The 246,875-nt window shown below is 42.2% G+C and overlaps 1 protein-coding gene and 1 non-coding gene across 7 annotated transcripts; one reads left to right on the forward strand and one right to left on the reverse strand.

The window, feature by feature from the left end:
- Positions 1–1,535: 1,535 nt before the first annotated feature.
- On the forward strand, positions 1,536–205,458 carry kiz (kizuna centrosomal protein). Of its 6 annotated transcripts, XR_013578637.1 has the most exons (15): positions 1,536–1,758; positions 16,791–16,853; positions 20,923–21,079; positions 53,641–53,733; positions 77,461–78,121; positions 96,700–97,069; positions 112,140–112,274; positions 116,346–116,510; positions 125,289–125,442; positions 127,170–127,332; positions 138,868–138,945; positions 140,183–140,279; positions 142,366–142,589; positions 198,772–198,815; positions 205,237–205,318. XR_013578637.1 is itself a non-coding variant. In XM_078556388.1 (14 exons), the coding sequence occupies exons 1-14, from the start codon at positions 1,643–1,645 to the stop codon at positions 205,341–205,343; spliced, it is 2,403 nt and encodes an 800-aa protein (XP_078412514.1). In that variant the 5' UTR covers positions 1,536–1,642; the 3' UTR covers positions 205,344–205,458. The 6 variants fall into 6 exon arrangements, 4 of the variants coding, with proteins under 4 accessions (XP_078412514.1, XP_078412516.1, XP_078412515.1 ...); XR_013578638.1 differs by lacking the exons at positions 198,772–198,815; positions 205,237–205,318 and adding an exon at positions 142,881–143,529; XM_078556388.1 differs by lacking the exon at positions 142,366–142,589 and having other exon boundaries at positions 205,237–205,458.
- On the reverse strand, positions 10,763–10,953 carry LOC144690233 (U2 spliceosomal RNA). The gene has a single exon (XR_013578825.1). It is a non-coding gene; the product is annotated as a U2 spliceosomal RNA (small nuclear RNA).
- Positions 205,459–246,875: the final 41,417 nt, after the last annotated feature.

Raw genomic sequence — 246,875 nt, forward strand, 5'->3', positions numbered from 1 at the left:
ACTTTCCTTTGCGGGGCCAGTAGGAGCAGGAGCAACATATGCTTACCCTGTTTTACACCCAGACCCTAGCAAGCAGCCTCTGGACCACCCAGCTTCTCTGGTTTGGCTGGTTTGGAGTGTTAATGTGACCTGGGATTGGATTTTAAGCCCCCGCTGGGATGGGCAGATGCAGGGCTATCCACCCATATGCGGGCGGGTAGCCGATTAAACTAAATAATGATAAAAGCAAAATACTACGGTTGCTGGAAATCTGAAATAAAAACTGAAAATGCTGCAAAAAACTCAGCAGGTCTGACAGCATCTGTGGGGAGAGAAACAGAGTTAACGTGTCGAGTCCGTATGACCCTTCTTCAGCTCTGAAATGTAGACAGTTTCCTTGCCTCAGACTCTGAACAGCATCCTCTATTGCACCAATGCGGCATTTCTTCCATTTCCCACCCAAGCTGTCAATTAGCGCCAGATTAATTGAGACAGTCCATTTCACATAGGATTCTTACAGCCAGAGGAGACTTTCATTCCATCACTCTGGATTGGATTTGAATCCTTTCCCAAACGTGAAAGACTAATCTCCAACTCAATGCCTCAGTGCTACCTTTTTGAATTGACAATCATATTTTTGTCATTCTAGTATGGATTATTTTAGAAAAATATCTTTTTCCATTACAGCATTTCATTATATCTCAAGATTATTATATTGGGAACATGTAATTGAACTCCAGGTGAAGTGCCAAACCATGATCTGCATTTAAAGGATAGAGCATTTTTAACATTATATTTGGTTTCTACAATTTAGATAGTTTCATTTTTCTCCCCTTCTCAACTTCAAGTTTCACTCATGGTGGATTATGGTTTCACAGATGCCAGAAGTTCTCTAGTATATCTCTTAAGTAGCAATTCTTTATTCCATAATTCCAGCCACTGAGCATGCACTGGCTATTGGATTATTAAGGCTGATCTGATCCTCTCCTTGCGTACCATTTATATATATATATATATATTTTCTCCCAGCAGAAGTTAGGATCAGAAACTGTGGCCAAGTTCCTTTTTGTCTCCCAATCTGTGGGCACTGGGATCAATAAGCGTTGACTCCATTATTCCAGATGCAGCAGCTAAGGCATACACACTGGCAATTAAACCTTTGTAACTGATAAATTTGTGGCGAAAGTGTCCTGATTCTTCTACAGCTACAACACTGTTGAGAAAGCTGCGTGAAACACTGTCTTCCTTTTGAAGGAAGAGAGATGACCAGCCTGAAATTGGAAAAAAAGACAAGTTGGTGTAATTCCCAAGAGCCAGCTCCAACAAGTTTCAAACAACTGTACCATCTGGTTTGAAGTTTGGTTCACCTGTGTGTGTGCCCCTGTTCTCATTAATCTTGCTCTTCAAAAAAAATAAGATAAACACGGCTGAAGGTGTCTGTTGAGGGTGTCACACATCTCCTTCCTGATGTGGATGGCTGCAGCAGCTCCTGCTCCAGTGATCATGGTGACTGAAGGTTGTCTGGGTGGGGAAGCTGGGCCCCCCAGGGTGAGGATGGGGGGTAAGAGAACCTGCAGCATTGTTGCTCAGGCTCTGGCTGCTCTCAGAACCCCCCCACCCCCCCCCCACCTGCCCCCGGGGGAGGGGGGAGCGCGCGGTTGCCATGGTGACGGTGCAAGCCAGCCAGCCGGCCGGCGGGAGGGAGGGAGCGGACATGGCGGCGAGCGAGCCGGCCTTCCTGGAGAAAGTGGGTGAACTGCAGCGGCAACTGCACTGCAGGTGAGCTTCGCGTTTCCCCCCGCCCCGTCACTCCGTCCCTCGCGGACCGTCCACCGAGGCGCCTCAGGCCGAACGGAAGGCCCGGGCTTCCCCTCGTGGCGGTGCCCGGCCTCCTTCCCGCAGGCCTCGCCTGAAGCCTCGGACTCGAGTAGGAGGTCAATCCGTGTCTGCCTTGACTCTCCCGTCACGCGTCGAGGCTTTAGGACACTTGCGCCGTTTGATTTGAGCGGTCAGCAGAAGCTAGAAACCGATCTACACAACTATCCTTCAAAATAAAATACAGACAAATGAGAGAGAGAGAACTTGCATTTCTGAAGCCATTTCCACCATCTTAAGGCGTCTGACAGCCAGTGAAGTACTTGTTGAAGAGCTGTCGCTGTAGTAATGGTAATAAAAACAAAGTGCTGGGAAAATTCAGCAGATATGGCAGGATCAGTGCAGAGAGAGAAACAGAGTTAATGTTTCGAGTCCCAATGACTTCTTCAGAGCTGAAGAGAGTCAGAAATGTAATGGATTTTATGCTGTTGAAAAAGGTGGGATGGTCAGGTGCAGCAATAGGTTAAAGTGTGGGGAGATTAAATTACAAAATTGTCATGGAACAAAAGGCAAAAGACAGTGGGAATGGTAGTAGTAAAGGAACAAAGCATTGGTTCAGAGTAGATGTTAACAACAAAATAAAGGTCAGGACTGCAGCAGGACCTGGACAAATACAGACTTGGGCTGACAAGTGGCAAGTAACATTTGTGCCACACAAGTGCCAGGTAATAACCATCTCCAACAAGAGAGAATCTAACCGTTGGTCCTTGACGTTCAATGGCATTACCATCACTGAATCCCCCACTGTCAACATCCTGGGGTTTACCATTGACCAGAAACTGAACTGGATTAGCCATATAAATCCTGTGGCTACAAGTACAGGTCAGAGACTAGGAATCCTGTGGCAAGTAACTCACCTCCTGACTCACCAAAGCCTGTCCACCATCAGCACAAGTCAGGAGTATGATGGAATGTGCCCCACTTGTCTGGATGAGTGCAGCTCCCACAACACTCAAGAAGCTTGACACCATCCAGGACAGAGCAGCCTGCTTGATTAGCAACACATCCACAAACATTCACTTCCTCCACCACCGACACATAGTAGCAGCAGTGTGTACCATCTACAAGATGCACTGCAGGAATTCACCAAGGCTCCTTAGACAACACCTTTCAAACCCACGACCACTACCATCTAGAAGGACAAGGACAACAGACACATGGGAACACCATCACCTGGAAGTTCCCCTCCAAGTCACTCACCATTCTGACTTGGAAATATATCACCGTTCCTTCACTGTCGCTGGATTGAAATCCTGGAACTCCCTCCCTAACTAACAGCACTGTGTGTGTACCTACACCACATTGATTGCAGCAGTTCAAGAAACAGCTCACCACCACCTTCTCAAGGGCAACTAGGGATGGGCAATAAATACTGGCCCAGCCAGCGAAGCCCACACCCCATGAATAGATTAAAAAAAAACTGTCTCAAAGCAAAATAGCGGAATGTGTTAATAGCAGAGTAAAGGTGAGTGCTTTCTGAAGGCAAAACATGAGAACAAGATGCATACTGGCATTAGGGGAAAAAAACAAAATGGAGAACAGAGTTCATGGTCTGAAGTTGTTGAACTCATTGTTGAGTCCAGAAGGCTGGCAAAGTGCCCAATCAGAAGATGAGGTGCTGTTCCTTGAGCTTACCTTGGGCTTCACTGTACGTTGCCGCAGGCTAAGGACAGAAATGTGAATGTGAGAACAAGGTGGTGATTTGAAATGGCAAGTGACTGGAAGGTTAGGGTCATGCTTGCAAACTAAGTGGAGGTGTTCTGCAAAGCAGTCATCAAGTATGTGTTAAGTCTCCTCAATGTAGAGGAGACCACATTGTGAGCAACAAATACAATAGACCAAGTTGAAGGAAGTACAAGTAAATTGCTGCTTCACCTGGAAAGAGTGTTGGGGCCTTGGACAATGAGGAGGGAGGAGGTAAAGGGTCAGGTGTTACACCTCCTGCAATTGCATGGGAAAGGGGGTAGCCTAATTTGTAGACAGCAAGCTCCCACAAACAGCAATGTGACAATGACAATATAATCTGTTTTAGTAATGTTGGTTGAGGGATAAACATTGACCAGGACACACAGGAAACATAAGAGTAGGCCATTCTTGACCCTTGAGCCTGTTCCATGGTTAGGTCACAGTTGATGGGTATTGCTCTGTTTTCTATGTCTTGTTTTTCTCAGATTCTTGTTACATAAGGGTACTATCAATCTGGCTTTTCAAATTTTCAATTGAGGACACCCCTGCTCTACTTCAAGAAGTGCTGTGAGATCCTTTACACCCATGTGGTGTAGATGGGGCAATTGGGGATGGGCAATAAATGCTGGCCTAGCCAGCAATGCCCACATCCCATGAATGAATAAAAAAAACTTTAAAGATTTAGCGAACTTAAACTGAGATAAACTTAAAATAACTTTACTCAGTGTCCCAGAACTTTAAAATACATCTTTGAAATGCACTCTAATCTGGAAATATTATGCAAAGTTGAAATTTGTAGCGTGAGTTTATTAAGTCTTTGGTGAATGGCGGGTGTTTTTTTTGTTAGTGGCAGGTGTCATGGTGGATGACAAGTTTGCACAATCATGACTTAGACTAAAATTTGTTGGAAGTGCAGCGTTGTTGGGTTTTGCCTGGAAAGGTCTATCCAAAAATCATATAATGACCTCTGCAACTTTGACTTTGAATTAGCAAATTGTCTCAAATCTACCTGCATGTATATGTTTTAGAAATATTGTCTTAAGAATATTATTTTAAATAATCAGATATTGCATATTGGAATTCCTTGAGCTGATTATAGTTTCTTTAAGAACGCACAATGTAAACATGCTTACATTATAGGAAGAGATGATTTACTTCACTGGTCAGAGTTACAGTCTGATCTTGGCACACTGATGCAAACGAAATGTGCATGTATCAAAATGGTAGGCTTCTTTTTTTGGTGAAGTACTACGAATAGTCTCTGATCCACTGCAGTTCCTAAAGCTATTGACGACAGTCACAGAACACACTTGTACAAGTTATTAAGATACTGTCCATTCCTGCTATCGAAACATAATTGTGTCGCTTTAGCAATTGTGGAGTCACAGACTAATATGCCAATCATTTTATAGCTTCATTGTGTGGTAATCAGTTGGAAACAGAATAGTAATTATTGTTATGGAAGAACATTCAGATTCACTTGGGCTTTGGAAATTCACCAACTAAAATTCAAATATCTCACCTAAAGTCTAGACGAGTAAGCGAGTTTTGAAAGCCTTCTGGTTTCCAGTAGGATTCAGGTGCATACTTGTGATCAAATAGACTTCCAGGGATATCAACCATGTGCCAGTCCCATGGAAGATCAGCACTGTACTCAGACATAGTTTACGTCCTTAGCCCATAAACCTCGACAAGCAAGAAAATTGAGAATTTGATAATACAATTAGGATTATATTTTATCTGTATTTTGTTAAATAGCTGTTATTACTGACAGAGTGAGTATCATTAGAGTGAAAGAAAATTTTCACTTTAAAACACAATTTTGTGTATGCAGAAGATCACACATATCTAGTATTGAGCTGCAACAAAAACAGAAAATGCTGGAAAAACTCAGCAGGTCTAACAGCATCTGTGGGGAGAGAAACAGAGTTTACGTTTCGAGCCTGAATGACCCTTCTTCAGAGCTTCAGAGTATTGAGCTGTGTTTGTCACACTTTGTCACACTAAGTTCTGTCACATTTCAGAGAAATACAAATTAATTAAGAAGAAGGTGGTTGGTCATTTCCTATTTGGTCTTTCATTTCTGGAATTGATGCCAAGACCTGCTTAAGAAAGAAAAAAAGAAATGTTGCCTTAATATAATATTATATCACATCTTCAAGACATCTGAAAAGGCTTTACTTTTGAAGTGCAACCATTATTATGTAAACAACCAAAGCAGTAACCAATTTCTGCACAGTAAGGCCCCACAAGCAACAGATGCAGTGAATAACTAGTTGATCTGTTTTTCGGTGGTACTGATTGAGGGAAGGATCTTGGACCTGGACACCAGGGGAACTCTCTTCTCTACAAATGGAATCCTTTAATTACACCTTAATAAACAGATGGGGCCTTAGTTTAAACCTCATCAAAAGACAATGATCCAGATTTTTCTGTATTAATAATGGTGAAGCTTTCAGTGGTAAAATTGATAGCAATTTCTTGTGTCCGTGCATGCACAGTTAAATGCAGAAAAGTGGAAGTTGCTATCAGTTGCTGTCAGTGATATCCTGCTTCTCTGCAGGCTGTGCTGGAGAGGATGGAATCAAAGCAGAGTTCACGGTGGCCTGAACATATTCCAATTCCCTGCTATTTTCACTCTAAAGGCAAATAGAAAAGTTGGGACTTGTTCAGTGGGAGTAACAGTTTTTAATGGTGTAGTAAGTCATAATTAGTGCTGAAGAATTGCTCTTGCCCTGATAAATTACTTTTGCAAGTGTGGAGTTGCATTCCATCACAAGAAAATTACTGTTGCAGATCTTTAAAAAGTATCATTTTATTAGTTGTTCTCTTTTGTCCTTCTATGCCTTTCCTTTGATTCCATGTCTATGTCCCAAACTTTGTTTTGCTTCCTGTGCAATTATTTAAATTTAAGTTATATTTCCTATCTTTGTTTCTTGCTTTGCAGCCTATGTGTCTCCATGAGTATTCTTCAATCTGTTTGGTTGAAGAGCCTTGCTGCTGCTTTCCTTGCTCACAGATGCCACAAATCCACAGTAGAGGGCAACTAATTCGTGTGGATGCTGAATGAGTAGAAGACTTCGCTGACAAGCCAGCTAAAAGTCTGTGGGCAACTGTAAGTGAGGTGAATGGTGAAAGTCATTTGCTTCACTGCTCACAGTAAAATGCAGGCTAATAGGATGCAGTGTGCTCTCAGTCCTGCTGTGAAGTGTCAACCTAGAAAATGTGCTCAAGACTTGGCATGGAATTTGAACTTCTGACTTTCTAACTTGAATATGAGATGTTACTAACCATTTTAGCCTATAGGAAGGCACAATTAGACCTTGTGGCATAAAAGGGACACACTATCTTACACACAACAGCAACTCAGCAACAGAATAATAAATGATGTATTACATGATATATTGCAATTACTACAAAATTCTGTATCCTCTAACTTATTGTGAGCCATACTGTAGGGAGATATGACTTTTTTTTTTAAAAGACAAGCCACTTCGAATTCAAATGTTTAAAACTGGTGCAGAATTCAGATCTAAATGTTTTCCAATTAGGACTGGAATCAACTTCACCATGTATCTGTACCTTTGAAATTCTCATCAGGACAAATGATAAATGTCTGGTGCTGCTCTAGTTGTGACTGATATTGAAAATAATACTGGAGCCTCCTCACTTTTTAGATATTAAACTGACTTCTTGATATGCCCTAGACATTATGAATGAAGACACCAACATTGGCTTAGAGGTGCAAATTAGTGAGGGTTTCATGAACATACTGTTTTGACACTTGCAACTGTCTGCTTGAGGATATTTGTACAAAGCAATTTGCGTAGTGTATATAAATGGCAAAATCGTGCCACAAGACATAAAGCCATTTAATTTGCTGTGGATATGGTGTATGCATGTCAAAAGTAGACAATCAGGCCTTTGTTAATGGAGATTTTTTTGTGCAGGCTGAAGAAATGCTACATGGAGTAGCTGTTGTAAATAAGTGGGAAAGTTTTAGCAACCTCAGTTGTTAATGAAGAACAGAGTCCTACTTAGAGGAAGAAAGATTATTTAGCAGTTTGGACACAAACTGACTCCCCTGCTTAGAACACAGAACTGTGAAACATTTAGGGTTCCAGAAACCTAGTCTGCAGTGTTGTGTCGAGTGGAAAGAGTAACATTTGTGTTGCCTCTTCAGCTACCTTCTGGGTAATAGTCCGGACTTGGGGAAGAAATTAAGGTTCAGGGAAGGATACCAAGCCCCCAAGACACGGTTTGGTCTCTAGAGAGAAATAGTTTAGGAATATGGAATATCATGTTGACAACTTTGATATTTTTTATGATTTTAGTGGGAATTATATTTTGTATACATTCCTAAAATATTAACAGGGCAAAAATGGTGGTTGGAATAATTTCACAAAAAAAATCAATGGTATGATTAATTGTAGCATTTGAAATGTCTGCTTCTTTTTGGGATCTTCAGTGATTGATATTTCAATGCATCAGTGTGGCCACATTGCTTATTTGGTCCAATGAGAAAAGCATAACATTTAATTTTTTTCTATTTTGTTATTAATATACAGTTCAGTTTTCATATATGATTCAGAATATCAAAAATATTTAATTATATAGATCCATATATTTGTATTTATACAGATCAAATTGAGCAAAGAGTATTTGAAATACGAATTACATATGTGCAATCCAGGCCAAAAAAAGTTAGTTATACCCTAGAAATCATAGTAACAGCTAAAGCTACCTATTGGAGTAGATGAATGATTTCTTCATGGCATAGTCTATCAGTTGACAAAGGAAGTGCTGCTCAGTATTTAATATTATAGCCACCTTAACTACTGTCAATTATTTATTACAACTGGAATTGCAAGTGCCATTTAATCCAATACTCGAGATATATAAATGAATAGAAACATAAGCACATAACAAGAAATAGGAGCAGGAGTAGGCCATTTAGCCCTTCGAGCCCACTCCACCATTCAATGAGATCATAGCTGATTCTCTACTTCAACACCATTTTCCTGGGTGAGGAACCTGTTTTTTTTGGAAAATTTGAAGGACATTGAATTTGGACATTCCTTCTCCTGAGTTATTTGTAAAAAGTCTGCAACATTAATTCGGGGCTGTGAATATGCCATTCTTCAAGAAACCATGAGTCAAGATAGATGTCCAGCAGGAACACCCAGAGGGGGAAGAGATACATTGTATATCTAAATTAACAAAGAACTGCTGTGGCCAAGCTAAAGACTCTTGCTGATTGGTTAAAACACTTGGCCTGATAGAAGTATTCTCTGATAATCTTATTCTTTGAAACTCTCAGTCAGAGAGAGTGTGGTGTGCCTTAGAAGCAGGCTCCAAGAAGAAAACTCTTTCTCTCTGCCTCATCTTTGTGTTTCATGTGGTCTAGAGTGAGTTAAACGTTCATCAGAAATGTCTCATAAGAATACCTCATCCATTTTTTTTTGAAAGTCCAAAAAGTTGTGACAAGTAAGAGTCATCAAGGACAGTTTCACTAAAAATCCATCTGAAAGAACTTCCAGATCTATTGTGACCAGGCTTCTGTTAGATCAACAGCGTCAAGATCTTTTCGAATGTTATCCTTTTAAAAGAAACATTCCCATACAGCAGCCTCTGCAGGGGACTTTGTTTGTTTTGTCCTGTTTTTGTGTTTGTGTGTGTGTATGGGAATTTGATTTTTTTTAAAAAGGAGGAAAATCATTACACTTATAACTACAACCTGTATGTTAACCGGTTTTATAATTTGTTTTAAAAAAGTTTTTTTAATAATAAATCAATTATATTTTGTGTTTACTGAAAGAAGCCTGGTGCCTTTTTATGCTGGGACTGACAGTATCAATGGTAAATAATTGGCCAGTTTTGTGGGTGAGTTAGGCATTTAAACTATTGTTACAACCTGTTGAGAAGTGGGGCTAGAATTGACTGTGCACTCCTCCCATCACTGTCCGTAACATAAGATTGGGGTCTTGCATGGGATTTGAGGCATGGACAGTGAGTGATTGGATGCAGATTAATAATAATTGTTAAAGGATAAAAGGACATGCCAGGTTTCTGATTCATTGGTAACTGACATGGTTTTGGAAGTTACAAGATCTATCCCTGATTGGTTTACAAAAAGTAACCAAGGTTAAGCTGAGGGAATTGGCAGATAGGTTAAAATTAGAATTAACTGAAGAGGTGAGAAAAGCAGACATAGTTTAGGTAATAGCGCAGCATTTGAAATTGGAAGGGCTACAAGAGAGACCACATTCTCCAGGGGGTGAGTCAATTAAGTTAGCTAGGATTTGGTTGCAAATGAAGCAGCTTGAACATGAAAAAGAAATGGAGAAACTTAAACTTGAGCAGGAAAGAGCAGAAAGAGAAAAAGAAAGAGCAGAGAAAGAAAAAGAGCATTTAAGCAGCTAGAACAGGAATTTCAGGCAAGAGAGAAGGAACGAGAAAGGGAATACCAGCCTAAAAGGCTGGAATTTAAAACAGGCACCAGATGTTGGGGAACATTTTGTGGATGGAAGAACTTACTGATCTCAGTCTTGAACATACTCAATGACTGAGCCTCCACAGCCCCCTAGCACAGGGAATTTTAAACATTCACCACCCTCTGAGTGACGAAATTCCTCCTCATCTTAACCCTAAATGGCCTGCCCCTTATTCTTAGACTCTGTCCCCTGGTTCTAGACTCCCGGATCTGAAAGAAATTCAGAGAAGAAGCAGTCAATAAAATGAGACCTTTGTCGTCTTGATTGTTCTGTAAGTGTAAGAATAGAACAGCTACAGCCGTCTAGATTCTAAGCTTTGGAATTTTCTCCCTGAACCAACCAACCAACCTTCCTCTCATTGAGACCCACATTAAACCTTACCTCTGACCAACTTTTGGTCAGCTGGGTAGTCTACATTATCTAAAATTGGAGAAAATCAGAAAGCAAAACGTGATCATGCAATTTAAAATGTCCAAAAGAAAGATTAAGTTTGGAAATGGAATAAATGTGTAGCCGTTAAAAGAATTGATTAAACCACATCTCGTTTTAATGTGTGCTGTGTCCATAATGTGAATACAGTGGTTGAGTTATTAAGGGGGGCAAGATCCATTATGCTGAAGTCCTGTCCATTTGTGCTGACCAAGGTTTTGACCAACATTTGTTGGAGATGGTGGAAGCATCAGCTATAAAATGGGCAGATGTAATTGAGCGGATTCGTAAACGTCATTATGTTATACATTTTTTCCCCAGAGGCACTGCAATACCGGGTCAATGTGTGGAGAGGACAGAGCAAACCCCTATTTCATCTCCCTGCTCCAAAAATCAATTTAATATATGGTCCCCAGATAAGGGACGTATCAGATATCAAACTGATAAGAACAGATACTACTCTTGATCTTAGCCAAAAGGCCACTTCAATTGTGCTCATTTTTGTTTACTCTTATGTACGACAGATGACCAGCATTGCTAGGCACATCAGTGAAAGGAGTTCAGCTCAGCTTTTTTGTAATCAATTCATTTCTCATTCCATCGGACTTACTTAAAAATTAAAACCTTGATTTGTGACCCTTGCTGCTCTCTCTCAAGCCTAATACCAAATTTGGTCACATCATTGCTACTGTTCACAAGTTATTGCCTTATTGTCAGATTATTAACTAATTGTTATACATCATTAAATCTAGTATGGCCTTTTCCCTTGTCTGTTATCAGTCTTGTTGTTCTAGAAAGCTGTCTTGAATATAATCAATAAATTTGTTGCCTTTACTGCTTGAACTGTTCTGTGATGATTGCACAACTGAGGAAAACCCTGTTCTTGAGATTTTACAAGGCAGGGGATTGAAAGCAGTGACAGAACTACTGGGTCAAGACAAAACAAATTAACTTACCTGCTGTTTTGTGATCTCAGCCAAAGGAAACAGAAGCTAAGTGCACTCTTTAAATTACAGCACGTGCATGGCTAGTGGCTAAAAGCACAAAATGTTGTGGTATTGAACAATAGAGATCAGAAGGTTCCAGGATTTGTAGTCTATGGTGAGTTAGCTGACCCCAGCAGTAATAGGAGTTGAGGTACTTTAATTGATCTCAGTATCTGCTGAGATAAAGAATATCAAGCACGAGCAGGAACCTTGATATTCAGTGGTTTCTACTGAAAGTTTGCAGATTAAGTGATGTGGTTGTTTCAAATCTAATTAACATTGTGTTGCACCAACAACGTTGTGATGTGCTTTATTTCAAAACTATCTGAATAAGGTAACAAAACTGAAAAGAGAAAGGGTCTGTCGTTTTATCTGTAGTTGTAATGTTTTTGAGGTTTTACATTATATTTTCTCAGGGACATCATTAGTTATTCTCAAAAGTGGAATGTGCAGCCCTTATATCCTGGGGCACACTGTTACGACTGGGATGGGAGGAGTGCGCAGTTCATCTAGCCCCACTACTCCACAGGTCATACCATTAGTGTAAATGTTTAATTCACATACCAAAATAGCCAATTATTTACCTTTGCTACTGTTAGACCCAAAATTAAAGAGACTTTAACCACGTTTCTTTTAATAAACACAAAATGATTGATTTATTCTGAAATGAAACTTATTTTTTAAAGCAAGTTGCAAGAGCTGGTTAACACACAATTTGTAGTCTGGAAGTGTAACTATGGGGAACATTTTCCCCCCGTTGTGGGGGGAGGTGTGGGTGCCGGTGCCGATGGCCGGTGCCGATGGCCGCCCAGCGTGATATCCACCAGGAAGCGCTGTGCACTCCCTGTGCGGTGGGGGGGCGGATTCCCTCAGCCGGGAGTTCTCTCTGAGGCAAAACACTGCCTCAGGGAGATCGGCTCCGCATAAAAAGGTGACAGAAAGGTAATAAAAAAATTTCTCTGACATGTCAGTGTCACATGAGTTAGGACATGTCCTCAACTTTTATTTAAACATTTGATAAACATTTAAAAGCCCTGATGAAACATCGTCCCGCCCGTGGATGAGGTTTGATGCTTTTTCCGAGGCCCGGCCTGGGCTCCCGGCCTGCCTGTCAACCCCAAGGCTGGACGGGCAGGTCCATCAATCAAGTTAATTCGTTTTTTAATGGCCTTAATAGGCCGTTGACAGTTTGAACTGAACTGAAAATCTAAATGATGTGGGGTGATGTCGGGACACACGCCCAACATATCCCTGCGTCATTTGATGCGTCGGCGAGCAGGTACCGCCTCTGCTCGCTGACCAGAAAAACCTGCCCTATCTATTCCTTTTAAAATTCCCTTGCGTGCGCACACCACACGTGCGCGCACACACTCAAAGGATAAACAAATGGGGTCTCTGCAGAGTTGGGCGGGTGAAGAAAAAACTCTAAAAAAGAACGATAAAGTACGCAGGGTTTTGACACTGTTGATCTGCTGCTCCCTTGTGCTAGTCAATTAAAGTGATTGCAGTTCAAACAGACAAATAGCTCTCCTCCACAATTGCCATGCTGGTCTTTTAGCTGATGTCGTGCGATTTCTTTGAAAAGATATGCTTGTTCCAGGCCAAGATGAACTTATGACCTTTTTTTAAAAAAAATTCCAGGTCAGCCCCCAAGTAATCAAATAATGCAATGTCCTTCCAAATTTTAAAAGAAAATGTAGTTCTTATAGATATGGTTCTAACAATACCATAACATGCCCAATAGCCAGACAAATGAAAGGATGACCCAGAGATCACGACAGCGAGCCTTAGTCAGTACTTCTGATTTATGAAAGGGAAATCATGCTTGACAAATCTACTGGAATTTTTCGAGGATGTAACTAGTAGAGTTGATGAGGGGGAGCCAGTGGATGTGGTTTATTTGGACTTTCAGAAGGCTTTCAACAAAGTCCCACATAAGAGATTGGCATATAAAATTAAAGCGCATGGGATTGGAGATAGTTTATTGAGATGGATAGAAAACTGGTTGGCAGACAGGAAACAAAGAGTAGGAATAAACAGGTCTTTTTCCGAATGGCAGGCAGTGACTAGTGGGGTACCGCAGGGATCGGTGCTGGGACCTCAGTCATTCACAATATATATTAATGATTTAGGTGAGGGAATTAAATGTAATATCTCCAAATTTGCAGATGACACAAAGCTGGGTGGGAGGGTGAGCTGTGAGGAGGATGCAGAGATGCTTCAGTGTGATTTGGACAAGCTGAGTGAGTGGGCAAATAGATGGCAGATGCAGTATAATGTGGATAAATTTGAGGTTATCTATTTTAGTAGCAAAAACAGGAAGGCAGATTATTATCTGAATGGCTAAAAATCGAGAGAGGGGAATGTGCAACAAGACCTGGGTGTCCTCTTACACCAGTCGCTGAAGGTAAGCATGCAGGTGCAGCAGGCGGTAAAGAAGGCAAATGGTATGTTGGCCTTCATAGCCAGAAGATTCGAGTACAGGAACATGGATGTCTTGCTGCAATTGTACAGGGCCTTGGTGAGACCACACCTGGAATATTGTGTGCAGTTTTGGTCTCCTTATCTGAGGAAGGATGTACTTGCTATAGAAGGAGTGCAGCGAAGATTTACCTGACTGATTCCTGGGATGGCGGAACTGACATATGGGGATAGTTTGAGTCGGTTAGGATTATATTCGCTGGAGTTCAGAAGAATGAGGGGGGATCTCATAGAAACCTATAAAATTCTAACAAGACTGGACAGGGTAGATGCAGGAAGGATGTTCCTGATGGTGGGGGAGTCCAGAACCAGGGGTCACAGTCTGAGGATATGGGGTAGACCATTTAGGACTGAGATGAGGAGAAATTTCTTCACCCAGAGAGTGGTGAGCCTGTGGAATTCGCTACCACAGAAAGTAGTTGAGACCAAAACATTGTATGCTTTCAAGAAGGAGTTAGATATAGCTCTTGGGGTGAAAGGGATCAAAGGGTATGGGGAGAAAGTGGGAGCAGGCTATTGAGTTGGATGATCAGTCATGATCATAATGAATGGTGGAGCAGGCTTGAAGGGCCGAATGGCCTACTCCTGCTCCTAGTTTCTATGTTTCTCTGTTACCATAATATGTTGCATGCAACAACTTGATTTTCCACCATTTGGTAGGTGGATTGAATGTAAACTCTATCTGCCACTTGGGCTCTAAACCAGTAAATATTTTATAAAACACATAAATGAACAATATAAAACAGTGAATGCTCTTCACCATCATCTTTGTTTCATAAAATAATATAGACACCACCCACAGGAAAACTGAAAACCAGCCCTCAGAGCAATTGGCTTCCAACAGAAATACAATCTGAACCCTTCTAAAGTTGCACTGAAACAGAAGACTGCATTTCCAACATCAATATTAAATGAATAGCCACTTAGTAATGAGTGTGAATATGGGTTCACGTTACCTGTTACCTCGTTTTTGGGATCAGCATATGATGAGTTTAAAAAACTTTCTATTGAGCAGGGATATTTTATGAAGCAGGCTTAAGGTAAAAATTAAGGATTGAAGGAATGTATGAAGATCATTCAGCCATGTCTTGTTGGTCTGAGAGAAATTGGACTAGTCACTGTCTTTATTGTAATAATGTGATTGAAGAGTTTAAGTGGACCATATAATCATTGTACTAGAATGACTAGAAGAGGTTGAGGTGGGATAAATGCATCTTCCTCGCTCCGTGTTGATATATTCAATGTCATTTTGTATGTCATTTGATGTGATTTAGTGGCAATTTGCATGAAACCGAGAGGTCAAAGGTAAAATTGGAGTTTTGAGCGCACCACTGTATATTATCATCACATTGGATTGCGGCATGTGATGTACCTGAGTTCTTATTAGGAATCGTGAGCTCAAAAAAGAATCGTGTAATCCTAGTAGAATCGTGTAGTATGATTTACCTGAGTACTCATGTTGGATTGTACAACATGAGTTTATTAAAGACCTGATTCTGTGGTTGTTCTGAGGTGAATATGTGTCAGACCAGGGGAGGAAGTAGTCTCACTGTTTCACTTTAGAGTTATTTCAGGCCTTGACACCCAAAATCACTGTGCGCTGATGCTAAGTTTGCAGTGCGAATGCACTGTGAGTATATTGAAGTATTCCTGTTTTGAGATGCTTATATTAAAAACTAGTTAATGAAGGACAGTGATTACAAACTGTCAAATCTGGTCAAATGGTGGATCTCAAAGGTTGGATTGTGAAAAATTGGTATGACACTTGCTATAGAGGCCACAGTTGTGTACATATTGGTGGGTTAAATGTAAAATGTTTGCTTTCACTGCTTTTCATTTATTAAAATTAAGACCAGCCAGTGTAATAAGATCTTAGAGTGTGCTCTAAATAGTCTTAATTAAAATGAGACTAATTACTTTGCACTTGTATGCTTTTGCATTTTCAAAAGTAAACCCAATAATCACTGGGTCCAGTTACTTTGGATATTTGTTATAAATTCCAGATACTGTGTCAATGTAAATTCAATAGCCTAGGTTTAATCTACACAAGAATTTCCAATAGTACATGACCCGCTATTTTGAAAGAATACATTGTGTGTTCTGCATAGAAGAACAGAGACTTGCTACAGTAACTTTGTAACTGTGAAAAAGCAATATTAGTTAATACCAAAAACCTTACACTTTGCCGAGAAAAATTATGTACACAGTTGCAAGGGACTGTTGCAGTGTCACTACCACAAATTCATTGCATTCCAGAAAATTGTGATCTGCTCTGCATCTATTTAAAATGAAAATGGCTTATCTAAAAACCACAACTTTATTGAAACATTCCGGGGTACATGATTTTGAATAGTAAACTATGGAATCAGAAAAATACATCTTTTATTTAATGCTGAATGCTATTTTTGATTTTTGATTTTTTGCTGTGGCATTTACCAGTTTATAATACTTGATTCCAAGTGCAATAACCTCAAATGCATAAAGCTAACGGTTAATGTATTTTATATATGAATTTGTATTATTAACAAGTCACGTTATTTCATGAATTATGTAATTGCACATAATTTGATGGCTCACCACCACCTTCTCAAGAGCAATTAGGAATGGACAAAAATGCTGGCCTTGCCAGTGATGCCCACATTCTGTGAACAAATAAAAATGTACAATTACCAGAGGTTGTCCTGACTATAGTAACTTTAAAACCGTTCAGTTATCATCAAATTAAAAATTTCTTTCTTAATGGTCAGCCTTGCATCTGTTTTGAAAGTGGATGAGATGTCTCATGACCTAATTTGCTAATGTTTGCAAAATGCTTAACCTATTTGTGAATTCTTTCAGAAGCATTTTCTATTTTTTTCAGTGAGCAAAAAAGACTGGAGCTGGAAAAGAACCTTTTGACATGTAGCAAGTCAAATCAGTTAATGTAAGTGGAGCATTATGTTGTATAAGTATTACTGCAAACACTTGTACATCAGGACCATCTTAACATTTATTGTGAATACTACAATAGCCTCAAACAAATTTGTTGCTTTTTTATGGAGCATGTTTCCATTTTCTACACCAGGTATAGGCAATATTATTTCAATATCTGGTCTAATATAGAATAGATCTGAATCAGCAGAGAGCCAAAATGCAGGGCAGTTCCATTTGCTGTGAGAATACTGTCGGTTAGTATATACCACAGATTTGGCACATCCGGTGATAGAATTGCTCAAGTGCTGCCTCAAGTTTGCACATGGGGCAGTTCTTCCCCTCATTTATGTTTCACTTCTCAATTGCCCTTTTCTTCGAGTTTGACAGAGGTGGCTAATGAATTGAGAGGCCTTCCAAGCCTTTCTGAAAATTTTTTGCCTTCCCATCGCTGCACTTCTTTATTTCCCCAGTTCCTTCAAGTTTACTGGCACAAAATTCTCTTCTTCCATCTATGTTATGTTCTCTTCACTTTCTCCAACTTGTACCTGGATCTCCCAATAGTAATGCAAATCAGTTGACCTAGGAGTTTTAAGAGCCTTAATACATAATTATTTGGGCTTAGCAGTTCTTTTAACCTTTTAAAGATGACTTGCACCAATAGAGGAAAATCAGCCCCCAAAAGATGTCTGTTTCTATTTGTTTGTGCAGAGTTATTGGAATGCAGCTACATTATAAACTGTCAAACCTGGTCAAATGGTGGATCTCAAAGGATGGATTGTGAAAAATTGGTATGACACTTGCTATAGAGGCCACAGTTGTGTACATATTTGTGGGTTAAATGTAAAATGTTTGCTTTTACTGCTTTTCATTTATTAAAATTATATAGTATATACCACAGATTTGGCACATCCTGATAGAATTTCTCAAGTGCAATTAAGGCCACTTCATTTGCCCTCTTTGAAGAGGGGGGAAATCAAGGAAGGTTTCATTTCTAATAGCCATTAAGTGACGGCTTTTGGAACACGTGTGGATGTCAGATAAGGATAAGATTAGGTTTTGTAATTATGTCTTCCGTGGTTCCTTAGCATGGTGACATTCAGAGAATTTTCTGGCCACCATCGCTTCAAGTACAATGGCAAAGCTCCATCTCCCTAGGTTTATGCTCTGCTCAGGAAGTTTTGGTTGGGTTTTTAAGTTGAACTTGAACAGTTCGCATTCAAACCAATTGCCTAATTTCCTCATGCTGGTGTTTACTATAGGTGCAATAAGTTATGTTGATGATGTGCTGGTTGTTTATCTGCTGTTTACAAAAACATAAGAACATATCTTGGAATTGCGGTTGTAAAATATGCCCTGAAACAGAGTTTATATAGCAAATAGTGTGTGACATGGTGGATTGCTTTACGTGTGTGATTAGGGGGAGGAAAAATAACAAGTAAAGGATGGTAATTAATGACCAGAAATAGGTATCAGGATGTCCTTCAACCTCACAATGGCCTCTATAGTTTATGGTACGCTTTATCCAGCATGACTTGTGCATTCTGACTCTTGGATCCAAGCTGATTTCAGACTCAGGTCTTCCCTCCGCTTTTATGCACTATTTTGCTCTCTAAGGAGAGTAGTAGTACTGAAAGGTAAGTTTAACGAGCACAGCACTAAATATATTAAAGCTTGTATGTGAATAATTGTACATGGATCATGTGTTAGTTGTGTGCTAAGATTACTTTTGGAGGCATATTTCCAAATGATCAAGTGATAACAATTCTCTTTTTAATTGGCAGTAATATAGAGTATTACAAATCTATTTACAGCACAGAAACAGGCCTTTCAGCCCACAAGTCCATGCTAGTGTTCATGCCCTTCATGAGCCTCCTCCAGGCTTTTCCATTTAACCCCATCAACATAGCTGCTTATTACTTTCCCCCTCATGTGCTTAACTAGCTTCCCCTTAAATGCATCAATGCTATTTGCCTCAGATACTTGTGTAGAGTGTTTATATTCTTTCTAGTTTGTGGGTAAAGAAGTTTCTTCTGTATTTCCTATTTGATTTATTAATGACTTCCCTATATTTATGGCAGCTAGTTCTGGTGCCATCTGCATATAGAAGCATCTTCACTATGTCTGCCCTATTGAACTCTTTTTTTTTAGATTTAAAGACCTTTATCAGGCCACCCTTCCATCTTCTCTTTTCTAGAGCAAAGCGCCCCTGCCTGTTCAACCTTTCTTGATAAGTATAACCTCTCAGTTCTGCTATTATTCTAGTAAATCTTTTTTGCACCTTCTCAATGCCTCCACATTCCTTTTATATTGTAGAGACCAGGGACAGAATTTTCTGCCTGTTGGGCGGGCAGGCCCGACCCAATCTCCGGCGGACGGGGAGACGATCCCCACCGGAGAAGCGGGCCCCGCTATGCGCTTCCTGTGCGGTGGGGGGGATTCTCCAAAAGCGAGAGTGCACTCTTTCGCGCATGCGCATGAAAGAGCGCACATCTCCCTGAGGCTAAATGCTGCCTCAGGGAGATCGCTTACACTTTTAAAAATATTAAAAATAGAAAAAAAAATTCCCTAACATGTCCCCCTCATGTGACAATGTCACATGAGATGGGACATGTTCATAATTATCATAATAACTTTATTAAAAATTTTAAAACCCTACATGAAACCTCATCCCGCCGCTGGATGAGGTTTCATGTTTTTTCTATTTGCCGCCGGGGCTCCTGGCCCGTCCGCCAACCTTAAGGTTGGACGGGCAGGTAATTTAATTGTTTTAATGATCCTGTCAATGGCCGCAATTGGCCATTGACAGGTCGGCGGGTCCGCAGTTGATTTTGCTGTGCTCCCGCCTTCCTGAAAATTTAAATGGGGCGGGATGACATCGGGGGTTCCGCCCGATGTTATCCTGCGTCATTTTTCGCGTCAGCGAGCAGGCCCCGCCCCCTGCTTGCCGACGGCAAAATTCTGCCCCAGGAATGTACATAGAACTCTAGGTGTGGTCTAACCATGGCTCTATACAAATATAACATAACTTCTCTGCTTTTCAATTCTATTCATCTAGAAATGCTTTGCTTGCATTTTTTTGGCCTATTAACTGGAGTCGCTACTTTTACTGATTTATGTCACACTACCTGAGATCTCTCCTTTCCTCTACTCCATTTAAACACTTACTTTCCAAAGAGATTGTGGCCTCTAAAATGTCATGCCCCATACTTGCCTATATTGAAGGTCATTTGCCAATTACGTGATTTTTAGGGGTTAAAATGCAGCTTCAGTCACAGTGTACAGGGAGAGAGCAAACTGGTTGTGTCCAAGTACTTGACATACAGCAATGCTGGTTAGCAATACTGTGGCAGACCTCCAGGGGCTCCTCATGTTTTAGGGACAGGGCTTATCCTGAAAGCCATCTCTTACCAAACAGTTGCCACATTTCTTCTGAGAGGGAGTTACTCTAGGATGTCAAGAAATGGAACCCTCCCTCCCAGATGACCTCCAAATATGCACCTAAGAATGGAATTGATTTACTGCCTCCCACACCTATATTTCCTTCTGTCCTTACCAACAACTAATCTGTCCCTTTAAATAAGAGCTGCAAACATGTGTTACTTTCAGTGTGTTATTTCCCCATTTGAGTTCCCAAAGACAGGCCCAGTTCAGGCTAGGTGCTCACCATAAATATGTAATGAGGAAATTCTCAGGAAAACCTGGCCTGGTCCAGTACAATTTTTGCAAGTGTTACGCTCACTACTCCATGTTTCTGAAGACCAGGCTATTGCATGTGGGACTCTATCTCTGGAAAATTGGCATCTTCAGGGAAGGAAGAAGGAAAAGCACGTATCAGTGAAATGCAGATCACAGGATGCTCCATGCATAGGTGGACTAATATCAAAATGTGTCATTACTTTTCTTTACATATGCTGAAACTTGAATTATCATTTTAAAATTGAATAGATTTGAGTTGCCATTTTAAGATATTACAAAGTCTGTTTTGACATTTGCTGATATTCTGCCTGATGCACTTTCTATGTTACAAAAAAAAATTTAAAGAGGTGTTTTTCTGGCACTCTTTTTTTTCTGAATTCCAGGGTAAGAAGTGCAAGATTGAAAAGTTATTTGAAAGAATTATGTGAACGGGAGAAAAAAGCCCAACTTCGCAACCATCAATTGCTCAAGGATTTTGAGAGTATTGAAGCCCAGGTCGCAGCATTAACATCAGGTTCAGACACACTGAAGCAAATGAAGGTAGAGGATTATTAACTGCTAATCCAATTGTTTACTATTTAATGAATGAAAATTGAAAGGTGTTAAGATTTTAGAGGAAGATACAAAACAGAAAAGTAGTTTGTAATTTTTGTATGACTTATACATGGAGACTATAGCCTTCAAACCACTTCTATGCATTAATTTTGGACAATTCTGTATATTATGACGTAGCCGACGGTAAAGGCAGAGTTGTTCAAATCCCAGAGGGAAACTTGAAACAACTGCCATAATGCAGTTTTGCAATTTGTATGTTTCGAGATTTAGGCCTTGAATTCAGTAGTAATAAGACCACTGAGTCTCAAGAGGTTTTTTTTATAAAACTAAATTAAACATTTATTAATACAGGAAAGGTTGTGAGCACATATATATGTCTACAAAATTGCTACTATAATAATTACAAAAATCCTCTAATTAATCTGACTCTCAATTACACCCCCGTTAAGGCAACAGTAAATCTCATAGAGTTAAGCAGACACCTGGCAAAGCACACCCTGGACAGTCACATTCAAAATGAGTTTCGTTCAGCTCTGGATCCTTGCAGACATTAGCTTGAGGCTTACAAGCTGGTGGCTTCTCATACTTGGTGGATCTTAAAATGCCTCTGCCTTACACACAATCTCCTTTCTCCTTTATGTATATCTTTCCCTTTGAATGTAAATTTTCCATTGTATCACTAAGCTTTTAACTTTATCTCTTCTAACAATAACATCCTTTCATCCCACCAATTTTATTAGTAATCGAAAAATAAACACATTGGTGTCTTCTAGCTAGGTGCAAGATTTTACCCGCAGTCTTGAATTCTTTTAACAAATGCAAATTTACACTTTACCTTCTACTCTCCTTACTTTACCTAATTAACATCTGAGAACTACTATACATCAAAGCACCCAGACTAGCTGACTTTAATCCAATTAAGACACACATAGACACAGACCTCACTAGAACTCTATTTAAAAAAATAATTTCCAATAGCATTATAGACATTAATATCTCTTCGTGACATGTGGGGTGTGTAATTTTGTTTTTGCCAGATTCTAATGTAGTTTAGATATATGGAATTAAATTGTGTGATTATCGGTGGTGGATATCCAGAAAATTAATCAATATATAAGGTGATAATTTTGGAGATACAACAAGTTATGAAGGCTATGTTTTCTCACCGATACATTAACTGTATTAAAAAAAGGACTTGCAACCCTTTTTCTTTCACCGTGCATTTTTCAAATACGGCATGTTTGGCATTGAATTTGGTTTGGATAGTTTTATTCTAAACTAGATTCAATCTTCTGGTCTGCTAGTTACCCACTGAAAGATTCTTTTGATGAGCTTGTTCCTGGTGATTATCCTGGCGATATCCTCAGTTTTAAAATAAAGTTTAAAATTGGTGAACAAAGGATTCAAATTTGAATGATTTCTCAACTTGGACACCCCCAGAGGTGGAATCTTTCTCCAAATAAAATGTTTGTTGGACATTATAAACTGGGCATTTACACCATCTAATGTAGCTTTATTTGCTTTTGAACCTTCTGCTTTCTAACGTGAAATATGTTTAAATATACGTACATTGGAATAACCATAATTTTTTGTAACTCAGCAAATATAGCGGGTAAAGGCAAGACACAGCATGGAACTGAGATAATTGGACCAAGAAAGTTCCAGGTTTATTTCTTGGTTGAAGCTGAATTAGCTGTTCTCTGTTGGAGTGTCCATAAAATGCTATAATGCCTCTTTATCCATGTGTCAGGAAGTAGAATAAAGCTGCCAGAGCTCTTGCTTTTGATCATTATTCAGTGAACCGTACTGAAAAGTGCATGCGTGTAAACACTGGTTTTCACTTTTCAACTCCATGGTTAAATACCTTCTAACACTCATTGTCAAGGTTCATACAGAAGAATGACTTTGAAACTGTACACCAGCAAGAACCTGCATTGTCAGGGAGGATAAAATTTGTGCAACCATTTTGCAAAATGAGCTATTTCTTTTAAAAAGCATGCATAACCATGAAATAAAATTGTGACCACATCTACTCTTCTCTATATTCAACAGCTCTGTGACAACAATGTTTGATAATTTCACAAGGTTAGTGAAAAATTATAGCGACATGGACATCCTCAAAACCAGCATTTATGATTTATACATTTTGAATCTCAGAAACAGAGATTATATATTTTCATTGCACAATTCAACTGCAGAACAAAAAGTTTTCACCAGTTTTATGAAAAACTAAACAACCTTATTTTGTCATTCTAACAGTTTTCTTGGTATGTGAAACTCAAGTCTCAATACTGGGATTTTTTTTTCATTCATGGGATTTGGGCATCGCTGGCTAGGCCCACAGTTATTGCCCATTCCTAATTGCCCTTGAGAAGGTGGTGGTGAGCTGCCTTCTTGAACCGATGCAGTCCATGTGGTGTAGGTACACTCAGAGTGCCGTTAGGGAGGGAGTTCCAGGATTTTGACCCAGTGACAGTGAAGGAACGGTGATATATTTCCAAGTTGGGATTCTTAAAAAAAAGATACAGTTTCTAATTCACCTTTTTCTGGTTTGATTTTGTTTTTAAAAAAACTATTAAGATAATGAAAGACTGCCAGCCTGCCACAATATACAAGTTGCATTCCACCCAAGTGGAATGGGAACAGACACCCAAACACTGCCTGGGGAGTATGAAAGACCCTATTTCCTGTTGGCTTTCAAACTATCATGAAATTCTGCAAAAGTTTCTGAGATGAGAAATCAAAATGCAATTACCTGTTCCAAAAAACAATGACTACAGCAGACATGGTAATCAAATTCCACTGGAATATACAGCCAGCAGGACTTTAAGAACTTTTTAACTGAGCCAGGGAGATCAGTTGAGAGATGAGAATGCTGTACTGAAAGGCTGAAAAGAAACTGTTTCTCTCTCTCTCTCTGAAGTATTGTGCCATAATTTGCAAAGTAACTATCCTGAGAAGAGAAATCTACTGCAAACCGAGATATTTTGGGAATAAAATGTGGAAAGCTGCTCCATACAATTATACTCAGGAAGGAAATGGAACAAAATGGCCGCAATGTGGAATCACTGCATCGGGACCAGCCAAAGGACAGCTAATCATACGTTCCTTTCACGAACTGTAAAAATTCTCGTATTCTACCACCTGTACTAGTGTGTCTGTGGGCCCAGGGAATGTGCGTGACGTATGAATGGTAGTTGCGATTGACCTAGTTTTTTCTAAATTTGGAAAGTAGTATCAATAAACTTCTCTTGTTCTTTGTTTAAACCCAGAAAACCTGTCTGACTAATTCTTTAAAATCTGAAAGTGTACATAGTGGGAAGGAACATTCTTTCTAAATTCATAAAAAACCCTGTTATGGTCACACCTGGAGTGGTAGGATAGAGGAGTCAATTTTTACCCCTCACGTGGTCGTAGCAGTATTTTTGAAAATCAATTTTTGCATGTGAAATAAAAAAGTACTGAATAATTTGTGGGTAATTCATTAACATCCTGATTGGTACAAACATAGTTTTCAGTTTGAACAAACTACTCTCCAGTTGATATTTACTCAGAGTTGTTACGATCCTTGGCCAGACCCCGGGATGTGGTTGGGGAATCCAGTAACATTTTGTTTCAAGTAGATATAGGTTGAGACTCAAGACACCTGCTTTTGGAATTAAGCCACAAGATTCCACGGGTTTTGAACAAACAAACGTGTACTTTAATATACAAGTTCAGAAAGATAAATCTATTTACAATTTGTATCTTATACTCTAACATTCAGGGTAAGAATTAACAGACAAACTGTGGTCGAACACACCACACTAAAGGGTAAATGACAGAGTCCATGGATTTCTCAAGAACCCACCCAGACGTCAGTAAACACCAAGTCAAACAATCTTGTTGAAACGCTGTCTCACGAGGGATTCCCAACTTCACCTTCGAATACCTCTCCTTGGAATTCTCTTCAAAATTCGCTCCCACTCAGACGTTTTAACAATGGCCCACCTCAAAGGGTTTTAATCTCGTCTTCCGAGATTCCTTCTCCCTGGATTCCCAAGTCTGCACTTCAGCTCTACATCTGCCGTAATTTCGATTCTTTGCGAGACAGCTAATTTCACTGAGCGAGCACTGCCCCTCAGTTTCTCTGAACTCCTGTCTCCCGACTGTATCCATGGACTGAAGCAATCCACTCCAAATGCAGCAAGACCTGGACAATATCCAGGCTTGAGCTGACAAGTGGCAAGTAACATTCATGCCACACAAATGCAAAGCAATGACCATTTCCAGCAAGAGAGAATCTAACCATCATCCCTTGACATTCACTGGCATTACCTTCATTGAATCCCCCATTAAAAACATCCCGGGGGTTACCATTGACCAGAAACCAAACTGGACTAACCATATAAATATTGTGGCTACAAGAGCAGGTCAGAAGCTAGGAATTCTGCGGTGAGTAACTCACCTCCTGACTCCCCAAAGCCTGTCCACTATCTACAAAGCACAAGTCAGGAGTGTGATGGAATACTCTCCACTTAACTGGATGAGTACAGCTCCAAAAATGCTCAAGAAGCTTGACACCATCCAGGACAAAGCAGCCTGCTTGCTTGGCACCCCATCCACAAACCAGAGGGAGTTGATGGTGTAGTGGTATTGTCACTTGACTAGCAATCCAGAGACCCAGGGTAATGTTCTGGGGACGAGGGTTTGAATCCCACCATGGCAGATGGTGGAATTTGAATTCAATACAAATCTGGGATTAAAAGTCTAATGATGACAATGAAATCTCTAATGATGACAATGAAATCATTGTCGATTGTTGTAAAAACCCATTCACTGATGTCCTTTAGGGAAGGAAATCTGCTGTCCTTAACTGGTCTGGCCTACCTGTGACTCCAGACTCAGCAATGTGGATGGCTCTTAAATGCCCTCTGAACAAGGGCAATTAGGGATGGGCAATAAATGCTGGCCTAACCAGCATTGCCCGCGTCCCATGAATGAATTTTTTTTAAAAAATCACTCCCGCTATCACTGATGCACAGTGTGTATGCCATCTACAAGAACTCACCAGGCTCCTTTGACAGCACCTTTCAAACCCATGACCGCTACCATCTAGAAGGACAAGGGCAGCAGGCACTTGGGAATACCACCATCTGGAAGCTCCCCCCAAAGCCACTCAGCATCCTGACTTGAAAATATGTCGCCGTTCCTTCACTGTCACTGGGTCAAAATCCTGGAACTTCCTCTCTGACAGTACTGTGGGTGTACCTACACCGTGTGGACTGCAGCAGTTCAAGAACGCAGCTCACCGCTACCTTCTCAAGGGCAATTAGGGATGGGCAATAAATGCTGGCCTAGCCAGCGAAGCCCACATCCCATGAATGAATTTTTAAAAATGACTCCCAGGGCTTCCTCTGAGCCTTCTTCGATTACCAGGACTTCCCCTGAGCCCTCTTCTCAGCTCCTCTGAGCTAACAGCAGCACTTTGGATACATGGAGCTGTCATGAAGCTGTAAATGAATATAATGCTATTGGAAAATATTTTTCTTTTAAAATAGAGGTTTAGCCTGTGAGTGTGTCTTAATTGGATTAAAGCCAGCTAGTCTGGGCGCTTTGATGTGTTCTAGTTTTGAGATGTAAACAGAGAGGTAGAGTGCATTTGCATTTTTTTGAATAAATCATTCAAGAAGTGGGGTGTAAACTACCACCTAGTGAGCAGATACTAAGCAATATGTTTATATTACTAATAAAATTGGTTCTGTGAAAGGGGTTTTATTGTTAAAAGGTGGAGTTCAAAGAGGCTGGTAATACAATGAGAATTTACATTCAATGGGCTGTGCTAGATATAACAAGGCAACTGTTTTGTGTGTGTAGAGCAGAGGCAATGTGAGATCAAAAGCAGCTGTAAGCCTCCAACTGTCTCTACAGGAACCAACGTGAAAAGAACCTCATTTTGAATTCGTAAGGTGAAAATGCTTTGCCTGGTGCCTGGTTAAGTCTATGGGTTGCTGTTGTCTTAAAGGAGATTAGTTTGGGAATTTGTTAAATTTATCATATTAGTAATTTGTAGCCATGTGTATATATATATATATATATGTATATTTTAGCCTGTGTAAATTAATAAAATGTTTCATTTAGTTTAATGTAAAACCTCGAGAACTGGTGGTCTGATTCCTGAGTTTAGAGTTGCATCTCAAACATAACGCTTAAAATTATAGGTTATGACAGATGTTTAAAGCTTCCCTCTGGGATTTTTAAGTAACTCAGCTTTACCAACGTCATCGCTCATAACAGGAGCTTCTTTCCCGCTGTTTCTGACTTTCCCGAAACTGACTCTCTGCAAACTGCTGGTCACTGTTCCTTGAACTGATTTAGAGACCTATCAAAACACTCTGAGAATCCCACCCTTGTTACTAGGCAGGAACCAATGTAACAAGCATTGGAACATTTTGTACCTTAAATATTAGAATCTCCACAGAATGCTAATTTAGCACCCAGGGACATAGTGAATTGAATTCATAACAGAGTTCTATTCGCATGTTTTCACTTCTGTAATACAAAATTGTAACTATGCAGCATTTTTTTGAACAATTATCTAATTAAATAAGAAAATTAATAAAATGTAGGAAATCAATATCTATCAGACAGAAGCAATATTAAAACCATAATAAAAAGCGCTTAATGCTATTCTGTGAGCATTTGAATGAAATAAAAGGACAATGAAAAGGTTATAAAACATCAAAAGTTCAAATAATGGCACAATAATCCAAGATTATCAACATGTTTTATGGAAAATCAATGATCTTTGGTGTTAGTAGCTGAGTATGCCAGCAGGCTGGCGTCCTGTACCAGTGCACGTGCAGTGATAGGATGTGGGGCCACCTCTAGAATTTGACACATGTTAGTTTCCAATCTCTGCCTCGATATTGCAGAGAAATAGCGAGCCAAGGCAAGGTACTTTCTCACGGTGGGGAGAGGCTGACGTGACCACACGATCTTTGTGTACCATTAAGCGGGTCTTTTGTTTTCTCTTTGAGGAGTGGTATGTACAAAACTTGCTTTGGATTTTGGGGGGGCCTCCAGCAAGGTTAACCTTGGGGAGACCTCCATGGCCAATTTACTCCTTTCCACTTCTATATACGTCTAAGTTGGTTTTTAATGCAGCATAACTCAAGTTTGCCAGCTGCACATCATGTTCTACGAGTTACCCATGGAACAACAATGGCTGTGATCAGTTTCTATATTTCAATTATGTGAAAGTAGCCAGATTCCATGGAACCTGGTTCCTGTAAATGAAAGTCAATTGACTCTTTAACCTGTTAACTTTTCTATTCTCAGCCCTTCTAGAATTAATGGTGCATTATTCAGCATGTTTGTTGCACCTGCCTATTGATTCTGTACTGTGTTCCAATCAGCTGGAATAATAACAATATTCATAGACACAGCAAAGCTACTGAGCAGCAAGCAAAATTATAAATAGAATGGGAATGAATAGGGAACAAATGATGAGCAGTGTTTGAAGCAGACTCTTCTCCTCCTGGATATTGTTCTCCTCCTACAACAATGGATTTGTGTGGTTCCCAGAAGTGGTTATTTAGCATTAGGTGTATCTGGATGTGTTGTATTTTTTTAATTTAAAAAAAATAAGTCCATGGTAAAAATGCAGTAAAAAGTGGTTCTTAGAAAATTTTGTTGACTGCAGGTTTGAATATCAGATGGAACATACATGCATTATAACAGTGAAAACCCACTAGAACTGTTCTTCCATCATTCCTCATGTAGGGAAAAGGGAATAATTCTTGAAAAATGACACAATAGTGATGCTTAAAGTATTTAAACTTCATTTTCTTTCTTATGTTCAGTGGATGATTTAAATCTCGTTTTGAAGGAATACCTGAAAAGTGATTTGGGAGATGCACAACTGCAAAATGTGATTCATGTAAAACTGCCGTGTCTTAGGAGAGTGGAAATTAAATCCTATCCAAATCTCCACTTTTCAGTGGACCTCTGCAGCAGCTGTTGGATGTTTACATAAAAGAGGCCAATTACACTGTTGACAACTGTACTGATAATGAAATTGCTGTTCATTGTGACATCCTTTTTGACACTCAGCTGAAATAACTAATATAATTGGATGATTAGTTACTTATATGCACTATTTTTAAACATGAGTACGCTTTCTACATTTTTTTTTAAACGTATGTCAACAGCGCTGCCAATGTCTAGAAGTAAGTTTCGGTTGGATGTTACCGGGGAGATGGACATATGCCTCAGTTGTACTGCATGTTTGACATTGGATTGGCAAGATCGTTATTGCACCACATCTTGCACAACCCTGACAGGATGATCTTTCATTGCTGGCATTGTGTAGTTTGATGTTTATAAATAATTCAGGAGCTCCACTATATTGTCTTTGGGTTTTTGATAGAGAAGAACTGACTTACCCATCAGCTCTTTTCCATCATTAGAACTTTCACTAGCAGCTGGAGATGAGCAGGGCATTTTGCATACATTTAAAAATGGTTGCATTAAGCTCTCCACTCAAGTGGTGTCAAGTCTAATGAAGCAGCCAAGGAGCTATAGAACGATGTAGATAAAATTTTCAACAGGGCAAATTACGGGAACTGAAATTTCATGTAAGTAAGTACAAGCCCTAGAATCGATGCAGAGAAACGACATCGTCATTGAGACTGATCCATTGTGTCATGACTGTGTTATAAAGGAGACTAATGTTGGTTACTTTATAGAAGAATATATGATAGTAAGTAGAATAGAAAAGGTTACTCCCTATCACCATTTTAGGTTAAGCCATGACCATGACAAGGGGAAATCATTGTTGATTGTCCCTCGATTCATTCGAGGATGATGTCTACTTGGGGTTGCAAGTTTCTGCCATGGGTCTTCACGTGACTAAACAGGCTGATTCTTGACCTGCGCATTTTTGGGCAAATGGGGCGTCCAGCAGATAGCAGGATCCTGCGTGCAGGATTTGCTTCTTTTTCTTTCCTTCTCTACTGCCGTTCTGCATCATCGTTAAGATGTTGTGACTCAAAGGGTGATGCAACTTGATGGACCAGCTGTCGCCATTCTGAATGATTGGTAGCTAGCTCCTCACAGTTATTAATGTCAGTGCTGTGATGCATCAAGGACAGCTTCAAAATGTTCCTTTGAAATGTTTTCTTTGCTTTCCCCTGGAATATTGGCCATTTGAGAAAACAGGACTTGTCGGAGGAGGTGTTTTTTGGCTATCTGGATGCAATGTACAATCCATTGAAGTTGATTTTGCAGGCGTATTGGCTGAATGCTTGTGGAGCTGGCTTCAAGAAGGACCCCAGCATTTGTTTAATGGTCCTCCCTTTGAATCCTGAGGATGCGCAGCGGCATTGCTAATGGAATTTCTCTAGCACTCTTATGTGTCACTGATACACAGTCCAGCTCTGACCACATTACAGGAGCGTAATGACGATAACTGCTCTGTACACTTGGACTTTTGTTGACTTGCGGAGATATTTGTTGTCAAACACTTGCTGCTGTAGTTTGTGGAAGGCTGAGCTGGTGCAGCTGACCCATTGTTGGATCTCCCTGTCAATGGTGGTCTTTTGAGAAAGATGGTTGCCAAGGTATGGGAAGTGCTTAACATATTGCACTTAGGACTCAGGCTCCCACTACCTGATGGCACGTCCTGCCCTATACAAGGAATTGGAAGTGCTTAACACTGGAGTGCGGCTTTGGGCTGCATTAGAGTGCTTGAGTTGGACCTTGGTGAGAGAGGGTGTTTGGTGAAGAGGGAAGAAGGGATCCTTTCATTTTCTACCTTTCCTCAGTAAGAAGAGTGGTAAGTGAGACTTGGTGAGTATTTCTTCTGTCCTTAACATTCTTTAAAATAGAGGAAATAAAAGTAAAGGGAGTAATTTAAAGGTAAGTCATGGGAGGGCAGCTTGGCCAAGTGGAATGCTCCACCTGTGCGATGTGGAAAGTCAGGGACTTCCAGTGTCCAGGGCGACCACATGTGCAGGAAGTGTCTCCAGCTGCAGCTACTCGAAATCCACGTTTCAGAGCTGGAGCTGTCACTGTGGAGCATCCACAAGGATGAGATCTTCGTGAATAGCACGTACAGTGAGGTGGTCACACTGCAGGTAAAGAGTGCACAGGCAGTGTGAAACCTGGAGCAGCAGACACTCAGTCTTTCCGTGTGGCCTCCTTGCTCCTAATTACTAGGCTCGTAAAGTTTAACCCTTAGCTTACTGGTCATCTTCTCCCTGCAGACCAGATTTCACTCGGCAGTCAGTCAGTTAATTGTAAACAAAGTAAAAGCACTAGGCAAGTAGTGCAGGTGTCCCCTGGGTCCATCTCCCTCTCTAACAGATTTTTCGTTTTGGATACTGCTGGGGTAGATGGCTTCTTGGGAATGCAGCAAGAGCCAAGCCCATGGCACCACAAATGGCTCAGCTGCATTGCGGGGGGTGGTGAGGGAAAAAGAGAGTGGGAGAGCAATAGTGATAGGGGATTCTATTGTAAGGGGAGCAGCTGAACATTTCTGCGGCCGCAGATGTGACAACAGGATGGTATGTATCCTCTCTGTTGCCAGGGTCAAGGATGCCACTGAGCGACTGCAGGACAGTCTGATGGGGAGAGGGTGAACAGCCACAGGTTGTGGACCATATTGGTGCCAACAACATAGGTCAAAAGAGCGATGAGGTCCTGAAAGCAGAATATAGGGAGCTAGGAAATAAATTAAAAGGACCTCCAAGGTAGTAATCTCAGGATTACTCACAGCTAGCAAGCTCAGGAATAGGAGAATAGACCAGATGCATGTGTGGCTGGAGAGATGGTGTAGGAGGGAAAGATTTAGATTCCTGAGGCATTGGAACCAATTATGGGGAAGATGGGGCCTATACAAGTTGGACAGTTGCACCCCAGCAGGACCAGGACCAATATCCTCGCAGGAGTATTCACTAGTGCTGTGGGAAACAAAGGTAGGAGTGAAAGACAGAAAAGTAGGAAGCAAATGTGGAAGGCAGAGGAAACAAGGGCTAGCAATAAATAGGGCCATAGTACAAAAAAAAGTGTAAAAATGTTAAAAAGACAAGTCTAAACGCACTGTATCTAAATGCATGGAGCATTCACAATAAGGTAGACAAATTAACAGTGCAAATGGATGTAAACGGGTACAATATGATTGCGATTACAGAGTCATGGCTTCAGGGTGACAAAGGCTAGGACCTGAATATCCAAGGGTACTTGATATTAAGGAAGGAAGGACAGGCAAAAAGGAAAAGGAGGTGCGGTGGTGTTGTTAGTTAAGGATGAAATCAGTGCAATAGTGAGAAAGGATATTGGTTCAGAAAACTTAGGTGTAGAATCAATCTGGGTGGAGCTAAGAAGCAACAAGGGGCAGAAAACATTAGTGGGAGCTGTCTATAGACCTCCAAACAGTAGTGGTAAGGCAGGGGACGGCATTAAACAGGAAATTAGAGATGCATGTGACAAGGATGCTACAATAATCATGGATGATTTTAATCTACATATAGACTAAGCAAACTAAATTAGCGAATACTGTGGTGAATGAATTCCTGGAGTGTGTACGGGATGATTTTTTAGACCAGCACGTTGAGGAACCAACTACGGAACAGGCTATTCTATATTTGGTATTGTGCAATGAGAAGGGGTTAATTAATAATCTTGTTGTGTGGGATCCTTTAGGGAACAGTGACCATAACATGATAGCATTCTTCTTTAGGATGGAAAGTGAAGTAGTCCAATCCAAAACTAAGGTCCTAAATCTAAACAGAGGAAACTACAAAGGTATGAGACATGAGTTGGCTAAAATAGATTGGGGAACTTCATTAAAAGCCATGACGGTGGATAGGCAATGGCTAATAATTAAAGAACAAATGTATGCATTATTACAGTTATAGATTCCTTTCTGGTGCAGAAACACAACAGGAAAAGTGGCCCAACCATGGCTAACAAAAGAAATTAAGGGTAGTATCAGATCCAAAGAGAAGTCATGTAAAGTTAGAAAAAATAGCAAGCCTGAGGATTGGGAGCTCTTGAGAATTCAGCAAAGGAGGACCAAGAGATTGATTAAGAGGGGAAAAATAGAGTATGAGAGTAAACTTGCAAGGAACATAAAAACAGACTGCAACAGCTTCTATAGGAATGTAAAAGTAGAAAGATTAGTGAAGACAAATGTAGGTCCCTTACATTCCAAAACAAGAGAATTTACAATAGAGAACTAGGAAATGGCAGAGCAATTAAACAACTACTTTAGTTCTGTCTTTACAGAGGAAGACACAAGTAACTTTCCAGAAATGCTAGGGAAACAAGGGTCTAGTAAGAAGGAGGAATAGAAGGAAATTAGTATTAGTTAAAAAAAAAAGTGCTGGAGAAATTACTGGGACTGAAAATCGATAAATTCCTAGGGCCTGATAATCTACATCTCAGGGTACTAAAGAAGGTGGCCATGGAAATAGTGAATACGTTGGTTGTCATCTTCCAAAATTCTGTAGATTCTGGAACAATCCCAGTAGATTGGAGGGTGGCAAATGTAACCCCACCATTTAAAAAAAAAGAGGGAGGGACAAAACAGGGAATTACAGACTGGCTAGCCTAATGTCAGTAGTAGGGAAAATGCTAGTGTCTATAATAAAGGATATGGTAACAGGACACTTAGAAGAGATCAGCGGGATTAGACAAAGTCAACATGGATTTATGAAATCATGTTTATGTAAACAGTGTTTGATAAACCTACTGAAATATTTTGAGGACATAACTAGCAGAATAGATAAAGGAGAACGAGTGGATGTGGTGTATTTGGATTTTCAGAAAATTTTTGATAAAGTTCCACAAGACGTTAATGTGCAAAACTAAAGCACGTGGAATGGGGGGTAATATACTGGCATAGATTGAGAATTGGTTAGCAGACAGGAAATAGAGAGTTTCGGAGTGACTGGTGGTGACTCGTGAGGTACCGCAGGGATCAGCGCTTGGGGCCCCAGCTATTCACAATATATATCAATGATTTGGCTGAGGGAACCAAATAATACTTCCAAGTTTGCTGATGACACAAAACTTGGTGGGAATGTGAGTGGTGAGGAGGATGTTAAGATGTTTCAAGGTGATTTAGACAGATTGAGTGAGTGGGCAGATACATGGCAGATGCAGTATCATGTGGATAAGTGTGAAGTTATCCACTTCAGTAGGAAAAACAGAATGGCAGAGTATTATTTAAATGGTGATAGATTGGGGAATGTTGATGTACAAAGGGACCTGGGTGCCCTTGTACATCAACCTGTGAAAACAAGCATGTAGGTGCAGCAAGCAGTTAAGGAGGCAAATGGCATGTTGACCTTCATTGCGAGAGGACTTGAGTACAGGAGCAAGGATGTCTTACTGCAGTTGTACACCTTGGTGAGACCACACCTGGAGTATTGTGCGCAGTTTTGGTCTCCTTATCTAAGAAAGGATATACTTGCCATAGAGGGAATGCAGTGAAGGTTCACCAGACTGATTCCCGGGATGGCAGGATTGTTGTATGAGGAGAGATTGGGCCAACTAGGCCTGTATTCACTGGAGTTCAGAAGAATGAGAACAGATCTCATTAAAACATAAAATCCTGACAGGGATGGACAGACTCGATGCAGGGATGATGTTTCCTCTGGCTGGGGGGTCTAGAAAAAGGGGTCACAGTGTTAGGTTACAGGGGAGGCATTTAGGACTGAGTTGAGGAGAAACTTCATCACTCAGAGGGTGGAACCTCTGGAGTTCTCTACCACAGAACACTCTGGAGGCCAAGTTACTGAATATATTTAAGAAGGAAATAGATATATTGACTGGCGGAGCAGGATCGAAGGGCCGAATGACCTACTCCTCTTTTCTAAGTTTCTATATTTCAGAGGATCTCATTCAACTTATATGGGGGGGGTGGAATATTTGGCTGACCAGGTGTGGGTTGATATGAGTTTTGTTTTGGCAACATTCAAGGACAGACTGAGCCACTTGTATGAAGAATTCAAGAGATCGAAAGTGGCATGCAAATCTGGTGCAGAATATGCAATGGTACGGCAGTCATCTGCAAACTGTAGCTTATAAATGACTATGGTGGTTAGTTTGCCACGGAGGTCATTGATGTTAGAGTTTTTGATCTAGATGGTATTTAATGCTGACACCAGAGGGCAGTTGATCTGTGAGGTGAATAGCCATTGTCAAGTAGATTGCAAGTATTATGGGGACTACCACACAGCCTTGCTTGACCCTGGTCCAGATTTTGAAGGTGTCTGTTTCAGATCTCCCACACAAGACAGTCACAGTCATTTTATTATGAAGCAATTGCAGGATTGTGGTGAAGTTTCTTGGACATCCAAAGCTTTGGAGCACAATCCGCAGAGCTTCATAATTTATTGAGTCAAATGCTTTGGTTAAGTCAGTAAATGCAACGAAGAGTTCCTGGTGTTGTCCTCGACATTTTTCTTGGATTTGTCTGGCGATGAAGACCATGTCAGAATTTCCTGTGGAAGGGCTAAAGCCACACTGTATCACTGGGAGAATTTCCTCAGCTGTTGCAGCTCTCCCATCGATGATGGTTTACTTATGGATCCTACCACAGGGTACTGGGAGATAGCCTGGAGATTATCAGCTGCACTGTGGATTCACAGTTGGGAGTTGTTCGAAATGTTATTTCCAGTGTTGATGAATGACATTGTCATCCTTAAGAAGAGAAACACCATTCTGTGAGCTAAGAGTTTTTGTCCATTTGAGCTTGACCTATAGGTGGTCCTGGTGGTTTCAAAAATGCTTTGTGTATCATGATGGTCTGCATCTCTGAGGCTTTATCTTCTAGATTTGTCTTTAGGGATCAGCCTTGAGCTGTTGGAATGCTGCCATCTTGACTTGAAACTTTGCGTAGTTTTGACAGACAATTGTTGGGAAATAGAGATAGTTTAAATAAGTTGTATTGGTATTTGTGGGCGTTAGGAATGAGTTTTAAAGCTTTAAAGTTTCGGTTTGATTTGTATTTCTGTATCTGTGTGTTAAGAATGGTCAAACGGAGTTTTAGTTTCACTTAAAAAAAGTGCTTGCAATTCTTACAAGGAGTTTTACGACTTCTAAAGAGAAGGTAAACATACAAGGATAGAAGGATTGTACTGTTGCCTAACAACAGGAGGCCAGAGAGGCAGGTCCCTCCCACAGACACACACAGAAGAAGAAAGACAGCAGTTTGATTTGGAAGCTGGAGTTCAGCTGGTTTGGAAGACAGCTGCCAAACAGAAGCCACCTAGAAGGGGACAGATAGTCAGTCCCAAGCTAAGGAAAAACCCCAGAAATCTAGGCGGGTGGAACAAGAGAAAGTCCCAAGAAGACCTTCTAGTTAAAGGAAAGGCAGGAACCTAGGAAAAGGTCATGTTAAGTGAAGTTAAGAGTGAGGGACAGAGAAAGGCTTCAAGCTTAAAGAGGTAAAGGCTTGAGAAGAGGCAAGAAGGTCCAAAGAGACAACTGAAGGTCTGTAACTCTTTGCTATGGGCATTTGAAGCTTTGGTACTGTTGACGGCTGAGTCAGTGAGAAAGAGTGCATGGAAGACAGCTTGACTGCATGGGCGACCCAGGGGAGGGGAACACCGGAAGGAGAGTTCGAAACCCTGGAGGTGAACCCTTATGGAAGGCGTCTGAGAGAGAGCATCGGTTTGGGAGAAGACTCTAAAGCTCTTGGGAGAGTGGAGATTGGAAACGCTCATGTAAAAGATGGAGTTCAGGGAAACTGGTTGGCTCATGGTGAGACAAGTGTCTGGGAGTAGTTGAGAAGAGATCCATAGCATTTGGTTGAGGTGGCATTTGTCACATGCGTTCAGAGTGCGGTGTATCTGACTACAGGGTGCCATAGATCTACATGAACTGTGTACTTACTGTGATCATTAGAGCATAAGATAACTTTTATAACCTGTGTTATCCTTACACATCTGTATATATTTGTAAAGGTATAGTTGTGGGCGAAGGACTTTTGTAATATAGTCAATCTTTTCTTGTTGAATAAATGTTTTATTCTTTTGTTAAAATTTCACCATCTGACTCCTGTAACTATCCAGCAACTACTCTTCATGCATCTAAACAACAAATAAACCTGTGGTCAGGTTTGTCCAGGGGTAATCTCAGCTGGGATCATAACACAATGAAGGCTGCTTATTTTTGTTCCAGGTGGTTACATATTTCAGCATAGTTTTTATTGAACTAGTCCTGATGACGATGATGCTAGGACTCAATGGTCTGGACCCAGGCATTTAGGACAGCTGACTTTATTTAATCGCAATGTTCTGGAATTGAGTTGGATTTGTGAAGGTTTTCCCGATTGGTTGCGAGCTGAAATTGGAATTCCTCTCTTTGGTCGGGCTGCTTTTAGGGCTGAGACATTGGAATTTTCTTTCTTTTGGACCTTGCGATGTCTTGGTGCTGGGTGGATGTTCGAACAAGTCTGTGATCTGCCTAGCAGGCATCAGTCACCTGTTAGGATTGAGTGAGAAAGACATCACTTAGACCTTTGACCCACACAATGACATAATCCAGGAGGTGTCAGTGCTTTAATCTAGGATGCCACCAAATGGTTTGTATTTGCCCTCCTGGTGGAAGACGGTGTTTGTCGTTATGCACCTCAATTAAATCTACACTCATCTCCCTCTATGTTAGGAGGGTGAGGAGGAACAAACTTGCTCTCCTTTATTCAGCCTCTTCGTTTGGTTGCAACAAAGGTTTTTGAAATTTCTTTTCCCCACAGATGCCTTTTCCAATCCAAATGTATTTACTTTTTAAAAAGGAGCCAATTAAAACAGGTTTTCTTGAGTCAAAGAACAAATTTATTAGCTATTGAACCCGAGAAAAAGAATAAAAGACGCAGTGACACATACACACACACACACATACATGTATCAGTAATAAGAAAAGATAGAGTGCAAATAAAACTTAAAGGAATATACAATTAAGTCCTTTGCGTGTCCTTGAGGCGTAGATTGTTGAACGTTGTGGCAGTAGATTGTTGAACGTTGTGAGGTGTAGATTGTTGAATGTTGTGAGGTGTAGATTGTTGAACGTTGTGAGATGTAGATTGTTGAACGTTGTGAGGTGTAGATTGTTGAACGTTGTGAGGTGTAGATTGTTGAACGTTGTGAGGTGTAGATTGTTGAACGTTGTGAGGTGTAAATTGTTGAACGTTGTGAGGTGTAGATTGTTGAACGTTGTGAGGTGTAGATTGTTGAACGTTGTGAGGTGTAGATTGTTGAACGTTGTGGCAGTTTGAAGCAAGCTGGTTCATCTTACAATCCTGGAGCTGAATTGAAGTTCAGGTAACTGCACTTTGCTGAAGACAGTTTCCTTCCTTTTAATTCCGTGACCCATCTCCCAAAAATTGATGGGTTTCTCCTGAGGTTCTTTCCAACGGACAGTCACTATCTCTTGGGTTGGATTTTTATACTGTAGAGATAGAGCTTTTCTTAACTTGAGAGAGAGAGAGATTCCTTCCTGTTCCCTTCAGCAGTTTTTCCAGATGAATTTGATGACTTCTCTCTGTGCTTGGCTTGGCAACACCAGCTCTTAAAAACCTCTTATCTGTGTATTCCCAAACAAAGGAATTTGATTAGGTATTTCACCTCTTTTCTATTTTTCCTTAGTTCTGATGAAGAGTCATTCTGACTCGAAACGTTAACTATCCTTCTCCGCAGATGCTGTCAGACCTTTTTTTTTGCAAAAATATACTTTATTCATAAAATATCTTCAATCACATTCCAAACCATTTCAAAAACACCATTACAAGGGTACAATCCAGGTTAAACTTTTACAAAATGTATCACCAGGTGCATCAGTACAAACAGTATTACAATCATTTACAGCCTTTCATTTTGATCTGTACAGCCCGAGGGGCTCTAAACAGTTCCCAGTCTCTCGGTGCGCTGTGGTAGAAAGGTCTTAGACAGCGACCCTTCCCCATTGCGCCTTTGCGGCAGCTGCCCCAAGCTTTAGTGCGTCCCTCAGCACGTAGTCCTGGACTTTGGATTGTGCCAGTCCGCAACAATCGGTCGGGGACAACTCTTTGTGCTGGAAGACCAACAAGTTTCGGGCAGACCAAAGCGCGTCTTTCACCGAGTTGATGATCCTCCAGCTGCAGTCGATGTTTGTCTCGGTGTGTGTCCCTGGGAACAGCCCGTAGAGCACAGAGTCCTGTGTCACAGAACTGCTCGGGATGAACCTCGACAGCAACCACTGCATCTCTCTCCAGACTTTCTTTGCAAAGGCACAATCCACAAGGAGGTGAACAACGGTCTCTTCCCCACCACAGCCACCTCGAGGGCAACGTGCAGAGGGGGTGAGACTCCTGGCGTGTAGGAAGGATCTGACGGGGAGGGCCTTTCTCACCACCAGCCAAGCTACGTCTTGGTGCTTGTTGGAAAGTTCTGGCGATGAGGCATTCTGCCAAATGACTTTGACAGTCTGCTCGGGGAACCATCCCACAGGGTCCACCCTCTCCTTTTCCCTCAGGGCCTCTAGGACGTTACGTGCTGACCACTGCCTGATGGACTTGTGGTCAAAGGTGTTTTTCTGCATAAATTTTTCCACGAGGGACAGGTGGTACGGCACGGTCCAACTACTTGGAGCGTTCCGCGGCAGCGTGGCCAGACCCATCCTTCGCAACACCGGGGACAGGTAGAACCTCAGCACGTAGCGACACTTGGTGTTTGCGTACTGAAGGTCTACGCACCGCTTGATGCAGCCACACACAAAGGTGGCCATCAGTATGAGGGCGATGTTGGGCACGTTTTTTCCCCCTTTATCTAGAGGCTTGTACATCGCGTCCCTGCGGACACGATCCATTTTCGACCTCCAGATAAAGCGGAAGATGGCTCGAGTGATCGCCATCGCGTCCCTGCGGACACGATCCATTTTCGACCTCCAGATAAAGCGGAAGATGGCTCGAGTGATCGCCATCGCGCAGGAGTCTGGAATGGGCCAGACCTGCGCCACGTACAGCAACAGCGAGAGTGCCTCACACCTGATGACCAGGTTCTTACCCGCAATGGAGAGGGAGCGTCGCTCCCACATGCCCAGTTTCCTTTTCACCATAGCCACTCGCTCCTTCCAGTTTCTAACGCATGCCCTGGTCCCTCCGAACCATATCCCCAGCACCTTCAGGCCGTCAGCCCTGACAGTGAAGGGGACAAAGGATCGGTCAGCCCAGTTCCCAAAGAACATGGCCTCGCTCTTCCCACGATTTACCTTGGCTCCCGAGGCCAGTTCGAACTGGTCGCAGATGTGCATCAGTCTGCGCACCGACAGCGGATCCGAGCAGAAGACGGCGACGTCGTCCATGTACAGGGAGGCTTTTACCTGAGTGCCTCCACTGCCTGGGATCGTCACTCCTCTTATGCCCGGATCCTTCCTGATGGACTCGGCAAAGGGTTCTATGCAACACACGAAAAGAACAGGTGAGAGAGGACAGCCCTGCCTGACTCCAGATTTAATCGGAAAGCTATCTGTTTCCCACCCATTGATTGAGACTGCGCTACTGATGTTAGTGTAGAGCAGTTGGATCCAATTTCGAATTCCCTCCCCAAACCCCATTTTGGAGAGCACATCCCCCATGTAGGTGTGCGATATTCTGCCAAAGGCCTTCTCCTGATCCAAGCTGATGAGGCAGGTATCCACACCCCTGTCCTGTACATAGGCAATCGTATCCCTGAGCAGCGCGAGGCTGTCAGAGATCTTCTGTCTGGCACAGAGCAGGTCTGGTCAGGGTGAATCACCAATTCCAGAGCGGATTTGACCCGATTGGCGATGACCTTGGACAGAATCTTATAGTCCACATTCAACAGTGAAATGGGTCGCCAATTTCTAATTTCCTCCCTTTCCCCCTTGTGCTTGTAGATGAGGGTGATGATGCCTTTCCTCATGGATTCTGACATACTACCGGCCAGGAGCATACTCTCGTACACTCCTAGCAGGTCTGGGCCGATCAAGTCCCACAGAGCCGAATACAACTCCGCCGGCAAGCCGTCGCTTCCGGGAGTTTTACTCTTCTCGAAGGACTCAAGGGCCTTAGTCAGTTCATCAGGAGTTAGCGGTTTGTCCAGGCTCTCCCGCGTACTGTCGTCTAAGACCTCTGTGATAGAGGACAGGAAGGACTGGGAGGCCGTGCTGTCCGTGGGCTTCACGTCATACAATCCGGCATAAAAGGATTTGCTGATCCTCAAAATGTCGGACCGTGATGACTTTACTGAGCCGTCTTCTTCCTTCAGGCTGCTGATCACAGAGCTCTCTCTGTGTACATTTTGGAAGAAGAAATGTGAGCACGTCTCATCCTGCTCCACGGAGCGGACTCTGGAACGGAAGATGATCTTGGAGGCCTCCGAGGCAAAGTGCGAGGCTTGCTGGCTCTTCGCCTCTTGGAGCTCCTCCTTGACATCGACCCCCATCGACTGCAGCCGGAGCAGATTCTGCATGTTTTTCTGGAGTCGGGACATTTCCCTCTGTTCCTTTCTAGCTTTCTGGGTGCCTTTGAGGATGAAAAACCTCTTGATGTTTCCCTTGATCACTTCCCACCAGTGTGTCAGGGACTCAAAGAGGGGTTTCACGGTTCTCCAACCTTTGTAATCCCTCTTGAGCTCCTCAATGTTCTCTGGGGTCAGCAGTTGCACATTTAGCTTCCATGCCCCCCTGCCCACCCTCAGGTCCTTCTCCAAGTGGCAGTCCGCCAGTAGGAGGCAGTGGTCAGAGAAGAACACCGGCTTGACGTCGGTGGATCTGACTGTGAATGCACGGGACACAAACAGGAAGTCTATCCTGGAACGAATGGACCCGTCTGGCCGCGACCAGGTGTATCTACGCTGCGCTCCGTCTGCAGGGTTGCTGAAGACGTCGTGCAGCTTGGCATCCTTAACTGTTTCCATCAGGGATCTGGACGTAGCGTCCAATCTGCTGCCGGCCCTGCTGGATCGTCCAGCCGCATCGATGATGCAGTTGAAGTCACCGCCCAGAATGACCGGCCTGGAGGTCGCCAGCAGCAGTGGGAGCTGCTGAAAAACCTCCAGCCGCTCAGCCCCTTGTGCCGGGCCATACACGTTAATTAACCGGAGTGGAGCGTTCTTGTACATTACGTCTGCTACGAGGAGTCGCCCGCCCACCACCTCCTTAACCTCGGAGACGGTGAAGTTGCCTCCCCGCAGCAGAATACCCAGGCCGGAGGAACGAGAGTCATTTCCGCCCGACCAGATCGATGGCCCATGGGACCACCATCGTGACCATTGCCTGTAGGAGCTGAGGTGCGGTATCGCACACTCCTGCAGAAACAACAGGTCAGCTTTGACCTTGGCTAGGTAGTCCAAGGTCGCAACACATCGCGTAGTAGATTTAATGCTACGCACATTTATGGATACAATCTTTAAACCCATTTTAAAGCATTTATTCTCCTACCAAACCCACTGTCTCTGAGAGTCCCAGACCTTTAGTCTGCTCCTTCATACCCGTAGTGAGCTCAAATTCCTTCACTTTGGATGGGCTGAGGTAGATCTCCTTGGCAGTGTTCTGCTCAGGTGGCATCTGGAGGTTCACGTAGAGAGCGGGTTTTGAGATGACCTTTGCTGGAGAAGCTTCTCCAAAACTCACCCCCACTGGGGTGTTGCTGTTCCCGGCTTCCTGGAGCTGGGGTGCGATGATTGCCTCACTGCTCCCAGATTCCAGGGGCTGTGGTGCACTGGCCTCCTCAGGTTGCAGGCAAAGTTGGGGTGCGCTGGTCTCCTTGTTGTCTCCAGTGTTCTGGAGCTCGGGTGTCTCGTCCTCCAATGCCCTGGAGCTTTGCCGCCTCTTCTGTCGGTGCCGCCCTGGCACTTCATCATCCGAAGAGCTGCTGCCCTTGTCATCCATGTCGGATGGGAGACGCCTCTTGCCGCTTCTCTGGGAAATGGCTTTGCTTCTTCTTCGCTCCTTCTTACTTTTGTTGTTCTTCACCGTCCGCCACTCCCCCTGCTGCTTTTCCACTGCTGCCTCCTCCTCCATTGATTCGCTGTCCTGAGGACTGGGAGGTTTAGGGGGTAGTGCCGTTGATTGGCTCTCTGTTGCCTCAATCTCTTTCTCCACCTTGTCTCTCTCTGTGTCCTCCTTTGTCCCGTTGAGCTCCCTGGGGGCCTTGGTGGTTGGAGTGACACGAAACATTTCTTCTGCTTCCCCCTCGTCGGTTTTGGCTGCCTGTGCGTAAGTACGGCAGCGTTTGGGGCAGGTCCTGTAGAGGTGACCTGCCTCGCCACACAGGTTGCAGCACATGGCCTGTTTGCAGTCTTTTGTCTGGTGCCCTTCCTGTTTGCAGATCTTGCAGAGGGAGGCGCTGCAGTTGGCCGCCACATGACCAGCCTTGCCGCATGAGCGACAATGCTTGGGTTGCCCAGCGTAGACCAGGTAGCCACGGTTTCCCCCGATAGCGAAACTGGAAGGAGGGTGGAAAATGGCTCCCTTACCATCGGTCTTTAGCGTGACCTTAAACAGGCGTTTGCCTGTCCAGATCCCCAAGTCGTCTCGAATCTCGGTGCCGCTCCCCACCTTATCGAAGTACCTGGTGAGGAAGGTGACCACGTCGGCGACAGGGACGAAGGGGTTGTACACATGCACCATCACCACACGTTCCCGTTGCAACGGCAGAGAAAAGTGCGGCTCCGCCGTCAGGATCTTCATCTCCGGCAGGTCTCTCTTCTCCTCGAACACCCTCAGGAGCTGGACGCAGTCTGCCACCCGCTTGAACGTCACGTCGAAATAACCAGCTTTGGGGAAGTCCTGCAGGGTGTAGATCTCCGGAGCTTCGAAGCCGCACGCCTTCAACAGGATCCTCCTGGCGAAGAAGTCCCGATCCATAGGTGATCCTCCTTCGCTGTCGTTCACCGTGACTCGGACGGTGATAGGTAACCCACGGTATTGATTTCGATTGGTTATAGCCTTTCCATCCCGACCTTGCCTTGGCAGGACCATGGTGTCGCCCCTGCAACACTTGATCTTAGCCAAAAGGCCGAGAAGCGATGCTGAGTTTTACCAGGTATTTTTGTTTTTGTCCTTGAATTTGATTAACGTGTCTTGCATTGTTGTAGAACAAGTAATCACATTTTGATCTTTCATTTCAGAAACCTTTGACACATTTCAAGATAGTAGAAACCAGCAAAGCCGGGGGAGGGTGGTAGTCTGGTTTGCGCATCTGTTGGGTGTATCTGGCTGGTTAGCAGCTCCCATTGGCTTTACTGTTGATTAAAATTCAGCATTTTGCATTTTTAATCTCTTCCTTGGTTAGAGTGTTGGGTTTTTATGTCTGTAGATTTCCTTTGAAATGTCTCTCTCTTCACACTTCCTTTTGGAGGGGGTTCCTGTTTGCTTTTCTCACCTTCACCTTGGAAGGTAGCCTTGCATTTTAAAGCAGTAATGTTTTAAGGATTAATTTGCTAATTGTGCAAATTGGTTTAATTGTAAGACAATGGCTTGTTTCAAGCTGTGTCCCTTGTTTTAAGGCATACAGGCAACTCATTGATCAAACTACGACTGAGCCAGTCAGGCCAGTGTGTTCTTGATACGAGAGGGTCCCATGGATAGTTCAGGCTCTTTCTTTCCCAGTCTCTGTGATGGCACTTTTAATCTTTTCATTGGGGTGTTAATGGAAAAGTACAAAATCCGACTTATTTGAGTATTAATTATTTATATTTCAATTACAGGGTAATTGAGCTACTTCCTACTAATAAAATCATCTGTTGCTATTCGGTGACTACTTCATAGTACTATACTAAGTTAGCTTGTTGTAATAGTTAGCAACACCAACATAACTTCTTTTCGTGTTCACATGTTAGTACAAAATGGCCAAGTTAAGCAAGCACACTAAATCCTACTAAATAAAATCTAAAATCTAGGCCATCTTACATTTATAATTACTTCAAAATGTTTGGGGAATCTAATTGAATTAAAAAATGTTTGATAAGGACTTTCAAGAGTTTGTATCACTTGTAAAGGGATCAGTTACAGTTTTAGTAAATGCTGGTCCGTGATCTGGTGACCCTTGACTTGGAAGCAGGAAGGAAGTTAAAATGTGGAGGCCACATGGCAGTGACAAAGGGAAAAGAGAAGGGTTGGCGAGAGGAGGCAGTCAGCAAGCTGAGTCAGAGAGCTGGATTTCTGAGCAGTTGGAAAGCACATTTAGGACAGCTGCCACTGTTTCTTTCACTGTCAAATGTCCAGAATCGGCCATACTATGCAGAGGTAAAGGGGGTCCTGGTAGATCCATGTTACCACAACTGGGAGTTGAGAAGGTTCCAGAAAGATGTGTCCCATTATGTAGAAGATTGCACAGGAGGAACCCTGTTTACGTGGAAGCTACAGCCTGCGTTGAATCAACTAAGTCCTTAAGGAAAGGGGCTGGAATTCTGTTCAGGAAGACCCAAGCTGGGAAGAACTTTGTGGCTGAAATTGGTGCCATGCAGGCAGAGTGGACTGCCTAGAAGATCTGTGAGATCTAACTTTGTTTTACTGGCAGTTTTATTTTATCAGCTATGAACTGACTTATGCAGCCCCCCGGCTCCCCAGCCCTTCCAGCCATGTGTTCCCCTCTTCCCTCTGAGAAAGCACAAACTCCACATCTCTGTAGTATCCTGAGATGCCCGTGAAGTAATAAGTGAGAAAGAACAGACTGCTGCTTGTTTTCGTGCAGATGTGTCAGGGAGTTAGGAACAGTTAATGGCAATCACCCCCTTCAAGTGAATAGATGGTGGGGATACATCAGGTGGGGTTGCTCACAGTTGGAATACAGTGATTTAAAAAAGATTGGAGAGAGAATGGATAAGCTGTGAAAGAACCTGTTTGTATTTGCGTATGCAAGAGATTTGTAAAGTCTTTAACCCTTTGTTTTCTGTTTTTTTTTAATGTTGAAGGCATAGGCTTGTTTCTAGCCTAGATGAGTGCAGCTCCCACAACACTCAAGAAGCTTGACACTGTCCAGGATAAAGCAGCCCACTTGATTGGCACCATATCCACAAACATTCACTTCCTCCATCACCGACGCACAGTAGCAGCAGTGTGTACCATCTACAAAATGCAATGCAGGAATTCACCAAGGCTCCTTCGACAGCACCTTCCAAACCCACAACCACTACCATCTAGAAGGACAAGGGCAGCAGATAGATGGGAACACCACCACCTGGAAGTTCCCCTCCAAGTCACTCAGCATCCTGACTTGGAAATATATCACCGTTCCTTCACTGTCGCTGGGTCAAAATCCTGAAACTCCCTCCCTAACTAACAGCACTGTGGGTGTACCTACACCACAGGGACTGCTCAAGAAGGCAGCTCAACATCACCTTCTCAAGGGCAACTAGGGATGGGCAATAAATGCTGGCCCAGCCAGCGACACCCACATCCCATGAATGAATTTTTAATTTTTTTTTACCTAGGTACCTATGTGCATATATGTCTTCATGGAAACAGTATGAATGTGATTGTTGAGTTAAAGTTAAAACATTGGAAAGTGAGTTATACTTAGTTTAGAATGAATGTTGCCTTTTTAAAATCTAGTGAGTCCTTGAGATGCCAGGCAGAAATCCAACTGAAAATTATTGAAAGCATTCTTGCTTTTGAAGGTTTTATTTAATCTGAAGCATGTGCAATTTTAAAATTAAGTTGGCATTTTTAAGGTTAATGAACCTGTTAACCTGTAAACTGGAAGTCTCGCTAATGTCCATAGTGAAACTTGTAGTTATAATGTTGAGGTGTATATAGGAGTCTTTAATTCCAGGTGAAAGATGCACACATAATGCTTGGCAGTTTTAAATTCTATATGTTCAACTGTGTGAATTGGAAATTGATTCTGGTTAATGGTTGTACCAGAAAAGGTTAATTTTGGACAAAACTCTTAGACAAGGCTTAAAAAAGGCTTTGGAAACAAGTAAAAGATTAATTTAAGGTGCAGAATGTTTCTTTTCGTGTTAATGTCAGTGAAGATTCTTTGTTTTATGTTGTGTTTAATTCCCAGGGATAGATTTGTAAGAATAGAACAGGAAGGAAAAGTACAAAATTTAAGCTAAGAGAATTTAAAAATGGTGTCCAGATCTTCGATTGTTTGAGAAAGTCCTTTTTTGAAGAAAATTGTGTAAAGTGACGCAACTGCATGCTTCCAAGAATGATTTGCTCCACTCCTTGGTGTTCTGCAGAGAAGTTAACCCTTTCAGCAGACAGCTTTTTTTTAAAAAAAAGGAAAAAGGCTGCCTCAAACAAACTATATCCAGATGATGTTTGTGAGCTGCTCCTCTGTTTTTCTCCAGTTTGTAAACCCCTGTCTTCGAATGCAGTGTAATGAAGAGGCAGGTCAAAACCATCACCATTTACATTTATCTCATCTGATGGGTGCAATGGATTGAGAAAGGATAAACTTGCATGCAATTTACTATGCAGATATCAAAGCTGTACATGTAGAACATTGGAATTTGGTCCTGTTGGAATAATTTTAATTCAAAGACAGCAAGAACTACATTATTTCAGGAAAATAAAGTACAAATTAAAATTTCTCCTCTCAAAGCAATTTATTCTGTTCCCTACTTAATCACTGTCCATTTGACTTCTGAAAACAGATGTCTGTCTGATATCAGGACTGCATGAAGGCCAGCGAGTGAATCAGGTTTGTTCATCATTCAAAGTAGTACAATAGATGAAAAGTAAAGATGGCATGCATCGCTAAGAATTGTCCCAGCATAATACAAAGTTAAAATACTGCAGATGCTGATAATCTGAAATATAAACAGAAAATGCTGGAAACACTCAACAGGCCAAGCAGCAACAGACTAAAAGGCTCAAATTTTGTGATGGTAATGACAAAACTGTCAATGTTCAGAGTAATTACTCCAATGACACTGATGGAACTTCAGGATTTTCCTGCATAGAACAACGTGAAACTTACACATCATGGCTAACTTAACATTTCTGAAAGGGAGATTTTCTTTTCAACTGAAATCCTGATGATAAAGATAGGAGCCACTTTTATCTATCTGTCTATGTTTTTAATGTCTTGTGGCCATGTGGATATGTCTGTATTATGCTGTTGTGTCTCTTCGATCACCACATTGCAGAAGCACGAACTGCTGCTTCTTCAATGGATTTCCCAATCATCATCCACAGAACAGCAGCCAGCTGTTTCTGCTAGCAGTTTTTTCCCCAAGATGAATGATCAGTCTCATTGAGCCTTTTCTTTTGCACTTTGTATAATGCTGTTTCAAACTAGTCAATCTCTAATTAATGTGAGCAATATCATGGGAGATCCTAAAATCTGAAGTACCTCTGATCTTTAACAAAACTTGATATATAACAATATTATTTTCATTAAGGAATTCTTCAAGTGTATAATTTCTTATAGTTGCAGAAGTTACTTTTTTCCTCAGGCTACTTTTTGTAGTTTACAAAAGTAAATAAAAATATACTACAATCTGTAGTTTTCCAATGTTGTGCAGTTACGCAGCAAAAAGGTATTGGAGTTAAATTGGGCCCCACAGCACCCATTTTTCTGGTGTGATGTGACCTCCTAAGGCCCCAAAATGGCAGGCAGGAAACGCATGCACACATTTGACTAGAAGCGCCTCAATCATAAAATTGGGCAAGGAGAAGCTAGAAGCATCTTTTACCCATGCCTGAAGTCACAATTGGGGCAGTTACATATGTAAATGAGGGTCCTAATGCCTACTTCAGGTCCACTCTGCAACGTTGATTTGCCCTGAGGCAGCTGGGCCTGGCTGTGTCAGGGAAAACCAATCCAAAACAAGCAATAAGTGAAGAACAATTGCCATGCCGATCATTGTTGCTCTACTTAACCCAATGACTCTTTCCATGGCCTTGATGTTTTCGGAACTACTGATGACTCCTTTCCCAAACAACACAATCCGCTCACCGCACTAAACCCTGTGATATGATCCAATCACTTGCCTGTATGCCACTATGCTAGCACTTAAGAGTACTTACCTGTGTTGCATATATGTGATGGGTGCTCCCAAATTTAACTCCCATTGTGTTTTGGCTCATGAGGATTTTTGTAAATCCTATCTTCTGCTGTCTTTTGTATGTTTACAGAGAGTAAGTTTAAATTCTGTGAGTTCTCTTTCATAAATTATTAAGTTTGGAGAATGTATTTTGTGTTCTAATACAGTATGCACTGTTCACCAAAAAAATTGGAATGTTATTGAGCAGAATGGTGCAATATTTTGTAGGTACATGTACAGTGTTGGATGCCTCAAAATAATCATTTTTATGAGCTAACACCAAAGGTTGTAGGGAGACAGATGTTTTTTTGATTTCAACTAAATTTTCAGAAATTATAATTCTATTGCAATGATAACATTTTCATCATCTCCTTAATCAGTTTAATAGCTGTTTTAGGACAAATTGGTGCATTTACTTCAGTTAATTGTAACACTGAATTTTATTTTAACCTATGCAAAGGTTAGTATAGGAGGTCTTGTGGCCTAGTGTATAACGTCTCTATCTCTGGGCCAGAAGCTCTGGGTTCAAGTCGCACTCCAGGACTTGATGGCCACGGAAGGTGTGTCCATAAAATGGCCAAACACGTTGGTTATCAATCTGTAAATGCTTCCAACATGCCTGTTGGCAGGCAGTAAGAGCGGGAGAGTTACAGCCAAAGGCAATGGCAAACTACTGAAGTACTTTGCCAAGCATAATCATGGACCAAACCAATGAAGGGCCAAGGTCGCCAAAGCCCTTTTGGAGCATGGTACCTAAAGGAGGAGGAATCGTTAGTGTAATTATTAACCTGTTCAGCTTATAAATTAACAGACAGAATTATTTTTTGTTTGGAAAATGTAAGAACTATAGCTGTTCATAACAAAAAAAATTTATTTATGAGCACAGACTGTTAAGGATATGATCTATATTGTTTTTATGTAACTCCTTATATAGTAACAGTCCTCTTAATATAAATGCAGTTTTACATTTTATGCCAATTTTTTCTCATTTCCTATTGGTAAGGTATGGCTCCAGGAGCCTCATTTTAAAAACACAAGTCACTGGATAGTAATCAGGACTGGAAACCTTGCTTTTGTTTGCTTTGATGAAGGACACTTGTACAACTGCATTTGATCAGCTAGCTAAGCACAGCCTAGACCTAAATTTCTTGTGGTTGGTGTGGCTCTGTAATATATCTGATAGTGTATTTAGCCATATGGCCTGATTACTCTTAATAGATCTTTTACTTGTATATATTTATTACTCTGCTTGCAGTATCTGGTACTTGCTGGATGCTTCCTGGGCCATTAGTGCAAAGCAAGTTTTATAGTGTTTGCATACTTTCGGTGGCATTCTCTGCCATGCATATTCATTGTGAGATTAATCCTGGGAAAACTGCAAGGTTTTTGAGGAAAGAGCAACAAATATAAGTATTGGAAGGATTATTCAGAGGGAGTTTAGAGCACCAAACTTGTGTGTGTGTCTTTGCAAGATAAAATAATTCATTTACCACTTTATTGGTGCTACTTATAAAATCTGTAGTGGAAAATAGTAGAGAAATAAATTCATATTCTGTAAGTCACGCTTTGCTTTTTATTAAAGTGATACTTTAGTGCTATTTAGGGGCCAATATATTCAGAGTAACACTGCAATTTCCTCAGAAATCACTGATATTAAAATAACAGTCTTAGGCTGAAACCATTGACTTGCTGTGTGATCTGTAATGTGTGAAAAAGCAGAATTACTAACCAAAGTCCATCAGCTGTTAATTGCTTTTCAATTATCCATAACAGTGCTGCTAATTAAGTCTAAAACATCACTTGAAGTCATAAAAAACACTTCAACCGTTATCTAATTCAGTACCTTTTCTGTATGAAGTTTCTGAGTCCTGATCAAATATTTTGCACTGCACTTCAGTTTCATGCACTGTGGACTTTGGCCTTTCACCTAAATACTTTCCAGAAAATAAACACTCAATTTTCAGAGGCCTGAAACAAATGTAATATTGTCCTGTATCTGCTAATCTGCTTTGCTCAGTTTATGCAGTTTTATCATATATACCAAACTCACTTGTCAAACCTTTCTTGTTGGTTCCTAGTGTTACTTAATGCAGCCATAGAGCAACTTTGTCTGCCATTGATTGCTTAACATTTCAATTTTGCCACCTTCCCCAATAATTGTATTACTCTTTTTGATTTTTATTCTTTTTCACTCTTTATTTTACTCTCACTTGTTCCTTCACTATTTCATAGCTTTTCTTTCCCCAGCTAAAGTCAAACAATTATTTAGGGGAGGAGGAATTACTGTTTTAACAAAAATGTTCGTATTTTTTTTCAGTAATTACCGACCTGTTAATGAAATTCTACAATCATACAGTTTTAAAATGTGTGATTTCTGAGAATAGAGTTTTGTTACTTGGCTGTTAATTATGGAGAAAAACAAGCGTTTGGCCATTTTTCATTAAAAGAATAATTTTGTTCCCCTGATTATCAGAAAATAATAATGTAGGACTCCCAAAGGGCAATTCATCTGACATCGTTTATTCTTCTCAGAATTTTCCTACATCAAACTTGTATTTATTCTAGCAAGCTTTGCTAAATCATGAACTGATTTACTTCTCTCTTGAATATTTAATTGAGCTTAATGCTTACTGCACTAGATGGCAGTCTGCTGCATAAGTATGGAGTGTGCCATCTAGGTTAGAAAACAGTCTTCAATTGAGGGTGGTCAGAATGTGGAATTCTCTCTCGCAGTCTGTTGTTGAAGCACAGTGCATAAATTCATTTAAAAATTTGATAGATATTTGAGCAAGATAATAGTCTACACTTGATTGGCTCAATGACCTGGTTCTGTGCTGTAACGTGATTCTATATTAACACAAAGTGTGAAAAAGTGATATCTTATACTTAGTTTAACAGTAGGTTTAAAGAGAAACTCAGTTTCTTATGTTCAAATTGGATCAAAATGAGTAGAACTGATCAGCCTTTTTTATTTTAATCACTTCATAACTTTCAAGTAAACTTGAATCATTTATCCCTCCCATTTTAAATAAGAACAGATTTAGCTTCAAAATCTGGAATCATCATGTTGCCTTTCTTTGAATCTTCTTCCCCTGTATCTAGACTTTTTTCTTAAGCATGGCAACAACATGTCTACTCTGACATTACTAATGTTTAATAAAGTATCAGTAACTTTTCCCTTCGATTTATGTTTTACCTGTCTACTTAAATACTCAAATATGTTTTATGCCTCTGCAGCTGTTGCCTTATTTTGTACCTTTTTAATGCTCAAAGTCTTCAAAGCTTTGTGGGGAGCAATTCGTTAAACTGAAGCAGACTAACAGTTTGAAAGCAGTTGGTTGGATAGTTGTAAAACACCTGGTTTCAACAGAAACTGATAATGCATCTGCCAACTGTAGATCTGACAGAAATTGGTTGGGATTATTTTAGGAAGAGTCAAGACCAGTTTGAATATACTTTGGAAATTAGCCTACATGACAAACAGGAATTACACATCTGCCAAGTACAGTTTTCTAGTTAAAATGTAGACACAAATTAGAGGACAGTTACAAGGTAGAATAGTGAAAAAATTCTGAAATTTTATTATCAAGGCGGCTAAAGTTTAGATATCCACTTAACCATTAAAATAATTAAGTTGGGAGTTTTAGCTGTACACATTTACTTGTCTCAGGTGGAACTTCATTATTATTTTACAATATTTAATACAGCACATTATCACTTTTGGCCTTGAAATGGTAATGCATACTAAGCTTTTTGTTTTGCCATGTTCTGCCTGATTTAGTGATAACAATTAGGTGGACAGATGTGGAAAGTGGGCTGGATATTCATTATGCCTGATCTATACCCATTGCAGTGTGTTACCAATTTTTAGCCATCATATTTAGCAGATGGAGGAAGTGCCTCCCCCCCACCCCAATTTTTGCAAGGACTCAAGAAAGTGAGGCAGTAATAATATGATACCTCATCATGCCAATATAAAGGTGGGATATAAATTTACTAGGCATTATTGTGAAGGTAAATTCGAAATGACAAGCTTATTTAGTTACTGATGCTGTTAAAAGCATTATTGCTTTTGTTTTCACTGTTACTACCTACTTTGCCATTGGCCTCTGTCTTTTGATGAGTTTCAGTACCTTCCTTGGGTTTCTCATTAGTCTGTATCTTGGCTTCTTGGAGGAAGAGGAAGAGCAATAGAATGAGGCCAAACTGATGAGACTGCACTAGTTACATGATGCACCCACTACCAGTACTCCCCTACCAGAGTATACACCCAGAGGTTTCAGTTTACGAGAGAAGCTCTAAAAGTTATACCTCAAGTTCAGAGCAAGCCTTTTGTCACTTCCACCATGTGCACCACCCTATCAGCATGGTATTTCCTGCTCCACACGGATAACTTCACAATCGGATATGTTTCCAATGGAGCTGAGCCAAAGTATTCACCTGAGGCTGACCCCAGAAATCACAGCTAACGCGTGGCTTTTGTTACTGAAGCAAAACTGAGGTTAAATAAAGAGAAAGGTTAAAGTAACACCTACATATTATTGTGTATCGTAGATGGCATATGAAAAACAGATCGAAAGATTACTTCCAGTTTGGAGTAAGAACCTGAAGTCACAAGGGAAGGAGAAGGAAGCAAGTCTGGAACGAGTAAGATTGGAAAAGTTTTTCATTTATGTTTTGTTTTTGCTAAAGTAAAATCATGTTGGAGCTCATGTACCGTTGTAATTTATTTTTCATGTGACACTAAGAGGAGTGTATAATCATATAATGAATCTTGATTATATTCGTGCAAATTTAGCAGATTTGCATATTTCAAGATCAGGTCACACAGGTAAAGGCAAGGCAGTAATAACTTTGCTATTATGGCTTTTATAACTTTTCTGTAGATATCGTTGGTTGATCCACTATTTTTGCGGTACTTCAAATTCTATCTTCACTCTTCTGTCTCTCACTGTGAAGGCATATGATGCTTATCCAGTCTTGGGTACAGGATGTACTATGACTACTTCACGGAGGTCTAAGTAGAAAAATAGAGAGGTCATATTGGTATATGTTTCAGAGATGTTTAATCGACAAGAGGCTTTGTTATTGCGATTGCTGTCTCAGGCTGATCCAGAATGTTTAATCCTGAGTTAAACTTCTGACTCTACATTAGCATATAAAACATGCCTGCTTCCACCTCCGTAACATTACCTGTGTTACCCCGATCTCTATTTCTCTGATGCTAAAACCTCATCCATGCCTTTGACACTTCCAGACTCAGTTATTTCAGTGCTTTTCTGACCAGTCTCTTATCCTTTATTCTCCATATACTTCAGCTCATTTAAAATTGCACAGCCAATATGCTATCCTCAACCAAATACCATTTGCCCATCTTCATGCTGTAAATAATGAGAAGTATACTCATCTGCACATCACATGTGGCCCACAGCCTCCCAAGCACATGCCTCACAAAGAGGAGGATGGATTTGGGGGGCTTTGTGCTGATTGTGGGCTTAATGGCATGCTAAATCATTGACTGGAATGATTGGGTTTGAGGTATGTCAGACCATGCCTGTTTAGCTGCATCCTGTCTAAGGTCCATTTGATAGGGAAGCCTGCAGAGCTCAAGTGGGGTGTAGAGTGTTAGCTTTTAGTTGGTGATCTTGCATTTTACTTCATGTCATTGTGAGTGTTTATTGTGAATTTTTCTTTATAAAGATTATGCATAAAAATATAATGGAAAATGCAAATTTGTTGTTCCCCTGCATTCATCTGTGCTTCATTCAGCCAGCCAGTAGGAGGGGCATGAGGCTATCTCGGGGATGACATGTTCACTCATTCTTCTTTCCTTTCCAGAAGGAAGTGCTTGACTTCCAGTAGTTTTAATTTATTACTGCTATGGAATCAATGGATTCTAAAATTCATATGCTTCACATTTGAACTTGAAATTGTAAGTTGCTTTTTTAACTCGTGTAAAGTAAATCCATAAAAAAAGCAGTACCATCAGTACAGTTCAAGGATGAATGTAGCTTTTATGTGCTCATCAGTGGAAAAGATGGCATTGCTGGAGATTGGAATACTATTCACTTGCGCCTGGTGACAAGTGCTAAGCCTTCTTGGGTCAGGGATGCCATCAGTTACTTTCAGCATTAAGCTTCTCAACATTGCTCTGACAATGGACTTCTGTCAATCTTAGGAAAAGCCGTGTACTCTGCTGCTACTTCTTTGGTGCTGTTGCGGGCTGTTTACCATATTTATATGCATAAGGTGACCCATAAGTAAGATGAATTGCCAGAACCCCAATCCAAAAATCCATGACTCTCCTTTAAGGTGAAGGACAACATTGCATTTCTGTCAACCAAACTTGCCACCTTTATGTTAACAAAGAGCTGAAAGTGAACAGAAAACTATTCCAAATACAGAAGGCTTACTATAGTCATCATGGACCTCAAAGTAATTTAACTATCTTGCTGCTGTTGGAGCAGAGCAATTTCCTTTCAGCTGTTTTAAGCCTGTTGTTATTCCACTCCTTCAAAACTGTGATATTTAACTCTCCCCATTTCCCTTAGGCTCCCACTCCTGATTTATAACAAGCGGCAATTTAACAGATTAGATAAGAGTGCATATTACATGATGTTCCTAAACAATGGCATAAATTCCTTGTCTTATACATTAACAAGAAGAAAGAACCTGCATTTATACAGTGACTTATCATATTCACTGAGCTTTCCAAAGCACTTTGCAATGAATGGATTTGTTTCGGAGTGTCGTCACAATTATTATACTGATAAATGCAGCAGTCAAATTACACATGGTTAAATCCCACATACAGCAAATGAATGAATGACTAGATAATCTGCTTTTGGGTGGTGTTGGCTGTGGGAGGAATGTTAGCCGGGTCACTAAGAAAATCTCTTGCTCCTCTTCAAATAGTGCTAAAGACTGTTTAATATCCATCTGAACTTTTGTTTGACATCTGGTCCAAAAGACATCTGCATTAAATAATATGTGAACTTGCATCTTCCATTCTTACTCCAGGGAATGTGATTAATGCACCTGTTCGGTAATCTTTTGTCATTCTGTTCACTCCCACACAATAAGTCAACATGTGTCTGGTTGACATCCAGAGTATATGCTTAGCCAGTGTTGCAACCCTTCTATTGCATGATATTCAGTAGTTGACAGCTGATACATAAATAAGAGAGGCATCTTCCTTGATCACTGAAATTGTCCTTGATCCTCCCACCTTAGACTCCTTTTGTTAAATATTTTTGTGATATTTCATGTTCTGAATTGCAAAGAAATATTTTGAATCATAGAGGATTACAAATCTTTATTTTTTTGCCAGACACTGTCATTTTACCTCTATGACCTGGGTTCTAATCCTGCACAAACTGATTGTATGAACATTTTCTCTTGCAAGTGAAATCAATTTGGGAATTTTCCATCCAGTCCTTAGTGGACATGGGCACACAGCACATAACTAATCTAATTGCCACTAAATTGGCAATCTTTCCCAGAAAAGCCGCAGGTTAGCTGGTATGGGAAAGAGAAAAATGACATATTAGTGTAATAGGGCATTCTAGTTAGAGGTTGGAACTAAAACATAACATTGTGTAGTGGGGAGCTTTATTCTGCATCTAATCATACTGGATTTGTTGTGGAATGCTTAATGTGCCAAAAAAACAGCGCAAAGCAACATAGCAGGTTATAATTAATGATTTGTTAGCTTTGCTTCTTTATTTTGTCAGCTTTTTGGATTATCAAATCCTACCAATTTGGATGGCTTTGTACTTAAGGTCTTTTACCCACTCTGCCTAAGCATTTGAGTATTCTTTCATGTTTGTCCATGGTTTTGTGTTGCAAGTTTGGCCTGGAGTAAATTTGGCAAGGACCAATGCTCTTGTACATAGTTGGCAGTATGAATCTTACAAATTATGTAACACCGATGAATGCCCAACAGCAAGTTGTTGAACTTTGTTGTTTACTGGACACAGACAGATTTTTGGGTTTGGTTCACAATATAATTAAGATGTTTGCCACTAATCTAGCTCAAGTATCAACAAGGTGTCGTTTCATACTTCCACGAATCATTATTTGGAAAGTATGTTGATGATGAGACGTTTGTCTGTTTGTTGTACTATCTTTCCTATATCCTCATCCTCTGTCCAATATAAAAGGAATATTTGAATAAATAGGCATTGAGTAGGCCCGGTGAAATGTATCCCAGACTGTTGAGTGAGGCAAGGGAGGAGATAGCAGGGGCGCTGGCAATAATTTTCAATACCTCTCTGGCCACAGGAGAGGTGCCAGGGGACTGGAAGACAACCAATGTGGTACCGTTATTCAAGAAGGGAGGAAGAGGTAAACCAGGGAACTACAGGCCAGTCAGTCTAACCTCAGTGGTGGGGAAACTATTGGAAGCAATTCTGAGGGACAGAATTAATCTACACTTGGAGAGGCAGGGATTAATCAAGGACAGTCAGCATGGTTTTGTTAAGGGGAGGTCATGTCTGACCAATTTGATTACATTTTTCGAAGAAGTGACCAGGTATGTAGATGAGGGCAATACATTTGACGTAGTCTACTTGGACTTCAGCAAGGCTTTTGATAAGGTCCTGCGTGGGAGACTGATAACGAAGGTTATCATGGGACCCAAGGCAATTTGGCAAATTGGATCCAGAATTGGCTGAGTGGCAGAAAGCAGAGGGTGATGGTCGAGGGGTGTTTTTGTGACTGGATGCCTGTGTCCAGTGGGGTTCCACAGGGATCGGTGTTGAGTCCCTTGCTGTTTGTGGTATATATAAATGATTTAGATTTGAATGTAGGAGGGTTGATCAGTAAGTCTGCGGATGACACGAAAATTGGTGAGGAGTGAGGAGGATAGCCTTAGATTACAGGAGGAAATAGATGGGCTGGTCAGATGGGCTGATCAGTGGCAAATGGAATTTAATCCGGATAAGTGTGAGGTGATGCACTTGGGCTGGGCAAACAAGGCACGGGAATACACAATGAATGGTAGGACCCTGGGAAGTACCGAGGATCTTGGCGAAGGACCTTGGTGTAAATGTCCACTGGTCCCTTAAGGTGGCGGGGCAGGTGGATAAGGTGGTTAAGAAGGCATATGGGATACTTGCCTTGATTAGCTGAGGCATAGAATATAAGAGCAGGGAGGTTATGTTGGAACTATATAAAACGCTGGTTAGGCCACAGCTAGAGTATTGCATGCAGTTCTGGAATCCGCATTATAAGAAGGATGTGATTGCACTAGAGAGAGTGCAGAGGAGATTTACCAGGATGTTGCCTGGGATGGAGAGTTTTAGTTATGAGGAGCGATTGGATAGACGGGGGTTATTTTCCCTGGAGCAAAGGAGATTGAGTGGGGGACATGATTGAGGCGTATAAAGTTATATGGGGCATAGATAGGGTAGACAGGAAAGTACCTTTCCCCTTGGTGGAGGGATCAGTAACCAGGGGGCATAGATTTAAGGTAAGGGGCAGGAAATTTAGAGGGGATGTGAGGAAGAATTTTTTCACCCAGGGGGTGGTGGGAATCAGGAACTCACTGCCTGAAAGGGTGGTAGAGGCAGAAACCCGCATAACATTTAAGGAGTATTTGGATGTGCACTTGTGATGCCATGGCATACAAGCCTATGGGCCTAGTGCTAGGAAAATGGGATTAGAATAGTTAGGTACTTGTTTGACCAGTGCAGACTCGATGGGCTGAAGGGCCTTTTTCTGTGCTGTAAACCTCTATGACTCTATGAGAGCTGGTACTAGAGTACTGCAACACCTAAGTTGCAAGCCAATCCACTGTCTCAGGATACCAGCAAATCTATCAACTGCTGCTACATGAGTTCACAATCTCATGTTCTCCTGCCTAAGAATTCCTATCTTATACCCATGAATGATTTAACAATAGCATGCATTTGTATTGTGACTTTAACATAGTAAAACGTCCTTGATAATACATTTGAACAAAACTATCTGATCCATTGGCTCACATCCCTCTAGGGTAGTAATAGTAGTCTCCAAAGCAAAAAAAAAAGTGTTTCTGTCTCTTCTACTTGGCACTTTTCTTTTCCTACTTCTCTCTCTCTCACACACCTTTCTTTTCTCTCTCCACTGCTTTTTTCTCACTTCCTGCTTCACAGGAGCATTACTAAACAAAATTTGGCATTGAATCATATTAGGAAGCAAGACGACAGATGACCAAAAGCTTGGCTGAAGAGGTAGGCTTTGGGGAGCATCTTAAAGGAGGAGAAAGGAGTAGAGAGGTTTAGGGAGGGATTACCAGAGTTCTTGATGGAGACAGCTGAAGGTGGAATGATTAAAATTGGGGATGCACAAGAAGTCAGAATTAAAGGAGTGCAGAGATCTTGGCAGGTTGTGGACCTAGAGGAGATTACAGAGATACTGAAGGGTGAAGCCATGGAGAGATTTGAAAACAAGGATGAGATTTTTTTTTAAGTGAAGGATTGCCAACCTGGGAGCCAGTGAGCACAGGAATGATGGGTGTGAGTTAGTATATGGGCAGCGGAATGTTGTACGATCTCAAATTTATGCACGGTAGAAGAAGGGTGTCTGGCCAAGAGTACATTGGGATAGTCAGGCCTGAAGGCAACAAAGGCACAAATGAGAGTTTCAGCAGCAGATGAACCGAGGTAGAGGAGAAGACTAGCAATGTTATGGAGATGGAAGGCGGTCTTGCTGGTGTAGTACATGTGTGAGGCTCATCGTGGGATCAAATGCAATACCAATGTTGCAAATGTTCTTATTATGCCTGAGACAGATGCCAGGGAGAGGGATGGAGTCGGTGGCTAGCAAATGGAGTTGTGATGGTGTGATTTTCCCAATATTTAATTGGAGGAAATTTCCGCTCATCCAATGGATGTTGGACAAGCAGTGTGACTCTTCAGTGCAATCTCTCCAGAAAAGAAAACAAGGGCAGATAAAGGCATCAGAGTCATTCTTGGTGCGAGAAGTGGCTGCCACAATGATGAAAGGGACAATGAATGAATTCTCTCACAATGCTGGGCCCTCATGCCTTCATTCAAAGTGCTTTCTGGTCAATTCTAATTCTTGATAATACATTTGAACAAAACTATCTGATCCATTGGCTCACATCCCTCTAGGGTAGTAATAGTAGTCTGCAAAGCAAAAAAAAAAGTGTTTCTGTCTCTTCTACTTGGCACTTTTCTTTTCCTACTTCTGTCTCTCTCACACACCTTTCTTTTCTCTCTCCTCTGCTTTTTTCTCACTTCCTTCTTCACTTGGTCTCAGTCTCAATATTTTCCAGTTCCGGTTGACTCTTTCTGTCCCTTTCAATTTAGTGCCTACTTTTCTCCTTTTTCTTGCTGTCTCTCCTCCAGTATATTTCTTACTTTCTTCATGTTTCTCTTCCATTTTTCTTTGCTCCTACTTCATGTCTGCATTTTTCTCTCATTTTACTCTCTGCTGTTCTGTTTATTTCTTTCTCTCCCTCACCACCCTCTCACGTCACTTTTGTTTCTCTGTTCTTCACTTTCTTACCCCTTTCCCCCTTTACTCCTACTTTTCTCTTTTCCCTTTTCCCTTTTCTTTTTCTTTGCTACCTCTTCAACAGGCATCATTTCAATTTACTTTTTATGGCATGAGGAAGATTAGGCACGTTGGGTTTTGCTAAATGTTGGTTGAGACTAACCTGACTAATTTAGGTGCGGTTGCAGCAGTGCAGTCCAAGTTGTTCACACATTGGAACCCCTTGCTTAGCTCTTCCCTAAGTAACTGTACAGAGATGTACAGTACTTAACTGTATTCACAGGAAATGTAAGATGAGAGCTCCTGGAACAAGTTTTATTGCCCACAGCATCTGCTTGTTCACTGTAAGCAGTACACAAACAGAAGAAAGGATGCTGATAGAGAATGCTGATTTCCTACAGCCACGAGTTTGAGAATTGTACCTGCAGAGTGCAATTTTGAATCAAGAACCAAGTTATACTGCAAACTGCACTGAGCTGACAAAGAAGTTCTGTTTTTGAATGTACAGTTGCAGGTCTTTCTTGGGTGATTTAGTTTGCATGTTTGAAGGCAGTGGGATCATCCAGTTTCTCTTAATGTTCAAAACTTTGAAAAATAAAATAGTAAAATCCCAGGAGAACCAGTGGACTATATGAGTACTTTTGAAATCCAGCTTTGTACTGAATTGGGGTTATATAATACTGGATATGAACTCCAAGCAGTGTAAGACTCCCTATTGAGGTATTCTTTCATTGTTTGCTTTTTGAATACTTGGGATTCAGGTCACCACCCTGATTCTTGAGCCATGTTGCCAATTCCACATTGTTAACCCAAATATGCTTTTCATTGACATGAAAAGCGGCAGTGCTACCACATCTTTTTAAAAAAAAATAGCTGAGGCAGCTTTCTCCTCAACCTGGTGGATGAGGTGACCTGTATTTTACTTTATTATGGAGAGAAGAATTGGTACAAAGTGACAAAATCACAAAAAAAACTTCCGGAGGTTGTGAAAAGAGGAAAGAAAAGAATTGATGAGAGGAAAGAACAATTATGGCAATATTTATGATGAATTATGGATGAAGCATTGGGATATTTCTACAATTATGTAAATGGAAGCTACTTTTTGCTTGTTTGCTTGCATTGCTGCTAAGCTGGGTAAAGCAATGCTCAGCATACTTAGTGAAACATGTCAGTGTAGTGCAGCTCACTTACCTCCAACATTTAGTGCAGCTCTTGTGAGTAAATATGCTCTAATAAGAGTTGAAATATATAGTGGTTTAAAACAGATGCGATAATGGTTACTGGAATGCAATCTTGGATGTAAAGTAAGGCTATTCCAAGCAACTCATGCTCTAGCTGTTTTTAATTGTCTATGCTTCAGGTATGTGGCATTTGTGAGAATCTCATAACTAGAATTTTCCTAATTTTGACAGCTCTAGGTACCAATTGAAATAAGAAATAAGTAATATTTCATTGTCCCATTCCAGCTTAAGTATTGCTGTATAAATTTATTTTGATATAGTATGTGTAAATATATCTAAGATTGGGTTTCAATATTATGCTCATTTGAAGGCTGCTGATACTGGGTTTTGCACAGGAAGGTATTCATCTTAAATAGATGATCACAGACTGCTCTCTAGAGGAAATAGAAAATGACAAAGGGCCTTCATAAAACAAAAATGGAGTGAAATATGAGTAATACAAGAACTGACTTTATTGGTTAAATTCCCCTTTGAATGTCATGTTTGTCTTATTTTTGAATGATATAATGTGTGTTTTTTGCTTGTGTTGAAAGATTATAGAAATATATTTTAGGAGAGTCCAGCAGTGGAGGCATCAGTTAAAAAGAATGAAAGGATTTTGAATTTTTATATTGAGGTCAACAATGCAATACTTGACACCTGTATGCCGACTCATCAGATTCAGGATCTCTGCAGCCTGAGCATGCTTAGTGTTAATCCACGTGGTGCAGCATAATGCCCCCAGAAGCACTCAGAGTCAGTGTTCCCGCCTCCTCCTACTGCGCTGGGCTCATAATGGCCCTGACTTTTATGCAAATAAGGCATTCTTCCAATAATGCAGTTTGGAGTGGACATTTCAGGGCAAATTGCGCCAAAAACAATTTTTTTGCCTGCAGCTTGGCCCTTTCCTTTCAATAGGACCACCCTTCTCTCTGTACTTTATCTACTTTGGTCTCCAATACCCATTTAATGAAAGAGTCATTGTGCACTGATCCCACTTATCATGGGAAACAGCAGCAGCAAAATACAGGCAGTCAGCGGCCCTTCTATTGCTGCTAATGCTGTGCATTCCAGTTCCTAAACCTCGAGGGACTGCCTGCGTATCATGCCCTTAGTGATAGGAGTGCCATTGAAATAATTAAATGTGTGATGCCAGCTCATTTTGATGCAGACACACACAACACCTAAGTAGCAGTGGTCCCAGTGGCACTGTAGGAGCAATATTATTAGTTCCTTTGAAGGTCTGTCCTTGGCTCCTTCCTTATTTTTCATCTACATACTGTCCCTCAGCAATACCATCCAAAAACATAATGTCAGGTTGCACATGTATGCTGACAACGCCCAGTTCTACGTCACTGCTATCTCATTTGACTCCTGCATTGCCTCTGTGTTGTCAGACTGCTTGGCTGCTGTTCAGTCCTGAATGAGCCAAAATTTTCTCCAGTTGTACTTTTGGAAGACCATTGCCTTTGGCACTACCACATTCCCTAACTACAGATTCCGTCTCCCTCCCTGGTCTCTGAATCACCTTGGGATGTTTTACTGCCTTAAAACTGCAACATAAGTGCAACTTATTATTGTTTGATGATTTGAAAAACAGAAGTTTGAAGAATTGCCAGTTATACAGAGGTCTGTAATCAATATGATTTCAGCACCACACGTAGTGTGGATGGAAATGAACTAATTACAACAAGCTAACAACAATTTGAACCCTGTTCACAACATCCTAATCTAGCAGAGTTATAGCACTCTTAGATACAATATTATATCTGTAAGAATGCTACTAAATGTTGGGCGGAATTTTATTGCATTCCCGTCGGCGGGATCTACCTGTCCTGCTGAAGTCAATGGACATTTGAACAGCTCGCTGCATTTTACAGCCCCAATCCCACTGTGACAGGGCTGTAAAATTCTGCCTGTTGTCTCCTGAGACTGTTGATTTTGCTTATGCTGTTAGGGGACATTTTTCATTGCATGCATCCCATCATGGCGTTTGAATGCTGCACTCTGAGGGCTGAGGGTGGAATGAATATGCTCAAAAAGGTTAAAATATATTATGTCATAGCTTTGTAAATCGCTTAGCACATTTTAAACTGCTATAGTTAAATTGACGCAGATTGGAGCCTATTGTTTGTGAGCAGTAAATTTTAATCCATGAAACCAGAACCTTGTAGTAAACCAGTTAGTGCTCGGAGGTGTTAATGAGAAAAAAATAGGAAAGGCAAGGATATATGAGTGAACATTCTATTAGTCACTAGTCTGCCAAAGTGGTTCATGCTATTATAAAAGCAAAAAACTGCGGATGCTGGAAATCCAAAACAAAAACAAAAATACCTGGAAAAACTCAGCAGGTCTGGCAGCATCTGCGGAGAAGAACACAGTTAACGTTTCGAGTCTGCATGACCCTTCAACAGAACTAAGTAAAAATAGAAAAGGGGTGAAATATAAGCTGGTTTAAGTGGGGGTGGGACAAGTAGAGCTGGATAGAGGGCCAGTGATAGGTGGAGATGACCAAAAGATGTCACAAACAAAAGGACAAAGAGGTGTTGAAGGTGGTGATATTATCTATGGAATCTGCTAATTAAGGGTAGAAAGCAGGACAAGCAAGGTACAGATAGCTCCAGTGGGGGTGGGGTGGGATGAAGGAATCAAAAAAGGCTAAAAGCTAGAGATAAAACAATGGATGGAAATACATTTAAAAATAATGGAAATAGGTGGGAAAAGAAAAATCTATATAAATTATTGGGAAAAAAAAGGGGGGGAATCAGAAAGGGGGTGGGGATGGAGGAGAGAGTTGATGATCTAATATTGTTGAACTCAATATTCAGTCCGGAAGGCTGTAAAGTGCCTAGTTGGAAGATGAGGTGCTGTTCCTCCAGTTTGCATTGAGCTTCACTGGAACAATGCAGCAAGCCAAGGACGGACATGTGGGCATGAGGGCAGGGTGGTGTGTTGAAATGGCAAGCGACAGGGAGGTCTGGGTAATGCTTGCGGACAGACCAAAGGTGTTCTGCAAAGCGCTCACCCAGTCTGCGTTTGGTCTCTCCAATGTAGAGGAAATTGGAGAGACCAAACGCAGACTGGGTGACCGCTTTGCAGAACACCTTTGGTCTGTCCGCAAGCATTACCCAGACCTCCCTGTCGCTTGCCATTTCAACACTCCACCCTGCTCTCATGCCCATATGTCCGTCCTTGGCTTGCTGCATTGTTCCAGTGAAGCTCAATGCAAACTGGAGGAACAGCACCTCATTTTTCGACTAGGCATTTTACAGCCTTCCGGACTGAATATTGAGTTCAATAATTTTAGATCATCAACTCTCTCCTCCATCCCCACCCCTTTCCGATTCCCCCCCCACTTTTGTTTTCCAATAATTTATATAGATTTTTCTTTTCCCACCTACTTCCATTATTTTTAAATGTATTTCCATCCATTGTTTTATCTCTACCTTTTAGCCTTTTTTGATTCCTTCACTCCACCCCAACCCCACTAGGGCTATCTGTGCCTTGCTTGTCCTGCTTTCTACCCTTAATTAGCAGATTCCATAGATAATATCACCACCTTCAACACCTCTTTGTCCTTTTGTTTGTGACATCTTTTGGTTATCTCCACCTATCACTGGCCCTCTATCCAGCTCTACTTGTCCCACCCCCCCTTAAACCAGCTTATATTTCACCTCGCTTCTATTTTTACTTAGTTCTGTTGAAGGGTCATTCGGACTCGAAACGTTAACTGTGCTCCTCTCCGCAGATGCTGCCAGACCTGCTGAGTTTTTCCAGGTATTTTTGTTTTTGTTTTGGTTCATGCTGTTATTGTTTTAATTAAATTTCATTGCTGTTTATTGAAGGAAACATTCTGCCTTGGTTTCTCTTGGCAAAATCTCCCATTTCATTATTTGGGTGTATTTTCATCTTCTCTGATTCACAATAGTTTAAGCGCACATTAGCTGATGACAGCAAATAAGACGTTTTACTAGTTAGTTTAAATTATAAAAACAAATTTTGAACTAAATGGAGATCTCTACACCTTCAATATCTTGTCTTAGATAGACATATTATTTACAATAGAAAATTGGTGTGCCATTTTGCTGAATGCCTTTGCAAGAATTCTGGGGCACATATTATAAAAAGGATGTAGAGGCACTGGAGAAGATCCAAAAAGGCTTTATAAGGATAATAGCAGAACTGAATGGTTACACCTGTCAGGGAAGATTGAAACGGCCCAGATGTGAGTGGGAGCAGGGGGGGGTTGGTCTTCTCTCGACAAAAGAGAAGACTGAGGGGTGACCTTATAGACATCATCAAAATTATGTCTGATAGGGTAGACTCTGAGAAGCTGTTTACTGTTGTGGAGGAGGCCAGAGCTAAGGGCCATAAATATAAGATAGTGACTAATAAATCCAATGGGGAATTCAGGAGAAACTTCTTTACTCAGAGCGATTAGAATGTGGAATTTGCTACCACAAAGAGTAATTGAGGCAAATAGCATAGATGCATTTCAGGGGAAGCGATGCATGAGGGATAAAGAAATAGGTAATAATGTAATAGGAAGTAGAAGGGTCAGAGGAGGCTTGTATGGAGCATAAGCACTGGCTTAGATCAGTTGGGCCAAATGACCTGTGCCTGTGCCTGTCTTCTGTGTAATTTCTTCACGTAGTTTATTTCACAGTTTATATTTTACAGTTTCCTTTCCAATTTTTCATAATTACCCTCAGTCTATAGATTGGTTTCAGATTTGCACCTAATTTTGCTTTTATGTTTGTTTTTGAAACGTGGATGGTCTTGTCATGGCTGCGTTTATTACCCTTTGAATAAGAAGTTGCTGTTTGGCCCTCTGCTTTGTAGCAATGCTTGTGTGCAACTTATTGTCTTGCAAGGCCACTTCAGAAGGTATTAAGAGTCAACCACGTGGTATGGGACTAGCGTCATGTGAAGGGTAATAGGTAAGCTTCCTTGAAGGACATTGGTTGGACTCTTAAACCAATGTGACAGCTTTTGGGGTAATTTTTCTGGTGCTAGTCCACCGATTATGAGATATGTGAATTCAGTTTTACACTTTGCCATGGTGGAACTCTCAACTTCTAGTTTTTATTTACTGATACATCAGTTATTTGTTGCCAGTGAGAGAAACACACTAGTTTAAAAGAGTGGTGCCTTCTGGATAATATATTTTTTCACTTTTATTCTCTTAAACTCGACATTTGTGAAACATCAGTTTTCATGTGAAAATGGCACATTTCAATGAGAAGAATAGTCTGAAAAATAAAAATGATTAAGTTGCAATAAAGAGAGCTTCATAATAAAATAACAATTTTAAGTAAACCTAATTTAGGTTAAGCCTAAGAAGTTATTTAAAATTTTGATAGCAAAATTTTGATGCTTTTATATGAAATTATCTACGATTAGAGTTGCAAAAATGTATTCTGTTGCACAGTTCAAAATAATGAACAATGAAATCAGCCTTTTATAGTAACTGCTGGCTTCTGATCTTTTGAAGTATAATCAAATAAATGATGCAGTTGAAACCCACAGCAGATTATTCCATCAATAAAGGCAGTAAAGCTCTTTTGAATTAAATGGCTGTAATGTCTTGTAATAACTTGGAGCACATTGCCAAGAGTAGTCACTTGTGAATGTGTGCACAAACCCTCAGTTAGTGGATAATGTTATAAGTAAAATGGCACCAACTCTATATTATTCAGGGAAGTTGCATTGCTGGCAGCACACTTGTCCCTTAGGCTGCAGCATTCATTAGGAAAAGCTGACTCGGCTGAAGCTGGAAAGAGATGATAACATGTTATGATTTTCATATTTAATACATTCCTTGGAAGAGTGTGTGTGCTGCAGATTGATAGAAGAATCAACTGCTACTTTTCGTGAAAGACTTTCTACTGTGCCCCACAGCTAAAGATGGAATCACTCAGCCAAGAAATTAACTTTTCGTCTTTTACCTGCCTTATATATCAACTGGGCTGGTTTGTAGCAGCCAGTCAACACTATTATACATTTAACTGTTTTGTATTTAAGACTCTTATCAGAAAAGAAACAGAACCTGTGCTATTTGTTGTTGGGAAGATGGTTATTTTTTTACTTCAGTGCATCAGGAGGGATTAATCAGAATTTGCTTGGGTTTATTTTTAAGATTAAAAAGTTAAACATACATCTGAGAAGGGCTTTTTTTTAAAGTACATTCTGAAAGCTACCCAGTAATTTTAGGGGGCAATGTTGACTGTGAGGTCATCTTTGTACTGTGATACCGACAATAAAACTAGCATTTTGATCAAAGTTTAAGGTAAACTCAATTTGTAGAAGGTTCACATTATATAAGTAATAGCTTTAATTGAGTAACCTTTTTAATGACTATACTATTATAATTAGTTCACAGAATAAAGCCATTCACAAACAATTTGTGACTTACGCATACAAACATTAAAGCAGATTTTGTTCAAAGATGCAGAATAGAATTTGTTTATATACAGTAATTTTTTAAAACTTGGAGCTCTTCTTCGAGGAGTACTTTAAAAATGTTCCTTGCTTTTTGTTCTTTCCCCTTCATGATGTTCAGATTCTAATCTTTAATAAAAATAATTCCTGTGAACTCTCTCTCCATCTACTCTCTGCAAAAAGACAAACACCAGGCATTATACTCACCACTATGTATCTTCCTTGTAATGTGGGATATATCTCCTCCAAAGCTGCTGCTAGCACTGCTCTCTGATTGATTTGCCAAGCAGTAAGATTCAAGTGGTGAGATGGACATCACCATACTGTGTTGATAGTACACAGCCAATTTTGAAAGTGCCACCATATATTTGCAGTTTTAACTCCTGCTGGTAAATATGCCCATAAAGAGAAAGCAGCAGGAGAAAGATAGAGGTGTCCGAGAAAGCTTGTATATTGCCAGCAAAACTATTGCTTCTGCTCCACACCTCCACCTTCCTCTCCTTTAAGATCTCACTTAAAAACCACTTATTTGACAAACGTTTGGTTGCAACTCCTAATGCCTTCTTTGGCTCAGTTCCATTTATTAACTACACCTCTTTACACCCTGATTTGCCTTGTTGCTTGATCTTTTTTTTATTATTGTACCGTAACCCTGATTGATTTCAATAGTTAGCAAGCAGAACCGGGATGTTAAAGGCTGTAAAAAGCTGGTCTGGGAGGAGCAGCAAAGTAGCAGCCACGATTTTTTAAAATTGATTTCAGAACAACCTTGTTTTGCCCCCCACTTGTGTGTACCAGTCTTATAAAATTCTCTCTAGACAGGTTGCATCCCTACAATGCAGCAACTATGTAATCCTTTGGTGCTGATGCCCAGAGCTGGGGAAAAATCCCAGTCACAATTGACAGCTTGACAGATTATGGGAAAAGCGTTGTTTTTTGCTCCTGATTACCCCCCACCCCGCCCCCGACCCTTCCCTTTCAGTTTCTGACTCCATCATATTGCTGCTTTTTTGGGATACAAAACTCTGACTGTGAATTCCTAATCTGTTAATAATTTTCCACCACTCTTCTGTGCTTCCTATTTTCATGTCGCTTCTGCTCCTGGCAGCTTCCCAGTTGCCCTGTCATCATGCCTTTGCCAAGCTTACTAATGTTGCCTTTGTTGCTTCTTGCCTCTCCCCCCTTAGTCAATGCTGAGTTAGTGGCCCTCTTTTATTCTTGGCCTGCTGGCTTTCTCTTGCTGCGGGCACTCCCATTGCTGCTGGCTCATAATTGTAGTGTCTGTCACTGCATCTCCTGGTCTTGCTAGCTTCCTTGCTTCTGCTGCCAGTTTTTCTTCTGTGGCCAATTCCTCTCTTTTGCTGGCTGTTTTAAGGTTACCACTGCCTTATTTCAATAACATGTGGAGCCAGAGCCTGGCAAGCCCCTTAGCACTCCCATCCCTGACTTACACTGGTTACAAGGTAGTTGACTGCTGTTGATGGGTTGCTGCTTGTGAATGAGTGGCTTCTAGGGGCTAGCTGCTTTTGGTAAATGTAGTCTGGTACATTGGCCAGTCCTCCTGATCTGTGTGACTGAACTACTCAGAGAGCTATGAGGGGTGTCAACTGTTTGGGTTTAATTACATTGTGTTTGCAAATCATAGAATACCATATACATCATAAAGTATTTATGTATATTGCACCATCTATTTCAAAACGCTTGAAAATTCATCAAATAAGTTGTCAAAATAACAAACTCTTATGACTGGGGCATGCCTTAAATCCCTTAAAACTCTACATTATGTACATTATTCCTATTTCTATAAATATCACTGTATCATTATTCTATCCCATAAACACTGTTGTAACTGCAGCCACAGTTAAAATGTAACATTGCCAAATAAAAAAGCCTTGCTATTGTGATTTCTGATGATTCTTGTGATTAAACTTGCATTTAGTTACCAAGGAAGGTTTGATTTTGTAAATATTTTAATAATTAATGAAATTTATATCCCAAATATGGACGTGTAAACTGGGGAACAAAAATGTTTTATTGTGCAATTCTCTCTTAAAATTACATAATACTAAGATTGGCACTAATTTCTTATGCATGATCAATAGGTACTGTAACCTCACCAATGCAAAGATTTTGTCTGGCTGCTAAAATAATTATAGTAGCAATGATTAATTCTTGGGGCATGAATATCAATAACTTATATTAGAGACTTGTATAAACCATGCACCCATGCATGCTTATTTCTATTACTTTGGTAAATTTTTGTATTTTAAAGTGCATTACTCTTCTGAGAAAAAAAAAAGTTTTAAAAAGCTTGAATGTAAACCTGGCATTGTCTTTGCAATCATTGGTTGTTTCTCACTTGATCAAAAATTCACAAAGGTAACATTGTTAGAAAGAAAAATCCCAGTGCTCCACTTGTACAGTGGAAATCCTCTCCAGAAAATAAAATTTATTGATTGTTCTTCAGTTACAAGCGTTTACGTGTTAAAGCAAATTATACCAGATGTGATGTACTTCCACTGATATTTTTTCATTTCTCATGGACATGACAGCATTGCAGTAAATCACCAGAACCATTTTCTTTTGGAGAGAATGATTGCTGCATAAAGGTTTTGAATAGGAATTGCACAAAATACAGTACAACAACTGCACTGCCTACAGCTGCCCTAGAACCAAACTGTCATGGTCATTTTTAGTTCATATAATATAAAAATTGGCAAAATGGTTTACAAGGTGTTTTAAATTTGAATATTGGCCATAGATTCGGGAATTAGATCTTATCCAAAATAGTCACATTTATTCAAAATGTTCATGTTATCTTCAAATGAATTTTCAAAAGAAACATTTCTAATAATTGAATGTGATGATGCTTCCTCTGTGAAATCTGAAAAAAAATTCAAGGAAAGGACATAACCAGTGAGATGTTTGCTTTGCTGAATGGAGTTCTGTTAGTGTGCAGTAAACTTTGTTTTCTGTAGACGATGTACAAGATGTTCACACCATAAGAGTATTTGTTCACTGTTGAGGTCTTGAAAGGAATTAAATTGAATAGTTATTCCATTATGGAAGAGGCACATTGTTAAGATGTGCTGTGGTTTCGGAGACTATTCCTGCATCTCCTTGATATGAGCTGTATAGCCTCTTTATGTTATCGTAAAATCATCTGTTCTTTATACAAGCTAGTCATTTCTGCTGAAATAATGTAAATATCTGCATTGATTCTCTTTGTGAGATGCTGAGGGGATAATTTTAATTCAAGGCGGGAGTGTGGTAGGCAAGGAAAGAGATGAACAAGAAGTCTCTGTGATGTCACCAGCGGGAGGTCCGGGCGATTTTAACTACCTGGTCTCATTTTGATATGATTGGTTGTCTACTCACCTGAGTGCTTTGGAGAATGGGCAGCCAGCTGTTTTCTCCATGCAATTTCTGGCGGTTACCCCAAAACATATTTTTCCTTTCTCTCATCTACCTGTTGCCCCTTAGCGACAACATCCAAAAGCACAGCATTAGTTTTTGCATGTACTGTGATGACTCCCAGCTCTATCTCACCACCACTTTTGTCGACTCTTCCACTGATGCTAAATTATCACACTACTTGCTTGACATCCAGTATTGCATGAGCAGGAATTTCCTCCAATTAAATATTGGGAAGACTGAAGCTGCTCAAAATTCTGCTCCCTAGCTATTGACTCCATCTCTCTCCCTAGCAACAGTCTGAGATTAAGTCAATCTGTTGGCAACCTTGCTGTCACACTTGACCCCGAGATGAGCTTCCGATCACATATTCGGGCCATTACTAAGGCTATCTATTTCTACCTCTGTAACATTTCCCAATTTTGTCCCTGTCTCAGCTCATCTGGTGCTGAAACTCACATTGAAGCCTTTGTTACTTCTTGCCGTGACTTTTTAACACATTGCTGGCTGGTCTGTCACTTTCTGTAAACTTGAACTCATCCAAAACTCTGCTGCTCGTGTCTTAACCCGCACCAAGTCCCACTCAGTTATCACGCCTGTGCTCGCTGACCTACATTGGCTCCCAGTCAAGCAACATCTTGATCTTCAAATTCTCATCCTTGTTTTCAAACCCCTCCATGACCCTCCGTATTTCTATAATCTCCAGCCTCACAACCCTCTGAGATATCTGCACTCCTCTAATTCTGGCCTCTTGAGCATCCCCCATTTTAATCGCTCCACCATTGGTGACTGCATCTTCAGTTGCCTGGATCCTAGGCTCTGGAATACCCTTCCTAAACCCCACATGAGCAACACGTGAGCTGCCCATCCACTTTGCTGAGGTCACTAGGGAAACTAGGGATAGTGCAATAGAGTTAGGAAGTCCACTTACACAAAAGGTACCCTAGGTGCTCACTTGGTTGAAAAATGAATGGAAGGGAATTATTGTGTTGGGAATTATTCATCACTGTTATCACATTTAGCGCCTGTGTTTGCAGTGTGGTGTTATAGGAGCTTCAAAGCCTAAAGCCAGGATTTTCCGGCCCTGCCATGGAGAATGTGACAGGCCAGCCAAAAGTCCATTGACTTTCGGTGGGACCGGAAGATCCCAGCAGTGGGCAGGGCAGGAAAATCCTGGCCTAAATTGCTAATCTCTATTGACATAGAAGTTGGCTGATTAGTTATAATGTTTGTTAATACAGGATTAAGGGAGTGTTGAAGGAGGACTATTAATGTAGGAGGCCTCGGGGGTGGGGGGTTGGGAAGATAAACAGATCAGCTTAGTTGCAGAACAGTTCACTCATTCCTCACATCTCATGCTACAAAGTGGCTGAGGTGTTGGTCCTCCTGTTGCTGCTCTGTCACCTTCGCCCTGGTCTTGTTCATCTAATGGGGATTGCTCTTGTACCTCCAAATGCAGGTCTCTGTTTGAGTAGCCCTACGATGTGTTCAGGAATCCTCCTGATGTTCCCCTGGTTTTGATGATAACTGTGTTGCTGACCGATGGTTGGTTTGCTGAGAGGTGTCATGAGTTGCGTGTGTAGGGGATATCCCTTGTACACCAGCTGCCATCCCACAAATGTTAAATATTAAGGGGATGGCGAACTGTTGCAGGATAAATGCAATGTGATGGCTACTGGGGGTACCTTGCACAATCCTGTTTCTGTGATTGGAGATTACCTGGGCTTTATTAGAGTGATAACCTTTCATACTAATTTCCCTTCTATAAAATGCCTTGGATGAGTTAGGAAGTTGAGTAAAGATGGTGGTGGATGGGATCAAATCACAAACGTAGCAGTAAGTACTTTACCACAAATATAGCCACCCATTTCTGGTCGATTGTAAAATCAGCTCTTGTTTGTTTGATCGATACTTGAATCAAAATCTGACTTTTACTGCAAGAATGAGAGTGACCTAGTTGCTTATTAATTGCTAAGTTATCTTCCCTTGAAAAAGCAAATCTCCAATTTCCAGGAGTAAATATTGAATATCATTTTGTAAATTACTGGAATAAATTTGGAGAAGCCAAACATCTGTGAGTATTGAAAATGGTCATTATGTATTAAATAACTCATTAGTCATTGTTCATTGACAAAACCTAATTCTCACGTATACATATTTAACAAAAGGATCGGTGCAAAATATAATTTATTCCTCTTAAAATATATACCCTCATTATAATTCTCTAAGTTCTGGAACTCTGTGTTGTAAGACTGCCTGACCTTGAGTCATGTTTCTTTTATGCTGCATTTCATGGCAAGTTATGCTTATGGTTTGTTCACTACAGCTCACAACTCATTATAGCATGCAAAATCCTTGGCTCCCAAGGCTTGCTATAATGAGGGTGGGGCATGCCACTGATGCAGCTTTACCTTTTATTTAGGATAGGGGTTGTGAAAATTGCTTCCACAGTTGTGTTTGGGGAGGGTAAGTAAGTCATCCAGTTCTCCCGCTGCTGATTGCTACAGGCTTACTTCTACTGGACATGCGTGTGTATCGGTGCAGGGTGAGGAAATGATCAGGTTCAATCTTGGCTGTGATGTGCTCTGTAATTGGATAGCCTGCTGGCACTCACTGCTAAGACTGATACATGAATAATGACCACTTGGGTGAGATATTAGAGGGCAACAAGAGTCCACGGAAAAATACTCCAGTGAGCGAAGGAACGCCTTCAGGAGGGAGATGAGAACATTTTTAAATATTCCACTGCTCTATACTGTCACCGCACTAATCGTAAAACTTGGTTTATGGAAAAGAACTCTGTTGTTGTGGATAGAAAATAAAAACTAATCCTTATTCCACAATTATAAAGTGCTGTTATGTTACGGCTCCAGTTTCTCATGCACATCACAGTAAACGTCCCGAAATAAAATTCATCATGTAACAAATATGTGGAAATCTTCAAAATTAGTTTTTAGTTTATATATCCACTAATTCAGGGATTAGTGAATTGGTTTAAAAAAACGATTTCCTGATTTGGCCCTGCAAAAATTTATTCTACCTGCTCCTAATTGAATGTGAGCTGCATGCCTCTGTTGTGTTGGTGACATCATTATGCAAATGTGTGCAATCACATCACTGATATGATGGGTGGATCCCAGGACCAGACTTTCAGTGCCAACGTCTGGAAGGGAAAATAGCTTGATATATGAGAGCACAAGGTTGTCGTGCTTTTTGCAACCTTTGTCTCTTCTAGATCAGCTTATGCTGAGAGAATGTTTTCCAGACTTAGCTGCATCTTAGACTCCAGGAGAACCAACCTAGTTTAATGTAACTGCTTCAAGTACTGTATATGCTTGAGTTTTTGGAATTGCCGTGGAAGGCCATAAAAGTGGTGTGTTCAGCTTAACAATGCCTTTTTAGTCTCATTACTTTTTTGAGGATTTGTGATATTCAGAATAAAAACCTTTTCTCAACCAGTTTTTTTTGACTCCAATATTTCTCCATTGCTTTTGATGTGAAAAACAAAACCTGATAAAACTCCCCAGGGTTTTAAATTGGCAATACCCTCTGATTTTGAACATATTGCAATTATGTAAAATTTGTTAAACAAAATCACAAACCTCCTGCCCCACTCACACCATCGTCGCTCCACCCTCAGCAAGCTTCACAATCCTCGCAGAGCCAGCTAATTCTCCATATTCAGAAGGTTCCCAACTGAGCCATACTAATGGACCACAACAAAACTATTTCTCCAATGCTTGCACAAAGGTTCATCCTGATTTCTAAGCCTTACTTCTTCCGATCTCTATGTGCTTTTACTGTGCTGAATTCCTTCTAATCTCTGACTTTTTTTGTCTGGCCATCCTGTCCCTTCTTTACTGTCTTCACATGTTGCAGTAAATGGGAGGGTATAAAGTGTTGTAGAAAGAGATGAGAGAGGTAAAGCAGAAGATAAACTGTAGGGAGACAAGGTACAGTGAAAAGAGAAGTTGCAGAAGTGTGTAAAAAGGAGGGAAGGGAGAAGATGATGAAAAGGAAAATAAAATGTAATATTTTATTTTGTAGCCTCACCTCCCCTCACAAAATCTCCCGTTCACCCCCACCACCAACAACCCCCCCTCCCCCACCCCCCCACCCCCGCCTCCTAAATATCTATAGTTTGAGAGGCTGAGAGTAATTTTTGGTGAGGCCAGATCAATTAAGTTTGTAGTGTTGGAACTTGGCCTTGGAATGTTTTAGAACTATTGGTAAAACAATACACATACGCACAATTTTGGCTCCAACAAACAAACCCCAAACTTTATTTCAGCATGCGGTGGTGCAGGGAACGAGGAAAGAACAGACACAGAGGCATGGGAAAGGGAGAGAGAAAGAGATACTCTCCTGGTTGGGAGCAAGGAACTTTATTCAGGTTGAGTGAATAGGAGAAAGAGAGAAAGCCACAGTTGAACATGGGACAAGAGTAGACAGTTAGGATGAAGTGCAGTGAAACAGTGTTACAAGTGGGATTTGGGTTTCTCTGGCCCTGCTGAAATGGATGAGACTGCTTATGTTGGACTGTGCTGGCCCACATTATGAAAAATATTACATGCTCTGACTGAGCAATGCCATGGAAGTTTCAGTGTCAGTTTTAAAATTAATGTGACTAAGTTAATTAGATAAAGATACAAAGTAAAATGGATAAATCTGTTACATTGCATCAGCCCAGTCTAGTGCCACTCAATGGTCTACTTTTCCATACTTCACTACTCACTGTGTGCCCATTCATACCACTTGCTGGGAGTATAGATCATTTCATTGTTTTTCAATTTAAGAATATTTTATTTGCATAACATATTGTGTGGAGTAGGGTTAATTTTCCCTTTCCCATTCACTCTGCAGAACTGCGTCCTCAATTAAAGCTCTGAAAATAGTATATTGCAATAATTTGCTAATGCTGGTCTGAGATTTTATATCTATGATTTATTGTGATGATAGATATGAATAATTTGATAATTGACAGTTTGGAAAGATGTCATCATGTTCCCAGTATGGTCACTAATACCGGTGATTATGTTCTGACTATTTATTGGTATATTTTCGTTTCTTTGTGGATAATAAAAAAGATTAGTGTGAGTGTAGACGAGGTAAATGTATGTGCCAGAGCATCAGGGAGTATTAATATGTCTGTGGCTATTTAGTTATATGCCCACCCTACGATTTCCCATTTTAACCCGCACTAATTGACATTTATAAGATTGTAAATGACTCACAAAAGTGGAATCTGCTCTCAGAAAGAGATATAGTTATTAAAGTCTAACTTTAAAGTATCATGTTACAAATAAAGGAAAACTTCACTCTGTTCTATTTTGTCCCACATTTACATAAATGAAATACTCAGCAGCAGGTCATTAAACATAAAATTTATTGCACTTATGAGCAGAGCCTATTTAATTGTCCACGAAAATAATTTGTTGATTTGTTCCCCTTTTTTCTATTGGTTGCTCTATCAAAAGAGTTACATAATTGTAAAGAATTTTAGTGTTCTATGTTATGAAACATTAGCGGATCTGATTGAAAATTGAAATATTTTCGGTTCATATTTATATTTAGAGGCTATTCCAGAATGACGTTGAAAGATCTATTTATTGTGGTACAAAAATACGTTCAAATGGATGTTTTGCATTTGATTTTACCAAATTCTTTTGCTATCGATTGAAGAGAAAATACTTCTCGGAATAATTTTATACATAGTTTGTTTATTGAATGTTCCAAGCATACAAATGAAATCAAATTACATTCCTTGCAAGGTAATGTTTGGTGTGTTCCTTTTCAGGCAAGTAATTCATCAAGACAAAGGGGTACAGATGTCAGAGAAGATCTGTCAAAGACATTAGATACTACTGCCATTTGCATCCTGGGCCAACAAGAATCACGGACCTCAAATAGAACATGTACAAGTCCACAACAAAAACATCAACAGCACATGGAGAGCTTTACATCTTCTCAGCCATACAGGCAGACAGCATCAGTGACAGCAATGCACAGTAATTCTGTGATGGACAACTTGAAGTTGCCCATGTCAAGCAAGGGAAGGCAAGACTTCCACACTGTTTCTGACATAATAGAAAGGAAGACAGGACTCCAAACCAGTGAAGTAATGCCATTCACTCCCATAATCTCTTCAAGAAGTGAAAGACATCACTATGAAGGGATAGAAAGTAATAGGCGCATTAGAGCAAATAGTTCAGCTGGCAGTCAGGAATTACCTGTACCTGTGACTCAGTTAGAGCCCATTAAGGAAGAGCTGACACAAGACACTATGCTGAATGATTTTAAAAGTCGCCTGACAGATGAAGTGAATAGTCACAAAAAGGTTATTGTAAGTGAACATGCACCTGAGTGGTTTCAGAGGCTGCCCATGGATTCATTCCAAGACAGCGTGTGTTCAGGAGGCTTCAACATGAACATAAAGGAAAACACCATTTCTCAATTCGGTAATACTTTGTTATTTTTGGTCAAAGTGGACTGCCGTCTTAAGAATTTCTGTCTTGTGTACATTGTAATTTCTTTAGAATATCACAAAAATACCAGTTTAACCTTATTTGGAATATTGCAGATTTTAATTATTTTAATAGTAAGAATTAATGCAAAATTAGATATCTTGTATCTTGAATGTAGAACTTGTTCTCCAAAGATTAGATTAGGTGTTCCTATTTTCATTACTATGATCTAAAAGGCCTCTGATCTGGCACGATCTTTAAAGGACATGTGTTATGACACAGTAATCTTGTGTGGAATTTAATTCCAACATTTACAACTTTTTCTTAAAACTGTAGTGGCTGATTTGAATGATGACGTGTGGAGATTTTTAATCATCCAATCACCCTGTTATTTTTAGTTGATAAAACTAGTGATAATACTGAGTTACTTCATAAAATTTATGTTAGTAGTGAAGAGCAGTGACAAATGGAGAATAACAGTAGAGAGATCTGGCCCCTGAGCCCAAAGGGTTGTGTTTCTCAATGTGTAAATATGATTATTTTCCATAAGCCACTACTCAAATCCATTTAAACATGCAGCTCCCCTGAGAGTGCATCAAGTTTATCCAGTGACTTAAGGATCCAGGTTTAATCCCTCTCTGCTCTGCTATTTAGAGGAGGATTTTAAATGAGGAGGAAGGCAACAAGGGGCCAGAGTTGGATGAGTGCAGAGACCCTGAAGGTTTACATGAATGTAAGAAGTTACAAAGGTTAAACATTGAAGGAGGTGAATTTTAAAATTGAGGCATTGGTGTTTCCAGAGTTGATGTAGATCATTGAGCACAGGTGTGATGGGCAAACAGGACTTGTTGTTGGCTCAGACATGGGCAGCAGAGTTTTGGATGAGCTTAAGTTTAAGGAGGATGGAACATGGGAGGCCAGCCAAGGGATGAGGGATTGGAGTGAGCAGAGAAGGGTGATTTCTGGAGGGGGAAGTAGGCAGCCTTTGGGACAGAGAAGATATGGGGTCAGAAGGTTAGCTCAGGAATAATTGGGATGCAAGGTTGCAGACAGCCCGGTTCAGCCTGAGGCAGAGGCCAGGTATGGTTTGGAATTGATGAAGAGGGATCAGAGTTTGATGATGAGGGATCATGGTTTAATGATGATGGACCAGAAAAGACAATGGCTTTGGTGTTCACAAGGCTTAATTGGAGGAAATTGTGGCTCATCCGGGATTGGATGTCTTGCAACCAAGGCAGTGGATAGGTTGAGAGATGTAGAGCTGAGTGCTGTCAGTATATATGTGGAACCTGACAGCACAACTTCAGATGCCGCCAAAAGCTGCATGTAATAATTGCAGGGTGGCAAGGATAGATTGTTGATTGAGAGGACGTGTGATCAGAAGCTTAGCTCAGAGTTAAGTAGGATGCCGAGGCTGCAAACAGTCTCATTGCGATACAGTTGAATAGCTTGCAAATAATGCTATTTTGGTGACATATTGCATACCAGCAAGATGTTAATATCTCTATAAGTAATAAGTAAGCAAATTGGCAAATGAAAATTAAGTATGATTTATGGACATGGGCACTTTTAGTTTTGCTGATTGTCCATAATCTGAGGCAGTGAATTGTTTGAGAGTCACTTTTACAAGCATACGATAAAGCACTGGTTCTCAAACTTTTTTGGTTGAAGGACCCCTTTTCAAAACAATTAGTAATCATGGACACCCAATCTGAATTATAATGGTATATAATACTCATAATAGATAAGTGCTGCATGTATAGAGTGCTTTAATAATGCTTTTAAGACAACAGGTAATCACTTAGAGTAGCAATTTGAAGACTATTTCACTAATACAGGCAGTGATGAGACAGACTAGACAAACCAGGAGATAAAGGATCAGTTGGCTCCACTAACATTCTAGTGCATGCCAACTGCACTGTGTTTAATATGGTTAAAGATAACCTGTTAATGGCATATATACCCAATCAGTTCACCGATCACATCCAGTGCAAACAGCTATTGGTCAAATCAGTATTAACAGTAGTTGAACCTCAAAGCAGGTTTCTTTTGGAAAAAACTTTCCATAAATGGATGAGTTTCCTTCCATCCAATTCTATTAGAGTACTCACATGAAAGTGACGTTCTTGGGAATATTTTGTAGACCTATGCAAACCCAGCCCACTTTCTGAGTATGATTTAATCATTCAAGATATTTATATTGTTGCAACATAGTGGCAGTTGAGGTGCCTAGCACCATGAAGAAGGTTGAGTCTTTGGGAACTTCAGGAGTGGACATCTTGTCAGCTACTCTTCTGGGACTAACACTAACTACCGTTTAATATATTGAAATTGGTTGGCTTGCATTTTTTTTCTTCCTTCCCTTTCCCCTCTTCTGTTTCTCCCTCTCCCTCTCTCTCCCTCTCACCTGCTAGATAGACTATTTTTCCGAGCTTCTGGAAAGTCTCTACAGACTCCCAGAGGTCTGTGGACTTGTCTGAGCACCTCTGGTATAGAACAACTGTGGGTGAATTTACAGTGCCTGATTTTTAATTTGTGTTTTTATGATTCACAACATCCTTTTCAGTCATGGTTATGAATGTAAATGACACTTGATTGCAATTGCAGTGATAAGCATGTAACATGACCTGCCAAAGCAAATCTATACATCCGGCCTGGCTATTCCCATGGCTGAACAATTGCGTATTCTTTCCATCAGGTGGCACTGCAGGAAAATTTGTGCTAGAATTAGATAAAATACAAGCAAATGCTTGCACTCTGTGAGACTTATTTGTTGTGCAGCATGTGTCAGTTTTAAAATGGATCGGAATAATATAAGCCCTATGTCATTACTGAAAACCACTCAATGACCGTAGGAAATGAATATCTGTGTTTGAAAGCAATATATATTGAATCCCAAACTTCTTGCCTTTAATGGTCACTTAAGACTTGTGATGCAGTGATTTTGCAGTGAGCTTCAATGTGAATGCCATTCTTTATCTGCTATGTTGTAAGCTAAGTCCCTCCATTGAAACACTGTAGTTATTGCACTCACCCGCTTAAAGCATGTCCTCCTGATTCATGTTAAATGCACCCTTTGACTTGATCCGTCATAACCCTACCCTGCTTCCCTTTTGTTAAAGTAATTACTCTACGTTTGCTTCTCTGACTCTAATTCCTACCCCCTTTCTATCCCTCCTCACCTTCCCGTTACTGTCCTCTCCTTGTCATCTTCTCCTCCTCTTCCTTTTCCCTCCTCTTTATCGTCTCCTATCTCCCATCTGCCTTCTACCCTTTTCCCCCCCGTCTTTTAGGTCTAGCTACCCTTGTCCTCTAATCCCGCTTGAACTGGATATTGCACCTGGCCTTGACTTGGAGAGGCAGCCTAGTAGCATGGAAACCCAGTGAACTGATTGGTATTAGGAGCTTATAGTCGAGACTCAGATCATCGAAGGAGCCAGGCTCCAACTTGTTCTGTTGGGAGGTAGAGACAGAGCAGCAGCAGTGATCCATGCCACAGCCTTTTGGCATAAATAGACAATGACTTGAACGGAGAACCAGAAAGCTGTGCATTTGAGTTTGCCAATAACGCAAAGATTGGGGGCATGGCAAGTTGTGTGGATGGGAACAGAAAGTTACAAAGGGACATTGATGACTAAGTGGGCAAAACTATGCCAGATTGAGTTTAATCTCAGAAAATGCGTGGTCATTGACTTTGGAATTGAGAGAGACAAATTGGAAAATTTTCTAAATAATGACTAGCAGCTGCAATGGAACAAAAGGATTTAGGAGCCTATGTACACAGTCACTTAAAACTAGTGCGCAGGTACAAAAAGCAATCAAAAAACAAAGGAAATAAATACTTTTTTCTTGAGAGTTTGAATATATAAGTGAATAAGCTCTGTTTCATTTGGGCAAACCCCATCTGGAGTACCATTTTGGGCACTGCATTTAGGAAAGTGATTTTAGCCTTGGAGATTCAGCAGAATGCTGCTGGGCCCTGAAGGGTTAAATTATGAAGACAGGTTACATAAACTTAATTTCAATTCCTTTAAGTTTAAATGATTGAGGGGGTCATCCAATATGGTGTTTAAACGTAATAAAAGGATTCGTTAAGGTAGGTGGAGAAACTATTACCTGTGATGGAGGAATCCAGAACAAGGGAACATTATCTAAAAATTAGAGGTAGGCCATTTAGGATTGAATAAGAAAACATTTATTTAACGCACAGGGTAGTGGAAATCTGGAACTTTCGCATACGAACATATGAATTAGGAGCAGGAGGAGGCCATTTAGCTCCTCGTGCCTGCGCCGCCATTTGATATGATCATGGCTGATCTGATTGTGGCCTCAACTCCACTTTCCTGTCTACCCCTTATACCCTTTGACTCCCTTGTCAATCAAGAATCTATCTAACTCAGGCTTACTGCTTATTTTTAAGGATGTCTCCAGTGCCCTCTGGGGAAGAGAATTCCACAGACTAACGACTGTCTGAGAGAAAAAGTTCCTCCTCCTCTCCATCTTAAATAGGAGACCCCTTATTTTTAAACTATTGTCCCTAGTTCTAGTCTCTCCTACAAGGGAAACATCCTTTCAGCAACCATATTGTGAAGTCCCCTCAGGATCTTATACATTTCAATAAGATCACCTCTCATTCTTCTAAACACCAATGGATACAGGCTCAACCTGCCCAATCTTTCCAAATAAGACAATCCCTTTATCCCAGGAATCAGTTGAGTGAACCTTTGAACTGTTTCTAATACAATTACGTCCTTTCTTAAGTAAGGAGACCAAAACTGTACACTATTCCAGATGCGATCTCACCAATGCTCTTTACAATTGTAGTAAAACGTCCCTACATTTATATTCCGTGCTGTTTGCAATAAACAACAACATTCTATTTGTCTTCCTACTCACTTGCTATACCTGCATACTAATTTTTTGTGGTTCATGTACCAGGACACCCAGATCCCTCTGTACCACAGAGTTCTGCAGTCTCTCTCCATTTGAATAATATTCAGCTTTCCTATTCTTCCTGCCAAAGTAGATGACTTCACATTTTCCCATATTATATCCCATCTGCCAATTTCTTGCCCACTCACTTAACCTATTTAAACCCCTTTATGGACTCTTTATGTCCTCCTCACAATTCACTGTCCTATCTACTTTGTGTACTTAACAAATTTAGCAACCATACATTTGGTCCCTGTATCCAACTCATTTAAAAAGATTGTAAATAGATGAGGCCCCTGCAGTGATCCCTGTGGCACTCCACTTGCCAACCCAAAAATGGGTCATCTATCCCTAATGTCTGCTTCCTTTTAGCTAACCAATCCTTTATCCATGTTAACATGATACACCATGTGCTCTTATCTTGTGAAGTGATCTTTTTGAAATCCAAGTACGCCACATCTACAGGTTCCCCTTTATCTGTGTGACTTGTTACCTCCTCAGTGAATTGTAATAACGTGTTCAAACATGATTTCCCTTTCACACAACCATGTTAACTCTGCCTGATTGCATTTCCAAGTGCCCTGCTGTAACCTCCTTAATAATAGATTCTAGTATTTTCCCAATGACAGATGTCAGGCTAACTGGCCTGTAGTTACCTGCTTTCTCTCTCCCTCATTTCTTGAATAGAGGAGTTAAGTTTGCTTTTTTACAATCTGATGGGACCTTTCCAGACTTTTCCAGGGTATTTTGGAAAATTACAACAATGGAACTGTGTCCGCAGCCACTTATTTTAGAACCCTCGGATGAAGTCCATCAGGTCCTGGTGACTTGTCAGCCTTCAGTTCTAATAGTTTTCTCAGTTCTCTTTTGCTTGGTGATTGTAAATGATTTAAGTTCCTCTCTCCCTTCTCTTGATTTACTAATATTTCTGGGATGCTATTTATGTTTTCTACAGTGAAGATGGACACAAAATATATGTTTAATGCTTCCACCATTTCCTTATTTCCCATTATTAATTTCCCAATCCCTCTCTAGAGGACTCACACTCACTTTAGTTACTCTTTTCCTTTTTAAATACTTGCAGAAACTCTTGCTATCTGTTTTTATATTTCCTGCAAGCTTTCTCTCAAACTCTAATTTCCCCCTCTTTATTACTTTTTTTAGACATACTTTGTTGGGTTTTAAATTCTGTCCAATCTTCTGACCTACTACCAATCTTCGCAGAACTGTATGCTTTTTCTTTCAATTTGATACTATCTTTAACTTCCTTAGTTAGCCACAGATGATGCATTTGTCTCCTAGAGTCTTTCTTTCTCACTGGAATGTATCTTTGCTGAGTGTTATGAAATACCTCCATAACTATCTGTCAACTATCTGTCACTGTATCTCTACTGACCTATCCCTTAACCTAATGTCCCTGTTAACTTTAGCCAGCTCCATCTTCATGCTGTTGTAATTGCCTTTATTTCAGTTTAAAACACTAGTCTTAGATCCACTCTTCTCTCCCTCAAACTGAATGCGAAATTCAATCATGTTATGACCACCGCTACTTAGAGACTTGTTCACTATGAGGTCATTAATTAATCCTGCCTCATTGCACATTATCAGGTCTAGAATAGCCTCTCTGGTTAGCTCTAGAAGGTGCCGCTCTAAGAAATTGCCCCCAAAATGCTCAATGAACCCATTCATCTTCCAGGCTCCCTTTGCTGATCTGATTCATCCAATCAATATGCAGATTAAAATCATCCATGATTATTGCAGTACCTTCCTTACAAGCCCCCATTAATTCTTCCTGTATACCCCATCCCACAGCGTCATTGCTGTTAGGAGGCCTATAAACTACTTCCACAATTGACTTCTTCCCATTGCTATTTCTTATATCTACCCAAACTGATTCTTAATCTTTAGAATTAAGGTCATCTCTCACTATTGTATTAATGTCATCCTTAATTAACAGACCAACCCCATCACCTTTTCCTAGCTTCCCGTCATTCCAAAACGTCAAGTACTTTTGAGTATTCAGTTCTCAGCATTGGTCACCTTGCAGTCACATCTGTGTAATGGCTATCAGGTCACACATATTTATTTTTATATTAGCTGACAATTAATCTGTTTTGTTACAAATGCTATGTGCATTCAGATACAGAGCCTTTAGTTCTGTCTTTTTATCATTTTGCAAACTCTGGCCTTATCGGCAGTCGCACTCTTAAGTTTGTGTGCTCTGTCCTTTTCTGCCACACCCTGATTATCATTACCCTTATTGTTGCCTTGGTTTCTTGCCTTGTTCTTTCCCTTTAATTTATCACATCTTTCCTGTCATGATCCCTTGCCCCCGCTAATTAATTTAAAGCCCTCTCTCCCGCCCTAGTTATACGACTCACCATAACACTGGTCCCAACATAGTTCAGGTGAAGACTGTCCCAATGGTACAGTTCCCACTTTCTCCAGAACTGGTGCCAGTGCTGCCATACCAATCTTTATGCCACACATTCAACTCCCTAATCTTATTTACCTTATGCCAGTTAGCTCATGGCTCAGATAATAATCTAAAGATTATTACCCTTGAGGTTTTGTTTTCTAATTTAGCCCCTAGGTGCTCATATTCCTTATACAGAACCTCTTTCCTAGTCCTGTCCATGTCATTGGTACGTGTGTGGAGTACAGCAGCTGGATCCTCCCATCCCACAACCCCACTACAAGTTGCTCTTCAGCCCCGAGCAGATGTCCTGAACCTTGGCACCGGCCAGGCAGCACAGCCTTCTGGACTCTTGCTTTTGGAGCAAGCGAGCGCATTGAACTGTGTCTATCCCCCTGACTGTACTGTCCCCTACCATCACTACCTTCCTATTTACTCCCCCAGCTTGACTGGCCTCCTGTACCATGGTCTGTTCGCTCACCCACCCTGCAGCCCCTGTTTTCATCCATACAAGCTGCAAAAACCTTAAACCCTGTTTGGACAATTGCAAGGGCTGAGGCTCCTCCACTTCCATCCTTTCGATCAACACACTTGCCTCACTCTCAGTCATGCGCTCCTGTCCCTGACCAGTGACCAAATCAGATGACCCTATCCTAAGGAGTGTGACTGCCTTCTGGAACAAAGTGTCCAGGTAACTTGCCTCCTCCCTGATGCATTGCAGTGTCTGTAGCTCAGCCTCCAATTTATTGACCCTCAGCTGAACTCCTCGAGCCGCAGATACTTATTGCAGACCCGTTTGCCATAGATCACACTGGTGTCCACAAGCTCCCACATACTGCAACTTGTCATCTGCCAAACATTGTGTTTTAATTAATTAATGTTTTTCATCAATTTTAATTAATGCATCTAGTCTTGTTTGTGCTTATACTCTTATTATTTCAATAAATGTTCTACTTACCCCGATAGAAATTCCTTAGTTCAGAAAAGATGAACAGGAAATATTCACCGGCCAGTCACCCACCTGCTTCCCTGTCACACCTCGAATTTTGTTTCTGACTGCGGACTGGTTCCTGGTTAGAGGTGGTGGCGGCTCTGCTCTGCTCCTCCGAATTTTCGCTTTCACTGAATTATGGCCCCACTTTGCACTCCGATTTCTTGACTTCTCTCTCTGATTTATGGTCCCGCTGTCTGCTCTGAATTCTTGTTTTGTCTCACTGATTTATGGCCCCACTCATAATCTCACCCAAAAGGCTGGACCAATTGAGATCGCTGGATATTTGTTAGGTACAGATATCTAGGAAAATGGAGATTTGGTGTGTAAATGGACTTGGAGCACAATGATCCGGTAGAATGGAGGAGCAGAGCTGAGTGGCCTACTGCTGTTCCTACATTCCTAAGGGATTAAGACCTGTCAGTACAAAACATTGGGAAGGCTACAGTTGGAGTACTATGTACAGTTTTGGACACCCCTTATGGAAAGAATACTGGGGCCAAGGGAAAGGCGCAACTCAAATGATACCACGATGAAAGGATATTGTTCTAATGAGAGATCTGATGAAGCAGAGAAATATTCAGTGGAGTGCAGAAGGTTAAGGGGGGTCCAATAGAAGTGTTGAAATATTAATTAAATTTAGAAAAATGGAAGGCTTATTTACATTGGTCAGTGAATTGGTAACAAGGGGTCATAAATTTAGAAGCATAAAAGGTAAGGTTAGAAGCAATGTTTTTATGCAAGGGGTTATTAGAATATGGAGTGCATTACCACAAGTGGCTATTGAAGCCGAGTCAGTCATGACGTTTAATCAGAAATTAGATGAACATTTGATGAAGAAAAATATTGATGGATTTGGAGAAAGAGCAGAAAAATAGGGTTAGATACCGTTGATGTGGAACTAGGACAGATAAAGGCATAATGAACATAATAGATCTCTTTTTCTGCTGAAATTTTTATGATTGTACAAGTACAATGAACAAAAGCTAAATTGCCACTGATCTGGAGGCCATTTGACAAGTGACCCCTGTTTGAGTGTTGTTCACTGTGTCTATACAAATGGCAGCTAGTCATGTCAGGGATTTAACTGACCATGTGCATTGTAATTTATCTTAACAGTAGGCAAATATTGTTTTGCCCACATTGAAAATTGGCCTCATTGGATACATTTTCAAGATAAAATATTTTTATACTGGTGAAGGTAAGTGACATAAAAGCTGTGGAACAGACATTTTCTCAGGCACCCAGTGTCAGTCAGATCAAGTATGGCCTAGGTCAGTAATAACACAAGCATCTGTAGAATTATATCTTCTGCTTCTTTGCTCCACCTACAGCTCATAAAAGCAGTGTTAACACTCATGCCAGTGTTAACACTTTTTTCAATTTATCCATCTTTGTGGCCTTTTTGAGTGTGATTACCAAATCGGTGTCAAATATCTGCGTTTGGATTTTTTTTTGCTGTGGATGCATGCTCACAACAAGAAATACTTTGTCACACATAAGACCTTTCCAGATGATAGAGAGAAAATATTTATCCTATAATTCTAGGTAATTCTTTAAGCGATGCCCCAAGAGTAAAAGAGGTTAATCCACTATGCAAATTTTATGTTCTGAAACATTCCTTATTGTTTCAAGATCCACATTGAAACTGTAAATGCTGACCCTCTACAGTTCTGAACATAATTAATAGTCTATCTTTCGTCAGCTACCTTGTTACTTAACCAGGTGGATGAGGAAAGGAAAATAAATTTATAGTTAAGGTAGCTTTGCTGACAGTCATGTTACATCTTTTTACAATGCTGCTGCTCAAGGTGGGAGCAATATAATGTAAATGGGGCAATTCTGTTGTATTTGATGGAATGGAATGGCATCTTAGAAGGTCCTCCAATGGTAAGAACGAATTGGATTCCTCTAGCATTGCGATACACAGTAATATTTGTGGCCTCGGATGGACTGAAGTCAGCATTGTATCTTTTGCATCTTTTGCATTGTTGTCTTGTATGGACCATTGCTAATCATCAAGGAAAATTTCAGGTTGTACCATTAAGATAATATTTCAAGATTTGAACACTTGTTTTGCTGGTGTTGCTGGTGACGTGAAGTTTGCCCCAGTGCATAAGTGGGGAAAATAACAGCGCTGTGGACCAAAAATAAACGCTGCATTTGTTCAAGTAGAAGCTGTTCCAATTCAGCATATGTTGCTGTAAGTTTGTTAGATATTGGGCAGAATCATCCCAGATTTTACGTTTTACTGCTGGCTGCAATGGCGGGTTTTCATGCTGTATCGTCCCATTCCCGGCGCGTCCCACCTCATTAATAATGCATTCCCGGGAAACACATCAGATCACAGGTGGGGCGGCCTCTGATCTGCCTGTCCTGCTGTCACCTCGGGTCTTCATTAATCCAGGTGCCATATTTAAAGGGCACCCCTGCACAGCGCTAGCACTCTCTAAGGGATCGCAAGCTGCTGCAAAGTCATGACTGCCAAAGGGAGGAAACATGTTGTCCCCAAATTTAGCAACGCCTTCCTCGGGGACCTACTGGACACAGTGGAGACCCGCTATGAAGTCCTCTAACCCCGCTCTGGGTAAATACCAGCAAGCAAGGTCACCAATCCAGCACAGTAGGCGGTGGCAGCGGTGGTCAGTGCCATGCCCTGCAAAAGAGGACAGCCACCCAGTGCCGAAAGAGGATGAATGATCTCCTCCATTTTGCCAGGGTAAGTCACTCTTCTCATCGCTCTCAACTCTCACACTTACAAACCCATTACACATCCACAGGGATCTCACTCACTGCCAGTTCAAGGGACATCACCATTCACTCTCTCACACACACACCTTCATCTGCCCTGCGGAATGTGTCCTCATTCTGCCCATGGCACCACTCACCACCCACACATGCCAGGCATCCTTCTCATCTGGCTTGGCAGGCGACCTGTTTACACTCTCTCCATCTGTATTCATGCAGGACGAGCTGACACACAACAAAAGGGAGAGATTGCAGACTGGTGGGGGAATGCCTGATATCAAGGTCTTCACAGATTTTGAAAATGAAGTAATGCAACAGGCTGGCGACAATCTGTACCGGTCCTGTGCTAATGGTGAGGTTGGCGGTGCTCTACCAAGTGAGGATCCAGCAGTACAACATCCATCAGACAACCATGCTGTGAGTCTGTTCCTCTGTTCCCCTGCCCCCTGCCATGCATTAATTATCTCTCCTTGCTTTCGCAGGCACATTTGGGAAGCAGCCGAGGGGGTCCACAAGCCCCGAAGACACTTCGGAAGAAGAATCTGAAGGTACCCTAAGTGAAGATCTGTCACAGCGCTCACCCACACCCTCCACCAATACAGAGACACGCACCTTGGTGGGACCCAGTTCTATAGCAGCTTCGGGGTCACAATCTGGCGAGGACATCACACTGTTTGATCCACAGCAGGGACTTGCCAGGTTTCCGGCACTTGGAGGACTGCTGGAGGCCTGAAATTTGCTGAGTCCGAGTCAGATGATGAGCCCCTGGACTTGGTCATACCTCAGTTGCTGGAGCCGCGAAGGCAAGCGGAGGAATATCAGAAAGGGATGCGCTTCTCATATTGCAAGGCATGATGGAAGAATCTGCCCGCCTTCAGTCTGAGGTCAATGCTGGTAGGATAGCGGGCACCATGGAGACGTTGGTCCAGGACATTACATGAGCTGAACTCCATCGACAACGCCATAGTTGGCCTCCAACAGTGGCAACACGAGAGGGGCAGCTCGATCTCACTCCAGCTTTCCCTTCTCCTCAAGGTGTCAGCCAGGGGTCCTTGGGCTCCCACAGGGAGAAGAATCAGCAGGTGCACACCCCGGGCCATCCACTCAGGTGACTCCAGGTGCATCCTGCCCATCCGGCTCCTCTTCCTCTGACCCCAGCAGCTGCAGCTCCACAGATTGAGGAGGGTGCCACTCCCACAAAGCAGGATCTTGAAAGCAGGCCAGGGCCCTCCAGGTCTCACCCCTCCAGAGGATGCCCGCCAAGTCATGCACAGATAGGGCGTTGCAGCCAGCAGACTGCCTCCACCTCTGCTGTGTATGTCGGGGAGCACCAAGACGTAGTGGCAGGGTTAGAAGGTTAAGAAGGTGTTGTTGCACATCTTGAGGACGGGTGTTAATCACTTGTACTTAATGTTCACTATTGTAAATAAACTCCCAAGAATGTCTGGAAAAACTCAGCAGGTCTGGCAGCATCGGTGGAGAAGAAATCAGTTAACGTTTCGAGTCTTCATGACCCTTCGGCAGAACTGAGTATAGTTAGGGGAAAACTGGAGGAACAGCACCTCATTTTCCCACTGGGCACTTTACAGCCTTCCGGGCTGAATATTGAATTCAACAACTTTAGATCTTAAACTCCCCCTCCCCCCATCCCCACCCCGTTTCTCCCCCCTCCCTTTTTTATCAATAATTTATATAGATTCTTCTTTTCCCACCTATTTCCATTATTTTTAAATCTAAAACTAAAACTTTGTTAGTCTTTCCACCCCACCCCCACTAGAGCTGTACCTTGAGTATCCTGTCTTCCATTCTTAATTAGCACATTTTCTTAGACAATATCACCACCTTCAACACCTCTTTGATCCTTTTGTCTGTGACATCTTTTGATTATCTGCTCCTATCACTGCTTGCTTATCTCCACAATCACCCCACCCTCAACTTCTCTCTCCCCCCGACCCCCACCTTAGACCAGCTTATATTTCACCCCTCTCCTAACTATACTCAGTTCTGCTGAAGGGTCATGAAGACTCGAAACGTTAACTGATTTCTTCTCCACCGATGCTGCCAGACCTGCTGAGTTTTTCCAGGTAATTCTGTTTTTGTTTTGGATTTCCAGCATCCGCAGTAGCTTTTAGCTTTTTGTTTTTATCCCAAGAATGTCTCCTTGCTTATGGCTCCTTGTTATGTTGGACAGTGTTCGTCTCACTCGGATGTGAAACCTTGGTTCCTGCACACATTAAAGGCAGGTGTAGCAGTCCAGGGCCTCTTCCCTGTGCACTGCGTGACGTTCAGACCAAAGTGATGGTTCGGCTTCACACTCATTGGACACATTCGTGATGTCTGCACCTGGATGGTTCTTGTCATTTGCCAAAATGTCATGGGCAGGCATTACAGAGCTCTGCCATTCTCTCTGTGTGCTCCCAGCACCTTTGAGATGGGGCTGGCACCCCCCATCTCTTCAGGATCTGTGACCAGTGATGCTGTGCTCCTGAAGGGGTCAGGTGCTGAAGGCTGACAAAGGATCCAGTGCATTTAAAGTTTCACGGCTGCATCTCCATGATCTGACCCTGATCACAGAGCATAAGCGAGCTGCCCTCAGCCAGACAGGAGTCATATATTCACAGAGACAGTGTGAAGATCTATGCAGTGTCCTCACTGCATGTGATGATCATTCTCCTGGAATCTAGTGACTTAGGACCTCCACTGCGTCTCCATGACTTGAGCCTGAGCGCTGAGGGTATGTGCGCTGCCATCAGCCACACAGGAGTCAAATGTTCACAGATACAAGGTGAGGATGTCAGGACTGTCCTCACTGCACCTCGTCATCATTCTCCAGGAATTTTGCGGCTATGAGGGCCTCCCGAGCGCGCCTGCATCGTCTGGCCAGTGCAATGGCCTAATCACCGGCTTCCTGCCTTCGACAATCTCATCAGCGTCATCCCCTGTGACGTCCTCCTCATCGGAGGATATGTGCAGCTCCTCCATCTCCTCCTCAGCCAGGTCCTCCCCCCTTTGCAGCTCCAGGCTCTGGAACGCGCAGCAAGCGACGATGATGTGCGACACCCTCTGGATACTGTATTGCAGTGCTCCACTGGATCTGTTGAGGCACCAGAACCTCATTTTCAAAATGCCTATTGCCTGCTCCACCCTGGGTCGTGGCATGAGCCTTGTTGTATCATCTCTGCTGCAGTCTGAGGCCACTGAACGGGCATCATCAGCCACATCCTCTGTGGGTAGCCCTTGTTCCCGAGGAGCCAACACTGCAGCCTCCCTAGACCCTGGAAGATGTCAGGGATCTGAGACCTGCTAAGGATGTAGGCGTTGTGCACACTGCCTGAGAATCATGCAGAGACCTGCAGGATGTGTTTGTGGTGGTTGAGCACCAGCTGAACATTCAGTGAGTCAAAGCCCTTGCGTTTGGTGTAGTTGACTGCTTGTTGCCATGGAGATCTAAGCGCCATGTGAGTACAGTCAATGGCACACTGCCCCTGTGGAAAACCTGAGATCGGCGCAATCCCAGTGCTGTTGCTTCCTGGCTCTCCTGATCCTGGGTGAAATACACAAAGTTCTGTGCCTGTGCGAAGATGGCCTATGTGGCCTCCTGGATCCACTTGTGGAGGCTTGCGAGATCACCACAGGTCGCCAGTGGAGCCCTGGAAGGACCCAGTGCCGTAAAAATGAAGCTTCAGGGTCACTTTCACTGCCACTGGATGCCCTCCATGTTCCTGTGGCACCAAATCCTGCAGCAGGTGGCATATGTGACTGACCGGTTCCCTAGACATGCGCAGTCTTCAGTGATGCTGGTTCTCAGTCATCTGCAGGAATGACAAGTGCCCTGGGTCTAGCGAGGTGCCTACGAACGATGGCTCACTGTGGATCTTCAGCTGCATGTGCAGCAGCCCTTGCCGCACCTTTATCTTGAGGGAGATACTCTTTCCTTTGCTGAGCCAGGCACTTCTATCATTCTCTTCTTCTTCTCTGCTCTCCGTAAGCCATGAGGCATACCCGCTAAATCACCAGACTCCATGAGCCTGATGTTCTCCTCCTGCAGGATCAAAGAGATAGACGTGTGGGTTAGCATGGGTGTTAAAGAACCTCTCTTGGTTAAGTCTGAAGGCCCCTTTGCGCATGCCGGAGAGCGCTGGACACCACTTGGATGGCCAGTGTGCAGCGCGCTCATTGGCTGTCTGAAACCCCACCCACCTCCGCCTCACTCCACCTGACCGATTGGCGGCAGCTTTGCCCATGGGACTGCAGGCTGTGCTCTCAGCTCAGGCACAGGCATTCTCCTAACTCACGCTGCAAGGCTGCACTGTTAGCTTGAACCATGAGAAGACTGGTCCAAACCTGAATAACTACATTACAAGGAGCTGTGACAAGCGCCTCCACCAGTGACTGTGTCATTGCCACCTTTCGCAAGGGGATTGTACAGCTTGCTCAGACAGCGAATTGTTCTGCTGCCCCCTAAAACACACATTAATATGCAGTCTGAACCTGAGGGGTGTAAAATTCTGGAGAATTTGGTGGCACTTCCGTGCCTTTCCATTGGTTGATTGGGCAGAGAAGCTTCAGAGGCCCGACCCCAAGCAGGTCAATGGAGCTGCAGCTGAACGGTCTCAGGTGCGGAAGAATGCTCACTTTTCACAAGTGCGTGGCCGCTTCCCTCACCCTCCCCCTGCCTCACCCCCGCACCGCGCCCCTGCACCGCCCCCACCCCCCGCACCGCTTCCACCCACCGCACCGCCCCCACCCCCACACCCCCTGCACCGCCCCCACCCCCTGCACCGCCCCCACCCCCTGCACCGCCCCCACCCCCTGCACCGTCCCCACCCCCCGCACCGCCCCCACCCCCCGCACCACCCCCACCCCCCGCAGCACCCCCACCCCCTGCACCGCCCCCACCCCCCCTGCACCGCCCCCACCCCCCACACTTACCCGCCCCCTGCAGCACCCCCACTCCCACACCCCCTGCACCACCCCCACCCCTGCACCGCCCCCACCCCCCACAGCACCCCCACCCCCGCAGCACCCCCACCCCCTGCTCTGCCCCCGCAGCACCCCCACTCCCGCACCGCCCCCACCCCCCGCACCGCCCCCACCCCCCGCAGCACCCCCACCCCCCACACCGATCCCACCCTCCGCACCGCCCCCACCCCCCGACACGCCCCCACCCCCCCCGCACAGCCCCCAGCCCCCCACACCGCCCCCAGCCCCCCACACCGCCCCCAGCCCCCCGCACCGCCCCCACCCCCGCACCGCCCCCACCCCCCGCAGCACCCCCACCCCCGCATTGCCCCCACCCCCTGCACCGCCCCCCGCACCGCACCCACCCCCCACACCGCCCCCACCCCGCAGCACCCCCACCTCCCGCACTGCCCCACACCCCCCACACCGGCCCCACCCCCGCAGCACCCCCACCCCCAGCACTGCCACCCCCACCCCCCGACCCCACACCCGCTCTCCCACCCCCACCCCCACCCCCAACCCTGCAATGCACTGCACTGCACTGAAATCCAGCTGGGAAAAAGTGACTTGCCTGTGCCCCCTGTGAATACACGGCATCTCTTCCTTGATGTCCTATGGGCGGTGCCCGCAGGCGCTATGCAAGGTTGTGAACGCTCACCTCCGAGCTCCCCTCAAAGCCCAGGTTGCCAGGTGCACACCTTTTAAAGGCAGTTGTGAAGCTCACCGTTCTGAAGCCACACTGATGTGGGCGGTAAATTTGATGTCGGGGGGAGGGATGATTTCGGGGAGCAGGGCTTATAATTAGATGCAAATATATTAAAATGATGTTTCCAGCATGCGCCGGAGTGAAATGCGGCCCACCATTGATGGGAGCGGACGGTTGCAAACTGGTTTCACAATAGTGTAAAACTGATTTTTGGTCTTCTCACCATATTGTGTCCCCACCCCCTGGCTCCGCAATGATGCCTGACACCAAGCGGGCTGGAAAATTCCAGCCATTATCCTTAATAACAAGTACTAGTGGATTCTCATGTTGATTTGGAGCATATGTTATGTTAATGCCATATTGTATATAATATTTGTAAGGGCTACTGAAAGGGGTGACGCTGCAATGAGTATTGCAGGGAAGGAAATAACTCAAAGTGTAACCAATAGATCCAAGAACAATGGGAAGTTTATGGTGGGATTTGGGAGTTGCAGAGGATGTATTGATATCTGAAAGCATTGAAATTGGAATGCTTTCCTGTTGGACTATGAGAAGAGGTTTTTGCCAGTTGGAATTGTTGGGAGACTTCCAGGATGTGAGCAAGTAGAGCTGCAGAGTACAGGAATACAAGTGAGGGGTGACCGAGGTCCTCTGAGGATCAGGGCTATCAGGTATGGGAATATTGTGCGACGTTGGGGCTAGAATTATTGGGGGTGTGACAGTATTTGGGGGTGGGGTGCTGGGCTATAAGTTTTTTGAGAGGAAGAGACTAGAGTAATTAAATAATGTAACCTTTAATCATTTTGTCTCCATCTCTGACTTTTCCAATATGATTTCTGAGCTTTGAGTTACTTATTTGAAGTGCCCATTGTATGCGCTAAATCAAGAAATACAAGGCTCCCAGCTTAGCGTTAAGAATGCTACTTGTGATTCACTATCCCTGCTTCCTGTATTGTATTCCTAGCTGTGTCCTCAGAATCGGCTTTAAGCTCTTCGAGTATCTTAGTAGAAATCTGGAAAACACTTGAAAGACCTTATAGCCAGTGCCCATGGGGAGATGGTGGCGTAGTGGTAATGTCAATGGACTAGTAATCGATCCAGAAGCCCAGGCCAATGCTGTGAGGATGTGTTCAAATCCCACCATGGCAGCTGGTGGAATTTAAATTCAATTAATAAATCTGGAATATAAAGCTAGCCTCAGTAATGGTGACCATGAAACTATCATGAAAAGCCCATCTGGTTCATTAATGTCCTTTAGGGAAGGAAACCTGCCATCCTTAACTGGTCTGGCCTACATGTGACTCCAGACCCACAGCAATGTGGTTGGCTCTTAACTGCCCTCTGAAATGTTCAGTTCAAGGGCAATTAGGGATGAGCAACAAATGCAGGCTTTGCCAGCAACACCCACATCCTATAAAAGAACAAATAAAGATCTTTGTTGGGAATGTGGCAAACATGCCTCTGTGGAAGTGATCAGTAAGGAGAGTCAAACAGGATGGTTATGCAGGGTGGAGGAGGGCAAGGAGGGGGCTAATGAGAAGAGAGGGACAAGTGATCAGAATGCGGAAGGACTTTGTGCCAGTGATGGAGTGAGGCAATAGGAGTGAGTGGCAACGAGGGACTGGCACTCATTCACTTGGAATGGTATCTGGTGTCTTGAGTCCATTGAGGTGCCAGATTTTGCACAAGCCTCAGGTGGGTACGTAGCCTGTCTCCTTGGAGATGCAAAATGAGAACTGGGGAGACTCAGTAGTCAAGTTGAAGTGTGAATGGAAGCGATTGGTTACTGGCAAATGACAATATTTTTTCTTCTATAGTGAGCTCCCAGAATCAGAGAAAGGATGTGGAGGAGGCTCTGATGCCAAGTCAGGACGTGCAGAGGCTGGCAGATGAACTGTGTGATTCAGAAAGTGACCTTAGTATTTCTGGTAATGGTGAAGAATTGCAGTTGAAGAAATCTTTTGAAGACCCATGTAATCACATTCTACATTATAAAACAGCTATAAATGATGACCCGGCAAGGACCAGTGAGTCAGCCTTTACCAAAGATAAAAGCTCTGCTGTTTCTAAAGAAGAGCACATTGTGCCTTTCTTAAATCAACCAGATCAAAAAGACCATGGTGGTTCTGTGGAAGGTGACCTTCATGAAGAACTATGTGAGATCATAACAGAATCTCAGCAGAATGAGTAAGTATTGTTGGTCTCTGACATAAATAAATGATTATATATTTGTAGGTGATTTGATTTTCAAACAGTAATCTGTTCGCAATCTTTAAGAAATCACTTCAAATAGTGCTGGCTTTAAAAATATAGCTATCTGAGTAACTAGTTGTTACTTGTGGAACAAACACCAGTGCAGTCCTGATGGATTGACTAGTCTTTTCTTTTGCTATAATATTGTTTGATTCAATGTGAAAGGTTGAAGGAAAAGCAAAACGGACATTACTTAAAGACTCACTATACATAATAGTCAGATGTCAATTTTAGATTAAATGAACAAAAATTGGTTACCAGTATCTGATGTTGAAATTGCTGCATCAGGATTGCTACAGCTTTCATTAGGCTATGGAAGTACTGACTTTCTCATTGGAACTCCACTGCACATTTTTCAAATATTCCTGTGCTCTCAGCGATCAACAGAGTCGTTTTCTGTCAAACATCTGTCCTTGTAACAGCTGCCTTATTATCTCAGCAAATATATAAATATTAAAAAGCAATTTAACACTAAATTGGAAATCTCATTTAGCAGGATCACACAGCGGGTTGATGTGGGAAGAAGAAATATATTGATGGAATTGGGTTGCCTTCTAGAATAGAATGTTACTCTGCATCTACCCATACTGCACCTGACCTGCAAAAGTTTCATCTTGGTGCTGTTACAGGCAGGAGGGGGTTTAATTTAAACAGCCCTGATTTCTCCTTTCACCCACCTGTCGATAAACAGAAAGGTGTTTTGATTTTGATTTCTCCCTTTATAAGCGCTAGTGTGTTTCCTAACCCCTCAGTTTTGGTGTGACACAATTTCTAGTAATAATCCCACAACAAACTCAGGAAAGGGCTATCTCAGAGGATTAGTGTATTTGCACACATTCAAACATGGGAGGAGGGTAGCAACGTTGCCTCCATTTCACTCATACAATAAAAGAGCGGGATGGAGAAAGAAAGATTTACAAGGTAAAGACATCAGAGTAAAGAATGTTTCACATTAGTCCAGAGTCCAGGATCAAAGTTCAATGATGTATCCCTTCAATTTTCTGGGAGAGATGACTTCCACGATGAGATAAGCATATGTGGATAAATTAATCTTGCAGGAGATGGTAAAGAAGTTCAGAAGTTCCAGTAGAGGCAATGTAGATGGGGCCAGACATTCAAACCTGGACAAGGCTCCTTTTGCGTGCTGCTGTTTGGTAGATGGAAAGATGGCAGATCTCTGTGGCTCCATAAGTCAATATTACAGGTCCCACTGGCTGGTTGTCTGGGGAGCCACTTTGGCTTTGACAAAGGATGTACATCCCTTTGTCTAGGTTCCTGAGATTGTTAATGTTCCAACCATTAAAAATTTGAAAAGAACGTTGGAGGGTTCTTTGTCCTTGCAGACTAGCAGACACCAGTTGGCCAGCCTGAGTTCTGAAATGCAGATGGCTTTGGTACAGTTCCCTTTGAATTTTGTCTCTGTAGCCCACAGGGGTTGGGTCGTTAGGATCTCTTTAGAGATAACGAGGTGCAAATTTCCCTGATACTGCCAAATTAGCTTCTATCGTTCGAAGGTCACAGACAGACATAGCTTCAGCCATTTTAAAAAAGGTCATTGCCCAGTTTTAAAGTTTCGGAAATTAGCCATGAAGCTATAATAAAAATATAAAGTATGAGGTCTTAGCCCTGTTACAGTGCCCAAAATGTGTTCCATTTCTTTACAAATATTATTTACCTTGAATAATACAAAACACAGGTTTTTTCCCCCCCAAAGTAAATTTGACTAAAATATTGCTGTTGTAAAAGCAAAACACAAGATAATGACTGGAATAAGGAGGAGAAAACTCTCTCTTGCTAATTCTCAGCATTTACTGAAACCTGAATTTTAACTGCAACATGAAAAATGAACATTTTTTCCTTCCGCAGTAACTTTAAAGCCCCCATGATGTTGCAAGAACTGATGGCAGCATTCAAATGCTGGTGGAATTTTTCGGGTTAATAAAGATCTGAGTCTGTTCTTAGCCAACATTAAAATAACTGTGAGGGAATATTTTAAAATTCACTTCATATCACTGTTATTAATTTAATTGTAATTCAATTTTTTTTTTTACAAAAATGTAATTTCCACTCTGTATCCAACTGAATAACATTGCCAAATTTGTAATGAAGTTTTGGGGTGTAGATCTGTAGCCACTAAGGGAACTGGGTTGAGGCTATCCAAATTAATTTTCATTAAAAAAAAACTCTTACAGCTGGCAGATTAAATTGGCTAACATCCCATCAGTCTACTAGATGCAAGGCTGGCTTCTCAATTTGGAAGGACATTATGACAACTCATTGCTTTACCCTGTCATTCCATCCAGTTACTTGTTAAATATGCTGTAACATTCCAAAAACTGTTTTTGAAGCAAACATCTGTAAAATAAATGATGATGTACCCATTATTTTGTACCTTAGTTGATAAAGAAAGCTTACTTTGAGAAGCAGTGTGACGTGCAGTACTAGGACACTGGGCCCTCAATTGAGAATCTTGATAAAATTGCTAGAGAGTAAAAAGTAAAAGAAGCATGAAATGAAAACAGAAAATGCTGGAAAAACTCAGCAGGTCTGGCAGCATCTGTGAAGAGTGAAACATAGTTAATGTTTCGAGTCCAATGTGACTCTTCTTTGGAAGTTCCAGAGAAAAGTCAAATTGTAGTCAAAATGTTAACTGTGTTCCTCTCTCCACGGATGTAATAATCTGCACAAGTGAGGTCAGTTGGAGAAGTAATCAGATTACAGTCAATTCTAGGAGAGATTTATCACTTCTAGTTCCCAGCTTTTCTTACTTATAATATTCCTGTTTTTTTGCATAATTCAAAAAGAACATTTATAATGAGAATTTTAAGGATTACTCTGCTGGAGAAGAATTAATTAAATCTGCCTGACTTTGTCATGCTTTATCTGAGCTTGATTTTGGTTTGTGGGCAATAGGCAAATTTTATGCCCTCTCCTCCTAAATCAAGGGGGATTACCTGGGTTGCTTTTCCAGCTAACCCAAGAAATTCCACCCACTTTTATAAGAATTTGAAAGCTCACATAAGTTGCAAGCAGGCCATGAATTCTATTTAGGGCTCTATGATGATCTCAAGGTTGCATTCCCAAGAAGCCCATTTGCTAGGAGCAGGAGGCTTTAGAAGCCTTTCACCGAATATACATACCAAACATACGAATTAGGAGCAGGAGTAGGCCATCCGGCTCCTCCAGCCTGCTCCACCATTGGATAAGATCATGGCTGACCTGATTGTGGCCTCAACTCTACTTCCCTCTCTACCTCCTATGCCCATTGTCTCCCTTGTCAACTAAGAATCCATCTAACTCAGCCTTAAAAATATCCATAACCCTGCCTCGACTGCTCTCTGGGGAAGAGAATTTCACAGACTCATGACCCTCTGAGGAAAAAATTTCACTTAATATCCATCTTAAATGGGAGATCCCTTATTTTTAAACTGTGTCCCTTAGTCCTAGTCTCTCCCATAAGGGGAATAGAAGGAGAATACTAGAATAACCTTATAATTACCAAGAGAAAATGTAATAATGGTTTTTAAAATTATGAACAGTTTCACTGGCCATTCCCAGTTAATTCCACTTCCTCTGGCTGGGTAGTTAGCAATGAGAGGTCAATAACTTAAAATGGCTATTAAGACAGCAAGGAGAGAGGTTACAACAAATTTCTCTTTGTAGAGGGTTTTGGATCATGGAATAGTCTGACAGAGTGAGTGGCTGAGGGAGAGCCTATCATCTCTTTGGGAAGAGTGGGGTTAGTTTGGACTGATCTAACAAACAGCCTACATAACATGATGGGCTGAATGGCATCCTCTTGAATGTAAAGTTTTATGGTTCTGTGAAGTACTGCACTCTCTAACAGCTGCTGTGGCTGTGTCTTCAAATTCTGCTTTCCAAACAGATCCAACACTGCCTCGATCATGAGGACTGAGCTGGCTTGCATCCGTGTTCTACCATCTGTTCTTAGTTGTGGCCTCCAGTCATATACAACTTTATTTTGAAACATATAAGCAATGGGGATTGAGACTATGTGAGTTAGCCCATTGTGCAGTAAATGATCTTCCTCATCAAGACTATGGAATCATAATAATAATATAGGACCCTGAGGATCCTTGAGGATTCGGAGTCATTTGAATGACCAGGGCAGGCGCATCATTATATATGACCCTCAAAACATTAACTCTGTTTCTCTCTCCACAGATGCTGACAGACCTGCTGAGTTTTTCCAGCATTTTCTGTTTTTATTTCAGATTTCCAGCATCCGCAGTATTTTGCTTTTATCTATGGGATCATTAATTTGCCTAACTTTGAGTTACATTCTTATTTTCTCACTTGATACATCCTGCACCAGTTTAGGATTTTTGTGTATGTTTTTAGTAACTATTACTACTTTTTCCACAACAAAGCCTTGTCTTTGGGATTTTTTAAAGTTTGTCTGTTTTCTGCGCCTTTCATTAATTCCTCAGGACGATAACACTCAGATGTCTGCTGCTATTACCCTTGTCTCTGAGCCATAAGGTTGTGGGTTCAACTCCCACTCCAGAGACCTGAGCACAAAATCTAGGCTGGCATTCCAGTGTAATACTGAGGGAGTGCTGCATTGTTGGAAGTGTCGTCATTAAACTGAAGTTTTCCAGCCCTCTCCTTCACAGTCAGAGTGGTATGGTAAAACAAAAACAGAATTACCTGGAAAAACTCAGCAGGTCTGGCAGCATCGGTGGAGAAGAAAAGAGTCGACGTTTCGAGTCCACATCTGTTGAAGGGTCATGTGGACTCGAAACGTCGACTCTTTTCTTCTCCACTGATGCTGCCAGACCTGCTGAGTTTTTCCAGGTAATTCTGTTTTTGTTTTGGATTTCCAGCATCCGCAGTAGTTTTTTGTTTTTATCAGAGTGGTATGGTGCCTGTTGAACATTTCAACTGATGATTTGAAGCAGTTCTCATTGAAGTTCCTTGCAGAAATGATGCGCCTGCCCTGGCCATTCAAATAACTCCGAATCCTCAATCTCGGGCAGGGTCTGCATCTTCAGGCATGGGACACTTACCCCAACTTGAGCTGCAGTGTACAAATATAAGAATTTCAGGGCATGTGTTGGTCTCAATCTAAAAGCTGGTGCTAATAAATTGTTTGTACCTTGCTATAGGGATAAGTAGAGCACTTCAGCCAATACACAGGATAGCTACATTGTGTGGTCAAATTATGTTCAAAGCACACATTTGGCAGCCCGTTTTCTTCATCATCTTGAGCCTTGCATGTGTATATGGAAGGACATAAATGATGCATGACACAGCACATAGTTGCAGTCCAGCTTTGAAGACATTGGGCGGGATTTTCTGGCCCTGTGTCTGGTGGGCATCGTTGCGAGCAGACAGCAAAAGTTAGAGAGCCGTTAAAAGTCAACGGTTTTCCCTATTTTCCAGTCTTGCCCACGACAAATCCCGCCTGTGTCGGGATGGGAATATCCTGCCCATTGGCTTCAGCCTGATACAATCATACTTTGTAGGGCTGTAGAGTGCATTCCCCTAAGTTGTACAGTAACAGAAGGATGAGCTTCACCTTGAGAGGAAAAACTTTCAGGAAACAAAATGGTTGAAATTTCCTTGAAGCACCCACTCATATTCCCTTGTGTTTCTTCCACTGGCTTTCCCCTCCTGTTCATTCCACTTTGAGCTCTATGAAGCCAATGTTAATGCACTAAAGTTGAGGTATGGTAGCTTTAAACAGGACAAATAACTTGTATCTGCTGTGTTTCAAATGTTAAAAACCATGCACGTTAATATGGCATTGCAGATAAACCCAGTGACTTGCAATAAAAGCAAAATACTGCAAATGCTGGAAGCCTGAAATAAAAACAGAAAGCACTGGAAAAACTCAGCAGGTCTGGCAGCGTCTGTGGAGAGAGAAACAGAGTTAACTTTTAGAGTTAGAAACGACTCTTCTTCGGTGAGTTTTTTGAGTATTTTCTGTTTTTCTTCCAGTGAATTGTAAATCTGATTTAAACAAATGGTTCACAAGTCAACATTTTTCTCATTTACTTGTATAACCGTTCTTGGATCATTTAAGTTAGATTGGTATTAATTTAACTGTTCAACCACATTTATACCTACGAAAGGATTCCACTGTAATTTTATACAACTGTGCAGTTCATTGTAATATATGATTCTAAGCAATGTTGCAAGTCAGTTTGTTTTGTAAAAGGTATGGCGAGTTAATGTCAAAATGTTTGTCAGTTAATGATGTCACTTCCAGTCTTGTGTGAATGATATGCTATATATCTTTCGTTAGGCATCGATGATTGTAAAAGCAAAGTTAAAGCAGCCCTAATGTTCTCGTTTTCCTCACAATTACTTGCTTCAAGCTGCTTCATTGTAGTCTGTCAAATGGTTCTGTAGGGCTTCAGACCCTAGTGCGCCATGGCAACAGAATCTAAATATATCACTTGAAAGGTTCAATCTCCAGCATGTTTTTTGTGTAACAGAGCCAGAGTTAGGCTTGATGCCAAGGACCAGAAATAATTTGATAACAATCCAACAATTAAACTAAATCTGAGAGATAGAGACAGACCAGGGGTGTAGTCCTAGCTCTATTTGAGAGACTAACAATACTGCAGGCTTGATGCACACAGCACATTCAGTTTGTTAAAGGTCTCTTTGAAGAGCACTGACAAATAAAGAGTATAGAAAAGAGATGACTGTTTTGAGGCCCATGGTAAAGGAAGAAAGAACAAGCTTTTGCCCAAGCTTCTTCAGCAGCATTGAAGAGGACTTAGCACCGATGGATTGTCTACTGCAGAATGTAACAGATATAATTCAAGCTGTCAGCTTAATCAGGATGTTACCAGGAAGCAACCTGATGAAGAGAAGGATCCCTTGTTTCCTGACCTCTAACCCTCAGCCCATTACAGATTGTCATAAATTCTGTTTTTTCTTTATATTGGTTTCTTTTTTCCTTGCTCTTGTTGTCACTCTGTTTTCAGGCTGCTGTTTCATTTGTTACACACAATTGCCTCCAGTGTGGACCACCCAGATTTTACCATTGGGGGAAGGATATGCTTTTAAACATGAATGAGTAAAGGAGTCTGAGATATATTAGGATGATTAGCATACTAGATATTTAGCATTTGAAAAATAATAAATTAAAGTTCACCGGAGCATTATAGATATAGTTATTTTTATCCATAAATGGACCTTTTACTACAACACATTTAAAATGAATGACACTATCATAAGTATTAAAATAGCAATGATCATCTGTTATGCGAGCCAGACATGATAGTCATAAAGCAGACTATGTAATAACAGTTTTTAATGCCATAATTTATTCTAATTAATTTGGGATACTGAATAAGAGAAGCACTGAATACTGTTGGTTTACCCCAGGGGCCCTTACACTTTTAAGAAAAGCTTCATAAAGACAAATGCGACTTCAGCACTTTCAAATTACTTAATGAGTCTTTCATTTTTGGCAAGTGGTCAAGCAATTGAAAATTATCCATGTAAATATCCTCAGCATCATAACTGTTGTTATATATTGGCACATACATTTATAAAGTGCCCTTTTGCAAGAGTGAAAATGATCTTTCATACATGCCTGCCACTTATGTTTAATACAAGTGGTCATTGTTCAGGGGGCATGTGTGCATTTGCAAACTGATTTCAGCATGGATCAGGTCCCTCCCCCGATGGCCACTCCTTACTCCTCCTATCTGCCTGACTTCTTGCTATAAGATCATAAGTGATAAGAACAGGGGTAGGTCATTCGGCCCATTAAACATGCTCCACCATTCAATGAGATCATGGTTGATCTGATTGTGGACTTAACTCCACTTTCCTGCCTGCCCCCATAAGCCTTGACTCCCTTGCAGGCTAAAAATCTGTCTAACTCAGCCTTGAATATATTCAATGGCCCAGTCTCCACTGCTTTCTGTGGAACAGAATTCCAAAGATTCTCTGAGAACATATTCATCTTTGACTTAAATGGGAGGCCCCTTATTTTTAAACTAGGCCCCTTAGTTCTAGATTCCCCCACGAGAGGAAGCATCTATCCTGCCAATTCCCCTCAGAATCTTATATGTTTCAGTAAGATCACCTTTCATTCTTCTAAACTCCAATGAGTATAGACCCAATCTGCACAACATTTCTTCATAAGACAACTCCTTCATCCCAGGAATCAACCGAGTGGACTTTCTCTGAACTGCTTCCAATGCAAGTATATCCCTTCTTAAGTAAGGAGACCAAAACTGTACACTGTATTTCAGGTTCGACCCCATCAATGCCCTGTACAGTTGTAGCAAGACTTCGCTACTTTTAGACTCCATCCCCTTTGCAATGAATGCCAAAATTCTATTTGCCTTCCAAATTACATGCTGTACTTGCATACTAACTTTTGCCATTCATGTTACAAGGACATCCGGATCCATCTGCAGTATTTGGCAGTCTCTCTCCATTTAAATAATAATCTGTTTTTCTGTTCTTCCTGCCAAAGTGGACAACCTCACATTTTGCCAAATCTGCCAAATTTTTACCTACTCACTTAGCCTATGTATATCCCTCTGCAAACTCTTTGTGTCCTTCTCACAGCTTATTTTCCTGCCTTTCTATGTATCATCAGCAGATTTGGCTACTATACAGTCAATCCCTTCATCCTAGCCATTAGTATTTATTGTAAACAGTTGAGGCCCCAGCACTCATTCCTGTGGCACTCCACTGGTTGCAGTTTGCTCTCTGAAAATGACTCATTTATGCTGACTTTCTGTTTCTTGTTAGTTAGCCAGCCCTCTATCCATGCTAATATATCACCCCAACACCATGAGCTGTTATGTTGTGCAGTAACCTTTTATGTAGCGTCATATCGAATGTGTTTTGAAAATGCAAATATTGTGCATCTACTGGTTCTCCTTTATCTACCCTGCTTGTTACATCCTCAAAAAACTGTAATAAATTTGTCAAACAGGATTTCCCTTTCACAAAACCATGTTAACTCTGCCTGATTGTATTATGATTTTCTAAATGTCCTGCTACTACCTTCTTAATGAGGAATTCTAGCATTTTCTCAATGACAGATGTTAGGCTAACTGGCCTATAGTTCCCTGCTTTCTGTCTCCCTCCTTTCTTGAATAGTGTTGTTATATTTGCGGGTTTTCAAATCGCTGGAATCTTCCCAGAATCTAGGGAATTTTGGAAGATTACGACCAATGCATCCACTATCTCTGTAGCCACTTCTTTTATAAGATCCTAGGATGCACTTGTCAGCCTTAGTCCCATTAGTTTTTGCAGAACTTTTACTCTAGTGATAGTGCTAGTTCGTAAGTCCCCACCTCCCTTTTGCCTCTTGATTTTCTGCTATTCTTGGGATGCTTTTTGGATCTTTTACCATGAAGACCGATACTAAATACTTGTTCAAAGTCTCTGCCATTTCCTTGTTTCCCATTATTAATTCCCTAGTCTCACCTTCTAAGGGACCAACACTCACATGAGCTATTATTTTCCTTCTTATATACTTGTAGAAGCTTTTACTATCTGTTTTTGTATTTCTTGCTAGTTTTCGCAAAAATCTAATTTTTCCATTTTTTTTAGCCATCCTTTGCTGGTTTCTAAAATGTTCTCAATCTCCTGGGATACCACTAATGTTTGCAGCATTGTATGTCTTTTCTTTCAAGGTGATACCATCCTTAACTTCCTTAGTTAGCCAGGGATGATGCATCCTTCTCAGAGTATGATTGACAGCATGGTACATTATGGGCAGGAATTCCTGTCCAGTGTGCAGCATTATTTATCACAAAATATAGGCACTTTGAAGCAAAGCACTAGGAGGAAGCAGCATTCTAGGCGATGGAGAGTAGATAAGAACCAAGGGGAAAGGGCAGAGAGAAGCTAATGTCAGCAGCAGCACTGGGGATTAGAGGGAGAGAGGAACCAGAAAGAAAGCTACTTGGGAAAGTGAAAAAGTGAAGCCAGCAGAACCTGTGAAGGAGGGTAAGAAGCTAGACAGCAAATTGGAGGGGTAAGATGTATTTGTAGTGGTGGAAGAGAGAAGCCATAAGCAGAAGTACTTGCAGTAGGGAGGAAGCGAATGGGAAAAGCCTGTCATATGTATATGAGGGTGAGGGGAATGGGAGAGAGAAAGAAGCCAACAGCTAGCAATATCATTTGTTGATAGGAAGCCAGGAGCACTGTGTCAGGGGTGATGGGGATAGGAACAAGGAGCTTAAAGAGGCTGGCAGCATGCTTTAGAGCGGTTGGGGAGGGAAGCTAGTAACAGTGCTTTGGGAGGCTGAGAACTGTGCTTCGAGGGAGCTGAATTTAGTTGATTGTTGAAAATCCAAAGGTTTTTATATTTCCTTTAAAATAAAATCTGTCCATTGTGAAGTATAAAAATGTTTACAAATGATGCATCTTGATTAATTTTAATATGATATTTTTCAATTTACCAAGGGAGGATATTCCTGGAACCTCCCTCAAAAAATGCACCCGCATTAAGTGGTGGATGCAGCATTTGAAAGAACTGAAACTACTTTAAATTTGCTATTTCCTGCTTTGGCTTGAATGATCGAATGGTCAATAAGAGTCCCTTATTTACCATTGGATTTTTTTTAACAAAAAAATTAATCTACTTTCAGAGAAAAATGTTTTATCTGCTGCCACTGGGGAAAATAAACTTTAAAAAAAAAAGGACAATTCCCAAAAGTGGCAACTGGAGGATAGTTTTCAACAAAATTCATTAAATTATCCTCGTTGGGTAAAAAAAAAATGCAATGATCATAGTCATCATAAGATCCTGGAAAATGCACACAATTTAATACCAAAGTTCAAACATTTCCTGGGCAAGGCGGAGCATATCCACCGAAACTCAAGAAAATGAAATTTGTGCCTTCAAAATTTGTATCCGCATTCAGATTTTCACATACTTTTAAAGAGAAGGAATGTTGGGTATGCCCACAGTTACTAGCCCACTGTATTTTTGATGTAATTTGTTGCTTTTATATGTCAATGGTATTTTATTCAGTGTTCTTTTTGAGTTGTGAACTCATTTGAGGCTGTGTCAGCTTTTAAAAACTCTTGGTCGGGTGTTACAAGTTTTCTAGGTTGGCATGTTTAGCCCTCAGTTTCTAACATCAAAATGCAGATTTTATAGCATGAATGTGTGTGTGAAGGACATGCATAATAAAATAGTTGGGCCCAAAATTCAGACAGCGCTTTGATGCCAAGCTTTACGTTTAGTGCACATTAATAATAAGTAAATTTTTATTTGTAATTTTTGAGAACATAAATATCTATAATTGTTTAAGATTTTGCAGCTTTGTTTCTCAAACATATTTTAAAACCAAATCAGTAATTAGAATTTTTTTTAAATGCTTATTTTTTATGTCACGATGAGGGCCATTAGCATTAGTAAACCAGATATTGAATGAGCTCTGGTGCGAGTGCAGGAACGCTCCCACTTTTACTTCTGGATACAGTGATTTGATCATAGGTCACTGAAAGTTTGTTCAACTGGAAAAAAGCACAGTATCTGTAATGCTAAATTAGCAGCCTCATATTCTCATCACTATCATCATATTAACTGATATAATGCATGCGTGTTATGCATGTTTTGACTGCACATTATAGCCTGGTTTTTTTTATGTTGGCTAGAGTCAGCTAACTCTGGAACTGCCCAGTAGGGCTATAGTGGTCGTTTATAAGGAAAAGTCCCATTGAGCTCTGCTCTAAACCAGGAACACCTATTCCAGAATTTCACCACTGAGAAGGCATTTATTGCACTTGATATTTTTTGTGAGGCAAAGGTGATATAAAATAAAAGTTATGAAAGTATACTGTTACAAATCAAAATGGGAGCAGTGCACAGTTAATTCTAGCCCCACTTCTCCACAGGCCTTAACAATAATTTAAATGTCTAATTCCCCCACAAAACTGACCAATTACTACCCTTTGATACTGTTATTCCCAGCATAAAAAACTCTAACTAGGCTGCTTTCAGTAAACACAAAAAAAAATGTACTAGAAAGCAAACTACTTGTAAAAAACAAGTTAATAAACTGGTTAACATACAAGTTGTAGTTTAGAAGCATAACGATTTTCCCCTTTTTAAAAAAGCAGATATTTGAGCCCCCATATACACACACAAACACAAGCAGGACAAAACAAACACAGTCGCCTGCAAAGGCTGGAGGATAGGAACATTTCTTTTAAAGGATAAAATTCGAAGAGATCTCGACATTGTTGATCTAACAGAATCTAGCCACAATAGGTTTAGAAATTCCTTCAGATGGATTTTTTTTTGGCAGAACTGTCCTTGATGGCTCTTACATATCACAACTTTGCGAACTCTCAAAAAAACAGATGAGTTATCCTGATAAAACATTTTTGAAGAAAGTTTAACATGAAGGTAGGGCAGAGAGAGAGAAAGAGAGAGTCTTTTCCTTTCAGCTTGCTTCTAAAGCACCCCCAAACACAATCTCTCTCAGAGTTTTAAAAACTAAGATGTTCAAAGAATGCTTCTGTCAGGCCAGGTGTTTTTAACCATTCAGCAAGAGTCTTTAGCCTGGCAACAGCAGTTCTTTGTTAGCTTTGATATACAGAGTATCTCCTCCCTTTCCAGGTGTTCTCCACTGGACTTCTCTGTTGACCCATGGCTTCTTGAAGAATAGCATCTTCACTGCCCCAAATTAATATTGCAGACTTTTAAAAATAACTCAGGAGGGAGAATGTCCAAAATTTAATATCCTTCAATTTTTCCAAAAATGGGTTCATCATAGTACTGTGACTCTCTGTACCAACTCTTGTGAAGTACTTACCAAATGCAAGCAAGTACTTTTCCAGTACAATATAAATAATAAGGTTTTCAGAATACATACGCATTTGGCTAAATTATATTGTATCAGTTAATGAACAGGCATACAAGATATTCCAATGATCCTTGCAGAAAGGAGATGGAGAAGATATTTTATAGGCAGCTTTGATATTGTTAGTGGGAACCTCCAGTTAAATAAAATACATTTTCCACCTTTGGAGCTGTTCTTTCACAAAAGGTCCGGTTTTTGTACTTGCTACACAAGGGCATTAAAATCTGGTGTAAATTATCTTTTTTTTTATTATCTGCAGTTTACTTGGACAAAAGATTGCCCATTTGATATTAGAAATATTTCTGAGATCACAGATTAGCCTGCAAGTAACAGAGTCACAAATGTCAGAACTGCAAGTGATTGCCAATTGGCATGTGATATTGTCACAACCAATAAAGTAGACATTATGCATTAAAACATCTTATAGCTTTTCTTTTAACATGTAAATATTGGTTACAGTGGGAGCTGTTAACATTCCTGTTATGCCCATGTTTATCACCACACTTAATAGGAATGGAGGAATGGAGTGCAAAATGCAACTGTTTTAAGGGCACATGCCTACTTCTCTAGCTGTGTACAGCTAGCCAGTAAGTATGGTTTGTTTCCATACAATTCTAAATAGTACAGCTGGAACACTGTTCCATTAATCCATGGCAGTAATACCTTCATTATTTACTGCTGCATTAAGCTTTATTTGGGGCTACATTTGTCAATTTATTATTGCTGGCTGGATACTTGAGTGAGAAGAGTGTACTTTAGTTGCAGGAAAGTAGTTCTAGTACTGCAGCTGATTGACTGTGACCTCATGAATGAGGAAAAACAGTTGATATGCTCATTTTTCTAGCACTGTACAGGGTATAAAATGTTTCTGGTATTTCATAAGAGTATAGAGATATTAGTTTCAATGTCGCTTAAAATAATTTTTGTAGGTGACCTATGCACCCCACCCAGAAAAAAAACCACAGTTGCTTATACTCAGCTTTCATTAATTCATTATTGCCAAAGTTAGATAAGTGCACACTTTGAGTACTAAATGTACTTTACAGGATTCAATATGCATTTATGTTATTCACCATAAGTTTGTATTTTGGAAAAAAACTCTGCTGTTGAATGAACTAACATAACTACTGAAATGTGTGAAAAACATTGCTCAGTGTTTTTTTTTCAACAAACCTTCATCCTTCCTTCATCCTAATCTTTTTGGTGCTTACGAAGTACTCTGCCTGGTAGTGTAAACGCTTGTTGTCTTTCTCAACTTTGTACTTTCCTTCTGTTGTAAAAGTGCTATAATTCTTAAATGAATTATTTAGGTTTTCAAGAAGGAAGATTTTACATGATGGATTTTTTTTAATACCTGTTGGTAAATTGTATGGATATTGCAGGTCAGCATGTGACAGGATTTAAGATTTAGAAAGCCAAAGGACACTTGAACTTGTCTATCTTTAAATGAGCCCCCAAAAGGCGAGGACTTTTTATTTAATTGGAGAGTTTCTGGCACATGAAATATTCTACCAAAAAATGGTAAAGCAGAATCTAGAATACTTTTAAAAGGAAAGTGGTTGAATGTTTGAAAAAATGTTTAAGGGATACAGAAAATGGGCATGGAGATGGGTCTTGCACAAGTACGATGGGCTGAATGGCTTTCATCTATCTTATAAAAATTCTGCAGTTTTAAGTTGGATAGTTGAAGGAAGATGAAGAAAAGATGCTTACCCAGAAATTGAAAAGGAAAAAGGGGTGCTTATCTTGGTCGTCAATTTCAGAAAGGCAGTGGCAGAAATATTGGAGTAGATCATTTGCCTCACTGTGTTTGGGAAAGAAGAATAACTGAGGGATGAGAATCAAAATAAAAACATGAAAAACTGAAAGCTTCAAATGACATTGTGTCACCTGTTACCTTTCAGACTAGCAGTCACAAACTTTATGATTCATAACCAGCTGTAAATAAAGAGATGACTGATTTCTCAGACAATGCACTTACCTCTCTGAAACATAAAAGCATAAGTGGTGCCCTGTTGTGCATTTCAACAAAAATTCAATTCTCCTCATTTGAAATGGGTTTAAGGTTAAGTGTTTTTTTAGGAGCCAGTTTACCTTTTTAACACTATGTATTAATGTTTAAATAACATGAATAATTATAATCATGAACATGATTTTTCCATTATTCTCTGCAGGGGGTACCTTTCACTTGAAGGATTTTTTCACTTACTTCAAACAATAGAAGATGCTGTTGAAAAAACAATGGTTACTTATTTGGAGCTATATCAGCACACTACAATAAGTAATGAAAAATTGCAGGAAATCTCGAGGTGATTACAGATCTGCTAAAATAGTTCCTTCATCCTAATCTTTTTGGCGCTTACAAAGTACTCTGCCTGGTAGTGTAAATGCTTGTTGTCTTTCTCTTTTTAAAGACATAACATTTAAATTTTGTGTGTATTAACTGGAGTTGGGAATACTTTTAATGTCAATCTTATAGAAATTCTCATATTTATAGCATTTCATCAGTAATCCAAGTTTTGTCAGCAGTTGTGTAGATGATGATGATTATGAAATAGCTACAAACAGACTTCATTTTGTTTTTGGTACGACCTGAAATAAGCAAAACTTAAATTTTGCTTTCTAAATACGCAATCCTTTATGTTTGCAGAATAGAGGAGTTTTACTCTGATCTCTCCATTTCATCAGGAGAATGTTAAAGACATGCCTGTGCATAATTCGAATGCATTTTCTTAACATTTTTATGAAGTTTTTCAGTAATATAGAAAAACATACAGAAAAAAGAAGAGAACAAAGTAGAATACTTTTAATATTAGTAATGATTTTTATAGATTAGAACTGCTTTAATCCTTAAACCTTCTAATGAAGTGACTGTTTCCCTAATCCCAGGCATTATAACTTTCTAATTTATGTATTCTGCTGAAACAAACAAACAATGCATGTTAAGGGCGAATATGAAGATGCCACACAAAATTTTATTAATTGCATTACACAAGAAAGGTTTATTGTCCTCAAAACATTGTATTTAATTTCACATAAAAGTTTATACCTGGAAAAGATAAAGACCTTGAAGACCTGTGATTGGAAATGTGCATCCAGCTTTAATACCTGCCCATTTACAGCTTCTGCTGCCAACCCCACCAAAGTTTTCTCGATCAGGGGGAAAGGCCTGAAGTGTCCTAAAAGGGCGACCCCTAATTTTAAAACCGTGCCCCCTAGTTCTGGACTCACCCAAAAGAGGAAACATCCTTTTGATGTCCACCTTTTCAAGACTGTTCAAGATCTTGCATACTTCAATCAAATCACCCCTCACTCTTCTAAACTCCAGTGGAAACAAGCCCAGCCTGTCCAGCCTTTCCTCATAAGACAACCCACTCATTCCAGGCATCAATCTAGTAAACCTCCTTTGAACCGCCTCCAATGCTTTTACATCCTTTCTTAAATAAGGAGACCAAAACTGCACACAGTATTCGCGGTGCAGTCTCACCAATACCCTGTATAACTGAAGCATAACATCCTTACTTTTATGTTCAATCCCTCTCACAATAAAGGATAGCATTCTCGCAATAAAGGATAGCATTCCATTAGCCTTCTTAATTACTTGCTGTACCTCCATACTAATATTTTGTGACTCATGTACTAGAACACCTAGATCCTCCTGCACCTCAGAATTATGCAGTTGTTCTCCGTTTAAGTAATACTCTGCTTTTTTGTTCTTCCTGCCAAAGTGAGCAACTTCACATTTTCCCACATTAAACTGCATTTGCCAGATCTTTGTCCACTCACTCAACCTATCTATATCCATCTGCAACCTCCTCATATCCTCTTCACAACATACTTTCCTACCTATCTTTGTGGCATCTGCAAATTTAGCTACCATGTCTTTACTCCCCTCATCTAAGTCATTGATGTAAATCGTAAAAAGTTGAAGCCCCAGTACAGACACCTGTGGGACTCCACTCATCACATCCTGCCCATCAGAAAAAGGCCCATTTATGCATACTCACTGCTTTCTTACCATCAACCAAAAACTGAACTGGACTGGCCATATAAATACTGTAGCAACAAGAGCAGGTCGGAGGCTAGAAATCCTGCGGCAAGTAACTTGCCCCCTGACTCCCCAAAGCCTGTCCACCGTCTCCAAGGCACAAGTCAGGAGTGTGATGGAATACTCTCCACTTGGCTGGATGAGTGCAGCTCCAACAATACTCAAGAAGCTTGACATCATCCAGGACAAAGCAGCCCTCTTGATTGGCACCCCATCTACAAACATTCACTCCCTCCACCACCAATGCACAGTGGCAGCGTGTACCATCAACAAGATGCACTGCAGGAACTCACCAAGGCTCCTTAGACAGCACCTTCCAAACCCATGACCTCTACCATCTAGAAGGACAAGGGCAGCAGACACATGGGAACACCACCACCTGGAGGTTCCTCTCCAAGCCACTCACCATCCTGACTTGGAAATATGTTGCTGTTCCTTCATGGTCACTTGGTCAAAATCCTGGAATTCGCTCCTCAACAGCACTGTGGGTGTGCCTAAACCACATGGATTGCAGCGGTTCAAGAAGACAGCTCACCAGCACGTTCTCAAGGGCAATTAGGGATAAGCAATAAATACTGGCCTAGCCAGTGATGCCCACACCCCATCAATGAATAAAAAAAAAATTCAGTACTGGATCCCTAGTTGGGCCACACAACCACCCCTACAGGTGAGGTATGGCTTGTTTTGCTGACCCTACACTTGGAAGCAACTAAGAACTGGGGTATGGAAAATCCAATTTGGTGATAGGTCAGGGGTTTCTGGGAAATGAAGATTAATATCCACAACACTGTTGTGAGTAACCCTGGAGAAAAACCAATGGGTATTAAAAAAACACTGTGAACTTTTATAAATTTCTTTGAAAATTTCTGTTTATTGCTTATAACAATATTGGAGGTGCGAGGTGGAAGACTGTTTTCCTGTCAATCCAAGAGCCATCTAACTGGGTAATGAAGAGTCTTTTGGCTTTCTAGTTGGAGTGTGAAGGCGGTGTGCTGTGAGGAAATATGTTGAGTAACCAATGGTGGGAGTTGGAGGCAGAAGGTTGTGTGATGAAACCTCGAGGAATACATTCAAACAGAGTCGGCAACTCAACTTAAGGGTTCCCCGTTCCTGCTTCTTTCGTTTCAGTTAATGACCTTTTAGGTTTGGAAGTGTGGGCAGGCTGCATCTGCATGAGCCAATCCCAGAAAGCTCCACAGGGCAGGAACCTGGTATGTGCGAATTCTGTTCGAGTTTGCAACCATTCTGATGGTGTTCTGGTGAGAGCACACTGGAGCAACCACAAAATTTCAAGGGCAATCTGTACATGTAGAACTTTGACACTACTTGTCAGAATTCAATTTGGTCAATTTATGGTGGTGCGATGAAAGATATTGGGATTGATTTTAACTGGCAGGCAGGAATGTAGCTTAGCAAGTGGCTGGTCCATCAGGGTGTGTAGGGAGGAGGACAAACCAATTTTGATGTCTGATCCTCATTGTCATTCTACAGGATATATTCCAGGCTGATGATATCACCATTGTTCCTATCTGCATATTTATCCAAGGATCTCGCTGGCTTCATGCTGATTTCCTTTGCATCTACATATTAAATTGAACTTTGTAGGTTTGGGGCAGAAAGCCAATAAATGAGTCTGCCAAAACAAAAACAGAATTACCTGGAAAAACTCAGCAGGTCTGGCAGCATCGGTGGAGAAGAAAAGAGTCGACGCCTCGCGTCCTCATGACCCTTCAACAGATTCAGACCCTTCAGTTCTGTTGAAGGGTCATGAGGACTCGAAACGTTGACTCTTTTCTTCTCCGCCGATGCTGCCAGACCTGCTGAGTTTTTCCAGGTAATTTTTTTGTTTTGGATTTCCAGCATCCGCAGTAGTTTTTTGTTTTTATAAATGAGTCTGCCACTCCATTTCAACTGAAGGGTTTTGGTGGAGGGTGTTAAAATCTCCCTCATCGTGTCTAGATGAGTCAGGATTGCCCACAAGCACAATATTTTTGAAATTTTAAAGCAATTTTACTATTTAACTTATAAATACATTTGGTACAGTGGGGTGTTAGTTATTGTTAGAAAAAATATAACTTGATTTAAAGTTCTCTGCGCTGTACTCATTTACTCATGTCAATGGTATTTCGGCAGCTAAATTGAATTACATTGGTATTTTGCATCTAAGTTGTATTATATCTAGATTTTTTTGATCTAGGTGCTCAACATTGGAGGAACAATAATCTTTCAACTTTTGTTACTAACATTTGGTGCAATTTTTTTTGTTTTTCAGTTTTGTTGGTTAAATTTCTGATTTTTCAATGTCAAGTTTAATTCTAAACTTCTTTTGCAGTACTTGTAACTTGAAAGGACCTGTGAGCAGAGAAAACCTTCAGGCCTGTGGAGCAATTGTTCTTCACCAGCTCAAGGGATTGTCACAGAGTACTTCAAATGGTTGCCTGTTGTCTGAAGAAATTTTGAACAAAGATTGGGAAGCAGTCGACGGAAGCAGTCATAGGTAAATCCCTTCAGACAGCCAAAGATTTTTAAAAGGTTCTAAGGCTAAACAGTGATATAAGGCAAAACAGTTCTATTGTTTACTTAATATATTTTTTAACAGATCAACTTTGCATGTATGTAAGCAAATGATCCTGATCACTTGAGCAGTTTTTAAATTGACTTTTAATGTCACAGCTGAGATTGTAAACGCTCCTTGTGGGAAACCACAGCGGTAATTCTGCAACCTTAACCACTCGTGCTGTGCAGGGTTCCAACACAGATTGCTGGAGTGCCGCACTTAATATTTAACCCTTATTCAGACATAACTTCTTTAACAATTGCCCATTATTCCCCATCCTTCAGTCATTTTCTTAATTCACTTGCAAGATTGACCATGAAAACTCACAGTTTTAACTTTGGCCAGTGGACTTTTGTGTGAAACTTTTCAAATGCCTTTTGGAAGTCTAGCTACTCCTTGGGCGGAATGGTCCCAGATTTGCAGTAAGTGCTGTAGCGGGCAGGGAAAACTACGTTTTACCAGTTGGCAGCAATGGTGGCTTCTCACGCCTTATCCACCGCATTAATTATGCATTACTGGGAAACGCGCCATTTCGATGGCGGGCAGGCTCTCATTTGCCCGTCACACCATCACTTCGCTGCTTCATCACGTCGGGCACCATATTTAAAGTGCAGCCGCGTGCACACCTCTCAGGACTGCTGCACGGAAGACATGGCCCCAAAAGGCAAAAGAACTGTAGCCCACAGGTTTAATGACACCTCCCTTGAGCACCTTTTGGACACGCTGGAGGCCTGCCGTGATGTCCTCTATCCCCACTCTGGCCACAGGATGCGCAGCAACATCACCAATCTAGCTTGGGAGGTGGTGGCAACAGTGGTCAACGCCAACGCCCTGCAAAAGACGCCAACGCCCTGCAAAAGAGGACAGCCACCCAGTGCCATTAGAGGATCAGTAATCTCCTCCGTTCTGCAAAGGTAAGTCGCTCTTCTTATCACTCTCAATGCACACACTCAAACCCATCACACATCCACAGGGCCCTCACTCACTGCCAGTTCAAGGGACATCACCCTTCACTCTCTCACACACACCATCATTGTCCTCATCCCATCCATGTGACCACTCACCACTCACAGGTATACTTATCACCTGGCCTGGCAGGCGTCCTGCTTTCACTCTCTTCATCTCCAATAATGCAGGACAAGCTGGCACACAACAAGAGGGAGAGGTTGCAGACCGTGGAGGAATGCATGATATCAAGGTCCTCACAGACTTTGAAAACAGACCCATCCAGCTGGCTGGCGACGATCTGGACCGGTCCTGTGCTGACGGTGAGGTCGACGGCACTCAACCAAGTGAGGATCCAGCAGGGCAACATCCATCAGATAACCATGCTGTGAGTGATGTGTCCAGTTTCACAGGCCATTGCCATGCTCTAATTATCTCCCCTTGCTTTTGCAGGCACACCTGGGAAACAACAGACAGAGTTCACAACACAGGGCCTTCAATCAAGCCCCAAAGAAACCTCTCAAGAGGAATCTGAAGGCACCCTCCTCAAAGTCCCAGCACAGCGATCACCCATACACTCCGCCAGTGCAGACACACACACCTCAGTGGGATGTAGCTTTAGAGTAGCCTCGGGATGACAATCTTGTGAGCACATTGTACTTTCTGGTCCACAGCAGGCAGCGGCAGGGACTTCCCAGCTCCCCGGCACTCGGAGGACTGCTGGAGGCCAGACATTTGCTGAATCTGAGTCAGATGAGGAGCCTCTGCACTTGGTCATGTCACAGTTGCTGGAGCTGCAAAGACAAGCTCGGGAACATCAGGGAATGTCCGCTGCACTCCTCAGATTGCAAGGCACGATGGAGGAGTCCGTCTGCCTTCAGGCTGAGGTGATAGCGCCGGCATTGCCAACACACTGAGGTCAACACTGGTAGGATGGCGGCCGCCTTGGAGACCTTGATCCAGGATGTCACTCCTGCACTGCTGCGTGGGCTGAATTCCATCGCTGACGCTATAGTTGACCACCAACGGTGTGTACGGGAGAGGGGTGCAGGGCAGCTCGATCTCACTCCAGTTACCCCTTCTCCTCAAGAAGTCAGCCAGGAGCCCTCGGACACCCAGAGGGGAGAGGATCAGCAGGTGTACACCTGGGGCCATCTACCCAGGTGACTTCGGGAGTGCCTATGTCATCCAAATCCCCTCTTTCAGTGATCCCAGCAGCTCTAGCTCCACAGGTTGAGGAGGATGCCATTGCCACACAGCAGGACCCCAAAATCAGACCGGGGCCCTCCAGGTCTCGGCTCTTCAGAGAACACCTGTCAAGGTCATCACAGACAGGGCGTAGCAGTCAGCAGGCTGCCTCCACCTCCACTCTGAACATCTGGTGGGGCATCAAGACATAGTGGCATGGTTAAGAAGATGTAGTTTCACAGCCTGGGCATGGGCATTAATTACTTGTACATAATGTTCACTATTGTAAATAAGCTCTCAACAATATCTCCTTGTCTATGGCTCCTTGTTCTGATGAGCAGTGTTCGTGTCACTCAGATGTGAAACCTTGGATCTTGCACAAGGTTAAGGCACGTGTCTCAGTCCAGGGCCTCTTCCCTGTGCTTTGTGTAGCCTTCAGAACAAAGTTCAGCCTCACACTCCCTGGACATATTACTGATGCCTGCTCCTCGATGGTGCTCGTCATTGCTGCCAGAATGTTGTGGGCAGGCGTCACAGAGTTCCCTCATTCTCCCTGTGTGCTCTCAGCACCTTTGAGGTGGGGCTGGCCCCCATCTCTTCAGCATCTGTGACCAGTGATGCTGTGCTCCTGAAAGGCTCAGGTGCTGAAGGCAGACAAAGGAACAGATGCTTTTAAAGTTTCATGGCTGTATCTCCATGATATGACCTTGTTCACAGAGCACAAGCGAGCTGCCCTCAGCCAGAAGGAGTCAGCCATTCTAAGAGACTATGTGAAGATCTATGGAGTGTCCTCACTGCATGTCATCATCATCCTCCTGCAATCCAGCGACTATTAGGGTCTCCACTGCGTCCCCATGACAGGAGCATTCTCACAGAGGGTATGTGCGCTGCCATAAGTCAGACTGGAGTCAAACGTTCATAGATGCAATGTGAATATCTAAGGTTTCTCCTCACTGCATGTTGTCATCATCCTCCACAAATCTAGCAGCTGTGAGGGCCTCCCGAGCACACCTGCCTCAACTGGCCAGTGCGAGGGTCTCATTGCCATTTACGTCACCTTCGATGACCTCCTCACCTTCATCACCGTCGATGTCCTCCTCTTCGGAGGAGACCTCCAGCTCCTCCATCTCCTCCTCAGCCAACTCCTCTCCCTGTTGCAGCACCAGGTTTTAAAGGGCACAGCAGGCAACAGCAATGTGTGACACCCTCTGTGAACTATATTGCAGGGCTCTACCAGACTGGTCCAGGCACCGGAACCACATTTTCAACATCCTAATGGTTTGCTCCACCAAGTTGCGAGTTGCTGCATGAGCCTCATTATAGCGTCGCTCTGCTGCAGTCTGAGGCCACCGCACAGGTATCATCAGCCATCAAGCGGGTAGCCCTTGTCCCTGAGGAGCCATCACTGCAGCCTTTGTTGACCCTGGAAAACGTCAGGGATCTGTGACCAACTGACAATGTAGGAGTCATGGACACTCCCTGGAAACAGTGTGCCGGCCTGCAGGATGTCCTTGTGGTGATCACACACCAGCTGCACATTCAGTGAATGGAATCCCTTGTGGTTGACATAGTTGACCGCGTGTTGTGACGGAGATCTGAGCACCATGTGAGTGCATCCGATCGCACCCTGCACCTATGGGAAACCTGAGATCAGGCCAAATCCAATCGGTCTTGCATCCTGACCCAGGTGAAATATGCAAAGTCGTGTGCCCTCACGGAGCTGGCGTCTATGACCTCATGGATGCATTTGTGGGTGGAGACTTGTGATATCCCACAGAGGTCGCCTGTGGAGCCCTGAGACAGAGAGGTCAAGGAAGAGAAGGGAAGTGTCAATGATGGACCATGTGAAAATGATGGAGGGGTGGAAATTGGAAGCAAAATTAATAAATTTTTCCAGGTCCCGACGAGAGCATGAAGCAGCACCGAAGTAATCATCGATGTACAGGAGAAAGAGTTGTGGGAGGGGGCCGGAGTAGGACTGGAACAAGGAATGTTCCACATACCTCATAAAGAGACAGGCGTAACTGGGGCCCATGCGGGTACACATAGCCACACCTTTTATTTGGAGGAAGTTAGAGGAGTTTAAGGAGAAATTATTCAGTGAGAGAACAAGTTCAGACAGACGGAGGAGAGTAGTGGTGGATGGGGATTGTTCGGGCCTCTGTTCGAGGAAGAAGTGGAGAGCCCTCAGACCATCCCGGTGGGGGATGGAGGTGTAGAGGGATTGGACGTCCATGGTGAAGAGGAGGCGGTTGGGGCCAGGGAACTGGAAATTGTTGATATAATGTAGAGTGTCAGAGGAATCACGGATGTAGGTGGGAAGAGACTGGACAAGGGGAGAGAGAATGGAGTCAAGATAGCAAGAAATGAGTTCCATGGGGCAGGAACAGGCTGACACAATTGATCTGCCAGGACAGTCCTGTTTGTGGATTTTGGGTAGGAGGTAGAAGCGGGCCGTCCGAGGTTGGGAGACTATCAGGTTGGAAGCTGTGGAAGGAAGATCTCCAGAGGAGATGAGGTCAGTAACAGTCCTGGAAACAATGGCTTGATGTTCAGCGGTGGGGTCATGTCCAGGGGGAGGTAGGAGGAAGTGTCCGCGAGTTGACGCTCAGCCTCTGTGAGGTAGACGTCAGTGTGCCAGACAACAGCAGCACCACCCTTGTCAGCGGGTTTGAAAAGGTGTGGCTATGGGTACCCGCATGGGCCCCAGTTATGCCTGTCTCTTTATAGGGTATGTGGAACATTCCTTGTTCCAGTCTTACTCCGGCCCCCTTCCACAACTCTTTCTCCGGTACATTGATGATTGCTTTGGTGCTGCTTCATGCTCTCGTCTGGACCTGGAAAAATTTATTAATTTTGCTTCCAATTTCCACCCCTCCATCGTTTTCACATGGTCCATCTCTGACACTTCCCTTTCCTTCCTTGACCTCTCTGTCTCAATTTCTGGTGATAGACTGTCCACCAATATTCATTACAAGCCTACCGACTCCCACAGCTACCTCGACTACAGCTCCTCACACCCGGCTTCCTGTAAGGACTCCATCCCATTCTCTCAGTTCCTTCGTCTCCGTCGCATCTGTTCTGATGATGCTACTTTCAAAAACAGTTCCTCTGACATGTCCTCCTTCTTCCTTAACCGAGGTTTTCCACTCACGGTAGTTGACAGGGCCCTCAACTGTGTCTGACCCATCTCCTGCGCATCCACCCTCACACCTTCCTCTCCTTCCCAGAACCACGATAGGGTCCCCCTTGTCCTCACTTATCACCCCACCAGCCTCCACATTCAAAGGATCATCCTCCGCCATTTCTGCCAACTCCAGCACGATGCCACCACCAAACACATCTTCCCTTCACCCCCCCTGGCGGCATTGCGCAGGGATCGTTCCCTCCAGGACACCCTGGTCCACTCCTCCATCACCCCCTACACCTCAACCCCCTCACACGGCACCTTCCCATGCAACCGCAGAAGGTGCAACACCTGCCCCTTTACTTCCTCTCTCCTCACCATCCAACAGCCCAAACACTCCTTTCAAGTGAAGCAGCATTTCACTTGCACTTCCCTCAATTTAGTCTACTGCATTCGCTGCTCCCAATGCGGTTTCCTCTACATTGGAGAGACCAAACGCAGACGGGGTGACTGCTTTGCGGAACACCTTTGGTCTGTCCGCAAGCATGACCCAGACCTCCCTGTCGCTTGCCATTTCAACACTCCACTCACATGTCCGTCCTTGGCCTGCTGCAATGTTCCAGTGAAGCTCAACGCAAACTGGAGGAACAGCACCTCATCTTCTGACTAGGCACTTTACAGCCTTCCGGACTGAATATTGAGTTCAACAATTTTAGATCATGAACTCTCTCCTCCATCCCCACCCCCTTTCCGATCCCCTTTTTTCCAATAATTTATATAGATTTTTCTTTCCCGACCTATTTCCATTATTTTTAAATATATTTCCATCCATTGTTTTATCTCTACCTTTTAGCCTATTTCGATCCCTTCCCCCCACCCCACCCCCACTAGGGCTATCTGTACCTTGCTCATCCTGCTTCGTACCCTTAATGTCATCTATTAGCACATTCCTTAGATAATATCACCACCTTCAACACCTCTTTGTCCTTTTGTCTATGACATCTTTTGGTTATCTCCACCTATTTCTGGCCCTCTATCCAGCTCTACCTGTTCCACCCTCCCCACCCCCCTTAAACTAGCTTATATTTCACCTCTCTTCTATTTTTCCTTAGTTCTGTTGAAGAGTCCTACAGACTCGAAACGTTAACTGTGTTCCTCTCCGCATGTCAGACCTGCTGAGTTTTTCCAGGTATTTTTATTTTTGTTTTGGATTTCCAGCAGCTGCAGTTTTTTGCTTTTGCCTTGAATGTTATGACGTGCCAAGTGCTCATCCAGGTACTTTTTAAAAGGATGTGAGGCAACCCGCCTCCACCACCCTCCCAGGCAGCACATTCCAGACCGTCACCACCCTCTGGGTAAAAAAGTTTTTCCACACATCCCCCCAAACCTCCTGCCCCTCACCTTGAACTTGTGTCCCCTCGTGACTCATCCTTCAACTAAGGGGAACAGCTGCTCCCTAACCACCCTGTCCATGCCCCTCATAATCTTGTACACCTCAATCAGGTCACCCCTCAGTCTTCTCTGCTCTAACGAAAACAACCCAAGTCTATCCAACCTCTCTTCATAACTTAAATGTTTCATCCCAGGCAACATCCTGGTGAATCTCCTCTGCACCCCCTTCAGTGCAATCACATCTGTGGAAAAAGAAACATAGTTAACGTTTCACATCCAATATGACCCTTCTTTGGAAGTGGAGAGAGGTAGAAATGTGATGGCTTTTATGCTGCTGAGAAAGAAAATGATTTGTTGAAAAGTGTTCCACCTTTCTGCTACTGAAATATTATTGAACAGCCTGTTCAGTCCGTTTGCTTTGGTTGTACCCTTATTTCTTTGTATTTAGTACTTTCAGAGTTCTAAAGCAGGCTCCTGGTCTTAGGTGTTTCTGACTCTAGGGCTGGGATTTTCTGGCCTCATTGCAGTGGGACCCGCCGCGGGGAATGAGGTGGCCCAGCCAAAAATCCATTAACTTTTGGCGGGACCGGACACCCCAGATCCTTTCAAGTTGATTATTTGTATTCAGTGTGCCCCTGCAGCACTGTGGCTTCTATTTCTTGTACATTGTCTAGGACATTCAAAAATATCAGATCAAGATGAGCACTGCTTCTTGCAGTTTCCCCAAAGATGTCACACATCACATTTTTTGTCTCTGACTCTAAACCACTTGGATTTTTCCAGTTTATATTTAGTTGCATGAAGTCACCTATTAAACTAACTACTTCCTGTTTACACATACTCTCATCTCTAAACAGAGCAAGTTGTCCTCTCCTTCTGGTGACTTGGAGGCCTGTAAAATACCCCCAGTGTTCACTTGTATTACTTTGTATTTGAGATGTTGAACCAATTTAGTTCATTTTGTTGCTTTTCCCTCCGACACAATCAACTTCATTTATCTCCCAATTGCCTAAGATAATTAAGGCTCAGGCACTGTCTTTTCAGTTCACACTTTTTTTTCTGTGCATATTTTCACCCCTTCATGTTATATTCATTTTCACCCTCTGGATTTTGACCATGTATTTGATATTCTCTCTAACCATAAATTTCCACTGTTACCAAGCCTCTTGTTCTGCTGTCTTATCACTAATGCTTCTGAATTTCATGTATTTGTATCTTATTTGCCTCTCTCCGTTGTCTGCCTGTCCCTGAATTTTTTTTCTATTTGTTCATGGGATGTGGGCGTCACTGGCCAGGCCAGCATTTATTGCCCATCCCTAATTGCCCTTGTTGAGAGGGCATTTAAGAGTCAACCACATTGCTGGTTGGTCTGGAGTCAGATCTAGGCCAGACCAGGTAAGGACAGCAATTTTCCTTCCCTAAAGGACATTATTGAACAGATGGGTTTTTACAACAATTTGGTGGTCATCATCAGACTTTTGATTCCAAATTTTTATTGCATTCAAATTTCACCAGCTACTGTGGTGAGGTTTGAACCCGGGTCTCCAGAGCATTACCCTGGGATCCCCTTGGGTAACTGGGATTCTAGTCTAGTATTCCAGTTACCCAGGGTAACCCCACTGTGCCAGGGCAATGACACTATGTCACCGCATCCCCTATGTTTGTGTTCATTACCATCAGTTAACTATTCTGTACCCAGTAATCTAATCTTGGAACCTGTTTCCTCACTCCCCATTCCCTACCCACCCTTCCCATTACTGGAGTGATATATTTTCTTAAACAAAAACAGAATTACCTAGAAAAACTCAGCAGGTCTGGCAGCATCGGCGGAGAAGAAAAGAGTTGACGTTTCGAGTCCTCATGACCCTTCGGCAGAACTCTGCCAAAGGGTCATGAGGACTCGAAACGTCAACTCTTTTCTTCTCCGCCGATGCTGCCAGACCTGCTGAGTTTTTCCAGGTAATTCTGTTTTTGTTTGTTTTTTTTTTGTTTTTTGTTTTTTTTGATATATTTTCTTTATTAGCAGTTCATAATTTCAGTACTTAGCCTTTTTTCTATTACTGCAGATTGTCAGATTTGCCTGCTGATTCTGTTACGTTGTGGGACCGCTGGTACTTGCATGTTCTTTCTATGTTGGAGCATCAGGTGCTGACCACAGATGAGGCTGCAGAAATATTTGGACCCTTATTGATTGCAGAAAGCAGTAATAACTCCAAAAAGGTACAAATAGCATTGTATTTAATTCTCAAATATAGCTGTGTAAATAAAAAAGTATAACAATGAGTTAAATTCTGTGAATACTTGTTATTTTTTTATTTTTTGCTCAGCATGGATGTTTCACACCAACCTAAATCAATGAATAGAATGTATTGCTGATGCTAGTACTATAAGGACTGCACACTGTATTAGCAATTAACAAAAATCACTGGGTTGACTTGCTTACATGATAAGCAGAAGAGTTATGGCTTTATGGACTGTTGTGTAGTATTGTTTAAGCAGTTCTTAGTTATATATTTTTTTATATTCTGTAAATTGTAAAAACCAATAGTAACCAGCACAGACAGGCAATTAGAAAAATGAATCAATCAATTACAGCTATACAATAACAGAAGTATGTACCAAAGCAGATTATTTTTCTGTTTTAAAAAATTAAAGCGGCTATATTTCTTAATCTTTCTTAATTTACCAAATAACAAAATAATCAAAAATATAAATATTTATATGCTTTTGTAGTAAATCAGACAGAGAAGCAATCCTATTGCCCACGTTATGAATGCTGGTGGATGAACTGAACTGTTCATCTGTTTATCGCCCAGTATTTTCAGGTTGACCCCATTTCCTAACCTGCATTCTTCAGGGTACAGACAAAATAGTTTTACCATCATACTTTAATTAACAGGGTTGAAGAAAGTGAGACTCAGGAGCAAATTGTCTAACGATTTAAAATTAATTTTAATTCCAAAAACATAGTCTGGGAGAGATGATGGTATACTAAATTGCACAGATTTTGTCATAGTTTGGGAGAGATGATGGTATACTAAATTGCACAGATTTTGTGGTTGTGATGACTGCAAAACTGTCATCATCACTGTCACTGTCCTGTGAAACTGATAGCAACTTCTGACATCCCCACTTCTGACATCTCCCCGTGCACAGTTAAACAGGGAAATCAGTGTTTGATGCCAGCAATTTCTTGTTCTTTCACAGGATAAGCTGTAGAAGTTCCTGCAGACGGAAATCTTTAGAAATCACTGAACTGATGAGAATTGCACATTTTACTGTAATTGTGCTGTTTAAATAACTCTGAAAGAGTTACAACTTGTTAATGAGATGTAACTGAATTTTTAATGGCGTACTAAGTTATAACTACTGCAGAAGAATCTATTTGTCCCTGGAAAATAAATCTTATATTTGTGTAATGTGACTGTTTTCATTATGATAATTCCATAGCTTTTTAATATAATTATTTAAAAAATCAAATGATGATATTTCAGCTTCTGTGTATGCCCCAAACTTTGTTTCACGCTGTGTAAAATTTATAAAAAGTGATGGAGAATTGCTGCATTTTATTTTGTGGTTTACTGTCTGTGAGAATACTTCAATATGATTGGCTACTTACCCTACTTGATGTCATCACTGGAGATCCCTTGATTGTGCCACATTCAAATTAACTTCGAGAAAGATGAAATCCACACCATAGATCTTTGTAGGCAGCTGTCTTTGAGGTATGCAGCAGACACCATCGCCTAGTCGCTGACTGCAAAATCTAGGCTTATGTTTTTTAAAGAATTCTCTTAAAATTGAGAACAGTAGAAATCTATAATATGTGTTTTGTAAATAGATGCATGTGGTTTATTAATTGATGTCAAAATAGTTATGTTTTCCTATCTGCTCTATGAGTATGAAGCATTTTCTTTTGTTTCTTATTAATTTTAATTGCTAATCAGGCAACAGCATTATTGAAGAAAATCCTTCCAAAAGCAGTTGAAAATCAGTCTCTACCAAGTGACGACTCGTCTTACAGCTTACCGTCCATTTTCAATGATGATGTAGAAATTAAACCAGAAATTCCTATGCCGTGGTTTGACTTGAATAATACCAAGCAGCAAGGTAGGTGCCACATAAAAGTTACAACTGAGTGAGTACAGTGCTAAAACTAATTAATCAGTGCACTGTTATGAAGGATAGCATCACAAGCTTAAGCATTTCAGATAACTGTTGCGCAGATAAAGCAATGATAGTTTTGCCTGTTTTCTTTTTTTAAAAATACTGTGGGCTTGCAAACATGTGCTCTTTCAGGGGTACCCCTGGTGTAACGTTGAAAAAAGTGTGCTGAAAGGATCTGATATTAGGTGAGACCCTGGTATGTCTGGTCCTGACCAACTGTCAAAGTATCTGTGACTGTCTTTTGGGATCGTAATTGCTAGCCACCTCAACAAGGTCATGGTCATGGGAGAAGGCTTGACGAGTCTGAGGACTCCTCACTAAGAGAGCTTCTGCAACCTTAGTCCTCAAAGGGACCTAATCTAAGGTTGGCACACACATCCCAGGCATTTTACCCATGGCAGTTGTGAGGCCCACCTAGGAATTCAACCCAGGGCTGAGGGCTGGACTGAGATAATTGGCCTCCAACAATCACAACCATCTTCCTTTGTCTCAGGTTTACTCCAACCATGGAAGAGTTTTCTCTGTTTTACTAGGGTTCTTTGGTGCTGAACTTAGCTGAATAGCAGCTTAATGTTAAGGGCAGTCACTCAACTCTTATGTCCATATTTATACCAAAGTTGTAATAAACCAAGTGGTCCTGGCAGAATCCAATCTGAGCATCATTGAGCGGGTGTTAGTGAGGAGAACTTTTTAGAATCAACTGGGCTAGGTGTGCCTTCAGCATGTCTCGATTCAATGCATAGATTGCAAATGAGTCGTCTATCTCATTTTATATTATTCTTTGTAGTCAGGCTTTCTGCTCTAAATGAGATTTGTGAATCAGTTGAGTTTTTACGACAATCTGACACTGTTACTGGTACCAGCGCTTTATCCCAGACTATTTTTTTAACCAAATTCAAATTCTCAAGCTGCCACTGTTGGTTTTGAACACAAATTCTATAGACTATTAGTTCAGGCCTCTGGATGACGAGTCTAGTAATGTAAACACTACAGAACTGCACCCATAACCATCAAGATTACTCATTCTCTAGTACTAAACTTGATGATCACAAAAAATCTAAAGTTAAAAAATTTAAATGATAAAAACTTTAAAAATGTAGAAATGTTAACTAACGCAAGCTGAGTGCTAGAACAATGTAGGGAAAAATTGACTGAATATGGATACTAATCAAATGATTTTGTTCAAGCTTAATTTTATATTCATCTGCAAGAGAGATGGTTTAGCAGCAAGTGTACAGAACAAATTCAGCCCCACCAAAGGGATCTCAGTACACTTTAAGCATTGAATACTTCTTCAGTTGTTAATTTAGCTGTGCTTTTTCGAAACTAAGTTTTCAAGACTTTTCATACGTATATTTCATGAAAACGTTATACATGTTGACAATACAGTGCCTGTAGGAAGAATTCTAGAGTACAGTTATAAAAAGAAATTTAAAAGCCTAATGGAATTTTAGCCTTTATCTCAAAGGGGCTGGAATACAAAGGGATGGAAGTTACAGCTGTACAGGGCCTTGGATAGACCCCATCCCGAGCACTGCATTTGATTCTGGGTACTCACCTCAGGAAGGGCATATTGGCCTTGGAGGGTGTGCAACACAGATTCACCAGATAACATCAGGATCAAAAAGGTTAAATTGTGAGAGTGAGTGAATTGGTTAGGCTTCTATTCCCTTGAATATTCAAAATTAAGAGGTAATCCAATGGCGGTGTTTTAAAAACGTTTGATCGGGTAGGTAGAGAGAAACTATTTCCTCTGCTGGGGGAGTTCAACAAGGGACAATAATTTTAAAATTAGAATGAGGTTGTTCAGGGGTGATATCAGGAAGCACTTTTTCACACACAGAAAGGTGGAGCTTCCCAAAAGGCTGTAGAGGCTAGGTCAATTGGAAAGCTCAAAATAAAGATTAATAGGTTTTTTAGGCTAGGACATCAAGGATCACAGAACTGAGGCGGTTTGGTGGAGTTAGGATATGGATCAGCTATGATCCAATTGAAGAAGAGAACAGGCTCCGAAGGCTGAATGGGTTACTCCTGTTCCTCTGATACAGCAATATGGAGTTGTTGACTAATCATAGCAATCAATCTCTATCAACAGACCCAGACATGGTGTGAGAGAAACAGCATTGGAGGAGAGCTTTAGGTATCAACAGTCCAAAGTTACCTGTCCCTCCCAAGCACGCTGTACTTATAACATGCCGTGTTTCAAATGAATCATATAGTGTACCCCAAATTAATGGCCCTGATTTTGCAGTTGTATTGGTGACAAAACTAACTCCGTTTGCCGTCATTGCCCTGAGAATCTGACGGCAATTTCTGGTGTCTGAACATGCACAGTTAAACATGGAAATCCAGATTGCTGTCATGAATTCCCATTGAAGCCCCCACAGATGGCAATCTTTAGAAATGAACAAATTATTGAGAACTGCCCCTTTTACGCTGTGATATCACTGTTAATAACCTCCGAAAAAAAGGTTACATCTTGTTAATGAGGTGTAGCTGGATCTTTAACTCTATTTATTCAAAACTATTGCTGAAGAACCTCTCTCCCCTGGAAACTTATTTTATATTTGGGTAACATCAAATTTTTCCATTAAGATAAAAAATTTCATAGTTTTTTAAAAAATATAACAAAAATAATTTTTCTAGAGGTTTGTTTATGATATTTAAGCTTCTAATTTATATGCTCCAATCTTTATTTCACCCTCTGCAAAATTTATAAAAAGTGAAGGATAATCAGTGCATTTTCCTTGCTTGTTTGCTGTCTATGAAATGCTTCAATGTGATTGGCAGCTTACCCTGCTTAATGACATCACTGTTGCTGATCGTCTGGCGATCCCTTTGACTTAGTGCCAGATTCAGTTTAACTTTGGGAAAGGTGCCACAAAGATTGCTAGATATTTGTGCAGCTTTTTTTGAGATCAGCGGAAGAGGCTGTCACTTTGCCACTGACTGACATACAAAATCCAGGCAATTATTTTCTGAAAGAAATCTAACTAATTTACCTTAGCATGAATCAATGCTAACATCATGCTCTAACTCCCTAGGGAACCTGTTTCACAGATTGATCACTTGCTTACTGAAATATTGATCCTGCAGATTAGTTTTGAATTTACCACCCCTCCATCAAATGCAGGTCATATCCTCTGCTTCTATTGTTCTGGATATAGTGGAATAGCATGTCATAGTAGATAGCAGGTAGTGCTATAAATAACCCCAACCCCTTAGGTTAGAGAGAAATTGAACTGTTGACATTCTCTGGAAATTGTCACCCAGAAATCAACCCACACAGTAAATTTCATTCACTGTTACAAAATGCCATGTGCACTATATACTATGCATAAAATGTGCATCAGCAAAGAACAAGCACAATATAAAGCAAAGGAAAAAAAGTTACCATTTTAGTTGCTACTCCTTCAGATTCTGGGCTGATATTTTTCCATGAAAATGATGGAAATCAGATTTGTGCTCCATATCATGTTGAACAGAATCAGAAAGATGTGGGGAAAAGGAAGCTATTAATTAGGGGCCATTTTAGTTGTCCTGTCTTCAAATTAAATGAAGCTTTGAAAGATGGATATAAATCATAGAAATAACCCATGGTTGCTCATTGATACAGCATTTTAAAAGCAGGACAGGGTAGAGGCTGCATTATTTAGTTGTGATCCTAAGATGATGAAAAATTTAGAAGCTGAGTAACAGTGATCATAAGAACTATAGTTCCACACTGTGGTTTAGGCAACAGCAGGGTTAAGGAATGTGAAAAAGGTTGAACACTTGCAAGGGACATTTCCCACCCCAAGTGTAAGAATGCACCTGTCAGAATTTCTGTCAGTGATAGTGCACACTTGCCTTGTCTGGCCTGTGCAATGATACTTTCCCCTACAGCCTCAGCTTCCTGAACCTCAGCCCTCATCCCTTTCTATGTCCTCCTTATCGGAGGAGATATGGCTGCTCCATATTGTCATCTAGCAACTACTCCCTATCCCTTTGCAGTTCCGGGTTGTGCAGTGTGCAGCAAACCATGATAATCCGTGAGATCCTCTGGGGAGTGTAGTGGAGTGTTCCGCCGGATCTGGCCAGGCATCGGAATCACATCTTTAACATGCCAAAGGCCTGCTTCACCAATGTTCGGATAGCGGTGTTAGCTTCCTTGTCCCTTCTCTCTGCTGCATTTTGTTGCCGCCGCATAGGTGTCATCAGCCACGTCCTTTGTCACCAAACCTAGATCCTGTATGGTTCCTCGAATATGCCTGGGATCTGCAACCTACTCAAGACGTAGGAGTCATGGCAGCTTCCTGGATATCTGGCACGTACCTGCAGGATTTGTTTCTTGTGGTCACAGACCAGCTGGACATTGATGGAGTGGAAGCATTCTCTGTTTATGTATAGGAGTGCCTGTTGCCAGGAAGCTTTGATAGCCACATGAGTACAGTCGATGACACCCTGTACTTGTGGGAAATTGGAAATCGTAGCAAAGCTCAGTGCTCTGGCATCCTGGCTGGCTTGACTTCTATCAAAGTTAACGTGGTTGTGGGCCTTGGCAAAAGGGCGTCTGTTACCTGATGGATACACTTGTGCATGGAAACTTGAGAGATCCTGCAGAGGTCCCCAGTGGAGCCCTGAAAAGAGCGAGTTGCGTAGAGGTTAACAGCAGCGATGACTTTAATAGCTACTGACAATTGAAGTCCTCCCAGTTCCCGTGGCGTCAAATCCTGCAGAATGTGGCAGATATGCGCCAACAGATCTTTGGACATGCGGAGGCATTGACAACACTGCCTGTTGCTCATCTGCAAAAAGGGCATGCATCTTCTGTACACCCTCGGTCTTCAGATCCACCTAGGCACAACGTTTATGTGTGCCTCATCCTCTACGTGGAGGGGGCCCTGCAGCCCCTTGCTCGTGTAGCTCTTCCCTTTGGCGAGCCTGAAACCTCTGTTGCAATCTTCTCCTCCTTCTCTCCTGCCTGTATGTGACGATGCAGGCAGCAATAAATCCAGCATCCATCTTGCTGAAGGTCTGCTCTCTGCAGCATAAATCAGAAAAAGAGACACGTGAGCATGAGCCTCCAAATATTCTATTTCTGTCGATGAATAGTGAGCGACTGAGAGTTCAAGTTGTTGGGTCCTATGTCGGCACCTAATAGCCACTGAAATGCTGGCCAGCACATTTTACTTTTCATGGTGGTCCATCCCCCACCTTCTACATCAGCCAGTGTTATGACATTACTTTGGTCAGGCGCTTGGGTGTGCAGCTTTCAGGAGTGTGGTTGGAATCCTCATTCACTGCACTCACTAACTAGACTCTACGGAAAAGACATAAGGGCAAATGTTTACTGAGGATGTGTGCTTATTTAATGAGGGGCTGAGGCTTCTCATCTGGTCAGCTGCCTGCGACTGTATTATGAGCTCCTGTATTTAACATGCAGCTCCAGCTTGTCCAGTTGCCCAATAGTTGCGCACTTTTTTTTAATGGCTCTGGGGAATTTCAGCAGTTGAAACAAGGGGATACAAGGAGATCGATTAGTGCCAGGAATGGAGATTCATCTCGTGTGAATGAGCCTTAGTGCTTAACTCTTCTGATTCCCTGCATTGTCACTGAAAGGCTCCTAATATGTCTCAGGTGTGCACCTCCCCTCATTTGGTAAAACACAGTTGGGTGCCCCTTCAGTCAGCCTCCCAGAGCAGAGCACCAGTCCTCCAATTGGCCCTCAGAGTCCTCACCATTAAAATGTCACCTCTTTTTAATGATGTGCTATGCATTGTTTCAGGTTAGAAGGTGGTGTTGCTGGGCTCTCACTCCCAGACCAGCTTGAACCCTCCCTGTGTGACTGTAAAAATCTCTTCCATCGGCCTGGAGGAGCTCAATTTCTAGGTTTCCCTGCATATAACAATCCTCCTCCTCCAATCCTTGAACCCTTTTTGCTCGTGGTGGAAATCCTTGTGTTACCCCCTGAATCTTTGGAGGTGGATGTGCCTATGCCTTGTGTGGACTTCACCCATCCCATCTTGAAGCCTCCTGCTCAGTTAGACATATAGCACACCCTTCCCCAGAGCCCTCCAATGCCCCTACACTACCTTTTCCCCATCTGTTGGCTGTAGATGCCTCCCCTGCCTGTGAGTGTGCCATCTGCAGCACAGTTTAATGCCAGAAACACCCACAGACCGAGGCACGTGGTGTCCCGAAGACTACCTGTGCACAACATTCTGGCACTACTGGCCCTGGACCGACATGCCCTTGCCCTCCTGAACTGGAATAAGGAGAGTTTTTGCGAGATCAGCCATGTAAAATGAAGCGCTTTTTCACACTGCCATCCTCCCATTCTGGCTCGAACTCGCTTATGTCCCTTTGTAATAGACTCTTGCCCATTGTGGCCCAGAGGATGCCTCCACTCCCGAGCTCCCCGTGTCATGTTTCTGAGTCGAACCTCTGTCCACTATTGCCCCTCCCCAGTGGAGGCCTTACCCTGTGCCACTTCCACAACCTTTATCCACCATTGCCCCTCCCCGCTGGAAGGCCTTGCCCTGTGGTCCCTTCCACAACCTCTGTCCAGTATTGCCAACCCCCAGTGGAGGGCTTGCCTTGTGGCACCCCGCACAGCACTTCCGCCTTACTGCTGGTCTTGCCTGTGATATCCTCCTTGAGAATGACGTAGTGCTGCCTGCAAAGCCTGGTGCTGAGTCAAGGCGTCGCGAGCCCTGTGTGATGAAAGATAGGCAAAGAAACCTCAAAGTCACAAGCGAAGTGTTGGTCACCAGGTGCACATTGCTTATATCCAGTTGTGAAAGATGTCGGTCTAATTAGATACTGACGCTACCTCTTTATGCAGTGTGGGGGGATGATACTGGCAAGCAGGCTTTATAATGAGTATTCAAGACATTTAAATGTATTCAAATGACATTGCGCATTGGGAAACAAAGTCCGACATTGAAGTCCCAAGCGGACAATAGGACCCTGTTTCCTCGTCGATGTGAACCTGTTTTGTTTCATCTTGTGATATTTCCTGCTCCCGCCTGCCCCGACACTCGCTGCCGGCAGGAGTGGATCATTTCAGCCGCAGGTCTGCACTACTTAATCACAGTTTCTGTCTTTCTCGCAAGTTCCCAAATTAGATATTCTCACTCTCTTCCCTCCATTACAAATCACTACTGTAGCAGATTATTGAAGTTACAAGAAAATCTAGAGCTGTTAACCATTTGCTGAACAACCCCGCGTGTGCTAAAAATTACACTCGCAACCAATTTAAGACTGTCAGTTGGGCGCACAATGTGGCTCACTCATGCTTGCCAGAAACTACATATATTCATATGCAGGGACCTGTCCTCTGCAGGCACAATGTCCATTCATTGCACCTTTTTTGAATAAACGAAAGCATGGGGGCAATAGCTCCCTGTGCATTCGCCATGACAATGTCTCGACCAGTTAGAGCTGATCTGCCAACCAATCAGCACCCCTTTTCTAATGCAGTATAAATTGTTGTTCCATTTGAAATTTGGCATTTTGCATCTGTCCTGATGAGTGCAAGTCGAAAAGCTTCGACTGCATGTCTCTTTCTTCAGCAATACTCAAGTGCTGTACTCCTAAGCGACTAAATAAATAAATGTTTTTAGATTTAGTTTTATTGGTGATTGTCATAAAGTCTGAGAGTAATTTTATGAAGATGAGCAAAAATATTAAAATAGAATGCCATATTCATTGTTGGATACCACACAAGGAAAGCTTCTTTAATCAATTTTAGTTTCTTACAGCTTGGCCTAAATTTAGATTGCTGTCATAAAACACCTGAGTATGACAGATTTTATGACATTTGGGAGCTGATGACACAATGCAGTAACAGCATTTAATGAAGTTTGGATCAACTTGAATATAATTATATTTATTTATCTGTCTTGTATAAACTTTCATTTATGGAATATATTGGATAGTATGTCAACATATTAAGGATAATTGGAGATGGATGTAACAATGTAGACCAGTCAATATCTGAAAGAAGAGTAGAGCCCTTCATCTGAGGTAAGGAATCCTACTGTTGATTCCAACCAGTTCCAGTACCAAAACATCTTAAAAGAAAGAATTCATAAGCGTCATGTCTTCACAAGGTTAAGATGTAATTTATATTCTGCTTAATAGGGCAATTCCTGTTTTGAAAACAACCAAAAGAATGTTCAACATGCTGATTTCCCAGCCAAGGTTTGTTTGTAAATTTAAGCAGCTCAAAACTTCAAAAAAGTTCGTATCGAAAACAGTTCAAAACTTCAAAAAAGTTCGAATCGTGCTTCTGATCTTCGGATTTGTTTTCATACTGCAAGCAAGGCCTGTTAGATTAGTTTTGCATGTCTTGACATATGCGTATCCCTAACGTCAAACATCCAACCGAAGAGTCCTTTTACCTGTTATTTTGCAAATGTTTTGATTTAATCTCCTTTTATGATAGTTATAAGATTTGGTTCATCAGATTAATGCCAGATATAATGGTGCAACATTTTTTGTATATTAACAGTGGATCTTGTTTTAATTTGTAGCATTAATTATATAGACTATCTGGTTTGTGAAGACTCCTTAATTTGTTCTCATTAAGTTTGGAGAGCAGAAGAATGTGTAATGAACAAATCTTCTAATAGCAATATTTTTGTTTATTTATTATCCATGAAATTTTTACAACACACATTAGTAACACAGAAAATGACTGTTAATAACTCAAGTGCCATGCTAATTGTGCGCTGCAGCTGCTTGGCATTGGAATCTTCCCTTCTGATTGTAAATTTGAAACAGTTTTCCTTTAGAACTAGGTGAAAAGAAAAAGAAGAATTGAATGTTAGAAATGCAAGGCAAGTTGATTGCATCTGAAAGGGAAAGTTAGATTAATGTTTCACATATGAACTTATTGTAGTAATTAATTTGCATTTAGAGATCAAATGCATCTTCTGTATTTCTGGCCTGTCAGTACTAAGGAATTGTTGACTGAAAGAGAGAATATGCCTCTAATTTTTTTTTTCTGCTGTGTGCTTTGGATTATCTCACACAGGTTTTCTTGAATCCTCTGTAGCAATTACTGTTCGATCTTCGTTGTCATCATTTACTGTCACACTTCTATGTCAACAGTCAACATTGAAACTACCTATGTTAACCTTTAAAATTCAAATCTTGTATGTAAACGGTTACCTGTGACAACGTAATTGCCATCTTGTGGTCAGAGTCCATAATGTAGAGCAACATTTCTGAAGCCTCCCTCTTAGTTCATCCCAATTTTCATCCAGTAATATCCATTTATCCATCTGCGCAGATTATTTATGAGAGAATCTTCAGCTTGAAGGAAGATTCCTCAAACTTTAGTCTGAGCTAATAAGACCACCGAAAAGTTAATTGGAGGCTGGCTAAACAAGGTCTGCTATTTTTTGTGGAAATGGAATTCCTTGATAAGAATTAAGAAATAATAACTACTAGGTAATTTAATATTGGTGTCTTATTCTAGAAATACTGTAGAATTATAGTCAAACTTTGCATATTCCTAAAGAATATTTTGTCAAAATACTCAGAATGGCATCCGTGTGTAAAAGTTCTTATTGCTCCAACTCTTTAGTAGCTGTGAAGCTTACAGAGGAGGAAATATTATAAACCAGTAATTGATAAAGTCAACATTGGCACACTACTTGCAATGTGCGTGGCTGTTTCCCTGTTTCTCATCGCTCCATATCAATAGAGCACACCTTCAGTAACCTGTCACAAACTGATGTTTGAATACAGCTTCTTTGAAAAAGAGGCACTGCAGAAACTGTTAATAAGGCACAGGAACCTCTTGTCAAGGCAATTGTAAACATTTATTTACTTTAAGTATTTTGTTTGTTCCTTCCAAAATGTTTTTCCTGATTAAATCCAAAATTTACTGAATGTGAACATTCTTTTGGAGAAAAACACTTAATTTGTTCACAGCTGATCTTGTGATCCAGAAATGAGGCAAAAAAAGATTTATATTGGCCATTTAATATAATCTGTTTCGTTCCTGCAAGAAGTTCAGTTCCCGAATATAAATAAGAGACAGAAGGGGCAGGAACCTGCAATAATATGTCTCTTCCCCCTTGCATTCTTCTGAGATTTCCATGGTTTTCTCCCTGATCGGATAGAATGCTTGTGCCTGAAACAAGTGCAACTAATTTAATTCTGTGCAACCGAGCTGAGATGATGCGATCACACCTCCTGCCTTATTTTCCTCACTCTTCCCTGGTCGGGCACCCAGAAGAACTGGATAATAGGTCCTCTGGTCAGCCCAGATCAAATAGAAGGACCTGAGAAGGGGCATTAAGGCTATGGAAGCCAAATTAAGTAAATGTCATGGGGCTTACCTTATATATTCAAGTAATAGTCAATCTCGTACAAAAATCAACTCCTGACTTTCGGCCAAAAAATCCTTAATTTTTCATATATCTCAATTCATTATTCTTTAAACAGTACTTGTGTAACATGTAACAGCCCTTCCCTTTCCTTCCCTTCCCCTAAACCCTGAGCAGCATTGAAAACACAGGCAAGCCCGCTTCCTCTCCTGGGCTGTGGGGGTTGGGGAGGCTTCTTGAAGAGGGAGCACAGCCTGATGAAACCGTTTCAGGGAGTGGGCTCAAGTTTAATGTCTCTGGGGAATTTTGGTGGGAGCACCATGTTGACGGGTCATTACATTTGCCGAATGCCTGGTGAGTGCAGTAAAAGCAGATCAATCTGGAACTGAGTGCCATGCTGCCTGAAAGACTGGGAACTCCATGTCCAGTTCAAAGCTCATGGGACTGGAAAAAAGAATCTTCATGGACCAATTATGCCCTGGCACTGTTTGGAAGCCAAGAGAAGCTCCATGGTTTAGGATTGTTCATAGACATGTACTCAAATGGTGAGAGTGCTGATCAGGTGTTTCCGTACATATCACCAATGGCTTCCTCCATTAACTTTCAGTTGAAAGTAAGCCCCTCGAAAACATTACTCGTGTAAAAGTTGACCCCCTAACTTTTTGCCTAAAAATGGGTCTCAGAAATTTGACTTTTACATGTGTATATACAGTAATGGAAAACTTAAATGAAAAAAAGGGTTAAAGGCTTGGTTGTTGTTTTTGGATCAGAACGAGAAGGCTCCACAACTAGTGGCTATAACTGTTGCTACAAAGCTCTGAGGCTTTTGCAGCAAGTAGATTGTCACCCCTATTTCCAAGTCTAAGGCCTACCGAGACTATTGGTCCGAGATTAATGACCTAAAGCAACAAATGTGAGTATAGGGCACTCATCCTGACTTGTACCTGGGGGATGGTGTGGGGAAGGAAGCATGAATGGGGGCATGAGAAATGTCCCTTTCATCAAGTCTTTTTTTTCTGCAACAATACAGTTGAACGTTGAGAAAGAATTAAACTGGTAATTAAACTTTTCTTGTCTTATCCTCATACCATTTTGCCCATCTGTTTTGATGTATTAAAACATTCATAATGTTTATTATTTCTGAATCTAACAGAAACAAGAGCATATCAACTGTTAAAACAATCGGCAATGCAGCAGAATGAGAAGGATGTCTCAGATTTACATTCATCAGGTAATAGCCAGTAGAGTATGTTTTATTAAAACAACATAGTAAATTTTCACCCAATTGTTCAAATTAACCAAGTGGCCCTTACCAAGAATAGCTTAGAAAATAGTCCATTTTGTTTTTATTCTGGGTACAAGGCGAACTTGATATCTGCAGATAAATAATAACAACATAAATTGCTCCCATTATATAGTTGCCATTTTTTCAATTACCTTTGAATTATACCAATATGTATGTAGCTCCTGTATTCAGAGGACATCAGCATGCACAAAGAAACAATGTATACCTTGGGTTTGAGGGTAAATCCATTTTACTTGTGAATAAAATCATTGCCCTTTCACCCCCCTTCCTTGTTGCATAGCATAATTTTGTTCTGGCATATTAACTGTTGTAAATATGCTGTTTATTTTCATTCAAGTTCTGTTTTGCCACTTGGTGTGATGGGAGTCCTTACTATGTGCTCAAATCTTACCAGTATAAATACTCTAAGCTCTTTAAACTGTCCTAAATTTCTATGAATCCATAAAGGGTTTTCCAAATAAGCTGCTTTTTTTTTTGCTGTGGCATACTTTATTGCTACTCCTCTTAAGTGTATACTTCTGATAAGTGTATACAAATGGTGGGAAATCAGCTACACACTTAACTAGAGTATGCTGTCGTTATTCTTGAGGGTTTCATTAATATTATTAAACTGTGACAGGTCTAGAATTATCATTTCTCTGAAATTCGATAAAACACTACAATTGCCATAGATAAGTTTTGTGATTAAACAAATGATTGCATTCTGAGATTCTCATAAGATGGTAAGAATGTTTTTTTTATAAACGATCTGTCCTATAAAACAATTAGAAGGATTTGTTCTTGGTTCAGTGACAAAACAAACTTCACTTTCCTTTTACGTCTAGCCCATTTGTTTATACCTTTTATTGTAACACAAACATGGACTATGCAGTGAAGGAATGGCACAAATGGGCAATATTGCTACTCTCTTTTAATTTTCTATTGTATACATAACAAAGATTTTAAAGAATATGGTTGCAGTATAAACACTGTAGCAGTGAACAGCTTTCACTACAATAGCCCAAAGTGAAAAGTTAACGTGATGGAAATAAATCATCACTTCTCAGATCTCATGAGCGGTATAAGCACATGATAAATTACCCTGTTCAGCATTTTGAAATGAATATTCCATTATTATAGTATATCACATAATTGTTTTGGCCTCATTCATGTTTTGTTCTAGGTAAAAGCAAGCAGAAGTACACCAATAAACTGAAAAATGAGGTTAAAGATGAGGATAATTTTGAAACTGGCTCCAGTGAAGGAAGTCCACTGTTAAGGTAAGACAATGGCAATTATCATTAAACACAATTAATCAGAAAGTACCACATTGTTAATCACTTCTATTAGTAAAAACAAAGAGTGCTGTATAGTTTCATTAAAATTCTGAAATGTAGTGCCTAATTTCTTATATGGTCAGCTGAAATGTAAACCCTGGGATTCATTCTTTGGAAGTGATCATTGATTTTATTATTCACAACATTTGCCACTTATAGAAATCAAAAAATGGTAATTCAGAATAATCGACAGCCATCAATCACAAGCCTCATTCCAACCTTTTAAAGACACATTTCCATAGGAGCAATGTCTTTGAATTAAACTAGCGCACAAAGTTGTCATTATTTGTAACCTTTGTGTACTTGTGGTATTCATAGATTACTGTTCTTCTACACTGTAGAACTGGTTGTCAGTGATGAGATGTCCACCATTTAATCTGTGGGTGTGACTCACAATGTCATCGCCCATAAAATCACCTTTTTGAAGATTAAACTTGGCAGCTCATACACATGAAGTGACACTTGATCATTTGTAGCAATCATAATTCATTAAAAATCATGTTTAAAATTCTAAGAGGCATGAAATAGACTGATTTTTACAATGGTGACAATTCGACTTTATTTTCCTTTGAAAGACTCTTACCCAACTGATTGTTAGGCATGACTTTATCATTTGCAAAAGAGCAGCATATTTCATTATTACCAGTGACACACCTATACTGTTAATTGAAAAGATTAATTGAGTAGTTGATGTCAGATTACTCCACATTCCAAAGATAAAATATTAAATCAAATTCCTATTTATCCTTATTGATCATTATTTGTCCATGGTAATTAAGAATAAATTCTGTGCCATCCTTTCCACATGTATTTTTTTTATCTCCTCCACTCATATAAATTGTGCACAAACAACTCTGAAACTTGAGTTTTGCTTGTGGATACATTGAAAGGAAATGACATTTTATTTGGGGAAGGAAGTACTTGCATTGTATGCCTCAATACAATCTTTTAGAACAAATACACAAGCATATCTCTCTCTTAGGAGAAATTTACAACAATGGAAGTGAGAATACAGTTTGACAATAATGGCACATGCTATACTTTCACTGGAGAATCAAAGCAAAGAGCACTACTTTAATCCCCTGAGATTATACAACCTACCTTGTGCAGACACGGTTTTCCACTTTTAACTATGTTTATGTTTTTGGTGTGCTGTGACACCTTGTGTATTTGGCTGATTTATCACTGAAAAATCCCGAAAGCCTTTATGTGTGGTATACATCACACTGCGAGCACACCACATCAGACTGCCATTCAGCTTTAAAGGGTAAGCAAACTCTACTGAATTGCCACTGTGCTGAATGTTATGAAAGATGATACCTCTGCATTTACCAGTGCTCTGAGCAGACATTGTATGTAATACCCCTGCAGTGACATTGTAAGGTTGAACTCCAGTAATTGCATGAATGAGAAGCACTGCTGAGAATCTACTGTCCTATTTCATGGTGTCACTGGAAGTGATTCCTACACAAAATGTCTGCTTCAAACCTAGTAAGCAATTGTAGAGCATAAAAATACAAAGAATGGCTTCGGGATATGGTAAAGCATATAGATATGTCACTTTTTAAAGAGATTTTCTTCCTTTACAATTTTTAAAACTGTGAGGCAATTCAGTAGACTGAAGTTTATCTTTCGTTACGCCACATTCAATTTTGTTTTTTAACCAATACCCTATGGGAGTTATTTTTCACTGTTGTTAATTTTCAGTGAATTCTCCACCTGCATCGACAAATGTACCTCTGACATCTAGTGGGAAAAGTTGGCACTGCTCAATTTTTGTTCCTTTTTAAAAATCTTGTACTCTTCTAAAAATACAACCTTGCATGATTAAGAGCAAATCTCACCTACAATCAGTAAGGACAAATCAGAACAAATCTTTAGCTGGCCTCAAGGTTATAATTTTTCTGCTGAACCTGGCTCTTTTATTCCCAATCATATGTTCGTAGAATTATATTTCAAACTTGTGACTGCTATTATTTTGTTAGCATTTCCAGTGCTTAAGTTTCATATTTAACTCTTTCTATACTAGTGAACCAGATTCTAAACAGGCTCTGTACCAATTATAGTCAGAGTTGACTACTTCAAAAGGGCCTGGCAGTAGACATGAAGGCAAATTAAGTACTCCCAGCAGGGAACTGCGCTCAAAGGATGTATGAGTTGGAAAACTGAGGCTACAACGTTGTAGCTCTGTTAGGACAGGTCTGACAACCACCCACGCTGCCTTTGAGCATGGCTTCCTTGTGGGAAGTTGGCGTGAGTGAATTTACCTTCCTATCTTGTATACACTATCTTGGTAACCAGTCATCCACTTTTCAACCCTATCCCCAAATCATATTACTATGTAAACTATCAGTTTTTAACACTGCTCTATAAAACTGAAAATGTCTGTTACAGTGATGAAAAATAAGACAAAATCTAATGTATTTCACTTAGCAAGTCATTGAAATATTAATCCTGCAATTAATAAGAGAATTGTAAAAATAAAACCACTAAAGCTTCCATTTTAAAAAGTCTTACCTACTGTATATATGCCATTACTTTCAGCCTGAAAAGAGTCTGATAAATCATAAGATTTCAGTCTCCTTATCATAATCTAAATTGATCCTGTTCATCTTAACAAGATCTTGCATCCATGAGGTAAGCAGTCTTCAGGCACTAGTTGTGCCATTGCTGAAAGCAGCTGTCTGGCTGACAGTGAAAGCAACCAACCTCATTTTATGTGGAGCAGCAAGCTCATTGGAGGTAGGGAATGGTCATTCAAACAGAATACAGCAGCAACCAAACCCTCTCTTCAGAAAGCAGCAGTTTGTCAACCTAATCTCTGTGCACATATGAGAGGGCTCAGCAGACTAACTGTATTGTGTTAATCATTGAGCACATTCGTCCTTTGGAAAAGTAATATTTTTTAATTGTGATTTGTGAAGAAATCATATAAATAGAACACTTAGTGTAAACTGTTAACTAAGGTTTACTTTATACTTCATAAGCATAATCATTTACTTTACCTTTATACGCATAATCTATATATGTCATTCTTGGCTTCATTCCTTTTGAATTATTAGCTCAAACCCACTTGTGCTTCTTATAGCTTTCTATTTAGTATACTTTATTTACATGTAAACTTTAATACAGCATCATTAAACCTGGCACCTCTTTGTAAGTCAATAATGGCCTTCCAAGGTCTCTGAAAGAATTCATTCTTTCTTTTTGTGTCCTGTTGACAATTGGAGAGTACATGTCTGACAACTGGTCCTATTCAGGAAAATACTGTTTCTATTTCTGAAGAGTTTGGTTGATTAGATTGTTGGGGTAAAAGGCAGCTGGCAACTTTCACACTTTTAGCAAAAGTTTGTAGTGAAACCAGGTATTGTGCAGCCAGGGCATTTTATGTCCAGACTCCATTGACTTCCTGGTAAACCGCAAGTGAGTGTATACAGCTGCTCCCAGTAGGGTTACTGGGTAACCAGACAATGGAAGAGTTTGACAGAAAGATCTTAGAAGTTAAATGCAGGGAGGAACATAACAGCTGAATTTTAACATTTTAAAGATCTTGACTTTTTGAGAACTTTTCTAGAAGCTTCAATTGCTTTGCCCACAATGGCCTTGCCTTTTGGATCACTCTTAAATAGTAGTCATTTTTCTTATAAGATTTTATTCACTGATTGTTGCCTGTGCAAGAAAACACTTCACTGCCCAAGGTTAACATTGGTGACAATTACTGTAAGTTGCTGAAAAGAATGATTTGCATTTATATGTTACCTTTCCCAACCCGAGGACACTCCAGAGTGCTTTGCAGCCGATGAATTAGTGTTGCAGTGTAGTCATCACAGTTGTAATAGAGAAAACATGGCAGCCAGTTTGCACACAGCAAGTTCCTTAAGGCAACAATTACTTGATGCTGGTCTTGCTGGCCACACCCCACATCCCATGAAAGAATCTGGTAATATCACATAATCATTTAATGTTTTTTTTTCTTTATTCTTTCATGGAATGTGGGCATCACCAGCAAGACCAGCATTTGTTGCCCATCCATAATTGCCCTTGAACTTGCTAGGCCATTTCAAAGGGCAGTTAAGAGTCACCACATTGCAGTGGGACTGGAGTCATATATTGGCCAGACAAGGTAAGGATGGCAGATTTCCTTTCCTATAGGGACGATTTCCTTTCCTATAGGGACAATTTCTTCCCTAAAGGATGTTTCTCTTTCGAGTTATCAACAGAACGCATGTAACTCTTTCGGGTACATTCACAGTTCTTGGTTTCCGGGAGTGGGACATGAACCCACAACCTTCTGATTCAAAGGTGAGGGTGCTATGAACTGAGCCACAGCTGACACCTCTCCCTAAAGGATGTTGGTGAACCACATGGGTTTCTACAACAATTGATGATAGTTGTCATGGTCACCGTTACTGAGACTAGCTTTCTATTCCAGATTAATTAATTGAATTTAAATTTTACCAGCTGCCATGGTGGGATTTGAACCCATGTCCCAAAAGCACTAGTTTAGGCCTCTGGATTACTACTCCAGTGACATTACTACTATGCTACCATCTCCCCAATTGATTGAGGGATAATAAGTGGCCAGGAGAACTCCCCTCCACAATAGTATTGCCTTCTGGAGTATGGCTGACCAGGAAACTCTCCTGCTCTTTACCGCCTGCCATCAGGCATATTGGAAGGATTTACAGGCTGATAATCAACCTGTTTGGCCACATTCCGAACGCACCTTCAGTGGCCATCAAGTCCTGAGGGTGGACTTGAACCCGGAGCTTCTGGCCCAGAGGCAGGGACAACTGCACCACAAGACCTCTTTACTCCCAGAATATACTGTGCAATAAAAATACAACTCAGTTTATTCAACCATTGTAAATCAGTGGCCAGGATAATGGCTGGGATTTTCTGGCCCTGTGAGTCCTGCCATGGGGCGAGGCAGCGCCCCTGCCAGAAGTCCATTGGCTTGCGGCGGGACTGGAAGATCCAGGCGGGTGCAGAAAATCCCACCCAATATCTCAGACATTACCTAGCATAAAGCAATGTTTACTTTTACACACTGTTAGCACTGTCACAAGAAATGCACCAATATCTTATATATTTTTATATGACATGGAGTGCAGACAGCTGATCATATTTAGTCCTTTGTTTTTCCACTGAGCCACGAGTGGAACATGAAATGGTGGTATTTGAGTATGTCCGAGCTGGAAGTGACTTAACTGTCTGATATTTGGATCCTTTCGTGATTGAAGAGTTTGATGCAAGATCAGAATGGGCGTCCACAGAACTGGCAGTTCGTGTTGTCATTGTTGTTGCTTGGGGAGGACATGGATTATTGTTCACAAAACACATGCGACACAAAATGTGTTCTATTGATTTAATCTGATGTTACAAATATCATTAAAAAAAAATTTTTTTGAATGCTTCAACATCTTCATCATAAGTGCCACAGTGCTTCCAGTGCCACCCTGCAGCCCTGCAGTGAATCAGTCAGTAAGTCAGCCCGAAACTGGTCTAATAAAAGTAAAAATGAAATTAAGCAGAACAGAACAAATGTGGTTTGCAGAAGATAAACCACTCATGTTGTGTTCTGTGCAACTGCTGGTTTATTTCACTATATCAGTGGTCCCCAATGTGGCTCCTCTCTTTCCCTCAAACTATTTAATTGCCATGCTTCATCTAAATCTTGACAGTTCTCCAACCTATCTTAAAATATCCAATCCTTTCTCATTGAGTATACTAGAAATTTGTCAAAAACAGAGTAGGAAAGCGTGGATTTGTAAAGGATAGGTCACGCCTGACACATTTGAATTGTTTGAAGAAGTGACTAAAATAGTGGAGGGGAACATCTATACATGTTGTTTATATTGACTTCCAGAATGCATTTGATAAAATTGCTCAATAGAGACTTAGCTAAAGTTAAAGCTTGTGGAATTGAAGACAAATTATTGACCTGCTTAGGAGATTGTCTGAGTGGCAAAAGACAGAGAGTTGGGAAAGTGGGCAGGTACTCAAATTGGCAGTATGTGACTATTGGTGTCCCACAGGGATCTGTGTTGCGGCCTGCACCAGTCACTATATTTATTAACGATGCAGATGATGGGATAAAAAGCCACATATCCAAATTTGCCAGTGACAGAAAGATAGATGGCATTGTAAACAGTGTAGATAGAATCATAAAATAGTGCAAAATAGAAGGAGGTCATTTGGCCTATCATTTGGTCTTTTATAGAGCAATCCAGTTGGTGCCACGCTTCTGCTCTGAATCTGTATCCACCACCCAATCAGTTAGTTCTTCCAAATCCTAACCATTTGTTGTGTGATAAAAGCTTTTCCTCATCTTGCCTCTGGTTATTTTGTCAATCACCTAAATGCTATACCCTCTGGTTATCAACCATTCAGCCATTGGAAACAGTTTCTCTTTATTTACCCTATTGAAACCCTTCACAGTTTTAAACACCTTCATTAAATCTCTCCTTCACCTGCTCTGCTCCAAGGAGAACAAACCAGCTTCTCCAGTCCGTCTACATAATTGGGATCTTCATCCCTGTTCTATAAATCTCTTCTGTATCCTCTCCAAAGCCTACATGTCTTTCCTAAAATGAGGTGTCCAGAATTGGACTTAATATTGCAGCTGGGGCCAAACAAACGTTTTTTATGGGCTTTGCATAACTTGCTGGCTTTCGCCTACTTTGCCTCGATTTAGAAAATTTGAGATCTCATATGCTTTATTAACTCTTTTGTTAACCTGTCCTACCACCTTCAAAGATTGTGCACAAATACTTCCAGGTCTCCTCTTCTTGCACCCCCTATAAAATTGCAAAATTAGAATGTTTTATCCCTCATCATTCTTCCAACCAGAATATATCATTTCACACTTTTCTGTATTGTATTTCATTCCACATCACTTTTTACAACACTTCGAGGTTTCATTTAACCTGCAGATTTCAAAATTGTGCCCAGGTCCAAGTCATTATTCATGCATATCAAAAACAGCAGTGGTCCTCATACTGAACCCTGAGGAACACCAATGTATACCTCCCTTCAGGTCGAAAAACGGTCATTCACCACAATTGTCTGTTTTCTATCCTTTAGCCAATTTTGTATCCATGTTGCTTCTGCTTCTTTTATTCTGCGGGCTTCAATTTTGTTAACGAGCCCAATGTGTGGTGCTTTTGAAATCTATATACACAACATCAACTGCACTGCCTTCATTAGCATTCTCTGTTACCGAGATGGAAGCATAAATTACAATGAGATATGACTAGATTAAATGAATGGGCAAAAATTTTTAGTAAACGTATTTCAATTTAGGCAAATGTGTAGTCATCCATTTGGGCTAAAACAAGATAGCTTAGTGTGTGTTCTAAATTGTGAAAGGCGAGAAGTAGTTCAGATCCAGAGAGACCTAAGGGTCCATGTGCATAGATCATTAAAATGTCATGGACAGGTGCAAAAAAATGATCAAAAAGGCCAATGGAATGCAAGCCTTTATTTAGAATATAAGGGGTTAGAAGTCATGCTAGGCTATACCTGGTTAGACCACACCTTACTACAAGCGGTTCTGGACACCATGGCTTAGGAAGGATGTGGAGAGAATGGGGTGCAAATTTACTAGAATGATACCATTAAATTATGAGGAGAGATTTCACACACGAGGATTGTATTCCCTAGAATTTATAAGGTGAAGGGTGATTTGATTTGACTTATCAGAAACTAAGGGGAATGGACAGGGTATACAGACAGAAACTGTTTCTGCTAGTTGGGAAATCTAGGACTAGCAGATAGGCCTGGCTATAATTTTAGGCTACCAGGAATGAAGCTCGGAAACACTTCCAGATGCAAAAGGGTGGCAGAGGTTGGAACACTCTTCTGCAAACAGAAGTTGATGCTGGGCGAATTGTAAATTTTAAATCTGAGTGATAGATTTTTGTCAACCAAATTTATTAAGGGATATGGGGCAATGGCTGTTATATGGAGCTAGGCCACAGATTAGGCATGATCTCATTAAATGGCTGAATAGGCTCAAGGGGCTAAATGGCTTGCTTCTGTTCCCATGTTCCTAATACGTGAACATGGCTGGAAATATGATCATTTGTAAGGTACTGCTAATATTTAAAAGTTGACTAGCATGATAGGGTTAACAAAACTGCAAGATAAAAATTCATTTTGGGCATTAATGACTGCAAAACAGGCAACTTTCCTTTGGCTGCCTGTTATTGAGTTCCATTGATTTCAGTGAAACTGAATATCGGTAGAGCGTATAGCTACCAGTCTCCGCATTACTGCATGTTTCTGGGTAATGCTCAAGATGAATTTCTACCCCTCTATTTCCACATAAGCAAAGACATAATAAATGGAATGTTTTAGGCTTGGATCAGAATTCACAGGTGGAAAATTACACAAGTCCAAGTCAAGGAGTTACATTTATGTGGGTCACCACCTGCACGCAACATCTTTGAGGATACTTGTGGAATAAAATTAATAAGCTGTTATAACTGCCTCCCACCACTAAAGTGAACTTGGCTGTTATGTAGATTACTGAGTGAATTTAAGAATAAAAAAAATAAATCATTAGTCTCCAAAGGACTAGTGAAATGTCGTCAGTACTGAACAGTTTACCTTTGTTTGCTTATGGGACAACATATACTGAACATTTTTTCCAATTCTAGAATAGTAGGTGTGTTCCACCTCCAATGCGTATGTTCATTTGGACTTTGCATTGTAAAATCCAATTTTTGTCAGGGTCTTGGTAAATAAATTTGATTGTGGCAATGTGAAGCTTCCCTGTTGCAAATTTAAGCAACTTTTTTTTTAACTGCAGTTTAAGTCAGATTCTGAGGAAATTACTACTGGGAGCTGTACTGACAATTACATTCCCAATAAACACAGGAATGCTAGAAATACTCAGGTCAGGCAGCATCTATGGAGAGGGGAATGACATTAACATTTCAGTTCGATGACCTTTCATCAGGACTGGAAAAAGTTCGAGAAGGAACAGGTTTTAAGCAAGTACAGAGGCAGGGAAAAGGGAAAGAACAAAAAGGAAGATCTGTGATAGGGCGGAAAGCAGGAGATATTAAATGACAAAAGGGATGATACAAGAACAAGAAAGTGGGTGACAATGGAACACGCAAAGAAATAAAAGACATCTGGAAGAGGTGCAAATGATATTAGAAGAATCATCAACAGCTGCTGTCTGAAAAATGCAACCAGTGGTTATGAGCTAAAATTGTTTAACTCAATAAGTCTGGAAGGGAATGAAGTACCTAATAAAAAGGTGCGGTGCTGTTCTTCAAGCTTCCATTGAACATCTTCATAACAATATAGGAGACCAATACAGAGTTGTCAGAATGGGACAGTTAATGAAAATGATAAGCAACTGGAGGCCCAGGGTCATACTTGCAGACCGGACAAGGCTGTTCCACAAATGCAAATCTGCAGTTGGTCTCCAGAATGTACAGGAGACTGCATCATGAGCAACAAGTAGAATATTCTAAATTGGAAGACGTACAAATAAATTTTTATGTTTGGGACCCTGAATGATGGTAAGGGAGAAGATCAAAGTAGGTTCCTATCCCCAAATCTGATTCCCTGATATGGGCTCAGGATTGAAGACCTATGTTTTTTACTAGGCCTATGTTTCAACCAAAGGAATACATAAAATGAACCTTGTAAGATAATTACCAGGGATCAGCTCACAGGTACTCGAAATCCAACTAAACTGGAAGTAAAATGTGGCTTTACAGCAATGTTTCCTTTAGGATAAAGCATTATCATCATTCGTAGGAAAGTAATGTGAATCCTGATCTTGAAATGAATTGTTTTTCCTGCAATACTGAGTTAATCAGGAGAAACATTTTGAGCAATTGATTCCCTGCTATCAACTACATTTCTGTTAATTATATTGTAATTGATAAACTAAGTGCACAGTCAATCCCTAAATATACTTTGATAAACATTTGGTGCAGTCCTGCCTCCTGTGATCTGATCGTATACTCAGTAAGTTATGTGGGATCCCAGAAGGGGACAAGCACTTATAGAACTGTCCCAAGCAAGGAATCAACATCTTCAGGAATGAGGGCAAGGGAGAAAATGGTTGCAGGGATTTTTCTTTTACTCTATAGGCTCATTATCAGAAAGATAATTACTAACAGAATCTCTAACCTAGGTGCTGAAGTTTTCAAATGGACATGCATGATTCTTATTGAGTTGGAAAGATAATGGTGAGTTTATACTGCATGGCAATATCAGTGCACAAAACCCAGCAATTTGTGGCGACGCCATGAGTTGAGAATTGCCATAAAATGATGGACAATTTGTGCTGCTTCACATTTAGTCTTGCAAAAAACAGAAGCTCACCTTTAACTTCCAATGAGTGTCAAGAAATAGCTGGATTTGGGGTGTAAATATGAATTAAGCCTGCTGCAGACAGACAGGGCTGGTATTTCACAGCGTAAGGACCTATGATTGGGATGGTTTATGGCCCTCACGTGCCATTCAACCTTGGAAGCCCAGAAAGGAAACAATTGAAACTGTAGAGTTTTACTCTTTCAGATAGTAAATTGTTCCTAGGTTTTTTTAAAATTTCACTTTGTGTACTTTTCTTTACAGTGTCAGTCACGGCTCAGTTGATAATACTTTCACCTCTGAGTCACAAGGTTCCAGGTTCAAGTCCCACTCTATGGGCAGGATTTTCCGTGCCTGTTGGCGTCGGGTGTGATCGGTGACATGAGCAGACAGCATGGTGTGATCGGTAATAGGACGCTGGGAAACCAGTTCACGATTGTCTGCTCAGCCTGCCGATGGCGGGCCACGTTTCCCACCATCGGACGTCAGGAACCTCATTATATTACATCAGTGTATCATTATCAGGCCAGCCCACTGGAATCATCCATCCATGTCAGCAGGAAAAGACACTGACATGTTTCACAACAGCACCTAAAAGGCATGCACCTGGTGGCCAGCACTTTGAGGGGAACTTGGAGGTGAGTACACAGCAACGTTGTGCATGGCTCACCAGGGTCACCTGTTGGACTTCAAGCTTCAATGGGGTCAGGGTTAAGGGCAGCCCTGCCATTTGGGTGACCGGTGGTGAGGTGGGGGGAGAGAGGAGCGGTTAAGGGCAATCCTGTCGTTGAGGTGGTGGGTTGCCAAGGGCAGCCCTGCTGTTGAAAAAGCGCACAAACATTCAGGGTGGGGAGGGTGGTGGGCGAGGGAAGTGGCCATGTATTAGGGAAACCTGTATAAAGTGATCATTCCTCTGCAACTGAGACAGTTCAGGCGCAGCTACATTGAAATGATTGGAGTTGGGCTTCTAGGTTATCTGCACATTCAAGCAATGCAAAGGCATCAAAGTGCCACCAAGCGCTCCAGAGCTCTCTGCCACCACCACCACCACACACACACACACACACACATACATACACACACACATACATACACACACACATACATACACACACACACACACACACACATACACATACATACACACACACATACACACACACACCACCTCCCCGGCACAGACTGCAAATTATTGACCATTCTAGTGGACTGCAGAATAGTTGGACGACTGCACACGTTGTACAATATCCTCACTATAGCTGGCCATGGAGCAGTCACAGCTGGAGGCATTGCAACCCTTGCAATGCTAGCATCCCGGCTTGCACCAGTATCCCCCATGGTTCAAACTAACAGGGCAGCCTTGCAATGCACTAATCTCTGGCCATCCAAGTGGTGGCCAGCACTCTCCGGGAAGTGTTAAGGGTGCATCATACTTAACCAGGACAGGTTCTTAGCACATCCATGCTAACCATATATCTCTCTCTTTCACCCTGCAGGAGGAGTGCATCAGGATCACGGAGCCTGGTGAACTAGCTGGATGCCTGATGGTCTACAGAGCTCAAAGACGACAGAAGAGAGAGCGACTGAGGCTCCTGGTTGCGCAGAGGCAGGAGCAGCAACCTCAAGAGGAAGGGGCGGCTGGAGCTCCCGTACACGCCACCCAAGAACCACAGCGAGCCATCGACACCCAAGGTCTGTAGACGCCGCCTTTCATTCCTGCAGAAGACCAAGAACCAGTGTCGCCAAAGACTGTGCTTGTTTAGGGAACTGGTCGGTCACATCTGCCAGCTACTGAAAGATTTGGTGCCACGGGGATATGGAGGGCATCCACTGCCAGTGGCCGTGAAAGTGATAGCGGTGCTCAATTTCTATGCCAGTGGCTCCTTTCAGGGCTCCACAGGTGACCTCTGTGGGATATCATAAGCCTCCACCCGTAAATACATCCATGAGGTCACAGATGCCACCTTCGCAAGGACACACAACTTTGTGCATTTCGCCCAGGACCAGGACAGTCAGGATGCAAGAGCAATTGGATTTGCCCAGATCTCTGGTTCCCCACAGGCGCAGGATGTGATCAGCTGCACTCGTGGTCCTCCAAGATCTCCGTCGCAACACATGATGGACTGCATCAAGCGCAAGGACTTCCACTTGCTGAATGTGCAGCTGGTGTGTGACCACCAGAAACGCATCCTGCAGGTGTGCGCACGGTTTCCAGGGAATGTGCACGGTGCCTATGTTCCCAGTCGGCCACAGATCCCTGGAGTCTCCCAGGATCCACTGAAGCTGCAGGGATTGCTTCTCGGAGACAAGGGCTACCCGCAGAGGCTGTGGCTGATGTCGCCTGTGCGGTGGCCTCAGACTGTAGCAGAGCGACGCTATAATGAGGCTCATGCAGCAACTCGCAACTTGGTGGAGCAAACCATCAGGATGCTGAAGATGAGGTTCTGGTGCCTGGACCAGTCTGGTGGAGCCCTGCAATACGCAGAGGGTGTCACACGTCGTCATCACCTGCTGCGCTCTTTACAACCTGGCACTCCAACGGGGAGATGAGCTAGCTGAGGAGGAGATGAAGGAGCTGAAGAAGACGCTGATGGGGATGAGGGTGAGGAGGTCCTCGGTGGTGACGATGACAGGGATGACGCCCTCACACTGGCTAGACGAGGCTGGTGTGCTCGGGAGGCTCTCGTAGCTGCTAGATTTGTGGAGGATGATGATGATATGCAGTGAGGTGACCCCATAGATCCTCACATTGCGTCTGTGAACGTTTGACTCCAGTCTGGCTTATGGCAGCGCGAATACCCTCTGTGATAATGCTCCTGTCATGGAGATGCAGTGGAGGCCCTAATAGTCGCTCGATTGCAGGAGGATGATGACGACATGCAGTGAGGACATTCCATAGATCTTCACAGAGTCTCCAAGAATATCTGGCTCTAGCCTGGGGAGAGGGCAGATCGCTTGCGCTCTGTGATCAGAGTCATACTTTAGAAGCATCTGATCCTTTGTCCACCTTCAGCACCCAAGCCCTTCAGGGGTGCAGTATCAGTGGTCACAGATGCTGAAGAGAGGGGGGTCAGCCCCTTCTTAAGGGTGCTGTGAGCATACCGTGAGAATGAGAGAACTCTGTGATGCCTGCCCACTACATTCTGGCAGCAATAACAAGCACCACCTAGGTGCAGGCATCAGTAATGGTTCCAGGGAGTGTGAGACCGGACCATCACTTTGCACTGAAGGCTGCACAGAGCACAGGGAAGAGGCCCTGGGCTGAGACACCTGCCTTTATCTTGTGCAGAAAGGTTTCACATCTGAGTGACAAGAACACTGCTCATCAGAACAAGGATCCATAGGCAGGGAGACATTCTTGGGAGTTTATTGACAATAGTGTACAGTATGTACAAGTGATTAACACCCGTGCCCAGGCTGTGCAACTAATTCTGCTTAACTTTCCTAACCCTGCCGCTCTGTCTTGGTGCTCCCTGGCCATCCACAGTGAAGGTGGAGGCAACCAGCTGACTGCGACGCCCTGTCTGTGATGAACTTAGCAGGCATCCTCTGAAAGGCTGAGACTTGGAGGGGCTCTGGCTTGCTTTCAGGGTTCTGCTGTGAGGCAGTTGCACCCTCTTCGGCCTGTGGAGCTGGAGCTGCTGAGGTCACAGCAAAGGGGAGTCGGATGGGCCAGACACCCTCTGAGTCACCTGGATGGATGGGCCCGGAGTGTGCTCCTGCTGATCCTCTTCCCTATGCGTGCCCGGGGGCTCCATGCTCACTCCATGAGGAGTAGGGGTAGCTAGATTGGGATCGAGCTGCCCAGCATCCCTCTCGCAAACACACTTTTGGAAGCCAACTGTGGTATCAGCGATTGAATTCAGCCCGCACAGCAGTGCAGGAGCGACATCCTGGACTAAGGTCTTCATGGCGGCCGCCATCCTACCAGTGTTGACCTCAGTGTGTTGGCATGCCAGTGTTATCACCTCCAAGTGAAAGCTCCCCCATCGTGCCTTGCAATCTGAGGAGTGCAGTGGACATCCCTTCCTGATGTTCCTGAGTTTGCCTTTGCAGTTCCAGCAACTGTGACATGACCGAGTCCAGAGGCTCATCATCTGACCTGGACTCAGCAAAGTTCTGGCCTCCAGCAGTCCTCCGAGTGCCTGAAACCTGGCAAGTCCCTGCCTCTGCCTGCTGTGGATTGGATGGTGCAATGTGCTCATCAGATTGTGATCCGGGGCTATTCTAAAGCTAGGTTCCACCAAGGTGTGTGTCTCTGCGCTGGTGGAGAGTGTGGGTGAGCGCTGTGACAGGAAGTCAGGGAGGGTGCCTCCGGATTCCTCTTCAGAGGTTCTTTGGGGCTTGTTTGGAGGCCCTGGATTGTGGACTTCGTCAGCTGTTTTTCAGATGTGCCTGCAAAAGCAAGGAGAGATAATTAGTGCATGGCAGTAGCCTGTGAAACAGGACACATCACTCACAGCATGGTTATCTAATGGATGTTGCACTGCTGGCCCCACACTTGGTAGAGCAGCGCTGACCTCACCATCAGCACAGGACCGGTCCAGATCCTCACCGGCCAGCTGGATTGCTCTGTTTTCAAAGTCCATGAGGACCTTAATTTTGGGCATTCCACCACCAGGTTGCAACCTCTCTCTTGTTGTGTGCCAGCTTGTCCTGCATGAATAGATATGGAGAAAGTGTAAGCAGGATGCCTGCCAGGCCAGATGATAAGTATGCCTGGCTTGTGTGGGTGGTGAGTGGTCCCATGGATGAGATGAGGACAGTGACGGTGTGTGTGTGAGAGAGTGAATGGTGATGTCCCTTGAACCGGCAGTGAGTGAGGGCCCTGTGGATATGTGATGGGCTTGTGAGTGTGTATGTGTTGAGAGTGATAAGAAGAGTGACTTACCTTAGTGGAATAGAGGAGATCATTCATCCTCTTGCGGTACTGGATGACTGTCTCCTTTTGAAGGACATTGGCGCTGACCACCGCTGCCACCACCTCCCAAGCCGGGTTAATGCTGTTGCTGCCCATCCTGCGGCCAGAGTGGGGGTAGTGCGCATTATAACGGGCCTCCACGGCATCTTACGTTCAAGGGATGTGTCCCTGTACGGCGTTCAAGGGATGTGTCGCTGAACCTGGGGTCTGCAGTCGTCTTCAGTTTCAGAGCCATGTCTTCCGTGCAGCAGTGGTGGTCTGGGAGCACTGAGATGTGTGCTTGCAGCTGGACTTTAAATATGGCGCCCGGCGTGATGCAGCGGCGGGGTGTTGGCAGGAGGGCGAATGAGAGCCCTCCCGTCATGGAAATGGCATGTTTCCCGGGAGTGCATAAATAATATGGCGGGTTTGGGACAATATGACGTGAAAACCCACCATTGCAGCCAGCGGGTAAAACGTTTTACCCGCCTGCTACCGCACATAATGCAAATCTGGGACGATTCTGCCCTATGACTAGAGCACGAAAATCAAAGCTGACAATCCAATACAGTACTAAGGGGGTGCTGCACTATTGGACATGCTATTTTTCAGATGCAATGTTAAATCAAGGCCCCATCTGCCCTCTCAGTCGGATGTCAATGGTGCCATGGCACTATTTTGAAGAAAAGCAGGGGAGTTACCCCAGTGTCCTGGCCAATATTTATCACTCAACCAACATCAGAAAAAATGAATTATCTGGTCATTATTACAATGTTTATGGGAGCTTGCTGTGCTCAAATTGGCTGCTACATTTCCTACACAGCAGTGACTACATTTCAAAGTACCTCATTGGTTGTAAAGCACTTTGAGAGGTCTGGTAATCGTCAAAATGCTATGTAAATGCAAGTTCTTCTTCATTACTGTTTCTTTTTTTCTTTTTTAATCCAATGTTCCTTTCTATGATACTTAATTGACCCTGCTTCCTTCTCCGTTGTTTGCTCTGTTACTTCCTCTATCTTTAAATTTAAATGGTTGAATAACAGTGTTTAGGAGTGGACAGGAGAATGCAATATCCTTTGTGATCTACAGTGCAATATGCAATAGTTAATTGTTAGATCCATGACCCGCTATCCTACTCGCGACACACATAAGGACACAGATTTCAGTTCATAGGGGACTCAGTCAGCTTGTGGTAACTGCATAACAAAGATTAAACTTGTTTGGGAAAAGGCCCAACTATAGCAATACTATCGCTATACAATTGACAGTTACTTAACGTATATAATTGTGTGTCTTGCATCTAGAATATGTCAGTGATGCATGGGAAATGTATATCACACCTTCAAAGTGTTAGTCATTTACTATGTACCAAGGAGGTAGGAAAGCTCCAATTAAGGAGCAGTAACAACCAAAAAACAAACCAATCACCAGCTTCAAAATCAACCAACTGTCACTTTTATTGGAAGCAGCCCCCCAATCAGCAACTAGCAAGTGCCAGAAAACATGTTTATCAAAGTGCACAAACTGATTTCAGCTACCTCCAGTGATTTCTGATTCAGCTGATTGAATAATATTTATATAAGCACATGAAAATTAAATAATTCTGGAAAGAAAAGTCATTCCTTCTAAGCATAAGATCACTTTATGGGACCAATTTTCCTGTGTCCAACTCCCTGTATGTGGAGTACAGTAGGGCTGGGAGGAGTGAAGAACTGTATTTAAATCTGCTGAGCCTTGAGAGGAGTGTAGGCGCTTATTGTTTAATACTGTCAAGAAACTAACTTATTCCTGGGTCAGTTTATGTATAATGCAGCACTATTGAAATATAGTTTGTTTTTATTGGTGAAAAGAAATAGGAGATATGGCCTGAGGTATTGCCCTATTTACACTTCATGTGCATTTCTGGGAGTCTCCCCAGTTGGTTCTGGAAGTTTCCAGTGAAATAGAACACATTTCAATCACGTGCAAATGATGTGGAAGTCTGTCATAATAAATTTCACTTTATATCTTGGAGTTTTTGCTGGGCACATACCAAGCCTAATGATCTCCACATGCAAAGAGGGTGGCAGAGATTACAGGGCTGTCCCTTCAGATGAGCCACTATGCCTTGTATTTTAACACTGTCAGCAAATTTAGTCCTAAATCCAAGTTATTGAAGTATGCCATGAACAAAAATTTAGCTGTAAATCATATTTTTAAAATGGTGCTTTAAAAGACTCATTCTAATTCTCTTACTGAACTAAACATTTGTGCTAGGTAAAGCCGTTTGATTGAAATTCAGATCCAGGAGAAGGTTAGCTTCACAATAACTACCATCACAGTGATCCATGTTTCTAGCACTATTAAACAATAAGCACCTACTTCTTTCAAAGTTCAGTGGGTTTTAATTGTACAATTCTGCATCCCTTCCCAGTCCCACAGCACTGTGTTCTGCGTCTCAGCTGTGTCTCACTTGCTGATCCTAACTTCCCTCATGGTCCTTCATGTTTTCACAGACCGGTGCAAGTTAAAAAAAAAAGGATTGCATGTTAAACGTCTCAAAGATGGTCATCGGCAGTGAGAGTGTAGATCCCTGTGCTCTGCCATTCAGAAAGTAACACAGGTCAAGATACAAATATTCAAATGATATTTACATTTATTTTTGCAGTGAAAAATAAATTCAAAAATGTAGCATATTATTTGGGTAGCAATACATAACTTAGTTATATTTGCTCAGGCCTCGGTCACTCATTTTTTTTTTACATTGATTAAGTGAGTCACATTTTACTATTGATGACATATCTTGAATTTATTTCCTGCAAAAGGTATTAATATTTTGCTATATGTATTTTCAGGTGCAAAAGAAAGCTTAATCATTGACAAAACCCCCTACTGTTTCGAGTGGGTTAAAATTCCTTTTGCCTATTGTAACAGGTTGTCATAGGACCAGAATCCTTTTGTTGTTGACCCACAAAGATTTTATTCAAAGTTGTAAATGGTGTTTAACATTGGTAGCAACAATTTCTCAGCATTCACCTAATTATTAATAATGACTACTTTCTGATTGGCATTTCTTTGAAGCATAGAATTAAAGATGGCATGTAACCACGGTAACATTTTAATTGTTGTCTTCTACAATAATTGAAAAGCTATATGGAGTCTAATAAGAAGGCTGCAATTTGTAGGGAGATAACCTCCAGTGGATAGACTTGATTTGTGTAGTGTTTTGACTTAGTCTACAGCAGGAGTAAGGATATACTGTCTCTATGAAATTGAAACAATATTAAAGTGTACATATTTTTTCTTTTATTTCCCTTCTCTTTTTACTGAAGATCTTAACTCCCTTGTGGGGATATGGTTCCATTTGTCTCCTTCTGGTACCTTGATCAACTGCCTATTATTCATATGTGAGCCTTAGCAATGAATGTTAACAGGCTATTCAACTGTGGAAGTTTTCACCACCTGCCATTACCTTATGTCCACATGTACTTATTATTGCAGTGCTGCTCACTGGATAGCAAGGAAGAGCAGGAATCCTGAACAATTTTCTTCTGTTAACCCAGAAGCATGGAGATAAATTGTTTTACTATTGCTGCCCTAGCTGAGTTCAACTCTCTGAACACAAATTCAGTAAAATTCAGTAAAACAATCAAGGCAGAGGGAGTATAACTGCATTAAGTTTCAAGGGAGTAAGGCAAGGCTGGATGGCCTCTACTTTAATGCAAGGAGTATTACAGGCAAAACGGATGAGTTAAGGGTAAGGATTGACATGTGGAATTGTGATAGTAGCCATCACTGAGACGTGGTTGAGGGAGGGGCAGGATTGGCAGCTCAACATTCTGGGATATAGAATCTTCAGGGGAGGGGGTAAAAGAGGAGGAGGCATTGCATTATTAGTTAAGGAGTCAGTTACTGCAGTAAGGATAGATGATATCTTGGAGTGGGCATCGAATGAAGCTTTGTGGGTGGAGCTTAGGAATAAAAAAGGGGCAGGCACATTGTTAGGTGTTTATTATAGACCCCCAGATAGTCAGCGGGAAGTTGAGGAGCAAATATGTGCACAATTTGCGGAGGTGCCTAAAAAGAATAACAATAGGGTAATTATGTTAGGCGATTTCAACTTTCCCAACATTAATTGGGATAGACATAGTGTTAAGGGCTTGGACGGAGTGGATTTCGTGATATGTGTACAAGAGAACCTTTTAGGTCAATATGTAGAGGGTCCAACAAGGGACGGCGCAGTGCTGGACCTAATTCTGGGGAATGAAGCCAGACAGGTGGCTGAGGTGGTGGTGGGCGAGCATTTTAGTGATAGCGACCACAACATGGTATAATTTAAGCTTGTTATGGACAAAGAAATAGACAAGTTGCAAAAAATGTTTTGGATTGGTGGAGAGTGGATTTTAGTAAAATAAGGCAGGATCTGGCCAAGGTAGACTGGGAACAGCTACTTGTGGGGAAATCTACAGAGGAGCAGTGGGGGGCATTCAAAAAGGAAATGGGGAGGGTACAGGGTCAACATGTTCCCTCTAGGGTGATAGGAAGGAGTAACAAGCCCAGAGAACCATGGGTGACCAGGGATATTCAGGATATGATGAGAAAGAAGAGAGGCTTTTAGCAGGTACAAGGGAAGCAAATCAGAGGAGGCATTAGTGGAGTACAGAAAGTACAGTGTGGAGCTTAAGAAAGCAATTAAGAGAGCAAAGAGGGGATATGAGAAAGCTCTAGCTGGTAAAAGTAGGGAAAATCCCAAGATATTCTATAAGTATATCAATGGGAAGAGGATAACCAGGGAAAGAGAAGGGCCCATTATGGACCAAGGGCGCAGTCTATGGGTGGAGCCAGAGGACATTGGTAGAGTGTTGAACAAATACTTTTCATCCGTCTTCACCCAAGAGAATGAGGATGAAGGTATCGAACTTGGGGAGAGAGACTGTTAGGTTCTCGAGCAAATTGATATAGGGAGTGACAAGGTATTGGAGGTGTTCGCAGGCTTAAAAGTGGACAAATCTCCAGGTCCGGATGATTTGTGTCCTAGACTGCTGAGGGAGGAGATCGCAGGGGCTCTGACCCAAATTTTTAATTCCTCTCTGGCCATGGGGGAGGTGCCAGAGGACTGGAGAACAGCTAATGTGGCTCTGCTATTTAAGAAGAGCTGTAGAGATAAGCCAGGGAACTACAGGCCAGTGAGTCTCATGTCAGTGGTAGGGAAACTATTGGAGAAAATTCTGAAAGAGAGAATCTATCTCCACTTGAAGAGGCAAGGTTTGATCAGGGATAATCAGCATGGCTTTGTCAGAGGGAGGTCATGCCTAACAAATTTGATTGAATTTTTTGAGGAGGTGACCAGGTGTGTAGATGAGGGTAGCACAGTTGATGTAGTTTATATGGATTTCAGCAAAGCCTTTGACAAGGTCCCACATGGGAGACTTATAAAGAAGGCAAATGCATATGGGATACAGGGTAATTTGATAAGGTGGATTCAAAATTGGCTTAGTTGTCAGAGACAGAGGGTGATGACAGAAGGATGCTTTAGTGACTGGAAGCCAGTGTCCAGTGGTGTACCACAGGGATCTGTGCTGGGCCCCCTATTATTTGCCATTTATATAAACAACATAGATGACTATGTGGGGGGTAGGATTAGTAAGGTTGCGGATGACACAAAGATTGGCCAGGTGGTTAACTGTGAGGTTGAGTGTCTTGGTCTACAGGAAGATATAGACGGGATGGTCAAATGGGCAGGTAAGTGGCAGATGGAATTTAACCCTGAAAAGTGTGAGGTGATACACTTTGGAAGGAGTAATTTGACAAGGAAGTATTCAATGAACAACATGACACTAGGAAGTTCTGAGGAACAAAGGGACCTTGGCGTGTGTGTCCATTGATCTCCGAAGGCAGAGGGGCATGTTAGTGGGGTGGTGAAAAAGGCATATGGGACACTTGCCTTTATCAATCGAAGCATAGATTACAAAAGTAGGGAGGTCATGTTGGAGTTGTATAGAACCTTGGTGAGGCCACAGCTGGAGTACTGTGTGCAGTACTGGTCGCCACATTATAGGAAGGATGTGATTGCACTGGAGGGGGTGCAGAGGAGATTCAGCAGGATGTTGCCTGGGATGAAACATTTAAGTTATGAAGAGAGGTTGGATAGACTTGCGTTGTTTTCGTTGGAGCAGAGAAGACTGAGGGGCGACCTGATCAAGGTGTACAAGATTATGAGGGGCATAGACAGGGTGGATAGTGTTCCCCTTAGTTGAAGGGTCAGTCATGAGGGGACATAAGTTCAAGGTGAGGGGCAGGAGGTTTAGGGGGGATGTGAGGAAAAACTTTTTTACCCAGAGGGTGGTGACGGTCTGGAATGCACTGCCCGGGAGAGTGGTGGAGGCGGGTTGCCTCACATCCTTTAAAAAGTACCTAGATGAGCACTTGGCACGTCATAACATTCAAGGCTATGGGCCAAATGCTGGTAAATGGGATTAGGTAGGTAGGTCAGGTGTTTCTCATGTGTCGGTGCAGACTCGATGGGCCGAATGGCCTCTTCTGCACTGTGATTCTGCGAAATTGGAGATTAAATTGGGACTTTTTTTTGTACGGAAAACTCAACTATTAAGTGGATAAATGTGCTGAGGCAACTTTGGAGCTGCGTAGACGTGTTTTACTAAAATGCTGACATTTAGATATAAGGATAAATTTGGTACAACTGTGCATCCAGCGTGAAGCTTCACTTGAAGGAAGAGTGGGGAATTGAGCACGGAGGTCACCTGACCCAATCTGTTCATAGTGAGTGCACTCCTTTACCAGAAGTGTAACCTAACTGAATTTAATATAGATATAAAGCAAAGTCCTCATCCTTACTTAATATGCTTTGAATTTACTTGTACAGATATGTTGTTAGTAAATGGGCTTTGATGTGCCTCTAAAGGTTCAAAACATGTTGAATCTTTTGATTCTCTGTTGGGCAATGTTACAATGGCTGTAATTTGATCACTAGTTGTGAAGCTCTATTTTAAGGGGTAGGCAGGGGCAAACTGAGCCATTGGAGGAAAGTGCACTTTGTGATTACAACTCACTTAAGGTTTTTGATCTGTGCATGTTACAGCCTTTTTTGGACTCTTTCCAAATATACAAAATTGATACAGTACAGGTAAAAGCGCTAGTTTTTTTGTGGTATACATTGGACTTAATATATTATAATATTTGAGCTGTAGTTTAAAAGTTACAATTGAGAATTATATTATCCCAGCGTTCCTTTCGTGTAGGACTCCTGTTCCGCATTCCTTCTTTTTCACGCTCCAGGTGCTTGCAGTTGAATCCACTACACTGAGTGTGATTCCAAGCCCCCTGGGTATACCCCACAAACAGAAATTTGCAGCAGAATTCATCCGATCATGTTTTCTCCTGTACTCCCTCCAGTAACATTCATAACGCATACAAGCATAGTGTTTGGTCCCTGTTACCTCTGTCTTCAGTCTCGCCGCAAGCTCCTGTTGTCTCTAGGTTAGTGGCCCATCCTGCACACCTCAAAACTTAATGACCTTATTGACAGCATTCAAGTCTGTGCATGGCCCTCTTTGCTAATGTAGTTAGAGGAATGAATGTAACTGTGACCTATCAGAGCTAAGAAGTTAAATGTAGTCTACCAAAGGCTCAATGTTAAAAACTAATCAAAGTGGTTGTAAATTGGACAAAAGAATAAACAGCATGCCCATCAGACTGTAAAAACAGGTTTCTCCAAACACCTTCTTAACCCATATTTCCTTACAGCGTCTAAATTTAAAGTCAGCTGTCTGTGGTCACACTTCAGTGTTTTTGGAAGAGTAGCAGACCTTTTGACAGATGGAGTAGCAGTACATGGTGCTTGGCACTTGACACTCATCTCCAAGGGAAGAGATTAGCAATCAGAGTTTGGGGAAAAGGCAGGTGCTTACTTCCTTTTCATGATCAGCAAATGGGGACATATCTTGGGTGCTGGCAGATGAAGATTCCACTTATTACAGTCATTTCTTGTGCTTTATTGGTTCTACGAGTAGTCTTGAAGCTTAGCACTTGAACGTAAACATAAGGGTGGTGTGCGCCAGTGATACACCACCCGTCACTCCCTCCCCCCACCAATTTGCCTTACTCTTGTCAGTGAGCTTATTTTAGAATCAAAGAGCTGACCCAGCCAGATTCCCGTTCCACTCAAACCCCTCCCAGAAAGGAGTATCTTCTGAAGCCCAGGCAACAATAATGAAATGTCAGTTAAGCCCAAAGTACAGCTGAGGGATTTTGGTTTAAAGCAGAGGCTTTGGTGCAAAAATGCATTTATAGCTCTTTGTGTGGCACCTCATTATGTGTGGGCCTGATTCATTAAGTAATTGGTTTGCAGTTGTTTACATGAGTATTAAGGCCTTCTATTCAGAAGCCTTTGAGTGATACATTGTGCAAATGTAGCATGTTATGAATGCAGAATGAGAACTAGGGAGCCTGTTCTATTGGCTAGACACAGCACTTGGTTGAAAAGAGAAAGTAAGACACTGGGCTCTGCTTGGCATAGCAATGACCCTTCTTAATAAACTTTACAGATTAATAAATGCAACCTCTAAAAGAGGTAAATAGATACTCTTAGCACATTTATATGTACTCATTTCATTATTATGATACTGAAACTAGGGGGAAAATTGAGTTCTTTCATATTCCAGTTTCTTAACCAAAGCATCTTACTGCCTAAGTGTTAATAGAATTTGATGTTTATTGTATTATAAATCATGGGGAAGGAGATAGATCGCAACACTTTATTATTAAGGATTCATTCATTGTAAATCTTTTGCAGCTATAGCAGTTTCTAAAGCAAAATCATTTTGTGGTTGAGTGGGGATGAAAGGCATAATGTACGAAGGAGTGAGTCTTAATAACCAGCTGCACTCCATGTAAAGACCACTTATTCCCTTTTGTTCAGAGGTGCATGCCACTGCTTCCTCTTCATTGAGAGTCATTGTTCCGTTTTACCGAAGGCATCTAAAACAGGTTTTTTTTGCTGATTTATATTAATGTGAACATTTTCCAAATTGTTTGACACCTATCCTTGACTTTGTAAAATCTTAAGAGTTAAGGCATTTTTACTTTACAAAGGGACCTTGTAAGACTGAGCGTGCATTGATTTGGGCAAAACAAAACCATGCATAAGCAGAGAGGAGACTCCATGTGACTGGAGCAGGTGTGTAGTATTGGAGTACAGTGTAGCAGTAAGAACCTGCAGCCAGTGGAGGTCACTCTTATTCTAAATACTGCTGCTTCTATAATCGGCTAGTTTGCAGGCATACCTGTTTAAGAGTACATTCAAACAAAGTGCAAAATAATAGAAATATGGCTGTACCTTTTTTCCATGAATGTATTCAAATAAAACTGTTATTTCCAGAATTATCTCATGTATTACAGGAATATGTAGAGCATTTAGTATCAATTTCATGAACCATGTGTTGTGTTTTGTTAGCAGCACTTTAAAAATGTTTCATCCCAATACCTCAACTTCCAGCTGAGACAATCGAGACTGCAGGCAGTTAAAATGTGGGCTAGCTGATTAAATGTGGAAAGCTTGCATTTTTTAACACACACAGTGGGTACATTATTGTAGGGGTCATGTTACTGGATTAATAATCAAGAAACAAGGACTAATAATCCAGAGGATCAGAGTTTAAATTCCATCGTGGCAATTTGAGATTTTGAATTCAATGCAAAATGTCAGTGACCCTAAAAACTTAAAATCCAGGTGGTTCACTAATAATCTTCAAGGAAGGTGTTCTACCGCATTTATCTGGCCTGGCAGATGTATGACTCTGCTAGCAAACAAATATAATTAAATCTTAACTGTTCTCTGAAGTCTGAGGCAATTGTATCCAGGGCAGCTAGAGATGGGTAATAAATACCAGCCTTGCCAGTGACACCTGTACAGAATGAATACGATGCCTTTCAGACTCGTTGCAGGTCTGAATGACGAGTGGTATGTTCCTTATTTTAAATGTACCCTGGCGCTGCATTCTTTATACTACTGTTGCCGCCACCAACGGACAAATGCTTAATGCCTCTTGTGGCATTCCAGCGCCCACCATTTTAAAAGAGGATTCAACCCATTTAAAATTAAAGGGGTAGCACCTCTATTAAGATAGTATACTTGGAATGCCAACATGTTGAGCACACATCGACTAATAGCAACACCCCTGGCCCTTGTTTTTAATGCCTCCCTTTTCATATTCTGATGCCTACTTCCTGATGTTTGACCAAGTGCCTTAGCTGCCCATAAGATGTGTGTCACACAATAAGCCGCTCTTCTGATTAAAATGTACATTACAGGAAATTGTTGGTTTATTCTTGCAGTAATGCTTATTCAGCCAATGCTGCTGAGAGGTGTGACAGGCCCAGCCTCCCCAACAAAGTGACGCTAGCCTATTTCTTATACTAACAATGACCCAGTTTCATACTGGAGGGAAAGACTGGAATAATCTAATTTCCCAGTAGAAATCTTGGACTTGCTGCAAAAATGGGAAAGAATCAATAATAATTAATACAGAGTGGCTGTAATGATGATTCTTACATAAATAAGTGAGGTAGATTAGGAGTTGGAGAAGTTACAGATGACTAAGAAGAGAGTTTGAATATTGAACAAAGAAAATATGTAAATACAAGTTTTATGAAAATTAATTGTGGGGGTGGGATGCACGGTGCAGAATTCTGGGAAAGGTTACTGAATATTTAGGAACAGTCCTGCAAATTTCAAAACAAGTGAGAAACATATTTATGACATGTACATTATAGAAGGATTACTCTGCCTGTATTATCGTTATTGTCCTTGTGCTGCCTCGTTGTTCAAACACTTGCTAATTTCTCATTCTATGACTGTCTTAGTATAAGAGTCTTGCTTCTATTTTTTCACCCTTATAAGCTTACTTCAAATTACAGTTAAGCTAATGTAGCTTCTGTCATAAAACATTCAGAAAAATGTTATCATTGTTACAATCCCCGTGGAGACTGAGAACTTTTCCAAAAGGGGATGAATTTCTCAGTGACGAAAATAATCAAAGGAAGATTTCACGTTTTAAGACTTTCATTACATTAAACAAGCTAAAATCAAAGTAGTTCTAATACTACCTAACAGGCAACTAACATACCAACTTAAAGAAAAGGTACTTCTGCATTAACTAATTAACTCACTTGAAATATGCAGTGCAACATGTTTTTACTTTACACCGTCCATCTGGCAGATGGGTAGCCATACAAGATCAAGGCACTCCCAGCTTCCAGCGCTCACTTCTCCTTGCCACACTAGGTCAAATTTCCTGATGTTCTTCAAAAATTGCTCCACTCAGACTGAGGATTACAGAAGAGACGTCCACCAACAAGGACAACTTCAACGACTCCTTGTTCCTTAAATCTCTAAAAGTCCCGTGTTTTCCTTTCTCCTCTTCGAGCAGAGAACCAACTCTCACCAGCATCCTGCTTGTTTGCTAACACAAGAGTAATCTTTTCCAGCTCTTCATAGCAGTAGCTGCTTCTGCATGTATGTGTCTCTATCTCTCTCTTTCTCTCTCTCTCTCCCTCCCCAAGTCTCTGCCCAAAAAGCACTTGTACCTTTGTTTGTGTAAAGATTGAAAACTGTCACTTGCTTTTCAATAGGTTTTGGTTTAAGTTCCTTTCCCCATGACAACCAGATCACATGGCCTGTATTTGGGCAAAGTTAGTATGATCACCATTCATTCTATGAATAGCATTCTATTTCACCTTAAAGGAAACATTTTAAAAAATAACTGACTTGTAAAATCCCACATTTGTAACATCATGAATGATCTACTCAAGCCAGCTTGTTGCTGATAAAGTACTTCTGGAAGTATAGCAAGTACTGAAATCAAAGAGAAGGACATTCAGCATGATTTTGCTGCACATAAAATGCCTGTAGACTTATACTTCTTTCTCTATTGGTCTAAAAGCAACATTTGAGACACATCAACAAACATGTGAAAACTGTTGTCCAGTTCTGAAGTCTGTACTTTCATCATGTTCACTGGCTGCATGATGCTATACTAGATGGAGTATGCTGGTTGTGTCCCTACGTAACTGTATGAAAACAATAGCAATTGGCATTTATGTTGCATCTTTAATTTAAAAAGTCATCCGTAGGGCACTTCATTGAAGGATAATCAAAAAACTGGGACTCCAAGAACAATCCAATAGGAGGTGTGACCAAAAACTTGGTGAGGCAGGGCCTGAGGAGAAAGAGGTGAACAGGTTTAGGGAGGGATTTCCAGATCATGGGACCTGGATGACTGCCAACAGTAGGGTAACATTGAGAAAAGCACAAGAGACTTGAGTCAGAGGTATGGAAAGTTGGGTAATTGTTGGGCAGGTGGAGGTTACAGAGGTACGAAGGGATGAAACTGTGAAGGGACTGTTTGGAGGGTGCCAGCAGTAAGCCTGGAACTCGATTGTTGCTGGAGGAGGCTTTGTCATGGCTGTTTAATCAGATGCCTGGTGACAGAATTAGATACCACACTGCCAATTGGCACATTACAAACATTCGTGTTGAATCGCAGTCACCACTAACTGAAGCATTAACTTCACACTCTGTCTGTCGCTTTAAATAGGATGGTGCAAAGCCTCGTCTTGGTTGTTCATTGCTGCATTTGAGTGAGGCAAAGTGCTGTCCAGCTCTTGGCTATCAAGGAAGTGCAGGTGGGTCATGAGATGGAAGATGGATAAAGGGCACATGAAAATAAGGACTCTTCAAGGCTCTCCCACTTTTCATCCCTCCCCACTCGCCACCCACTTACCATCCACCACTCAGATAGAGCCCACATGCTGCCTCCTGCTCCGATGACCGAACCTACACCTGTACAGCTGCAGGTGAGCCAGTCTTTGGTGGAGCTTTGGTGGAGCTCTGATGTGCTCCAAAACCCAGAGGAAGTCTATCAGTGCAGGGGTAATGATCAGCCTGCCTCTAGATCTTTTGTAGCCACAAGGATAGCACCATGTAGTTGTAATAGAAAGTGTAATATGATAACTTTTTACTTGCACAAGCAGATTCACTTGGCTGTGTATGTCAGTGTTATGTATATGAATATTTCAATGAATCAAACATTTTATTTGAAGTCTCCATTGTTGGCTCATGAATTCCAAATGGCCATTAGCCTTGAGGAGAATGCTATGACCAGAATGGAAGATAAGCAAAGGGTGTGAATGTGATGGAGGAATCTTTGACTATATGAATGATTTGTGTTGGGTTGTCAGGGAACATTGGGTTTAGCATTAGATTATCAAATGGCTTCACACACTGAGGTTATCTGAAGCATGCCCGTATAGCCCAGTGTTGGCTTCTCTGGCAGCTAGATGGATGGCTGCAGGCACCCTGGCCACATCAGGCTCTTCCTCCTTGTCCTCCTGCTCTCTTGATCAAGGATGCAGAGAGGTCAGGACCTTCCTCCTCCTGTAGCTCTGTTCCTCTCTGCAGCTCAGTGTTATGCAAGGCATTGCAGACAACAAGCATTCTCAACACCCTTGCTAGTGCCTACTGAAGGGCATCCCCAGACCTGTAAGGGCATTCAAATTGTATCTTCAGCAACCCAATGTCTTGCTCAGTGATCATCCTTGTCCTCATGTGACTCTGGTTGTACCTTTCCTTTGCATCAGTGGTAGGGCTCCTAGGGGCCAGCCTTTCACACTATTTGGAGGTAAAAAGATAAGTGGAAAATGTGACAGGCGCAGAATGGAGGAATCATGGCTATTCCAGGATATCTTGCACAGACTTACATGAAAACCTTCTGGTCGTCACATTTCAACTGAACATTGATGAGTGGAATCATATTTGATTGACAAATGCTGCTGGACGATCTGAGGGCATCTTGATTTCCACATGTGTGTCTATGATCCCCGGTACCTATGCTAATCCAGCCAGTGCAGGAAATGTGAGAGCCCTTTCGGTCTGACTGTCCTCATCAAAGCAGATATCGGTGCTGGCCTTACCAAACAAGGCATCAATTACCTGAGAGATGCACATGTGGATAGCACATTGTTAATCTTGCAACTGTTACCAGTAGATCCCTGGAAGGAGCTGCGGTGACCTTGCTGGCGCCTGGCAATTCGTGCCCACCTGACGCCTGGAAAAAGACCTTGGCCTGAATTTTACATTCCAAGGTTGGGCATGCATCCCGACGTCATCGCACATACGTGCAATATTGAGGTTGGCGGGCACGCGATGGGTGTTGGAGCCATGCCTGCCGACAATTAAAGGGCCAATTAAGGCCATTAAAAAGCCTATTGACTGAGATTTTACATTGCCCGTGCGATTTTTAGCTCATCGCACAGGCAAATTGGGTGGGTAGAAATCACGTTTTAATCATTTCCTCATCCACGGGTAGGATAAACGGGCCCCCGGAGCAGCTGCACTTTCTCTGTCTTTGCCAGTTCATTGCTGTGTGAGTACAGAGTTATCCCAGAGTTTCTTGGCATCTTGTTTGTTTGTCAAGTCTGCCTTTCAGCATCTCAGCTCCTCATCTTCCCTGGAAGGTTCCCCTGAGTATTGCAGCACAGTGCTTCTTCGTTTTCAAGACACTGGTCCTCTGCATCCCATCTAATGGGGATAATGTATTCTGCTGGTGGAACCTCCTCTGAAGTGGAAGAGAAAGGCAGGAGGGTGAGGAGGCCAGGTGAGTGCAGATAACATCCCACGGACAGACCTTTAAGAGGAGAGGCACAGGCTCAGTTTGTGTAGGGAGACCAAGGCGGGAGGGCATGCTGAAGACACCACTACCCAGTGGCTGGAGAGTTGAGGCAGTGCTCCAGCTACCTCCAGATGTCTGAGATCCAGTGCTGCAGGAGGCTCCACCTCTTCAGGGACACAGTGACAGCATATGTCACATGATAGGTCTAGAAATCACCTCCAGCTGCATGGGCGGACACCCCATGCTGGTGGCTTTGAAGGTCACAGTGGCCCTCAACTTCTCTGCCTCTGGTTCTTTTCAGGGCTCAATGGAGGATCAATGCAGAGTTTCTCAATCAGCTGCACACAGTTGGTCAAGCATGTGACCGATGCTATCTTTAGACATGTCCGCATGTTCAACCATTTCCGGACAGACAAGACGAGCCGGGAAGAGAGAGCACAAGGCTTCGCTGCGATGGCTGGGTTCTCCCGCATCCAGGGTGTCATAGATTGCACTAAAATGGCCATTAAGGCACCAGCAGGTGAGCCGGGAGCTTTTGTAAACAGAAAGGGGCTCCACTCAATGAATGTTCAAATCATCTGTGACCACAGGACACAGATTCTCCAAGTTTGTGCCCATTATCCTGGGAGATCACACAATGCTTACATTTTGCAGCACTCAAAGGTACCAAGGCTGTTTGTGGCTCCTCCACGAGTGGATGGATGGCTCTTGTACAAGTGGATGGATGGCTCTTAGGTGACAAGGGCTATCCCTCGAAGAGGTGGCTGATGACCCCACTCAGTCATGCAAGAATGGAGGCCAAGGAGAGATACAACATGAGTCATGCCTCCACAAGGACATTGGTGGAAAGGACCATCGGGCTGCTGAAGGTGCGCTTCAGATGCCTGGACCAATCAGAGGTGCATTGCAGTGTCCTCCAGAGCATGTCTCCTCATTGTTGTCACATCCTGCGCCCTGCACAACCTGGGTCTGTCAAGGGGGGAGCTACTGGAGGCTGAGGAAAGCGAGGCATTTCCACAGGCCATGGAGGATGACACAAGTGATGGCTCAGAGGAAGCGCCTGGGGAGATGCAGGGCGAGGACCTCGAGGCAGAGGACAGGAACCTTCATGGAGGCAGGGATGCTTTGATCCAGCGAACCTTCAGCTAGGCGTCTAAGGCATTCATGCCTTGCCAAGCCAATGGTACTGTCTCCTTTGCTAACAATCAATAAATGAGAATCCAACCCAGTATGCCAGCACCACGCAACGCCATACTTTTACAAGCCTGTGTTTCATCTGGCACCTACTCAAACCTCACCATGCCAGGAGGAGTGGGCTGGCCGGTGGCATTCCAGCTCCAGCACATTGCTTTCATGCTTTGTGAGGATGCACAGATTTGGCTCTCCTCCACCCATTCTGAGCACTCTGCTGCATTATGACTGCTCTTCTCCTGACAGGGAAAAATAGAAAGTCTCATTATTGCTTTGTCTCCCTGAAGGTCCTTTCCTAGTTCCCCCCCACCCCGCCCACTGGGGCATTAGGCGGGCTGTGTCACTGTGGCACACCTCACCCTGTAATGCACTGTGGCCAGTCGTGCTGACACCCCAGCCTTGGCAGGGCAGGCTTCTGTGCCAGTTGGCATACATATTCCTAGACCCCTGAACATTCCAAGCAACGGGCATCCATCTAAACTTCTCCACACAGGTTCTCTGCACTTACCCTTGCTGACCGCACAAGGTCATTGAACCTTTTTGCACTGAAGCCACGTGAGACACACCACATTGTGCCCACTGACCTGGGCGATGACCTCTGTCCAGGCAGCCTTGGTCAGGTGGGGCAGCCTTCTCTTGCCAACCCTGGGCATTAAGGTATGCCACCTGGCACTGATCTCCTCGACCAGCACTGCCAAGCACTCATCTGAGATACGGGGGCAGAGTGCCTACCCAATTGCCCTACTGTCTTCCATGACCACCAGGTGCTGAGGCTGTGACTGCGTACCAGGACACTTCCTGGATAGCTTCAAAACAGCTCCCTCAGCCTCTCCCACAACACCTGGCACCCTTCAGAGAACTGCCTGTTCCGTTTTTGAACACCCCACTGATCCCCATTGGACCCGGCGCCTGACACGTCCCCACTCCCGCACATGGAAAAAATAACCAGCAGTCGCGTTTCACGCGGGGCGAGCCTGAATTGGCCTCCCAGTGTAATATCACATTCACAGCACCATCTTGGCCAGGAGTGGGTTTTACATCCTTGTTCCAGGAGCCTACAGATATCAGCAAGGATCTATTGTGAAAGATTTAGCCTCTTGAGGCACTGTTATTCCATTGTGTTGAGGAAGTCAAACCTCTGTCTGTGCTGGGAAATCCCTTCCTTCGAATTGGGGCTCTGTGCTCATCCCCAATGTCCTGTGGCGTAGCATATGAGGAAAAGGTAGCTGCTCTTGATGTTGCTGCTGCTCCTCTTGTTCCTCATCAGAGGTCCATGGTATACTGCATAAGCTGCTCCCATACTACAATGATGGCTGACAACAGGGAAGTGCAACTCAATGTGGACAAAGTCTAAGATAAGTGAAATGACTTCCAAAAAGTTTCAAGTCACTTGTAAAGTGGTGAAAGAAGTCGTCCCTGCCTACTGTCCCCTTGTTGATCCTGGTGAGTTCCAAACAATTCAGGAAATCTGTGTACCAGCTGTTAAGGCTAGGTTAAAGGCAGAATTAATTGTTTCTTTACCTATTTAAATTAGAGACATGACTGCCCCATGAATGTTTCCCACAAGCCTCCAAATGTGTCTCAATAAAAGCCAGAAGTGAGCAGGATCACATCAGATTTCTGATACACGAGCATTTTTTGAAGATTTAACCCTTTGCCCACTCTGCTGTCCCCCATCACCCCACCACCCCAGTATCCCTCCCCCACCCCAGTATCCCTCCCCTCCTCCCGACCCTTGGCAGTCAAAATGCTGCCCCATATATATCTGGCAAATTCCTCAACCTGCGCAGAGTACACCCTTTGACATGGTCAGTATGGATACCATTTACAAATTCATGATTGCCGATGATTGTGCAATTGAAGCACACCTGAAGCACACCAAGGAAGTCCTACAACTGCTTGTTAATAGATTTGCAGCAGTATTAGATACCATCTCTCTAAAAATAGCCAACCTCCAGTATCAATGTACACCCAATAAACACCATATCAAACTCTTTATTCACCTTCAGTAATCCTAACTAAATGTTTCATTTATCTGGAAAGTGTATTTCTTGAAGGTCACTTTCATTGATCAAGGAGTGTGTGGTCAGATCTGAAAGGCTGTTTGTTTCCATAGCGTACCGACATTGTGGGCCCAGCTGCATGGTAAAAATCTGAACTCAGTGTGTCAGACAGTTGTAATCTTAACTGTCCTCTGTTGTTGGGAAATCTGGCTTTATCATCGTGGTCATGTCAAAGACTTGAACATTTTTCACCCAGGCCACTTTAGATCAATCTGAATTTGATGCTTATCAAATTGAGGGGTATATTACAAATTGTAATGTGCTCTAACATGGAAGACCAACGCCAATGAAAGCACACCTTTGCTCACTTAGGCATATTGGGGCTGATAATAAGATACCAACCGTGCTTTACCTAAAGTGACTGTGCTTAAGCTGAATGACCTCATTTAAGGGGTAGGATTGTTGGGACACCAGCAGTCAATGGAGGGCTACCGGTTACACTGATAATGCAGCCATTTTTTAAGGAGACAAGCTGATTAACTCGCTTCAAAGGTTGAAAACAACAACAATCTTCCCTAAATTTCCCTTTCCAAATGGGTAGTAAGAAATTGTTTTACAATTTGAGTGCTCCAGTTGTATTCTGGAGGGCTGCATATAAATCGTGTGACTTTAATAACCTTACCATGGATTTTATCTGTAAGCTCCTGGTGCATTATACACTGGCCAACTTAAGTTAGGGTTTGCTATGTGCATGGTAAGCTTCAGCACAGTAGGCCCTGGCCATCTAATGATTATTCACCATTTGGACTTTCTCGGTATCTCTACATTGAGTCCAGACGTGTTACGTCTTGAGAAAACATTTTATGGAGGAGTGATTGGGCTAAGCTGTGCTTTACCCTCATACTACCTTCATGGCTCACATATGAGTATTGGCCACTTGGGTGAAGTGTAGTGCCTTTGGCCCAACATGGACTCAGCATTTTCAAGAGGGGTAAAATAGACATGGGGGCAAAAAGAGAGCAGTTTTCAATACAGCTGAACAATCAAGCATCCAGGACTTTAGATGCCACTGCATTCATTTATTTTCTGGCATCTACATAGCTAGGTATAGGATCACTTTATCATTTAATACTGTTTAATATGAACATTGGCCTGTAGGAAGAGATCCTCTGGTTCATCCCACACAATTGCGATGCCTTGGGAGAGGCAAAAAAAGCAAAGAGCCAGGCTGGTTGGGGAGCAAGGAGATCCTGGGGAATTCCTGTCTGATTCCCTTTGCCAGTTGAAACAATTCCAGGAGATTACCGCTGACCCTGTTTGCTATGCAGAACCCATCTTTTGCATGAAGTGATCTCCAACTGAACCAGAAAAAGGTCCAGCTCTCGCTTGAAGAATTTCATCAAATTACCATGCACCACATGTCAGTAGCCTATTCCAACTCAAATGCAATCCTTCTTCTATAATATCCTCAAAATGACAAACTACACATGATAAAACACATTTAAAAGTCAATTTTTCGGTCCTGGGTGATATTTCACACAGTAAGTTGTATTGCTTGTAAGTTTGAATTGTGTTATAAATAATGAGGTTTATAAAATTGTTACGTTTTCAGATGGTGTCTTTAATCTAGGATCCGAAATAAGGAGGTCATGTGACCTGTACTAAAGCCTGCCTCACAACACCTTAGGTAATGTGGCTTTTAAGGATTAAATAGATGCCTGGGTTGTTTTGCTGGAAAGAAGGCTTAAGGTACAGTGAAGTCCTGCCTTTCGCGACTTCCTTGTTCGCGTATTCACTTACCTGCACTAAAGTCCTTGTACACCAGACCACCCATTGTATGAGCAATTGTTCGCTTATCTGAGTTTTCTTTCCCCTCTCTCATTAAAGATGTTTTATTCTAAATGAAATATATTTCATTTATTAATTCTATTCTGGACGGATGTGGCTGTGGCTGGAGGTTGGTGCTGAGGAGACAGCAGCAAAAACAGAGCAGAGACCTTGGCACGTTTTAACGGGGAGATAGTGTCGAAGTCTCTGGAAGCATTAGCCCGGCCGTGGACATTTAATTCTCTTTTTTTTAAGCACCTTTCCGACAGGGGTGAGAAGTAGTGCCTGGAATGGTTGCAGCTGAAGTGCAGCCAGAACAGAGGGACTAACCTGGAAATGTCTGAATCTCTCAGTCCAGAGCTGCAATAGTGGCTCTGTTCAATTTTGAAATGTTCACCGATTTATTTGTCTTTTTATGTAAATGTGTCAACATCTGGTTGGGTAAAACTTGGGAGAGAGAGGAGGGATAATGCACATTAGCCAGAGTCAAAGAGAATGTTACTTTGTCATTTTTTAAATGAAAATATTTTGCAATCATCTGTTTTTAAGTTTTGCGGCTGTATACCAGTTTTGAGGTGATTCATGTTTTTCTTAAATGAGATGGTCTCTTTTTAAAATTTTCAATACATATCTTGGATGTTAAAAAGAGCAGATGAGTCTGCATTTGGATTATTTTGTTACAACATTGAGCTCAGAGGCTTTCTCATCTATTGCATAACACAATGTACAGTAACTGCACAATGTTGCTCTCGCATTGCTAGAACCTATCTAATTGACTCCCATTGTAAAGCATATTCGTCATTCCCGATTTTGCTGTTTGTGAGGTTTCATGGGAACGTAACCCCCATGAACGGTGGGACTTTAAGTATTCACACTTGGAGACAATGGCAGCAGCATCTGTGTTTAAAGAGATTAGACTGCTAGTTTCCAAAGTCCCATGAAGGCGTTGAGAATGTTGGGTTGTAAATAGTTATGCTTTAAACTGTCCATTTACTTTCAAGATAAAAAAGAGTTGCGGTCTCAAGGATGGCTAATCAGCATTTTTACCTGGATACAAGGCCCATGAGATTCATGTGCCATGGTGTTGGAAGGGAAGGGTTTCTAAGATATCCCTGAAACACTCAGATATAGGCAGTCTGACAGGATCTGGGATAGAGGGAGAACTGTACTTGCTCCAAGGACAATATATCCTTCCTAAGGTCTGCTGTCAGAACTGCTCACAATACTCCGAGTGGATAACCAGAGGCAGAATTTTATGGTCCCTCACTGACGGGTTTGCAGGCCTCAATTTTGAGGCTGGTGGGAGGAAGGGGGAAGCTGAACAGATCACCCTTCCTGAGCCTGAGGCATGCAGGACGGCTCCCTCCAGAACTCCCTTTCACATCGAGTGTCCCCGCTCCCCCCCACCACCACCTGAGGTATGCGCCTCTCCCATGAGTTTCCCATTCCTCCCTAGCCTCTCCAACAAGACCCCCACCACTCTCTTGCAACTCCTCCGCCCTCAACCCCACGCCCCACCTTGAAGGCCTTACTTCACCTCCATGGTATCTCCTGCACTTACCTGGTCCTGGTCTCCAGAACTTTGAATCTGGAGACTGCTTGTAATCCCATTCATGGCCACTGCTGCCACAGGAACTGCTGGGGCTACAGGGCTGCCAGCCATTCAGATTGGCCGGCAGCTCTCTGAAGCAGAACTTCCACCTGAGTGAGGGACGAAAGTCCATCTCCAGCCAATTAATGCTCCTCAAGTGACTTTGGGGCTGTACTGATCGATGGGGATATGCTCCCTGCTAACTCTTTGTGTGATGGGGCAGAAAACACTGCCACCTAAAAAAATCCTACCACAGGCCATTGAATAGCGGATGCTTGATTTCTACACCATTGTATTTTAGTCCTTTAGATATAATGGTCAGCATTCCATTTGTCTTTTTGGTTATTTTCTGTACCTGTTCTTGATGTTTTAATGATCTGTGTACTTGGACCCCCAAGTCCCTTTGAACCTCCGCTGTTTCTAGCTTTTCACCATTTAGAAAGGACTCTGTTTGATCCTTTTTAGGTTCAAAGCAATTACCTCACATTTACTTACACTGAAATTCATTTAGCTTATATATCACTACCTCTTTGTAATGTTATGCTTCCATCTACACTGCTTACAATACAGCCTATGATTGTGTCATTGACAAATTTGGATATGTAGTTTTCTATCCATCATCCAAGTCATTAATATTTATGGTGAATAATTGAGGTTCCAATTCAGATTCTTGTGGGACACCACTAGTCACATTCTGCCGATTAGAGTACCTGCCCAATATCCCTACTTCCTGTCACTCAGTTTCCTATCTGTCTTCAATTCAATGAGCCTCAAATTGAGTCACAGTCCCTTGGGGGACTTTATCAGTTGCCTTCTGGAAATATATCATCCATAGGCATTCCTTTCCACTGATATAGTCCCCTCTTGAAAAAATTTCAATCAGATTTGTCAGACCCTTTACAAATCCATGTCAAATCAATATTGGGTCCCAGATATTTCCCAGATCAACTTCATGTGGGCTCGAAGCCACATCCAAGGTGTTAAGCTCCAACAGTTGTTTGAAAATGAAGAGGGAAACCAAGACAGACTCCTTCAGGTAGAATTTTATTACTGGTAATGAAACTCTCCAAAGACAAAACTTGTCTCACATGTTGTCCCTTTTATACAACCAAATGGGTACTTAGACTGTTAACTAATAATCAGCAATTGAACTCCTTTAACTGTTTCCTTCCCCAGCATAAGGCATCACTATCCATTACCGAATTGATTGATAGGGCCTTGCTAGTCTATGGCAAATACTGTAAATTTCAGCATGAGTTAAAATAAATAAGTTAACACTACTGTCGGAAAATCTAAGCTTATAGATTTTATGGATCAGTGGCTCACATTGCAAAATGCAAAACTGGTATTTAATTTTACCATCAAAAGAATCTTAAATCTATCAGTAATAAGAAATCTAAGCACCAAAGGAAGAACTACAATGTGAAGACATTGATGGATGTTCTAAAATAAACTTAAAAGGTTTTGATATCACTTGTAAAAATGTTTACCAGTTGTGTGGGAAAGGATTTGATGTCGTGTAGATTGAGTTATCTCTGAGTTGATAGTATTGGCTATTAGGGAATCAAACAATTTTGAAATTAAACAACAAAGATGCATATGAAAATATTTAGGAAAAAGTAAATTCTATGTGGAGCTTGAACAGAAGCTGGAATTGCGGATTAGACAGTATCCTTCACCTCCTGGATCTTTTTAAATCTATATTCGTTCTTGGGCAGGGTTGGCAGCTATTGCCCATTGTTATGGACAGGAGGGGGTTTAATTTAGAACAGTCCTGATTTCTCCATTCACTACTTGTCCGTAAATAGAAAGGTGTTTTTGATTTTTTTATTCCTCCCTTTATAAGTGATGGCAGACATTCCCCAACCCTTCGGTTTGGATTGATCCAATCCTCTATTAATAACCCAACAGCAAACTCGAGAAAAGGTAAAATAAGAGGGTTGGTTTATCTTTACACACACACAAAACAAGGGAAAGGGGATTTGCAACGTCTGCCCCCTTTTTTGCATTCATACAATAAAAGAGGGATAAGGGAAAGAAAGGAGTTGGGGCAGAGACCACGATAAAAATAAAAATTATGGTTTCACGTGAGTACAGAGCCCAGTAAGTCAATGTCCAATGAAGGTTCTTTCAGGTGGCTTTGTTTGGCAGAATTCCTGGTCTTGGTCCTAGGAACTCGTTTGCAGGTTGAATCCATTGAAGAGGCAACAAAGTATTCTTGTATCTTGGAAATTAGTTCACTCTGTAAGCGAAATACAGGGTTCTTACGGGAAATCAGACTTGGAGAGAGATGGAGGTCAAAGGCAGGCTGTTAGCCTGGAGTCCATCTTCCTCCTGAGGTTAAACCGCAACTGACTCTAAAAATTCAAAAGCTGTAAAATTAAAGGAATCAAATAGCTCAAGTCTCAGTCATGTGACAGTGTGGTTTCAGGTTGAGCTATTCAGCTAATGAGGCCCCTTATTAAAACTCATTGTGTTTTGAGCAGGTAACTGTAGAACCATTATCACAGCATTGGAAATGAGGAGTCACAGATACCTCTGCCTTTATCCATAGCTGGCTGGTGCAGATGTCTCGCCTGCTAATTCATTGTGTTGGCTTGGCTGGAATGTTTATACAATGCAAGGGCTGTTCCATTCCAGGGGTTTGATGTGTTATCCTTTGTCCATGTTTAAACTGCTCAAACAATTCCAGAACTACCATCATGTGGTCAGCGGCAGCCATTTTATCAGTCCAGCCATTTGTCCATTTTTTAAAAATAATAATTTTATGAAGTAGCCAGGCTAATGTAGATATATATTTTTTCCTTCCCGTCTCCTGGATGGGACACCATCCTTCATTGCTCTGAGAAGGTGGTGGTGGGCTACCTTCTTAAACTGCTGTAATCTGCAAGGTGAAAGTGCTCTCACAATGTTGTGATGTAGGGAATTCCAAGTTTTCTACTCAGGAATTTCCATGTCCGGATGGTGTGTGACTTGGAGGTGATGACATTATCGTGCACCTGCTGCCAAAGTCCTTCCGGGCAGCAAAGTCATGGATTGGGGTGGTGCTGCCTAACATCCTTGGCAAATTGTATCATGTTGATAGTATACACTTCAGTCATGGCACTGCTGTGCTGGAGGGGTAAATATTTAGGTTAGTGAGGTGCCAACGAATGGGGTAGCTTTATCCCGAATGATACTTCATGGATAATATAGTGACTTACTGAAAATGAATTTACAGCACCAATCTATTTATGCAGAATAATTGTTTTATTGCTAAGTTTATCCCAGTTATGCACATGTATATATTTAAAACTATGTTATAATAGTGGTCACTCAAAAACATGATGTCATTCTTAATCATTTATAAAACATATTTCCATTTTAATGTAGAATCAGCAGTTACCCCTAATCTTTCTATTTTAATATCACCTTTTAAATAATTATTTAACTATTTGGCAATCAAACTACATTTCCTTTTTTATTCAAAGCTGTAATGCTTAACTTTTTAAACTCTTAAACACCAAGAAACAACTGCAGGTAAAATTATTGAAATTTGAAAATTTGAAAAAAATGTGGCTTGTTCGTTTGGATCTGCTAAATTAGGTGGCTCGTTCTCACTCACTATTGTTAGAAAATAGAGATAATTTAAGTAAGTTATATTTGTATTTGTGTGTTAGGGATAAGGTATATCTTTAAGTTTAAGTTCAATTTATATTTTTTTCTATTTGTGGGTTAAAATATGAAACCTGGGATCTGGTTTCATTTTTGAGTAGAGATGGCAGGTCTAAAGCTCTGTTTGTATACCTGCATTTCTAATGAGATTTTTATGACTGTTGAAGAGTTAAAGCAAACACAAGAGCAGAAAAAACTGTGCTGTTGCCTAGCAACAACCGCCTCTCTCCCCCACCCCCCCACCAACAAACACACAGACACACACACACACACACACACACACACACAAACCAAAAGCAGTTTGAGTTCAGTTGGTCACTATGCTCTAAGTTGAAGGGGGCAGTTTAAGTCTCTCTCTAGCTGACATACTAGCAGACTGCTGAGGGAAATAAGTCTAAGAATCTTCGATGAGTTGCTCCAAAGTTAAAGTAACAGTGAATGTCAAGTCAGTTCTGGATCTCAAAGGAGATACCAAGCTGTTAGCAGTCAACAGTGGGAGGGAACTGCAGAGAGAGTAGATCTCCCAAAAGAACTGAAAGGCCACAAAGCCAAGGAGGGGTCAGACAGAAAGGAGGGGTCCCAAAAAGACCTTCTAGACAAAGGAGTATGGAAAAGGTCCTGTTCTGTGAAAGTGGAAGTAAGGAGCAGGGGGAATATCCAACAGCCAAAGGTCTGTAACTCTTTACTGTGAGCATGTGAAGCAGTGGTGTTCTGTTGACATGGCTGAGTCAGTGAGAGAGAGTGCGTGGAAGAAAGCTTGAACACATGTGGCGACCCAAGGAAGAGGAACATAGGAAGGAGAGTTCAAAACCCTGGAGCTGAACCCTTGTGGAAGGCATCTGAGAGAAAGTGTCGATTTGGGAGAAGATTCCAAAGCGAGTTCTTCGAGAGTGAAGATTGGAAACCCTCGTGTGAAAGACAGAGTTCAGTGAGACTGGTTGACTCATGATGTGACAAGCGTCTGGGGGCAGTCGATGAGAGATCCATAGCATCTGTCTGGGGTGACATCTGTCACCTGGTTTCAGAGTGTGGTGTGTCTGACCACAAGTTGCCTATTGGTTTACATGGACTGTGTACTTCCTGTGAACATTAGAGTATAAGATAGCTTTCGTAACTTGTGTTATCCTTACAAATCTGTATATATCTGTAAAGGTATAGTTGTGGGTGAAGGAGTATTGTACAATAGTTCATCTTTTCTTGTTTAATAAATGTTTTATTCTTTTGTTAAAAGTTCATCAGCTAACTCCTGTGACTGTTCAGTAGCCTCTCTCCACATATCCAAACAAAAAATAAAAGTTAGGATCCATCAAGCCAGGTTCCACCCTGGGATTTGGCTTGTCCAGTAGTAACATTAGTTGGGATCATAACACTATAAATTTTCTACTGAACACCGAGGTGAATGGCAAGACGTGATGAAAGATAACAGTGTTAATGGCATATGTCACATTAAACCAATAACCTTGATTTTTAAATTGCTTTTTTTGTTAAGAATATAGGTAAAAGAAGAAATAATTTGCATATCATACCCTTAGGATTCACAGTGATTCACAGAAAATTTGTTTTTGAAGTAAATTTATGGTTGTTATGGAAGCACAGCAGGTAATTTGCACACAGCGAAGTTCCATGAACAGGAATGAGATGAAGGAGCGGTTAATTTGCTTTGGTGACATTGGTTGGGGCCTAAATGTTGGCCAGAAGCCTGGGACATTTTTTCTCACTGTGAATAATACAGTGGGATATTTTATACTCACTTAAACAGACTCAATTTAGCATTGGACTAAACACTAGAAGGGTTTATAATTGATGACGTGGTATTGGAAAGGCACCAGGACCAGATGAGATGCATCCAAGGATAATGAGGGAAGTGAGACTGGAAATTGCAGAGGCACTGGCCATAATTTTCCACTCTTCCTTAGAATCGGGGGTGGTGAAAATGTTAGTCCCCTATTCAATAAAGTATGTAAAGATAAGCCCGGCAACTGCAGGCCAGTTAGTTCAACTTAGGTGGTGGGGAAACTACTAAAAACAATAATTCGGGACAAAATTAATAGTCACATGGACAAATAGGAGTTAATTAAGGGAAGCCAGCATGGACTCCTTAAGAGAAGATTTGTTGAACTAACTTGCTTGAGTTTTTTGAAGAGGTGACAGCAAGGCTGATGAGGGTGATGCTGTTTATGTGGTACATATGGACGTCCAGAAGGCGTTTGATATAGTACTGCACAACAGACTTGTAAGCAAAGTTATAGCTCATGGAATAAAAGGAAAAGTTCCCCAAGGGTCAGTGTTAGGACCCTTGCTTTTCATGATATATATTAATAATCTAGACCTTAGTGTACAGGGCACAATTTCAAAATTTGTGGATGATATGAAACTTAGAAACATTGTGAATCGTGAGTAGGATTGAGTAGATTTTCAAAAGGACATAGACAAGTTGGTGGAATGGGTGGACAGGTGGCAGATGAAGTTCAATGTGGAGAAATGTGAAGTGATTCATTTTGGTAGGAAGAATGTGGAGAAACAATGTAAAATAAAGGGTACAACTCTGAAGTGAGTGCAGGAGCTGAGGGACATGGGTGTACATGTACATAAGTAATTGAAGGTGACAGGATTTAGAGACTGGCTACAAAAGCATAAAGCATCCTAGGCTTTATTAATAGGAGCATAGAGTACAAGAGCAAGGAACTTATGTTGAACTTGTGGAAGAAATTTGTTTGGCCTCAGCTGGAGTATTTCAACCAGTTCTGGGCACCACACTTTAGGAAAGATGTGAAGGCATTGGAAAGAGTGCAGAAAAGATTCATGAGAATGGTTCCAGGGATGAGGAACTTCAGTTATGAAGTTAGTTGTAGAAGTTAGGCCTATTTTTCTTGGAGCAAAGAAGGCTGGGGGGAGATTTGATAGAAGTATCCAAAATCATGAGGGGCTGGACAGAGTAGATCGGGAGAAACTGTTCCCACTGGTGGAAGGATTGAGGGCGAGAGGGCATAGGTTTAAAGTAATTTCAAAAGAAGCAAAAGCGATGTAAGAAGAAAGCTTTTTCATGCAGAGAGTAGTTAAGGTCTGGAATGCACTGCCTGAGAGTGTGACAGAGGCAGGTTCAATCGAGGCATTCAAAAGGGACTAAGACTATTATTTGAAAAGGAACAATGTGCAGGGTTCTGGGGCAAATGCAGGAGAATGACACTAAATGAATTACTCATTTGGAGAGCTGGTGCAGATACAATGGGCCAAATGGCTTCCTTCCTTCTGTAAAATTTCTGTGATTCTGCATCTGAAAGATAATGCAGCATTCCCTCAACAATACAGTGAAGTGTCAACTTAGGTTATGTGGTCTAGACCTGAAATGTGGCTTAAGCCCACAACCTTTAGATTTGGGGGTGACGCTTGGAAAGCAATATTTTTATACTGTACTATCACAAGAACCATCATTGACTGAACTAATATTAATAACATGGATTTTGTAAAGAGCAGTGAAATGACAGGGCTCACTGCTGATCTTGAAGAAAACTGCCCTCAAAGATGCAGCAATCTGTGGCATGGATTTTCCCTTTCCTGACATTAATTTGAGTTTAGCACCAATCTCAAGGATCCCCAGGCCTCCAGCAAGAGTGATGTCATCAAGCAGGGTAAATAGTCGATCATATTGAATATGCTCACAGACAGCAAACCAGGAAATAAAGTGCACTGATTATCCTTTACTGTTAATTACATTTTATAGAAAGTGAAATAAGTGATCAGGCCATATGCATGAAATAGAAACTGAAATATAAACAAAATTTAAAAGGTTGAATTTTATGGAGAATTATATAAGAGAGAATTTTAACATAAGATGAGCTTAGTATACAGTTAGAAATCCAGTTACACCTCATTCAACAAAGCGTAGCTTTTTCAAGGGTTTTTACAGTAAGACTAATAGAGTAAAAGCGTCAAGTTCTCATCAGTTCAGAGATTTCAAATTGATTGCAGTTTGTGGAGACTTCAACAGTGCACCCTATGGAGAGGCATAGAATAACTGACAGCAACTTCTGAATTTTCACTTTTAACTGCACATCTGGACTCCAGAAGTTGCTGTCCGTTTCAGAGGAGTGTGACGGCGAAGACTGACAGTTTTCATTATTACCGCAAAATCCAGGCCAACACTTGAAATTCTGTTTTGTGCTTCAAGAACATTATTTTCATTGCTTCCCCCAAACTGTTACAGGAAATCAAAATCCATTATTATTGCAGGTCAGATATTAGATCTGCATAGAAATGGATGTAAAGCTCCTGGTTGGGCAATTTCTAATGTGCTTGTTTCTGTTTGTCTTATTAAGTTTGTAGTCCTCTCTGCATTTGACTTTTTTCATTTTTTTCTACTTTTTCCTTTTGTCTCTATTTTACTTTTCCTCACTTTGGCCTTCTCTTGTTTCCTATTACATGTGGCCATATGCTCTCTCTCATTCATTATCAATTCTAATCAGTACAGAACCAGAGGTTCACTTTGCTGGAATGGCATTGATCCAGTCCTTGTCCTGATTAAATACTCTATTTTTGCACAGGGCTACACCCAGCTGACTACTGGTAAAACTTGTCCAAATAAAATAAAAGGAGTTTGCTTTAAAAAAAAACAGAAAATGCTAGAAACACTCAACGTGTCTGACAGCAGCTGTGGAGAGAAAAACAGTTAACGTTTCAAAGTTAGTAGATCTGATGAAAGGTCATAGAACTGAAATGTTAATCCTGTCTTTGTCTCGCCACAGTGCTGCCTGACTTGTTTCCAACGGTTTCTGTTTTTATTTCAGATTTCCATCATCCGTGGTATTTTGCTTTTCTGAAAGGAATTTAATTGACAAGGTTATAATTACCTGCGCCACTGAAAGTGGGCAGAGGTAATGTTTTCGCCCTGTTAGTCTTTTAACAATATATCTCAAAAACAAATGGACGGATTTTAACTAAACTTGGAACACAGATAGGATGTGGCCCAAGGAAGAACTGATTAGCTCTTGGCGAAATTGTGGATCTGGATCATAGAATTTTTTTTACGGTTCCACTAACATTGAGAGAAAGGGCTGATTGATTTTTTTTCAAATATTGTGGGTCATTTCAGAATGTTGTGGGTTGTTTCAGCTGCTGTGGTGGAATTTGTCACAGCTGGCACAATGTGAGCACAATTTTCAGAGCAGTTTGTTGGATATGGATCACCCTGAAGCCTCCTCAGTGAGATGGAAGCTCTTAATAACAAGGTCCTTTGCTCCAGCTTTGTTGTCACAGAGCATCAACCAGGCAGGGAAAAGCCTTAAGGAAGAGCTGCCTGACTGTAATAACATTGAGCTAACACAATGTGTCAAAGATATGCATCTACTGAGTGCCCTCTTCACTTGTTGGAAGTTGAAAAGATGTTTAGCTTTTGACACCCCGCCTACTCCCCACCCTCTCCCCACCGCCCCCCCGTATGGAATGACTTGAGGAGGGATAGTGATGAGGATCAAAATTAATGTCACACTTAAAGTCGTAGATGTGCAAAAGTTTACTTTTGGTCCTGACATCTATTGATAAATTGTCAAGTTGAGTGTTAACAGATTTTCATTTTCCTTTAAAGGATTTTTGTTGTAATTTCCAAATTCAAGAGATACTTGTTAAATATGATTTGTCAAACAACAATATTGTTAATGCTTCAGTGTTTGCCTTTGTCAAATTCAATTTTATTCTTAAATCAGTGAAGCCAACTATAAATGAGTACTTTTTTATGTAGAATTCTGTACAATTCAATTTAAATAATAGAACAGGAGATTCAATTCAAGATTCAATCAAAAGCGTTTTTATTGGAATTGAAGTGCACATTGTGCAAAGGTGTAAATTTTTCAGTTTAAGGTACTGACTGGTGACTGCGGGCCATTTAGTAGAACAAATTAAATTCTGAAAATGTGAAATGATTTTTGTAGTTTTTATTGTTTTTTGAATATTAGAGGATTGTTTGGAAAACTGCAAGCCTTTATAATCCCAATTAATCACTGCAATTTCTCATGTTCAAACATTAAAGCTTGAAAAATGTTCAAGGAACAGAATGAATTTTGGATTACCTGTTTAATATAATCAATTAGTTTAAATTGTATGGTGTAATTAACCCACTATAAAAATCCTTGTACTTTAAGCACTGATTACGAAGATTGCTAAGTAGTAATTACCGTACACATAAAAACAAATGGTTTCTTGCTTCTCTTATGATTCCTTGAATATCTACAAGTGTGTATATCAAAATATTTGTTTTTATCTTAAACTTAGACTTTTTTTATAAAAACTGTACAGTTATGTCATACAAGTACATTGGATGTACTGGCTTGATTGCTCATTTGCTGAGGACAATTGCTTTTAAGGATTGAGAGTTTAATTTGACATTCATAATATCACTTGAGCTGAACATCATGAAGTACTACAAAGGGGGAGATCTGTGCAATGTGTTATAAATATAACCAGGGGATCAACCCTGGTTCAATGAAGAGTGCAGGAGGGCACGCCAGGAGCAGCACCTGGCATATCTAAAAATGAGGTGTCAACCTGGTGAAGCTATAACACAGGACTACTTGCGTGCCGAACACCATAAGCAGCAAGTGATATACAGAGCCCAGTGATCCCACAACCAATGGATCAGATCTAAGCTCTGCAGTTCTGCCACATCCAGTCATGAAAGGTGGTGGACAATTAAACAACTCACTGGAGGAAGAAGCTCCATAAATATCCCCATCCTCATTGATGGAGGAACCCAGCACATCATTGCAAAAGATAAGGCTGAAGCATTTGCTGCAACCTTCAGCCAGAAGTGCCAAGTGGATGATCCATCTTGGCCTCCTTCAGAGGTCCCCACCATCACAGATGCCAATCTTCAACCAATTCGATTCACTCCACGTGATATCAAGAAACAACTGAAGGCACTGGATACTGCAAAGGCTATGGGCCCTGACAACATTCCGTCAAGAGCACTGAAAACTTATGCTCCACAACTTGCTGCGCCCCTAGCCAAGCTGTTCCAGTACAGCTATAACACTGGCATCTACCCGGCTATGTTGAAAATTGCCCAGGTATGTCCTGTACCCAAAAGTAGGACAAATACAACCTGCCTATTACTGCCCCATCAGTCTACACTCCACCATCAGTAAAATAATGGAAGGGGTCATCAACAGTGCTACCAAGTGGCACTTGCTTAGCAATAACCTGCTCACAGATGCCCATTTTAGGTTCCACCAGGGTCACTCAGCTCCTGACCTCATTACAGCCTTGGTTCAAACATGGACAAAAGAACTGAACTCCTGAGGTGAGTTGAGAGTGAGTGCCCTTGACATCAAGGCTGCAATTGACAGAGCATGGCATCAAGGAGCCCTAGCAAAACTGGAGTCAATGGGAATCAGGGGGAAACTCTCCGCTGGTTGGAGTCATACCTAGCACAAAGGAAGATGATTGTGGTTGTTGGAGGTCAGTCATCTCAACTCCATGACATCATGCAGGAGTTCCTCAGGGTAACGTCCTCGGCCCAACCACCTTCAGCTGCTTCATCAATGACCTTTCATCATAAGGTCAGAAGTGGGGATGTTCGCTGATGATTGCACAATGTTAGCACCATTCATGACTCCTCAGATACAGAAGCAGTCCATGTCCAAATGCAGCAAGACCTGGACAATATCCAGGCTTGGGCTGACAAGTGGCCACTAACATTCGTGCCACACAAATGTCAGGCAATGATCATCTCCAACAAGAGAGAATCCAACCATCGTCCCTTGATGTTCAATGGCATTACCATCACTGAATCCCCCACTATCACCACCCTGGGGGTTACCATTGACCATAAACTGAAGTGGACTAGCCATATAAATACAGTGGCTACAAGAGCGGGTCAGAGGCTAGGAATCATGCGACGAGTAACTCGCCTCCTGACTCCCCAAAGCCTGTCCACGGTCTACAAAGCACAAGTCAGGAGTGTGATGGAATACTCCCCACTTGCCTGGATGAGTACAGCTCCCACAACACTCAAGAAGCTTGACATCATCTAGGACAAAACAGCCCATTTGATTGGCATCACATTCTCAAACATTCATTCCCTCCACCACCAACAGTAGCAGCAGTGTGTACCATCTGCAAGATGCAGGAATTCACCAAGGCTCCTGAGACAGCACCTTCCAAACCCACAGCCACTACCATCTAGAAGGACAAGTGCAGCAGACACATGGGAACACCACCACCTGGCCACTCTCCATCCTGACTTGGAAATATATCGCCGTTCCTTCATTGTTGCTGGATCAAAATCCTGGAACTCCCTCCCTAACAGCACTGTGGGTGTACCTACACCACAGGGACTGCAGCGGTTCAAGAAGGCAGCTCACCACCACCACCTCAAGGGAAAATAGGGATGGGCAATAAATGCTGGCCCAGCCAGTGAAGCCCACGTCCCATGTATGAATTAAAAAAACATGTATATATAAAATTTCTAAGATTGTTGTTTTGGGACTCTCTCTCTAATATAAGATAAAATGGAGTAGTGAACGGAGTCAAATGACCTGTTTGGAACTCTGCCTGACAAGGAGCCTGGGTGGCTTGGTTGCTCCTGGGACAAGAGGAGCCCAAACCAAGGGACTTGCTGAGAAGGTGCAAGATGTTCACACCTGACAATGGCAGGAGCACCTGTGTTGACTGTGGTTAAACTTACAGTGGGATTTTCCACACCCGCTCGCCGCCACGATCTTCTGGTCCCGCCACAAGTCAGTGGGCTCCTGGCTGGGGCGCCGCCTCACCCGCGGTGGGTCCTGCCCGCAACGGGGCAAGAAAATCCTGGCCTTAGTCTTCAAGTGCCACAGTGGAGTATTAGGAATAACAAGCTTTATAAACAGATATACGTTAAACTGTCTATTTAATTCCAAGCTAGAATGGAGTTGGGGGTCTAGAGGATAACTAATTTCTACCTGGATCCAAGACCATGTGATTCACCCTGCCATGGAGATGGGCTTTAGGCAGGGAAGAGTCCATAATAAGCCATTGTAGCATTGGGTACAGGTTCCCTAAGATATCACTGAACCTTAAAACCCAAGTAAGTCTGCAAGAATCTGAGAGAGGGAGAGAAGGAGATAGAGACAGCTAGTCATGCACCTGAAGCAGCAAAAAATGATGACCTTATTGTTCACCACGCAGAACGTGGATGGGAGCTCATGCTCAGACCAAGTTCACAATGATTTAAAGGAGACTGGAAAGTTCGCCTAGCTTGGACTAGAGAGAAGGAAACTCCAATGTAACCCTCACAGTGAAAGTCAGCTCCGGGATTAGAAGTTACCCACAAGGAAAGGAAAAAGGAAGCAGACAATTGGGAGTGGAGAATAGCTTTGCTGGTTACGGAAGAATAAATGGCCACTTAAGGGACTGCATAAAGTATAACCATGGTGGGGGATATTTGGTTGTGCTAAAAGGTACATGGATGATTTTTTTTCTGTTGTTTAAAGTTTCAGTTGCCTACTAAATTGTGGAAAGTCAATGTTGCTGTTAGTTTGTTCCAGTAAAAGTCTTAAAACTGAATCTTATTTTGTGATCCTTTGTCAGTCACTGGAAATTCAAATCTCTTTTTAAAAGTTAGCAGTCTCTACAGGGATCGTAACAAATGTGTCTCTTAGCTACCTTGAATCAAACATCCTTAGACTGTGACAAATGAAATTTAGTACAAAAGCTGCAAGGTCTTGCACATTCGAAGAAAAACAGGAACAAATTCACTTCATCATTGGCATTGCACTAGTTGGAAGAAGGCCGAAATTTATTTGGAAGTGATAAACAAAAACTGACAATATCCAGATGTTGTGCAGAAATCAGCAAAACAAACAGAATGATGAACCAAATTGATTTAAAAAAAATAAAAACCAAGCCTTTTGAGCCAGTCTAAGGGAGATACATAGGAGGAGCCCAGGTGATCTCATTCATCAATGTTTACTTTATTTTAATTCATTCACGGGATTAGAGTATGTCAGGAAGATATAATAATCTCCATAATGTTATTGGAATTTATTGTAAAATAGAGTAATATGTGTCTACATGTGCCTGTGTGTGTGTGTGAGAGAGAGACTTAACTGAATTAGAAGCAGCGAGATTGGGTGCTTTGATGTAAGAAGAGAAGTTAGGTTTGAAATGTTAATTAAGTAAACATGGGGAAGTTTAGAAACAGGTCTCAAAGGAACATTTGCATTTTGAAATAAATCAGACTAGATTGTTTTCAAAAGAGGGATGAAATGTGTCACCTAGCCAGGTGAAGTTTAGAAATAGTGTGTTTATTTTTCCCAAAGGTTACTGGTAAAAGTTAGTGCTATGAGAGGTTTTTATTATCAGAAAGATAAAGTCCAAAGACATTTTGAAATAATGGGTATTTTCATTCAAAGAGGAAAATATTTATGAAGGAGAGGAGTCTGTAAGGGAGGCATTTTAAGATCTTACAAGTGTGAAAAGCCTTCAGTATCTATGCCTCAAGCTGCTGTCTTCAAAGGACTGAAGTTAAGAAAACTCACTTTGAATTCGACTTGTTCAGGGTATCATGTTTCTTTGCCTGGGACTTTTAAAATCTGTGTGTCTTACTATTGCCATAATGAAAGTGTAACTGGGAGTGAGATTGATTAGGGGATTTAGAAGTATCATAGTAGTAATTTGTAGAACTATGTATGTATTTAACATAATCTCTCTTATTAATAAATGTTTAATTTAGTTTTATAAAAACCTCTTAAGACTCGGTGGTCTTATTGCTGAATTCAAAGCCCGCATCTCGAAACATACAAATTGAAAATTAGTTGTAACAGTTGTTTCAAGTTTCGTTCTGTTGTTTCAAGTTTCCCTCTGGGATTTGAACAGCTCGGCATTTACCATCTGCTGTGTCATAGCAAGTATCGCTGGCAAAACCAGCATTTGTTGCCCAACCCTAATTGCCCTTGAGAAAGTGGTGCTGAGCCTTTTTTTTGTCTAGGCACACCCACATTGAGGTTAGTGAGGAAGTTCCAGGTTTTTGACCCAGTGACCATGTAAGAGTGGTGATGTCGTTGGCGAGTGTAAGTACATCTTGTATACACTGCTGCCACTGTATGCTAGTGGTGGAGGGAATTCATGTTTAAGGTGGTGGATTGGGTGCTGATTAAGTGCCCTGCTTTGCCCCGGATGGTGTGGAGCTTCTTGCGTGTTGTTGGAGCTGCGCTCATCCAGGCAAGTGGAAAGTATTTCACCACGCTCCTGAGTTGTACCTTGTCAGGCATCAGGGGGCAGTTAAGGAATGAGTTGTCACAGAATTCCCAGCCTCTGACCTGCTCTTGTAGCCACAGTATTTATGTGGCTGGCTCAGTTAGTTTCTTGGTCATGGCAACTCCCTGGGATGTTGATGGTGGGAAATGCAATGATTGTAATGCAGTTAAATGTCAAGTGGAGATGATCAGATTCTCTCTTGTTGAAGTTGATAATTCCTGGGCATTTGTGTGCAAGAATGTTAATCCAGTCTTTCTTTCCCAATCTTTATTTTGCTTTCCCTACAAGATTTAAATCTAATTTACACTTGCTGGTTTAGTCTCTTTGTTTCTGAGGATTCTCTGGTCTGATTTGTTGAGGGATCATGCTGTTGCTTGCCCTGCTTCACACACGTCACAGATTTCCTGTAGAAGATGCTGTGCTTGATCAAGATGCCCGATGACAGCAAGTCTCTGCTCAAAAGCCACAAAAAATCTTGAGGCAGTTATCAGCGTAGTGAATGCAAGCGCTGTTCCTTTGCTGTTGACTGCAAATGCTGGGCCAATGTGTTTATTTTTCACAAGGCATAATGACCAGTGAAGTGATTTCATGTCAGATGCAACTAGGACCACGCTTGACAGATTTATGATGTGGATCTCTGCATTCTTCCAATTTTGGCCTCGTACATCCCCAAGTTTAAATATTCCATTATTAGTGAGTGTGCCTTCAACTGCCTCAGCCATAAGCTCTGGAATTCCTTTCCCAGGCTGCTCTTCCTCTACTGTGCTCTTCACCTTTAAAATACTCTTTAAAACCACCTTTTTGACCACAACTTTTGGTCGTGTGTCCTAATATTTCCTAATGTGGCTTAGTGTCAAATTTTGTTTGATAATGTTCCTGTGAAGCACCTCGGGACATTTTACTGCATTAAAGGCACTTCATTAATGCGAGTTGTTTTGCTGCAATCCTGAACAAATCCAGCAAAGTCTAGTCTACTATGATTTTAGATAAATGTAGGGGTCGATAATTTCTTACTGCCACAACTTTTTTGCCTTTCCGGTACCTGAACCAGGTATATGATCTAAATAAATGCTGTCTAATATAGTTGGCACTTCAGCAGCTAAACATTGCATCTGCAGCATACAAAAGATCAAAACATTTCCTATTTGTTTGACAATTTCAGAAGGCTAGTGATGCTGACAGACAATTGGTCATTTGTCAGTCGTGCTGAATACAGCCTGCATATGCATCAAGCCAGATCAAAGCTTTTCAGGGGCACAAATTTACATAGTTATATCGCTGATACTATGGGAACCCAGCAGCCTTATTCTGAGAATACTTCTGTAAATGGGAAGCCTTTGAAAATCCTTGAGAATTATTAGAAGTCAGTTATGTTTCATGGCTTTTTGTCTGCGTAAAGGTTCTTCAAAATAAATTCTACTTGCTAATCGAGCAAAAAAGCATTTAAGAAAATGTTTTAAATCTCCCCCCCCCCCCCCCCCTCCCCCATGTAAGCTCAAGATTTGGGACAATTATGTCATTGGCTTTCATTGTCAGGCAGCTTTTCAAATTAGGAAATTCAAAATGCTTCAAATCAATTTTAACTTCATAAATCACTATAAATGAGAACAACTGTGCACTTTATAATCATGCCAATATAAACATGAGCTTGCTGCCACAATAACATAAAAAAACACTTCATTACATTTTTTAAGAAGCTTTACAAAGCCTGTCCTCTTGGCAGTTTCTTTAGAGAATATTTGTGATGATGTAATTTTGCGGCTTGAGATTCTGTCTCGGCACATAAAGGATCAATCAGCCTTGTTGAATTGTAAGATACAATAAGCCATCACTGAAACATCCTCTGTAGGTCAATGATGATTCCTGTTTATAAATGAAAGTGTTACTAGTTTCCCATTATATGAGAAATGATCAGCACACATTTGTATTTGCTGTCAGTTGAATGTAGATGTGTATATTCAAGATTTTAATCACAGCTTCATAATTGAAGTCATTTTAGAACATATTTTCATTTTATAATACATTTACTTACATTTATCAATTGTTGTTGACTTTACTTTAAAAATAAGTAAGCAGTACCAACCATTAACAATGTAGGATTGGTTTACCTATGTATACTTTTCAGAATTGAATCCTAATCACCCAGTTGTTAAGTGCATGCTTTGGTGCAGTACTGAACAGGGAGGCTCCATGTTCAATGCTTGGTCTGGCTTGAGTTAGCTGATCTCAGCCAGAACAAATGTTGAGAACTACAAATAGTTTGTGTGTGGGTGGTGGATGAGGACAGGATTGGGTTTGTTTGCGATGGCCCATTATTCGATTACATTCTGATGCTCACTGTCCAGGCTATCGTGACAAATGTAAATTTGCATGAAGATCTAACTGCTTCAGTTCTGCGCTGAAGAAAGGGAAAATTGGGGAAAAAAGTAAAGCAGCCCTTTGAAGTACTTAAATTTATGTGGAGTGAAATATATGTGGAGTGATATTAAAATAAGAAATAGAAGTAGGGCATTCACTCTCGACCCTGCTTTACCATTCAATAGGATCATAGCTAATCTTCAACCTCCAATTCCACCTTCTAACACTATCCCCATATCCCTTAATTCCCTTGGTATCCAAACTCTATAGATCTCTGATTTGAATATGTTCAATATTATGAGCATCCACAGCCCTCTGGGGCAGAGAATTCCAAAGATTCACAACCCTTTGAGCGAAGAAATTTCTCCTCATCTCAATCCTAAATTTCTGACTCCTTATTCTGGATTTCACAGCCAGTGAAACATCCTCCCAGGAGCTTACCTCTGAAGCCTCTTAAGAATTTTGTATGTCTCAATGAGATCACCTCTGATCCTTCTACATTCCAGGTAAAATAGTACCAATCTACTGAATCTCTCCTCATAGGACAATTCCCTCATCCCAGGAATCACTCCAGTGAACGTTTGTTGCATTTCCTTCAAGGCTAATATATCCTTCCTTAGGGAAGGTGACCAGAACAATACACAATAAATCCAGGTATGGCCTCACTAACACAATTACAGTAGGATACTTTAAGAGATTGTTTTCTGCCAATTTTTCATACTTGCGATTATGAAGGATGTTAGTGCTTCAGAATGGAATGTTTCTCCACATTACTTCTAGTGGCAGTGTCAAATAGTACTTAGCCAAATGTAGCATTTTAGGGAAAGGGGTAAAACAGCTCTGTGCCAATAATTTGCCTTATAATTATATTATCAGTCCCAACAGTAGCTCTACCTGCCCCCAAAGAATAACTGCTTCTCTGATAGTATGACATATGCATTTCTGATAACAGCTGTCCCTTAATCTTCTCTGAATCAAATTGACATTTTTTCATTGTTGCAAAATGATGGATAACTTTGTGCTGTAGCTCACAACTAATAGGAACTGGGTTACACCTGTCCCAATTTTAACCAGCAAAACTTCCATCCCAGCAATTTGGACTAGGTTCAAACCCAGACCTACAGTTGTCTCAAATCGCTGTCCCTGTCTGCTTCACCCTAACCTCAAAAAATAAGCGTGAGGAGCACATGGACATCTTTGTCACTAAGATTGAGACCTATTTCATCAGCTGCCTCTGCCACTTCCCTTCCTAGCTCTAGCCCACCAGACCAAACTTCCTCCATGGTTCTCCCCATGCCCTTGAACTTGTATCTTTCTCTAGTTTCTCTCCTGTCTCCTCTCACACCCTCTCCAAGCTTATCTTGTCCATGAGACCCACCTCCTGATCTCTCCCACAAAACTACAGATTGTTTCTTGGCTCCTTTCCTGACTGACAGTTCTCTCTCACTCGGTACTGTTCCCCTTTCCTTCAATTCTCCCTTCGTCACCCCTTTCCTCAAGAAACCATCCTCTGACCCTTAATGTTCTGACAAACTACCATCCCATCTTCAACCTCCCTTTCCTCTCAAACATCCTTCAACATTCAGTCGCCTCTGAAATTTGTGCCCATCTTTTCTGGAGCTCCATGTTTGAATCCTTCCAATCAGTTTCCACCCCGCCACTATATCAAAGCAAGTCACAAAAAGTCAAAAGTTGTGTCCTTTATGACTGTAACAAAGGCAAACTGTTGTCCCTGTCTTTCTTGAGCTGTCTGAAGCCTTTGACAGGGTTGATCATACCATCCCCCTCCAACATCTCTCAGCCTTCAGCCAGGGTGGGACTCCACGTGTTGTTTCCATTTTTATCTATTTAATCATAGCCAGAGAATGACCTGCAGTGTATTGTCTTACAATTGCCTCACAATTATCTAGTGTCCCCCATGGATCTATCCTTGGCCCTGTCCTACCACTTATCTACATGCTGCCGTGTCAAGAAGATATAACAATTCTCATAATGTTATTGGAATTTATTGTAAAATAGAGTAATAGTGGGATGTGTCTATGATTCTATATGTGTCTGTGTGTGGGGAGAGATTTAATTGAATTAGAGGCAGCTGGTCTGGGCGCTTTGATCTAAAAAGAGAGGTTAGGTTTGAAATGTTAGTTAGATAAACATGGGGAAGTTTAGAAACATAGGTGTCAAGGGAACATTTGCATTTTGAAATAAACCAGACTAGATTGTTTTCAAAGGAGGGGTGAAATGTGTCACCTAGCCAGGTGAAGTTTAGAAACAGTGTGTTTATTTTTCCCAAAGATTACTGGTAAAACTTAGTGCTATGGGAAGTTTTTATTATCAGGGAGATAAAGTCCAAAGACATAGTGAAACAATGGGTATTTTCATTCAAAGAGAAAGATATATATAAAAAAGGAGCAAGGGCTATGTGTAAGGGAAGGCATTTTTAAGATCTTACAAGTGTGTGAAAAACCCTTCAGCATCTATGCCTCAAGCTGCTGTCTTCAAAGGACTGAAGTTAAGAAAACTTACTTGGAAGTCGACTTGTTCAGGGTATCATGTTTCTTTGCCTGGGTCTTTTAATATCTGGGTCTTACTGTTGCCTTAGCAAAAGTGCAACTGAGATTGATTAGGGGATTTAGAAATGATCAAAGTAGTAATTTGTAGATTTATGTATTTAAAGTCATTTCTTCTATTAATGAATGTTTAATCTAGTTTTGTAAAACCTATAAGACTTGGTGGTCTTATTACTACTGAATTCAGGGCACACATCTCAAAATTTATACAAATTGCAAAACAAGTTGTGGCAGTTGTTTCAAGTTTCCCTTTGAGATTTGAACAACTCAGCACTTACCATCAGCTGTGCCATAATATGCCCCTTAGTGAAATAATCGGAAAACACAGCGTCACTTTCACATGTGCACTGACAGCACCCAGTTCTACCTCACAACCACCTTTTTTTTTTGACTCTTCCACTGTTTCTAAGTTGTCAGAATGCTAGTGCAAATTCCAGTACAGAATAAATAGAAATTTCTTCCAATTAAATACTGGAAAGCCCAAAGCCATTGTCTTTGGTTCCCCCCAACAAACTCCATTCCCTAGGTGCCAGCTCTGTCCTTCCCCCTGGCAAATGTCTGAGGCTGTACTAGACTGTTTACAAACTTGGTGTCATATTGGACCCCCAAGATGAGCTTCCTAGCTTATCTGCCCCATCACTAAGACTATTTCCACCTTCATAACATTGCCCGATTCCATCCCCGCCTCAGCTCAACTGCTGCTGAATTGCTCTATCTCCAGACTTGACGATCCCAATGAAAACCTGGCCAGCCTCTAATATACTACACTTCATAAGGTTGAGGTCATCCAAAACTTTGCTGCCCGTGTCCTAACTTGTAACTAATCCTGTTCACCCATTGTCCCTCTGCTCACTGACTGGCACTGGCTCCCGGTTAAGCAATGCCTCAATTTTAAAACTCTCATCCTGTTTTCAAATCCCTCCATGGCCTTGCTCATTCCTATATCTATTATCTCCTCCGGCTCCACAACCATCCAAGCTATCTCCGCTCCTTTAACTTCTTGATCATCCCCAACTTTAATCGCTTCACCATCAGTCACCATGTATTCAACTTCCCGGACCCTAAGCTCTGGAATTTCCTCCCTAAACCTCTCTGCTTCTTTACCTCACTTTCCTTCTTTAAGATGCTTCTTAAAACTGCCTCCTTGAACAAGCTTTTGGTCATCTGACCCAATATCTCCCTATGTGGTTCTGTGTCATATTTTGTTTTTAATGTTCCTGTGAAGTTACTTGGGAGGTTTTATTGCATTAAGACGCTATATAAATACTTGTTGAAAGCATAGCATTCTAACCCAGTCCACCACTTTGTCCCCTTTCAAACAAATGCACAAAACCTTAAACAAACATGTATTTTAGGCCATAGATGTCAAAGTGCTGAAAATCAGTTTTCTCTTTCCACATCAGATAGTAGCTGAAAGGTGAACATTTGTTTTCCAATTCTGCTGAATGGATCGGTGCTGCATGTTAATACGTGACCGGATTCAAGATTGACATGTTGGGGTCCAGTTTCCATTTGTTCTTGCTAGTGATATCAGCGCAATTTGGGCAGGATTGACCAAATTAGCTAAGAGGATTGCGGAATGAGTTACACCCTAAACCACATATGCTTGTGTTTTCAAAACTCCGGTTCAAGTTTTCATTCACCTGAATCAGGCTCCACACACAATTGGACTTGCCTCCAGGCAGAGATTGCACTAGATTTGGAATGCTCTTCAAATTGTGCTTGTCTTCTTAGGATTAATTTGCTAAGAAACTGATTGTACACCGATAAAATTGTTAGATGATTCAGTATATATTTTTTTCCAGTTATTTTCAGTGTTCTTAAAATCGGACTACTCACAGGAAGACTGGACAGCACCACTATTAAAAATGCTTATTTTGTTGATAAACTCACTTTCACAAAACTCCAGCTCAGAATTTACAGCCAGTGGTCCTGTTGGCACCCAAATTTGCTTTGTCCTCCACCCCCCACCATCCTGATTCCTTATGTGGGATGCACCAGAAACATGATCATTGGGCACAGTCAGCTCATTGGCATGCAGGTACACAGAGTGTTAGTGAATAAGAGGTCTTGCTTCTAAAATTAAATGCTGCCTTATTTAATTTTAACAGGGACAGAAACAAGAGAGAGAGGATTAATCCTGCAAAATCAAAAGGTAAGCTTGAGAATGAAGACAGAAACCAGGAAATCGAAAAGAGCAGTCAACCACTTTCTGCCCATCCTCTGTGTAATGGAGTTGCATTAGAACCCAGTCAGATCAGTTGTCTATCCCTGCACAAAGTCCCTGCTGTATCTGGAATTGATCTAGCTCCCTTTTTGAATCCTTCAACTGAATCAATATTTGCTGCATAACAAGGCAGTTTATTCCACAAATCAACTGTCAGCCCAAAGATGTTATTCCTCAGGTTGAGTTTAACTTCTAGCTTGTTCATCTTAGAAAATAAAGAGAACCTCGAGAGGTTCATTCTATCTCTCCATATCAATTGTATTGATTACTTAAAAGGCTTAGGGCGGAATCATCCCAGATTTTCACTAAGTATGGTAGCGGGCGGGAGAAAGAATGTTTTACCTGCTGGCCGAAATGGCAGGTTTTCGCGCCGTATCATCCCAAACCCACCTCATTAATCGTGCATTCCCAGGAAACACGTCCTTTCACTGGTGGGCGGCCTCCAATTGACCCACCACACCATCATCTCACCACTTCCTCACGCCAGCGCCATATTTAAAGTGCAGTCACACGCACACCTCAATGTTTCCAGCCCATGACTGTTGCACAAAAGATATGGCCCCAAAAGGCAAGAAGACGACAGCCTCCTGATTCAGTAATGCATCCCTGGGACACCTCTGGGCTCTGTTGGAGCCCACCACAATGTCCTCTATCCCCGCTCTGGCTGCAAGAGGCCTATCAGTGTCACCACTGCAGCTTGAGAGGCGGTGGCAGAGGTGGTCAGTGCCAGCTGCACAGAAAAGGTTCACCACCCAGTCTAGAGAGGATGAATAATCTCATCCATGCCACCAGGTTAAGGCAACCATCTCTTCACTCTAAACTCTCACACTCACAAGCCCATCACACATTCACTGGCATCTCACTCACTGCCAGCTCTAGGGACATCACCACTCACTCTCTCACACACACCCTCACATCTCCATCTGGCCTCATCTCCTCTGGAGACTGCCTCCTCAGCCCTCACCCTCTTGAGGCCACTTGCACAGATTAACATGTGTCCTCACACACACCCTGGGATACCCCCCTTCCCCAGTACAGCCCTCACCCTGCAGCCTCCTCCCTTGCCTGAGGCCACTTCTCCCCCTTCCCCAAGGAAGCCCCAGCCCTGCAGCCATTGAAAAGCCAACCCCTTACAGCTGGTCTGGTAAGTAGAGATCTGCCTGTGAATCCCCCTAACAGTGATGTGGTGCTGCCTGTGAAGCCTGGCGCTGATGACCACGAGTGCTGCCCGAAGCAAGGTGGGCAAACAAACCTCGAAGTCCCGAGTGAAGCGCAGCTCACCGGGTGCATGTTGCTTATGTTCAGCTGTGAAACACGTCCACATGGAATCACACTGACATGCTCGGATTATCCAACGGTGGGGGATGATTCTGACAAACTGGGCTTATAATGATATGCAGATATATTACAAAAAAGTTCCTGACTGGCGGTGGGAGACGCGGCCTGCTATTGATGGGCGAAGCGGACAGTTGCAAATGTGTTTCACGATGGTGTGAAACCAATTTTTAGCCTTCCCCCATATAGTCCACTCACGCCCCCCCATGATGCCCGATGCCAGTGGGCATGGAAAATTCCACCCTCAGATTCTACTCTCAACTTTTTTTCTAGCTTTCTTCTTTCCTGAAGGTGCTTTCTTTAAGGGTTGGTTTTAGGGACTCTGGCTGCTCTCCAGTGGCTGCTCAAGTGATAGTTCTTGTGTGAACTTGGTTACTGAGTGATAGCAAGCTATTCAACCAATGAGGGCATTACAATCAAGCCCACTCCTAATCCAATGGAAAATCTGTATACGAATTTCCAATCTGAAGAGATGATAATCAGGAATGGTTTTTTTTTTGCCTCCCTGTGCCAGTGTTTCTAAGGGCACCCATTCAGCCTCTGCTGCTGTTGCTCAACAGAGACCAGAATTTTCCGGCCCCTCCCACCGGCAGCATTTTCCCATCCCGCCGGAGTCAATGGACTTTTGGACATTTTACAGCCCAGCCCCCACCGTGACTGGGCTGTAACATTCCGCACCAGGAACTGATCCTGACTCCTGGTTGTTTCTACACAGGGTCTTGTACTATCTTCAGCAAGCAAGCTATCAGGGGCAGCGACTTAAAAATATATAGATTTAATTTCTGAAGCTTCTCTTCATAGCTCAATAATCTAAGGCTTATGGAAATATTTGTAGTGGACAATATAAAGAAAACTGGAACTATTTGGAAATAGGCTAGGTGAGGTGTCAGTGGATTGGAGAGTGGCAAATGTGACACCCTTATTCAAAAAAAAAGGAGGCTAAGAACATTCCTAGTAACTACAGGCCGGTGAGTTTAACATCGTGGTGGGCTCAGGTACTTTTCTCTGAAGCCACTACCCCTGGATCTTTCTGTAGACAGCTTGGTCTCACTACTACTTCATAGCAATTCAGCAATTTCCCTGGACTTGTAACCTACGAATTGACTTCTATTCTTAAATTATTGATTATTTTTAAATAGTTACAGATTTCTTTTAATATATTGCCAACAACAGATATATCCATAATCCAATTATTTTCCTCAATGGCTTCTGTTTTATCCCTGATTGTTATTCCTCACATTGGCTGAGTTGTGTCTATTTTTGAAAAAAACATTTGTACAATATATTCCTTTAAATCTACGAGGGATAGCGGGGGTTTGGGTGGGGGTGTGGGGTAGGGGGTTTGGGTGGGGGGTGGGGTGGGGGTGTTTGGGTGGGGGTGGGGTGGCGGTTTGGGTGGGGGATGGGGTGGGGGATGGGGCGGGGGTTTGGGGCGGGGGTTTGGGGTGGGGGTGTTTGGGTGGGGGTGGGGCGGCGGTTTGGGTTGAGGGGTGGGGTGGGGGTGTTTGGGTAGGGGATGGGGTGGGGGTTTGGGTGGGGGATGGGGCGGGGTTTGGGTGGGGGATGGGGCGGGGGTTTGGGTGGGGGATGGGGCGGGGGTTTGGGTGGGGGATGGGGCGGGGGTTTGGGTGGGGGGATGGGGGGTTTGGGTGGGGGATGGGGTGGGGGTGTTTGGGTGGGGGTGAGGCGGAGGTTTGGGTGGGGGTGAGGCGGAGGTTTGGGTGGGGGGTGGGATGGGGGTTTGGGAGGGGGGTGGGGTGGGGGGTGGGGCGGCGGTTTGGGTGGGGGAGCGGTTTGGGTGGGGGGGCGGGATGGGGGTGGGGCGGGGGTTTGGGTGGGGGGTGGGATGGGGGTTTGGGAGGGGGGTGGAGGGTGGGGCGGGGGTTTGGGTGGGGGGTGGGGTGGGGGTGTTTGGGTGGGATGGGGGTTTGGGAGGGGGGTGGGGTGGAGGGTGGGGCGGGGGTTTGGGTGGGGGGTAGGGTGGGGGTGTTTGGGTGGGGGGTGGGGTGGGGGTTTGGGAGGGGGGTGGGGTGAAGGGTGGGGCGGGGGCAAGGTGTTGGCTGCCTGGGCACCATAGTGGATTAGAATGCTCTAGTTCCATCTCTGGAACTTGGGTTTGACTGCAACACAGACAGATGGGATACAAAGAAAAATTACTTCCAACAATTGTAAAGTGAAATGAGTTTGACTAGTCTCAAATGAGTTCCCATTGGACACAAAACCACAATTTAGCACTAATCGGACAGTTTTATTTGGAGGGACTTACACAGGGATTGTTCATGTCTGAGGTACTGTAGTGCAGTTCTGGACTAGAGTTTATGCATGTTGTTGGCGCCATCTAGAGGAAGTCTAACCTGCATGTGAGTATCATGGTGCTGACCAGGGAATGCTGAGACTAGATGCTACCAGAGAATGAAAATCTATACCATTTTTACGTTTTACAAATATAAGAAGACATGTCAATGCTCACAGCATTTGTATGAAACATCAAAGCTGCATGATCAAGTTTGACATATGCTAAAGAATAAATTATGCAGTCATATTCAACAACAAAAGCACGGGTGAGTTATACATAGAAGTTACAACGTTGGGTATTTGGCACAAGCAGTGTGTGTGGGTGTTTATCTGTCACATGAATAAAAGTTCTAATCACATTGACCTGTTCTGTTCCCATGTCGCTTCAACTCCTTTACCTTAACTCACCTATCCAATTCAGTCTTTGCCCTAGTTTATATTTCAGTCACGAACCTTGAAAGTGAATTCCACAACCTCACATCTCTTCATGTGAAGTAGCTTCTCCTGCTTTTTATTCTATATCTCAAATATTTAATTTTGTATCAATGCCCCCTTGTTCTTGACTGCTCAACTGCTAGGAACAGTTAGTTTCTATCCATGCCCGTTCCATCTTATCAGAATTTTAAACATATATAATATTGTCCTTAAATATGCATTATTCTGACAAGAAAAGACCCAATTTTCCAAGTCTTCCTATTTGTATCTGTTTGTTACCAGTCAGCATCTTAGTGAATCTGCATTGCACCTTCTCTAAAGCCTCAATATTTTTCCTATAGTGTGAAGCCCTATACTGCAGACAGTACTCTAATAGAGCGGAGTAACTCACTCCCAGGTATCTGTCAATTTATATATCCGCGACCTGAATCCTTTGATTATTTTCCAGCCTGTAACTCACTCCCAACCTTCTGTTATTCTATATCAAAAACTGTCCAAATGCATCAATTATAGTCGAGCTTGTAACTTACTCCTGGTATGTGTTGTTCTGCATATTAACCACTCAAGCCCTTTGATTGCATTCCAACTGTGACCCTTTGCTAGATAGGCTACTGTATAAATATTATATAATCAGAACCTTCTGATTAGACTCCAGTCTGCAATTCCCTCCTGAATATCTGTTGTTTAATAAAAAAAATTATTGTTTTAGAAAATGGTATATCATTGCACTGCACTGTCTGTAGTCTAGGGCTTCACACTATTGGAAAAATATTGAGACTTTGGAGAAGGTGCGATGTGGATTCACTAAGATGTTGACTGGAATGAGCAAATACAAATAGGAAGACTTGGAAAATTGGCTTTTTTCTCATCAGAATAATGCAGATCAAAGGACAATATAATAGATGTGTTTAAAATTCTGAAAAGGTGCATCGGGCTGGATAGAAACGGTTGTCATTCTGTTTTGTTAGCAATTATGAGATGTTGGCTTTTACTGAAAATTGTATATGCATGTTTTTGGTTTAATTTTGCATGCTTCATATATCCTGTCACCTCTGCCTGGGCCCTGTGCTGTGTTTGAGTTTTTTTTGTTTGCTGCCATAAATTTTTAGTTACACATTTGTGGGACCACATATTCTAACATATGAAAATGGAATCTACATTTAAACTTAAGATTTTATGCAAAAAAAATCTGATACTTGATCATTAAAACACACAAGCCATAATCTAGTTTTGAATCATGCTAAAAAGGAAACACTTCAAAATCCTCAATAAATAAATTGAATGGCGTCCTGCATAGGGGGCCCTCTGTCAATATTACGACCATCCTGTGACCCAATACAGACACCCTCTGGTCTAACTCTGAGGAGACAATGTCAGCTATCCAAATCATTATAATTGCAGGGATGTTTTTATTGCAGGACAGCAACAGGAACAACATTATAACAGAACATCAAGAGCAGAAAATTAGTCATAGAAAGAAGTCTGATGATCTTGGGGTACCCCCTGAGATTCTCTCACGAAATCCCTGATGGCCAAGGACCCCAGTTAGAAGCCAAATCTTAATTGACCAGTAATAACTGTTACAATGCACAAATCCTATAGCCAAGTTTCTGCATAATATTGGCATGTGATTTTAGACTCCGTACTGTCATTCAGGGAGAACATAAATGAACTGAAATAAAGGAAAATAATTTTTCTATGCCTTACTTTAAGTTTTTAGCTTTTCTTGATCAAAATTGGCCACAATTTGTTAATGACATGCAGCACATTAATATGTATTTTGAAATTAAATTTTCAACCAGAGAATACTCGAAAGATGCTAGATTGAATGAGAATCCAAACTGATGCAAGTATTGTTATAATCCTCTTTCATTGTAGAACCAGCATTTTCTGAATAATGGATAATGAATTGCAAATTTGCAACTGCTGATGTCATTGGAGTCATTGGCATGTTAATGTTGACTTTGGTTTTGTACATTTTAGCTGCTAAACCGTACATTAAAATTTAACAGTCAAGTTTTTAAATTTGATGAAACGTTTGAAAGCCATGAAGAATAACAATGTTAAAGCAACAAGCTTTAAGAACTTTCTTTCGTGGACACCAAATCTTTTATTTCTGCATTAAAATATTTGCAGTTATTCTTATTTATTATCCTGTAGCCTAGGAAAGAAAGATGAGCAAAGATCAAAGATAAACATTGCATGTATTATTTTGCCAAGTAGATAAAATGAGAGTACAAGCTAACCTTTCAGCGAATTAAGTTCTTGTCTCTTATTCTTACAGCATTTTGGGGTGAATCTGATGACAGTGCATCTGATATTGAAGCAATTCTTCATCCTAAGACTTCAGAAGTACTTGAAGACGGAGATGATTTTGATGATTTTTTTTAAACAGCAAAACCTGACCATCCATTTGTCAGAAGGGGCACTATAATATAACCAGGACTTGAATGTAGAGATGTCCAGCTGGAGATAAATAAATTTCATGTGTTGTACTAGAAATTCACTGCAATTGTTGGTCCATTTGTTTCTTGCATTCAATAATCATGGCAAAAATAAAACAGTTAGCAGAGAGAATCTTTAGGCCTTTTTCAAGATTACACTGGGGGCTGACTTCTTCCAAGATGAGGCCATGCCTAACAGCATATAGACTGTGATGGATATTTGCACTCAGTTCAAACATATCCCTTACAAACATAATTTGTGCTATAATTGTACTTATACACAAAGAAAGCATGTATCACCTTGTAGCATTTAGTAAATAATGTCTTTTCTGGTAGGCATGTCATCATTCTCCAAGTTATAAATTCTTTGACTAAATGCATCGTACATGTCTTAAAAGCACAATTACGGTGCAGAAATTATCTTTCATTTAATAAGTTGCATGAAGAGACTATCAAGTATGCAGAAACCCCACTCTTCTTAATGAGCAACAGAGCATAGCTACATATTTACCTTTTTTATTCATTCTTCAGATGTGGGCATCACTGGCTAGGCCAGCATTCATCGCCCATCCAAATTGCCCTTGAGAAGATGGTGGTGAGCTGCCACCACAGATGAAGTGGTGTAGGTACACCCTCAGTGCTGTTAGGGAAGGAATTCCAGGGTATTGACCCAATGACAGTGAAGAATGGTAATATATTTCCAAGTGAGTGGCTTGGAGGGGAACTTCTAGGTGGTGGTGTTCCCATGTGTCTGCTGCCCTTGTTCTCCTAGATGGTAGTGGTTGTGGATTTGGAAGGTGCTGTCTAAGGAGCCTTGGTGAGTTCCAGCAGTGCATCTTGTAGATGGTACACACTGCTGCCACTGTGCGTCAGTGGTGGAGGGAGTGAATGTTTGTGGATGGGGTGCCAATCAAACAGGCTGCTTTGTCCTAAATGGTGTTAAGCTCCTTGAGTGTTGTTGGAGCTGCACTCATCCAGACAAGTGGAGATTATTCCATCACACTCCTGACTTGTGCCTTGTAGATGGTGTACAGGCTTTGGGGAGTCAAGAGGTGAGTTACTCACTGCAGGATTCCTAGCCCCTGACCTGCTCTTGTAGCCACAGTATTTGTATGGCTCATCAAATTCAGTTTCTGATTAATGCTAACCCCCCCCCAGGATGTTGATAGTGGGGGTTTCGGTGATGGTAATGCCATTGAATGTCGAGGGACAATGGTTGGATTCTCTCTTGTTGGAGATGGTCATTGTCTGGTGCTTGTGTGGTACGAATGTTACTTACCACTTGTCAGTCAAAGGCTGGATGTTGTCCAGGACTTGCTGCATTTGGTCATGGACTGCTTCAGTATCTGAGGAGCTGCAAATGGTGCTGAACATTGTGCAATCATCATCAAACATCCCCACTTCTGACCTTATGATGGAAGGAAGGTCATTGATGAAGCAGCTGAAGATGGTTGGGCCTAGGACACTAGCCTGAGGAACTCCTGCGGTGATGTAATGGAGCTGAGATGACTGACCTCCAACAACCACAAGCATTTTCCTTTGTGCTAGGCATGAATCCAAGCAGTGGAGAGTTTTCCCCCTGATTTCCAATGGCTCCAGTTTTGCTAGGGCTCCCTGATGCCACATTCGATCAAATGCTGCCTTGATGTCATGGGCAGTCACTCTCACTGTACCTTTGGAGTTCAGCTCTTTTGTCCGTGTTTGAACCAAGGAGCTGAATAGCCCTGATGGAACCCAAACTGAGCATCAATGAGCAGTTTATTGCCAAGTGCCACTTAATAGCACTGTTGATGACCCCTTCCATCATTTCACTGATGATCGAGAGTGGACTAATAGGGAGGTAATTGGCTGGTTTGGATGTGTCCTGCTTTTTGTACACAGGACATACCTGGCCAATTTTCCACATTGCCGGGTAGATGCCAGTGTTGTAGCTGTACTGGAATAGCTTGGCTAGAGGTGCGGCAAGTTCTGGAGTACAAGTCTTCTGTATTATTGCCGGAATGTTGTCAGGGCCCATAGGCTTTGCAGTATCCAGTGCCTTCAGCCGTTTCTTGATATCACGTGGAGTGAATCAAGTGGCTTAAGACTGGCACCAATGACGCTGGGTCATCCACTCGGTACTTTTGGCGGAAGATTGTAGCAAATGCTTCAGCCTTATCTTTTGCACTGATGTGCTGGGCTCCCCCATCATTGAGGATGGGGATGTTTTTGGAGCCACCTCCTCCAGTGAGTTGTTTAATTGTCCACCACCATTCACAATAGGGTGTGGCAAGACTACAGAGCTTAGATCTGATCCGTTGGTTGTGGAATCACTTAGCTTTTTCTACCATTTGCTGCTTATGCTGTTTGGCACGCAGGTAGTCCTGTGTTTTAGTTTCACCAGGTTGACACCTCATTTTTAGGTATGCCTGGTGCTGCTCCTGGCATGCCCCCCTGCACTCTTCATTGAATCAAAGTTGATCCCCTGGCTTGGTAGTAATGGTAGAGTGAGGGATATGCAGGGCCATGAGGTTACAGATTGTGGTTGAGGACAATTCTGCTGCTGCTGATGTCCCACGGTGTCTAATGTTGCCCATTCTTGTGTTGCTAGATCTCTTTGAAATCTGTCTCATTTAGCACAGTGGTAGTGCCACACAACACGATAGTGGATATCCTCAATGCGAAGATGGGACTTATTCTCCACAAGGACTGTGCGGCAGTCATTGCTGCCGATACTGTCATGGACAGAAGCATCTGTGGCAGGTAGGTTAGTGAGGATGAGGTCAAGTATGTTTTTTCCTCTTGTTGCCTCCCTCTCCACCTGCCGTAGACCCAGACTTTAGGACTTGGCCAGCTCAGTCAGTAATGGCGCTACCGAGCCACTCTTGATGATGGACATTGGAGTCCCCCAACCAGAGTACATTCTATACCCTTGCACCTTCAGTGTTTCCTCCAAGTGATGCTCAACATGGAGGAGCACTGATTCATCGGCTGGGGGGGTGGGGGGTTGGGGGGGGGGGGGGGGGGGGGGCGGCAGTAAGTCATAATCAGCAGGAGGCTTCCTTGCCCATGTTTGACCTGAGGTCATGAGACTTCATGGAGTCCGCAGTCAATGCCGAGGGCTCCGAGGGCAACTCCCTCCTGACTGTATACCACTGTGCTGCCACCTCTGATGTCTGTCCTGCTGGTGGCATTGGACATACCCAAGGGGGACAGGACATAGCCATGGATGGTGATGGTAGTGCCTGGCATATTGTCTGTAAGATATGATTCCATTTGTATGACCATGTCAGGCTATTGCTTGATAAGTATGTGAGACAGCTCTCCCACTTTTGGCATTAGCCCCCAGATGTTATTAAGGAGGACTTTGCAGGGTCGACAGGGCTGAGTTTGCCATTATTGTTTCGGATGCCTAGGTCAATGCCAGGTGGCCCGTCAGGTTCCATTCCTTTTAGGCTTTTCAGTGTTTGATGTAACTAAGTGGCTTGGTAGGCCATTTCAGCAGCTGTTAAGAGTCATTGCTGTGGGTCTGGAGTACTTCCCTAAAGGGCATTAGTAAATGCTAAAAAAAAAGGTTTTTTTTTCACAGTAACGATTTCATGGTCATCATTAGGTTTTTATTGAATTGAAATTTCACCATCTGCTGTGGTGGGATTTGAACCCAGGTCCCCAGAGCATTACCCTACGTTTCCAGATTACTAGTTCATTGACAGTACCACTGTTTCCCCTCCATATGTCATACCTTCTCAAATGTGCATACAGCCTTTCTCAGTGTGCCTTAATATCTTTACAGGAAATCTCTCTCAGTAGGCAGACTCAATATAGTATTTTGAAAAATGAGAAGCTGGTACTTGGAGAGGGAAGAGTTTTTGCCGGTGTTGGGTGCTTCGGTATTTTCTTTTACACTCATTCCAACTGACCTCTGGATGTCCACAGAACTTCAGAGCAAATTAATTACTGTCATTGTTGAATGTAAGGAATGCAGCAGCCAATTTGAACATAGCAAGGTCCCACAAATAGCAATAAGATGACCAGATAACCCATTTTAATGACATTAATTGAGGGCTGAGTATTGGTCGAGGGAAAATAATTTCTGCATTACTCCTCCATTGATGAAAACCGGGTGTATATGAACATGGAAAAGTCATCCCTATTTAGAACGAGATATTTTTTCGATTTCCCTCTCACATTAGTCAATATGAGTATGTGTGGGCTGTGTTATAATAAAGTGACCCCACAAAGTGTTTGCACAATGCATAAAATACATTGATTAAAAAAAGAAACAAAAGGGTCACTGTCACTTGTTGAGAAAAACGGAATTTACTGAAAGTTGAACACAATTGTGTGTTGAACAGGAAGTTCTTAGAATACATTACACATAAAGAGCAATTTTGTTCTTTGCACCACGTGTCAGTAACATATATTACCAATGCTGATGCAAATTCAAGCCAAAGCATTTGCACTTGCCCTGCTTTGCTCAAAGATTTTTTGTTGTAATCTTCAAATGTCAAGATGATTCTCTGAATGTCAAGTGTTGATTCTAATGAATGATTTTTTTCTGTTACAAGAATATCTAAATGGAGTTTAGATTCCAGTAATAGGAAGTTTAAAAGAATGAAATGCATTAATTAGTTATTTCTACCACAGTAGTTGCCTTTTTAACCATAAATAGATCAGGACATGGTTCAATAAAACAGAGTACCCAATCTCTTTTGACAACTTGTGCAGTTACAATAGTTAGATTCTAGTCAAGTAACAACTAAACTATTAGCGTTATTTGGAATTAACAGAAAATGTTCCATTAGCTGCTGTCCTGCTTTCTGCAGAAACATATTTATTATGCTGCAAGTCTAAATCATCATACCTTGCAAAATATTAGAAGAAGGTATTGTGTGTACCTTTTCTGCCTATTAACATACAAGCTGCTGTTTGTTTGCAGTGCTGGGCTTAAATTAGTGGCATGTAGCTCTTTTGGATTCTTTCCAATTGTCCAAAACTGACGTTGTACCGGTGATTTTTATTTGATCTAAGTCAGACTTAATTATTACAGTATTTGAGCAGCAGTTTACAATGTATGTTACCTTACCTTGCTGTTTCTTCGGTAGACGCTGTGAAGTGCTGTTCCTCGTTCCTTCTAGTTTGTCCTTAATCCCCCTCACTGTTGAATCTTCTACACAGAGAGTGCTTCCAAGCCCCTGGATATACCCCACAAACAGGAACTTGGAGCAGAATTTATCCAACCACGTTTTCCTCCATTCTACCGCCATCCTACCCATGATGACATGTAGAGGCACAAGTCAGTGCTTGTGAACCTCATCTCTGTCTCCAGTTTCATCACAAACTTCTAGAGTCTGGGCTAGTGGCCTATGCTGCAGTCAAGTCTCAAAACATGGTTCTTTTTAACTGTAACTGTGGCCTATCACAGCTAAGAAATTAAATATAGTCTGCCAAGGTGTCATGAAAATATAATAATTTTCATAACATTGTGATTTATTGTAAAGGCGGGTTAATAGAGTGGGTTTGGATTAGTTTCTCTGTTTGAGGTTAATTGTGTGAGGGATTTAATTGAATTGGAGACAGTTGGTCTGGAGCTTTTGAGTTATCAAAAGGGAAGCTAGGTTAGAAATGCTAAATACATAAACATGGCTGAAGTTTTAGAATGTGAGGTGTGAGGAACATGTGCATTTTTAGATAAATTAAGTTAGTTTGAATTTCAAAGAGATGGTAAGATGTTACACCTAGCCATAAGAAGCTAAGCCAAACAGTGTGTTTATTTTTCCCAAAGGTTACTGATATTATGAGTACTATGAAAGATTTATATTATCAGAAAAGTAATGCTGCAAAGACATATTGGAATAATGGAATTCACATTAAAAAGGGAGAAATATGTATAAAGGAGATGAGGTTATGTGTAAGGGGGAAGGAATTCTAAGTTCTAACAAGTGTGAAAAGCCTCTATGCCTCAAGTTGCTATCTACAGGAACTGAAGCCAATTAAAGAGGTTGTAAATTAGGGAAAAGAATAGACAGAACACTCGTTAATCTGGAAAGGCTTATTTTCAATTGTAGCAGTTTAAGGTTTCAAAACCAATATTTCTTAATGGTGACAATTATAGCTGAGAGCAGAAGGGTAAATTTCCATCATATTCAAAAAGGATGAATTCTGATCTATTCACTAATTAGTCAGTCTAATATGATAGTTTTCATGCTCCACCACTGCTTAGCCACTTGCTAGTTTTCTTTGCTCTTCTTGCCTCCAATTAATTTTTGCTTTCTTGCTAATTTTAACAATTTTTTCCCTATGCATCATTCTACCCAAACATGGTTTGAAATAATTCCTGTCACCTTAGAGTGGTAAAGTTCTTCTGACCAATATTAACAAATGCAAACATTAATTTTGTACCAGCATTGCTTTAAATTAGGTGATTCAGCTGACTTGAATTGATAGAACAGCAGATGGAAAGATTTCCAATAGGCCAGGCTCACAGCTAATTCAGGCTCTATCACTGATTGGCATCCTCTTATGTGAACAATAGAGTCAATGTTTGGCCTTAAATAGGGAATTAAATATCTGGATTTAATGATGGTTACAAGGATATGATAATTTGCATTTATAAAGCATCTTTAATGCACAGAAGCATCTGAAGTCACTTTGTAATAGTGTAATAAAAAATGGATGTCAAGCCATTAAAGGATATATTTGGAAGGGTGACTAAAAGATGTGTCAAAGACTGGGTTTTAAGGAGGGTCTTAAGGAAGAAAGAAAGGTTGTGAGGCAGAGGGAGTTCCAGTGTGTGAGCCTAAGCAGTTGAAAGGATAGGCTATTGTAAGGTTGTGCGGTGTCTCACTAAGAGGTCTGGAGAATTGTATGGTTTAAAATAAACCATTTATTGGTAATCCATAACTATATACATATCCAAGGTACTGCCATGCATGGGTGCTGTCTCCATTCTGGCTCCCTCCAGACTCTACACACACACAGTCGATGATCATGGGACTCTACATCATACCTTGTGTGGTACTGTTCTCCCGTCAACCCTTGCTCTGCCCGAACACCGTTATATCCCCACCAAGTCTTTATCCAAATATATTTACACTACAATCTTTACTTGCTACCTCTTCTCGCCCCCCACTCAAGTCGCTGACTTTATAAATTCAGACGGTCTGGAGGCATGACAATTCTTCCAGATTTTGTTCTATCACATTTGGAGGAATGGTAGTCTCAATTGCTTTGGGTTGAATTTGTTGGTTTGGCATTGAAATTGCAATACTCTGTGTTTCAGGTACTTAGTTGTCTCCATTTGATTTGCTTTTTGCGCTGATTCGTGTTTTGTTTCTCTTTCTCGACAACCCGCCTGCTTTGTTCGGACACCCTGGGCTTCTTCTGTTCCTTCCAGAGGAAATGGTCACTCTGTTCATTCCTAGAATAGACTCAGATTTTCTTTTTCCTTGGGGTCATGTTCATTCTGGATGTTGATGTTTCAAAACTAGAACATTCATTTCCACTTGTTGCACAATTTCAGCCAAATATTTGTTTACCCTCTTATTTTCCAATCTTTTTTCAAACTTATGAACCTTTTCATTCAGCTCAGGTGAGTTCAGTTGTTTTTATTTCAAAGTTACCTGCAAAATGCTTATACAAGCTTAACAACATCACCTGGGCATTCCGTTCCTTTCAGAGTCTTTCTTTCATGGTCACTGACTGCTCCTTAAATTCTTCCAATTCATAGGTGAGATCCTGAATCTGTTTCCTAGAATTTTCCTTTTCTGCTTTTAAAGACACTGCGCATCTCATCCTTCATGTTCTTCAAGCGTTTTATTTCCTATGAGCGACACTCCAGTGTTCTCCTCAGTACTCAGTTTTCATTAGCAAGCTCATCTCTTGTCCATGAAAGTTGGTTCTCTACACTGAACAGTTTTACTTTAGCAGAGCCTGATTCATGTGTTCTATCCTTCAAGCTCACATTCTTTTACTTTACTTCTACTAATTGTTTCTGAGACTCTTCATGCCCCTTCGTGAGGACTTCTACTTTCTCTTGCAACTGTTAAACTTTTTCTTGATATTCTAGGTTCTTGATTTTCACTTCAGCCATTTCATTTTTTAACAACTCAATGGTTCTCATTAAGTTTGAGGCATCCAATGCTTTTTCTTCCAATTCCTTGATCTTCAGCGTCAGATTTACATTTTCCAATGCTATTCGTGCCTTTTCTTTCTCTGTCTGAAGCAAAGCTTTGTCCCTGTCCTTCATTTTAGTTTCAGTGTTGGCCAGGTCTATCTCCAACAAAGTTTTAACTTGTTTCAGTTCTGTAATCGTGCTGCTCTTTGCATCATTATTCACTCGCAGCTTGAAAAGTTCTACGGCTTTTCCTTTCAATGCCTCCTCTTTTTCATTCAGTTGGCTCTTCAGCTTTTCGGTCTCTTTCTTGTATCTCTTGGCTTCCTCCTGAAATACAGAACATTGCTGAGTCTTCTCTGCCAACTAGTTCTTCAGTTCATTCAGAGTGACATTAAATTCATTTTGGTTCTCTTCATAATTTTCTAGAAGAACAAACATTGACCCGAGGGATCCTTGTCACATGTGAAGGCCCTTTACCAGGTTTTCCTTTTCGTTGCAAAGCTCAATTGCTCATCTTGAGTTTTCTTATAATTCAAAGAGTCTCTTTGAGTATTTTCTGCTGTTCAGTCTTCATTTCTTCATGTTGTTGAAAGGTTACATACCCCTTTTGTATTTGATCTTGAAGGACAATCAGCTGTTCTTTCAGCTGTATGCTTTCTAGTTGACTGCTTGCCAACTCACTCTGCGCTTCAGTGCATTGCTTTGTCACTACTGATAGTTCCAACACAGCTTTTTCTGAAGTAGTATTCAACATCTTTTGTAACTCATGTTTTCCCAGGGCTATGTATTGATTCTTCAAAGGGTCTTTCAAGATAGTGACTTCTTTGAGTACCTTTACTGCCTGCTTCTGTGCAGGGCTGTACTTCTGGTTGAGTTCTTCCAACTTAGCTTTGATACGAACATTTTCCTGTGGAATAGCTTTATTTTCTTTTTGCAGGTTTTGTTTCTTTTGGGTTACCTTAAATAGCTTTCCTTCATTCACAACCAGCTGCTCGCTCAGCACTGCCACCTGCAGTTGCAGTTTGGGTAATGTGTTGGCATTTTCAAAAAGCTCTATTTTTAAGCCTTTCAGCTGCTTCTTAGCCTCTTCTTTCTTTTGCTTTAAACTCTTTGGCTTGTGCGCTTCATCGTACTGACATGGTCTGCGACCATCTTGTGGTTTGCTTAGGTATTGTCTCCCTCAACCTGGGTTCTTCTGTCTCCCTCACCCTGGGGCCTTCTGTCTTCCTCACCCTGGGGTCTTCTGTCTTCCTCACCCTGGGTTCTTCTGTCTCTCTCACCCTGGGGTCTTCTGTCTTCCTCACCCTGGGTTCTTCTGTCTTCCTCACCCTGGGGTCTTCTGTCTTCCTTACCCTGGGGTCTTCTGTCTCCCTTGCTCTGGGGTCTCCTGTCTCCCTCGCTCTGGGGCCTCCTGTCTCCCTCGCTCTGGGGTCTTCTGTCTCCCTCAGCCCCTTCAGTGCTTTATTGGGGGTGTTCTAGAACTTCTTTTAAGGCCTGTTCTCTCCACAACATGGAGTTTAAAATACTGGTCAAAGGATTTTAATAAACATATTAGATTGTACTTTTTCTGATTTCTTGCTTAATCTTGATGTACTCCTGTAAACTAAAAGTTTTCTTGTCCAAGACACCCAATTCTGGGTCTGGTTTGGTCCTTGCCTTAGCCTAAGCTAGTCTGGTAGTTTTAATTTACTATCTGTGGCCCTTTTTCATAACGGGTTCCTGTTTAATTTTTTTTCCTTTCAGAATAACGCCGAAGCTGCTGTTTTTTCCTTTTTTCTCTCCGTTCTTCTCACACTTTGTCGGGTTTTAGTGATCGCAGTCCCGATTCTTCAAAGTAATCAATTCTCCAGCAAAATGTCAAAACAAGAAGGAAACATAGGAAAGACACCGGAAGGCAATTTTTTAAAACTCTGTCTGCCATTTTTAAAAACTTAGTTTCGCCCTTTAGTCCAGCTTGGCTACAACGTGTTATAGCGTCGGCTATGGACCCATTGATACAGCTTTCTTGCAGCTGTGCTCTGGATGTGCTGATCCTGATTGCTGCCTTTTTTGAAAAGGTAATTTCGGCTTTTTTTTTTAACTGTATTTTGCTCAGCCTTCTTGTGATTCGGTCTCCTGACCCTGTGCTCACTCAGGTTCTTCTTGTGATTTGGTCTCCTGACTCTGTGCTCACTTAGGTTCTTCTTGTGATTTGGTCTCCTGACCCTGTGCTCACTCAGGTTCCTCTTGTGATTTGGTCTACTGACCCTGTGCTCACTCAGGTTCTTCTTGTGATTTGGTCTCCTGACCCTGTGCTCACTCAGGTTATTCTTGTGATTTGGTCTCCTGACCCTGTGCTCACTCAGGTTCTTCTTGTGATTTGGTCTCCTGACCCTGTGCTCACTCAGGTTCTTGTCTTTTTGGTCTCCTGACTCTGTGCTCACTCAGGTTCTTCTTGTGATTTGGTCTCCTGACTCTGTGCTCACTCAGGTTCTTGTGATTTGGTCTCCTACCCTGTGCTCACTCAGGTTCTTGTGATTCGGTCTCCTGACCCTGTGCTCACTCAGGTTCTTCTTGTGATTTGGTCTCCTGACCCTGTGCTCACTCAGGTTCTTGTGATTTGGTCTCCTGACTCTGTGCTCACTCAGGTTCTTCTTGTGATTTGGTCTCCTGACCCTGTGCTCACTCAGGTTCTTGTGATTTGGTCTCCTGACCCTGTGCTCACTCAGGTTCTTCTTGTGATTTGGTCTCCTGACCCTGTGCTCACTCAGGTTCTTGTGATTTGGTCTCCTGACCCTGTGCTCACTCAGGTTCTTGTGATTTGGTCTCCTGACTCTGTGCTCACTCAGGTTCTTCTTGTGATTTGGTCTCCTGACTCTGTGCTCACTCAGGTTCTTCTTGTGATTTGGTCTCCTGACCCTGTGCTCACTCAGGTTCTTCTTGTGATTCGGTCTCCTGACTCTGTGCTCACTCAGGTTATTCTTGTGATTTGGTCTCCTGACCCTGTGCTCACTCAGGTTCTTCTTGTGATTTGCTCTCCTGACCCTGTGCTCACTCAGGTTCTTGTGATTTGGTCTCCTGACCCTGTGCTCCCTCAGGTTCTTCTTGTGATTTGGTCTCCTGACTCTGTGCTCACTCAGGTTCTTCTTGTGATTCGGTCTCCTGACCCTGTGCTCACTCAGGTTCTTCTTGTGATTTGGTCTCCTGACTCTGTGCTCACTCAGGTTCTTCTTGTGATTTGGTCTCCTGACTCTGTGCTCACTCAGGTTATTCTTGTGATTCGGTCTCCTGACCCTGTGCTCACTCAGGTTCTTCTTGTGATTTGGTCTCCTGACTCTGTGCTCACTCAGGTTCTTGTGATTTGGTCTCCTGACTCTGTGCTCACTCAGGTTCTTCTTGTGATTTGGTCTCCTGACCCTGTGCTCACTCAGGTTCTTGTGATTCGGTCTCCTGACCCTGTGCTCACTCAGGTTCTTGTGATTTGGTCTCCTGACCCTGTGCTCACTCAGGTTCTTGTGATTTGGTCTCCTGACTCTGTGCTCACTCAGGTTCTTCTTGTGATTTGGTCTCCTGACCCTGTGCTCACTCAGGTTCTTCTTGTGATTTGGTCTCCTGACCCTGTGCTCACTCAGGTTCTTCTTGTGATTCGGTCTCCTGACCCTGTGCTCACTCAGGTTCTTGTGATTCGGTCTCCTGACCCTGTGCTCACTCAGGTTCTTGTGATTTGGTCTCCTGACTCTGTGCTCACTCAGGTTCTTCTTGTGATTCGGTCTCCTGACCCTGTGCTCACTCAGGTTCTTCTTGTGATTTGGTCTCCTGACTCTGTGGTCACTCAGGTTCCTCTTGTGATTTGGTCTCCTGACTCTGTGCTCACTCAGGTTCTTGTGATTCGGTCTCCTGACTCTGTGCTCACTCAGGTTCTTCTTGTGATTTGGTCTCCTGACCCTGTGCTCACTCAGGTTCTTGTGATTTGGTCTCCTGACCCTGTGCTCACTCAGGTTCTTCTTGTGATTTGGTCTCCTGACTCTGTGCTCACACAGGTTCTTGTGATTTGGTCTCCTGACTCTGTGCTCACTCAGGTTCCTCTTGTGATTTGGTCTCCTGACCCTGTGCTCACTCAGGTTCTTCTTGTGATTTGGTCTCCTGACCCTATGCTCACTCAGGTTCTTCTTGTGATTTGGTCTCCTGACTCTGTGCTCACTCAGGTTCCTCTTGTGATTTGGTCTCCTGACTCTGTGCTCACTCAGGTTCTTCTTGTGATTTGGTCTCCTGACTCTGTGCTCACTCAGGTTCTTCTTGTGATTTGGTCTCCTGACTCTGTGCTCACTCAGGTTCTTGTGATTTGGTCTCCTGACCCTGTGCTCACTCAGGTTCTTCTTGTGATTTGGTCTCCTGACCCTGTGCTCACTCAGGTTCTTGTGATTTGGTCTCCTGACCCTGTGCTCACTCAGGTTCTTCTTGTGATTTGGTCTCCTGACCCTGTGCTCACTCAGGTTCTTCTTGTGATTTGGTCTCCTGACCCTGTGCTCGCTCAGGTTCTTGTGATTTGGTCTCCTGACCCTGTGCTCACTCAGGTTCTTCTTGTGATTTGGTCTCCTGACCCCGTGCTCACTCAGGTTCTTCTTGTGATTTGGTCTCCTGACCCTGTGCTCACTCAGGTTCTTCTTGTGATTTGGTCTCCTGACTCTGTGCTCACTCAGGTTCTTCTTGTGATTCGGTCTCCTGACCCTGTGCTCACTCAGGTTCTTCTTGTGATTCGGTCTCCTGACCCTGTGCTCACTCAGGTTCTTCTTGTGATTTGGTCTCCTGACCCTGTGCTCACTCAGGTTCTTGTGATTTGGTCTCCTGACCCTGTGCTCACTCAGGTTCTTCTTGTGATTCGGTGTCCTGACCCTGTGCTCACTCAGGTTCTTGTGATTTGGTCTCCTGACTCTGTGCTCACTCAGGGTCTTCTTGTGATTTGGTCTCCTGACCCTGTGCTCACTCAGGTTCTTCTTGTGATTCGGTCTCCTGACTCTGTGCTCACTCAGGTTCTTCTTGTGATTCGGTCTCCTGACTCTGTGCTCACTCAGGTTCTTCTTGTGATTTGGTCTCCTGACCCTGTGCTCACTCAGGTTCTTCTTGTGATTTGGTCTCCTGACCCTGTGCTCACTCAGGTTCTTGTGATTCGGTCTCCTGACTCTGTGCTCACTCAGGTTCTTCTTGTGATTTGGTCTCCTGACCCTGTGCTCACTCAGGTTCTTGTGATTTGGTCTCCTGACCCTGTGCTCACTCAGGTTCTTCTTGTGATTTGGTCTCCTGACTCTGTGCTCACTCAGGTTCTTGTGATTTGGTCTCCTGACCCTGTGCTCACTCAGGTTCTTCTTGTGATTTGGTCTCCTGACCCTGTGCTCACTCAGGTTCTTCATGTGATTTGGTCTCCTGACTCTGTGCTCACTCAGGTTCTTCTTGTGATTTGGTCTCCTGACCCTGTGCTCACTCAGGTTCTTCTTGTGATTTGGTCTCCTGACTCTGTGCTCACTCAGGTTCTTCTTGTGATTTGGTCTCCTGACTCTGTGCTCACTCAGGTTCTTGTGATTTGGTCTCCTGACCCTGTGCTCACTCAGGTTCTTCTTGTGATTTGGTCTCCTGACCCTGTGCTCACTCAGGTTCTTGTGATTTGGTCTCCTGACCCTGTGCTCACTCAGGTTCTTCTTGTGATTTGGTCTCCTGACCCTGTGCTCACTCAGGTTCTTCTTGTGATTCGGTCTCCTGACTCTGTGCTCACTCAGGTTCTTGTGATTTGGTCTCCTGACCCTGTGCTCACTCAGGTTCTTCTTGTGATTTGGTCTCCTGACCCTGTGCTCACTCAGGTTCTTCTTGTGATTTGGTCTCCTGACCCTGTGCTCACTCAGGTTCTTCTTGTGATTTGGTCTCCTGACTCTGTGCTCACTCAGGTTCTTCTTGTGATTCGGTCTCCTGACCCTGTGCTCACTCAGGTTCTTCTTGTGATTTGGTCTCCTGACCCTGTGCTCACTCAGGTTCTTCTTGTGATTCGGTGTCCTGACCCTGTGCTCACTCAGGTTCTTGTGATTTGGTCTCCTGACTCTGTGCTCACTCAGGGTCTTCTTGTGATTTGGTCTCCTGACCCTGTGCTCACTCAGGTTCTTCTTGTGATTCGGTCTCCTGACTCTGTGCTCACTCAGGTTCTTCTTGTGATTCGGTCTCCTGACTCTGTGCTCACTCAGGTTCTTCTTGTGATTTGGTCTCCTGACCCTGTGCTCACTCAGGTTCTTCTTGTGATTTGGTCTCCTGACCCTGTGCTCACTCAGGTTCTTGTGATTCGGTCTCCTGACTCTGTGCTCACTCAGGTTCTTCTTGTGATTTGGTCTCCTGACCCTGTGCTCACTCAGGTTCTTGTGATTTGGTCTCCTGACCCTGTGCTCACTCAGGTTCTTCTTGTGATTTGGTCTCCTGACTCTGTGCTCACTCAGGTTCTTGTGATTTGGTCTCCTGACCCTGTGCTCACTCAGGTTCTTCTTGTGATTTGGTCTCCTGACCCTGTGCTCACTCAGGTTCTTCATGTGATTTGGTCTCCTGACTCTGTGCTCACTCAGGTTCTTCTTGTGATTTGGTCTCCTGACCCTGTGCTCACTCAGGTTCTTCTTGTGATTTGGTCTCCTGACTCTGTGCTCACTCAGGTTCTTCTTGTGATTTGGTCTCCTGACTCTGTGCTCACTCAGGTTCTTGTGATTTGGTCTCCTGACCCTGTGCTCACTCAGGTTCTTCTTGTGATTTGGTCTCCTGACCCTGTGCTCACTCAGGTTCTTGTGATTTGGTCTCCTGACCCTGTGCTCACTCAGGTTCTTCTTGTGATTTGGTCTCCTGACCCTGTGCTCACTCAGGTTCTTCTTGTGATTCGGTCTCCTGACTCTGTGCTCACTCAGGTTCTTGTGATTTGGTCTCCTGACCCTGTGCTCACTCAGGTTCTTCTTGTGATTTGGTCTCCTGACCCTGTGCTCACTCAGGTTCTTCTTGTGATTTGGTCTCCTGACCCTGTGCTCACTCAGGTTCTTCTTGTGATTTGGTCTCCTGACTCTGTGCTCACTCAGGTTCTTCTTGTGATTCGGTCTCCTGACCCTGTGCTCACTCAGGTTCTTCTTGTGATTTGGTCTCCTGACCCTGTGCTCACTCAGGTTCTTCTTGTGATTCGGTCTCCTGACCCTGTGCTCACTCAGGTTCTTGTGATTTGGTCTCCTGACCCTGTGCTCACTCAGGTTCTTCATGTGATTTGGTCTCCTGACTCTGTGCTCACTCAGGTTCTTCTTGTGATTTGGTCTCCTGACCCTGTGCTCACTCAGGTTCTTCTTGGGATTTGGTCTCCTGACTCTGTGCTCACTCAGGTTCTTGTGATTTGGTCTCCTGACCCTGTGCTCACTCAGGTTCTTCTTGCGATTCGGTCTCCTGACCCTGTGCTCACTCAGGTTCTTGTGATTTGGTCTCCTGACTCTGTGCTCACTCAGGTTCTTCTTGTGATTTGGTCTCCTGACCCTGTGCTCACTCAGGTTCTTCTTGTGATTTGGTCTCCTGACCCTGTGCTCACTCAGGTTCTTCATGTGATTTGGTCTCCTGACTCTGTGCTCACTCAGGTTCTTCTTGTGATTTGGTCTCCTGACCCTGTGCTCACTCAGGTTCTTCTTGTGATTTGGTCTCCTGACTCTGTGCTCACTCAGGTTCTTGTGATTTGGTCTCCTGACCCTGTGCTCACTCAGGTTCTTCTTGTGATTTGGTCTCCTGACCCTGTGCTCACTCAGGTTCTTGTGATTTGGTCTCCTGACCCTGTGCTCACTCAGGTTCTTCTTGTGATTTGGTCTCCTGACTCTGTGCTCACTCAGGTTCTTCTTGTGATTTGGTCTCCTGACCCTGTGCTCACTCAGGTTCTTCTTGTGATTTGGTCTCCTGACTCTGTGCTCACTCAGGTTCTTCTTGTGATTCGGTCTCCTGACCCTGTGCTCACTCAGGTTCTTCTTGTGATTTGGTCTCCTGACCCTGTGCTCACTCAGGTTCTTCTTGTGATTCGGTCTCCTGACCCTGTGCTCACTCAGGTTCTTGTGATTTGGTCTCCTGACCCTGTGCTCACTCAGGTTCTTCATGTGATTTGGTCTCCTGACTCTGTGCTCACTCAGGTTCTTCTTGTGATTTGGTCTCCTGACCCTGTGCTCACTCAGGTTCTTCTTGGGATTTGGTCTCCTGACTCTGTGCTCACTCAGGTTCTTGTGATTTGGTCTCCTGACCCTGTGCTCACTCAGGTTCTTCTTGCGATTCGGTCTCCTGACCCTGTGCTCACTCAGGTTCTTGTGATTTGGTCTCCTGACTCTGTGCTCACTCAGGTTCTTCTTGTGATTTGGTCTCCTGACCCTGTGCTCACTCAGGTTCTTCTTGTGATTTGGTCTCCTGACCCTGTGCTCACTCAGGTTCTTCATGTGATTTGGTCTCCTGACTCTGTGCTCACTCAGGTTCTTCTTGTGATTTGGTCTCCTGACCCTGTGCTCACTCAGGTTCTTCTTGTGATTTGGTCTCCTGACTCTGTGCTCACTCAGGTTCTTGTGATTTGGTCTCCTGACCCTGTGCTCACTCAGGTTCTTCTTGTGATTTGGTCTCCTGACCCTGTGCTCACTCAGGTTCTTGTGATTTGGTCTCCTGACCCTGTGCTCACTCAGGTTCTTCTTGTGATTTGGTCTCCTGACTCTGTGCTCACTCAGGTTCTTGTGATTCGGTCTCCTGACCCTGTGCTCACTCAGGTTCTTGTGATTTGGTCTCCTGACCCTGTGCTCACTCAGGTTCTTGTCATTTGGTCTCCTGACTCTGTGCTCACTCAGGTTCTTCTTGTGATTTGGTCTCCTGACCCTGTGCTCACTCAGGTTCTTCTTGTGATTTGGTCTCCTGACTCTGTGCTCACTCAGGTTCTTGTGATTTGGTCTCCTGACCCTGTGCTCACTCAGGTTCTTGTGATTTGGTCTCCTGACCCTGTGCTCACTCAGGTTCTTGTGATTCGGTCTCCTGACCCTGTGCTCACTCAGGTTCTTCTTGTGATTTGGTCTCCTGATCCTGTGCTCACTCAGGTTCTTGTGATTTGGTCCCCTTACTCTGTGCTCACTCAGGTTCTTCTTGTAATTCGGTCTCCTGACCCTGTGCTCACTCAGGTTGTTCTTTTCATCTGCACAGTGGCTTCTTCTGCCTTTCAGTCTTTTTTTCCTTTTTTGAATTTTGCTCATCTCTTTTTTTAATCTAGCTAGGTCCTTTGACCCCGCGTTTGATCAGGTCTGGCAATAGACCTCCATATGTCCTGGTGGAGTTCTCCAGCCTTCATGTCTGCAATGGAACTTTTTTGAGTGATCTCCAACTGTGTCTTCGATTTAGGTGCACTTCTCTCAGGTCAGCCTTCAGTTCTTTTAGTTTCTCGTGCTTTGAAAATCTGAGACCCTTCTCCAGTTTCTCTGGGATTTCGGGCTCCATCCTTCACTGCCACCATGTTGTAAAGTTCTTTGGTGTCTCACTTAGAGATCTGGAGGCTTGTATGGTTGAGCATCAACCATTTATTGGTAACCCATAACTATATACAAACCTAAGGCACTGGCATGCATGGCTCCAGTACCACATTAACCCTTGCCCTGCTCAAACATCCTAAAACTGCAGGCACCAATGATGGGGTGAAGGAAATGGAATACCCCAAGGTGCCAGGGTCAAAGGAATGGAGAGCTTGGGAGGAGAAGAGGTTACAGAGATCGGAAAGTTTGAGGCCATGAAGGGGTTTAAACATCATTATGAAAAATTTGAATTGGAGGTGTTAGGCAACTGGGAGCTAAAGTAGATCGGTGTGTGTTGAAGTTAGATAGGATATAGGCAGCAGAGTTTTGGATGAGCTGAAGATTATGCAGCATGAAGGATGAGAGACTACCTGGGAGATCATCACAATGGTTAAGACTGGGTGACAAAAGCATAAATAAGGGTTTCAGTGGTAAAAGGGTTTAATGTAGGGGCTGAGGTGGTTGATGTTATGGAGGTGGACAAAGATAGTCTCTGTGATTAAGTAGAATACAGAGTGAATCAGTGCAACAGATTTATTCCCAAGATCAAGTGAAAATCTTAGTAGTGTATAAAGATTTGCTCTGTCATGATTTTTATCTTAATTGCAGTTTGATAAAAGCCTAACATGGTATCCATGACATTTATTACAACCAAATTGCATAGAGGGCTACGCTGTGTTGCTTAAACCGCATGGAGAAGCAGAAATATTGGAAGATGCAAGTGAGGAGTAAACCTGAAAGTATAACTGCTCACAACTCCATCGCCTTTCACTTCCCATAGCCTTTCACTTCATAAAACACAGGAAATAGAAGCAGGAATAAGCCATTTGGCCCCTCAAGCCTGTTCCGCCATTCAACGAGATCATGGCTGATCTTGATGGTTTGGGGTCAGGGCAGGTCAAAACTTCAAAAATCTATAACCCAACAACCAATTCACATCCAACCTGTCCTTTTCTGGGTATAATGTGACAAGGGCAGGCAGCTAGCTTGCTCATCTGAGGCCGGTTGTCAATTTAAATAGTTTAATGAAGCTGGCAGTCTCTGATTTAAGCTTCTTTTCAAGTTCCAATAGTGTCAGGTAACCAGGCAGCTAAAGGAAGATGTGGAGGGTCAGCACTGCTTGTGTATCAGGAGGACATGGAGTGCTTCCCTTACTGCCCCAGCTCATCCCCCTCGTGGTTACATCCACCCCACCCCCACCAGCTCCCCACCAGCCCCCCTCCAAAGACCTTCAGGGCCCTTCCCTCTCCCCTCCCTCTCCCATATTACCCACCCCACCCTGGGGTCACAGATCCAACGTACCTGCTCCTGCAGCCTGCTCCAGAATCCTCCCCACCCAACTGGAAACCAAGCTTGTCAATCGGGGTGATTTCAGGGCAGAGAACCTACCAAAGTCAAAAACTTCATGCTGTGGACTTCAGTGATTTCTCTCTGAAACTCCACCCCCTGACCCCTCCCCCAGTTCCCTGTTAATATCTAAACCTAAATCCCTCTAGTCTAGTTACATGGATTGAGTTATGGTATACCCAGTACTGCAATGTGTTTTTTTAATGTTATTATCACAATGAAATGTTGCTATAATGTTAATAGTTACACCTCAATCAACCATTTAAGACTTAATTAGCTAGTAGCTTAAAAACAAAGTAGCAAAATTCTGAAGGTAAGAAATTTTTCTGACAGTGACTTGACACCCAAGACCTACCAAACTGCACCAACCCCGTTGTTCAACTGCTGGGGACATGTTTTTAATGTATGATTCTAATTTCAGTTAGATTGACAAATCAGCTAGAAAAAGACATTGGTTAATCTCATATCGAGAAGAAAGATCTAATTAATAAGGTCTACCATTATTTACGTTTGGAGGAAGTATCTGAATAAACTCTCTAACTTTAAAGTTTCACAAGGATTACAGTGCAGTGATATTCTTATATTTCTTGACTGCTACAACCTAAACAGATGAGATTGAATTTGATATCCTAGCTAAGGGCCGATTTCCTCCCCGTGAGAAGGGCAGAGAATTATTTATTTCAGTAACTGTGGTGTATGAGGAGAACATATTTATTTTCTACTGCAACAGATAAGGAAATTACTATTTATGTTCTAGGAACCAATTAGAAGCACTAACTTCCCTATTTCTGAGCTGATTAATGTACACACTTCCTTTCAAATCCCTACCCCACTCCCACACCCAGCAACCATGCAACAGTGCAACCCATCCACAGTGAGCAATATCACCAGAGAGCCAAAATATTTCAATATAAGTAAAGGTGTGAGTGCTTTTTAAGGTACAAAAATAATTGAAAGGAATTGTTACAAATATGGCATAAATGATTCATCTATTCTGTTCCACCTTTAATGGATGCTTTAACTCCTGTCTTATTGTGTGGTAATGAGGTAGCAGTGTGCTTAATTCATTGAAATTGATTGTAACATAAATGCCAAAGTAACAAACCCTCTGTTAAGAATAACCAGAAGGCGAAATTGCCAGCAAAAAGACGATTGTGGTTCTCAAAGTTATCACTCAGTATCTAACCCATCTAGAAAGTTATGCTGTGTTTTTCCTCACTATCAATGACAGTTCCTTAACAAGTTAATTAACAAATATTTTTTATTTTATTTTTCAAGTGCTGCACTAGTTATGAAATAGTAAACTGTGCTGCAATATCTATTCAGTAAATTCTAAGCATAAAAGGGATAATGGATTATATGAAAAGAACTGATCTAGATTCATGTTGTCAAGGCAATGTTTTGTTTGAAGTACAATGCCTGAAGACACTGCTCTTGACTTTCCATGTACAGAACAATTTTCAAGGGCATATTGTCAGAGACAAGAGAAGAAACTGAATCTGTTCAACATCAGAAAGATTTCTAAAGCAAATTTTGCAGTGTCTCTATTAACTGTCTACAAACTGGGCTCATCTTATTCTTTTTTGCTTCTTTTAACATAAGTTTGTTGATGAGTTTGAAATTAATAAGAGCCAGAACTGGAAAATGTATTAGAGTTAGCTGAAACTTAACCAATTGAATTAAACACAAATAAATGTGTTAATATATATCTTTAGTATAATTTAGGAAGGGGGATAGGGCTTTGAAGAGAAGCAACAAGTCAGAAGGAGTGAGATGCAATTTATCACAGTGTTCCTAGCTTTTTGTTTAAGGTCCCAACCTGAACCAGCATCTTGCTTGAAGACCATTCTCAGCATTGCTACAGCATGTGGTTCTATGTAGTGATAAGATTTATTTTCTACAGTTCCTAATGCAGTGAGTTCCTGATTTTACTCATGCTACCATGGGCAGTTGTTAAATTAAGCCCAATCATTTTGTTGCATGAAGCGAAAGAATAAAACTATACTAAGAATATTTTAATTGCAATGTTTCACTTAGGTAGTGAAGTTGGGATAATCCTGCCTCCTTATGGCTTGTCTTTGTAGAGTAAAGGGTTAACATTAGAAGCATAAATGGTGCTGATGTAATAATGATGTCAGATCACATGACTGACGTAAGAGAGATCTTGAAGAGTTCAGAAGCTCTTAGCTTATGTGGAGGTCCAAATGTGTAAATACTTGTTGTAAATAAATAGCTCTGGTTTAAAAGACTATGGACTTGAGCAACATACTTTTGCTAGACTAGGCAATCCCCAAATTCCGTCTAAATCCCTACCACACAATAAAACATGGTGGCAGCAAGTGGGAGACCCAGCAAAGACTGAAAGAAGTTACAGGGCTGATAAGAAAAGAGAACCTCGAAGGAAGGACAAAAGAAAAAATCCAAGACTCACCAATATGTCAGAATGTCATGGAAGTAGCAGAAGCAAGCTGCGGCACAGACCCGGAGAGCAGGCAGCAGTAAGGACTGAAACAGCAAGCCGCAGTGGAGAAGCATGGTCAAATGCAGGAACAATTTCAGGGCTCAGCAGAAGCACTGAATCCACCTTACCACTCCTAGAACCATTTCAGAGTACAGAAGGCCCACAGTGGGCCCAGAACTGGGACAACTGGGGAAAAAGGTTCATATGGTACAGAACGACTTCAGGAATACATTGAAAAGACCAGGTTAGTAACCTACTTTATGGTGTAGGAACTACCATTGAATGATGTGATAGCCAGGCAGGGGATCGAGGAGACTTCAGCTTCTTGTGAAAAAGTCACATGAGCTTTCAACTTTTATTTCAGCGTCCGCTGGAACTGAATAATTGAGAGGGCTAAATTTAACAGAAGGAAACAAAGGCCAGACAAAAGCATAGATTCATTATCAACGATCTCTAAAGGCTGGCGGGGAACTATGGTTATGGAATCTTAAAGGATGAGCTGATTCATGAGAGGATCATTGTAGGGCTGTTAGATGAAACATTATCAGAACTCTTCCAGACAAGGGAGAGTTTAACGCTGGTAAAAGCAGTGCAGATTGCAAGACAAACGGATCTTTGAAAACAGAATCGGGAGTTTGCTCACGGGAAAGGAGACCAAGCGAGACCATTCAACTCGTAGGCCATAAGATGGAAAGGGCGCCAAAGCCTAAGCCTGCCAAAATGTGGAAAGGTGGAAAGCCAACCACCGTTTAAAAATGTCTCAGTGTGGCAGGAACAAGCCGCACAAGTAAAGAGAGTGTCCAGCAATGGGGTCAGAGTGCTACAACTGTGGGAAATAGACCACTTTAAAACTGTTTGTTGCTCAGAAATGCTGAAACCGTGTAAAAAGAGGGAGAAAATGTTAAAGCAGAGCCTCGTACAAGAAGCCGAAGAACCACAAACACAGAAATGAAGCTTCCTAAGGGAGATAAATAACACTGAAAACAAGTATAGGAGTGTTCAACTCAAAGTGGATGGACACCCGACAGAGTTTAAATTATACACAGGAACAGGGGTTTCTGTTTTCTCAGACAAAGTAAAATGGCTCAACCAGATTCCATTGCAACCCTCATCTGCTAAATTACAAGTTCACTAAAAGTGAAAGGCCTGCTCATTGCAAAGCTGAAATACAAAGATTGAAAAATTCTCAAAACTCTCTACGTCAAAATCAAGAATGCTCTCTACTAAGCAGAAAATCATGCCTAAAACTGAAATTAATCTGTAAGGTGGATGAAGTTGCTGATGAGAATTACAGCACCACATTCCGAAACAAATTCCCAAAATTGTTTACAGGGCTAAGAAAATTAAAGACTGAGTACTACATCATCCTACAAGCTGATGCTAAACCAATTTGCCTCTTCACCCCAAGGAAAGTCCCTTGCTCACTCTTAGGCAAAGGCAAGATCAAAATAGAATAGATGCAGCACTAAGGGGTTGTATGGTAATGGTCCCAAGACCAAAAGGCTCTAGAAGAATATGTGTGGATTTAACTCAGCTAATCAAAGGTGTGTGTGTGTCCTCCCTCTCTGCACCCCTGTTGCTAGGCATCAGCACAGCTTTTTCTACTCTTATGTTCACTTTAACTTCTCTTCAACAGTCGTAAAAATCTCATTAGAAATGCAGGTATACAAACAGAGCTTTAGACCTGCAGTTTCCACTCAAAAATGAAACTAGTTCCCATGTTTCACCTTTTAACCCACATATAGAAAAAAATATAAATTAAACTTAAAGATATAGCTTACTCTTACCACACCCAGATACACATATAACTTACTTAAAGCATCTCTATTTCCTGATACATAGTATGACAGCAGAAGCAACCATTCAATCCCTCAAGAGAATTTATTCAACCCATGGCATTCCAGACATTATAATGTCTGACAACGGGCTGCAACTTGCAAATGAGCAATTCTACAATTTTGCAAATCAATGTGGCTCCATTCATGTAACCACTTCACTTCACTATCCTCAAATAAATAGAGAGGCCAAGACAGGGTATGAAACATTAAGGGGTTATTAAAGAAAAACAAAGACCTTAATCTGGCTCTTCTGAGCTATCAACCCTCACCATTACAGAATGGTTTCTCATCATCAGTGTTCCTAATGGGTAAGAGATTGGGAACATAGCTTCCATCTCTGATACAAAAATTCAAACCCAATATCACCACAAAAAACTACAAGAGGGTAAAACAGCTTGGGGAAGGAAAAGAAACAACCAGGCTCGAAACTTTACTCACAGGCATAGAGCATGTGAGTTACCAGGGGAGAGTGTGGGTCCAAGACCAACAGAGGGAAGGTACAATCATTGAAAATACTCCACAACCAAGATCGTACAGGGTTGAGACAGGTTAGGGAAAAACCACAGCACCTTTTATACCCTTGAAAAGAAAGCCAATAGAAACTTGGGCGTCCTACCCAGATCCTGAAGAAGAGGTACAACTTACTACAATCTCTAAAGTCACCCAAGAGAAGAACACTCACCGACAGAAGGGAGAGTATTGAATATCCTTGACCTCAAAAGGAGATCAGAACAAGATCAGGGAGATTGGTAAAGACACCTCAGATACTAACCCTGTGAAGTCTGAGACTTTGGGGGCAGAGGGGGGAAACATAGAAACTAGGAGCAGGAGTAGGCCATTTGGCCATTCAAGCCTGCTCTGCCATTCATTATGATTATGGCTGATCATCCAACTCAATAGCCTGCTCCTGCTTTCTCCCCATATCCTTTGATCCCTTTCGCCCCAAGAGCTATATCTAACTCCTTCTTGAAAACATACAATGTTTTGGCCTCAACTACTTTCTGTGGTAACGAATTCCACAGGCTCACCACTCTCTGGATGAAGAAATTTCTCCTCATCTCAGTCCTAAATGGTCTACCCCTTATCCTCAGACTGTAACCCCTGGTTCTGGACTCCCCCACCATTGGGAACATCCTTCCTGCATCTACCCTGTCTAGTCCTGTTAGAATTTTATAGGTTTCTGTGAGATCCCTCCTCATTCTTCTGAACTCCAGCGAATATAATCCTAACCGACTCAATCTCTCCTCATGTCAGTCCCGCCATCCCAGGAATCAGTCGGGTAAACCTTCACTGCACTCCCTCTATAGCAAGTACATCCTTCCTCAGTAAGGAGACCAAAACTACACACAATATTCCAGGTGTGGTCTCACCAAGGCCCTGTACAATTGCAGCAAGACATCCCTGTTCCTGTACTCGAATCCTCTGGCTATGAAGGCCAACATACCATTTGCCTTCTTTACCGCCTGCTGCACCTGCATGCTTACCTTCAGGGACTGGTGTACAAGGGCACCCAGGTCTCATTGCACATTCCCCTCTCTCAATTTATAGCCATTCAGATAATAATCTGCCTTCCTGTTTTTGCTACCAAAATGGATAACCTCACATTTATCCACATTATACTGCATCTGCCTTGCATTTGCCCACTCACTCAGCTTGTCCAAATCACACTGAAGCATCTCTGCATCCTCCTCACAGCTCACCCTCCCACCCAGCTTTGTGTCATCTGCAAATTTGGAGATATTACATTTAATTCCCTCACCTAAATCATTAATATATATTGTGAATAACTGTTACAACACACAGTCAACAATGTCAACCACAAGGGCTTCCATTCGCTGAATGTGCAGCTGGTGTGCGACCACCACAAACACATCCTGCAGGTCTGCACACGGTTTCCAGGGAGTGTGCACAACTCCTGCATTCTCACTCGGTCACAGGTCCCTGACATCTTCCAGGGTCAACAAAGGCTGCAGGGATGGCTCCTCGGGGACAAGGCCCAACCGCAGAGGACGTGGCTGATGATACCCGTGTGGTGGACTCAGACTGCAGCAGAGCGACACTATAATGAGGCTCATGCTGCAGCTCACAACTTGGTGGAGCAAACCATTGGGATGCTGAAGATGCGTTTACAGTGCCTGGACGTGTCTATAGTCCACAGAGGGATCGTCGTCGTTTGCTGTGCCCTTAACAAGCCGGCGCTGCAATGGGGGGAGGAGCTGGCTGAGGAGCAAGAGGAGGAAATGGAGGAGCTGGACATCGCTTACAATGAGGAGGTACACCGACGGGGATGAGGGTGAGAAGATCCTCGAAACTGAAATGATGGGCATGAGGCCCTCGCACTGGCCAGATGAGGCAAGCGCACTCGGGAGGCCCTCAGAGCTGCTAGATTTGTGGGGGATGATGATGACATGCAGTGAGGAGACCCCATAGATCCTCACACTGCATCTGTGAATGTTTGACTCCAGTCTGGCTTATGGCAGCGCAAATACCCTCTGTGATAATGCTCCTGTCATGGAGACGCAGTGGAAGCCCTAATATTCGCTCAATTGCAGGAGGATGATGATGACATGCAGTGAGGACACTCCATAGATCTTCACATTGCCTCTGAGAATGTCTGACTCCTGTCTGGCTCAGGGCAGCTCGCTTACGCTCTGTGATCAGGGTCATAGAGACGCAGCCATGAAACTTTAAAAGCATCTGATCCTTTGTCTGCCTTCAGCACCTGAGCCCTTCAGGAGCACAGCATCACTGGTCACAGATGCTGAAGAGATGGGGGCCAGCCCCACCTTAAAGGTGCTGAGAGCACACAGAGAGAATGAGGGAACTCTGTGACGCCTGTCCACTACATTCTGGCAGCAATGACCAGCACCACCGAGGTGCAGGCATCAGTAATGTGTCCAGGGAGTGTGAGGCTGGACCATCACTGTGGTCTGAAGGCTGCACAAAGCACAGGGAAGAGGCCCTGGTCTGAGACACCTGCCTTTATCTTGTGCAGAAAGGTTTCACATCTGAGTGACACGAACACTGCTCATCAGAACAAGGAGCCATAGGCAGGGAGACATTCTTGGGAGTTTATTGACAATAGTGAACAGTATGTACAAATGATTACCACCCGTGCCCAGGCTGAGCAACTACATCTTTTTAACCTTCCTAACCTTGCTGCTCCCTAGCCATCCACAGCGGAGGTGGAGGCAGCCTGCTGACTGTGATGCCCTGTCTGTGATGACCTTGGCTGGCATCCCCTAGAGGGCCTAGACTTGGAGTGCCCCGGCCTGCTTTTGGGGTCCTGCCACTGTGGCATTGGCATCCTCCTTGGCCTGTGGAGCTGGAACTCCTAAGGTCACAGGAAGAGGGCATTCCAATGGGCCAGACACTCACGGAGTCACCTGGATGGATGGTTCTGGGTGGGGGGGGCGGGTACGCCTGCTGACTCTCCTCCCTATGGGTGCCCAAGGCTCCTGGCTGACTCCTTGAGGAGAAGGGGAAGCTGGAGTGAGATTGAGTTGCCCAGCACACCTCTCACATAAACACTGTTGGAGGCCAACAATGGCATCAGTGATGGAGTTGGGCCCGTGCAGCAGGGCAGGATCAACATCCTGGAACAAGGTCACCATGGCGGCTGCCATCCTACCAGTGTTGACTTCAGTGCGTTGGCATGCCGACGCTATCACCTCAGCCTGAAGGTGGACAGACTCCTCTATCGTGCCTTGCAATCTGAGGAGAGCAGTGGACATCCCTTCCTGATGTTCCCGAGTTTGCCTTTACAGTTCCAGCAACTGTGACATGACCGAGTCCAGAGGCTCAACATCTGACTCAGACTCAGCAGATTTCTGGTCTCCAGCAGCTCCTCCGAGTGCCGGGGACCTGGGAAGTCCCTGCCTCCACCTGCTGTGGATCAGACAGTGCGATGTGCTCACCAGATTGTGATCCTGAGGCTGCTCTAAAACTAGGTCCCACTGAGGTGTTTCTCTGCGCTGGTGAGCACTGTGGCGGGTCTTCAGGGAGGGTTTCAATCTGATGGATGTTGCACTGCTGGATCCTCACTTGGTAGAGCATCGCCGACCTCACCGTCAGCACAGGACCGGTCCCGGTCATCGCCGGCCAGCTGGATGGCTCTGTTTACAAATTCCATAAGGACTTTGATTTCAGGCATTCCCCCACTGGTCTGCAACCTCTCCTTATTGTTCTGTGCCAGCTTGTCCTACATAAATAGAGATGGAGAGAGTGTAAGCAGGATGCCTGCCAGGCCAGATGATAAGTATGCCTGGCCTGTGTGGGTGGTGAGTGGTCCCATGGATGAGATGGGGATAGTGAAGGTGTGTGTGTGAGAGAGTGAGTGGTGATGTCCCTTGAACTGGCAGTGAGTGAGGGCCCTGTGGATGTGTGATGGGCTTGTGAGTGTGTGAGTTGAGAGTGACTTACCCTGACGGAACAGAAATCATTCATCCTCTTGCGGCACTGGGTGACTGTCCTCTTTCTCAGGGCATTAGTGCTGACCATCACTGCCACCGCCTCCCAAGCTGGGTTAGTGAGGTTGCTGCCCATCCTGCGACCAGAGCAGGAGATAGAGGACATCACGGCCTACACTGCGTCCAAAAGGCTCTCAAGGGACGCATCATTGAACCTGGGCCTGCAGTCTTTTTGCCTTTGTTTGCAGCAGTTGTGGGCTGGAAGTACTGAGATGTGTACATGCAGCTGCACTTTATATATGGTGTCTGGCGTGATGAAGCAGCGAGGTGATGGCCTGGCAGGAGAATGAGAGCCCGCCCACCATGGAAATGGCGCGTTTCCTGGAATGCATAATTAACGTGGCGGGTTTAGGACAATATGGCATGAAAAGCCGCCTTTGTGGCCGGTGGGTAAAACATCATTTTCCCTGTCCACTACCTCACTTAGTGCAAATCTGGGACAATTCCACCCATTATCTTTACATACCAAACAATATACAATGACAACAATTTCTAATCCAAATAAACCAATCCTTGAGCTAATAAGACAAAATTAAGCCCTTTATCTTGTTTAATAATATTGTTGCTGCCAATGTATACACAAGCAGAATTTGTCAGAAACAGATTAAGGCTACAGGCAACAGAGACTCAGCGATCGATTGGTTGCTTAGTATTAAAATAGTAGATTCTTATAACCTTGAGAAATAGGTTAAGGGATAACAAAAACAGAATTACCTGGAAAAATTCAGCAGGTCTGGCAGCATCGGATGCTGTCAGACCTGCTGAGTTTTTCCAGGTAATTCTGTTTTTGTTTTGGGTTTCCAGCATCCGCAGTTTTTTTGTTTTTATCTCTAGGTTAAGGGATAGTTGGTCAGGATAGAACTCCACTGCATTTCTTTGAAATAATGCCATGGGATCCATTGTGTTCACCTGAGAAGACAGACAGCTGAATGTCTCATTGAAAAGACAGCATCTCTGACAGTGCTGCATTACCCCTCAAATATTACACTGAAGTATCAGTCTGGGTTTTGTGCTCAACTCCCTGGAGTGGGGCTTGAACCCACAACCGCCTGACATAGAGGTTGGAGTGTTAATCCTTGAGCCACAAGGGGAAGGTTCAAAATATCCTCCAGTCTTTAGAAAAGCTGAATGTAGGTCTCAATTATCTGTCAGTCTTTAAAAAGTATGTGATGGGAAATATGGTGGGTAAATAGAGAGGCCGGAGCAAATCTAAGGTCAAAGTCCAAAATAGCCTCTAGGCAAGGTGGATACTACATGTTGGTTCTGGGTTATTGTTTTGCTATTTTCTACATTTTTAATGGTGTTGAGTACGACTTTTTGCATTCGACTAATTTTATTTCCAACTCTATGGGGAGGATTTTTCAGTCAGTGTGCAGGGGTGGGCTAAACACACCGGTGTGTAAAATGACGTGCGATGACATTGGGCGTGCATCCTGATGTCATCACGCTGAGTTATGATGTTTCGGTCGGTGAGCACGTGCCAGAGTCGGCTGCGCGCTCACCGAAATGTAAACGGCCTATTAAGGCCATTAAGGATCTAATTAAGGTTATTGTAATCGCTGCCAGTCCAGCCTTAAGGTTGGCGGGACAGGCGAAAAGGCCAAGCGGCCTTCACGTTTTTTAGGAAACCTCATCCACAAGCGGGATCAGGTTCCCTAAAGCTTTTATTAATTAAGTTTAAAAATTTTCATAAATATGAAAACATATCCCCTCTCACATGAGGGGACGTGTTCAAATAAATTTATAAACCTTTTATTTCACAATTCCAGAAGCCCTTCAATCTCCCTGAGGCACGGAGCTGCCTCGGAGATTGAAGTGTCCTTTCGCGCACATGCATGATAGAGCGCTGACCCCGACTCTCACTCCTCTCCCCGCCCGCACAGGTATTGCTGAGCGCTACCGGGCGCATCTTACCCTGGCCGGGCATTAATTGGCCCGCCCGCATAAAATGGCGGCGCGGAGCAGATTGCGGGCGGTGATCAGCTCCGTGACTGCCCCTGCTCACTCCCACCGAGCCCGCCCACCAACTGAAAAACTGCCCTATTTGTTACAAATGGCTTTCTTCCATTTGCAGCAACCAAAGTGGACCGGATGGAAATTCCTTTGGAAAGTTAGAAGAAAAGTCGATTTATTCATGACTGGACAATAAATGTAAGTGCAACTAGGCCCCATGCTTTATGTATTCACCTGTCCTTATTCCAGGATTCATATTCACTGGTGTTTCAGCAGAGGTGGTTCGTCTCCAGCTCCTCCATTTCACAATAGAATCTGCAACACAGCTAATCAGCTGTAGGCAGACAACTTGTACCTAAAGGATGAACCTGATGTATAATTAATTTAGTCAGTCAGCCCACCTGCTCTGGAAACACATAAGAATTGCAGCATTATAATTTCTGTTAAATCGAACTTACAGCACAGAAACAGGACATTTGGCTCAACTAACCTGGGCCAGTGTTTATGCTCCACACAAGTCTCTTCCCAACCTACTTCATCTTACCCTATCTGCATAACCTTCGATTCCTTCCACCCTCTTGTGCTTCTCTAGCTACCCCTTAAATATATTTCTGCTATTCACCTCAACTACCTCATAAACTGGTAAGTTCCACATTCTTATCACATCTGGATAAAGATGTTTCTCCTGAATTTTTTATTGGATTTTTTAGTGGCTTTCTTATATTTATGATCCTTAGTTCTGTCTCCACAAGTGGAAACATCTTATCTATGTCCATTCTTTCAAACCCCATCATGAGTTTAGATTCTTTTAGGCTGCCTTTATCTTTTATATGATAAAAAAACCCTTGTCTGTTCAGACTTTCCTGATGGTGATAACCTCTCTGTTCTGATTCATCCTTGTAAGTCTTTTTTGCGTGTTCTGCAGTGCCTCTACAGCTTTTTAGTAAAACAGAGACTGGAACTCTACACAAGTGTGGTTTAATCAAGGTTCTATACAAGTTTAACATAACTTCCCTGCTTTTCAAACCTATTCATCTAGAAGCAAACTCCAGTGCTTTGTTTGCTTTTCTTTAATGACCCTGTTATCCTTGCATTACTACTTTCAGTGATTTATGAATATGATTCCTTTAGCTCCTCTGCCTCATTTAACTCTTATTTCCCACCCTATCCCCTTGCACACTTACCTCACCCCCCGTATCTCCTTACCCACTTACCCTCTCTCTGTAGCTTTTCAAAGAAGCTTTGGGGCAATTAAACTCTTTACTTACCAGAATATGGCAGCTGGTGCTGTAAAAGGTGGGCGGAGCTTCTGTGTGGATTTCATTCGCTGATGTCTCTGAGCTTTCCTGTGCTGATTGGATACTGCAGGACCCTCCATCAGATGATTGGCCAGGAAGGTAAGTGTTTTTTTTTGTCTGGTTAGGGTCAGAAAAGGGGCTCCATTCCTGACTGGAAGATTTGGACTAATGATTTAAAGTTCAAGTGACAGTCTTGTAAAATGGAGGGATCAGAGCAGGTTGCGAGATTTCTTGTAGTCAAATATCTAGGAGGTTGGTCCTCAGGTGAACTTTGAAACTGGAACGTGTTAGGTACTCTGGCTGCTTAATGACTTGCAGCTCGTTGCAGAGTCTGGTTCTCAGACTGGCTGATGACTGGATGTTCTGATGGATCTGCTGGGTCCTGGGTTAATAATGGTTCAATGCCTGAAACCATTTTTGATCACATGACCACTGGGTTAACACTTCCGAGGCTCACCCAGTCTAGTTTGGGTGGCGGAGGCCATCGTGATACAATGGCAAATTGATAGTGGCCATCGAGTTTCGATTTTCCCTTTTATCAAGTATGAAACATGGAGACAGGCAGTCTGGAAACTCCACAGTCTTTAGGTATTCACCCATCCTTAAATAACGAGATATATGAATTCCACAAATGGCTGTGAGGTACATTCACCCATGTCCATATTTAATTAAGTATTCATTGGACTTGATACTGTCTGTAGCTCAAATGCTAAAAAATCACATGATTTGTGATAGCCATCTTAACAGCTTATTTGTACCCAATTTTTAACAGTATTGTCTGAAAGATCATAATTTGGCATGCTAGTACTGGGCATGACGATACAGTTAAGACTGTGTGCTTAATGCATATGAGTTAATTCCAGAAACTTAGAAATTTCAGGAAGAGAGAGAATCAGACTTCTGTGGAACCTGCTAGAGAAAAAGAAATGGTGTTTGATCGATGGTATAGGGCTATGAGGCTGGACCAAGATTTTGAAAACCTTAGAGAGATGTTATTAATGGGAGTATTTAAAAATTGTATTCCTCCAGGAATCAGTTCCCATCTAGAAGACCATAAAGCTTCTGAAATAAGGAAAGCTGCTGTTATGGTAGATGGTTACAAATGATTCCACAAGCAGATAGGTAGCATCAAACCTTTGTTTGCAAACCCATACAGATGCTAGAGAGATAAGAGAAGTGATGGTAAACATAACACCAATTACAATGAGATGGGTTTCAGAAATGAAAAGACAGATGCCCCTCAGAGAAGTGAATAAGACAATGTGGGAGATGGGCATGATTCAAGAGAATCAATGTGTTATTGTTGCTATAAGACAGGGCATGTCAAAGCCGATTGCTGGAAAGTGAAAGCTAAACCTGTAATTTTTGTAGGCATGTCTAGTGTTTCTCCAGAGAATGCTGTTTTGACAAACCAATATCACCTAATGTGTTTATAGTGGGTGTAAATCAGAACATAAAAGTTTATGAGAGTTTTATATTTAGGGTGAAGTAACTCCAATTTTATTTGATAAAGTCACCAAAAAGATTGTTATCCTTAGAGATACAGGGTCAGCTCAAACCCCGATGTTAGCAACAGACATAATTTTCTCTCCAGAGAGTTTGGTAAACAAAAGTATATTGATACAGGTCATTGATGGAAATTGTTTAGCTGTTCCTTTGTGTAGTGTGAATTTAAACTGGGCTTTAGTCAATGGTTCTGTTAATGTGGGAGTGGTATCTAAATTGTCTATTAACAATGTCGACCTTATCTTGGGAAATGATCTAACGGGAGACCGTGTACTGCCTTCCAGATGTTTCCACCAGATCTATTGAAATTATTAAAGATAAAGATGTATTGGCAAGATCAATGCCTTTTTTATTTATATGCCTTTATTATGTGGGTGTCGGTGGCAAGGCCAGCATTTGTTGCCCGTCCCTAATTGCCCCTGAACCTAGTAGCCTGAATTTTTCACTCCTCGGGCGCGTGTGATCGATGGGCCTGGAAGCGGAAGCAAAATGCACTTCCGCCTGTGATCGGCCCCCAACTGCAATCTTAGGCTGACTGGCCAATTAGTGGCCAATTAGTGGGCAGCCAGCGTGAATCGCGCCCAGAGAAAGGCTCAGCGCAGCAGTTGGGAGGGTGGGAAGAGGGCGGGTGCCAATGTCACCGCGGGTGCTGCTGAGCGTTTCCATTGAGCTCCCTAAAGGCAGACGGGTGCCTCCGGGAGCTGCAGACCTCCAAATAATAAAAGAAAGACCAAAAATACTGCAAAAAAAGCTCAAGCAGCACAATCGAGCACCTGACAGCAGAACTCATTAAAAAACTGTCCCCAGATGTTTATTTTAATTTTAAATCCTAACGGAGATTTCCTCCCGCCCTTGGATGAGGTTTCACCAAAAATGTAAAGCCCATCTGATTGGCCAGTCCGCCACCCATAAGGTTGGACGGGCCACGAAAAGTTGCTGACAATTGGGCCTTTAATGGGCGTAATTACCCTCTTAATTTGCGTAATGACATCAGAACACTCGCCCGATGTCATCTTGCGCGATTTCACGCCCGTTCGGGTCGGGCGTGCACCCGTGGGATGTAAAATTCTGGCCAGTGGCTTCTTTGGTCATTTCAGAGTCAACCACATTGCTGTGGGTCACATGTGGACCAGACCAGGTAAGAATGGCAGATTTCCTTCCCTAAGGGGCATTAGTGAACCAGATGGGTTTTTACAACATCATTACTGAGACGAGCTTTACATTCCAGATTTCTTAACTGAATTCAAATTTCACCAGCTGCTATAGTGGGATTTGAATCCATATCCCCAGAGCATTAGCCTGGGTCTCTGGATTATTGGTCCAGCAAAATTGCCACTATACCACCACCTCCTCTTATCTCTGAAAGACAATAGTTTGATTCAAAAGGCGTCCAAAGAGTCATAAATTCAGACTTATGAATTGAAAAGATGCTGAGACCTCAGACTGACAACAAAGGGCTAACAAAAACTGGAAATGAACTGACTCTGAATTAAACTCACTTGCAGACCCTAAGTCACAGGTGTCAAAACAAAATACAGCAGCACTCCAGGCTAATGGACAAACAGAGAAAGTGCTTTGGAACAAAATGGCTAGACTCTAACTAATACTGATGCTGTGGAATTACAAGGAAGGATTCGAGTTTTGGAGCGCAAATTAAAACTTCAGAAGCATGAAGCCATTGCTCTTGTGAGAGGACTTGAGCAAAATTCATGTGAATTGAGGAAAAGAATTTAAAGCAATCTGGGAATTGGCTAAAAAATAGTATCAGGACCTTTTAACTGATGATCCAGGTGACTGTAAAGAGGTTCTTAAAGCAGTGAAAGAGATCTGTAATCTTGCACTGAAACAGGAGATGGACAATATGGCTGTTTGTCTGGGGGAGATGTTTTTCCTGACCTGGACAATAGAAAGACATGAAAGAGGGTGGAGATCTGGAGTCAGACCCACTTGGTGGTTCAAAGACTTTTAAAAGTCAACATCCTGTTGACAACGTAGTGTCTGACTCTACAGAAAAACAAAGAGATGTACTGAAACTGGATGATAATAGCAGTTATGATAAAGGCTTTTGGCTCGATTTACAGCTTACACCTAGTGGAATTCGTAAATCATAGGGATTGTCTGCAAGTAACAATGTGTTTCTTGATAATGTTTCCAAGACTGCACAGATTGGTAAATCTTTTAACCTCGGACATGGAAATACGTGGAATTTACTTGACAGGAGAATGGAGATTTAGAACGACACATAACCGAAGGTAAAGTCACTAGCACTGAAACAAATTCTCATTCATACGAGAGGAAGAATTTGAACTCCTAATTGTTGCATGCATTTGATTGGTACAGGTTAAACATTGTGAATTATTAAAAAATTCATTCATGGGATGTGTGCTTCGCTGGTTAGGTCAGCATTTATTGCCCATCCCTAGTTGCCCTTTAGAAGGTGGTATTGAGCTGCCTTCTTGAACCAGTGCAGTCCATGTGGTGTAGGTACACCTACAGTTCTGTTAGGGAAGGGGTTCCAGGATTTTGACCCAGTGACAGTGAAGGAACGGCGATATATTTCCAAATCAGGATGGCTTGGAAGTGATGTACCCATGTGTCTGCTGCCCTTTTCCTTCTAGATGGTGGTGGTCGTGGGTTTGGAAGGTGCTGTCTAAGGGGCCTTAATGACTTCCTGTAGTGCATCTTGTAGATGGTACACTCTGCTGCCACTGTGTATCGGTGGTGGAGGGAGTGAATGTTTGTGAATGGGATGCCAATCAAATGGGCTGCTTTGTCCTGGATGGCGTCCAACTTCTCGAGTGTTGTTGGAGCTGCACTCATCCAGGCAAGTGGAGAGCATCCCATCACACTCCTGACTTGTGCGTTGTAGAAGGTGGACAGACTTTGGGGAGTCAGGAGGTGAGTTACTCGCTGCAGGATTCCCAGTCTCTGACCTGCTCTTGTAGCCACAGTATTTATATGGCTAGTCCAGTTCAGTTTCTGGTCAGTGGTAACCCCTAGGATGTTGCTGGTGGGGGATTCAGTAATGGTAATGCCATTGAATGTCAAAGGGCGATGGTTAGACTTTCTCTTCTTGAAGATGGTCATTGCCTGGCACTTGTGTGGCAAGAATGTTACTTGCCACTTGTCAGCCCAAGCCTGGATATTGTCCGGGTCTTGCTGCATTTGGACATGGACTGCTTCAGTGTCAGAGGAGTCACGAATGGTGCTGAACATTGTGCAATCATCAGCGAACATCCCCATTTCTGACCTTATGATGGAAGGAAGGTCATTGATGAAGCAGCTGAAGATGGTTGGACCTAGGACACTAGCCTGAGGAATTGCAGCAATGATGTCCTGGAGCTGAAATGATTATCCTGCAACAACAATAACCATCTTCCTTTGTGCAACCAGCGGAATGTTTTCCCCCTGATTCCCATTGACTCCAGTTTTGCTAAGGCTCCCCGATGCCACACTCAGTCAAATGCTGCCTTGATGTCAAGGACATCTCTCCCCTCACCTCTGGAGTTCAGCTCTTTTGCCCATGCTTGATCCAAGGCTGTGATGATTTCAGGAGCGGAGTGACCTTGCTGGAACCCAAACTGAGCGTGAATGAGCGGGTTATTGCTAAACAAGTGCCACTTGATAGCATGGTTGATAACTCCTTCCATCATTTTACTGATGACCGAGAGTAGACTGATAGGGCAGCAATTGGCCAGGTTGGAATTGTCCTGCTTTTTGTGTACAGGACATACCTGGGCAATTTTCCACATTGCTAGGTAGATGCCAATGTTGTAGCTGTACTGGAAGAGCTTGGCTAGTGACACGGAAAATTCTGGAACACAAGTCTTCAGTACTATTGCTGGAATATTGTCAGGACACTTGTCTTTGCAGTATCCAGTGCCTTCAGCCGTTTCTTGATATCACGTGGAGTGAATTGAATTGGTTGAAGACTGGCACCTGTGATCGATCATCCACTCAGCACGACTGGCTGAAGATTGTTGTGAATGCTTCAGCTTTTATTTTGCACTGAGCTGGGCTCTGCCATCATTGAGGATGGGGATATTTGTGGAGCCTCGTCCTCCAATTAGTTGTTTAATTGTCGGACCACCATTCAAGACTGTTGATTGTGGAATCACTTAACTCTGTCTGTCACTTGCTGCTTGGCACACAAATAGTCCTGTGTCGTAGATTCACTAGGTTGCCACCTTATTTTTAGGTATACCTGCTGCTGCTGCTGGCATGCCCTCCTGCACTCTTCATTGAACCAGGGTTGATCCCCTGGCTTGGTGTTAATGGTAGAATGGGGGATATGCTGGGCCATGAGGTTACAGGCTGTGGTTGAGTACAATTCTGCTGCTTCTGATGGCCCACAGTGCCTCATAGACACCCAATTTTGAGTTGCTAGATCTGTTCGAAATCTATCCCATTTAGCACAGTGGTAGTGCCACACAACACGATGGAGGGTATCATCTCCACAAAGACTGTGCGGTGGTCATTCCTACCAATATTGTTGTGGACAGATGCATCTGTGGCAGGCAGGTTGGTGAGGATGAGGTCAAGTATGTTTTTCCCTCACCACCTGCCACAGACCCAGTCTAGCAGCTATGTCATTTAGGACTCAGACAGCTCGGTCTGTAGTGGTGCTGCCGAGCCATTCCTGGTGATTGAAGTCCCCACCCAGAGTACATTCTGCACACTTACCGCCCTCAGTGCTCCCTTCAAATAGTGTTCAACATGGAGTACTGATTCATCAGCTGAGGGGGGACAGTAAATGGCAATTAGCAGGAGGTTTCCTTGCCCATGTTTGACCTGATGTCATGAGACTTCATGTGGGTCAATGTTGAGGACTCCCAGGGCAACTCCCTCCTGAATGTATACCATTGTGCCACCTCCTCTGCTGGGTCTGTCCTGCTGGTGGGGGTGGGGTAGGACATACCCAGGGATGGTGATGGTGGTGTCTGGGATATTATCCCTAAAGTAGGGTTCCTTGAGTATGACAATGTCAGGCTGTTGCTTGACTAGTCTGTGAGACAGCTCTCCCAACCTTGGCACTAGCTCCCAGATGTTGGTAAGGAGGATTTTGCAGGGTTGATGGGGCTGAGCTTGCTGTTGTCATTTCTGGTACCTCTGTTGATGCTGGGTGGCCTGTCTGGTTTCATTCCTTATTGACTTGTTTTTACCAGTTTGATACAACTGAGTGGTTTGCTAGGCCATTTAAGAGTCAATTACATTGCTGTGGGTTATGTGTAGGCCAGACCAGCAGATTAGTGAACCAGATGGGCTTTTACAACAATCAGGTGGTTTCATGATCATCATTAGATTTATCTGCCATGGTGGAATTTGAACTGGGTCCCCAGCACATTACCCTGGGTCTCTGGATTACTCGTCTAGCGACGATACCACCAAGCCATTGCCTCCCCCTAACTGTTTAGATACTGCCTAGATGTACTGTTTACTGGTGAAATTTGACGGCATGGAGGCAGAATATTACTCGCACTATTTGTGTTAAGTTAGTTGTTAAAATGTGTAGAATGTTATATGTTGTAATATTTTGAACAGTGGTTTTCAAAACTCATCACTATAGTGATTTACTTTTAATCCTTTGGGAGTGGAGGTGTTAGAAATATGAGGCTTATAAGATTGTTATCTTTTGGTATATGTCTTTAACTTAGATTAAAATGAAGTGGATGGTGTGACCCATTCTGAATTCTGCTGACAGAAAATCTGAGCGGTTCAATTGTTAAAGATTAAATGGAGGCCATGGTTGTTTTGCTGTAAAGAAGGTTTAAGGTGTTCACAGTTAGATGCAATTGCAGCGGCATCTGTGTTTACAGTAGTTATAGTCTCCAGAGTCCCAGGAAGATGTTGAGAATGTATAGGTTATAAACAGTTATGCTTTGAATTGTCCATTAACTTCCAAGATAAAAGAGAGTTGGGGTCTTATGGATAATTAATCAACATTTCTACCTGGATACAAGGCCTGTATGATCCACATTACCATAGTGGTGGGCTTTGTGAAGGGAAGGGTTTCTAAGATATCCTTGATAACTCAGAGACACAGGCAGTGTGCCCGGATTCAGGAGAGAGAAGCCAGAGGACTCTAGGGAATGTGATGGGGGCTTGCGCTTGGATTGAAAGGATCAAATTCATAAGGATTTGAAGTGAGGCCGGAAGATTCACCTAATTTGCACTCCAGGAAAACCTCACTGTGAAAGACCATTCTGGGGTTAAAAGTTACCAGGCTTGGAAAAGAAAAGAATAGTAGTAAACCCTCAGGAACTAAGCATCACCATGGGCTGTGTCTAGGGAAATTGAAGGATTACTTAAAGGACAGTGTTTTCAGTTGTGTTAAAAGTAAGAGGGAAAGTTCTGGTCTGTCTTATAACATATAAATTGCCTACAAAAATATTGTTTAGTCTAGGTAGGCTGTTTAGTCAGAGGTGCTTTTAGTATGTTTGTTGCAGCAAAAGTCCTAAAAAGTGAAATCTCGTTGTGTCATCCGATCAGCTAACAACTGGGAGTTCGTATTTATTTTTTTCAAGTTAGCCGTCTACACACGGATCATAACAATGTTTCCAGATGTACCATGTGATATTGGATCACCCATTCCCAGCACATCTCACAGATAAGATGGGGGATTTCGTGTCTATGAAATTTATGAACCAAGCATTTTTTCGACACAAATGGGGAGAAACTATATCTTTATCTTCCATTAGTTATTACCTAATTAGTTTGAGTTAAGATAATGGTTTGTCATAATATTAAGGAATGTCTGTTGTACAAACACTGATTTCCTAGTGTAATTAACTTAGGGGGTTTATGGGTTTAATTCATTCATGTTGTTTAATTTATTAGATTTTATGGACATTTTACTTGGGAACTCCATGGCCAAAAGTCTGGGTGATGGTTAGCTTTGCTTGTTTTTTCCATTTGTCGTTGAGATATAAGCATCACTGACAAGACCAGCATTCATTGTCCATCCCTAGTTGCCATTGAGCAGATGGTGGTGAGCCACCCACAAATGAATGGCTTGCTAAACCCTTTCAAAGGGCAATTAAGAGTCATAGGAGCAGATGAACTTAAGACTTAGAAGCAGGGGTAGACCATTCAACTTCAAGCCTGCTCTGCCATTCTATAAGATCGTAACTGATCTGGCTGTGGTCTCAACTCCACATTCCTCTCTGCCCCCTAAACCTTGACTCCCTTGTCTATCAAAAATCTGTCTAACTCAGCCTTGAACAAATTCAATGACCCAGCCTCCGCTGCTTTCTGGGGAAGAGAATTCCACACACTAAAGACCCTCTGAGAGAAAACATTCTCCTCATCTACACCATAAAAGGGAGACCTCTTATTTTAAAACTGTGTCCCCTAGTCTCCCCGAGTCAACCATGTTGCTGTGGGGCTGGAATCACATGTAGGCCAGACCTGATAAGGACACAAGAATACCTTCCCTGAAGGGCATTAGTGAACCAGATAGATGAGTTTTTATGGTAATCTAGTAGGTTCATGATTATCATTACTGAGACTAACATTTTATTTCAGATTTATTTAATTAATTGAATTTAAATTCCCCAAACTGCCAGGGTGGGATTTGAATTCTCACCTCTGGAGCATTAATCTTGGCTTTGGATTACTAGTCCAGTAACACTGCCAATATATGTTACTGAAAAAGCCTTTTTCCTGGCATTTAGTTCAAAAGCAGGGCTCCTTTTTGTGTGGCAAACTTTCAAGCTAAAACTCCATTTCAGGCACATTTTGTGCCATTTCCCTCATGAACCTTTGGGCAATTATTGAGACACTGTTCCAATATTCCCATGCTGCCTCCTGCTCCCAGATTTGAAAAAGACGAACAAACGTTCAAAATGAGGGTTGGAAGAGGGCGGCCCTCCTCCTCTATTTCTTAACCAAGTTGTGCCCCTGTCTTTGCAGCCACAATGCACTTCCCCTTTAGGAGTTGCATCCTGGACAATCAATTCAAATAAATTATGTGTTATTTCTTCTAGTAACAGAATGTGAATATAATGTACAATTGGTCATTATTGAATAAATAAACATGTATTGAAGAAAGCAGTAATTTTTAACTGTTCACATTTATTCCTCGCTTCTGCGTTTGCTAGATGTAAGATGTTCTGAAGTTGTGTCACACTTGCAGCTGTCAATTTTTCTTGACTTCCAGCCATCTCGGTGATTATTCTGGGTAGTGGAATGATGTATGGGATGATGGCAGTGGCTCAATTTCAGTATTGTCATCATCATCATGTTCTTCAGCTTGCTGGATGTTTTGATGGTTTGGGTCGGTTAAGCTAGCTAATATTTCACAGAATCACAGAATTATTAGAGTGCAGAAGGAGGCCATTTAGTCCACTGTGTCTGCACCAGCTCTCTGAATGAGCATTTCACTTAGTGCCTTTCTCCTGCCTTCTACCTGTAACCCTGAAGATTGTTTCTTATCAAATAATCATCTAATTCCATCTTGAATGCTTGATTGAACCTGCCTCCACTACACTCTCAGGCAGTGCATTCCAGACCCTAATCACTCGCTGTGTGAAAATGATTGTTCTCATGTCACTTTTGCTTCTTTTGCCAATTTCTTTAAATCTGTGCCCACTCATTCTTGGTCCTTTCACAAGTGGGAATGGTTTCTCCCTATTTACTCTGTCCAGAGTCCTCATGATTTTGAATACCCTCAAATCTCCTCTCAGCCTTCTTTTCTCCAAGGAAAAGAGTCCCAACTTCTTCAATTTTATTTCATAATTGAAGTTCCTCATCCCTGGAAGCACCCTCATAAACCTCTTCTGCACTCATTCCAGTGCATTCGCAACTTTCCTAAAATGCGACCCTTAGAACTATGTGTAAGACTCCAGCTGAGGCCTAACCAGTGTCTTATACATGTTCAACATAACCTCCTTGCTCATGTACTCTATGCCCCTACTAATAAAGCCTAGGATACTGTATGCTTTATTAACTGCTCTCTCAATCATGATC

The sequence above is a fragment of the Cetorhinus maximus genome, chromosome 14, assembly GCF_964194155.1.
Source record: "Cetorhinus maximus chromosome 14, sCetMax3.hap1.1, whole genome shotgun sequence".
Classification (NCBI taxonomy): domain Eukaryota; kingdom Metazoa; phylum Chordata; class Chondrichthyes; order Lamniformes; family Cetorhinidae; genus Cetorhinus; species Cetorhinus maximus.

What these genes read in the sequence shown, in the direction of transcription:
- kiz (XM_078556388.1), top strand. Translation starts at nt 1,643, where the DNA reads ATGGTGACGGTGCAAGCCAGCCAGCCGGCCGGCGGGAGGGAGGGAGCG. An exon ending in GCAGTAATAACTCCAAAAAG is followed by an intron (nt 125,443 to 127,169) that starts GTACAAATAGCA and finishes ATTGCTAATCAG; the next exon opens with GCAACAGCATTATTGAAGAA. An exon ending in GAATAATACCAAGCAGCAAG is followed by an intron (nt 127,333 to 138,867) that starts GTAGGTGCCACA and finishes TGAATCTAACAG; the next exon opens with AAACAAGAGCATATCAACTG.